The sequence below is a fragment of the Leopardus geoffroyi genome, chromosome C1 (assembly GCF_018350155.1).
Source record: "Leopardus geoffroyi isolate Oge1 chromosome C1, O.geoffroyi_Oge1_pat1.0, whole genome shotgun sequence".
Taxonomy (NCBI): Eukaryota; Metazoa; Chordata; class Mammalia; order Carnivora; family Felidae; genus Leopardus; species Leopardus geoffroyi.
In genome coordinates this window covers 206,229,572-206,471,955 of record NC_059328.1, presented here as the reverse complement: position 1 = coordinate 206,471,955, position 242,384 = coordinate 206,229,572, and the positions used below count along the sequence as shown (strand labels likewise).

The 242,384-nt window shown below is 44.0% G+C and overlaps 2 protein-coding genes and 3 long non-coding RNA genes across 10 annotated transcripts; 2 read left to right on the top strand and 3 right to left on the bottom strand.

Annotated features, from left to right (window-relative positions):
- Positions 1-4,879: 4,879 nt before the first annotated feature.
- Positions 4,880-8,708, bottom strand: LOC123599534. Of its 3 annotated transcripts, XR_006713186.1 has the most exons (4): positions 7,664-8,708; positions 7,465-7,535; positions 6,297-6,442; positions 4,880-5,059 (listed from the first exon to the last, which is right to left on the bottom strand). It is a non-coding gene; the product is annotated as an uncharacterized LOC123599534 (long non-coding RNA). The 3 variants fall into 3 exon arrangements; XR_006713184.1 differs by lacking the exon at positions 7,664-8,708 and having other exon boundaries at positions 6,297-6,412; positions 7,418-7,584; XR_006713185.1 differs by lacking the exon at positions 7,664-8,708 and having other exon boundaries at positions 7,465-7,584.
- Positions 8,709-31,719: 23,011 nt separating this feature from the next.
- On the bottom strand, positions 31,720-71,792 carry LOC123599533. 2 transcript variants are annotated; one of them, XR_006713182.1, is made up of 4 exons: positions 71,681-71,792; positions 70,963-71,198; positions 33,271-33,335; positions 31,720-31,864 (listed from the first exon to the last, which is right to left on the bottom strand). It is a non-coding gene; the product is annotated as an uncharacterized LOC123599533 (long non-coding RNA). The 2 variants fall into 2 exon arrangements; XR_006713183.1 differs by lacking the exons at positions 31,720-31,864; positions 33,271-33,335 and adding an exon at positions 68,744-70,626.
- Positions 71,793-71,830: 38 nt separating this feature from the next.
- Positions 71,831-75,013, top strand: LOC123599532 (forkhead box protein D1). Its single transcript, XM_045481433.1, has 2 exons — positions 71,831-71,931; positions 72,394-75,013. The coding sequence occupies exon 2, from the start codon at positions 72,509-72,511 to the stop codon at positions 73,535-73,537; it is 1,029 nt and encodes a 342-aa protein (XP_045337389.1). The 5' UTR covers positions 71,831-71,931; positions 72,394-72,508; the 3' UTR covers positions 73,538-75,013.
- Positions 75,014-94,276: 19,263 nt separating this feature from the next.
- On the top strand, positions 94,277-192,752 carry PAX3 (paired box 3). 2 transcript variants are annotated; one of them, XM_045481431.1, is made up of 9 exons: positions 94,277-94,806; positions 96,114-96,349; positions 97,681-97,810; positions 98,963-99,097; positions 160,486-160,691; positions 170,934-171,099; positions 172,190-172,404; positions 190,462-190,708; positions 191,208-192,752. In XM_045481431.1, exons 1-9 carry the CDS (start codon positions 94,722-94,724, stop codon positions 191,240-191,242), a joined length of 1,455 nt encoding a protein of 484 aa, XP_045337387.1. In that variant the 5' UTR covers positions 94,277-94,721; the 3' UTR covers positions 191,243-192,752. The 2 variants fall into 2 exon arrangements, with proteins under 2 accessions (XP_045337387.1, XP_045337388.1); XM_045481432.1 differs by having other exon boundaries at positions 94,315-94,806; positions 97,684-97,810.
- LOC123599531 lies at positions 139,166-152,586 on the bottom strand. Of its 2 annotated transcripts, none has more exons than XR_006713180.1 (4): positions 150,729-152,586; positions 150,022-150,077; positions 145,931-146,015; positions 139,166-140,344 (listed from the first exon to the last, which is right to left on the bottom strand). It is a non-coding gene; the product is annotated as an uncharacterized LOC123599531 (long non-coding RNA). The 2 variants fall into 2 exon arrangements; XR_006713181.1 differs by having other exon boundaries at positions 152,143-152,586.
- Positions 192,753-242,384: the final 49,632 nt, after the last annotated feature.

Genomic DNA, 242,384 nt, shown 5'->3' with positions numbered 1-242,384 from the left:
TTGTCCTTTTAGATCAGGAAGCCTTTGGGACGTAGAGTCCAAGGATGATTTGGTCTCCCTCATACCTCAGTTTCTGCTCTCCTTCCCCAGCCTGATGGAGAGCAAGATCAAGGTGGCAGAGAAAGCAGTGAAATTTGGGAGATACTTAACTTACAGAAGGCGCACAGGGCTGCTGTCACAAGCAGGTGGAGACGTCCGGTCCCGGAAGCAGAAGGCCCCTCTCCCCAACGTTGCTGTCATTTACAGCCACTGGGCCCAAAGCCTATAGTTTAGTTTTAAAGGCTAAAGTTGGAGTCGTCCGTGACCTGTTGTTTTTATGTGTTTAAAGAAACAGGTTTTCCCATGAAGACACTGGAGTGATGTATCTCTGCAATTTAATGCTTCAGTTTTCCTTTCCTCTCACTTAGAAAAAAGAAGCCAGGCGAGCACAACCCCTGTAACATAAAGCCAAAGAATTGTACGTTCACACAGTCTACTTTACCTCCTTGGAGGGCCGTGTGCTGGCTCTGGCTTCCAGTGACTTGTGATGTCACCGTGTGCCTCAGTCTTTTCCTGTGATAGAAGAATAACCCGCACCTCCTGTCTTACAAGGCTATTGTGAAAAAGCTTTAGAAGGCGACCGGGTGACATAGCATTGCATGTGCCAGAAACATTCAATTTAGGCAGGAATCTTCAGGAGGATTGGGCCCCGAACATCTCGAGGGACACTGAAAAGCTGGTGACTTCTGGCAGGGATCCGTATGCTTCCCCAGATCCTGTCTTCTAAGCACAGGCTGATGTCCTGACAATAAATTTCCCAGCCAATCTAACAAAAATCACCGTCTTCGAGAAGCGAAGTGGTAAACGGAAGGACTGTGCCAACATAACATCTAGTGGAGAAGTTACAGGGTAGCCTGAAGTCATGCGTATAAATAAATAAATTGGATGCAAGAAAAATAACCTGTAGCTTTTTGGACAGTTTAGCACTAGTCATGCCTGGGGGAAAAATTTTTGCTGTTTCTCCCCGCCCCACCCCTGGCCCGGGGCAGAAGTCAAGGTATTTGTACTTTGCTTCGTTGTGTATATAATAATTGCCAAGTGACATATTGTAAAGGAACGACGATGGATGTATTCATTAGAGCGAAGGTTAAACTGCTGTAAAAAAGAGACCCCAAAATCCAGTGGCTTAAAGAGCACAGCTATTTGATTTCCCTTTCATGTAACAGTTCCCAGGTGAGAGGTCTGGGTGTGGGAAGTTCTGCTTCATGATGCTACACAGTAACTCAGGTTCTTTTCATCTTATTGCTTCACTACCCCGTGGGACCAAGCCGAAGTTCACTGTCCTCCTCTGCATGATTGCAGCTGGGTTATGGGCACGTCTGAAATCCAGTGAATGTCCTAAACAGCAGTCTATGTTGCATCAGTAAGAACATCGGTACATGGCCGAAGACAGGCTTGGAAATGTCATCTTTAGAGGGCAGCTTATGTCCCGCTTAGACTATATTTCTGTGAAAGAAGAGAGGACAGATTTTTTTGGTGGATGGAAATCGAACCAATGTTGATTGAAATGTTGTGCAATATAAATCTATGTTATAATTCAACCCATGACCTGCTCGATTTTATCTAGGCAGTCTGTCTTTGATTTGACACATTCTAAATACTCATGGGCAGACAACAATTTTTTTAAAAAAAGAAAGCATTAAAAATAAGTAAATTCGGGGGCGCCTGGCTGGCGCAGTTGGTTAAGCGTCCGACTTCAGCCAGGTCACGATCTCGCGGTCCGTGAGTTCGAGCCCCGCGTCGGGCTCTGGGCTGATGGCTCAGAGCCTGGAGCCTGTTTCCGATTCTGTGTCTCCCTCTCTCTCTGCCCCTCCCCCGTTCATGCTCTGTCTCTCTCTGTCCCCAAAATAAATAAACGTTGAAAAAAAAATTAAAAAAAAAAATAAGTAAATTCGAAGGGAAAACTGTCATATCTTTATTGAATCAAAACAAGTGGGGCGCCCGGGTGGCTCAGTTGGTTAAGTGTCCGACTACAGCTCAGGTCATGATCTCTTGGTCTGTGAGTTCGAGCCCTGCATCAGGCTCTGTGCTGACAGCTCAGAGCCTGGAGCCTGTTTCAGATTCTGTGTCTCCCTCTCTCTGCCCTTCCCTGCTGTCTCTCTCTTTCTCTAAAACATAATAAACATTAAAAAAAATTAAAAAAAAAAAAAACAAATTAGAAGAACATGGTGTTAAAATGCCTTTTAAATGAAAAACTTTCGTAATGATTGCATTATTGCATTTTAAATTCTTTTAGAGTTCTCTCTCTACAGAGCAGGTCACTTCCAAATGGCAACTAGACCATTCAGTTTTCAACTTGGCAGTATTTCTTAGATCAAGACAGGTGGCCAGGGTTGGGATTGTATCTTGGTTATCCACAGCTGCATAACAAATTGTCCCACAAATAGTGGCTTAAAACAACAACATTTATTATCATGAAGTTTCTGTGGGTCAGGAATCCAAGGAACATCTTAACTGGGTCCTCTGGCTCTGGGTTTCTCACAAGGTTGCAGTCACCTCAAGGCTCAACTAAAGGTAGATCAGCTTCTAAAATCACTGAAGTGGTGGCTGGTAGATTTCCATTCTTTGTGGGCTATTGGCCAGGGGCCACCCTCTCTTCCTTGCCATACGGGTGTCTCCATGGGACAGCTCACAGCCCACCCACCAGCTCCCTTCCTTCCTTCTGAGAGAATCAGAGAAGACAAAGTAGCCATCTTTTATAATCAGATATTGGAGGTCATACACCGATATTCTATCATATTCTACTTATTAGAAGCAAGTCACTAGGTCCAGCCCACATTCAAGGAGAGAGGGCATAAGACAAAAGTGTGAATGGTAGGGTGTAGGGATTACCAGGATTCCATTTGGGAAGCTTCCCACTATAGGTTCTTCACATCTATGTTAATTTTCTAACTTCATACCTGCCATATCAGTCTTTATCATCCCTAACAAATATGATACATAGCCTTGGCCTCAAACAGTGTCCATCTGTTGCAGAAATAAGATACACGTACACAAAAAAATGTGCAATAATAGGAAACTTAGGCTATCCGAAGACCGATTACTAGTGAAAAACTACATATACCACAGCTGTAATTCTCAAATCTGGGATTAGAATTACCTCACAAATGTGCCAAAGTTACAGATGCCTTAAAACAATTGAAAGCAGAGGGGTGCCTGGGTGGCTCAGTGAGTTAAGCATCTGACTCTGGATTTCAGCTCAGGTCATGATCTCATAGTTTGTGAGTTTGAGCCCCACATTGTGGGGGGAACTCTCTCTCTCTCTCTCTCTCTCCCATTCTCTGCCCCAGCCCTGCTCACTCTCTCTCTAAGTAAGTAAACAAACAAAAACAATAAAAAAAAAAAAAAAAAAGACAACTGACGAGCACCCGTGTGGCTCAGTCAGTTAAGCATCTGACACCTGCTTGGGTCATGATCTCACGGTTTGTGGGTTTGAGCCCCGTGTTGGGCTCTGTGCTGACAGCTCAAAGCCCGGAACCTGCTTTGGATTCTGTGTCTCCCTCTCTCTGCCCCTCCCCCACTTATGCTCTCTGTCTCTCAGAAATAAACAAATGGTAAAAAAAAATTTTTTAAAGACAATTGAAAGCAAATATCATTAAGTTAGAAAACAGAAAAACAATGAAACTGATAAATCCAAAAATTGAATCTTTGGAAAAAAATCAACAAAATTGAAACACCATTAGCATAACAAAGAAAGAATAAAAGGAAAAACATGAAAGCTCAAAAGTAGAAATGCTAAGGAAAAATAATCATTAAAAGCAGAGGAAATTTGGAAAGTCCTTAGAAGGTACTTCACATGGCCCAATGCAAACAAATCTGAAAATGTAGGCGAAATAGGCAATTTTTTGATGTTTTTATTTATCTATTTTGACAGAGAGAGACAGAACATAAGTGCGGGAGGGGCAAAGAGAAAGGGAGACACAGAATCCAAAGCAGGCCCCAGGCTCTGAGCTGTCAGCACAGAACCCAATGCAGGGCTCAAACTCACGAACCTTGAGATCATGACCTGAGCCGAAGTCGGACACTTAACCGACTGAGCCACCCAGGCGCCCCCGAAACAGACAATTTTTAAAAAAAATTTTTTTTTAACATTTATTTATTTTTGAGACAGAGAGAGACACAGCATGAACGGGAGAGGGGCAGAGAGAGAGGGAGACACAGAATCGGAAGCAGGCTCTAGGCTCTGAGCCATCAGCCCAGAGCCCGACGCGGGGCTCGAACCCGCGGACCGCGAGATCGTGACCTGAGCTGAAGTCGGATGCTTAACCGACTGAGCCACCCAGGCGCCCCCAGACAATTTTTTTAGAAAGAAACAACTCACTAACAATTGATCCCGGTAAACAATGTCTAACAGAGCCATCATCACAGAACTAGATAAAGGGGTTCAAATTCTCCCCCATAAAAAGCACTTACCCTAGATAACTTCACAGGGAAATTCTACCCCCACCTTTCAAGAATGGATAATCTCAATACTACTTATTCCAGAAGAGAGAATTTTTCAATATTCCTTTTATAAAGCCATTATGATATCGACCTCAAAACTGAAAGAGCATTAAAAGGAAAACAACAGAATATTCTCACTTGCGAATAGGGTTCAAAACCTTAAGATATCAACAGCTAAAATCTAGCAGTCCATTTAAAATAGAATGTATTGTGGCTAAGTGCAATTTGTTCCAGTTGTAACATTAACAGGTATAATTAAATAACAACAACAACGAAAATCCATCAGTATTGTCCATCCTATTAATAGCGCTAAGGAGAAAAGTCATAGGATTTCTTATGTGGGTTGAATTGTGTCTCCCCCAAAAGCTATGTTGAAGTCCTAACACCTGTGCCTCAGAATGTGACCTTATTTGGGAAACAGAGTCACTGCAGGTGTAGTTAGTTAAGGTGAGGTCCTACTGGAGTAGGTGGGTCCCGATCCATCGGACTCCTGTGCTTCTAAGAAGACCACTGCATGAAGACGGACACACAGGGAGACCGCCATTGCTGATGAAAGCAGAAACTTGGGGCTACACGGCTGGAAGGAAGACCGAAGATCACTGACAACCCACCAGAAACTAGTGAGAGGCAAGGAAGGCCTCCCCAAAGGGGTTTCAGAAGGGGCGCGGTCCTGCTGACACCCAGATCTCAGGCATCCAGCCTCCGCAACCGTGAATTAACAAAGCCTACTCCTTTAAGCCACCCAGTTTGGGGCACTTTGTCCCAGCAGCCCTGAGAAACCAATATAGGCTCATTTCGACACATGCAGAAAAGTCATGTGACAAAATTCAGCACTCCTTCTTGTCAAAACCCCTCAGTCACATAGAAATGGCTGCCGTGTCCGGGGTCAGTGAGCCCTTGGTGTCGGTTGGAGGGGAGAGTCCCCGGATTGTGTGGTGGAGTTACACGGGAGAGGTAAATTGTGTCTGTACGCAGGGGGCCCTGAATGGCAGATTATAAAGTTGGTGGTGTATGTTTGAGGTAATGAGAAGTCACTGAAAAGCAAATGAGGAAGCTGAGGAAAGCAGTGTTTCCAGACAATGACTTGGGAGGCTGGCTATTGGATGAATGGTACTGTGGAGGCAGGGAGCAGCAGCTAGGGATGTGGAGATTCATTTCAGCGCCATTTCGATAATTCCGATTTTAAAAAAGTGTTTATTTTTTGAGAGAGCACAGCAGGGAAGGGGCAGAGAGAGAGAGAGAGAGAGAGGGACAGAGGATCCGAAGCAGGCTCTGTGCTGATAGCAGTGAGCCCAACGTGGGGCTCGAACTCACGACCTGTGAGATCATGACCTGAGCCCAAGTCATGACTGAGCCACCCAGGCGCCCCAATAATACTCATTTTTAAGACTTTTTCAAGTGGAATTTTACTTAATTGCATAGACAAGGAAATGTGAATCTACTGTTTGGGTTTTTTTTTTTTTTTTAATTTTTTTTTTTAAATTTTTTTAATGTTTATTTATTTTTGAGACAGAGAGAGACAGAGCATGAATGGGGGAGGGTCAGAGAGAGGGAGACACAGAATCTGAAATGGGCTCCAGGCTCTGAGCTGTCAGCACAGAGCCCGACGCGGGGCTCGAACTCACGGACCGTGAGATCATGACCTGAGCCGAAGTCGGCTGCTTAACCGACTGAGCCACCCAGGCGCCCCTGGGTTTTTTTTTTTTAATATACAAATGGTAACATTCTTTACATAATGTTCTCTGTCTTGCTTTTCTCACTTATAATTGGAGATTGTTCCGTATCAGTGGAAGAGACACTACAATTTATCTTACCAGTCATCTACTGCAGAACATTTGGGGTGCTTCCAAACAATGCTATTCCTGATTTGAATGTCACGTTCAGGCAGCTCTGGTCCAGGGTTCAAGGTGTCAGGCAGCTGATTCTGGTCCTAGAGTACCTTTGGAAGCCACAGGACTACCTTGGAGGTAGGTAAAGAGACCAAACCCAGTCTGGAAAACCCATCCAACCCAAGGTGAACTGGGGCAGGGTCGGGGGGGGGAGGTGTTCTCAGAGCTGTAGAAAATCCTCTCAGTAAAGGAGGTTTTCCTCCATGGTCCTTGGCTTGTGGGAGTGTCACTCCAGTCTCTTCTTCCTCTGTTGTCACATGGGGCTCTCCCTGTGTGACAGTATGTCCATTTACTAATATCAGGTACTGTTCTAGGCTCGGGGTCACAGAAGTTCAAAAACACCCCAGTGCCCTTGGATCATGGAACTTCTATTTTAGGGGGGACACAGCTAATAACTATCAAGTAAATACGTAGTTTTAGGGTAAGGAACACGGTGCCGGGAGGGGGGAGACATATTTAGGAAGGGATATTTGTGTAGAGACCTGAAGGAAAGGAAGGAGCGTGCCCTACCCAGATCTGGAGAAAGAGCATCCCAGACAGAGGAAACGGTGGCTGGAAAGGCCTTGAGGCGGGCCCAAGTTCAGCCAGTTGGAGGAACCACCAGAGGCCAGCAAGGTGGGAGAGGCTTGAGGGCAGGGACTGACTGGGGAGGGGTGAGCAGAGGCTGGATCCCGTAGGGCCCTGTAGGCTGTGATAAGGAGTAACACTCCCACTTTACAGATGAGAAAAGTGAGGTTCAGAAAGGGGAAACGTGTCCAAAGCCCCCAACTGTAAGTGGCAGGAGGATTCGGTGCAGGTCTGTGTGACTCCAAAATTTCTTCTATTACTACATTACGTTCTAGTCCCAGGGTTTGTCTTTTACTCTTTGTGTCTGTATTGGAAAGTATCCCCGGCATGAACTAAGCGCTCCATAAAAACTCCTTCAATGACTACTGACCTAGACTAAGAGTAAAATCTCGCCGTTTTTAGAGCTCTTAGAATTTACAGCGCATTTTCAAAATTGTTGCGTGTAAATTCTACGACCTTGAGAGGCAAGTGGTTTTTACCTCCATTTTACGTGATTTTCCCCCAAATTACAAAATGTATTGGATACTTTTTGCAGGATCTGCCATCGGACGCGGCTCTTCTGGGGGGAATTCCCTTCCCCTCCACAGGCTGGCTCCCCTGCGGGAAGGAAGAGGAACGGGAGAGGAGGTTGGCTGTCATGTTGGAGTCCTAGGTCCCCTCCCCCGCTCCCCCCCCCTCCCCCCAAACCAAGCCAGGGTGAGCTGGCCTTGGGCTGGACACTTGACCTAATTTGAGCTCCCCAAATGCTTCCTCTTTGGCAATTGCCAGACCCCAGTCGGCATCTGCTGAACGAAAGAGAAGAAAATTTAGAAACCAGAGCCTATACCGCATGAGGAAGAAATGTAGCAGATGTGCAGGGAGCAGGCGAGGGGAGCAGACCACCCCCAAGTCGGTTCTATAGTGCCTGCTTCAGTCTTTGGGAGGCTCTTCCTGCGCTACCCTCGAACCCCTGGTCTCAAGTTCCCCATTTCTATTACTTGTGGCCCAAAGAAGCCTAACTCAGATATCCAGGAATTGGCAGAACATGGAAACTGAGGCTCTAGAACTCAGACTTGGGCAGTTTCCCACCTTTCTGTCACCCTCAGGGCACCGCGGGCACCGCCCACCCCCCCTCCCCCCGCCCAGTTCTTGCTGCCATGGAAACCACCAGTTCCCACCCCACCTCCCTAAACCCCCACCTGCCCCAGCCCCATGGAGTGTTGGAGAGCCCTGCACAGTCGGGGCTTCCCAAGAGATTCTGGAACTCAGTGAATCTATTGATAGTATTTCACCTCATGATGAATCAAATTGCTTCCTGGGCTCTGCTGAAAATCTCGTCACTTTATACGGGTAACACATTCTGAGACCCAAGCGATCTCTTGGCACACAACCCTTTTAGAATTTGCAAACTACTATATATGAATTGCATTGCTGGCAGGTTGTTTTTTAATGCATATTTATATCTTTTCATGTATACTATCTAAAGTACCTGAGGAGTAACAAACAGCCTTAGCAGACTGGCAACATATCATTTGTTGGTAAATTGATCAAAGCCCTAGGCTCCACGGACTAACCAGCTCACGGAAATTTTGAAATGTAAAAGCATAAAACTCATCTTGCATTGTTCAGGGTGCTACTCGTTGCTTCTAACTAATGAAAACCAGTTTTTTTTTCTGTTGGGACACTTTCAATAAATCATCAAACATAAATTCTCTTAGGGAGAAAAAAAAAACAAACCCTCTCAGGCTGGGAGAAATTTCAGCTTAAAACCTTGCTTTAAAAGAAAACAGTTACAGGTGATGTTCCTGCAAACGGGGCAGAAAGAGGGCAGGCAATAAGAAGAAAGGCTGGGATCTTGGATTCCCCCCCCTGCCCCCCTCCCCCCCAGCAAACATTTGAGGAGGGGTCCAGTGTGCCTACTCTCATAAGCATGAATATTGGTGAAGAGTTTGATTTCAGCCAGGATTTCTTGGTTTGAATCCAGCTGAATCAAATCACATGACACAAAATACTTTTCTTCCAATAAATTTTGATGGATTTTGAGCACTTTATGAGGAACACTGTGCAGTCTAGCATGCGATATCTACCTAGAGAACCCGAAGGAAGGGAGAGATCTCTCATGCCCACCAATTTTAAGTCAGTCCTTCCCTCTGGCTTATGCTTTGAGAAAACATCAAAACATGCAATAAAGAAAAGTGAACAGTTTCTTCCCATTCCATCAGGCTTGTGCTGGCTGGGTCGAGCTCGTATGCTGAGTGCTCCAATTGAAAACAAACAAACAAAAATATGTCCTTGACTCTTTACAAGTGGTGTATTAGGGATGATCATTTTTATTCCTAAAGAACATTTCCAATGAATATCACTCATTGTTGAGCCACTTCCGATAACCAGTTTCCTGAGCATTTGTATAATGGATTCCAAGCACAAATTCAGCAAACCTAACACTTTCTGAGACGGTGTTTATTACATAGCCCTGGGTAGAACTGTAGCACTTGGTTATCGCAATTTTAAGGCCTCTAAATAAACTTCCAAATCGAAGGGAAGCAGTTTTAGTTACACTTCATGCATATATTCATGAGTCATCTACAAGCTAAAAGTTGGGTGGAAAACTGCACAGATATCACCTCCAACACACAGCGTCTAGTAAACAAAGCAAGCCCCAGAATAATATGGAACAGGACGTATAGCATTTTGCTATGGGTAAGCTACTAAAATACACAAAATGCACATGTGTGTGTGTGTGTGTGTGTGTGTGTGTGTGTGCATGTGCTTGTGTGTGCAGATGCAAAAAAAAAAAAAAAAAAAAAAAGAGAGAGAGAGAGAGACAAGATCCAGGATAAAAAACACCCGTTTGCTAATGTAGCTGCCTCCCGGCATAGAATAGGAAGAACTTGAACTTTGGGTTTTTACTATATGCACCTGGGATTTGTTGGGAGTTTTTCACAGGCACGTATTCCTCTTGTAATTTGCAAAGGTTTATTTTTCTTTTAAAACCCTTCTCACTGGTCAGGCTTGGCTAGTGAGAAGAGCCAGTTCTTGACAAAAATGCTTATGAAAAAGAGATCATTGTAATTATACCAAGAGGTGACAGTCATAGAAATGTGGCTAGAAGCCACCAGATATTACAAGCACTTCTTCAACATTAAAACAATATTTTTTAATGCGTATTTATTTTTGAGACAGAGAGAGACAAAGCATGAGCGGGGGAGGGGCAGAGAGCGGGAGACACAGAATCGGAAGCAGGCTCCAGGCTCCGAGCTGTTAGCACAGAGCCCGACTCGGGGCTTGAACTCACGGACTGTAATATGATCCTTTAAACGGAAGCACCTATGGTCTAACAGTGTGCAGATGACCAATCTGTAACTGGCCCGAGCACACAGGACCAGCACCCACTCCTTACGAGAGCCCTGACCACCAGGCCTGCCGATACAGGCTCTCAGAATCAGGGCTACAGCATGGCTTCGGCAGAGAGGCTCCACGAGCAAGTCCGAAAACAAAAGTTAGAGCCAACTGACACACGGGAACCAACATCAAGAGGTTTCAGATCTGCCCCACACCGGGATCTTAAAAGCAGACTCCATTGCCACCCTTTAAACAATTGCAAGCCTAAAAGAATCGGGTGATTTTGTGTACGATACACATTTCTAGCCTCACTTCAATAACTGGCAACTGATACCACAGGGCCAAGATTCATTGTGGCAACACTCGCCTGAGCTGAATATCCACTGCCCTCTCTAGACGGGGCACCATTCTGGGGTTTTCTACAGTTCTCCCCACTCTGTATTATTTTCCATCCTTTCCTTCATTTCTCATTTCATTGCTGGCTTGGTCCTTGAAGGACTTGTGTTTACGGTCACTGCATTTATTTATTTATTTATTTACTTATTTGTTGTTTATTTATTTATATAATTTGTTGTCCAACTGGCTAACATACAGGGTATACAGTGTGCTCTTGGTTTTTGGGATCGATTCCCGTGGTTCATCGCTTACATACAACACCCAGCGCTCATCCCAACACGTGCCCTCCTCAGTGTACGGCATTTAAAACAAGGAAGGCCAGGGGCGCCTGGATGGCGCAGTCTGTTAGGTGTCTGACTCATGGTTTCAGCTCAGGTCATGATTTCATGGTTCGTGGGTTCGAGCCCCGCATCGGGCTCTGCGCGGACGGTTCCTTACCTTAAGGAATCTGAAATGCAGTAGAGAAGACAAGACAGGCAGCAGTGTCCTTAAATCTAGGAATAAATTTGGCCCTCAAACCTTCTTGTCTTCCTTAAGCATAACTAGCAATCGGTAGCTGATCCTACGTTTGAAATTCCTTGAAAAGGTTAAATTTCATCCATCTGAACATTTGTGGAACTTCTATTAAGGGTATGTTTACACATTGGCAATTAAAAAAAAATTTTTTTTTAACATTTATTCTTGAGAGACAGAGACAGAGTGTGAGTGCGAGCAGGGGACGGGCAGAGAGAGAGAGAGAGACACAGATCTGAAGCAGGCTCTGGGCTCTGAGCTGCTAGCCCAGAGCCCGATGCAGGGCTCGAACCCATGGACTGTGAGATCACCACCTGAGCTGCAGTCGGATGCTGAAGTGACTGAGCCACCCAGGCACTCCATGGGAGGAGGGAGAGGATCCCAAGCAGTCTCTGTGCTCTCAGCACAGGGTCTGACTCAAGGCTCGATCCCACAAACTGTGACATCATGACCTGAGCCGAAATCAAGAGCCAGATGCTTAACCAACTCGGCCACCCAGGCGCCCCTACACAAGCGAGCTTTGAATTCATAAGAGACAGGAAGTTGTCCCCTTTTTTGAATGGGTGCAAAGTCTTCTCCGTCACCAGGGTTAAATGATCTTCTTTTTCTCAACTTGGTTCACCTTCGCTTTGGTGGTTGGTTCTGGGAGAGCAGCATAACAGAATCTGTGCCAGTGTCAGTGACCTGTGAATGGTAAACATCACCCATGGCTCACGGACTTCCAGGAAGTCGTGCCAGTGCCACAGAGCCCACGGGCAGGAGTGCCCGCATCACCTGCTAGGGCCCTCACAGCTAAAGTCGTGAGCTCTTGCTGGCCTTTGCTGTGTGGGAGGAAGGAGGCCAATTTTTTGGTAGTTGAAGTTAATATAATTTTACCTTGTGGATCCATATCTTTTCTCTGATTCCTTAAAAGATAATACTTCAAAGCGCTCCCTTTTATCACGGGGCTGGAGGCCTAAAAACATTTCCCAAACTCGCTCTTACTGGCGCAGTTCTGGTTTGGAGCCCTCACAGGGAAGATGATAGTGTGATCGTTGTAGCAGAAGCCATTTTGCTCCTGGAGCACTGGCAGCCTAGTGTGGAAGGTTCCGCAGATGACAGACGCGAGGCTTGGCCAGCAGCTTCTGGGTGCCTTGCTACGAATCACCCGCCTCCTGTGACTCACCACACCATCCTGAGATTCTTTATTTCCTGATCACCTAAATGCCAGTGGCAGATTCCTCATTACAGCTGGAGTCCCAGGAACACCAACGGTATCCTATAGTTCCGGTCTGAATTCTGAAGAACCAGGGAAGCCCGCCGTGTAAGCTGGCCCTTTACAAACATTATCTCTAATCATTACAGCGACTGAAAAGTTTGGAGAAGTTACTATGACTCTGACAGATGAGAACACTGAGATTTGGAAAGGTTAAGTCATTTGCTATAAAATATAACTTTAATCCATTATTAACTGCATTATCAACTCACCAGTGGCCTAACTGTTGAAGAACAATGGTTCTTTTTGCTTTAGGGCAGAGCGAGTTTCTTTTCCACTAAGAAGCTGTTGGGGAGTAGTCCCATTTAATCCCCTGTCTCAGCAGCCACCTACAAAATCACTGGGACAGCCAACATGGTGAATAACTTTCAGCACAGGGTAAGGAAGGCAGGATTGGACTGGTCCATTCTGAAGGGATGTCAGGCTGACAACTAGAGATCCGGGAAGACAGAAGGCACAGCACAGAGCAAAGCCGGAACAGAATAGTGTGGGTGGAAGTCAGGGAGTAACGTGAAGGGTAAAAGTTGGGTCAGTGGTTGAGGGAAGAGAAAACAAAATGGCCCCATCATGATCTGCAAGGGGCCAGCAAGAGGCCGTGTGTGGATGAAATTACAGGAACCATTTCATTCTAGACAATGATCCAAATAGTTTTATGAAAATAAATTTAATTATGAAGTCAGACTGATAAAATTTTACTAAACGTTAACTTATAAAAATTATGTAGTTATTCAGTGTTAGCACAGTCATTAAACTACATGTGTTTGTCTTAAAAACATGAGAGCAAAACCAGTTGTCATCTTACAAACTAGGATAGGTCTCCTCGTAGTGATTACAGATGTTATTTTATTGAAAAAATTTTAAAATGTTTTTATTTAAACAGTTAAAACATTTAAACATCTATTTAAAATTTTTTAAATGTTTTATTTTTGAGAAAGAGAGATTGCAAGCGGGGGAGGGCAGAGAGAGAGGGAGACACAGAATCGGAAGCAGGCTCCAGGCTCTGAGCTGTCAGCACAGAGCTGATGCGGGGCTCGAACTCACAAACTGCGAGATCATGACCCTAGCTGAAGTCGGATGCTCAACCAACTGAGCCACCCAGGTGCCCCGAGTTTTTATTTTTAAAAGTTTTTTTTTAAGTTTATTTATTTTGAAAGGGAGAGAGAGAGAGAGAGAGAGTGCACAAGCGGGGAAGAGGCAGAGAGACAGGGAGAGAATCTCAAGCAGGCTCAGCACTGTCAGCGTAGGGCCCGATGCTGGGCTCAAACTCATGAACCGTGAGATCATGACCTGAGCCAAAACCAAGAGGGAGATGTTTAACCGACTGAACCACCCAGATGCCCCTAAATATTTAAGGAAGAATTCCATTATGTTTAGAAGCCAGTATCCCTGGATGTTTGTCACATAAATGGGGTATTTTTATTTTAACACAAGTAGTTATATGCTTGGTTCACAGTACACCATTAAAATGGATTAGAATCTTTTTTTTTTTTTTCCAGATGATTTGGATCTGAATATCTTTATTTCAAAATATAAACAAAGAAGAAAAACTTCACTGCGGCAACTTTAATTAGGTTGACAAATATATTAGCAAATCATCTACTTCAGGCCTGTTATTTGGTAAAACTTGTGTTGCTTTAAGAGAGGGTGGCACCTCTAAAAATGATCAGCAGGAAGAAAACCGTGTCTGATGACCAGAGCAGGGCATATATGGCAGCTGGTCAACTAATGGGTCCTATAACCGGCAAAGAGATCGGCATCTGCAGATAAAGGAAAAAGCACAGTCATGTTGCTAAAAATACACGTCAGTGTTTGGCTCTTAGATATCAAATGGCTGACCCAGTACCAAACGCATGAAGCTAAGAACACCTTGCAAAGTCACTGCAGCGAGGTGCCCAGAATAGGTAAATCGATAAGACACAGACAGTAGATCGGTGGTTGCCTAGGACTGGAGGAGGAGAGAAGTCGTGGGTGATGACTGCTAATGGGGTTTCTTTGGGGGATGATGAAAACGTTCCAAAATTAGATTCGCAGTGATGGTTGCAGGATTCTGTGAATACATTATAAGCCAATGAATTGTATGCTTTAAGTGGGTGAACTTTCTGGTATATAAATTATATCCCAAGAGAAGTGTGTTAAAAAAAAAAAAAAAAACATCCTGTGAAAAGAATCACAAAGACACCAGCCCACAGCCCTGATATTTAGCTGCTGAACCAGTGTGAGCAACAGTGTACCTTCACACAGCTTATTGGGAAAAAATAATCCTGGCTTTTAATAACCACTGTTAGTCAGGTTTTCTGTGTCTTGCAGTCAAAAGCATTCCTAATTAACACACCTTAAATTTTCATTCCATCAATATTTATTTAATGCGTTCTATACGGCAGGTATTGTGCTACATAGTAGAGAAAAATTCACTGCATTCCCATGACGTGCCAGGAGATTAATATACTTTTAAAAAAAATTTTAACGTTTACTTACTTTTGAGAGAGAGACAAGGTGTGAGCAGAGGAGGGGCAGAGAGAGGGAGACCCAGAATCTGAAGCAGGCTCAAGTTCTGAGCTGTTAGCACAGAGCCCGACGTGGGGCTCGAACTCACAAACCGCAAGATCATGACCTGAGCCAAATTTGGACGCTTACCCACTGAGCCACCCAGGTGGCCCATAGGAGATTTATATACTTTGTATCATCAGTGCCTCATGGCAGCCCTGGAAAGAATGGCGTGTCCCTTCCAGGCACACGGTCTAGGGAATTGTTTTGCCCCAGCAGTAGGCCACCCACCTCATAACTCTCCAACAGTACTGCTTAGAAATGCAAATTCCCAGATTCCCCCTGGACTTGCTGAATCAGATCCACAAGGGATAAACCATTGGCTGATACTCTACAAAGGTGGCCCATAAAACATACCTGTACTTTTAGGAAGCATTCAGCATAAATATGAAATCACTGAAATAAACTAATTTGAACCGAACTTCTGATTGCAGAGGAAAAACATCACAGATCTTGGGGTAGAAAAGATAGGGAGTTAAAAAAAAATACGTGTAAGGCCCAGTCCCTGCCCTCAAGAAGGTGTGGTATGCAGAGTTCTAAGATAGCCCCCAGGATTCCCAGCCCTTGACATACACACACTGTCTCCAAAATATCCAATCAAATGCTAACCTAGATACTGCTCTGAAGGGATCTGCAGATGTCATTCAGGTTGCAAATCAGTTGACCTTAAGACAGGGTGGGCCTGACTTAACCATATGAACCCTTTAAATCAGGGTCTAGAGAGACAGAGGAAGTCAGAGATTTGAAGCATGAGAGGGATTTGACGTGTGAGAAGTTGTCCATGGCTGGCTTAAAGATGACAGGTACAAGAAATGCGGGTGGCCTCTGGGAGCTGAAAGCAGCTTGCGACCTGGCTTATGACCAACAAGGAAATGGGGACCTCAGTCCCACAACTGCAGGAACTGGATTTTTCTAGAACCATGTGAGCTGGAATGAAATGTGGCCCAGCTGACATCTTGATTTCTACCTTGTCAAACCCTCAGCAGAAAACCCAGCTCAGCCATGCCCAGAATCCTGACCCACAGGAACTGTGAGATAATAAATTAATGTTGTTTCAGACTGCTAAGTTTGTGGTAATTTTTATGCAGCAACAGAAAACTAATATAGAAGTGAATTTGGGTAAGACACATTAAAGTCACCAACTAATGGAATACTGAGAATGAGAGAGTAGGAAGAGCCGGAAATGGCTTCCCTATATTGAAGTACTTATATGTCCTTTAATGATATACATTTAAGGGTGGTGTCAGTAAGGAGTCCTTTTGGTTGTAGGTAATGGAATATTCAACTACTGCTATTGACCACGGAGAGCACAAGCAGAGCTGGTGTGGCTACTCAGTGATGTTAGCATAAGTCCTTTCTATCTTTCCAAGTTCCCGCCATTTTTAATTTGTTGGCCCTTTGTTCTCAAGTGCCAATGATGATAAGATGACTCTGGGCACCTCATGTTTTCTAGTCAGGAAAAGGATGGGCAAAGGGTTTTTCCAACTGAGTCTGATCTTTCCTATTGAGAAAGCAAAATGTTTTCTGAAAGCCTACTTAGAAAACTCATTTACATCTGGATTACATGGCCAACTGTTGAGCGATACTGGCCAAGGGGACTGAGCTTACCTGCACTCATTGGTTTAGACCAATCACAATTCATCCCCTTGCCTTGGGGTAGAGATACCTGTCACTACCTCAACAAAGCAAGGTTTTCTTCATAAGAAGGGCTGAGATAAGAATGGATATTGAGTAGGCAACAGATAGTGTTTCCCACAGTTGGAAAGGGCATTTCATCATCAATTCAACAAAATCACACCAGCATAATTAACTAGATGGATTTACTGAGTATCTACTAGGGTAAGGCCCAAGGTTTACAAAGGTGGTGTGTGTGTGTGTGTGTGTGTGTGTGTGTGTGTGCATGCGCACAGACACGTGGGCGTGTGGGTGTGTAGATGTGTATGTTGGGGAGGGAGGAGGACACAGGCATGTAAACAATAATTACAGCGAGAACTGCTTTAATTGCAAAATGGAAGTCTACTTCTGTACTGACCATAATGTACTCCTTACCATAGATACATCAGGTGAATCACGAGAACAGCGATAACAGGACCCAAGAAAGCATATATTGATTTGTGTTTTTAAAAAGAGAAAATGTTTTCGCTGGTAGAAAATATATTTAGAGCAAACTTCTAAGAACTATCGAACTAAGGTATGAATCAATACCTTGAGCAAAATCTGGGCAAGGGAAGTGGCCCTCATTTAAAATACACAAGTGATGAACACATAGATGTGCAATGCTTTCCCGGCGAAGTGTTGCAATCTGTCTCTTTCATGGGAACTGTAACGCTGGGTTTTAATACAATTTACACAAGATTCCCAGGTGCGCCACCCATTTTAATGTACTTTGGATACATACATATGTTTTCCAAATATTTAGCCTTTGGTTCACTGACTTCATTCTTATGAAATGTCTTTATGGAAACAATAATTGTTTCCAAACCATAATTTGATGATATGGAAGATGACGTTTGAGCTCACTCGTCTTAGAGAAATTCATTCAGTAATTAATTGTTCTGACATAAGCTTCACTTTAATCATGATAACTGGTTCACACTAGCATAATATTTGCTCTGACTTTCTAAGCCCCTACTATTACTAAAGATGTACTTTAAGAGCAATGCCGGTATGCTTTTCTACACCGTAGTACTCTTTAAAGAATTCTGTAAAAAATGAAACTTTTTTTTTTTAATTTTTAAAAATGTTTATTTGTTTTAGAGAGACAGAGCATGAACAGGGGAGGGGCGGGGGGGTAGGGGGGGGAGACACAGAATCCACAGCAGGCTCCAGGCTCTGAGCTGTCAGCACAGCGCCCGATGCGGGGCTCGAACTCACACACTGGGAGATCGTGATCTAAGCCACCCAGGCCTTCCTGAAACTCTTTATTAAAACAGCTGCGCATACGCATTGGGTGGTGCTGTCTATCTAGGTCTTTCTGATTTTCCACCCGAGCTATCCGCTAACCGCCCCATTTTGCCGTCTCTCGCCTGTGCTCAGCACTGCCTTGCTCTCTAAGACAAATCCTGGCTCAGAAGAGAGGAATCGGCATCAATGTCGATTCACTTTTGCTGTTGGTTCACATATCCCCTGGAGAGACGGTTTTCGCATGAACGCACTTCTTGCCTCCGGTGGCCCCATCCGCCAGCGGCTGGGCTTCCAGTCCTCCGGCAGCCTATCCCAGCCTGCAACTTCTGGACTCACCAGATGCAGAGGCACCCGAGCACTTGAACTTTCTTTTTTTTTTTTTTTTTTTTGTAAAAGTAACAGCTCGCTTTTTAGAGCTAAGGGTTTTGTTCCTCAGTGATTCACGCAGAGGAAAACAATCCCATCATTTCTATAACCAGCCCACGACTGCTGGACACTTGGAGCTGTTCCCAGCGTTCGCGCTCAGAAACAGGGACGCAGGGAGCGTTCCACCATAGTCGTGGTGGAGAGCTTCTATTAAGTGAACTTGCTGGGCCAAAGGGTTGTGCGTGTTTCGTTTGGAAAGATATTCCAAAATTGTCCTGAGGAGAGAGGTCACCAATTCCAAGGCCCTCTAAGAGGCTATGAAACGCACTTCCTATTCAGTCGCTGATATTAACCAGTATCAATCGTTTAAATATCTATTTGGTAGGTGAAAAGGTCATTTCATTACTTTAGTTGCTTCTTTATAATTAGAAGGGTTTACTGCCCTCATGTATCTCCTTTGCTGTGAACTGCCTGACTAATTTTCCCTTGCTCGTTTTTCAATTTTTTCCAAATATTTTGTTCTTGTTTGCTTATAGATTCTTTGTACTTTGTCCATAGTACTTATGGCAATTTCCCCGTTTTCATTTATCTTTTTACTTTGATGATGTTAGTTTTGCCATGCAGAACTTAAAAATTGTGTACAGTCATGTTTAGCAATTTTTGGCCTTCCTGTAGTTTGGGTTTTGTAACATGCTTTAAAGGGTCTTCTATACGCCCATATTATTTTTAAAAAATCCCCCCACATCTCCTTCCAGTATTGTCATTATTTCAGTTTTTAAGTTTAACATGGCTTGGTCTGGAATTTATTTTAGTATAGGGAATGAGGTAGGGATTGAGCTCTCCCAATCCAATTTAGATTTACCTCCCATCATTGTCTATTTCTTGTTATGTGTCGAGAGTGGGATGGTTCCTACGCATTAACTACTAAGGGCAGAAGCTGAGACGCCCTGGATTCAGCTGAATGTATGTATTACATTAGCCATCTCTTCCCCTTTCCGTCTCTATTCCCTTCCCCTCTTCCCTTCTTCTGTTCCTCCTCCCTCTTCCTCTCTGTCCCGTTCCCTTCCCAACCCCCTTCCTCCTCTTCCTCTTCTCATTAGTCACTGTTTGTAAGTGAGAACTGATTTTGCCTTCATACTGCAAACCAATGATTCTCAAACTGCAGTGGGATTGGAGGAAGCCTGTCACCCTAGAGATCCGGGTGGGGCATGACCATATGTAGATTAAAAACAAAGAGCTCTGACTCCCTGATATCATTTGTCTCAATCAGAAACAAAGGAGGGATAGCAACTTTATGTTTATGAAAAGGTGGATGGCTTTTGGGAGAACTATCGCATTCCAAACGACCTACATCACAGTATCTACCCGCATGCTTAATCTGGTTTCAGTGGTATCATGTGGTCTGAGTGTCTCTGCCTCTTCAGTCCTCTTCCCTTGCCTTCATCCTGGAGCTCCCTTTTTCTATCAGCTTCTTTCCTTCTGCCTTTGAGGTATCAAAGTTCTCCATTCTCTTGAGAAAGCGACATGAAACAAAAGTACGCCGCTGCCTCTCTTGGTATTTTCCAATTTCTTCCATTGTCCAAGTTCCTGACTCAATGTCCCTTTACTGCTGCCTTATTGACTCAACCCGCTCTCTCTTTACCCTACACTCTGACTTCAGTATCCACTGCCATATAAAAAGTGTTTTCTTTTCTTGAACATTCTCCTTTACCTCTTTCTTGTTTCTGATCCCTGCCCCCTCTCCCCCCTCCCCCCCCCCCGCTTTTTTAAAGATTCTTGCGGGGTGGGGGGGGGGTTGCTATCTTATACCTAAGTGGTTCTCAACAGAGAGGAGAAAGAGGAGGTGGGATTTTGCCCCCAGGGGACTTTTGGCAATGCCTGGAGATATTTTTGGCTATTACAACTGGGGGAGAGGGGTGCTCCTGACCTTGACCAATTAAAGGCCATGGATGCTTCTAAACATCCTATAGTACAGACGATGGCCCCTGCAACAGAGAACCCTATAGCCCAGAATGTCAATATCGCCAAGGTTGGGGAATCCTGCCATAACCAGCGGTATAGCGTCTCGAGGGGCATTGGAAGATGCGAGGAGCAATGCCATCCCTTTGGTGGTAATGATGACTGAATGACTGGAGCTAAGGATGTCAAACATCCTGAGGAGCTGTGTGCAAAGAGCACACTTGTTTCTGGAAAGGAGCAGTCCCGTTGTACCTCTACTTGCCCTGTTTCCTTTATTGGTTTTCCCCTCTTGCCAATTTGTGTTAGTCAAGGCCTCACTTTCTCTTTCTACTTCGGAGAGCTCATCGTATCTCTTGACTGGGTGGTCCAGCTTTAACCACCCAGCAATGCCTGTGGTGAGATAGGGCTTCCATGGATGACAGCACCATTTTGGAAGTCAGGACAAAAGCTTGGAGTTATCGTTCAGTGCCTTAAAGATGTCACTTTCTTGTGTTCTGGCCTCCACTGTTTCTGGTGATATCATCTATTGTTTATATCGTGTCTACTGAATGTAATGTGTCTTTTTCACTGCCTGCCTTGAAGATTTGCCTTCATTTTTGGTTTAATTATGCTGTGCATACACATGAATTTCTTTGTATTTATCCTGCTTTGAGTTTAGGATCTGTGAATTCATATCACTCATCATTTGGAGTGCTTTTGACATCTTTTCACACATCCCCCCCCCCATTCTATCTGCCCCCTATTCCTGGGAAACAAATTTCATGTATGTTAAACTGAATGATATTGTCACACAGATCTTGAGATGCTCTGTTCTGTCCTCCCCTGCCAGTTCTTCTGTGTTTTAGTTTGTGATTCAAATACTCATCTCTTCCAGAAACATCTTCACAGAGACATCCAGATATAATGTTTTACCAGCTATCTGGGCATTCCTTAGCCCAGTCAAGTTGATGCATAAATTAAACCATCACATCACTATGCGTTAGACCCCGTACAGTACCTCCAACATTGTCAACTCTGATATCGGATGCTGCCTCTGGAAACTCTGTCTGGTTGTCCCAACTGCCTCCCATTGCCAGAATGGACTCTGCATACTATTAATTTATTCATGTAACAAATATCTCTTGAACATCTACAATATGCCCCTTCTAGGAGCTGTAGAAACAAACCCCAATACGTAACCAAGACTCCTGCTTTGTAAAGCACATATGCTAGCTGGGTAAACAACTTGTCCAATTTGCCTCAATTTTCCCAGTTTTAGCACTAAAAGTCCCACCTCCCAGGAAACCCTTCAGCTCAATGGATACCTGGAGGAAGAACATTCTAGGCAACGAGAACAGTAATGACCTTGAGGTGAGTGAGGCTCTGTTATTAGAGGAATAATAAAGACCACAGTGCGGCTCTGGTGGACGGAGAGACAGTTGGGCAAGTTAACGGTATCTCCAAGCTTCTGTTTCTTCACTAGTAATCTGGGAAAAATAGACAACCTTTTGCAGTTCTTCTCCGAGAAGGGTCAAAGCGGCTTTATATTCAATCACACAGAAGGCTCTTTGAAGAGATTTAAGCATATGACTCAGGGACCCCCCCCCCCCCTTGACCATCTCACCAGAAGCCAGGAATAGATGTGGGATTATTCGGGACAGACTTGTGGAGAACCTCTTGTCTAATGGAGTAAATCTCCATGACAAATGAAATAGACCCACAATTTGTTGGAGAATTGTTACACTGTCACAAACACGGCCAACTTGGATCGTGAGGCACTGAGAGAGGACAAGATGAAAGCAGGCTAACACACTTCTCAAATTCCACAGTCAGGAAACTAGCTGATAAAACTTCGAAGCTACAAATATGGGTTACCTTTCATGAGAAAGAAAGGGTGACTCTGAATGCAGAACGGGGAGCCCAAAGGGCAGGATTATATTTTTCAGAACACTCAGGGGAAATGTCCGAGTTGTAACAGCGTTTTAAAAAAATGAAAACAAGATACAAATACAACTTTGAAGGCAGAGAAAACTTTCAGCTTTAACTAGAATAGATATACTTACATTTTATGCCACACAACCTACAAACACAGGTTCTCCATTTTGATAATAGGATAATAAAATATACTTTGCCTTATTAAAAAAAAATTCTTTTCTCCATAGTTTAATGTGTAAGATCTGCTTGCCAGAGTATAAACAGCTGTCTAGTTAATATTCTTTTGTCTTTATTTCATGGACAAAATACTTATTTATTCATTAATTAAAAGAGCATGGTTTCAGGTTTCAATGGAGTATTGGTCTCCTGTCATCTTTAGTTTAACCAGATAGGATATGAACCTTGCTTGCAGGAATGAATACTTCCTGAAACTCTATGAAGCTGACCTTAGGACCGGGTGAACTAACAAGAAGTCTTATCTTTGTTCGGTTATGACCTTAGGCTGAACGATTTTAAAGTAGCTTTAAAATAACTACTGAAGAATGTTCTGCAGGAGCATTAACCTCAAAGTCTATCAAAGAGAAGCAAGCAAGAAAACTCTAATTTTAAATATAACTTTTGGCAGCTGGGTCTTAGTTCAGTTGGCTTTCTTCTAGTCATTCCTGTGGGCCTCAAAGGCCAACCTGCATGAAAGATACTAAGTTCATTTGAAGTGATTCATGTTTATAATGCAAATGGATATAAAGAAACCTAATTGTCTAAGACTGATAGTAACTGGTAGATTGCTTCTCATCAGAGGAAAAAGAAAACCAACACCCTTGCAAAGAAACTTTTGGAATACCCTTCTTAACTCCTCTACAACAGGAAAGTAGCCAATTGCAGATAAACTTTGAAAATCCTGAAACACTGCACTGCTCCAACTCACAGAATTACCAGCCAAAGGGAAGAGGCTTAGGCCTTGTGCTCTACAGAATATATTAAGGAGGGAGAGAATTACAAAGCAAATAAAATAAAGAAATCCAAATATGCTTTCCAAGGACTAAAATAGAACCTCTCCAAAAGATTGGAAGGGCTTCGCCATCTCCTGGAAAGGCAGCGGTCCGTGGCCTTGCCGGCTTTGTGGGGTTGAGGAAATAACTCTAGTTTATTTTAATGTAGCGTGTAATCTGGCTCATTTCCCATATTGTTCTGTGATCTTAACTGTGCAATTCAAAGGAAACGTTGGGCCAGTGTTTCAAATGTCATCTTGATACAGCCATTCTCGTTTGCAAGCCCACTTCAGTGATCTGCTTTCCTTTTTTCCCCTTTCTTATTGCTCTCATAGAGTTGAGCCAACGATAATAAAAGAAGTAGAAACGGACGATGGTGTAAGAAGCAAGTCGCCACAGTATACACAGAGCAGGGGTGAGTAAGAGTTGGAAGGCCGATTTCTGGCCCTTGCAGACATGCTTTCCAGCACGCTGACCGGAGCGGCGTTTCACTTAGATTATTTCTGGCTGGTAAATGCTTCCCCTTCATTTACTTCTGCTTTTATTCTGTTGCTCCCTAGAGTGCCCAGACATGCTGTACTCCTTCTATACTTGGTGGGGTCCTCCCCGTCTCCCTCTCTCTCCCAGCTCCCGCAGTGGCTTCTACTGCGAAGTCTCTGGTATGAAGTTTTCGTCCGCACAGTTCTGGCTCTAACAGAAGGTCATGTTCAATGAGGGAATTCTGAGTTGTGTTTGTGTACAGCAGAGCTCTGCTTAGAAACACGCGAAGTTGACATAATGCCTGCCAGCTGCACGGTGCCCTGTTGGGGTCCAGAAAGCCTTGGCAGGAGCACCCCCCAAAAGTGACTTCTAGGAACGGAGTCTCCCAACAGCCTGTGACCTCGGCCAGGAAGGGCTGACGTGGTTTCTAAAGCCCTCTACTGGGCTTTCCCGTCCATTTTAGACATAAAGGGATACCCTCAGATGCAAAAATGTCCTACCTCAGACAAAGGAAATGGGGTTTCTATGATACGAAGATAATGACTGTGCCGAGACCCCCCTAAATCTTTGCGTGACTCCTTGACACAATGAAGTCGAAGCCTTTTCCACATCGGTGATTTGTCTGTCACTGTAATCAGGTGTCTTGAAGGCATATCTCACCTCACTTTCAGTGGTCTAGCAAATAACGTGCTTCTAAGCTCTAAACCAGGAAAGCGCTTTTCTTTGAAAGAAAAGAGCCTGTATCACAGGTCCTGTTTCTTCGTCAACATAAACTGCAGCCCCAAATCATTTCCCATATTCAATTACAAGAGCCAGGACTGGGTCCAGCTCTAATTGGCTCCAGGAACATGTCATTTTTTCATTTAAAAGATAATTTAATTCACCGCCATATGTTCGCTGGAGTCGTTCTCTGGTCTTGTTCCCCAGGACGCCTCTGTCCTCACTGCCACGCGTGGTTCCAAGGAACTCTGAGACCCGCTCTTTGCTCTAGTCTACACAGTTTTCACTGCCTGATCTTCTCTCAGCGGCATTTATCCTTCGGAGGGGCTTTTTTTTTCCTTCCCCTAGCGTCTTTCTTTTTTTAAATCATGGACGTAGTCACGCTTGAATTGAAATTGTGAAGTCAGCTTCAAATGCTAGATCACAGCATCAGAAGTCACCATTTCACGGTTCACAAAATAACAGTGTCTGTCAGTACTGTTTAAGAGATTCCAGAATCTTTTGACCCAGATGCAAACTCCGTTGGCCTTGAAATAATTTTACTCATATCTGATGACTGAGGAGTCATATTAAGGTTTTGCTTCGAATTTTCCAGGTCAATGACTGTCATCACTGACCTTCCTCCTTCAAGGGGTAGAATGTGGGGGTATCTAAGAGAATACTCACTGGAACCTCAGAAGATTCAGAATTACATTTTCTTGGGGGTGCCTGGATGGCTCAGTCGGTTCAGGGTCTGACTTCGGCTCAGGTCATGAAATCACTTTGGTGAGTTCGAGCCCCGCGTTGGGCTCTGTGCTGACAGCTTGGCACCTGGGGCCTGCTTCGGATTCTGTGTCTCCCTCTCTCTCTGCCCCTCCCCTGCTCACGCCCTGTCTCTCTCTCTCTCAAAAAGAAATAAAGATCAAAAAAAATTTTTTTGATAATAAAAAAGAATTACATTTCCTGGAGAAGTAAAGTGCCCCCATCCAATTTGTGCGTTCATGTAACTCACTTTTGTGCAGAAATAGGTTGACCCTCGGTTAATTTAAGTGTGGGATTCATCTTCCCCACCGTATCAGTCAACTACTATTTGTGTTAATAAACTATCCCAAAACTAAATGGCTTAAAAAAAAAGCCCACCATTCATTAATTCTCTTGAGTCTGTAGGTTGGCTGGCTGGTTCTGCTGATCTGGGCTTCCTCATGTGTCTATGGTCAGCTGGCTGGTTGGCTTAGGGCTGGCTGGTCTAGGACGACCTCCATCCTCCAGGATGATGGTTTCCTTACATATTTGCTCATGCTCCTGCAGCAGGCCAGCTTGGCCATGGTCTCTAGATGGTGGCCCGAGTGTGAGAAGGAGGTCTCAATTGTGCAAGAGAACAGCAGAAACACGCACATACTTCTCAAGCCTCTGCTTTGTCAAGTTAGGTCTTGCCCTTTTAGCCAAAGAAAGTCACAGGGCCAAGCCCAGAGACAATGTGGGAGAGTACTGCCAAAGGTCACGGATACAGGAAGGCTACAGTTGGGGCTATCAAAGCAATCAACCTGTCAAACTTACCCAAATATAACTAGAGCACAACAGCTCATGAAGCAAAGAAGGGCCACTTTCTTGGGCTGCTGATGTGTGAGCATGTAGGCAGGGAGGCAATGGAAGCAGACTCCAAGGTTGCCAAATTAAAAACCTGGAAGTCTAAGTCCAAATCACTTGGTCAAACAAAAGATTAAGGACAAAATTGGGGTGTGCTTCTATAATGAATGGCTCAAAGAGACAGAAAAGCCTAGAATGGGGACAAGGAGTGTAATTAGCCATGAGACATTTTACCCTGCACAGGGGCAGTGTTTTGGAAGAATCCTGATCCAAAACCTTTGTATATTTAAGAGCATAAGGGCATAAACTATATAAAATGGCCTTTAAACCTATATTCCAGCCATTAAACCTATATTCCAATACCTATAAGCAATAGAAGTTCTGAAATGTCTTTTTTTTTTTTAATGTTTATTTATTTTTGAGAGAGAGAGAGAAGGAGCATGAGTGGGGGAGGGGACAGAGAGAGAGAAACGCAGACTCTGAAGTAGGCGCTAGTCTCGTAGCTATCAGCACAGAGTCCAAAACAGGGCTCGAACCCATGAGCAGCTAGATTATGACCTGAACTGAAGTTGGATGCCTAAACAATTGAACCACCCAAGCACCCTGAAGCTCTGAAATTTCATGCAAAGGAGTCTTATTTTTGTTTTGCTCTGAAGAAATAGTTGCTACTATGCCATTTAAAATATATATTCAGACGCGCCTGGGTGGCTCAGTCAGTTAAGAGTCTGACTTCTGCTGAGGTCATGATTTCACGGCTTGTGAGTTTGAGCCCCATGTCAGGCTCTGTGCTGACAGCTCTGAATCTGGAGCCTGCTTCGGATTTTGTGTCTTCCTCTCTCTCTGCCCCTCCCTTGCTCATGCTCTGTTTCTCTCTCTCTCAAAAATAAATAAAAAATAACTTTTTCTTTTCAGTGAAATCCACAGTACGAACCATTCTGCAGGACATTGACCAGGTTTCTTCAAGAAGTCAATGGCCCAGAACAAACAAATAGAAATGGGGATAGACCACTCCAGATTAAGGGTCAAGACAGATCTAAGGTTATAAACAGCCAAATACAGCTATTGGACCTTGTTTAGATCTGGGTATGTACCATTTTCTTGACACGTACAATTTTTATTTTATTTTTTTTATTTAAAAAAAAATTTTTTTTTCAACCTTTATTTATTTTTGGGACAGAGAGAGACAGAGCATGAACGGGGGAGGGGCAGCAAGAAAGGGAGACACAGAATCGGAAACAGGCTCCAGGCTCTGAGCCATCAGCCCAGAGCCTGACGCGGGGCTCGAACTCACGGACCGCGAGATCGTGACCTGGCTGAAGTCGGACGCTTAACCGACTGCGCCACCTCCCCCGTTCATGCTCTGTCTCTCTCTGTCCCAAAAATAAATAAAGGTTGAAAAAAAAATTTAAAAAAAAAAGATGTTTTTAGCAAGTGGGGAAGATTTTATCATGGCCAGGGTATTAGATAGCATTAGACATTACTGTTAGAGTTTTATTATGTGTGGCTGTATAATGTATGTGGTTAAGGAGGAAAATATTCCCTTCCTTTTTTTGAGATTTGCGCCATAGTATTGAGGGCTAAAATAACATGATGTCTGAAATGTGCATTAAAAACTTGAGAGAGAAGGAGAGACAGAGGAAAGATAAAGGCAATTAGTGTGGGAATTGATGATGGCTGCTGGAGAATGTGATGATTTTGTGGGTTTATGATACTCTCTACTTTTGTGCACTTTTTGGGTATGTATATATTATAATATAAAATTCAGTATAATTTTAAAATATCACATAGAAAATAGTTTAAAAGGACACCAGATTCCCTCTGGTCTTTTAACATTATTACTACATGTACTAGTTTAAAGAAATAGGGTTAGGATCAGCTATGTGTCCAATAAATTTTATTTTACTCCTGGGTGGGTCCTAGTCAATGACAAACAAATGGAGGGAGTTTGAGAAGAACCCCAAACATTGCATCATTTTAAGTACTGTTGTCTCCCCACCAGAGGAGCTGGGAAAGTTTCCAAGAAGAGGCCCAGAACACTGTAGACGATCAATAAAAATGTTTTCTTTTTTCTCCTCCTTCTCTTCCTTTACTTTAACTTTTCACATTGTTTCAGCTTCTGATTAAAACAAGGCCATAATTGAGTAACTCCTTTGCTTTGTGGGTGGTGTTGGGTGGAAATGCTCCTTTTACTGTGTAGTAAGTAACCACCTACTTGTTTAAATTTGGGACGAATGGAGTAGTTACCAATTTGGTCAACTTAGGTTATATACCAGCTCGATTCTGTCTGTACAGAAGGGTACCTCCACATCTCTGAAGTTAGGTAGAGCAAAGTAGGGGGCGCCTGGGTGGCTCAGTCGGTTGAGCGTCCGACTTCGGCTCAGGTCATGCTCTCACGGTCTGTGAGTTTGAGCCCCACGTTGGGCTCTGTGCTGATGGCTCAGAGCCTGGAGCCCGCTTCAGATTCTGTGTCTCCCTCTCTCTCTGCCCCTCCCCCACCCATGCTCTGTCTCTCTCTGTCTCAGAAATAAATAAACATTAAAAAAAAAAGTTTAGGTAGAGCAAAGTAGAAATATATCCATCAGTGTTAAACTTTAGACCAATGGCCCTATATGGCTATAATTTGGTGAGACGATTTCCTCCCCACAACAAATGTGGCAGCTACTGTTGGGTGTTGGCCAATCTGAACATGCGGGAAGGACATCGTCACTTGTCACCATTAGTGTCCTATCAAACCTGGTGACTGAAGGGTGCCCTGATGCTAAAATCCAAGGGAGGGGCACCTGGATGGTTCAGTTGGTTAAATGTCTGACTCTTTGATTTCGTCTCAGGTCATGATCTCAGGGTTCATGAGATCGAGCCCTGCATCAGGCTCTGTGCTGACAGCGTGGGACCTGCTTGGAATATTCTTTCTCTCTGTCTCTCTGTCTCTCTGCCCCTCCTCTGCTCAAGCACTTGTGCACACCCTCTCTTTCTCACTCTTTCTCTCTCTCAAAAAAACAAACACCCTAAAATCTAAAGGAGATGTTAAAACCTGAGGGATGGCATGAGCAAGAATCTGTCTTCTTAATCCACACGTAATCGGGTCCGAAAGTTAGCCTCCTATTGACGTTATGGGCTTTCTGATACGATATGATGGAAGTACATGGCATCGTCGATGAAGTTTTCCTGCCCAAACATTTCACCTGAATTTAATCAAGCCTCTGTATCTGCATTAAGTGCTCATGCTGCAGAACACATCACTCTGGATAGAACAATATCCCTTTATTACTTCATACACTTCTTTTTTTTTAAGTTTATTTATTTATTTTGAGAGAGACAGAGACAGCGCGAGTGGGACGGGGGCAGAGAGAGAGAGAGAGAGAGAGAGAGAGAGAATCCCAAGCAGGCTCTCAACTGTCAGCACAGAGCCCGATGCGGGGCTCGAACTCACAAAACGGTGAGATCACGATCTGTGCGGAAACTGGGAGTCAGACACTTAACCGACTGAGCCACCCAGGCAGCCCTCGTATTATTCTTTGAACCCGAGAGACGATTCTTCTGGGCTGAGCCAGCTGCGTGGTTGAGGGTGGCCTCCTGTTTGATGACATCCTGCTGGGCCAGGGGGGTGAAGACGTCATCACACGTTGCTCCTCAGCCAGCAGCCTGGCCCAGTCACAGGGCCCCCAAGGGCAGCAAAGACAGGTTAGCCCTGCCGCACAAGCACATGTCCAGCCTCTGCTTGTGTCACACTTGCTAATGCCCCATTGGACAAAGCAAGTCACAGGGCTGGGCCTGGAGTCGAGGGGCCGAGAAATAGAGTCTACCGCTTAAGAGAAAAATGGCGGTCAGTTCTACAGTCTAACCACATCTAACTTCTCGTTTATATAAACACAGCCTGGAGAGGCACAAGTTAAATTATATCGTAAGGAAGTAATCAGTCAAATGTAAAATGTGAAGCATTCCATAGATAACCTGCCAGTGTTTTCAAAAAGTCAGTGCTATGAGGTTGGGGGAGTGGGGGTCGGGGAGATGTGCTGGGTACAAGGCAGCAGGGAGAAGTCTAGATTTTAAAAGACAAAAGTCTAGATTTTAAAAGACAAAAAGGACACGACAGTCAAATTCAAGTATGCACCTTACTGTATCATTATCCAGGAAAATAAAACAGCCACAAAAAATTCTTTGGATAACTGGGGAAAACCGAACATGGATTAAATACACAGAATATTTTAAACTTTCTCCAATGGGACGATGGCATTAAGGTTACGTAAGATAACAATTTTATTCTCAAGAGACGCAAAGGATATATTTAGGAGTGAGACGTCACAATAATGTCTGCTTGAAATCCTCACTCCTAGCACCTCAGGAGTGACTTTTATTTTTAAATAGAATAGGCCCTTGGGGCACCTGGGTGGCTCAGTCCATTAAGCATTCCACTCTTGATCTCGGCTCAGTTCGTGAGTTCAAGCCCCGCGTCAGGCTCTGCACTGACAGCATGGAACCTGCTTGGGATTCTCTCTCTCTCCCTCTCTGCCCCTCCTCTGCTCACTTTCTCTCTCTCTCTCTCTCTCTCTCTCAAATAAGTAAACATTTAAAAAAAATAATAAAAATAGGACCTTTAAAGAGGTGATTAAGTTAAAATGAGGGTAGGGTAGGTCTTAATGCAATCTGACTCATGTCCTTACCAGAAGAGATCAGGACACAGACACATCCAGATGGAGGGCCATGTGAAGACGGCCATCTACAAGCCAAGGAAGGAGGCCTCCGGAGAAACCAACCCTGTCCACACCTTGGTCCTGAACTTTTAGCCTCCGGAATTGTGAAAAACAAAATCCCTGTGGTCTGAGTCGCCCAGGCTGTAACACTTTGTTACACCAGCTCTGGTGACACTAACACACTCAACGAAATGCTGTTAATTGTTAAATCTAAGCGGGGGACGTACAGATCTTCATTGGGCTACTTTTTCCCACTTTCCCGCATGTTTGTAAATTTATGTATTAAAAAGTTGGAAGGACAAAACCTTCTAGGACATTGTCTTCAGTCAACTGGCTCTTAACAGAATGTTTTCAATCAATTATAATTGAATTCTGAAACACAGAGGTTTGGCTGCTACATTGCTTGTGGAATAGATGAGTGGTTGGAAGTCTGACAAATTAAATGAGAAAGCCATTTCTCCCCACACCAGCAGTGCCATTGTTTCGGATTTCAGGCCATTACATCTAGAGAGACACTTAGCGACATGATAGATTTGGAAAATTATTTGGTGCAACAGAAGAAAAGGACAGCGCAGCACTTGCCTTGAGTTCCAGCTCCAAGTTACTCCAGAGCAGCAGCAATGGTGGTTGGCAAACCTTGGGACAGGGTGACACGGATAAACGACATCAGTGCTGGTCGTATCCAAGCAGCACATTAACTCTGTCAGTCGGCCAGCAGCTCCAACAAATATTTCCTGATAAAGTTTTATTGCTTCGCTAGTAAACAACTTAGAGTCCGGATCATCAGATTTAATTGAAGCAGAAGAGCAGTTCATTTTGTAGATGAAGCCTGTCTTTTTTCTTTTTTTCTGCACTTTCCAACAGTTGCCCGGACACCCATTGTCCTGGTTATTTCGCTTCTCCTTGGGATCAATGGGACGGAAAAGGAACCAATCACACATTTAGGTGTTACTATTCTCCATGGCTGCTGCCTTTTTACATACATATATATAATGTTTTGTTTTGTTTTGTTTTGTTTTGTTTTGTTTTGTTTTGTTTTTTGAGAGAGAGAGAGAGAGAGACAGAGAGAAAGTGAGAGCAGGGAAGGGGCAGAGAGAGGGAGACAGAATCTGAAGCAGGCTCCAGGCTCTGAGCTGTCAACACAGAGCCCGACGTGGGGCTTGAACTCACGGACTGTGAGATCATGACCTGAGCCAAAGTCAGACGCCCAACTGACTGCGCCACCCAGGTGCCCCCGGTGCTGCCTTTTTTAACGGCGTCAAGATCCTGAGGCAGTGATACCCAACTCTGGCAGCACAGCAGAACCACCTGGGAAGATTTAAACAGAACAAAATAGCGAACAAAGACACTGATGCTGATGCATACCTCTAAACACTCTGTCTTAATATGTTCTGAGGTAGGACCTCGGTATTGGGATTTTTTTTACAGCTTCCCAGGTGATATCATGTGTAACCAGATCAGAACAATTGTCCTAATCTACAGAGAATTCCTACACACAAGTCTAGGACATTTTGAGGGTCTCTGAAGAGCCTTTGCAGGATTCTTTTTATTATTATTTTTTTAAATATGAAATTTATTTTCAAATTGGTTTCCATACAACACCCAGGGCTCATCCCCACAGGTGCCCTCCTCAATGCCCCTCACCCACCCTCCCTTCCTTCCCACCCCCCATCAACCCTCCATTTGTTCTCAGTTTTTAAGAGTCTCTTATGTTTTGGCTCCCTCTCTCTCTAACCTCTTTTTTTTTTTTTTTTTTTTTTTTGAGCCTTTGCAGGATTCTTTAAATCGTCTCCAAAGTGATCTTTTTCTTTGGTTTTAAAATTCAGTTTGAAAAAAAAATATGTGACTAAGTATTTTATTAAAGTATCATTTCACTCAAAACAATTTAAAAAATTTTTAAATTATGACTAATATTTTATTAAAGTTTCATTTCACTCAAAGCATTTGTTTTTAATTTTTATTTTTGAGAGGGGGGAGAATGTGTGTGTGTGTGTGTATATATATATATATATATATATATAGGAGTGAGCGGGGGAGGGGCAGAGAGAGAGGGGGACAGAAGGTCCAAAGCAGACTCCATGCTGACAGCAGCGAGCCTGATGTGGGGCTCGAATTCACAGTGAGATCATGACCTGAGCCAAAGTCAGACACTCAACCGACTGAGCCACCCAGGCGCCCCTCACTCAAAACAATTTTAAAGTGTTTGCCAGCATGGGATGCTGTTGTGCATAAAAGGATAAAGTATGATCACTGTGGTTGCCAGGCTATGACATCTAAAATATTTTTCCCCGTTGATAACCCCATTAGGTGGACGTCTATAGAGCCCAGACCTTGATTTGTAAATAATATTTTCTCCTAAAGGGAAGCAAGACTTCTTAGAGAAATGAGCCATTTCAGGTCCGGAGCATGGAAAGTACTTGGTAAGGCGAACATCTGTCTGCCCTAAGGCAAGATAGTGCTCAAAGTCTAATGGGGATGTTTCAAAAGGGTTCAGAAGCCAGAATGAAGGAGCTCACATTTAGGACAACTGGAGCGTCAGAAGGAATAATGACTATAAAGTGACTGTAACAGTAAATAAATAAAAACCCCTTGTCCATGTGATGCTCAAACAAAAAGAAGAACAGAAAAAAAAAAAAAAGAAATCCATTTGCCACTATTGGAGGTGACTATTACAAGGTTTTTCTGAGAGAAGACAAAGGGACAGGAACTCTAACCTTACAGGAGGCATGGCGGCTCATTTCCAGGTGATGGAAGAAAGTTCTTTGTAGAGAGATGCTACCTAAGAAAGAAAAAATGGAGACATTGTCAGCTATGCCTTTGGTCTGACCTATCACGGGATCACTCTTTGGTTTTCCTCCTGGTGTTCACTACTACCATTAAAGAATACCTTTTATAATCCCCTTGCGGACATGCAGAGACCACTGATAACCTTAGAACAGAATCTGCAAAGTAAAACTTTCACTAGAAAAAACAATGTGAATATTCTCTGTAGCGACAGAGCTCCGTGGCGCTTAACAGAACATCTATACCCATCGCCAAAGTTGCAATGACGTGTATGTGCTTCATGGCTTCCTACCTAGGCAAGCATAGACGACACAGGAAGCTGCCAGCTTTCCCGCATTAAGCCTGGTGGCCCATTTTCATGGAAGACATCCACTTCAGAACCTCAAGTCACCACTTTTTGAGGAGTTTGTTTGAAGCGAGGAAGGCAGCAGGAAATAATATACTTCTCCTATGTACAGAAATTTGCTGGCTTTCTAGAAGACAGATCTTGAGCATCTGAATGCCCTTCAGGAAAACAAATATGTTGCAAGTAAAGGAATATTTACGGGGGACAATTGGACATGGATGAGTTTGTTCAAGGCTTACTGGTGGATACTTTTGATCAAATCAATGAGGTCATTCTTTCCATTCAAAGCCTTATACTCTGTTAAGAAAGCTGCTATGCCTTTCTTCCATCCAAACTGCTCCTCTGGAAAAGGAGACAGGAAGAGGGAATCACACTGACTTTTCAATGCTAGAAAAAATATGTTTCTTTAGGCTGAAGGAGAGAGTGATTTTTTTTTTCTTCCAGTTTTTCTGCGGGCAAAAGACTGGAGGCACCTGGAACTCTACAGAATTGTTTTGATGGTTATTTCTGCTCCAGGGATCTTGAAATTAAACGTGTGTTCATGATCCTTAACTTGCTCACATCAAGCACGGAGGCAATGCCAAAAATGACCTCACAAAGGAACGGAGGCTGCATGGATTAACCCAAAAGCGTCCTGGAAAAATCTGACTCAAGCCTGCCCTTGTCTCAAAAAGCGTGCGATGGGAGCTCTGATTCTATTACTGTGCTAGTGAACTATGTTTGTGAACAAGACTGTTTCATCACTGGCCGGCCGAATCAAAAGACAGAAACCACTGGATGTCAAAGACGGCCTTTGCGTTTTATGACATAGCACTCCAGGACTTCATCCTCCTATTCAAGTTCAACCACAGCAGCTTGGCTGTTAAATTCACTTCCGGCAGCTGAAAGTGTATCTTTTATTTGTCTGTATGGAAACCTCCACATGGTTGCCTATCTTTGTAACAGTTTTGCACATTTTTCAAAAAACGGCCATTAACTTCTGCCCCCAAAATGGGAGTGAGGCACAAGCATAAAGATTGTCTTTACATTCTGCATGAGTGTAAAATATAAATTTCCTTGGGGCACCTGGGTGGCTCAGTTGGTTAAGTGTCCGACTTCGGCTCAGGTCATGATCTCGCGGTTCGTGAGTTCTAGCCCCACGTCGGGCTCTGTGCTGACAGCTCGGAGCCTGGAGCCTCCTTCAGATTCTGTGTCTCCCTCTCTCTCTCTGCCCTTCCCCTGCTGGCTCACTCTCTTTCTCTCTCTCTCTCAAAAAATAAACATAAAAAATTACAAATAAATAAATAAATAATAAATAAATAAATAAATAAATTTCCTTTGTCGCCAATGGTGTAAAACATTGTCGGTCAACAGGATTCATAAACTGCCCAGCTCTTTAAAGTAGCCTAAAACCTCATTATGGGAGTCTCCTCCATCCTCTGTGCCTAAGCTCATTCTTGCACAGTCTACTTCAAGAAGTGAAAATCAGCTGTCATCTTACTCTGAGTTCAAGGAGAGAGAGGCTCTGACCCTATACCTATACACAGGAAACAGTGAGACAGAAACCATCATATGTTTACATTGAGGGCTAATCATATTTCAGATTGTGTGCTGTATTTTGAAACTAATTTCCTGGGCATATTTTCTTCTTTTAGGACTGGAAAACAAGTCTGCTACTGAAAATATTTCTGTGATTACAGGGTTGACTCATGACTAGAAATAGGTACAAACACACGGTAGAATCATTAATTATATCATTGGTATTATATTATCATATAGCGTCACATCTGTTTTCCTTTGCTGTATGAACCAATGATAAATTAACAGAGATGAGTGCAATGGAGAGGTGCAGATCTTCTGAACTTTGTTAAATACTTATTAATTAACAAAGTAGCTCAAAAGCTATGATGAAATATGAAAATCCAAAACCGACAGCAAATGTAATTTTGTTTGTTTCAAATAGAAGCTACAATTTTCTCATTCAATCTCATTTATAGATATCATACTACTATGGTAACTACAATCTACTCATCTTTACCACGTGTTTAATTACAAAGGGATATTTTCCCTCATGGATACACTTAATCTCTTTTGAACCTGTAAGTTTCAATGTAGATTTCGGAACAAATTAATACATTCCATGCCACTAGCCTAAGTGAAACTGAGCCATTTCTCAAGTGGAAAACATACTATGAAAATTTTTGTCTACTAGATATAGAACATAAATAGAAAATAGAACCAAAATCTGTCCAAACAATTTATTTTTTAAAGTACTCTACTCTTTAAGCTCTCTCTTATATATGGCCTTCATAAGATGGGGTTTTAGAAACTATGTAAAGTTTCAAAAATGTTACAAAGATCCTCAACAAATATTTTCTCTATTGACTCATCTGACATCTGGGAATTAATACAAAGGGAACAATCATAAATATTTAAAAGGCTATACTAAAAATGTTCATCGCAATGAAAATTATGATTTTTAAAAGTTTCAAGTTCCTACAATTGTTTAAAGAACTGAAAATAATTTACGTGTACAAAATAAGAAACATCCAAAATAATAAAGATTAATCAAAAGAAAGCAGGAGATGGGAATTAACTTAAAATTCCTGAAATTAATAAAATAAAGAAAAAATATGGAAAATCAACAGTTGATCATTAAAAAAAGAAAAAACACAAATGTAATCCCTCGCACAGGTGACTTAGAAATAATATGTTTAGGGGTGCCTGGGTGGCTCAGTCGGTTAAGCATTTGACTTCAGCTCAGGTCAGGATCTCACGGTTCGTGGGTTTGAGGCCCGCATCGGGCTCTGTGCTAAGAGCTCAGAGCCTGGAGCCTGCTTCAGATTCTGTGTCTCCCTCTCTCTCTGTCCCTACCCCACTCGTGCTCTGCCTCTCTCTGTCAAAAATAAATAAATATTTTTTAAAAATCAAAAAAAAAAAAGAAATAGTATGTTTAGCATTAAGAATGAGGGATGCCTGGGTGGCTCAGTCAATTGAGTGCCTGGCTTTTGATTTTGGCTCAAGTGACGATCTCATTGTTTGTGGGTTCGAGTCCTGCATGGGGCTGTGCAGTGACGCTGTCCAGCCTGCTTCATTCAGATGAGCTCTTTCTCTTGGCCCCTCCCCGACTTGCTCTCCAATGCAAGTGCTCTTTCTCTCTCTCAAAATAAATAAATAAACTTAAAAAAAAAATTAGGAATGAAAAATACAATCAAATCGTAAAATTATTTTAAATATTCTAAAAATATGATATGTAAGTTCTGTGGCAACAAATTTTCAACTATATGAAGATAGTACCATATGAAGAGGAGAAAACTTGAGCAAGCCAACGATCTTAAGAAAAATCATAACGATAATCTAAGATAGAGGACTCTTAAAAAAAGTCAGGGTGCCTGGGTGGCTCAGTTGGTTGAGTGCCAGACTCTTGATTTGGGCTCAGGTCATGATCCCAGGGTCATGGGATCAAGCCCCACATCTGGGCTCTGCCCTGAATGTGGAGCCTGCTTGGGTTTCTCTCTCTCTCTCTCTCCCCCCTGCTTGTGGGAGGGACACAGCCTCTCTCTCTCTCTCTAAAAAAAAGTTTCAAAAAAAGCACCACAAAAGCTGAATAATGGCTAATCTTTAAAGAACAAATAATTCCTACGTATAGTTTAAAAACTAGAGCAAACCATACAAAAATGTGGAAATCCCCCCCACTAATCTTATGAAACCAGCACACTATCACGTGCCAATAAAGATGGCACAGAAAGAAAACTATACAGAAAATTCGCCCACAAATTATTTAAATGACTTATCAGTAAACTACATCCATGTATGCATTGATAATAGGAGTTAATGCAGAGGTTTCTCTATGCCAGACCCTGTCCCAAGCCCTTTACACACGTTAACTCATTTCATACTCAAAATAACCTCATGATGTAACTACTTTTATTACCCACATTCTACAGGGAAGAACTGGAGGCGGCAAGGTAACTCTCCCGGCACCACACAGGAAGTCTTGGAGTTGGGATCTGAGCCGAGGCGGTCTGGCTCCGGCGTCCAGGTTTTGGACCACTAAACACTACCATTGTAACCAAGCAGAACTTCTGTAAATGTCATTCAACTTCAAGATACCTATCCAACTGGTTCAGTAGACAAGAGAATAAAAGGGCACATTATTATACCAATATCCAATCCTTTTTTTTAAAAAAAAAGTTTATTTTTGAGAGAAAGAGAGAGAGAGAGACAGAGCCCACGTGTGGGGGAGGGGCAGAGAGAGAGGGAGACAGAGAATTGGAAGCAGGCTCCACCCCGTCAGCGCAGAGCCTGACTCCAGGCTCAAACTCACCAACCGGGAGATCATCACCTGAGCCAAAATCAAGAGTCCAATGCTTAACCGACTGAGCCACCTAGGCACCCCAATCTCCAGTCATTAGTATAGAAGGAAATATCTTAATATGGTACAGACCACTTAGAAAAATCCCATGTCAAGCACATTAAACAATAATAAATTACAGTTGTTTCCTAAAATTAAGAAGTGCGTTCACAATTATAATTTCCAGTTTTAGCTGAAGCATTAAGAAACGAAGTAACCTTATATATTGACAAAGAGGCAATAATTATCTTATTTTCTTCTAAATATTTTATATATTCAGAAAAGCCAAGAGGCTGATAATTTTTTTTTTGAAAATAATAAGAGAAATTGGTAATGTGATTAGGTACAAGATAAATATATAAAGAACCCTGAATAATGAGTACAAATGGAAAAAAAAAATTCCATTGATACTAAACAAACCAAACCAAAGCAAACAAAAGCCCATAACACAAGAAGAGCACAGGACCTATATCTGGAAAACTATAGCTTTTGTTTAGGGGAATAAAACAAAACGTGAACTAATAGGGAAACGTTTCCTGATCTTGTATGAGAAGTCTCAATATTAAAAAGGTCAATCATTTCCAAATGGTTACAACAATTTAATGCAAATGCAATCATAATAGCAATGTTTTAAAACAAGGCAAAATGAGTATAAAGTTTATATGGAGAGATAAATATCTGAGAATAGCCAATAATTTTAAAGGAAGACAGGTGAACACGCATATGAGCAGGTCATAGGTACAGTCTTGCCTTGTTAGATATTAGAATTTATTACAAAGCTACTGCAGTAAAATGGTATTCCTGTCCATTAGCCGAAAGCATTTTATATTTTAATGTCTACGGGGCAATACTGAAAGAATTTAAAACCACTATATTCATAGTAAACAAGCTAACATAATTATTTTAAATATTTACTTACTCCAATATAGAACACTATCATGATACATCATGATAGAGGTGTTAATAGAACAACTAAATAAAATAGAGGTGACAGGAACAAATCCAAAGACAGGTAGTAGCTTGATATGCAATCAAGCTACATTTCAGTTCGGGGTAACGTATGACTATTTGAGTACACAGTGTTGGTATAATTTACTTTCCACTTGAAATATACCCGCAAACAATAAAGCTCCATATTTATTTTTTTTATTAGGTGAGAAAAGATATTGTAAATTAAGTTGCAAAGCAAATAGACTGGAGCAAAGTAACTGCACTGTATGTGACAGGGCAAGTGTCATTTCCCCGAACACACAAATTCTTCCTATTAATTCAAAAGACAAATAACCCGGCAAAAGAATTGGCAAAGATAGGAACAGGGTATTCACACACAAAATGCAATCAGTAACAAACACTTGAAAGTATGCATAGCCCTATTAGTAGTATGGAAATGCAACTTAAGCAAGACAATTTTTCAACTTTGAACTATTAGGAGCAACAGAATCTGATGTTGTTGAGGGTGGAGCTGAAACTGGTCATTTCATACACAGCTGATGAGAATGTCAATTGCTACAATCTATTATGAAATTAATCTGGAAATATCTACTGAAAATTAAAATATCCATACGCTTTAAGGATTCCACTTAGAAGACTATAGCCTATAGAAATAAAGAGCAATGTATAAGAATATATGTTTAAGAATCTTTATTACGCCACTATTTATAATGTAAAAAAATCCACCTATAAACACCCTGAACATACATCATAAGGAACAGGTGAATAAATTGATAACACCATACCATGAATTATGCAGCTATTAGAAAGTGAGTTTGGTGTACATTCTTGCTTGGAGAGACTTATGATATATTCTAAGTCAAAAAGACACTGTGGAAAATGTATGTAGTATAACGCTATTTTTTTAAAATATTTTTTCTAACGTTTATTTATTTTGAGAAAGAGAGAGAGAGAGACAGTGCATGCAGGGGAGGGGCAGAGAGAGAGGGAGATACAAAATCTGAAGCAGGTTCCAGGCTCTGAGCCGTCAGTAGAGAGTCCAATGCGGGGCTTGAACCCACAAGACATGAGATCATGACCTGAGCCGAAGTCAGATGCTTAACCGACTGAGCCACCCAGGTGCTCCTATAATGCTATTTTTAAACAAACTCTGCCTGTGTGTGTGTATGTGTGGGTGTACATATAGATATAAAAAAATAATATAGAAAGTTGCACAGCAAACTGTTACATTTATCTTGGGGGGCAGGAGTAGAGGGCATGTTTTTAAATTTCTTAAATGCTTCTGTATAATTTGACTTGTTAAACCATGTCAGCTTTGTTATTTAAAAAAAAAACTAATAAAGTTGAAGCAATAGGGAAAATGGTCTAAATATTCACACTGCATCACTACCCAGACAGTTCTAGGAGAACCACCTCCAAAAACCAAAACACCATTAGCGTTAGTGACTGAGTCCCTGAGAATATGATACCTGAGCCTCTAGGAATTCCCAAACTGTGTTAAAACAAACTAGAAATACTCAGAGGAGTAACTCTTTAGTATTTTTCAGTAAGTTCCATCACATCTTAAGTATAAATATCTAAATTTCCTATGAATTAAAAAGATTTGTGGTGAATGACTCTAATAAAAATAAGCAGATTTAAACAAGTAAAATACAGACAGCACGGAGATACCCCTACATTCTAACAAAAACTTACTCTGAAATATTCAAAGAATAAGCATTAAAATTATTTGGAAAGGACTTAAATTTCCACGTACAAATGATAAAAGTTATTGGACAATGAAAAACTGTGTTATTATGAAAAATTACATTTAGGAAGATTTCATGAACATTTGGAAAATGCCAGGGATATAATATTACCCGTAACAAGTATGATACAAAATTCCATATGCTTATGATCACAACCAAGGAAAATGACAGCAACAATACAACTTTTGTATAAAAAAAAAAAAAGACCAAAAGGAAATAGACTAACACATCCACAAGTGATAGTCTTTGGGAGTTGTCTAAGATGGGATTTTTGATCTTTTTTTCTATTTCCTAGATTTTCCAAATATTCTGAAATAATTGTTATTCTAGAGCACTTTATTTTTATAAGTGTATTCTTAGAACTTAATTTATGTTTACGTATTTATGTATGTATATTTATGTATTTATTTTTTAATATTAAAAAAAGTTTTAATGTTTATTTTTGAGAGAAAGAGAGAACACATGCATGTGAGCAGGGGAGGGGCAGAGAGAGAGGGAGACAGAGGATCCTAGGAGGGTCTGCCCTGGCAGCAGAGAGCCCAATGCAGGGCTTGGACTCATGAACTGTGAGGTCATGACCTGAGCTCAAGTTGGATGCTTAACCCACAGAGCCATCCAGGCGCCTTCTATTTATTATTTTATGTAGCATGCTTTATACCTAAATAATACTAATTATTAGTAGTAAATGATTACTAATTGCTAGTATGACTAACACAAAATACTATTATGTATTAGTGGTAATTATATAAAGTGTCATATAATGCAATGAACAGTGTATATGAAATTTGCAAGTAGATCTTTAAATGATCATATAGTAAGTTCTATATGATATGCACAAATAATGGCTTCATATTTATGATTACATATAGTACTTTACTCCTTAACAATAGTAATAGTTATTTAGTAAACAATTATTGAGGGATAAATAAGGAACTAAATACGGTAAGGCAATAAATAATATTTGGACAGTTAATCTTACCTTGTAATTGTATAAAAGATTTACTTCCTAGAGCTCAGCGCTGAGACCTCATAGGTAATTTGCTTCAACTCTTAAATATCATGCTTCATCAGCCGTGTGGGATTTTGGCCCTCATTAACTAACCCTTGCAGTTCTGTGCTGACATTCCTGTGCGTTAGTTTAAAGCAGTTTCTGCTGACCATGTTCAATGCTTCTGAAAAAGCCATATTAGTAGCCAAGAAGCACGATCATGTTAATCCAGTGACACCCCACCATGATATGTCACAGCAGAGAGGCAAAACGGCGCCCAATAACTGACACAATACAGAAAAAAGTCAGAGGGAAACACGAATTTGTCTCCTGCAATGTTACAGACCCTTGCTTAGCATCTCATAGCCTCTGTCAACAGACAGCGTGTCTCTAGGGATCATGTTATTTAGGGGAATAATGACATGTCAAAAAACACTATTCTTATTTCTAGGGTGCCTGGCTGGCTCAGTCAGAGGAGCGTGCAGCTCTTGATCTCAGGGTCATGAGTTCGAGCTCCGTATCAGGTGTAGGGATTAAATAAATAAAACTAAAAAAACAAAACAAAACAAACACAAAAACCCACAATATTCCTGTTTCTGACTCCTCCCTAGCTGAATGCTGGTGCTGCCCTCACCGTGTCCATTTGCCAAGCAGCCAACTTGGTAGCAGTAAGGAAATGGGTGAACTAATGATGCCAACTCCCATACCAGCACCTCCCCCTAAATGGTCCTTTTTTGGGAGGATCCTCTAACTCACTAGAATAAGAGATCCTGATATTAGTATTATGTCTTGAGTCTCATTAGCTTCCAAGAAAGTTTCCACCCCAACTCAATAGGAAACCCAACAAAGTCACCAAGTCCAAAGGAAACCACTTTTTTTCAGCATCCACTATTCAAACTAGGGAAGGTAAAGTGGCGAGGGAGGTGGGAATAATTCAGGGCATCAGGGAAATCTCCCAGAACCGAAGGGTCATCGGTGTGTATGAATCTGGAAGCAGAGTCAGTCCTAATCCAGGCCTTGCCCTCATCTGGCAGGCTTCACTCCCGTCTCTGCCTGAGCCTTGACCCATTTCTCACTCACATGGGCTCTGGTTCCCACTCTCTCCCTCGACTCCCACCTTCTGCCCCGCCCACCCCCCCAATCTCCTGATGGGCCCAATGTAGCTGTCTCAGCCTTGCTCTAAATGACCTTTCAGCATCCCATGGATTATAATTTCCCCTGAGTCTCTTAATTCAGATTCTAGACAAAGGAAGTGCGATCACGGAATCTATGACCCAATATGGTCATGAATGGACCAGTCAGTAAACTAGTAAATTGAGTATTCCTCTCCTTTGAGATAGAACATTTTATTGAAGATAAGCCATTGAACTCACTTACTTGCCCAGAACATCCACAGGTAGGAAAATTTGCAAAGATGACTCTAAGCATATTGAGCAGTCTATTTCATCATGAAGGAAATTTTTTGTATAATATTTTGATGTTTCTGTTTGAAGTCACTTGCATTTATGCTCCCAAACTGTATCTATTAAAATAGCACCATGTTGGGGCCCCTGGGTGGCTCAGTCGGTTAAGCACCCGACTTCGGCTCAGGTCATGATCTCACGGTCCATGAGTTCGAGCCCTGCGTCGGGCTCTGTGCTGACAGCTCAGAGTCTGGAGCCTGCTTCAGATTCTGTGTCTCCCTCTCTCTCTGCCCCTCCCCCACTCATGCTCTGTCTCTCTCTCTCTCTTTCTCTCTCTCTCTCTCTCGAAAATAAATACACAGGGGCGCCTGGGTGGCGCAGTCGGTTAAGCGTCCGACTTCAGCCAGGTCACGATCTCACGGTCCGGGAGTTCAAGCCCCGCGTCAGGCTCTGGGCTGATGGCTCAGAGCCTGGAGCCTGTTTCCGATTCTGTGTCTCCCTCTCTCTCTGCCCCTCCCCCGTTCATGCTCTGTCTCTCTCTGTCCCAAAAATAAATAAACGTTGAAAAAAAAAATTAAAAAAAAAAAAAAGAAAATAAATACACATTAAAAAAACAGCATCATGTTGAGAAATTTCCAGTAAAATGTAACAAAACAAAATCTTGTACCTTATAAGTCAGGCACTTGTCAAGTACTTTATTATTTCATTTAATCTTTACAACACCTAAAGAATAGGTACTATTATTGGGCCCCTGAATGAAGACATTTAGGCTCTGAGTGTCTAGAAGTCATTTTCATGCTGCCACAGTGGAGGCAGGATTCCCATAGAGTCTCTCTGCCTGTAGCCATTGCCCTATATAGCCTACTTTGTAATCCGCAGTGAAAAAACACTTTTTAAGCCTTGTGTTCCATAAATCTAGTTAATGCAAACAGTTTGCTAAACTTTCAGCAGTTAAACATTGTGACTAGTCAGCAGTGAACTTGAAAATACAATAGAGTTGGCAAAATGAAAAGCTGATATTTGTCACCTTTAAAGTTTCTTTAAAGCACTTCGGATTTTTTTAAACACTGGCAATTGATTGAGGACTCTGCATTTTGCAAGATGCTCCTATCAGCCCCTGTACCAGAACTAGTAGGACAGAGTTGAAGTTGTTCCTTATTTGCAGTGAAGGTGTCCTGTGGAATTGTTCCTGATTGGCAAAGAGGAAAACAGCATTTCTAGAGTCCAAGTCTAATTGCCATACCATTTAAGAACCATTAGCCGCTACTTTAAAATATACATAAATTCAGGATTTAAAAAGCAAAATCCGACATAAAACGCTGAAGGCGTACTATCCTTTGGACTGTGATTATTACATATTTTGGTGCTCTCAATTATCACCAAAACACCCAGCATGTGACGGCATATCCATTTCTATGCTCCTATATGACATGAGATCATAGCAGTTGTCCCTCAGTGCATCCTGTCTCCATATGGCACTTTTATCATCACAGCCCAAAGCTGGTCTTTCCTGTCTTCTAAATCTCCAACAAAGAAAGAGTCGTCTTCATTATTTACCTAATGGCCTCAATTCTCCCATGCCCTCTGGGTAGGAATGTTGGTCTGAAATGGCATGACATCATCTGAATCCCATTGTATGTCTTCTTCTTCTTCGGTGAGTTGAGCTCCAGCGGCGGTCCAGAGGCAGGTGGCAGGTTCTGTTAAACCACACTTCCGTTCTATTTTTCTGCCTCGCTAGAGACTTAACTCCTAGGGTCATGAGTTCAGCTCCAGCCTCTCATGTCATCATGGTACCTTACATCACTGAGGTTTTCTTCTGTCTTATAAAGCTGATTTCATTGGCCAATATTATCTGGCATGAATCTGGCTCTAATACCTTCCCCAGGCTTATAGGTTCTTCTACTAACCTTGCTTACATTTCAAGTACATTTCAAGTATACCTTGAGTTTGTAGAGCTATTTCAGAGAGAAATCAAAGGCTTCAATATCTGAATGCAGGGCAGAAGCTTTTGCAAAGTTGTGACTGGCTTTTCCTCTCCCTCTCTCCCTTCTTTCCTCCCTCCCCCCTTCCCTCCTTCCTTCTTTCCTTCCTTTTATTTTTTTTTAACCTTTTGACCCCATTCTCCTTAAAAAAGCATATTTGGCAGAACAGAGGTAGAATTCATCTGAACTCACCATTCAAGTCTTTCCATTCTAATCAACTCCAACAGAAATCTTTTTTTTTGAAAAGAATTTCCCTTTCCTTCTTTTTTTTCTTAATGTTTTTAATGTTTATTCATTTTTGACAGACAGAAAGAGAGCGCGAGCGGGGGAGGAGCAGAGAGAGAGAGGGAGACACAGAATCTGAAGCAGGCTCCAGGCTCTGAGCTGTCAGCACAGAGCCCAACATGGGGCTCGAACTCACTGACCGTGAGCTTATGACCTGAGCTGAAGTCAGATGCTTACCCCACTGAGCCACCCAGGCAGTCTTCCCTTTCCTTCTTTGAATAACACAGGCAAAATAGCAATACTCAACCCATAAAGTGCAAAACGAGAATCTCCTTAAAGTTGTATTGGCTCAGTAGAAAAGATATATGGAGGAAAATAACATTAGCCGATAACATTTTCCCTAAGGTTAGGTGTTTCTACCAACCTGCTAAGGAGAGAAAGTCAGAGCTGTAGGACAGGTATTCTGAGTTCTTTGTGGAGGTCTCTGTATCTCCTTATTCCTGTGTTTCTGGAGACAGCAATTTCACTTCCAGCGATTAATTAAAACAATAATTGAAATAACAAGACAAGATCTATCCCTTGTTCCTGACTCCCTCGCAAACTGTACTACATGGAGCAGTGGCTCCTAGCTTCTTCCTGAATGTGCGCTGCCTCCCCCACATACGTCAGTTATCCTATAAATTGGGAACCAGCCACAGCCATTAAGAGCTACATTGTTATTCCTTATTTTGATTAATTCTCTTCCTCCAGAGCACATGTCTAGATGATGGCATCTGTTCTAAAGAGCTTCCATCTGGAGAGCCACAGTTCTCATTTCTTTCCATCTGCGTATGTAAGATTCATTGTCATGAAATGGGTTTTAAAAATAGTATTAAATATTTGATTTAATTACCCCACAGAAAATGTCTTCTAAAACTTCAAACTGCAGAAAGGAAACAGGAGATTCATAGAAGTAAAGCAGTTCCATCTTCTTTTTTTTAAAAAGAAAAGAATCACATCGAATGTTGTCAGTATGGTTTGGATTTGTAGCAATAATTGATTCATACGGCGTGTGCTTACTGCCCTTCCCATAGTAGACTCCTACGTGTGCTGTGGCTGTTCAATAACGCACGTTTTAATTAATGATTTTTTTTTCCCCTGCAACTGAAATGCCAACATGAATGTGGTGCATTTCCTGAGGACAGAGTTCGGCAGAGCCTCTCAAGAATAGGACTAAAATAGGGGCGCCTAGGTGGCTCCATCGGTGAAGCAGCCGACTTCGGCTCAGGTCACGATCTCGCGGTCCTTGAGTTCGAGCCCCGCGTCGGGCTCTGTGCTGACAGCTCAGAGCCTGGAGCCTGTTTCGGATTCTGTGTCTCCCTCTCTCTGACCCTCCCCCGTTCATGCTCTGTCTCTCCCTGTCTCAAAAATATATAAAACGTTAAAAAAAAAATTTTTTTTTTAAAGGAATAGGACTAAAATAAACAAGAGCCCACTGAGCACAAGAGACTTGTGGGTCAATGAAATCTGCTCCCTCAAAACATTCCGTCTTAGGCAGAGAGAAAGGTCAAGAGTCCTTTCTCCTCACAAAGAACTACTGGTCACCTTTGTTGTTGAACACGGACGACAGCTACAATCAGTTGAACGAGATATTTGGGTCTTTACGCTTGGCAGTTGCCTCTGTTGGCATCCTTCATACTTTAGATCAGGGTATGCCCCCCTCATAGGCAACGTGTAGGCTGGTGTAGGAATCGGATGGAACTAGGTTTTGAAACTGCATTGCCCCTTACTAGCTGTGTGACCTTGTGTAACTTGCTTGACTGAGCCTCAATTTCTCCATCTGTAAAATGAGCATTCGGTGAGACGGGATCTGTCAAGTACTAGGCACAAGAAGCTCTCATTCGTAACGAGAGCTTGATTATTTTATATTCAAACAATGTGGAAGTTTACGCACGTATGGTCCTTTGGGAGAAACGTGTCATAAAGTTCCCAGCTTTTTTGTAAGTCTAGGAGTTTTTGAATCGAGAGCAGAATGAAAAATTCTTACTTTCTTTCGATTCGTGATGGGATCTACATGCTGAGCACATATTTTTGATCCTCTTGTCTCTGGAAATCCCATTAAAGTAAGAGTACAGGAATAAAAAAAGGAATAAAAAGCAAAATTATTCAGAGGGTATCGTTGCAGATGAGAGATTTAAGCAAATTTCTGGAAGACAGTAACAGATAGAGGTTTAATAGCTGAGGAGGTGGCAGTCTAGAATATTCCAGAAGGTGGGTGCAGTGGAAAAGGGAACTAATTTTCTCAACACAGCTCCAGTGTGGTTCTGGGTTCAGGTATGACTGACAAGTAGGCTAGAGGAGCTAAAAATATAAGGATAAATGGAACATGCTGAGTATGAAGCAGTTAACCCTGCCCGTTCCCACATACAGTAGCTGGGCAGCTACTGTATTTACACCCAGGGGAAAAACCTAAAGGTTCTCTGAAGAAATGGAATGAACTCTCAGCCGAGAACCAGGACCACAAGCAAAGGGGTTCCAGATTTTGTTACTTAGTGGGTCCCCAGGGAAAAGCCGCCTCTTAGGCCAACGTCCCTCCAGCCAACAAACCACACGTGTATACTCAGGTCTCCCATTCAGCCTTTCAATTAGACTAGAGATTTGATCTTGGAGAAAAGAAATAATTCAGTTAATATGTGACCTTTCAAAAATCTGTTAGTATCTTCAGAGACTCTATAAGACATAGTACTCATAAAAAGTACTTAACTCCATAAAGGGGCTCTCAAGGGAAACAAGAACGAAACTTCAGGTCATAAGATAAGTCCTGGGATGTGATGTACAGCATGGTGACTAGAGTTCGTAATATCGCATTGTGGTTTTGAAAGTCGCTAACAGTGTAAATCTTAAAACTTCTCACCACAAAATCAAAAATAAAAGAACCTCATCAACATAAAAAAAAAATTCTCATCACAAGAAAAAAATTCTAACTATGTAGTCATAGATGTTACCTGAACTTACTGGAATAATCATTTTGCAATACACATACGTATCAAATAATTATGTTGTGCACCTTAAACTATACAGCATTATATATCAATTATATCTCCACCTAAAAAAAAGAAAACAAGAATGAGATCTTTGAAATAAGAAAAGTTGGTAATAAACAATGTAAAATCAAAGGAATAATTGGAAGATAAAGTCAAAGAATTTCCCTCCTCAAAGGAATAATACAATATTAATAAAAACCCTCAAAGAAATAGATAATAGGAGAAGAAAAGGAGACACAGAGGATCAATCCATTCAACCAATAAAAATTCTAATAAGCAGGACCTTCATGAGCTAAGGAGACTAAACGCAAAAAAGAAAGTCCAATGTCTTATTTCCATTATATTATTCTTTATGCCCCTTCAGATGTCTTATATATGTCCTGATTTTTAAAGACCCAAACTCAGATATGTCACTGTGAAATTTCAGGGTGCTGAGAATAAAAGAATATTCTAAATCTTCCAGAGAGCAACAGCAGGGCACCCACAGGAAATAAAACTCAACAGCGTTAACCTTCTCAGCAGCAAATTTCTGAGGAAAAATAAGTTTTACATCAAGGGTGCCATGCAAAAGCTATCAACTTAGTGTGGAAAGTGGTGATTTTTGTTTTATGACACCCAAGAACTCATAGGGTTTAGACGGCACTGTTTCTGAAGAATTCACCTGCAGGTAAACACCACGACGGAGGATGATCCAGGACCTAAGAAACCATATCACTAACCAGGAATCTAATGAAAGACTTCACGGTGTCACTTGAGCAGCTATTCTGAAAAAAAAAAAAAAGAAAAAAATCAGTCCGAGTCAGAACGTGAAATCAGAGCACGGCAAGGGGACACTCTCCAAAAGGCAGGAGGAGGAGAAGAAAAACATTCAATCAGCAGAATCAATGGGATTAGCAAATAACAGTGAAGAAGGCACATTGTTTTTCATTCACCAGCAACAATAACAAGAGAGAAAGCAATCAGAAAGTAGGGGAAAAAATCAATTAAAAAAATCACCATTCAGATATACAGCAACTAAACTGGAGTGTGGTTCTGAATAACTGATAGAATCTAAGAAGAGAAGACATGTGACCCTGATGCCTAGAACATTTCCCTTTGAGAGGTTCAAGTTTCATGACAACAAAACCACAGAGAGGCATGTTCGAAGCACATGACATGGCTGTGTGATAAATTAAACAGTGAACACTGTTGGGGTTTTTTTTCCCCCTACCTTAACATGTAGAATAAACCTATAGACAAAGCACAGGAGGCTTAATTATGATTACAAAACAGAATATAAATTTATCAAAGGCATCCGGGTGGCTCAGACGGTTAAGCGTCCAACTTTGGCTCGGGTCATGATCTCGTGGTTTGTGAGTTACAGCCCCGTATCCGGCTGCCTGCTCTCAGCACAGAGCCCTCTTCGGATCCTCTGTCTCCCTCTTTCTCTGTCCCTCCCCTGCTTGCATGTACTCTCTCTTTCTCCCTCTCTCAAAAATAAACAAACATAAAAAAAAAAACAGAATAGAAATCTATCAACGTTGACAGTATAAAGGTTAGAGAACAGCAAACAAAGGTCAGGACATAAGGGAGGGAAGAAAGGCTAAGGGCGTTAATATACTCAACATAAAAGGAGCAATCATGACAGCCTGTGAAAGCCGATAGAATAAGAAATCGTTTTTAGCATATTATTTACAGTTATAAAGAAACTAAAAATAGAAATACAAAAATACAAATTGGGACAATGAAGGAACTAAATCCTCACCCGTGATAGCAGAAAATCAATTTTTAATATCCAAAGTTGGCAGATCAAGAAGTGGCAATGTAAGTATGTAATTTAGAGATGCATTAGGTAACCACTAACAGAACTTACAACATAAATGATTAACAGTGGCGGCTTCTGGAGAGACAGACTGGAAGAAGCCCTGATAGGGGGATTGGTCTTTTCTCCTTATAAGTTGTTCTGAACTGCTTGGATTTTTTTAGCTGTGTACTTTATGGCTTGCTTAAAAAAAAAAATCTGAATTTTAAAAGTCTAAATTATGATATTTTACTCCATTTACAGAAAACAATTTAACAGAGACTCTAAAAGCTCTAGACCTCTATTAAGTACCTACTCTGCACAGCTGCAGTGAAATAAAACCCAGGTTCAAAATCCTCATGCAGATGTATTCTGAGATATTGACATGCCTTTATGAACGAAAAATAACACGTTTTAAACAGATTCAGTGTTGAGTTGAATCTTACTTTAATTTTTAAAAATTTTGATTGAACACATATGATGAAGACAATGACCCCTTTCTACCAAAATATTTAATTAAACTAGAACGTTGTTTTCTCCACACAACTTCTTGTGAATTTACATGACCCCCAAGTCTGACAAAATCAAAGAAAATGTTCCACTCTGATTCTTAAGAGAGGCTAACAGAAAGAACTGAGGGGGGAAATCTGTACTTAAAATTTTTTTATATAAGAACTACTTAGAATCAACCGCTCTATGTTTCTTATGTTTGATTATTGTGCAAACACACAGTTTAGATTTTATAATGCGATATCCTTATTTTTAAAAAAATTTTAGGGGTGCCTGGGTGTCTCAGTCAGTTAAGCATCCGACTCTTGATTTCGGCTCAGGTCATGATCTCACGGTTCCTGAGATTGACCCCTCATCAGGCTCTGTCCGTGCTGACAGTGAGGACCCTGCTTGGGATTCTCTCCCTTTCTCTCTGCCTCTCCCCAACCTGAGTGTACTCTATCTCAAAAATAAATAAACATTAACAAAAAAATTTTTTTTAATTCCAGTATAATTAACATACAGTGTTATATTAGTTTCAGATGTCACAATTTCTTATGTTTTTAAGGAAAAGAGAAGGAAGCCTAGACCTATGCCTTTGTTTTAGTAATTAAAAAAATAGTTTGCAAGTTGAAGGTTTCCTCTTACTTCTAATCGGCCCATTACAATGTAACCTGATGATACTTACCACAGGGTGGGTTTTCCTGATACTGATACACTGATAGGCTGATACTGCAGATACTGAAACAAAGTCTGGGGTTCAAGATGTCTACTAAGGACCAACACTTCCGAAAGCATGTGGAAGAACTGGGCACTGGGAGAAACGGAGCTTCAGGCCTCATGAAGCCCACGGACTGGGTGGGAATCTAGAGCAAGTAACGCATATCAAAGTTGTCCTTCATTGGACCAAAGTGGCTGGGCCTTTGCACTTTACCTCTAGGGGCGCCTGGGTAGCACCGTCGGTTAAGCGTCCGACTTCAGCTCAGGTCATGATCTCACGGTTTGTGCGTCTGAACCCCGCATCAGCCTCTCTGCTGTCAGCACAGAGCCCGCTTCAGATCTTCTGTCTCCCTCTCTCTGTGCCTCTCTCTCTCCCTCTCAAAAACAAAAGAACATTTATACTCTACATCTAGAGGCAGGCTGCCTGGGACGGGCATGACCTGAGACCCCGCTGCTCTCTGCAGCCCAGGCAGGCCCTGAAGGAGCCACCAGCTGGGAGCTGTGTGGTGCTCGACCTCCCCACAGCCGAAGTGAACCTCCCTTGAAGGGGATGTGGGTGGCCCATCTCCGGGTCTACCTTGCCACTGACCTGTGATAGTTGAGTGTAAGAAAGCACCTGTCTCATCATGGAGCTACACGTGTGGCCAGCTGATGGTGTGGTTAGGGGTGCTGTGCCCTGCTGTGGCTACAGGAGGTGGCCTTGCCAGTTGTTTTAGCCATCCCTGCTCCTGCTCAAAAATTACTCTTGCATCCACACCTGCATGTACTTGGAAACATCGTGTCCACTTCTGTTGACTTGGCCTCCTTTGGCTTTGGATCTTGACTCCACCTCTCCACACAGCCTCCTCTGGTTCACAGCTTCGTTTTGGACGATTGCAAAACAGCTTGTAGGAACCTCACCCAAACAGGAAGTGGAGAGCTGCGGATCACCAGACAGGTTCTGGAGCACCTCGCCCCATGTCCCCGATTGTGAGGAGCAGGGTGTCAGACACGCGTGGCACCGAGGCTGGGCAAGTCTGAGAACTTGGCAGAGACAGAGCGAGTCTGCCCTCCATTGGAAGTGGCTCCAGAGGTCATTGAGCCAACCACCCATTCATCAGTTTGCTCCTGCCTGCAAACTTAGGGGAACAACCACCCCCTTTCTTGGGTCACATGGGTCAGTGAGGCTGACCAACCTTGAGCGCCTGAGGAGGTCTTCTAGCCCATGGTCTGGATATAACAATTGGGTCAGAAATGGACACCTGACCCAGCCAGGGCAATAAAATTCTACTCCAAGACTTATTACTGAAAGGGGTGCTTTCTCTCCATGGGAAATTCTCTGTGTAAGGATGTTAAACATCGATTCAGCCATGCCTGACATGGGCCTTTCAGCCACAGGGACCAATATATTCCTTTCTGTGCCCAAATTCCTTTCTGTGCTTGAAATGGGTTTTTCTATCCTATCACAATCTCCTTACAAAGTGCTGGTCCCGTTGATGGGATGGGGAACTCACTGCTCTTGCTTGCACCAGATCAAAACCCTCTTTGAAAGTTCACCTTGTATTCAGGCCCCACGGAGCTGTAACAGGCACGGGCGTTCATCCAAATATTCTGTCCACAACAGTGGTTCTCAAACCTAGCAGCACATCAGAATTAGCCAGGAAACTTGACAATGGGAGAGTCCTGGGCCTCACCCTGCGTCTATGGAATCAGAATCTCTGGGTTTATTGGCCAAGGAATGTGCATTTTTAAAAAGCTATGTAGACAATTTTAACCTGCTGCCAGATTTAAGAGCTACTGATCCCATCATGCAGAGTCATTGTTTTATTGAGTGTACCATTAAATTGGCCAGCTGAAATATGGTCATGTGCACGCCTCCTACATGTTTGTGTCCTATTTCCTACAGTTACGGTCCTTAACTTCAATAAGCAAACATGCAGCCTCCCCAAAGAAACAACAGCAGTTCTGGTGGAAGAAAATCTGGGTGGAAGAAAATCAAGAAGTGGATTTATCATGAAACCAGTAAAGCTTAGGTTTCATGGCCCGTCATGTGAAGCATCTGTGTTTTCACGGCCATGTGTTCTTGTAAAATTTATATTTTAACCACAAACGGTTGAGGCCACTGTCTCTTTCCTACTTCAGTTTCTCCTCGGTCATACTCCCCTTCCTCAGTCACGTTGGGTTACAAGCCACAGGCATTTTTCGGACCATGACTAAGGAAGTTGATGGGGATACATATAGTTTTGGCTTAGTGGAATATTTCTGTGCCTCACAGTGCCTTCTGTGTATAGTTTAGTTATTGCTAGCTGCCCCAGTACAAGAACACATTTAGTAATGGTCCTAACACCCACTCTACCCACACGGTCCACCTTGATAAATGAAAGTGCAGGGTCTGACATGGCCCTCATAATATACCACAACATTAGGAACACCAAAGACAAGCTGGTCCAAGAGTGTTATCAGTTCACAAAGTATTGAAGCTTAGTTCCTATAACAACAAACCTCTGAAATGCCTTGAAATCCTGCAAGTCTGGAAAGACACTTGAGAGAAGTTTTCCTGAAACTGGTAACAGTCCTAAAAAATGTACCAATAATAAGTTGTGAAGCCAAAAGAAACCTTTCCACATTCTCAATTAAAAAAAAAACACAAACACATCATTTTGGGGTGCCTGGTTGGCTCAGTCGATTAAGCATCCGACTTTTGGTTTTGGCTCAGGTCATGATCTCAGGGTTCGTGAGTTCTAACCCCGCCTCAGGCTCTGCACTGTCAGCGAAGAGCCTGGTTGGGATTTTACTCTCTCTCCCTCTTTGCCCTTCCTTCAATTGCTTGCTCTCTTATAACAAACAAACTTAAAAAAATTTTAAAACAAACAAAAATATCATTTCACCCATGGAAACAAAACATCATTTCATCCACCATGATGATTCGCCATCAATCCATTATTGGATTGATCCAATAAGAGGAATGTCTGATTTCTCCTTCTATTCTCTCAGTGAAAAGAATGACAAAATCACTGTTGCAAGAATAGGCAATCAAAGGGCATTTGGGTGGCTCTGTCGGTTGAGTGGCCAACTCTTAACCAACTCAGGTCATGATCTCCCGGTTCGTGAGTTCATGCCCCCACATCAGGCTCTGCACTGACGGTATGGAGCCTGCTTGGGATTCTCTCTCTCCCCCTCCCCCCCACTGGCTCATTCACACACACTCTCTCTCTCTCTCTCTCTCAAAATAAATAAAGAAGAAACAATAGGCAATCAAACATATGCAGGCAATAATTTTATTGGGTAGTGTATCAGATAGCCAAATATTAAAAAATGTTATTTTCTGAATTTGGAGATCTTTCCAGAGTTTGTCAGCTTTAAGTATTTTGTTGTTATGGTGGTGGTTTATATTACAATTCTAAGTGAACATTCAATTCTCTAAGAATTTGAATTCCTTTTCTTAAATAGGGCCTCCAAAACTGTCTGAGCTTCAGGCCCACAGACATTCCCCTGCTTTGAAGTGAGCATCTCGCCCCTGCAGGCCGGTAGTGGGTGTGATCAAGTCTCATGGATCTGCCCTTTACAGCCTGCCATAGTCTCCCCAAAACCAAATCTGCTTATCATTAAGTCAGCGAATGCACTGTGGATGGATTTAATGACTCTGTGGGAATGAGTCAGTAATGACTCTGAAGGAATCTGTGTGGCCAGACAGATAAATAATACATCATTTAAAGGTTTTTGAAGTCTAAGTGTTTTGGAAGAAGCCATTCTTTAAAAGAAATTAGGAATGAGAATCTATCATGGCCGGGGACAGAAACAGATAAACAACCAGTATGATTAATCATGCTGGATGCAGGGTAATTTAGCCTTTACTTCCCTCTATAGGAAATACTCCAAATCATCGTCATGTGAAGAGACGATTAAGTAGATCTCCTCTAACATCTCATCTGGCCTAGCTCAAAATAACTTCAGAATCCAATGGCTCTTTTTCAGCAAGGGCATTGCTGCAAATAAGACAGTACATGGTTTCATGTAGATGATGGGGCCGCATATGGAAGAAATGGCCCAGGTTCTTTATTACAAACACGCCCAAGTCTCCACGCATGCTGAATGGCACCCCCAGCTGTAGCTCCTTAGGGGCATTCCAGGAGAAATCAGTTCCTATGTCGATGGATGTGCTCCCCTGCCCAATGCATCTTATTTCCAGCAACACTGCACAAACTCAGTATTTGCAATACAGCATTTAAAAATCTGTTCATTTAAATTCTCTGCTCTGAGTGTCTTTGTCTTTGGCCATACCTTAGACTCATGGCACATTAATAGGTTTACTACAAACAAAACAAAACACCAAATGGTGGCCATAACAGTTTGGTAAACACTGGTTTATACAGTACTGAACTGATTTCTTCGTATATACCTTGGCAGGACTTCTCAGAGTTTTAACAATGAATCTCTAAGTGCAGAGTATAAAAGAATGTAGTTTGCAACGCTTCCGAAATTATTTGATCACAAAACCTTTTTTTGAGGTTAACATTCCAGGGACCATAACTTTGGGACATGCTGCTTTGGACTGAAATAAAAGGAGATAAAGGACTGTCCATGCTTTATACAACATAACGGCAGAACAAGCTGTATGATGATACCATGACAATCACTATTATTATTGTTCTAATTAAGATTTCTATGCTCAGGGCACCTGAGTGGCTCAGTCAGTTAAACATCTGACTCTTGACCTTAGCTCAGGTCATGATCTCATGGTTCGTGAGTTTGAGCCCCGGGTCAGGCTCTGCACTGACAGCATGGGACCTATTTGGGATTCTCGGTCTCCCTCTCTCTCTCTGCCCCTCCCCTGTTTGCTTTCTCTCTCTCTCTCTCATAAATAAATAAATAAATAATTTTAAAAAATATTTCTATGTTCAAAGGAAACAGCTAATTCTCTCTTCTCTTTCTCCTAGCGACCATTTGATCAGTAGCGATCTGAGAAAAAGACAAACTAAGACAAATACATTTACTTGCATAATTTTCTGCTGTGATCGTTTTATTTTACAAAGAAGTTGAGAAAATTATACACACTTCTAGTTATCAGCTTCTGTCTGCTGCCTCAGTAGCTTTCCCTGCTTTTTGAGATTCTCCACTGCATTTAGTAACGAACAGTGGCTGTCAGGGCAATCGCTGTCAAAATCCCACTGGCATTTTTTGAAGACATAGGAAAATTCATCCTAAAGTTCATATGGAGTCTTAAGAAACCCCAAATGGCCAAAATTTTTTTTTGAAAAATAACAAAATTGGAGGATTCACACTTCCTGATTTAAAAAAAAAAAATTACAGGGGCACCTATGTGGCTCAGTTGGTTAAGTGCTGACTTAGGCTCAAGTCATGATCTCACAGTTTGTGGGTTCGAGCCACACATCAGGCTCTGTGCTGACAGCTCAGAGCCTGGAGCCTGCTTTAAATTCTGTGTCCCCCTCTCTCTGCCCTTCCCCCACTCATGCTCTGTCTGTCTCTCAAAAATAAATAAACACTAAAAATTTTTTTAAAAAAATTACAAAGCTATAGCAATCAAAGCAGTGTGGTATTGGCATAAACACAGACCAACAGACCAATGGAATTGAATATAGAGCTCAGGAAAGAATCCTCACAAATATGGTCAAATGGTCTTCGACAAGGGTACCAAGATCACCCAATGGGGAAAGCTCTTCAGCAAATGGCGTTGAGAAAACTGGGTAAGTACAAACAAGAGAATGAAGTTGGACTCTTATTTTGCACTCAATACAAAAATTAAATAAAAATGGATTGAATCCCTAAACATAAGACCTAACACTGTAAAACTCCTAGAAGAAAATGAAGGGAGGAATCTTCATGACACTGGATGTGGCAAGGATTTCTTGGATATGACATCAAAGCACAGACAACAAAAAGCAAAATACACAAATGGGAAATGTGTGCATCAAAGGACACAATCAACAGGGTGAAAAGGCAACCTACAGAATGGGAGGATGTATTTGTAAATCATATATCTGAAAATGGATTAATATCCAGAGTATATAAAGAACACCCACAACTCAACAACAAAAATCAACCAATTAAAAAAATAGGCAGAAGACCTGAATAGACATTTCTCCAAAGACGACAGTATAAAAATGGTCAACAAGTATATGAAAAGATGCTCAACATCACTAATCATCAGAGAATGCAAATCAAAACAATAAGATATCATTTCATTCCCATTAGGATGGCTACTGTCAAGGCGGGGGGGGGGAACCACCAGAAAATAACAAGTGTCATTGAGGATGTGGGGATATTGGAACTCTTGTGTACTGTTGGGGGATTGTAAAATGGTATAACTACTATGGAACACAGATTAAGTTGCCTCAGAAAATTAAAAAGAGAACTCCCACATGAGCCAGGCATTCCACTCCTGGTTTGTATCTAAAAGAATGGAGGGGTGTCTGGGTGATTTAGTTGGTTAAGCGTACGACTCTTGATTTTGGCACAGATCATGATCTCACAGTTTGTGAGTTCGAGCCCCATGCCCCGAGTTGGGCTCTGTGCTGATAATACCCAGCCTGCTTGCGATTCTCTGTTCCCTCTCTCTCTGCCCCTCCCCTGCTTGCACACGCACATGCACATGCCCACTCTCTCTCTCTCTCAAAAATAAATAAACGTTAAAAAAATAAAAGAATGGAAAGCATGATCTTAAAGAGATACGTGTGTGGGCTGTGTTTGTAGCAGCACTGATTACGATAGCCAAGATGTCCATCGACAGATGAATAGCTACACAGAATGTGGTGTATACGGACAATGCAATGGGATTCAAACTTTGCAAAGGAAAAACATCCTGACACATGCTACAACGTGGATGAACGATGTCATGTATGTGAAACAGCCAGTCACAAAAAGACAAATACTGTATTTGTATTCCACTTGTAGGAGGTATCTAAAGTAGTTAAAGTGCTTACTCCAAGTCATAGAAACTTCAAGTAGAATGGTGGTTACCAGGGGCTGGTGGGAGGGGGAGAGGGGAGCTGTTTAATGAGTTTAGAGTTTCAGTTATATAGGATGAAATATCTATTTCACAACAATCAACAATGTGAGTATTCTTAAAACTACTGAACACTTAAAAAAAAAAAAAAACAAAAAAAACTACTGAACACTTAAGAATGAAACACTTAAGATGGCAGGGGCGGGGGGGCGGGGGAGGGAGGAGGGGGCGCCTGAGTGGCTCAGTCAGCCAAACATCTGACCCCTGATATTGGCTCAGGTTGTGATCTCGAGATCATGAGATCAAGTTCTGAAATGAGCCTCCAGTCGGGCTCTCTCTCTCTCTGCCTCTGCCCCTGCTTGCACTCTGTCTCTCTCTCTCTCTCTCTTAAAATGAGTAAATAAACTTTGGGGCCTGGGTGGCTCAGTTGGTTAAGCATCCGACTTAAGTTCACGTTATGATCTCACAGTCCATGAGTTCGAGCCCCGCATCGGGCTCTGTGCTGACAGCTCAGAGCCTGGAGCCTCCTTCAATTCTGTGTCTCTCTCTCTTTTTGCCCCAACCCCACTCGCACTCTATCTCTGTCTCTGTCGCTCTCTCTCAAAAATAAACGTTAAAAAATGCTTAAAAAAATAAATAAACTTAAAAAATGGTTAAGATGATAAATTTTATGTTATGTACTTTTTACCACACATACACAAAAGAACAGTGACTGTCCTAGAACTACTCACAGATGAATCGAGGTCATTTACATCTACACTTTTAGTGATTCTTCTGTTCACCTTTGTCTACCTTTCTTCTAATCAAATGCAGAAATTCCTTTTAAAAATTTCTCTTGGAGCTAAAATACTTAAGAACTTATAAATTGATCATGTATGTGTGTAAAACAAGAGAGCTACAGAGTGAGAATTTCAGGGGTGCCTGGGTGGCTCAGTTGGCTAAGCATCTGACTTCAGCTCAGGTCATGAACTCACAGTTCATGAGTTTGAGCCCCACGTCGGGCTGTGTGCTGACAGCTCAGAGCCTGGAGCCTACTTCAATTCTGTGTCTCCCTCTCTCTCTGCCCCTCTCCTGCTAACACACTGTCTCTCACTCTAAAATAGATAAACATTAAAAAAAAAAAAAGTGAAATTTCACAATGGGTCTGAAATGTTTTTTGTTTTTTTTTTTTTAATGTTTATTTTTGAGACAGAGAAAGCGAGTGCACACAAGCAGGGAGGGGCAGAGATCTTGGGAGACAGAGAATCCCAAACAGATCAGCATCTAATCTCTGCTGTCAGCGCAGAGCCTGATGTGGAGCTCGAACTCACAAACCATGAGATCATGACCCGAGCCAAAATCAAGAATCGGAAGCTTAATCGACTGAACCACGCAGGCGCCCCCGGGTCTGAAATGTTTTTATTTTAAATTCCCTTTCCTTTCAAATTTTGCAGTCGAAGATTAAGCTCATCGAGGAGCTGCCTGGCCCTACAGGGTCTGGGAAGCCTTTCACTACTCAGGACGTTGCAAAGCATCCCAGAGATAGCAGTCTCGGAGGCTGGGCCACCTCCTCACTGCTCGTGGTCCAGGATCACATGCAATCCCTTTCCTTTCCGTGGAGGGTATGGTTAGATACTGCTCACATGGATTTACACCACCTTTGGCTTTTCATCTCTTTAGAGGTCAGGACAATCCCTGGTGTTAGGTCGGAAACGCGAGTGTCTTATATTTCACCACATTTGGGCAGCCTTTAGAGTCTTGGGATTCACTGCAGTGACTGAAGCATCAGAACAAACAAGGGTAAGAAATGCCATCCAGTAGCAGCTTCATTTTCTCATTTGTGGCATCCAAGAAGCTGCTTTTCTTTTTATTAAAAATACTGCACTTTAGCCTCCCAAAGAGGAGATTCATCGCTCAAGGAGAAAGAGCTTTTCTAACTTTAAAACATATTCTCTACCTAATTATAATTTTTTAAAAATGTTTTTGATGTTTATTTATTTTTCGAGAGAGAGGAACAGACAGAATCGAAAGCAGGCTCCAGGTTCTGAGCTGTCAGCACAGAGCCTGACGCAGGGCTCGAACCCATAAACCGTGAGATCATGACCTGAGCTGAAGTTGGCACTCAACCTACTGAGCCACCCTGGCGCCCCTCTACCTAATTATTTTTATAGCATTTAATTAAAGGGCAGACTTACCAGAAGGAAAATATTTTCTTTCTATCAACCATACGGATTTGATTAATAGGGCCCGGCTGTGGAAAGGCTGTTTGGAGATATGTATGTTGCATGTCCCATTAATTTTGCCTTTGTCATACGAAGGACACCAAATGACTGGAGGAGGAGAAAGCGTACGGAATTGGGGCTGTGGCTGGCTGCCCTGGGAGGCATGATCTCCAGCAGCTCTCAGAGATTAAGGTGGGGCAATCTGAGCCTCGGAGACTTTCCAAGGTGAGGATGGGCCCCGCCTCCAAGACCCGCATCTCTTTGAATCTTCGAAAAGATCGGAGTAACAAACAGCTTCACTGCACAGGACGGTCCAGTTCATCCATTCTGCTCACATAGCATTCGTTGATAACCTCCTAAACATCCTCTTCCATCTCCCTTGATCCACTCATTATGAGATTTGGAGCAACGACTCAGAGATATCTAGAATGCTAAGGGTGGGGCTCCGGGCTCTAATGGCTGAGCAGCAATGCAGGAGAAAAGACAGGAGGAGAGAGAACCTGTATATCTTGCACTGGGCAGTGAGCTCCGAAAGGTTCGATTTAGCACCGGGGTTCCCTGCCTCCCTTAGTTCTTCCTTTTATTTTACTTAATTTTATTTATTTAATTTTTATTTTTTTAAATTTAATCTTATTTTTTTTAATTTACACCAAAGTTAGTTAGCATATAGTGCAACAGTGATTTCAGGAGTAGATTCCTCGATGACCCTTCCCCATTTAGCCCATCCTCCCTCCCACACCCCCTCCAGTAATTGTTTGTTCTCCATATTTAAGAGTCTCTTCTGTTTTGTCCCCCTCCCTGTTTTTATATCATTTTGTTTCCCTTCCCTTATGTTCATCTGTCTTGTCTCTTAAGGTCCTCATATGAGTGGAGTCATATGATTTTTGTCTTTCTCTGACTAATTTCCCTTAGCATAATACCCTCCAGTTCCATCCACGTACTTGCAAGATTTCATTCTTTTTGATTGCCGAGTAACACTCCATTGTATTTATCTACCACGTTTTCTTTACCCATTCATCCATCGATGGACATTTGGGCTCTTTCCATACTTTGGCTATTGTTGCTAGTGCTGCTAGAAACATGGGGGTGTGTGTGTCCCTTCGAAACAGCACACCTGTATCCCGTGGACAAATACCTAGCAGTGCAACTGCTGGGTCGTAGGGTAGTTCTATTTTCAGTTTTTTGAGGAACGTCCATACTGTTCTCCAGAGTGACTGCACCAGCTTGCATTCCCAATTCTTTTATTTTATTTTTAAATGTTTATTTATTTGATAGGGAGAGAGAAAGATTAAGTGAGCATGAGCAGGGGAGGGGCAGAGAGAGGAGACAGGGGATCTCAAGCAGGGTCTGTGCTGTTAGCACAGAGCCCACCGTGGGGCTCGATCCCATAAACCATGGGATCATTGACCTGAGCTGACACCAAGCATCAGAAGCCCAACTGACTGAGCTATCCAGGTGCCCTATTTTCGGTTTTTTTTTTTTTAATGTTTATTCATTTTTGAGAGAGAGCACATGAGTGAAGAGGGGCAAAGAGAGAGGGGGACAGAGGATCCAAAGGGCTCTGAGCCCTCAACTGACTGAGCCACCCAGGTGTCCTATTTTTTTTATTTTAGAGAGCGGGAGAGAGGGCACAAGCAAGGGAGAGGGTCAAAGGGAGAGGGAGAGAGAGAGAGAGAGAGAGAGAGAGAGAGAGAGAGAATCCTAAGTAGGCTCTACGCTTAGTGCTGAGCCTGACGCGGGGCTTGATCCCACGGCCCTGGGATCATGACCTGAGCCGAAATCAAGAGTTGGATGCTCAACTAAGTGAGCCGCCCAGGTGCCCCAGCTCTTTCTTGATTTCTTAGAAACGGCTGAGACAAGAGTCAAGAAAACATTAGGAATAAAAGAGCTGAACTCAAGACGATTTTCTTTAGTCCCTTAAAACCATAGTGCCAGTGAGACCTTCAAAAATGTGAGCATTATCAGTGCTATTTTTGTAAGAATGCTGCCAATTTTGAGTCTAAGATTAACAACTGATAGGAACATCTGCAAATATCACAAAAGAAAGTAGTATAAGGAACACCCGAATTCCTTTCATCCAACTTCAACAATTTAAAAAAATTTTTTTTTTACAGTTTATTTATTTTTGAAAGAGAGAGAGAGAGAGAGAGAGACACAGCATGAGTGGGAGAAGGGCAGAGAGAGAGAGAGAGAGAGACACAGAATCTGAAACAGGCTCCAGCCTCTGAGCTGTCAGCACAGAGCCCAACGCGGGGATGGAACTTGGGAACGGCCAGATCATGACCTAGGCTGAAGTCGGACGCTTAACCAACTGAGCCACCCAGGTGCGCAATTTTTATACATTGTGACAATCTTATTTTTTCTGTTCTCCCACGTTTATATGTATTTATCTATGTATTCATTTTTGCTGGGGTGTATTAAAGCAATTCAAGACATCATACTCTTTCTCCTATAATACTTAGTAGACAGAGAAGAACTTTTTTCATAATCCCATTGTTATTATTATAACAAGCAAAATCAGCAATAATCCCTTCATATCACCTAATAACAAGTTCTGGACTCCATCTCACCTGTCTGGGCTCATTGGCCTAAAGGAGGGAGACAGGACACATTTGTCTGACACTTGAGTCTCCACTCTTCCTTCTCCCTGCAGACCCGTCTCAGGAGAGCCTTCCCTGAGCTCCTCAGGAATCCTCTTTTTCAAAGTGGTACTGATTCTTCCACTTCCTTGGAGCTGTAAGGGCACAGTGACTCAGGGGAACTTTGTGTGTGTGTGTGTGTGTGTGTGTGTGTGTGTGTGCGTGTGTATGCGCGCGCGCGCACATGTGTGTGAAGATTGAAAAATAAATTGGTTTTAGTTTAATATACTTGTGTTATTCCACATTGTCCAATTAACCTGTGCTTTCCTAGGGTTACTTTCATGGGGCCACATGAATGGTAGACCACAGTTAAAACAAACAGGGGGAAGGGCATCTGGGTGGCTCAGTCGGTTAAGCATCCGACTTCGGTTCAGGTCACAATCTCACGGTTCGTGAGTTCGAGCCCCGTGTCAGGCTCTGTGCTGACAGCTTGGAGCCTGCTTTGGGTTCTGTGTCTCCCTCTCTCTTTTTCTCCTTCCCTGCTCACACTCTGTCTCTCTCTCCTTCAAAAATAAATAAACATTAAAAAATTTTAAGACCTTCTCCGACAGCAGGTGCAGTATTATATGCTCCTGTTTATCAGCCTTCCCCCCCATTTTTTTTTTAATAACAGTGAAGAACAAAGTTAATGTTGCCAATAACTTGGTCACTTCTTTTCCAGTTTACAAATCACCTTTTCGGGTAACAGGTCAGTCGGTTCCGGACCGTGACCCTCTCTCTCCTTTCACTCTGGATGGCATCTGGGGTCAAGGAGGGCAGAGGCAGGACATGGGGAGGAGCAGGTTGGTCCTTGCTGGCCTCTGTTCAGGTGGCTACCATCCCACCTTGGTCCCTTGTATCCCTAACGCCCTGCTGCTGAGACCTCCTGCCTCAGGCCCACCTGCCTCTTCCGTCTCCCAACCATAATCTCCCTCTGGACCATCTCAGACACATCTGCTCCCCTCAGAGCTCAGGAACTTTTGTGTGTGCTCTCCAGGAGTGCTTTGGAGCATCGAGAGACTCAACACTGTGGAACAAGCTGTGTCTGTTTCTCCCCACGTGGAACTGCTCCTACCCCATCGCTATACCACTCTGGGCCTGTGGGTGCAGCTTCTCTTAGGGGCTTAGAATCTCCCCAGGATATGTTCTAGAGGCGAGACACAAACATTCATGTCCTGGAACCCCCTACGATATATCTATGGGCTACAATTACCCCCTCTCCAGTTTTTACTTCAAGAGGGGCTCAACCAGAAAAGCTCTTGAAAACGTGTCTGAACATTTAAAAAAATTTTCTTACCATTTATTTATTTTTGGGAGAGGGAGAGAGAGCATGAGCAGGGGAGGGGCAGAGAGAGGGGGACAGAAGATGTGAAGCTGGCTCTGTGCCAACAGCAGCGAGCCTGCTGCAGGGCTTGAACTCAAGAACTGTGAGATCGTGGCCTGAGCCAAAGTCGGATACTCAACTGACTGAGCTACCCAGATGGCCCTCAACATTCTTTTTCTGCTCTCCCTTCTTTTCAAAGATTTTCCCCATGTCTTAACTTTTCCCTACATCTTCTTCCAGAAGCAGACCCTGAGAGGAGACGTGATCCCAAAGGAACAGCAAAAGGAGAGTAAGAACAGGAAGCTGGGAAGAGAAGACAGCCACTAAAGGGTACCCTGTCAAGCCAGCTCCCACTGTGACTGTCTGGACCTTAATTCAGCTGGCAGAACGCAGAGAGCAAGGAGAAAGTAGACACCTCAGAATTCACCTGGCTGAGGAGGGAGGAGGGAGCTGGGGTATGTATACACCAGCCTCTCACTAGTCCTTGATTGAGGGCTACTCCGGGGGGCATTAATTCCTCAGTACTCTAGGCAGCAAAGGAGACTGGTTGCAGGAGAAAGTTCTCAGGGACGGAAATTCAGGTGCTGACACTCTTATGACCAAATATTGGCTTTTACGTTATTATATTTTATGTTGAAGTTTCTCACCAGTTGTACTGCAGTCCACTGGTGTGCCGTTAACGGACTGGGAAATACTGCTTCTCTCAGCTCTTTCGCAACTGAGTGGGGTCTGGGGTGGATGTGACCCAAGGACCAGTCACCAGCTGTGACAGCCTGATGGGGCTGCAGAGCTTACATGGTCAAGGAAGGAATGGCACGTAAAGATATCCACATCCTAATCCCACAAACCCATGAATATCTTACTTTACATACCTGCAAAAGGGACTTTGCAGATGTGGTTAAGTTAGAGGTTTTGAGACAGGGAGGGTATCCTGGATTATCCAGGAGGGCCCAGTGCAATCATGGGTTCCCTATAAGAGGGAAGCAGGAGGGCCAGAGACAGAGCTAGAGATGATGTGAGCTTGGAGTGATGTGGCATGAGGCAAGGAATTCAGGCGTCCCTCAGAAGGTGGAAAAGGCAAGGAAGCGTATTCTCCCCTACAGCCTTCAGAAAATACAGCTTGTGATTTTAGCTAAATTTACCCCATGGCCTTGGGTAAGCGATTTGGACCTTCATGGTCTAAATATCAGCACCCCTATTATAAAATGGGAGTAGAAAGACATAGAAATTGTAAAATACTGCTGGGAAGGTCTACAAATTTCAGAGCAGAGAAGTCATTTTTCAAATTTCTTACACAAAAGAAAAACATTTTAAGACACAAGAGTTACCCAGGTGCCCCAAGAAAAAGAAGAATCTTTTTTTTTTTAATTTTTTTTAACACATTCATTTTTGAGAGACAGAGAGAGATAGAGCATGAGCAGGGGAGGGGAGAGACAGAGGGAGATACAGAATTTGAAGCAGGCTCCAGGTTCTGAGCTGTCAGCACAGAGCGTGACGTGGGGTTCAAACCCATGAACCATGAGATCATGACCTGAGCTGAAACTGGACACTTAACCTACTGAGACACCCAGGTACCCTGAAAGCTAAGACTCTTAAAAGCAAATATTAATAGTCCCTGGGGAGCACAACAGATATGTATTGTCCTGCATAAACTACAGTTTAAGCAGAGAAACACACAAGAGTGCCAAAGTATCAAAACGCCACGAATCCAGTGAAACAAGAAAATATATGAGGAAACAGGATGAATTTATTACGTAAGCTACAAAATTTACCTGGTTATTCTTTCTTTTTACCCAAATCTTGCTGAAACAAAATTAAAACATGCAATGGAAAAAGAAATGGTTTTAAGACTTACAATGAAGTTCTCGAAGAGAAAACAAAAATTCTTTTCGAAAAAAGCTCTTCCTTCATAAATACTAATACTAACAGAATAAAAGCATTTTCTTGGATGACAAAATGTGTTGCTAAATAACAACTCAAACTGTCAAAGGATAATTAAAGTAAAGTCATCCAGCCAATAAATTTTGCAAATTGCATTTTTCAAGGACAATGGCCTACAAAAATTCCACTTCTGAGAATCAGTCTTAAAGAATTAATCCAAAATATAGCAAAGGCTATATGATGAAGATTTTAATTGCTTGAGGCGCCTGGCTGGCTCAGACAGTGGAGCGTGTGTCTCTTGATCTCAGTGTTGTAGGATCTCAGTGTTGTAAGTTTGAGCCCACGTTGGGTGCAGAGATTACTTAAAAATATATATATTTAAATAAATGATAAAACTCTCTTTCCTAAATTTTCTTCAAAGTAGTTGAACAATTTCTAGATATTTTTAAAAATTACTATTATCTGTACATTGTAAAAAGTATTAAGATGCCCTAATGCAGTAAATACTAAATCAAATGTTTCCTTGGAAGGTTTTGCAAATCTTGCTTACTGGATTTTACTGGAAGCGATACAAACGCACAGTGAGCAGATACGTCTTAATCCCAAAGAACGTTAGTGGCCTTGTGATTGCAAATTCCCATGATTAACCACATTAAAAAATCATAATAAACTTTTTATCTTAGAATAGTTTCAGATTTACAGAAAAACTGCAAAGATAGCACAGAGTTCCCATATACTCCATACTCCTTTTCCCCTATTATTTACATCTTATGTGACTAGGCCACATTTAATCACATCTAATGAACCAATCTTGATCTACGATGACACTGAAGTCCATGCTTTATTCAGATCTCCTTAGTTTTTGCCTAATGTCTTTGTTGTTCCAGTATCCTATCCAGGATATCCCATAATATTTAGCTATCCTATCGCCTTAGGCTCCTTTTGGCTGTGATGTTTCTTAGACTTTCCCTGTTTTTGATGACCTTGACAGTTCTGAGGGGTCCTGGTTCGGGTATTCAGTAGCATATCCTTCTATTGGGATTTATCTGATATTTTCCCATGATTAAACTGGGGTTATTGAGAGGTATTGGAGAGGAGAATCACAGAAAGTGCCCTTCTCAATACATCACATCCAGGGTACGTATGATTAACTTGACTTATCACTATTGACGTTAACTTGGATCACCTGGTCAAGATCGGTTTTTATTCTGAATTATTTTTATTTACTGAAAAGAAATGATAATTTCCCTAGAATAAGCATCTTTTTTTTTTTTTTTTTTTTTTTAATCATTGCAGTTCGGGCCTGGCTAGGTGGCTTCTTTTCTCAACATTTTTATGGCACTGATCACGTACCAGGCACTGTCTGAAGCTGAATAAATATTAACTCATTTTGACCCTGCAACAACCCTAGGAAGTGGATACTACTCTCCCATTTTACAGGAGAGAAGACTGAGGAACAAAAAGGTTAAGTGACCTTTTTTAGGACTATGCAGCTAGTAAGTGCTGGCAGCAGAGAACTTGTTCTTAACTACTAGACCATACCGTCTCTCCACAATGAGAGGAAACTTACACCATAAATGAAATATTCATTCTTTTAAAAGTTGCATCTTTGCAGTATAGAGCAATGAGATCTAGCACCTCAAGTAACCTCTTAATTGATCCGTGTGTCCCCCTTGAGAGTCAGTTCCAATTCTGGCCCACGTATCACTCTCAAGCTCAAACTCCCACGGGCACTCCTGCTATGTGTTGACCATCAACCAGCCAGTTGTCTGCAGAATTAAGCCCTACCCGGCTGGTTGGAAGCATTCCAGGCTTCCCTTGATGGTGCCCTACCCTCTGCACGCTCTCTCTCTGAAGCAGGCCACCTGCCACGCCCTCCACCTACCCGCTTTCCCTGATGCCGCCACGAATGTCTTTCTGCATTTTTCTAAACCCTCTACAATTCACTGACCATGAGTCTGTGGAAACTTCTTACATCCCCAGAGCACCAACAATTTCTCTCTCCTCTTTATTCCCACCGGACCTCACGCCTGGACTACAAGCGTGCCTCATTCTGCCTCTAAGTTTTGCACGCATATTTAATATCCTCTTAGTTTCTGGAGGCCAGGTATCTTATCACATAGCAATAATGCCTGCCAGAATAGGACCTCAATACATGCCTAGTCGACGCGATCCTGTTTCTATTTTAAAATGTCAGCTTTTTGGGGCGCCTGGGTGGCGCAGTCGGTTAAGCGGCCGACTTCAGCCAGGTCACGATCTCGCGGTCCGGGAGTTCGAGCCCCGCGTCGGGCTCTGGGCTGATGGCTCAGAGCCTGGAGCCTGTTTCCGATTCTGTGTCTCCCTCTCTCTCTGCCCCTCCCCCGTTCATGCTCTGTCTCTCTCTGTCCCAAAAATAAATGAATAAACGTTGAAAAAAAAAAAATTAAAAAAAAAAATAAATAAAAAAAATAAAATGTCAGCTTTTTGATGGACTCCTTTACTACTTGCTTCTGAGTGGCATTATCTGCCTCTACATCTATTCTTCCAATATTACCAACGAGAGATTTCACTTTGTCCTCATATTTCATACAGGGCTTTATTTATTACCACTAATGGATCAATAATACGTGGTTAGATTCCTAGGTCAGGGTTCCTGCTCCTTGTCTTTCTGACCGAGTCGCTTCCTGTATCTCTACCTCTGAAATAATGGAAGACTTGGGTTAGGACCGCTCTGTCGTTATTGGCTTATCGCCTTGGGTTGGTTGCACAAGCCTTCTGGGCCTCCCTCATAGGGCATTTGGGAGGATTGTTGAGATCAGGAAAAGAAACCCCTGATAGAAACAATAGCGAGTGTTAACAGGGGTTTGGGGTTGTGTGTGTAAGATACTCAATTTTCACAACAGACTTATGTTAACTACTCATCCCACATTTACAGTTTGGAAAACTGAGGCACAGAGAAGCGAACGAGGATATCGAACACTACACAGAGAGGGTGGGGGGAACACCTAGCATTTGGACACAGGACAATGAATCCTAAAACCGAAACATCCTCTCTGTTTGGACAGCTGATGAAGGGAATATATATATATAAGAGATTACCCAAGACCATTGGTGTCTTTCATTTACTCAGGTCTTCAAAAAGAACACAAGTCAGACAATACTGATTATCTCATATGTCCAAGGCAGGAGAAAGATTCACGAGCAAAGCCAATGCAAACCCGATGTGAATATTATGTTCCTCATTTCTGACTTAAGATCCCTTTCAACACAGTTTTCGCCACGAGGAAAGCCTAATTCCTACACGAATGACCAAGCTTTACTATTTGCTGCTGCAGGTAACTGTGAGCACTGGGCCCAAGAGCTCATTAGGGCAAATGCCTGCAGCACTCGAACTCACACCCTTCAGGAATGTCACGGCCCCTCACTGAACTGACGAAGGCTCCCATGGGACACCTTTATGAGAGTCCTAAATAATGAGGGACAGGCCCCGGGGTATAACTAATTGGGAGATGCTGGGTCCCTTTAAAAAGCTATCCAAATTTCCAGAGAGTAAATTCCAGCATCGTTAACCGAATTCTGGCAATCGCTTATGAGCCCGTAGACAGAATGTATTATGGATGAAAAGTGTACCTGGACCTCTCAAAGAGGATGCTATGGTATCTAAGAGACCGGGAGCTGTAGAAGAAATGCTGGGAGCTGCTAAATTATTACTTTGCCTACCAACGTGCTCTTTACTTGCACCAGTTAGAAGCTGGGAAACGTTTCTGCTTTTGGGTTCCCCATAACCAAATGTGTGATGTTGGTGGAGACCTGCGATCCAAGGACCGCCCCCCCCCCACACGTCACCACTGGGGAAAGGGTTGCTCCTGACATCAAGTGGGTAGGGCCCAGGGATGCCACTACACCTCTGGCAGTGCAGAGAACAACAACAATGAACTGTCCATCTCAGAATGTCAATAGTGCTCAGGCTGGAAGACTTCACTACAGCCCCACGCTCCGTTTCTCCATTCTTCCATCCAGTGCTGAGAACGCAGAATAGAGTGAAAGTTCAAAATCTTCAGTTGTTTGGCCCAAATGCAGACACGTGGACTTTCAGAACTCTTTTTCCACCCCCTTTTGGCATGGAAGTTACACATGTCCCAAGAACTGGGTGGGTGGGAAGGACAAGACATAAATGCACAGGAGCCGTCCTGTTTTTGTGCTTGTTTTTCCCCCATGACCTGCTTTTAAATGTTTCCCCACAACAGCAATATGTCTCTTCTCAGTACAGGACTAGTCAGGTCTTACGTAGAAGGACCCACTTTAAAACTGCATCCAAAATGCATGATTCCAGGCTCTTCACAATCCTGCAGCTCAAGGAGGGAACGAAAAGGACAGGAAGCTAGCGCCGCCACTCAGAGGCTGGTTGGCATAACTTTGTAATATCCCAAGGCCAGATGAGGGACTTCTCCTGATGTCCCACCACCCTGCCCTCTACTCATCACAGCTCCCCCGTCACAAACTAACATACTGCAAAAAGAAACAGTATTACCCCAAGTCATAGTTATCAAATCTGAAACCAGGAACTAGAAAGCTAAAGTGGTCTCTAGTAAGTTGTCCAAAGACCCCTCACCCTTAAGACATCTATCACATTCACGATTCACAAAGAGTAAACAGTAAATTTCGTTTCCAATATCATAGAAACTTACCAGCTGTTTAGGACAATTCCTGCATTGGTATCTTACTGGTTCCTTTCCGCCATTTTCCTTCAGCTGATTTTCCATTCATCTGTCCTTTCCACAAACATTCTCCGGAGCATCTTACTGCCTTCCGCAGATAACACGGAGAAGAAGTGGAAACATTCCCATCTCATGGGAACCCAGAGAACCCTCCTCTTCGCCTTCCTTATTGTGGTTCTCTCTCTTTTCATGGGGGGAGGTCCAACCTGGAGAAAAAAGGGAAGAACTGTCTGGTTAGGAATATCTGAACAGCACCTTTCAGATGCCCCCCACCCCGGCTCCCAAACCACCAATCCTATGTTCTACTGAGCGCTCCTTTCAAGAAACACTGCTTCTTGCTAAGCTGCCCAGTAGGGTTTCTATTAGTTTTAATAAATCAAGAGGATCTCTTCCAGTTACTCAGGGAATTTTTGGCTCTCTACATTCGCATATTAAAAGTTTAAGTGGAAGATGGTGGTGAGTGATGCCGGGGGTTAGTTTAAGCTAGACTTTGAAATGCGTGAACCTGTTTGAGAACAGCAATTCCCCCCCACCCCCCCTGCCTCTGAAAACGCCTGCGCACCCACGAAAGAGCTACCTCCTCCCCTGTGGTCAGCGCCAGGAAATCAGCAAGACCTGGCTACGAGTCTCTGTCTTCTTGCCTCCTTAAATCCCAGCAAGCAATATTTCAAGGGGGAAAGAAAGATACCGTTTAGCTCCAAAATTTCCTCCAAACGGTGAAAGGAACATGCCAGCCCTCCGCTTCCACCCTGTGAATGCTGCAGGGCTACCTGGGCTTTGCTAATACAAGTGGAAAGTGTATAAATGGCAGGGTAATTACTGGCTTTCGCCCTTGGACGGAGAAATGAGATCACGATTTTCACGAACAGGAACCGGAGCTGCCGCCGCTGCCCTGGCTGCCGCTTCCCCTCCCTGCGCGGGTCCCGCATTACATCACCGGTGAGCTCTTGCTGGTGGGGGTGGGGGGGCGGCGGGCGAGGAAGCTCCACCAGGGACTCAGCCCCAAACCCAGGGGAGTAAACATGGAATAACGAGGGTAAACGGGAGGAGGACGAGGGAGAGGAATAAGGAAAAAGCAGGACCAGGTTTCCCACCGCCACCCCTCGTCTGTTTGCCGGGGAGGGGGAGGGGGTGTGTGCAAGGGCGCCACATCCTGAAGCAGCCGCACCCCAAATTTCGTTCCTGCACCGCCCCCCCCCCATCCTCCCTCCACTTCCAATTCCAACAAAAACTGACATCCAAAGGGGCCAGGAGAGCGGCCTTGAGAAGCTCAGGGGGGGACTGCGGAGAGACGCCAGGGGATTGGGAGGGACCGAGGCGCCCGCGCCTTGGGGCAGCGTGAGGGAAGGCGGTCGTCGCTGCGCCCCCGCCCGGCCCAGCCAGCGGTGCCTCCCCCGCCAGGCGACAGCAGCCCGAGGGGGGAGGCAGAAGCGCCTCCTCCCTGCCGAGAGCCGAGGCGACGACCGAGGGGGAGGAAGACTCCTCACCTTGCCCCCGATGAGGGGCGGATCATGCCATGGCAGCGCCGGCGAGCGACAGCGGCGGCGGCGGCGGCGAGCGGAGCCCAACCAGCAGCCCCGGGAGCTCGACAGGAGCCGGGGTCGCCGCGGCGGGAGCCCGGGACGGCGGGGACGCGGCCGCTCGGAGCGCCGCCGTGACCGTCCCCGGACTGCCTCCGCTCGAGGACTACGAGTGCAAAATCTGCTACAACTACTTCGACGCGGACCGGCGCGCGCCCAAGCTGCTGGCGTGCCTGCACACCTTCTGCCAGGAGTGCCTGAGCCAGCTGCAGCTCCGCGCCGCCGCCGCCGCAGCCTCTGCGAGCGCCGCTCCTGAGCGCCCGCTGCGCCCGCCGCCCTGGCACGGCCCGCCCGGCGCCATCGCGTGCCCCGTGTGCCGCCACCGCACGCCGCTGCCCGACAGCCGCGTGCACGGCCTGCCCAACAACACCAAGCTCGCCGAGGCCTTCCCTCTGGCCCTGCGCGCCGCGCACGACCCGCTGCCCCAGGACCGCCTCCCGCCGCTGCCCGCGCGCCGCGCCGCGCCCGCCGCCGCCGCCCTGCCGCCCGCCCCGGCCCCGGCCCCGCCGCCGCCGCCCGCGGAGGACGCCGCTCGCGAGCCCCGCGCCCGCGCCGGCCTGCGCGCCCCGGGCGCCTACGAGAGCTGCCAGAACTGCAAGCGCGCCGCGCTCACCGCCGGCTGCGTGTGCGTCGTCTTCTCCTTCCTCTCCATGGTGGTGCTGCTCTTCACCGGCCTCATCTTCGTCAACCACTACGGCGGCGGCGGCGGCGGCGGCGGGGGGGCACCTCCCGGCGGCGGGGCGCCCCCTGGCGCTGCCCCCGCTGCCGGGTCGCCCTCGCCCGTGGGGCCCATCTGTCTGTCGGTGGCCAGCATCCTGGCGCTCTTCTCGGTCGTCGTCACTTGGGTCATCTGCTGGCTCAAGTACCGGCCCGAGGGCGCGGCCGCTGGCTCGGCGGGGGGCGGCGGGGGCGGCCCGAGGGCGCGGGCGGCGGCTGGCGGCGGCGCGCGGAGGAGCGACACGTAACGGGGCCTCAAGCCGGGCCTCCGCCAGCACCTCCAGCCCCCGCGCGGCCGGAGGGGGGGGGGGGCTCCGGCTCCGCGCGCTCGAGCTGCGCCCCCTCAGTGCGGCACCCGGACGCCCGGCCACCACCGGGCCTCGGCGTCGCGTCTCTCAGGCCTCCCACGCCCCGCCTCCTCCGCGCGGGGTCGGCGACGGACCCCGAGGAGGTGGGGATGCTGCTGGGGAGTCCCGTCTCTGTGGACTGTGCAAGATCGCCCTCCGCTTCACGCACCACCCAGGTCCTCGCCAGAGTGCACGGCCGTCCCTCCCCCGAGTCCGAGGATTTGCAAAGAGAAGGAGAAGAGGAGTGGGCCCCCCGCCGCCCCGCCCGAGAGCTGATTTTCTGGCTGCCGCGACCGAAGTTTCAGGGGAGAGGTACGCGCGCGCACGTCTGCCGCAGTTGTGAAAGGACTTGAATTGTCCAGAGCAAGGATGAATGAGATGTCCACGTGACAGAAGGGTGTCCCCGCTTCCTGGCTGTCCTGGAAGGCGAGTGAGCCCGGGGCGCTGAGAGTGAAGTCCACTCCCCGGGGACACGGCGCGGGAGAGCGGGGCGGCGGCACACGAGGCCAGCCGCGCGCAGCTGGGCGCCCCCCGCCCTCCCCGGCAGGTGCGCAGCGCGCCTGCGCGCTGGGGCTGCCGCCACTCAGCCGACGGGAGAGGTGGCGGCGCGCGCAGGGCTGCCGGTGCCGCGGCTCCCAGCTCGGCGGAGTCCAGAAGTCCCATCCTGAAAACTTAGGATTGTTTTATTCACAGTGTTACTATACCAGGAAGTCATTTCATCTTCTGTAACTGGACTCAGGGAGCTTAAAAAGCCCGTTCTCTCTTCTCCTCTCAAAACTGACTTACTGTTGCCCCCACCTGGAAGATACTGAAAGCTATTCACGCAGAATATAAGCTGTAGGCTTCCTCTGCCTTTTTTTCTTCATTTCGTTTTTAAAATAATTTATTCTAGGATGTATACATCTGGAAATTTTGTGCATTTAAATTTCCAGGGAAGTGTTTGATAAGCAGTAATATTTCTCCCGTACCTCCAGTCCAAATACATTTCAAGATTAGGAGCAGAAAATAAAGGCGTGTTAGTGATTGGTTCAAGATTTTATACCGTGAACAACTACTGACTTTCAATTATCTGATAAAATAGAAAATAGCTCCCAAAGACGAAACTGACAAGGCTTTCTTCCTCTGATTACAAATATATGTCACACTTACCGGGAAAATACCATTTTGAATTTAACTGTTTGATATTGGAAATCACTGAAAGGTTCACATCGGTCATATTAGATGAAAAAGAAAACATATCTACCTGATTTTGTAACTAAAAAGATGTATTACGAGTGTATGTTGCAGGTGGATTAGATGCCTTTTTGAAGAAAAAAACCCCACTGTTTCAAATGTATTTTATATGAAAACATTCTTTATTCCATCTCTTGAAATTTGGAATAAGACCAAGTTTTCATGTCTGAAAATCACAGAAGCTGTTGAGGGTATGCTATTATTCCTCATGTATTTAATGCAAGCTGTCTGCATGATATCCTGACATTATTCTATTAACTGAACTTGAATGGAGCATTTGTATCTATCATAGAGTGAAGTAATTTATTGGTCACTGATAAGTGATATGGCTGCAAATTAGGAATTGCAATATGGTGTGTTTTATGTCTGCGTTGTCTTAATAAAAACAAGAAGCATTTATAGAAAAAAAAACCTATTTTCATGAAATTTATTTCATGGGGAAAGTGCTCTGAGTTATTTATGGCACTCTTCTTGAAATACTCATCCCCATCCAAATCCTAATTTCACATTTTGAATGAGGCTGAGAGAAATAAGTCACACATGGGAGGAATGTATATCGCAAGGGCGGGCATTTATGGAATTGTTTCTAGGGTTTCACAGGACTTCTGAAGGCCAAGGGAGATCTATCCATTGTATTTTGAAGGGAGAAGCAGCTTACCCATCCACTAATATAACATCCACTAAAACTAAACTCTGCTGTCAGATTTGGTTCTCAGTTTCTGCTAAATGTTTTCAGGTTCCTAATGTTTTTATGTTCCTAATACTAAGAGTCACATTTCGGAAACTAGCTTGGATCTGTTTACACCTCCAGCAAGTAACTTGTGTTACTTCTCTGTTCGTTTTTATCTGTTACTCTTTGTTTACTTCCAGTGCTGAGATTCTGTTTGCATTCATAACTGTTTCGTTGCACAAGTAGATCTACACGTGTGTGTGTGTGTGAGTGCTACCGACAGAAGTTGGCTTTGTGTATGTAATGATGTGTTCACATGTGCACACACACCTGTTTGTTACTTCACACTCTCAAATTGGCAACCTGGAAGTCTGTCTAAAGTTATCTGGGGACCAGCTTGCTTCTTACAGAGTTTATTTACATGCCACAGAGGAAGGTACACCAATGACATAAACTGAATTATTCCTTGTAAATGAGAAAGATGTCTGAATCGCCCTCCGTCACAGTAGAAGCCACATTTTGCTTCCTTCTTAGGTTGCACATGTAAATTTCTTATAATGAGAAATTTGAGCTAGAATACTCCTAAACAAAATAGACACAGTTAGTAGTTCAGTACCTAAACATGGTGAGATTTATTTTTTCTTGGCTGACTTTGCATTGCAGCTCATTTCTGACTTCCTTATCAGGAATTAAGCGACAGGACAGAGCAGCGGAAAACATGTGTTCAGTTTCCAGTTGCTTTCTGTTATTCAAGTAGTCCCCATTTTGCAGGTGTGCTTTAGTCATCCTAAAGCACTTCCTACATCATGTGGGAAGTCCTGGTATACCAGCTCCTAAGACAAAGCAGTTTAAAAGGTAATTATTCAAATGGTCCCATGAGTTGTAGAGAGGGCTCCTGATGACAGTGAGTGCTTTCCTCCCTTCTCATGGAAATTGTCACCTTCTTGGAAGTGCCTGACCCAATTCTGGACACATCTCCACCTCATGAGTGTTAACTGCCAATAAAATCACTGTAAAAAGCCAGCCCTGGGGGCTCCTGGGTGGCTCAGTCAGTTAGGACTCTTCGTTTTGGCTCAGGTCATGATGTCGCTGTTCCTGAGTTCGAGCCTTACATGAGGCTCTGCACTGGCAGCATGGAGCTTGCTTGAGATTCTCTCTCTTCCTCTCTCTCTCTCTCTCTCTCTCTCAAAATAAATAAACTTAAAAAGGCAGTCCTTCTCTGGCTTGCACACCTGCTCAAGAACTTATGGTTTCCATGGTCCAGGTTCTGCTTAGGTTCTGGAGCATCAGGTTAGAGTTACCATCATGATTCTGTAAAGCCTACATTTCAAGCAAAAGAAACTCATTTTGCAGGTCATAGATTAAATACTCAGCCTCTGAATGCAATACGATTTGTTGAACGGTATCCATATCTAGAAAGAACATTGGTGTGGGATCTAAAGACTATGAACAGCACCCAGGAGATGTGAGTCCATACAGGCTCTCTCCTTTCTTTGAAAGACCTGGTGATTAATTTAACCTCTTTGAGCCTTGGGCTCCCTCTGCTACAAGATGGGAACACCACATATCAGCCCTGCTTACTTTATAAGACTGGCTTAAGGACTTGTATACAACACGAGGGCATATGAGTGAAAATGCTTTGGAAACTGAAGCCCTACCTATTGGGATGAGCATTAGGTGTTGTATGGAAACCAATTTGACAATAAATTTAATATTAAGAAAAAAAAAAAAAGGAAACGGAAGCCCTGTGTGGATCTATGGCCTTGTTTTTACTCAGATTTCCTAGGGTCTAATATCACCTCTCCAGAGAGGTCTGCTGTGATCACTCCATGCCAAGGGAATATCTACCAAAATTTTCTTTTTTTCTTAGCACTTATTACTGTCTCCAGTGGTCTTATTTAATGGTTACATGCTTTATCTAAAACTCCAGGGCAGATCTTGCCCTCAATTTCTAAGGGCAGGATCCTTGTCTGGTCACACACTTTACCCAGAAAACCTTAGTCAGCCCTCAGCATACGGTAAGTGGCAGAGTTTTTTAAGTTGGCCGAATGGGACCCCCTGGACTGAATGTTAAGCAGCTTGATTCCCCTTAATAACTCCTGAGACCCTGGGGGGCTTAGGTAAACAGTTGCTTTTCCTGATTTCATAAGAATTTTTGAAAGGTGAAAAAATATACTGGAAAACCACTTTGATTTTTCAGAGCAATCAGTTCATCGCAGTGAAAATCCTAAGTGTGTTATATTCAGTGACAGTGGAGAGGTTGAAGGACATTTGGCCTCCATTTCGATCATTTTCTGCATTGTGAGATTTCAAGGTATGCCTCCTTTTGGCTTCCTTCTTTTACGACCATGACTACTCAATCTCCTCCAAAGCACCTGCATTGGTGGGACATGTTTACTGGGCAGTGAAATTTCCCTGCAACACTGAATTTAAATTTCTCATCGTTCGTTATGTGCCTTTTTAATTCTTTCATCTTTGCTATTTTAAAAATGTACCCTTCATAGACCGGCTAAATTTATAATCTTAATAGCTGAGTAAACCCCCCCCCCCATGATTCTGTGACCCAACTCAACCTCTTTAATCATTTATTTCCCATTAGCTAATATTTGTGTTTTATATTTCTGCCATGATACACAGTTGATTAAATTCATGTATTAGGCAATGAATTGCATCCCTGCTATGTATGCATTTACGTTTCTTTCCCTTTGAAACAATATGTTTTTATTGTATGCATTACAGTGTAATTTTGAGGAATATCTAGTATTTACTACAGTAACTATTTCTAAAATAAAGGTTAAAACTGACTGCAGCCAGATCTTAATTTGAAGTTATATGAATGGGGAAAGTGTGAGAGAGATTTTATCTATCTTTTGCTAGATCTCTTTCAATTGTCCATTTAAGAAAAGCTTGGTAATGTATACCATAAACATGTTTGTCTCCATCAATCAAACTTGAGGCTTCTGTCCTCTTAGGGAAAACTAAAATGCGCTCAAGAGAAGCAAGTTTGTTTCTGTGATACATTTACCATCATTCCTGATTATAAATCAGGAAGAAAGAGTGTTTAATATTTACATTTGGGGAAAGCAAAAGTGTTCCATATCCAATTTCCAAGAATATTCCTAGGAGCTCAAGAAGAATGTGTACACTTCCTTTAGAAAAAAAAAATGTCTTTCATGTAAAATTGGATTTTCTTTGGTTTAGAAATACCACATCTCCATGGGGTGGAGTAAGGGAATGTTGAAGGCAGAAGAAAAAAGGTAGAAAAGATATGCAAAAAGCTTCTCCCCGCTCCTAATATTTAAAAAAAACACATTTCAAAATAAAGAGGAGAGAAAGTGTTTAATCACTTCAAGAACAGAACACTAGGTATGATCTTGACCAATTACTATTTTTTGAAAAACCATGGCAATCCAAGGGCGGCTCAACTATCTCCCTCCACAATGACAGACTTATCTGCATCGTGTAGAAATAACACATTTATAAGTCTACTGTGTGTGGGTTTAACAATATTTTATTGTCAAACTTGAGTGGTAGAGAACAATTACACCTGACTTGTAGTTTGGGGGAAGAATTGACTCCAAGTGAGAAATAAACAGTTACTGCCCAGGAAGAATGTTTGGGACCAATCTCTGCACAGCAACTGATTTGTTCATTGAGACCATTTCTTGTTAAATTCACCCGCAGCAAACTTACCCCCGATGCGAACCTTAGCAGAAGTTCTCAACGCTGACAGCAGGTTAGAATTACCTGGAGCTTTAAAAAAAAAAAAAAAAAAAAAGGCACGCGTCTGTCCCCAGAGACATATAGTTAATTGCAGGAGGGAGGCGCATCAGTATTTTTAAAAAGGCGCCCCAGGTGATTATACTGTGCAGCGAGATTTGAAAGCCATTGTATTTCACAACGTTTTTATTGAAATACGACCTTCTCCTTAATCTCACTTTAATGAACTAAACGCCACCAGGTCTCTTAGAAACTGGGAGACTGTGGAAAAATGCTTGGATTTTGCAAGTGGTCAAAATTTAGCTAACTGGTTTGGGTGACTATGTAATCGTTGGTTTTGGTCTCTCTCTTTCTCTCGGTCTCACTCACAAACACACACACACACACACACACACACACACACACACACACACTCTTGTTGACTTTGTGTTCCCAGGAAAGTTAAGCAAATATTTGCATCTCCATTTGACGTGCTGTGATCTTTCCTAATGCAGGGCAGGTGCCGCTGCGCCTCCGGGGCCCCACAAGACTCCCCTGTTCCTGCAAAATGGGTGAGTGCTCTCCAGGACCCCTGAGTCATCAAAATTCAGTGACAGTGTGAGGATTTGAGGGCGGATTATGTGGATAACCAGGAAAGTCTCGAGGTTAAATTAACAAAACCTTGCCAGTGACAGCTGTGAGTGTCATCGCCAGTGACAGCTGAAGGAATCTGCTGGTCGCCAATAGGATGGTTGTGGAGCAGATCTAGTGGTGTCATGTTTTAAAACATTCACTAGGAGAACTATTAAATGCTTTGAAAAGACCCTTCGGAGCAGTCATTCAGCGTGCAAATTAATTCCACGCTGTTGGATCCAGGTGTAAATGGATTTGCTCTGAGACCCAGTTTGCTGCCCGGTGGGTGGGAGGGTGGGGATTACCTCGATTTCTCTCCTTTTGGACTCGGACGCCCGTGGTGGCTCCCAGTTGAGCCGAAGGGCTCTGAGGCGGGGGAGGGGAAGCAGGGCCGTTGGAAAGCAGTTGGCTGTCCCTGGTTATTCCCGGGGACGGCCCACCCCGGGGGCCGCCACCTGGACAGGTTCCCTGGGGACAGGTCCTAGGGCGGCAGGGGGAATCCCGCATCCTGGGGCTGGCCTGAGTCCCTCATCTCCAGTAGCCTCCTGGGCTGGAGAGAATCTGAGGCAGCTTGGGGTGACAGGCTGATCCCCACAAGGCTGGGGCCAGCCACTGGAGCCTGTCCCGTTCTCAGTCCCTTGCTCCAATCCTCCACCTCAAGCGAGACCCGCGCGCACTTGTGATCCAGATGGGCAGACAAGAGAAGCCGGGATGAAAGGCACGAGGATGCTCTCATGTGACCGCTGGTTTCGCGCGGTGCGGTGGTGGTGGTGGTGGGGACCAGTTTGCACTGTATCTTGTTGACCCCAGCACCCAAAACCTCCGCTCAGTTTGTTTGTTTGCGTTTGTATGGAACCTGGTCTTCAGCCCAGCCCTAACGCCCTGGATTTTGTGACTGCTCCTCCCGCATTGCGGGGCTGAAGGTCTGTTATCTGTGATCCGATGATGTATTTACTATCCCTGAATGCCCACATGACCTTCCCAGGGCCCTCCTCAAAGCTCTGAGTTCGCACCTGTTCTTAAAAATAGCGGAGAAGCTCAAAATACGGAGATAAAGAAGAAAAGAGACGCAGAGTGGGGTGGCCGTCGCAGCCTGCGAAGGACTTGGAGTGGTGTTAGCTCAGTCCTTCCTTCCTCCTGTGCTTTCTGGGCTGTCCAATACCCCCATTCCCCCACAGCTTTTAAAGACACAAAAGGTGTCCAGATCAACACTGCCTTTGTCCGGGACAGGCCAGCTTGTCGCGAACGTGAAGGGTGGGGGCTTGGAAGTACCTGAAGAGTCCTTGGGTTTCCTCTAGTCAATTCCTTGGAGTTCCCCTCCCCCCCGCCCCCCCGCCACCACACACACACACACACACACACACACACACACACACACACACACACAGATGCCGTGCCAGCTTCCCACCAGACTTTACAGGACCACCTGTCGGTCCAGCAGAAGGCGAGGTTCGCCCCTGGGCTGGGAGCCTAGGAGGACTTCATAAGCCCCAGTGACGACACGTTCCAGATTTATAGCCAGTCTTCAGGGAGTCAGGAAGACTTGGATTCTTTCTGCAAATATTCAGCCCGCCTACCACATGTCTGGCCCGAATTAGAGGCGGGTGGATGATACCAACCTGTATCAGGTTCTTCTCCGCATGGAATATAGGCTAATAAGTTCTCCCTGGGAGTAAGAAAAAGGGTTGGTTAACATAAGCAAAAATTTTCAGTGGGATTGTATCATTCAGTACGTTTTAAAGGGGGAGTGAGATGGAGTAGATTACCACATTCTTTTCAAGAGAGATAAGATAGGGCGGTGCCTCCCAGAAACATTAAAGGTAACTTTAGTTGAAATTTATTTACAACCAGAACAAAGCAAACAAAGGAGAGGTTAAGTATTGGGCAGCCCCCAGATCTCATCCCTTTGGGGTTTAATCAGAGTGGTGAAAACCTAGGGCTTTCTTTTTTTTTAAATTAATTTTTTAAATTTTATTTTTTTAAGTAAACTCTCCTCCCAATGTGGAGCTCAAAGTCACCACTACTCCAAAATCAACAGTAGCATTCTCTACCCACTGAGCCAGCCAGACAACCCAGAAACCTATGGCTTTCTAACTGATCAGGACTGTCAACAAAATGCCCTGGGTTCAAATCTTAGCTTTGCCACTTCCTAGCTCTGTGGCTAGGGCAAGTTAATTAACTTCTCTGTGCCCTCTTTCCCTCATTTTAACTAGATACAATCTGGTTATTTGGAGAAGTCGTAAAACTGTAAAGTGCTTTGAACAATGCCAGCACCTTCAAAGTGCTCAATACTATTATGTAATACATATATAGCATTATATAACATATAATAGTACCATAATATTATAGTAACATAATAAGCATAAAATAGTAATATAATGTGATTATGTAGTATTACTATTATATATTTATGTGATGTTAATGTATCATTGTCATCGAGGACTGTTGTCACCGCATAACGGACTTACGTTCTCCCAAAATAAATTCGAATTCTTCCAAAACAGCTTATTCAAGATTGGGAATCCAAGAAGCTGGCTCGAGATACACTAGGCCTTCCAAGGTCTCATGCTGCCGACCCCAGGCCACTGGTCCTCAGAGAAGACTCCTGGAAAGTGTGGTCCAAATTCTGGGAGGGAGGCTGAGGGAAGGCAGAGCAGTCTTTTGTGGTAGACAGTGGATGAGGGAATCCCTTTCCTTGGTTCCTCCCTGGCAACTTCTGTAACTGATACTTTAAAAGGGTTTGTTTCAAGGGTTGGTTTTATGTATATCCATCCTTTCTCCCATCACCCTGCCCTTCGTCAATGTGTAAGCTGGCAAAACTCCAACCTGCATTTCATTTATTTTTGACATAAATGAATTTGAAAACCTTGGGAGCAAGTCACATGGAATTATTCTTAAGTCAATATTAAGCAAGGGTATATGTGACATGTCTGGCACATAGTAGGGTTACAACTATTGTACTTCCCTTCCTAATGTCCTTTTCTCCGTCTCACTCCCCTATATCCTGCTACCCCCAATATACAAGTGTGCCCTTCATGCTCACGTATTCTGGAATAGTGAAATGGGGATTCTGGTTACTTCCAGTGCAAATGTATCCTTCATATCAGAAACAGTCCTTCATCGTTGTCTAGTATGAACCCACCTTGATCGACACCAATTGGGATTCATTGTACCAGAAATATCTTGGAGCGCCTCTGTAGCTCAGTCGGTTAAGCATTGGACTTTTGATTCCAGCTCAGGTCCTGATCTCACCGTTAGTGAGTTCAGGTTAGTGAGTTCGAGCCTTGCATAGGGCTCCATACTGACACTGCAGAGCTTGCTTGGGATTCTCTCTCCCTCTCTCTCTCTGCCCCTCCCCCCTCTCTCAAACTAAATAAAACTTAAAAAGTGATTTTTTTTTAAAGTAGTATCTTAGTCATACTGTTTCGTCTGCAGTCATACTCTTTTTCTCCTTCCCTTCCTCTCTCCCTCTTTCCTTTCTCTTTCTCCGTCTCTCTCTCCCTCCTTCCTCTCCCCTTTTCTGTTCAAAAAATTTTTAATGTTTATTTATTTGTGACAGAGAGAGTCAGAGCATGAGCAGGGGAGGGGCAGAGAGAGAGGGAGACACAGAATCCGAAGCATGACGCAGGGCTCGAACTTAAGATCTTAAGATCGTGACCATGATGCTCAACTGACTGAGCCACCCAGGTGCCCCGCCCCTTTTCTGTTTTAAAGCAATCTTCTCCCTTTCCGGGAGTTTTTTTCCCCCCTATCCCAAGCCTTCCATTCTGATGGTACTTCCTTCTTTTTGAGCCCCCAAAGCTTCTTTCATTTCTCCTTCCCAGGGTGACCTGCCACTCTGGTCCTGAATGCCCCAGGGTCTGGCTCCTGCCTTCCTGGGTCACCCCCTCCCCCCCATGAAACCACACTGTTGGCTCTTTTAAAACTGGGGCTTCCTCACCAATCAGACGAGTAGAGTGCAGCCCCTGCCCCCGCCCCAGGGAAATGTGACCTTGTTCTGAGGGACCTGAAAGTATCATTTCTATTCCAGGGGTGACTCTTACCACCCCATTGCGACAGGGCAGCCTGGGCTTTCTGAGACCCTCTTCAAACAGCTTTGGAGATTGAGAACTTAGGTCTGGAGATGCCATAGGGATTCCCTTTCCACGTAAGCCTGCTCAGCTCTCTCCTAGTTACACAGTTTCTGTTTTTCTCCTCTGCTAGGTAGCTCCAAAGTTTTGTTTCATTAGTAGTTTTTGTGGTAAGAACTGCTCCCTTTAGCTGGGCGGTATATCTGCACACTTCTGAGAGAGCTGTGGCCTCTTTTCCAGCCCCCCTTCAGGGCTCCAGTCTGTTGCCTCCACTTTATCTGTTGGGTCCCTCGGTCCCAAATCTCTGCAGGGAAAAATGTTTTCAAAGCCTTTGTATCAGTAATTTGTGGAGCCTTGTGAAGACACTCTCTCCTGAATGTTCCTGTTTTCCATGTATCTCAGAAGACCACCAGCTGGAGAATGATAACTGGTTCTCTAGGATATTGGGTTTCTCTGGAGATTTCCCTCTCCCATTCCTCAAGAGGTGGGGGCAGCTGCCCAAATCACCCAGGAGACACATACATGTCTGCCCCTACGGTGTGAAACAGGGCACTTCTAGCTCTTCCAACATTTCCCCTGCCTGGAAGGAATTTCCTCCTGTTTGGGGATGGGAGTGACAGGTCCTGTGACAGGGAGTCAGCCAGGGGGGGCCTAGACAGGAAGAAGCTGGGCCTTCGTTTTCTTTCAAATAAAAATACAATTTGCAGACAATGGGGGCCAAGCTGAGGGCCCCCAAACCCAGTGTGGATTTTTGAGCCACAACTATGGGCTCAAGCTGTGGGAAGGGAGGAGACCAGGAAGTCCCAGTCTCCGGGACCTCCAAAGGTGACATCTGCCCTCCTCCCAGAGGCAGAGAGAGGGTTGGTCCTAGGAAGCTTCCACCTGTTTGTGAGAAGATTCAATCCTCCCTGTCACTACTTTGGTAGCCTGAAGGAAGTGTCTTCTCAGTAAGAGGACATCTGCAGGTTTGGCTGGCCAGAGCCTGCCCGAGTTTTCCACGGCTTCAGAATGCCCAGTCACTCTGTCGCTCACTACTGTAGTCAGTGTATATGGTTCCTTCACTCCATCCCTTTGGCCTTATCCTTCCCCAGATGCTCCTTCCTGCCCTCCCTTCTCTTCAGCAAGCTACCTCAGAGGACCTGCTCAGGCTTCTGTGGCTGAAATAACAAGGCCCCCCACCCTACTCCAGCGGTTTATGCCCACCCCTCCTCCCCCAAGTCCTTCAGCACCTCCAGACTGAGCCACATTCTTGCAACCAATCTCCTGACCTGTGGCATTTTTATTCTTTTTTTTTTTTAATTTTTTTTAATGTTTATTTATTTTTGAGACAGAGAGAGACAGAGCATGAATAGGGGAGGGGCAGAGAGAGAGGGAGACACAGAATCCGAAGCAGGCTCCAGGCTCTGAGCTGTCAGCACAGAGCCCAACGCGGGGCTCGAACTCACGGACCCGTGAGATCATGACCTGAGCCGAAGTCGGACGCTTAACCGACGGAGCCACCCAGGCGCCCCTTTATTCTTTTTAGTTATTTTCTGGACGGTCAGCTCTGCCGGGAGAAGGATGACTTTGGTCTGTTTCCCAGCGCTTGGAACAGCACGCAGTAGAAGCTGAATAAGTATGTGTGGAATGAATGAAAGTTCTTGCGTGCTCCCTGTGATCTGCTCTGAGAGCCCAGCCGACCATTCAGTGGGAGATAAGGGGTAGAATAAAATAATCCAAACCACACCAGGGAAAGGCTTCAAGGGCCAGCTTTGCATGTGTCTCGGGCCCTGGAGATGACCAGGGAATAAAGGAGCCTGAGCATTTAATGAGAACTTTCTGAGGGGTTCGTGACGATTGAATGGGAGAATGTCAGACACCAGAATGTGCCAGGTCTGGGCACGAAGGAGGCAGTGGGGAAGAGGGGCCCTGCTAAAGCTGGGGAGGGTGTTGTTAGCAGGCCACTGGCTCTCATACCTATTGGCTCCCCCAGTGCGGGCTTCTCTTCAGGCCAGTGGGTCCCAGGGCTGTGAGCCAGGGCTCTGCGGTTCCAGGGACCCTGCTCGGATGACTGCGAGGTGCGACTTTCCACTTCCGGGGGACCCTTCCTTGGGCCAAGATCGCCCAAAGACGCAAAGGCGAGGAGGCCCGTCCTTTGGAGGGCGGAATCGACTGAGGGCCCGACCTCTGACGCCAGGCTTGACACAGCATTAATAACTGGGCGGCAAAACCAGGAAAGGGGACTAGGAGTGGACCCAGTGTCCCTCGGGGTCGGATCCTCGCCATCAGAACGCAGAGAGCCCAAGAAGAGAGCTTGCGCAGTTTCTACCTCATCTGTTAAGGCCTCTTCAGAAGTCACTGTCCTGTTAGATTTGTGTCCCCAAATCCTTTTTTAATCCAGCAGAACCTCTTTAAGGGGAAGAATCTCAGCCCCAATGGTCCAGGCTCAGGGTACAGAGAGTACAGGACCAGCAAGATGGCGTTGGAAGGATGGGGGTGACAGGGGCTCAGGCTCAAACCAACCCTGGGCCACGTAGAGAGAGGTGGTTGCACAAGACACGCCTTCCCAGGGCACTCTCCAGAGTGAGCATTGGGTCCTTGCCCTCAGGGTTCAGCAGGGCTGCGGGGAACCTGAATTTGTCGACCTCCATCTCCAGCCAGCTTTCCCACGCACGACCTGGAGGCTTCGACCTTTCCGGATTTCTCGCCAAGAACTGGAGCCTCGATACCCCACCCTCATCCCACCTAACCAAAGCAGGCGTCTTCTGACCCCCTCCGTGCCCAGTAGTGGGCCACCTGGGCGGCTTCTAAGATCTTCCCAATTCCATCCTCTGGGCAGCTTTCTGGGCATCCTTGGGGCCTCTGGACTGGGTTTTCTGTCCCCCAGGCCTGTCTCCTCCACCCGGGGGTAAACTGAGCGCCCCCAGGATTGTTGCTGAGCGCAGATTTGGGGTCCGCAGAATCGAGTTTTCTCCGGCTCCTCCAATGAGCGTCGGAGGCCGGAGGGTGAGGGAGGAGGAAACGGGCCGTGAGTGTGAGTGTGTTGACGCCACTGTGTGTCAGTTTCTGTGAGTGTGCACGAGTGCGTGCCCGGATGGGGGCGGGACTAGAGTGGGGGGACGGTCCGGCAGGTCCGGCCTCGCGCGCAGAAGGCTCTGGGGTGCGAAAAGACCTCCTCGCGGGGATCCTTGGGACGCGACCGCCCCACGGAAGGTGGACGGAAGGGAGGAAACGCCAGCTTCTGGCTCCTTCTCCAAAAGCGCTCTGGGAAGGGATTAGGCGCCCCCTGTACTTTCGCTTTGGGCGTGATTGATGCGAACGGCTCTCCGAGGGCCGCGCAATTAATAAAGATTACGCTCGTTTAGTCGAAACGTCCCTCTTAATTAATGGAGAGAAGGGCGCGAAGGGTGATTTATTTGCATTTGCAACACGCTTTCGGCCTCACGGGATTTGCGGCGAGGGCGGCCGCTGGGGCCCAGGACTAATTGGCTATCACCCGGTTGAGGCCGACTTGTTCCGGACCGAAGTGTCCCCCATCCTGTTCCCCTCATGTCGCCGCCTACGGGACCTACTCCCCGGGCCTTACACCTCCATCCCCCTAACTCCGCCTGAAACCACCCCAGATGCAGGTGGGCTTCCCTTCCTCGAGAGCACTAGCCCGGCCCTGGCGGGCACTCCCTGCCCCGCACACTCCCTGTTGCGCCTCATTACCGCCCCCCTCAACGCGCTGGAGGGGATCTCCGGGAGGCCCGATCACCGATCCCCGCCGGGCCCCAGCTTCCGACGGTGCCGTCAGGGAGGGGTTGAGGGATGAAAGGAGCGCTAGCTTCGAGTCCCCCAGGCCAAAGGGGCTCTGGGAACCTACCCGCTACGTATGAATGTGTGATCGTGTGTCTGAATGTGTGTGGGTGAACGTACGTGGCTGTTATGTCTGTGTTTCTAAGTATCTGAGTGATGCGTTTTTGCTAAATAAAATACCACTCTCTCTCCCGCCTTGCTGTCCACCTGCTACAGCCCGGGCGGGGGAGGGGAAGTGCAAACTTTCCCCGAAGCGTAGCCGCGTGAAAACACTCTGGCTTTAGCCGGAGACTTTCTGCCCCTGGGTGGGGGGAGCATGCGCTTCCCACCCAGCAGGGGCGGGGGTGGGGGGGGCGGAGAGTTGGGGGGGAGCTGCGTGGCCGCGTGGAGGGCGCAGGAGTCAGGAAGAGGCTTCAAAGGTTTCGGTAACGACTCCTCGGCCTTTATTTATGCCCCTATTAATACAATATCCATCATGGAGATATCGATCTTTATCCTTTAAACTGATACGCTAGGAATCAATTAGCCATGCAGATTACATTTCCTACATATCCAAATGTTAATCTTTCAGTCTCTGGGCCAGTGATATATATTTTTGCAGCCAGATAGTATTAGATTTCGTTTAGAAATGGGAAGAAGAAAAAAGGCTCTCTGAAGCGCATTTCTCTTGGGGCTACTTGTCTTAACTCTTGGCCCTCACTGGGCCCTGGGGGTCTGGGGGCCAGGATACTTCTTGGAGTTTCCCGGGGCAAAGAAGCAAGACCGCGACGGCGACCAGCGCGCAGGGCCACCGCGGGGACGCGGGACAGCTTTCTGTGACAGGACTCTGGGCAGCCGGTTAGCGTCAGGTCTACACTTCTGGTGGGGGCTCTTTTCAGCTAAACCACCCTGTCTGGCAGGCCCCTTTCGATCGCTTGTGGCGTTCTGGATGGTCAGTTTTCATCTTTTCAGTTTCCCCTCCAGGGTTCTCCCATCTCCAGGCTTCTAAAATCAAAATTATTCTTCTACTCCTCACGCCCCAAACCGAAGGCTAGTTTAAAGGTCCGTCTCCAGAAAAAGAAACCTAATTTAAAACACGAAATCGGTGTTTTCCTGGGGGAAGGGAGATGGAGAGAAACTTTAAGGTCTACGAAGGAATGTAATGGGATTCTTGATGTTTAAGAAATTGGAAGGGTTGAGGCAACCTGTTTAGCTTGTGGTGATTTCTCTTCTCTTCTCTTCTCTTCTCTTCTCTTCTCTTCTCCTTTCTTTTTTCCCCTTCCTTTTCTTTTTTTTCCTTTTCTTTCCTCTCTTCTTTTCTTTCTCGTTCCGTCTTTTTTTCCTCCTCCTTACGAAAGGCTGGTGGAGTCAGGAACGGATGCATCCCGGGGCGGGGGTCCCCTCCTCTGTGCATGGTGAGCTCCCACAGGCCACAAGGAGGCAGGGTGCATGCTGCATGCTGCATGCTTCCTACTATTTTCCTCCAGTCCCTGGCCCCAGCCGGCGTGGCTCTGGGAGCCTCGGCCTCTTCCACCTCCCCCCACCTGTTGCGCTCACTGCTGGGAGTTGGCTGCAGAGTCTTTCTCGCTCCAGGCGAGATTTTAATCCCTGCGGACTTCGGGTCCTGGGTTTACTCACAGCTCTGCTGCCTTAGGCTCCCGTGCCCTCACTATCCAGTGCATCCTGGTTCAACTAGACACCCAGGTCTGAACATTCTTCTCCCAGATCTCTCTTTTCTTGCTCCTTGCATCCGCTCCGTCCCCACCCCCTGAAATCCTCACCGGGGAGAAATTTCCCGCGGGGGCTAAAGATACGCAGGCTGAGGAGCTGTGGCAGATCTGAGCTTTGGCTCAGGCAGTGGGGCCGCACGGAGTCAGACCTGGCCTGATCCAAGTGAAAGGCCTGTTAGCTTTCCCCCACCTCCTCCACTCCCCTCCCTCCTCCCACCTTCGTTTCCCACATCCCATCCCCCCCACTACAGGAGTTCCTGGAATGGTCATTTGCCTTGCTGTTTTTTTTTTTTTTTTTTTTTTTTGGCCTCAGGCGTCAAAGAAACCCTACAGACCCTCCCGCCTCCCGAAGCCCTCCTATCAAGTTCTCCAGCTCTACTCCCGCCCCCCCACGTCAGATCATCTGCCTCTTTCCCTGGGCACATCCGAAGATGCCCTGCCAAGACCCCTCAGTCCTTACCCCCAGGCAAACACCGTGTTTGCTCACCAGCCGAGCAATTGTCGAATTAATCAACCCCCCTCCCTGAGCCGTGGATTCTCACCGAGTTGGGCAGAGCATTTTTGAAGATTAGAGAGGACATATTCTAATTTTTTTACAAGACGCTCCCCCCCCCCCCCCCCCCCCGAGAATTGGGCTCTGGCATCTTGTCTTCCTTATTTGCATAAAAATAATTTTTGTAGAGCCAAACAAACGTCTGTAGGAGACAATTTGCCGAGAGATTCATTCTCTCCCTCCCTCGCTGCCGTTAAACTTTTTTTTTTCCTTTTACATCTCTCTTCTTCCCCTCCTTCCCTTTTCCTTTCCTCGTTCTCCTTCTTGTCTTCCCACAAACCATATGTTCTTTATTGAGAATCCGCTCACACGTTCCCGGCCGCTCCCCCAGCGGCAGCGGCACCGCAGGGGCAAAATCACTGTGGTTGGCGCACATCACATTTCAGTGCGGCGCCCAGATCCCCATCCAGTCCCTAAATCCGACCTCATCCCGACTGATTTTCCAGTGGGGGAGAAGAGCGGCGCCAAAGTTTTTGACAAACAACTGCGGGGGGCCCAATGATGGTCGCCTCGCCTGGCGCTGCGCGGGACGGCGGGTTTAACCCAAGCGTTCACCAACCCCGGATCCTCGCATCCGGCCAAGACGCGCGTGGTCCAGGACTCAGTGCTTTGCCTTTCCCTCGCGTGAACGCGGGGCAGCCTTTCTGCGAAATTGAGGGCTTCGTGGTGTTTGCTCAAACCACAGACTGCAACCCCGGGTGATGCCTGGGACCCGGCGAGCGGACAGGCACGGCCCCGCGGGGCTACCACGCCAGGCTGCCAGATCCCGCGGCCCTCCCGTTGGGGCAAAAAAGGCCTGGGTGGCTGCGTGGCAGACGTCCCCGCCCGCGCCACTCAAGAACAGTGTTTTACATAGATCATAATTTTCTTAAGGCCTTTGTCTGGCTAGAATGAGGTCGCCTCTTAGAGGCCAAGAGAAGTCCGGGGTTCATGAAAGGCTGGGTCCACAAATGCGAGAGCTGCGGGCTGAAGGGCGTCCTGCGGCCCAAAGCAGATGGCACCGGACCGCGACTGGACTGTTGATCCACACGTCCAAACCCAGGAGCGGGAGAAGCTTGTTCAAGTGAATGCTGCACGCTCGCCCCAGGCTTGGACAGGCAGCCAGCTGTCTATTTCACCTGACGTTCCTCCGAAACTCGGGGCAGAGGAGGCATAGGCGAGTTATCCTTCTCCCCCGCCTCCCACCATTATCTTCCTATTGCCCTCAAGGCTTCAGTGGCATTTTGCACGTGCACGGATAGCGCGGGTGGACACCACGTTCGTTCTTGAAACTGTCGTAGAGACTTTCCTGCCTGCTTTCTGGGTAATTTGTCAGCCTGGGGAAATGATGCTGCCTTCCAAACCTGCGTTCAGTGGCGCAGGGCGAGGGCGCTTGCCTTCCAAGACCCACTTTGGGGCCACTCCTTTGTCAATTGGCGACTGTATCGCGCCCAGAGGCAGCGCGGAGACTCTGGCTCAGAGGCTTGGGAACGGGGACCGGGCCTGGGTGGACACTCCCTTCCTGCTCCGGGGAATGGGGGGGGGGGCGGGGGTAACTTCTGCTTCCGGAGAGACTTCTGAAAGAAGGGAGGCACAAGCTTCGGAGATAGGGAAGGAGTGGCTGAAGTGTAGAACCGGGGTTCGTTCTCGAAACCAATCTGGAAAGCCGGGAACCACCCCACCCTTCCGCGACCTGTTGCGCTCGTCTATGTCCAGGCTCCGGCTCCGGGCCTGGTCTGGTTTGGCTGCGAGTGGGCGCCATGGGCCCGAGAGCCTCAGCCAACGTCGCTGTCCCGGCCTTCCCTGGTCGGAAATCAGGGATACCAAGTTCAAGGAACTTGGACTCCCGAGGTCTTTGGATCCAAAGTGGCCCCGCAGCCCTAATGACCCAGCTGCCGGGAGACTGAGGGTGCCCTCTCACCCACCTCTGAGTCTCCCGGGTCCTCTGACCGCCACCCGCTGGAGAGGGTACGAGTTAATCTGGCTACAGAAGAAGAGCTCTCCCGCAGGGGAAGGCCGGGGAGTAGAGATCCTGGAGCTTGAGGCCCCCAACCCCGCCCACACACACCCTGGTGGCCTCCATTTGTACATTTTTATAGCAAGTGGTGGTCGGTTTATGGATGCGCATACTGGACTGGCTTCCATGGGTACTTCCAGATCCAGTTCGACCCGCAGTACCTCCGTTCCAGGATGCCCCTGGCCCTGCCGCTCACGGTTGCTGGACGCGCAATCCGGGAGAACGAGTCTGCAGCCCGAGCACCTTCCCTGATCTGCAAGCTTTGGGGAAGGAGAGCACCCAGCTGGAGCGCGCCGGGTCAGCGCCGCGAGGGTTTGGAGACACAGCCCTCGGCTCAGATACAAATGAGACTCAGTCCCGGATGTTCCTGGGTTCCTTTCAGTGGCGAGTTGAGTCCGCATTTGCTCTCTTAAAATACACCTTGGGTACCTCCCTCTTCCAACTACCGCTGACCCTAGAAAGTGCCCTATCGACTCCACTCAACTTTTTAAAGACAGAAAACTAAAAAAAAAAAAAAAAAAAAAAGAATTTCTAGGGCGGGGGTTGCAATCCCTGAGAAGTGGCTTAGGAAGAAACAAGGCCGTGGATTTTGGTGATCCCCAAAAAGGAAATGAGAACGTTTTCCCCTTGACAAATTGAATCATTTTATGTAATATCAGGTTAAATAGGGCTTCATTTTAAGCGGTGACTCTCCTTTGTACTATGAATGCACATCAGCCCCCCCCCCCTTTGGTGAGTGAGGAGATGTCCAGACTTTTTTCCGTGTTTCCAGAGGCCTGTCTCCGCAGCTCGGAAGGTCAGTCAAGCCTTTTAATGTTGAAGCCCAGCCAGCCGAAAGCTGCCTGCTTTTCCCACTTGCGAGTGGATTTTTACAGAACCAACCCCCAGAAGGTTGAGCAGTTATAAGCTACCCACCCCCCCCCCATCCCATCTTCCCTTTTGAGTTTGCCTTAATTAGGGGGTGGGGAAGTGGGGTTGGGGGCCGCCTTCACGTAAAAACTGTCAAAGGAGTTGGGGGATGGGGGACCTAGAGAGAGGGGTGGAGAACTCCGGCGCAGGAAAAATTCAAAAATCGTAAAAGGAAAAGGGGGAACATGAAGCCCAGAAGTCATTGTTTCCTTTATTTCAAAGGGAAAAACCTGCCCGATTCTCATCCTTTTGATTGATTAAGGCCCTGAATACCTCGCAGCCCCAGAGTGACAGTCCTTGAATAGACTTCAGCGAATAAAGCGCAGGCAGAGCGCGGGGCTGGCACTCGGGGTGTAAAGGAGGCGAGTTCGCTGGCACTTACCAAGTTATAAATAAAGGGCTATGCACAATGGTACCTTCTCTAAGGACAGACAGCCTTTACAACACTCCTGGCGTCATATCCTGCTGGGGACACTTCAGCTCCTAGCCAAGACTTCACTCCTTTTATTTTTCCAGCAGTTTAGTCTGAATACCATAATAAATTCCTGAGAACAAACGCAGCAGCCGGGCAAAACTTTAACATATAGACACATCTCTGCTGCCGCATTGGGGATCCATACCTCGAGATTTAGAGCTGGGGCTTCCCAGAGTGGGTTTTTCAATCAAGAGGCGGTTTTCTTCTCCCTCCCCGCCCCAGACTTCAACTAGCGAGTCCTAGGGCCTCCCCAATGGCTGCCGAAGCTCCTCACCACTCCTGCTCCCAGACCGAGAAGACAAAAGAACTTTATCAGCACACTCCGGACTCCTCCTGGGAGGAACCCCACCGGGAGGACCCCTATAACAAACCTAGGCCAAAGGGGCATTGACCAGAAGAGGGAAAGCTAAACAAGGGTGGGGGGGGCGGGCGGAGGGTCCCAATGCCTTCTTATTGGAATTGCGCCCCTCCAGTGGTTGTAAAACAAAACAACAACAACAACAAAAAAAAAAAATAGAAAAAAGAGTCACAGAAAAATAGAGACATAGAGAGACAAGGAGACGGAACGGGAAGAATAGAGTCAGAGACGGAGAAAGCCACACAGAGATACACAGAGGGAGACAGAGACAAAGAGAGCAATAGAAAGTCAAGGAGAGAGGGACACACGTGAAGTGAAAAAAAGAAACAGGGTACTCCTCTCCTCTGCGCAGCTGCCTCCTCCCTCGGGCTGTCTCTCCCAGGTTCCACGGCTCTGCCCTTCTCTTCCGGGCAAGGGGAGCAGCGTGGGTCCCTCTCCGGGCCGGCCAAGGCCTTGGCACCGCCGGGGATGGGAAGAGAAAGTGGCCGCTGTCGCCCAATCAGCGCGTGTCTCCGCCACCCGGGACGGTCTCCCCGTCGGCCAATCGCAGCTCAGGGCTCCTGACCAAGCTTTGGGTGAAAGAACTAATAAATGCTCCCGAGCCCGGATCCCCGCACTCGGTGTCACGACGGGAGGAGATTCAGGCCGGCCGCGCTCCCACCCCCACCCCCCCTCCCTGGCTCGTCGCGGCGCTCGCAGCCCCCTCCCCGGCGCCCCCCGCCGCGGGGCCACTCGCTCAGACTCGAACCAAACTTCTCCGCCCTGGGCTCGCGATCCCGGACTCTGAGGCCTCCCTGCCCGCCCCTTTCCCCGGTTCCTTCCCGAGCCGCTCTCTGGACGAGGAGCGAGCAGCCCTCCTGCCCACGTCCCTCCCTCTCTTTCCAGCCTTTTTGGGGAGGGGCTCCCCACGCTCGGGGGCAGTTCCCGAGAGCCGCCAGCACCGCGCTCGCCTTTCTGTTTCGCCTTCACCTGGATATAATTTCCCAGCGAAGCTGCCCCCAGGATGACCACGCTGGCCGGAGCCGTGCCCAGGATGATGCGGCCGGGCCCGGGGCAGAACTACCCGCGCAGCGGCTTCCCTCTGGAAGGTAAGGGTGGGGGGGCGCCTCAGCGCCGCGCGGAGCCCGGGGCCCGAGCCGGGCTGCTCCAGCGTCGCCACAGGCTTCCTCGGCGTGCCCTGGGAGCCCCATTCCCTGGGTGCCCCGACTCCCCCCCCCACCCCGAGCTAACAGTCGGGGAGAGATCTCCGCTCGATTTTCTCCCTGCAAACAGAGCGCAGTTCTTTCTGCAAACCCTCGCGAAGCTCGGCGGCCTGGCCTGCTCCGGGCCGGTCCACTTTCCTCTGCTGTTTTGCAAGTGCGGCGGCGGCGGCGGGGAAGGGATGGACCGGCTTCTGAGCGCCAGAAAGCACCATCTCCGCATTTTGCCAACCCCAGGGCCTTTCAAAATTGTCGCGGCTGCGCGGACATTTGCTAAGCTCTTGTTAGTTCCGAAAGAATTTTCTCGCCGGCCGCAAAGTGCAGTGGCAGGAGCCCGGTGGCTTCGTGCTTGGAATTTTTAGTATTAACCGATTAATTACTTAGAGTTCCATTCATCTCAAGTGGCATCTCGAAGTTTCCATAAACCCTTTTGGGAGAACTGCCTTGCAGTCATCCAGAAGGGAATCCCAAGGCAGGAAGACTGGATAGTCGAAGAGGTTGGGGCATCAAGAGCGGGAAGCTGATCCAGAGGCGTCCCCCCTTCAGGCTGGGTCTGGAGTAGAATGTCATACCTAGAGCATGGATGGAGGTGAAGGGGGCTGCCTGCAGACCCTGCTGTCGTCTGGGTCCCCAGGTGTAACAGGTGACTCGCTACCACCTGAGGCCTCCTTTGGGGACCCTCTGTGACCTTTGGCTGCTGCACTCTCAGCCAGAAACCCCAAGGGCTGTCAGCTCCTCTGAGTCCCTTAGAAAAGGAGTGGTTCCAATTGAACGGGGTTTCGGGGGGAGTGGAGTTCAGGAGGCCAGCGTCTGGGTAACCTTCTCTCTGCCTGGAGGCTGTTTCTCGAGCAAGCTTCAAGATACGGGCCCGAGGGTCTTCCCTTCCAACCCCCACCCCCTGCCAAAGATGCCACTTTCTCTGGGCCCAGAAGACAGTTTCTCTGGGGCAAGTTAGTTTGCTGTCGTTGCTCCCCCTTCACACAAGATTATGTGCCCCCGAATTGCTTAATACTTTGAACAGATGTGATTGGAAGAGGGGCTGGGGCTGGGAGCCGGCTGTCTTGAATTTTCAGCTGTGGCTGTAACACGCGGATGGTCCCCAAGCATCAGGAATTAGGTGGGCTCATCTTCCCGGCTGCTCTCTGTTCTCCAGAAGTGACTTTTCCTTTGCCTCTCTTTTCGCCTTCCGCTCCCAGTGTCCACTCCCCTCGGCCAGGGCCGCGTCAACCAGCTCGGTGGTGTATTTATCAACGGCAGGCCACTACCCAACCACATTCGCCACAAGATCGTGGAGATGGCCCACCACGGAATCCGGCCCTGCGTCATCTCCCGCCAGTTGCGCGTGTCCCACGGCTGCGTCTCTAAGATCCTGTGCAGGTACCAGGAGACCGGCTCCATCCGACCCGGTGCCATTGGTGGCAGCAAACCCAAGGTGAGTGCTGGGGCCTGGCCCCGGACGCCTCCAGGCCTGTGGTCTCCCCGGTTAGGGAGGATCGGGGCAGGAGGCAAGGACGCTCATCTGGGGCTTTCCAAGGAGTTATTTTTCAAGACTAGAAAGAGGTGTGTGTGTGGGGGGGGGGGTTGGGGGGGGAGAACAAGGTTGCTGCCTGGGCGCTGCTCCTTGATAAACGCTAAGGGAAAACTCCAGCCTTTTTGCAAAGGAGATACAGCATTTTTAAGAATGTCCCGGAACCCTAGAATACTCATCAAATTATTTTAATAGGCAAACACATAAAGCATGCAACTGTGCGTGCCCACCTGTTGCTGGTTTCCCAAGAATCTTCCCAGCTCCGACCCACTGCACCACTTTTGCCAGATCTAAAGAGCCACTTTTGGTTTTCTAAATGGATTCTCTCCCACCTTCTGTCCCCAGTCTCCTCCAGTCCAAATTGTCTTCAGGGAGTCAAAAGCTAGGGTGATTTGTTTCCTTTGTAATGGGCAGATTACTTGGCATTTAAAAAGCAGTTTGGTACTATCCTCAAATTATTTTGGTTCCTTTTAAAAAATGAAGGAGTCACACTGGCTAAGACTCAGTGGGAGGGGATTGCAGTGGGTCTGCCTTTTCTTCTGGATGTGGGGAAAATCCAATATAATTTTCTAGTTGCCACGGGGCAAAATCGAAAGGAGGATTCTGGCAAACCGAAGACTTCCAAACACCCTCCTTCCTCCACTCCTAGCTCCCTTTCCAACCTCTCCGAGAATCTCTAGAAACAACTTTTATTGAGAGAGGAAAAAAAAAAAAAAAAAAGACCCAGTGTTTCGAATTATCCGTATTTGTTTATCCACTCTGATTTTTTAAAACCCATATAATCACCTTTTACATTGCATTCTGCTCTTGAGGGTAGCTAAAATCTTGTGCTTATTTTTGGAGAGGTGCGAGTTGTAGCTGTAACTTGATTTTTCTGCTTCTCCTTCAGACATTCCCCTTTTTAGTTTCGTTTTCATGTTTCTGTGTAAGAAGCTGACTCTATTTTCAGGGATCAGAAAGTAAAACCCTCTCCCCCAAGATGTTATAAGTCTTCTTAATTTATCCTAAGTGCCCAAGCTTACCTAGGGAGGAACAGGGTCGACAGGGGTGAGGTGATCTCATTTCTACCCCTTTCTAAAAGTAAATTGCTCCAGAGAATGGGGTCCTTTTGCTAACAAGGGGGACCTTCCCAGGGGATTCAGGAAGGAGCATCCCACCGGGCCTGGAGGCGATGGGGCCGCCACATTTGGCCCAGAGTCCTGGGTACCAACGCCTGCCTGCCTGTTCTCTTAAAGCAGGTGACAACGCCTGACGTGGAGAAGAAAATTGAGGAATACAAAAGAGAGAACCCGGGCATGTTCAGCTGGGAAATTCGAGACAAATTACTCAAGGACGCTGTCTGTGATCGAAACACTGTGCCCTCAGGTACGAGGCCCATTAACATCTTCCCCAGGCGCCGCCGTCAGTCGCTATTCCCCGGGCGGGTCATCCAAGCCACAATCACCCCAGAGATCGATCCGGGCGATCGGGAGGCAGCCCCTCCCAGGGCCCTGAAACATTCACCAGCCAGACGCGCTCTGGGTGTTTTACCCAGGGAGGGCACAGCTGCTGGTCCTGGGGTTGAGAGACCGCCAACGGCTCCCCAAAGAGGATTTCTGTCGAGGACGAAAGCAGGAAACGCGAGGCGGAGGCCAACTGTTTATTAATATTGATGTTCCCTTTTAAAGAGAAACAAATGTTTTGGTAACCCCAACCGAAGGGAGATGGGGCCGCGCCAGCCCAGGCTCTGCCTAGTGCGCAAAGGAGGGGAGGCTTCGGCAACGGCCCGGCTTTTTCCCGAGAGTCCCAGGGACCATCCGGCGCCCCCGGCAGCCGGGGGGAAGGCGGAGAGAGGGGCGAACGCAGGGCGAGCGCGCGGGCGCGCGGGAGAGTTTGTTTTTAATTAAAAGGAAACTCCCTCCCCCCCACCACCACCCCTGCGAGAACGAGATATTTCAGAGTATGGATTTGTTTACCAGACTGGAATCTGGAAAAAATAAATGGGGGAGAGTGCATTTTCTTTTGATTTTTTTACAATAGGAAACGATTCTGCAGTTGAAATTTAAACCCTTTATAGCCTCAAAAAAACGTTGAATTGCAGGGGACGGGTCCTCTGTGGTTCTTCCTCCCTTAACGCAAACCGAGGGGGTCCAATACCCAGGTGGTGGTAGGGGTGGTGGGCTGGCCGGAGAATTCTCCTGGATTGGAGATCCAGAGCCCCGTCTATAGGGTCAAAAAGGGGAATGCTTTCTGCCAAGAGGGACACAGACGGCGGTTCCCGGCCCTAACTTGGGAGGTGCGGGCTTCCCAGGCTTAGGGCTCCCAGTAGCTCCGCGTAGATAGGTGCAGACTGTGTGGTGGGGGGATTGGAGCGGGCGGGTGAATGGGGTGGTAGAACGACGAAGACACAGGCGAGGAAACAGGCAAGTTGTGCAAGGCAGCCTCTCTACGGCTCGGGTCGGGGGTTCGGGGCTCCTACGGCCCGGCCTGGCACGACTCAGTCGTCCGCGCTCCCTCCCTCCCCCCCCCCCCCTCCAGTGAGTTCCATCAGCCGCATCCTGAGGAGTAAATTCGGGAAAGGCGAAGAGGAGGAGGCTGACCTGGAGAGGAAGGAGGCAGAGGAGAGCGAGAAGAAGGCGAAACACAGCATCGACGGCATCCTGAGCGAGCGAGGTAAGCGGCGGCGCACGGAGGCCCGCGCCTCGGCCACGTCCGCGCTCTGACGTCGGCGCCCAGAGCGCCGGCCAGCTCCCGCTCGTGTCAAGGTCTCTCCCTTGGTACCCACTGGACCCGCGTACGGAGCATTCACATGAAAGACCAGAGACGCACTTGAAATTAAAACAAAAATCTCTGGTCTTTTTTTTTTTTTTTTTTTTTTTTTCCTACTTTGTAAGCCTTTCTTCTTTACCAGTCTCAGCCCCTTGGAGTCTGGAACCGCGAGCTGCGGTTTGGTGAAGGGCTTCCCACTTGCCCTCAGGTATACAGGACCAGGCGTGGGGGGTTGAGGGGCTGGGGACAGTCTGTGAGTCCCCGGAGGCTGAAGGAACTTTTGCGCCCTCAGTAAAGGCCCAGATTTCCAGAGTTTCCCATTATCAGAGGAAGGGCCGGGAGAGAAGGATTCAAAACTCTTTGGCGCAGCGGAGGGCCCCCAAATTCCGCGCCATCGGTTGCCTTATACATACATACATACATGTAAGTTGGCTGTTTTGTGCTTTAAATTGTTTTTCAAATGCGATAGGGTTGGATTTCTGTGTGTGTCTAGGAAGTAAAACCAGCCTAATATGTGGGCTCTTGGGCCCGCCTTTTTGGCACCCTGTCTCCACGGGAAGGTACAGGCCACCTGCTCCCTGTTGGCTGTGACCTGGCCTCATCAAGAGAAAGTCTCTCCTTTGGAGCCATAAGTGCGGCTTCCTTCTCCTATACCTGCAGCACTTGGTCGGTAGAGCCTAAAGGTGTCCCGCCCCCGCCCAAGGAAAGGCAGCCCCCCCCCCCCCCGGGGAGGTAGAAGTTGAACCAGAAAGGGGTCACTGCAGCAGTTTTCCCGTGAGCAGTTTTGGCCTTGGGGATGGTTGCACCTCTTCCAAGGCATGGACGGTCGGGAGCCACCTGGAGTCCCAGCCATGCCTAGAGTTCCTGCTTCTGGGCCTGGACTTTGGTGGGTAGAGATGAGTTTTGACTTGCCTTAGAAGGGCAGGCGGCTCTCCAGATGGGCTTGAACACCCACTGTGACTTCCAGAGTCAGGACTGTGGCTTCCAGAGTCAGGACTGCAGGTAGAAAGCTGGTTACTGCTTTTGCCTTCATTGCCCAACCTGGCGGATGGCAGCAGCTTTGCGAACCGATGCAAGCTCTGTACACAACCTTGAAGGGACACTCAGATTTAGATGTTACAAACCCAAACAGCAGATTTCAGGGATACACAGAAGCCTAGATGCTCCGGTACACACGGACAACCAAGAAAAGACACCCCCAACCACGGCAGGGAGACACACATGCTGTTGTTTCCCTCCCTTTAAAGCAGGGGACTCACAAGGTCTTAGTCTAAGCCTCTCCTCTGGGAGGGGTGATTTTCTGCTGTAGTCTCTGAGGAGACACCCCAGCTTTTATTCCAGACCTAGATGGAGCAGAGAGGTACTGGTGAGGGAGGAAGGAGAGGAACCAGCTAATTCCAAACCCGACGGGCCCCTGCGGGCACAGGGGCAAGAAGCCCAGAGCTATCAGAGAGGCTCAGGAGGGGGGGGGGGGGGGCACGGCTTTGCTACTTGTTGCTGGAGGCACCGGCGGCCGAGCGGCTGCTCCCTCACAGCACAGGCAACTGAGGCCCAGGAGACAAAACGCCCCAAATGAGCTGGTCAAACATTTGTACAACTTTTCCAGCTTTTACAAAGAAGGCCTTCTCTACACAATCTACACTTGGAGATGAACTTGGGAGACAAAGCCTGGAGAGTCCATTGAAACTCACACTTTAGCTCGGCCCAGACAAAGCTCCAGCTCGCAGCAGCTTGATGTGAACAAAGGAAGGCAACCTTTTTATAATTCAAGGAGAAAAGAAGAGAAAACAGCCCCACAAAGGGCTGAGAATAGACATTATGGGCTTGCAATGAGGGATGAATTATTCAATGAGCTCCAATAGCTGCTGCGCCAGGAAGTTTTATGGACTCTCCAGCGTGGAAAAAGTGGCTATTTCACCTACAAAATGTTTCTAGTCTTTGGGCCGTCTAGCTGGGCCGGCTGCCATTCAAGGGCAATTGCTACCATTTTTAAAATCAGAGTATTCTCCCCAGCGGGGGCTGTGCCGTTGAAAACACACACACTCCGCGGAGGCTGAAGCCTAATTTAATTTGGGGTTGTCAGAGAGGATACAGCGACCGTTTCTTTAGCGGCTCTAGCTCCCTTTCCAGATAAGCCCTGGAGGGCATATGGGGCCCAGAGAAAGGACAAGTGTAGGAGTGAAGTATAGTTTAAAGGGAAATCTAGGAACCTAAAAAAATTACCTCTGTTCTTTGGGCACCAAAAGTCATCGACTGCCCCCGCTTGTAAAACGGGATGAATGTTGATAAAGGGGTCTGAGTTCTCTGGGGGAGGGGGAGGCGGCTGGCCTAGAAAGGACCTTTGGGTGCTCTGAGCAGGGGATGCGCTCTCTCTGGAGGTTCCAGCTTCCTTGCGGGGTCGGGAAGGGGGGCGACGGAAGCTGAGACTGGCTTTCCAGGAGACGTCTTTCCGCTTGTCAGACTCGAGGGCACAGGAAGAGAGGCACCCTGAAAGAGGTCAGAACTGCCTTCGTTTTTCTCCAGCGTTTGGCCTTTCTTCTAGGTGACCCCCTTTACCTTCTCAACTTTCCCTCGTCCCTTGCCCAATCCAAGGGCAGCGCGGCGTGCTGACTCGGCGCGCTCAGGCCCTTGCGCCCTGGAGCGCACTAGACGCTGTGCAGCCCTCCTCCGTCCGTCCTTCCAGCTCCTTTGCCCGGGTGAAAGGAGAAAGCTGGGAGGCGGGGGGACAGCTAACCGCCCCCCATCCCCACCCCCACCCCGCTTGGTCCCGGCCCTCCGGCCAGCACCGTGATCGGAACAGGCGCAGTCGCAGGAGCCAAGCCCCGGTCGCAGCATCGGGGGCTGTGGGCACAGCCTCCGCCGCGGCCACTCAATGGGCGCCTCTGTTCCTCCCCCAGCGCGGCGGAGCGGGCCCGCGGGCGCCGTCACAATGGGTCGGCCCCCACTCCTGCGCCCTGCGCCAAAGCGCCGCGCCGCGCCGCCCCCTCCCTTGCGCTCCGGCCGGCTCGAAGCTTAGCTCGCCGGGCTGCAGCCGACTCAATTGCCTCCTTTATGTCCTTCTCACTTTCATCTAGACACAGCCCGCCTCCCCCCCTTCTTCTCCTTTTTTTCCCCCCTCTCTTGCCTGAGGCTCACATTAGTGAAATTTCTGCAGCCTCCCCCCATTTTTTTCTTATTTTAAAGAAAGCCCTTAACACAAAAGCAGTGACTAATCAATAGAAAGTGCTCCTTCATCATCTCCTCCTCCTCCTCCTCCTCCTCCTCCTCCTCCTCCTCCTCCTCCTCCTTCTCCCTCCCTCCCTTCCTCCCCCCTCCTCCTCCTCCAGCAGGGTGACGCTTTTCCTGTTTGTGAGTTTTGGGAAACATTTTTGCTTTGTGCCGTAATGGAATTAGAGGACAGATGAGGACTGTAAATGGACACGCGACGGCAAGACTCTCGCTTAAATATTTAGATGCAACATTACAATTACCGACTTGTTGCAGAGGCTTTGATGTGGCAGTTCGGGAGTGCGGGGGGAGAGAGGCCAGATTGCCCAATTGATGTTTTGATTGAGGCTGGAGATACACTTTCCTAGGACTTTCCTTTCCCGCTTTAAAAATCACTAGTGAGCGTGGGAGGTTTGCAACAGTTTCAAAGATTGAGCTCAGAGACCGCAAGCATAGGTCGGTTGGGGCTTATGCTCCATTCATATCTCTCCCTTCCTATTTGACATTTATGAAAAGCAGGTCTGTGTGGTTTTTTTGTTTTTTGTTTGTTTGTTTGAGAAAGTAAAAGTGACCAAAGTTTTGCTCGTGTCCCTTTTTGTTTGAAACCTGGTGAGCTTTTCTGAAATAACTAGGACGCTGTCAGTTTTTCGGCGGGGCAGAAGATAAAGCAAGTAAAAACGCACAGAAGTTTTAAAGGCCCTTGAAATATTTCGTTTCCAATGGAATCATGAAAAGAACACTTTATCATTGACGGGGGCGCTACTGAAGTCGGGAGGAACGAAGGCCATTTCTTCCCCCCGACTTAGCAAGGGAAGGACGTTTTGGCGCGAGGCAAAGCGGGGGAGGGGGGGAGGAACTTTCCCACAGACTGAAATCCCGGGGTATAAGATCTTAGGTTTGTGGCATCGGAACCTTTATTGAAGTGGACAGGCCACTCTCCAAGTCCGTTTGTCAGAATCCTAAATTTGACCCCAATGTCGCCTTCTAGTCTTTTGAGTGAAGTTTACGTTTTCTGAAGTCCTTAAAATACGCAACAAGGAAATAGCACCCATGTAAAAGTGTATTGGAAATATCAGCACTTGAATTAAATTAAAACACCAGGCTGGGTCCTTTTCATGGACGTAATGGTAGCGATTTTCCTGTTGGAATGATGAGAGAGAGAGAGAGAGAAAGAGAGAGAGAGAGGGAGAGGGAGGGGAAGAGAAGGAAAGAAAACAAAAGAGGAAAGAAAAAAGAAAACCACCAGAGTTCAGATATTTGCAGGTTTTTCTTTTTTGCTTGTTTGTTTGTCTGGCTGCTGTATGCTTACTTTCTGGCCTTATTGAAAACATGCAGATTTTCTAATTAATGCTTGAAATCGTATGTTTATTTTGGGGCTTGATTTGATTGTTGATAGCACCGGAACGGGGACTAGGGGCTTCAAGTGCGTAATAATTACTGAAGGGTCATTTAAGAGTCCCCAGGGCTTCGCAATAAAACCCACCGGGGCGGTGAGGCGGAACCAGCAAGTGCCCTGCGGTTCAGGAGAGTGGGATATGTGGAAATCAATCAGGTGAATAGGAGCGTTGCCACTGAACTCAATTTCCATGAATAAATATGTTTTCAAGACAAAAAAAAAAAAAAATCCCTCCTAACCATAAGGTTAAATGTTTAAGCTGCACATAAGTAAATAGCCAATGAAAGTTAAAAGTCGCAACATCAGCCCTAAACAAAGAGTGAGACAAAGTTTGTTCAGGACTGAGGACAGAGAAGGTTCAGTTCGGTGGGGTTCTAGACAGGTAACTTATTTATGTGGGTAAATAAAGATTAAAGAACCATTAAGAATGTACATATATAACTAACAAGAAGACACTAACAGGCAATTAAGCAGTCAGTTTAATGCCTTATCTCACTGGCTGCTCTGGGGTTGTTTTACAACTAGGAATTAAAATCTGAAAAGGAAGTTTTCAGCAGCTCTGGCCAAATATTGATTAAGTAGCTGTTTGTTGATAGCATTGTTACGCATTAAAAGGCCGGGATCTCGGCCCCTCAGTGGCCATCTTCTATTGTGAGCGATTCTTAACCGCAGAGATCAAAGCGGGATCATTTCAACTTATCTGTCTTGGAAAATCCTCCTTTTCCTCTGAAATCTCTAAGGAGGATTGGCCAAATTCTCTTTAAGAAATAGGAACCCAAACCAGTTACACGTCGTAGGTTTGTAGAGAAGAGATTCATGGGGTGTTTTTAATTATCCTATGGTGATTTCTTGTTTAGAGCTTAGGCTAAGATGGTGAATTTATCATCAAATAGATTCTCATTTTTGGAGGGTGGCCGGAGGCATGGCATCTTTCTAAATGTGGAACTTGCTTTCGCCGAAGTTGCCCTCAAAGCTGGAAGGATGGAAAGGAAAGATGTCAGATTTTTTATGTAAAACTAGGTGGGGACTAGTTAAATACCCAGGAAACTGGGAGTTACACTAAGTATGTTTCTCTACATGTGCTTCTATATTTTTTGTTTACATGAGTCTCATGCATATTTTTAACCCTCTATAATGTAGGAGTCGATATGTATTTGTGTATAGTTTGTGCATCGTTAGAGTTTATTTATAAGTTGCTCACTATGAATTATGCTGGCAGTAAACTATATCCAGTTGCACAAAGACTTATTTGTCCAATGGATTACACTTTCTAGAGTCATCAGAATTTGAGATAATAGCACAACCTCCCAATTCTTATTCAGCCCTTCTGTTTAATGCTAGGAAAAAAATTTCCCTGAATGATTTTATGACTTTTTGGCTGTTGATGTTTAGATGAACTATTAGACTTTTTTTTTTTAAGTTTAAGAATTCAACATATCTAGATAAATTTTTATTTTATTATGAGAGTTAAAATTCCTGCAAGACCTTTTTTAGAAATACCATCTCTGTGCTTAATTTGCAAATTCCAACAAATCACTCTGAGGTTGTGAAATTTATGCCAGATTCAGGCTTTGGCTATTCAAATATGCATCATGGATCTGTCTTTCTGAATCTTCTTCTCTGATTGTGTTCATTGAAGTCCTAAATAATTGTGCATAGGGCTTTATTTTATTTTATTTTATTTTGTTTTGTTTTGTTTTTATTCTTTCTTATTCACTCTTGAACAAGATGAGTCTTGATGTACAGAATTACTAGTGGATATTTTCTATTCTATTATCATCTCCCAATTAATTAATAACCTACCTGTGCTCAAATGTTCTTTGATATAGTCCCAATCATTCAGTGTAGAGCGACTGCCTGAAGTAGATTAAGCTGGAAGTGTGAGTCAGCTCAGATCTGTTATGGTTACCCTGTCCTGGGTCCAGATGCAGCATTAGGGCATTCTTTGTTGCATACGTCATATGTACATGTATATGAAATATACATATGGAGCTTAAGTGACTGTTCCCCCTTGGGTATCAGGCTATGTATTCCTATACTGTGAAGGCGGGGGGCAGCAGAATCGAGCTCCAAACTGGGTCTGATCTCAGTACTAAGGCAGAATTCCTGATATGAGAATTGGCTTATGTCAGTTATATCTCAATCAAGTTGGGGGGGGGGGTGGATACGATTTGATATTATTGTAAAAAAAAAAAAAAAGGATGGGCTGCCTTTCACCGAGGAACTATGATCAGAGAAAGTGGAAGGGAATTTCAGAAGTTGTCTTTCTCTTGGAAGATGCACAGCAAATCAGGAACAGAAGACCATCTTCTGCTCTATTGGGAAAGATTTTCTTGCCCTGTACCTGCCAGTCTCTGGTGGAGAGGGTCACCGTGCAGCTTTCAGCTCTGCCTTGTGGTGTCGGGCCAAACACTGAGCCTCAAAAGCATGGAACTTTTGCTGGAATCAAGACCTCTGTCTTCTAAGAAATCTTTCTCTCAAATTATCTGTTTTAGGATTATGCTCCCCAAACATATAATTTCCAGTTTGTTACTGAAACACGCACAGTTATCAAAATGCCCATTAACATCATAAAACATATGTTCAGGGGAGAGGAGTTAGAAATGTCATCACTGTCAGAAGCAGATACGAAAACCATGCAAAGCAGTTGCTGAGGACACTTGAGGAAAGGTTTTATGAATTCGTACCTTCAATGTTGGTTTTCCTTCCTTCCTGATAAAAAGTAAGACTAACAGACTTCTGCTATGGAAGTGACCACTTCTCTTTAAGGTAGCAGAAAGTGCCTCATAATAAAGGGTGATGCGAAATTTAGAATTTGATTCAATGCACATTTCTCCTAAGAAGGGCAATCTTGAGAAAGGGTTTTATCCTGCACATTGCATGTAGCAAAGTTTGTAGCATTTTGATTTTTGTTGCAGGATTTTAAGTAAACAACAACAAAGAAACTCTTCTCCTTGGGGTGAAGCAACTTGATCAAAGTAGTCTTGAGTTTTTATGTCCTCCTTACTGCAGTGATTGAGGAATCAATCTCCCTCAGTAAAACAAATTAGAAGACATGACAGGCAACAAGAAGCTAGCTGTATATTTGTCTCCTTCAACTATATTTTGGGATTTTGTGACTATATGTACTTTTCTTTGGCCAGATTCAATGCATCTACAACAGTATGTTAACATAAAATCTCAGTTCTAGGGGGTAATCAATGGATTCCATTTAAAAACAACTGTTCAAAACGCTTTGTGACGAGGATAGGAGAGACTCTTCTTGGCTGAGGGAGAGGAAATACCACTGATTTTCAGCATTAACAAATGTCCAGGGTCATATTGGGAATTCAAATAGTATAGTTTTACGGAGGCTTAAATGTAAATTTTCAGAATTTTTATGATCGGCTGGTAGGCATATTTCTGGAAACTGCCGCAGAATTAAATGTCCTTGCCTTTATGTCGTTAGATGGAAATAATAAGTAAGTTAGGGTAGAATAGTTAAGAAAAGAAAGTTAATTGCTGTGCAATTAAACCAATGGGATTGGTTTTTAATATACTTTTATAGTAAATATTTACATGGTCACGCACAAATTTGCATTTTTAATAGAAAGCTTGCATTTGTAGGCTGGTGATTTTATAGGTACACAGCAATGCTAATAGTACAGTCAATATATACCCTTCTTATCTATGTTTTTTGGCAAACCCTAATATAGACATGACTTATCCAGTTGACAGGCACTTGGGCATTGTATGGGGATATTAATATCTTCCTTATTTTCTTATAGGGCTTATCTTTTTTAAAAAACATTTTTTAAATGTTTATTTATTTTTGAGAGAGAGAGAGAGAGAGAGCGAGCACAAGCAAGGGAGGGGAAGAGAGAGAGAGAGGGAGACACAGAATCTGAAGCAGGCTCCAGGCTCTGAGCTGTTACTGCAGAGCCTGAGGCAAGGCTCAAACCCACAAACTGTGAGATCATGACCTGAGCCAAAGTCAGATGCTTCACCAACTGAGTCACCCAGGCACCCCCAAAAGCATTTTATTTTTAAATAACTGTAGACTTATGGAGTCTGTCTTCAAACATATTAAAGTTTGGCCAGTTTTCAAATATATTACCATGATTAAGAAAATCTTGGCGTGTGTGTGTGTGTGTGTGTGTGTGTGTGTGTCTCAGTTACCATGGTTGAGCTTAACCTGAACTAAAGAAAATTAATTGGTCCAATTCATTTTGTTATAAGAAAAGCAACAGGTTTCTTCTTTTTGAATTCCTACTTGGCCAGTTTCCTGATTGAGTGTTTCTTGTATGTTCTGACTTAATCACACCCAAAGTCCTCTTTCCTGCCTTTGCTTGCATTGTAAGAGCCCAGTACCCAAGGTAAAAGGGGTTCTTGCCTCCCTTATTGTACTCTAAAATTGAGACCAACCACACTTCAGGTGTGATCCCCTTGAACTTCGGCTTTGAAGTCTATAAGATGGGGCACATCATACTACCTTCCCAGGGTGATATGAGAAGAAAATGAGAAAATGCAAGTTATGTGCAAATTACACGTATGATAGGAACACTCAAAATCTTGGGGGAGAAAACCTTCTGAACGTGCAGAAAATGACCAGCCTGCTGGCAGATGGGCTCTGCCCAAAGGCAGATAAAAGCTTAATTCAGGGCTTAGGAGCAACAATGAAGAAACACACACACACACACACACACACACACACACACACACACACAGAGTCCACTTTCACTGAGTCAAAAAGATTGAGTTTGTAAGCAACTATTTAATGTAACAGATTTTATTGTCTTAATAGATAAGAAAAATAACAAAATTCTAAAGCCATTCACTGAGATGTCAAAAGATATTTCTAAATTATGTTTTTCTCCTAGTTCTACAAAGATTACTTTTCTCTCTTAGATTCGCTTGGCTCTTTAAGAGCCCTCCATATCAAACTTTTCTTCGTTTTTTTTTTTTTTTTTTGCACAAGTTCCTTTCTCTCCAGAGATTGACAAACAAGTTGTTGTTTGAAAATCGGTCTCATACATGCATTCTTAACTTGTGAAATTCTGTTGCAATGCTGCATTTTCCGGAATTGGTCTTGCATCATCTCTCATTCTGTCTGTCCCCTCTTCAGCCCCCTCCGTGTTCTTAAATATCTCCTTAGCTCCGCACGTGAGATTTTGTGCATTCTTCTTTCTTTGTGCGTGAATCTTCTTAACCCCTCTCCTATCGAATTCGAGTTCAGAAATATTAAAGAAACTTTCCAAAATAGCATTCGTGAAGTTGAAGGATACATTTCGGTGACCTTTCTATTCGATTTCCCTCCATCCAGTTCCCCGAGCTCGGGAACTTGTGTTTTCCGGGGTGCCGTTTGGAGAGTTGAAAACAAAGTAGCCTGGCTTGTGAGGCTTGGGGGGAGGGGGCTGGAGAGCTCCTGGCCCGCGTTTCCCCTGCTGGAGCGCCTTGCTGGTGCAGCCACTGCAGAAAAGGAAGGTTGTTTTCTTATCCCCGCATGCACTGGTCTGACCTGTCTCCGAAATAGGTCAGGCTGGGGCACAGCCAGTTTATGCAGCTGTTGGGGCTTAGGCGTCCCGGCAGGCGGCCCCCAGTGAACTGATAAAAATTCGCTGGCGAGCCATTGGGCCTTCCTTCTGGACTGTGCTGCACCCCTGCGCCCCGCCCCCCCCCCCCCACAAGGCTTTTAGATGCAAGAGGACTCCTGGATTATGGGGGCCAACTCTCAGCCTCAAAAGGGAAGCGTTCTTTTATTCCGGGGATTGTACTCTTGTTGATGCAAACATGCAAAAGAAATATATACTTTGTCAGATTTCATTTTTAAACCGTCCCATTTACTTTGAGTAAAGCATTCACTCTGCGCCTAATTCCAAAGATACAGAAGGATTTACAGGAACAGGTGTTAATAGGTTTTCTTCCCATCTATGTCCCTCAGTATCTTGGTCACCCCTCTAGAGAGTCTACACATAAATAATTACATTGCTCTCTCTCTTTAAAAAATATTCTCCCTCCTTTTGCACAAATGGTAGCTCACTATAGAAACTATTCTGTGCCTTGCTTTTTTTTTTTCTTTCCATTTGAGACTATATCTCAGCAATTACTCCACATCAGGGTCTGATGGTCTCCACAGCCTTTTGTATAGCTGTATAATATTCCATTGCGATGGCAAAAGGTGATTTAGTTAGCATTAGATAATTTCCGATCTAACATGTGTGAGTTTATTTATAAAATAATTCCTCCATGGTAGGGACAAAGAGAAAGTGTTTGCAACTTTGGTGGCTTTGGTGGAATTTTAGTACTGTGTCGAGAACAAATCATGGGATACTTAGCGTGGAACAGGAGCATGCTGGCTACGTGCACGAGAGAAATGAAACAGTTTTCTCTACCACTGTATGTTTATAGGAGCCGAGATTTCGAAATTTCTGCTTAGGAAGTTGGTCTTCCAATAGCGACTACACTCTGGAAATTTCCTCTACTCTCTTTTTGTTCCAAATGGAGACATTTCTAAATCCCAGGAAAGCTTTTTTCTTTGACTTTTTGGTTCCTCTTTTTTTTTTTTAATTTTTTTTTAATGTTTATTTACTTTTGAGACAGAGACAGAGCATGAACGGGGGAGGGTCAGAGAGAGAGAGGGACACTGAATCGGAAACAGGCTCCAGGCTCTGAGCTGTCAGCACAGAGCCCAACACGGGGCTCGAACTCACGGACTGCGAGATCGTGGCCTGAGCCGAAGTCAGATGCTTAACTGACTGAGCCACCCAGGCGCCCCTCCTCTTTTTTTCTTATCTACTGTTCGCTTCACTCCCCACCCCCGTCATTTATTAACATATTTATGTTAAGCCTTCTTAGTTATTTTTCCTTCTGGGCTGGAAAAACTATGGATAATTTTATAACAATTTAGTGGCAACTTATCCTGATGGTTTAGCTACGAAAGAGAAGTTGTCTTTCAGGGTCACCAAATTCGGTTTGAACTGGTAATAGAGCAGGTTATGAATAGTAAAACACGTCTTGTATTTCTGATTCTTGAGACGGGCTGGCCCGGTGCTCTCGGGGGTGTCTCGAGTTTGGGAAAGGCTGATTTTTAATTTTGCAAACTCTTAAGGGGCATGTATCCATTCCCTCCTATGCACAAAGGACTTTTTATGTTTTTGCACATAGCTCGCCTCCCTCAAATCATTTCAGCCTATTTTCCCTTCAATCTGATGCCCAGGAATTCAGTTGTTGATGCTGTTAAGTACCTGGCTTACCTAAGCTGGAAGTCCGAGTCTGTGAAATGAGCCAGAGAGAGCTGTGTTCCAACCCTATGAGGAAAACAACCCGCTGCAAACCCTCTTGGGAAAACTGAAGATGTGAGCGCCAATAAATGTTATGAAGTGAAGGTTTCGAGTCATTCCTTTTTAGGAATGGGCCTTGCAGAAATGGGAGAATAAGCTAGGAGCTAGGATTTGCTTTTGAGAATCAAAATCTTGATTTGGTTAAAAAAACAAACATTACCGAGAAACAGAACCCGTCTTCTTTCTTGACCGTTCTTGCCGCCCGTCCCCAGAGCACGGTTGTGCCAGGCAGTGGCAGGAAGGTGAGTTCTCCTGCTAGAACTTTTGTGTGTGCTTCGACAGAACGCAGCTAGGTGGATCCTCTCGGTCCTCTCCCTGCTTCCTCTCTGACTTGCTTATGGAAATCTAAAGGAGTCAGTTTGAACATGCAAACAGGCCTGGTGTCCAGAGCATCTGTGAAGAGCTGAGAAGAATCAGAAGCAGCTTTTTTTCCCCTGCCCTCTCCCAGCTCGGTGCGTAATTTGGATCGAATCAGGCCCATAATTTGTGACATCTGATTACTCCCGGCAAAAGTAGGCAACTCTCCACGTAGGATGGGTGCTGGGGGTGGGGGTGGGGGTGGCTAGGGAGGGGTTAAGTTTGAAGAAATGTTGATTTGTTTGTCAGATTGCGGTGACGTTCCCAACAGAAATTTAGACCCTGGGAAAGATGCGGTTTTCAGAGCTGTGTCGGCAGAGTAACCGAACTTGAGATACTTGACGCGTCTTTACACGGTTCTCATCCGCACAGGTACGGGGAGAACATTCTCCAGAGGGCTGGCTCAGGGTCAGCGAGCAGGGATTTTGGTGGGAGAGCAGCTCCCTCTTCTGATTTGTACATTTGCCATGGTTTTTTTTTTTTTTTTTTTTTTTTTTTTTTTCTATAAAAAGGGACCCATGAATTCATTAGGGGAAATACTTCAACTTTCCATTTTGTGATTCCCAAGTCAATGGGACCTCAGGGTCTGGAATCATTGGTTCAATTTGAAAAATGTTGGAACTTCTAACATCTTCTCAGACCATTTCTAAAAGGGGCTGGGAGTCCATTTCAGGAAGTCCAGCAAATAAATGGGGTCTCCTCACGGTGCCTCCGGCAGACTAGCAACATGCCAGAGAGGAATATGATTTGGGAAGCCATCCAGTGTGGAAACTTTCCAGGCGGTAGGCTTGCTTGGCTTTTGTGCAGACAGGGCACATCCGGGGTTTGTGTGCGCGCGACACACGTTTGTCAGAGGGCGGCAGAAAGGCAACTTCTATGGTTTCTTCCTGGAAGCCAATGTCTGCTTGTGGTCACTGGCCCTGCCAAGCTCTGAATACTTGCTGAATTTTTGTCTGAAAAAAGATGGCAAACGGAAGACTGGGATCTCAGCATCAGGTCAGACACTACGAAGAGCCAGGCTGAAGAGTCCAGGGTTTAGGGGGGATGCTGGGTATTGGCACCCCCCCACCCCCCCCACACACACTGGGGGTTGGGTTCCAAGATGGACGCCAGGCTGGAAAGTCAACTGGCCTATTTGGGATTTAGCTTCTGAGCTCTTCTCGGGGAACTTTCTGGGCCCTGAATCCTCACTGTCTTTTTCTTCCCTGTGGAAAATTGTCAGCTGGTGTGTCTCAGGCCATTCCTGAGCCGAAAGCCAGTGGGTGGCTGGGAAGGCCGCCTCACCTTGTGTCCCTCAGAGGCTCATGTGGTGGTCAGTAGAGGGTGGGGACATACAACTCTTGTGCAGGTGGGAGCAAGTCCTCATTACCTGGTGCACCTGTGTCATGGGGTCTGTCCTTTTTTAGGGAAATTGAAACTAAGTCCCTGAACGGGCTTTTTTTCTTTTCTTTTAATGTTTATTTTTGACAGAGACAGAGCATGAGCAGGGGAGGGGCAGAGAGAGAGGGAGACACAGAATCTGAACCAGGCTCCAGGCTCCGAGCTGGCAGCACAGAGCCCGACGCGGGGCTCGAACCCACGAACCATGAGATCATGACCTGAGCCAAAGTCGGACGCTCAACCGACTGAGCCACCCAGGCGCCCCTAACGGGCTTTTATTTCTAATGGGGTATTAGCATATACCTTGGGCAGATAAGGAGAGGAACAATTTCCCTGTTACAAAATACAAATGACACAGAGCACCAAATTTGGTCTGAATTTGGTTTGCTGTCTAACTTTATCATTTTATTGAATTACTATAATTTAATGTTACTAGTTTAACAATTTTCCCCTGGAAATGAATCCGTTTTATTTTTTCCTTTAGTTGAAGACCCAAATTAAATTCATTAGGAAGGACAATGACAATCTTTCACGTTGCAATTCCTGGTACTTGGAAAATCCTTTTGGAAAAGCTTCAGGAAAAATAGAACTGTCACTCAAACTGTAGTGTATAGGAAATGATATTACCGGAACAAGTTTGGGCCTTTTACAGGGATGTTTGAAAATCTCCCTACCCCAGTGCTCTGCCTTTCAAATCTTTTGAAAATGTTTCCCCCCATTTTCCTTTCACAAAGGGCTCTCTGGGCTGACCTGGGGTAAAAAGAGGGAGGTCGGTCTTGGATGCCGTCTCCTCTCCTTCCCTGTGTCCCCCACCCCTTGTCCTATTTCCACGAGCTCTTCCTCGTTCACATCGAGACTTCAACCCATTACCTCTTCCTGGGATGTTGGCAGTTTCCAGAAGGACCCTGGGAGCTGATAACCTAGCGTGGAAGAAAGAAACTCTAGTGGTAGAATTCCAGGTGTCCAAGGAGGAAGGACATTTTTGTGGGGGGTGGGGGCAAGGGATGGGTTTCTGGTGCCCCTCAATCACACCCCTGTGGATCCTCTCTTCACTGTGAGTGGTGAGACTCGTTCTGAAACGAGGGAGCTTCTTGCTGGTGAGTATGGCCTGCCCGGGTGTGGTACACCACTGAGCTATCCAGGAGGAGGCAGGTCCAGGTAGGGCCGAGAGCATTCTCCATCGCAGGTAGATTTTCCACACTTCCTGGGTGCCAGGGAAGGGCCTTGGCTTGTGTCCTTTGGACTTCCTGAAGAACAGAAAGGGTCTGTTCTGGCCTAGAGCCACAGGCGTGGAGGGCACTGAGGGGCCTATCTTGCCTCAGAGCTCAAAACCCTCCTAAGGAACAGACATCCGATCTGAGCTCTTACGCTTTTAGTGCCACCTGGACAGATGGCAGAGGTCAGAAGTGAGGCTCCCTCCTCTAGAGGATTAGGGCCCAAGGGGCAGCCATGATGGATCCACTGGCTGGGAAAGCTTCTGGCAAGTGCACTGAAGCACTTCTAGGAATCTTCTGGATGGCCAGAGACTCCTAGACTCTCAGGACTGGAGTCCTGGAGAGCCTCAGCAACACGTTGCTTTGGAGAACGTATGCCACGAGCGCCTCAGGGGAACAGCTGGGATTTATTGCATCCATGATATATGGGGTTCAGAAATAGCCTGTCATGTTTGCGGACTATTAACTGACGACCCTGGATTCCTGCTGAGCCCCCAAAGTGGGGGCTTGATCACTCAGACTTGATCGACCTTTTACAAGTGTTAGGTAATGACAGCAGGCACAAGCATGTAGAAACAGTCTACATCTCCCCCAGGCCTCCTCAGGTGGAGGATAAAAGACGAGTCCTTGTCAGAGAGGTGAGCTTATCATACAGTGAATGAACCTTGAGTTCCGGGGCTCCTCACCTGCGTGGGCCCTTCCAGGCTCTGGAAGGGTACCTACAGCGTCTTCATGCCATTAGGTTTTTGGCACATGGTGCAAAATTAAGGTCTGTTCGTATTTACTGCTCAGAAGGGGCTCCCTAAACTATAAAAGCTTCAGGTCCCTCAAAGCTGCGTTTATCCTTGTCCTTGCTTAGTTTCGGGTGGGAAAGGTAGAAGTGAGCAGAGATGGTCCCTGAGCATGGAGACGGCCTGGTACACCTGTGTGAGAGCAAAATAGTAGTAGTAGTAATAATAATAATAATAATAATAATACTCAATTTCCCTCCACTGTGTCTTAGGCCTTAGAGTTGGCCACATGCTTCCTCATTTCTCATGCCTTATCCTGTTTACTTAGGGGACCAAAGTCTGAGCTACTGAGAGTTTACCCATGTGGCCCTGATATCGCACAGCATCTTAGGTCCTTGCAGGGAGCCCCTTAGAGGGATCCTGGACAGATTCCTTACCAGAAGATGAGGAACATCCATCTACTCCCTGGACACAGGGAGGTGGGCAAGAGCCCCAATTTTGGGGGGGGGGGGAGGGCTTTGATTTCCTCAGCTGTAGAAGTTGGATTAGGCAGTTTTTAGATGTTTCTTGTAGGTCTCCAAAACCATTGCTATGACCAGGTCGCTTTCCCTCTCTGGGCCTCATTCTCCTTTCCTCCGAGAACAGAGGCATTGGCGAGGTGAAGGGTATGGTCTGTCCCAGCTCTGGCAGGACGTGGTGGCTCCGGCCACGTGTCGCGTCTGTTCTCAGCAGACTCTGCCGGGAGCCCCAGGCAGCTGTTTGAAGAAACAGTGGGGCCTCTGGGCAGCCGGAGAACCAGGGCAAGGATGTCTTAGAAGGCGAGGAACTCCTGTCTGTCTCGTCTGTGGAAAGAAGGATTCCAGGTGCTGGAACGGTGAGGGTGGGAACAGAAGCTTGCCGTACTGTTGAACAGGTGGACCCACTGGCTCTTCCCCATCCACGTGGGGCAGTGCACGGCTTCTTGTACCTCCTGTCAAAACTGTGGCTTCCAGAAGCGTCTGGAAACCCCTGGGGATATTATTTGGAGAGCTTCCCCTGAAGCTAGAGTTGCTGAAGCAGGACAGTAACATTCCCTCTTTCAAATCGTCTGTGTCTGGACATATTTTCCTGTGACCAGAGAGGGACACGTGAGATTTCTGGTAGCTGACCAAGTCAGAGCTGGAAACTGGGCTTGAGGAGAGAGAATCAGACAATGGTGCGTTCACTTCATCTGCTTCTGCTGTCGTATTTTAAACATAAATTAACTCCCCATCAGTAGTTGTCAAAAACTAAATCAGATAAAGTGGCTTTTTTTTTTTTTTTTTTTTTTTTTGCCTTGGGTTAAAAGACACGCATAGACACTCGTGAATTAAAAAAAAATCGTATTTGAATCAATTAAATTTTTTCATGCATAGTAGAGTTTGAGAGAAAACTCAAAGATGAAACAGTATATAATTTCAAATCCGAAAACTTTTGTTGTTTTTGCAAGGCCTTTGCAATTAAGCGTTTTAGAAATTTGAAAAGAATGTAAGAAACAATTTTCTTGCATTGAAAACAATTCAAGGCAAGATGTCATAGCCTATCAAGACGAGATTTGAATTTTTTTTTCTCTTCAATGTTTTATTCTTTTATTTTTGCGGAAGGAAATTATTTGAGGACTCAACATCTACATATTGACTTTATAGGTCTATATTCTGAAAATAGACAATGAATCATTCAAATATGGTGAACCTTCACAGCAGAAGCAAAATGACAAAGCTAACAATGTAAAATGCATTGTGAAAATTTATTTTTTGAAGAATTTTTAGAGCATGAAAATATCCAGACTAATCTCTGCATGCATGATTTTTCTTACGTATCTGATAATCTATGGCTCAAGGTTTGTTGAGGCTTTCCTTATCTTAAACACATAGGTTTGTGGAAACACGTGTGGGCAAGTATTGCTACAAAATATCAACTAATCTTCTGAAATAGAAGCTGAACATTATAAAATGAGAACATCAGGAAGGGGAACTCTACCCCTTTATACATTCAGAATAATAAGAACTACTGTTTACCATACGAAAGAGTTTGTTTCTATTTTTCTTAGTCATTATCCTGTAGTCAGATCCAATGTATTGCGATTTTGAACTTTGAATCGCAAATGAAAATTTTTATGTGATAAGAGAGAAGGTCACCACTTGACCTGCAGATTAAAGAAGAAATCTGATCTTAGCTACTCTTAGCCAACATTAGAATTTTTGTTGAGTAACTCCATACAAATCAAAACAATTCAGGTTGTCGACTCCCCTTTCCGTATCCATAAGCCAACCTCTGACTTACGCTGCCCACGAACTGCACTCCCAGCAGGTTTGAAGAAGTTGATTTGGTGAGTTGTGGCATATATTTGTTTAATATAGTTTGAATAGTAAGATAACCACATAACTTTTAGAACGGCAGGCATTTATAATGCGTTGCCAAGTTTGGGGTGGTGAGCAGTGCTCGATCTAGTATTTGATTTCCTCCACTTACTTTCTTTCATGTTTTCTTAGGGAAGTGCTAGCAAGATTCGAGATTCGGAGAAGAGTTGCCATTCTATTTCACTGTATGAAAACATTAAAGCATTTTAGGGAATGCAGGAATACATATGCTTCAGGTTAAAATATTGAGACATCTTGGATATTTTAATAATATTTCCACTATAAAGTAGCAAGAGCAGACTTATTTTTTAACTTCCTTTAGACAGAGGGTCACATTCGTTGATTAAAGTAATTTGAACACTTTGGAAGAACACTTCAACTTTCTTGTGGTGAGGCATTTACTGTTTTCTGCTGTGCTATTAAAAGAGGTGTTTTTGTTTGTTTGTTTGTTTGTTTGTTTGTTTCTCAGTAGAGTGCTATTATGGTTGTTTTGTGATTGCTCAGAGGGATTTTAAAGTCAGTGTGAATACAGATTGATATTCACTGAAGAAATGAAATCGAATGCTACAGCTAACCGTAGAGTGACAGTCTATAACATACAAGGTAGGGATGCATTTCGCTGAAATTATTTATGTTAACGAGGCTGAAAGACTTTGTTGTACAGTTCATTTTGGGTGCTTGAGATTAAAAATATCCGTTTAGGATTTGGAGAAAATGAAAGTGTTGCTGTGTGCAAGGAGAGGGGCTAGCTGAGCAGAAAACGTTCTAGAGAGAACTTATTCTGAACGTTCTTCAAACGCTGCGGATACTGTCTATTTCATTTCTCAAGGTCCTTTGTGAAGTTGATTTCTCACATTAGGATTAAAAAAGTAATTTCCCTAGAAAGCAAATAAACGCCAAAGTCCAAATTCGCTAGCAGGGCAGATTACGATTTAGGCTCGCTTTTATTCAAACGATGGGAATTTTCTAACAAAGGGAATGAGTTGACGAACAAATTGAAGAAATTATAGCACCTACTTTGTCATATTGTGGCTGAACTTTTATTCTCTCATAGTCCCAAGGGCTGCCAGATTACCTAAAAAGAACAATGAGTTTCTCAACAGAAAATTTAAAAAAAGAAAGAAAGAAAAAGAAATTACCGAGGGATGCTGTAACCTACAAAACAATTGTTCTTGCTAAGCTTTGTGCAGCTTTAAATACAATTGAATATTAATTCTATCAGACCCAGTTGACTTAAAAGCTACAATGGATCAGGAGCTGATTTTTGGCATTCCTTCATTTTTCCACTCTTTTGTTCACTTGACACACAGCTTTTATACACTGGCTTTGCGGGAACCACTGGCGTGATCTCCGAACAATCTGTTCGAGGAGGAAAGGGCTCGTCCAACCAGCAGCCAGAGTTTTAATTAAATACTGTTCATCCTGTCTATCTCAAACAGCTGAAGAAATAGCTGTTGGCATAAAGGTATCAATGAACTTATGTTCTCTGGTGTTAATGGGGCCAAGAACCTTCTTGGCGCTTAAAAAGCAAAACAAAACAAAACGCACACAACGCACACCCCCCAAAATCGTGTCATTATTATTTTTTAAGTTAGGAAGAATCACATCGAAGCAACAGTCCCGTTCTGTGGCGCTAGACTCTGTATCATGTTGTAAGGGACGCGCAGGTTGAAAAATTATTTTGTTTATTAATTCAGGTTACACGTCCTGCCAGGCTGGCTGGACGAGAAAGGCAAGAGAGGTGTAACTTTCAGCACACACTGATTTGTTCTTATTACATCACAAAAGTCTATTTCTTTATCATGTTATCATTCAGTTAATAAAAATTAGCTACAATAACAGCATCAACTTAAAAACCCCTCAAAGTCCGGGGGATTTTCTTTCACAATGAACATGAATACTGTTCAGAAATACAAACAGTCAAAGGATAACTTTAGGTCTGAAAGGGAAACCTGGCAAGGGTAATTGAATAAGCCTGGGTCCCTTGACTTTGTCATGGTGAGGGCAGTCAACATGTCATAATTAGGTTTATTGAGGGCCATTCCAACAATCTGCTTCTTTTCTTCCTGCCTTATTGTCCACAGCTAGGCAAATAGCCAAGGGACAAAAGGAATCAAGTGCTGACAAAACATGAAAGAGGAAAAAGATTTAGCTGCTTTTATCAAAGAAACTGAGAAGGACTTTGTGTAAATAAAATAAGCGACTGGCCATCCTGCATTTAGGCAATGCCGTTTTCATTAGAATTAATTCTTGACATATTGGAAGAGTTCCAAGGGAAGGATTTCTACTTCTGACAAGTTTAATTTGTAAATTAAAAACAGTTGGTTAAACATGAGCCTCCATCAACAAAACTTAACCAAAGCCATACACGGCAAAGGCCTAAGCAGGTGAAAAAGAAGATGACTTTGAAAACAGTCTTCCCCCAAATTATGCAAATTCTTATTACTTCATGACAACTGTTTCCCATTGAAGGCCTACAGCAGGATGTCTGCTCCTAGAGGTTTGTTTGGATCACATTTTCTTCCCCTCTAAGCCCCTTTAGTTGACATAACACTCACTCCGGGCTGGTTCTTGGGAGAAGTGGCGAGAGCGGAAGAGGTAGTCTTCACGTTAAGTCTTCACGTTAAGTGTGTTAAGAAGCCGAGCGAATGCAACTTTTGTAAGTCTGCAAATTGCAGGACAGGCTGCTCTGTTTGTTCTTCCCTGAAGGTGAGAGTTTGTTGCGAGCACGCTTCTGATTCCTAACGGGGGAGAAAGGGTAGGAGCTGTGGCTGCTGTGTCTTCGGCACTAAATATTCATCAGATCTCCCGGGCCAGGTTGTCTGTGTGGAGGGTGGTGCACAAAGCCAGCAGCTCAGCTCTGTGGTCATGAGTTGGTGAGAGAGGCAAAGTGTGAACCTTCAGGACAGAGGTCCAACTGGCCTCTGGACAAGACTCCCATTTACGTTTAGGAGAGCCCTTTAATAAAACAGCTATCTGTGACGTTGGGTACATTCCTGTTCCCGTTTTGGCACGTTGCAGGTTAAGCTTCAGAGAGGGGTCGTTCCCCCGGACCTGAGTTTCGGAAACTTCTTTTGCCAGCTGTGAATGGAAAGGTGGCTAGAGAAGAGAATGCTAGCATGAACGATCTGTCCCTTGGGAACATCGATTCTGCTGGAGTATCAAATGCCCCTGAGTTTGATCGAGAGTCACAGAGGAAATAAGAAACCTGTTACTCGGGCAGCTTTAAGGAGAAGACTGTTTAGATGTGAAACCTTCCCGATGCTTTACTTCACCTGACACCAGGGCATATTCGAGATTCACACTGCTTCGTTCCTAGGCGCTTGACATTAAAGTGAAAACGTATTTTTCCCCCCATCTGAAAAAATAGAATGACATCAGGTAGTGGGTGTGAAAACACTTGTAAGCGTAAAGCCCTGGATGCATGTGAAGTATAATCATTACTATTGGCACTGCTATTATTGCTTGAATGGAGCCAATCAATGGTTGCATCTGTATGAGGAAATTGAAATACATGGTCCAAACATTTCTCTTGTGGCCCATTAAGCTGGATTTGCAGTGTGTTGAAGTTTATTCCACTTGTGGCTGTCGGTAAAGAAACCAGAGCACGTTGGGCTGCCAAAATCTATTTCTGCACCAGATGTAACTGAGATTTCATGAAAGACTTCGGAGTTAAATGACTTTACTTTCTGAGCCGGTCTACTCTCTTTACTAGCTGTGTGCTCGAGGGAAACTCACTCGCCACCCTGAGCTGGGTTCTTCTGAGGTGGGACTGATGATATTTGCTCCACCAGCTCCAAGCATGGTAGGGATGTATTAACGCCCTGAACACATTGGGAGTTCTGAACAGATATGAAGCATTATTTACTCCTAATCTGCTCCTTGCTTTTGTGCTTATTGAAACAAGATTTGGGAGCTGATTGAGTTGCCTTAATGCCTTCTGAGTACGGTCTAACAAGAATTAAGTGGATCTTCCTGTGGTCAGTCCAAAACAGAATTCCTTCCGTATGCGGGACAGAAGGGACCTAGTTGTTGAGATCACACTGCTTTACTGCAGAGCAGCACCCTGGTGCATTGCTGGTTGAAAAGCAGGATGGGAGAAAGTGCCGTTAGGGGTTTGGATCTGGGCAAAATAAGGCTTTTGATTTCCACATTGTTCTGATGCCTGTTGGCTCATGTCACAAGATTAGAAGGCCCAGCAGGCCAGGAAGGAGTTTCTCTGGAAGGAGTTGGAGATTTATGCAGATTGACTGCCTCTCTGACATTTATTTGCTGCCCTTTTCTCCCTCTGTTCTGGCAACTATGAACCAGATGGACAAGCTCATGGAAAATAAGGCCAGTGAAGAGAAAGAAGGTGCTTTGATTTCTTCAAAGATAAGCTCTCTCTCTCTCTTGACCTAGCAGTGGCAATTTTCTAAATTTTCTTAAATGTTTTTATTTATTTCTGAGACAGAGAGAGACAGAGCACAAGCGGGGGAGGGGCAGAGAGAGAGGGAGACACGGAATCCGAAGCAGAGCGGTCAGCACGGAGCCCGACTGGGGCTCGAACTCACAGACTGTGAGATCATGACCTGACCCGAAGTCGGACGCGCAACCGACTGAGCCACCCCGGCGCCCCTGCAGTGGCAATTTTCTGCGCACGAATTCAAAATTGGCATCTCACTTTCAGAGGCCGTTTGAACCATTTGAACAAGGACCTTCCTTGTTACGTCATGGAGAGTAAACTGAACTCTGTTTATCAGGCATCCGCCGGGGGGAGGAAAGTCCAGGGGATGGTCCGAATGTTGCATCTGCCAGAGGCCAGCCATCCATCCGCTTTGTAGCCGGGCACCAAGGATGTTGTCTGAGCTTTAGTTAAGATGATAATTCACTGAGACTGAAATCCTTCCTTCAATCACCAGCCTCTCCAAAAGAAGAATGATGGAGAGGAGAAGCGAGGCTTACTCTTTCTCTGTGATCACTTATGATTTGAGCAGTATTTTACCTTCTGTTGACCTCCGGTGCTGCTGATAGACTGAGTCTATTGTTGCAGCTACAGTATCACAAGGGGACAAATGAAGGCACCACCACATAGTGATTTCCCTGGGACAGATCTCGTCTACATCTAGAGATGACTGATAGAAGTGTTTTACTATTTTAGACTCAAACTAAATTCTCTGCGCTGGAAGGGTTAGTGAAGCATCAATCATTTCAACACAAATGTTCACATCCAAAGTAATTATGTCCGGAGCACTGGGACTTTTTTTTTTTTTTTTTTTTTTTTTTTTTTGCGAAGGGTACATGTTTTCCCCCCTACGTTTTAAAGTCTTAACATTTTACCTCGGTGTTACCAATGGCACAAAGCGAAAATACTTTATCTCCGGCCTGTTGTTAAGTCCCGCCCTTGGAATTTCAGTGTTGAAATATGGGATTAAAAATGGTGAATGGATTTGCTAACTACATGCAGGGGTTTTTTTTGTTGTTTTTTTTTAACGGATGTTTGGGAGGGGATGTGCGGCTCACGAATTTAGCCTTATTATTTATTTTATGTTGTCGCTGTTTGTAGACTTTTTTTTTTATTTGTTTACTCTTGTTTGTTTGAACTAATCACTACTTAAGGTCTTTTCCTCCCCTTCCCCAAGCCTTTAGCTGCGGTGACCATTCAGGCATAAAAACGTGCTTATCTGCAAATGAATGGCAGCTCTTCGCTTCATTAAAGCCCCTTTCTCTTTTGGCACTCGCATTGTGACCCTTTGATATTAATTCAAAGGGCAATTAAAGAATGCGGCCCATCTTTGAAGTAAGGCATTCAGGGCAAGGGTAGGGATGAACCTGGGCCTCTGATGGACTGTGTGTATTCAACAGGCCTTTTCAAGGCAGTTTGAAGTGAGTCAAAGAAAATGGGCAGGAGAAGGTCAAAGAGAAAAAAGGGGCTAAAGAAACAGTCTGTATTTGTTCGGAGTATTAGCCAAGCAAACTGCAAATAGCAACAAAATGAAACAGTTAATAGAGCAGCCAGACAGAGCCATGTCAATCACTTAACTTGGACAGCATTAGGCCTACGGAGGCTCCCTCCGCTGTGTTACCTAATTATCTTGGGAAAGGCAGTAACTGGAAGTAATGGTATTGTATTTCTTTCTGCTTACTGCCCAGAAAAGGTGATAAATACTCACTGCTCCATAATTATGCAACATATATACATAAAGGAGGAGGAGGGGGTAGGAGGAGGCTGGAGGGGGGGCGGGGGCTGCATTGAAGTCGAGTTCCTAGTAAAAAGTCCGAATATGGCACAAATATGGGATTTTCAAACATTAGCATGCTGGAGAGCCACTTAACTCGATTCATCTGGAGCTGGCTGAAATATGCAGGATTTCTTCTTCAACAACCCTTAAAGACAAACATGTTTACCCATCTAGGAAAGTTCTTTAGGGAAAAAAAAAAAAAAAAAAAATTAGCCAGCAAAAACTGTGCTTAAATAATGTGAAGGATTTGGCTAACACTCCACTCTGCCCCCGTGGAGAAGAGGAGATTCGGAGCGAAGGGGGATTCCTGTCTTAGCTTTCCCCATCGTGGCTGGCTGTTGACACACCCTTGGGGGGAAGCGGCTGGAAAGCCTTCCTGGGTAACCGCCGAGCTGGGGGTTTGTAGACGTCACCTAGAGGGGTGGGGTGGGGTGGCAGGGCTGGGGGTCTGATTGGAGGCTGGATCGGTTTTTATTAGTGTGTTGAGCAGGGATAATTTTGGATTCCACTTTTTATGGGTCATTTTGAAAGACAAAAAACATTAACCAAGCACTTCTTTGCAAGTGTGAGCAAACTGATTTTAAAAAAAGATTTCCAGGCTTCCCCAGGGGTGGATAGGTAAGAGAGGGAGAAAACCCCAAACACCTGTATAAATGTCTGCAGATAGGTCGAACCAAAGGTGTCTCTAAATTACAAAACACAGAGGCTGGCTTGTAAAGAGGTCCCTGAGGACGCTGTTCGGATTTTTTGAAACATGGGCTGTTGCACATTGTCGTTTGATGTCGCGTTTTGTGCATAATGGATTTTGTTTGGAGGGACAGTAATACATCTGAAGGATCTGTTATGCAGCTTTTTGACATACTGTTCCAGAATGTAGCTATTAATATAAAAGTTTCTGCCTTTGTAAAAAGTCCATTATTGAAGTAAATACTCCATCACTCTGCCTTTTAACGCACCAATCATACCCTGGTGCTTGAAAACTTTCCTTGTTTTAAAAAAAAAACCCTGATTTGGGGGGTCACCAATGATGATTGGTATACAAAACTAGAAAAACAAATTATATGGTTAATTTTTGAATCTAGTAATGACTTTAGCTATATAGTAGAGTCGACCTACACATTCTCCCTCCTTGTCCTGTTTAAGCCTACGACAGAACAATGTTTGAGGGGGTAAGAGGTGTTTTCTACCACAGAAACAGTCAACGGAACAGTAGCAGCTTAACTAGCAGGAATCAACTATGTGATTTTGTAAATTCCCTTAGGTGTCTTGGGAGGAAAGTACCGCGAAATACCCCAAATAATAATAAAACCTAAGTAAACAATAATTGTAAAATAAGGAAAAACACAGGCAATAATAGAAGTAGAATAAATGAGCTAGGACATTTCACCAGTAGTAACCACGGAAACTTTTCTACTTCTAGAAGGAGGGCGTTTCTTTTATCAAAGGACTCCTTTGGATGCCCTTTTTCAGGGTGATTAAAAATCATAGTATCTGGAACTATTAGGAAATGTCCATGATCCTGAATACTGAAAATGCTGGTGTACCTTTCAGATCAAAATCAGCTCTCGTGGGAAAACTGGGGGCCTTTGCTGTCACCATGCTCTCCCCACTTCTGGGTGATTTACAAATTTCCACCAACTTTTACCCTTCTAGACTCTGTTTTCTTACTCCTTTTCCCACACGAACCCCCAGTTTCTGTTTCAGTAAGTGAAGGCTGGGGACCAGAGAAGAGCAATTTATGATCCTGTTTTCCTCCCATTTTAAATTTGCCCACCGGCCTGAACTATCAGAATCACATGCCCCTTTGGGTGAGACTGTGGTTCGGAAGTCCAGATAGATTATTTCATGTGCTCCGCCTATCCCGTGGTGCGTTTCAGATTGAAAGGGCTGAATCTAGCTTACAGAGCAAGGTTATAGTAATTACACTTGTAGCTCCTGCTGTAAACAGGTTCGATGCCATATGCTTTCTCAGGTTTTACGATGCTACCAACCTAGTTCTGTCATTCCAAAGCTGCCTCCTAGAAGCACATAGGGAATTCCTGGAATCTGGATGATCTTTGGGATCTATTGGTGTTAATGGTTCCCCCCAGTTAGAATTTATCCTTGAATTCACAGTCGGCCCTTCAGGGGCCAGACAGATAACAACAAAGCAATAATGAGAATGTACGTCCTATCTGATAGCTAAGGGTGTGAAAGTTTAGAGAGGTTGGGTAATGCATCTTGTCGAGGTGGTTCTGGGCTCAGAGTCCAGGTTTGCCTGACTCCAGAACTTGTATCCCAACTGGCACGCTGCTTAACTGGGTCGTGGCTTCTGGGAGACAAGCCGCCTTGAGCAAGTATTGAAGAGTGGGTCTGTTTTCAGGGAGTGTACTTAAGTGCTTCTGCAGCTGGTAGGTTTATGAAAAGGGGCCACTAATAGTACTTGCCATATAGAATCGTGATTGAAAATTATATGAGAGAGTACACAGGGACACTTTGTGCCCCGCAGTAAGCACCAGACTTTATCTTTGTTCATCTTATTCGTGGGGTGTGGCTCAGAGGCGGGATTCCCAGGAACTTACTTGAACCCCTGAGCGTGTTGGCTGTTTGCTGGGTGTTGTAAGGTGTTCTAGGTGGGGAGGGGAAGTCAGGATGCAGTCACGAATTGTTTCTGTGTAGTCGTTCCTAGCAAATCGCCTGGACAGAGACGCACCAGAGGGAGCCCCTAACTTATGGTGATTTTTCTCCCCATTCTAAGGATTTTGTATTTGTAAATCTATTTTATTTTATTTTTATTTTTATTTATTTTATTCTATTTTATTTTGTTTTGTTTTATTTTATTTTATTTTATTTTATTTTATTTTATTTTATTTTATTTTATTTTATTTTATTTTATTTTATTTTAATTTATTTTTTTAATTTTAAGTTTTTAAAATCCCTGCAGTTAACACAGAGTAACGTTAGTTTCAGGTGTAGCGCCTAGTGATTCACCACTTACACACAACACCTGGTGCTCATCACAAGTGTTCTCCTTAAGGCCCACCACCCATTTAACCTGTCCCCCTGCCCACCTCTCCTCCAGGAACCCTCAGTTCTCTGTAGTTAAGAGTCTGTTTTCTGGTTTCATCTCTCTCTCTCTCTCTTTTTTTCCCCCTTATGTTCATCTGTTTTGTATCTTAAATTCCACATATGAGTGAAATCACATGGTATTTGTCTTTCTCTGACTGATTAATTTTACTTAGCACAATACTCTCTAGTTCCATCCCTGTTGTGGCAAATGGCAAAATTTCATTCTTTTTTATGGCCGAGTAATAGCCTATTGTATATATATACCGCATATCCTCTATCCATTCATCTGTCAATGGATATTTGGGCTCTCTCCATAACTTGGCTATTTTTGATACGCTGCTGTAAACATCAGGGTGCATGTATCCCTTTAAATCAGTAATTTTGGTATCCTTTGGATAAATACCTCGTAGTGCAATTGCAGGATAATAGGGTAGTTCTGTTTTTAACTTTCTGAGGACCCTCCGTACTGTTTTCCAGGGTGGCTGCACCAGTTTGCATTCCCACCAGTAGTGTAAGAGGGTTTCCCTTTCTCTGCATCCTTGCCAACACCTGTTGTTTCCTGTGTTTGTAAATCTATTTAAAAAAGAGAGTCTTTCGAAGAGGCGTCTGGGTGGCTCAGTCGATTGAGTGTCTGATTCTTGATTTTGGCTCAGGTCATGATCCCAGGGTCATGGGTTCGAGCCCTACGTCGGGCTCTGCACTGAGCATGGAGCCTGCTTGAGACTCTCTCCCTCTCTCTCTCTCTCCTCCACCCCCTCGCCCCGCTTGTGCACGTGCTCTCTCTCTAAAAAATAAAATTTTAAGAAGAAAAAAAAGAGAGTCCTTCAAAACCTAGGTTAGCTACTGGATACTTCTGGCACTGTTGTGTTTGTCCTGCTTTTAAACCCTTGGAGAGAAACCCTCTGTAGGCACGGGGAGCCAGGTGATGGCAGGAGGTAGGAGATGGCTTACTTTCCTGATTTGTTGGTTAAGAGTTTGATTCATTCACAGGCATTAACTGAGAATTCTAGCTGTGCTGTCAGATTCTAGGCATGTGTACCTGAGCTAAAGAAGTCAAAACCATCATCCTGTTCTGGAATTGTTTGAAGTCTGGCTTGCCAAATGTCCCAACTTCTGGTATTCTGAAAGAGCAGAAAAACCTTGTTCCAGATATTAGAAGTCCACACGAAACTAACTTAGAACCACTGGGAAAATATAGAACCTGGAGAATCAGAATTGATCACAAAGCAAGAGTAACAACCTGTGTGAATGAGGAGAGACTAGAACTTATTCAGACACCAATTCAGATTGTTTTATGAGAAACATACAACAATCCACACAAACCAACCACACTTATTGAATGTCTACTCTACAGTAGTTACTGGAAAGAATAATGATGAGCAAAATATGCCCTCTCCTCTTGAGAAGCCTGTCGCTTGGGGGAAAGATGGTCACGTGAGCAGATCACTGCCAATCACTCGTTGAAGGGCTTGTAAAGCCCAGGGCACTGTGGGAATGCAGGGGGAAATTGTTTGGACATCCCCAGCCTCAGGGATGCTTCCTGGACAAGATCTCAGAGCTGAGTTTTAGAAGATGACTAGGAGTTGGCCAGAGCAAAAAGCACTGAAGAGGAAAGGTATTAAAGGCAGAGGGAACAGCATGGGCAAAGACACGGAGCGGCCAAAACACAGTGTAGGTGGGAATTGGCAAGCAGCCGAACACAAAAAGGGGTCCTGTCACCAGAATTCCTCAGTCTTAAAAGGCAAAATAAGGGGCGTCTGGGTGGCTCAATCAGTTAAGCGTCCAACTTCAGCTCCGGTCATGATCTCGCTGTCAGTGAGCTCAAGTCTCGCATGGGGCTCTGTGCCGACCGCTCAGAGCCTGGAATGTGCTTTAGATTCTGTGTCTCCCTCTCTCTCTTCCCCTCCCCTGCTCATGCTCTGTCTCTCTCACTCTCAAAAATAAATAAACATTAAAAAAAAAAGCAAAATAAACTTCCCCCTTTTCATCTCTCTTCTGTTAAAAATTAACAGGCAGTATGCTCTAAACACAGCCACATTTTCCAAAGGCTAAGTGGGTCGCTTCCCCCCCCACCCCAGCTTTATTAAGATATAATTGACAGATAACACTGTGTGAGTTTTAAGTATCTACCATGATGGTTTGATACACATTTATGTATTGCAAAATGATTACCACCGTAGCTGAGCTAACACCTGCGTCACGTCACATAAGTCACTATTTCTCTTCCTCCATCATCCTTCCCTTCGCTCATCCTCCAGCCCCTAGTAACCACCATTTGGTCTCTGTTTCTATGAATTTGACTTTTTTAGATCCAACGTAAAAGTGAGATCATCAAGTATTTGTCTTTGTCTGACTTAGTTCACTCAAGATAATGCCTTCAGGGTCCATCTATGTTGTCCCCATAGGTAGGTCAGTTTAACATGGTTATTAAGGAAGTGTTTGAAAAGAAAATGAATTTCAGACAGCTGAGGCTTTTTTTTTTTTTAATTGGACAAAATATTCTCCTCCTATGAGTGACCGTCTTGCAGGAGCAGTTTCAGGAAGACCGGAGCCTAATGGACACAAACGGGAAGTCTTCTAGAATGTAACATCTTTACTTTTATGCTCTGTTCAAGGAGGTAATTGGAGCCTGGAGTTATCAACTCATTGCATTGTTATAATTTTCTTTTTTTTTTTTTTTTTTTACTTTAAATGTATTGTTACAAAATTATCCCAGAGTAAAATAGACTTTCTTGGATTTCTTGTATTTGTGAATTTCAGAAAACACGAACAATTCAGTGGCATTTAGTACATCCGTGATGTAGTGCAACCATCAGATCTGTCTACGTCTAAAACGTTTCCATCACCCCAAAAGGAAAGCCTGCACCTTTAAGGAAATGCTCCCTAATCCCTAGTAACCACTAATCTGTGTTCTGACTTAATGTCCTTAACTCTTCTGGGATAGTTTTTATTTTATATAAGTGGAATCATAGGATATTTTATATAAATGGAATCATAGGATATATGATGTGTGGTTGGCTTTTTTCATTTAGCATAATGTTTTAAAGGTTCGTCCATGTTGTAGTATATATCAGTACCTCATTCTTCTTTATGGCTGAATAATACTCCATTGTGCGCACATACCACAATTTGTTTACCCATTCTTCCATTGGTGGACACTTGGACTGTTTCCACCTTTTGACTCTTATGGATGGTGCAGCTATGAACGTGCGTGCTTGTTCTTTTTTGGAATTTTAACACATATATAAATTCATGTAACTGTCTCACAATCAGGACAGGGAATAGTTCTGTCACCCCAAAACTCTCTCTGCTGTCCCATTCAAATCATACCCTCCTCCCACCCCTAACTCCTGGAAACCACTGATCTGTTGTCCATCAGTGTCGTTTTGTTCTTTTAAGAATATCCTAGGGGCGCCTGGGTGGCTCGGTCGGTTAAGCATCCGACTTCACCTCAGGTCACGATCTCACGGTCCGTGAGTTCGAGCCCCACGTCGCGCTCTGGGCTGATGGCTCAGAGCCTGGAGCCTGCTTCCGATTCTGTGTCTCCCTCTCTCTCTGCCCCTCCCCCGTTCATGCTCTGTCTCTCTCTCTCTCTCTCAAAAATAAATAAACGTTAAAAAAAAATAATATCCTATAAATTGGGCTGCCTGGGTGACACAGTCAGTTGAACACTGGACTCCTGATTTTGGCTCACATCATGATGCCAGGATTGTGGGATCGAGCCCTGCATTGGGCTGTGCACTGAATGAGGAGCCTGCTTGGGATTTTCTCTCCCTCCCTTTCCCTCTCCCTCCACCGCTCCTCCTGCTTGTATGTGCACCTGCTGTCTCTCTCAAATTAAAAAAATAAAAAAGAATATCCTATAAATCGAACCATATAATATGTAGCTTTTTAAGATTGGCTTTTTTCACTTAGTACAATTATTTTGAGATTCCCTCAAGTCATTGCATGTGTCAACATTTTATTCCTTTTTATTGCTGAATAATATTCAATTGAATGGATGTGTCATAGTTTGTTGATCCATTCACCTGTTGAACATTTCAGTTACTTCCAGTTTTTGTTCATTGTGAATAGAATTGCTATAAACATTTGTGTAAAGATATTGTGTGAACACAAGTTTCATTTATCTTTACCCCAGGTTGTGGAATTGTCAGGTCACATGTTAAGTGTATGTTTAACTTTCTAACTTTGTAAGAAACTGCCCAACTGTTTCCCACAGTAGCTATATCAGTCTGCCAGCAACACATGAACATTCTTTTTTTTTTTTAATTTTTAATCTTTATTTTTGAGAGAGAGAGAGAGAGAGAGAGAGAGTGTGAGCGGGGGAGGAACAGAGAGAGAGGGAGACACAGAATCCAAAGCAGGCTCCAGGCGCTGAGCTGTCAGCACAGTCCCGACACGGGGCTCGAATTCACCAACCATGAGATCATGACCTGAGCCGAAGTCGATGCTCAACCGACTGAGCCACCCAGGTGCCCCACAACACATGAACATTCTAGGTGCTCTACATCTGTGCCAGGCCTTCGTATCATCAGTATTTTTTTCTTTTTTAAATTTTAGCTATTCTAACAGATGTGCAGTGAAACCTAATTGTGGTTTTAATTCACATTTTCCTAATGGCTAATGATATAGAACATCTTTTCATACGCTTTTTTTGCCACCCATATGTCCTCTTTGGTGAGTGCCTATTCAACTCTTTTGCTCATTTCTAAATTGCTATTTTGTTTTCTCATTGTTAAGTTCTGAGAGTTCTTTTTATATTCTGGATACAAGTCCTTTGTCAAATATATGATTTGCTAATGTTTTCTGTCTCTAGCTTGGTTTTTGTTTGTTTGTTTGTTTCGAATTCTTCCAAGTGTCTTTTGCAGCACAAAAGTTTTGCTTTCAATGTAGTTCAGTTTGTCAATTTTTAATTTTATGGTTGTGCTTTTTAGCGTCACATCTAAGAACTTTTTGCCTAGCCTCTGGTCGTGAAGATTTTCTCGTATTAAATACAGATTTTACATTTAGGTCTGTAATCCATTTTTAGTCAATTTTTGCCTGTGGTTTTATGTGTAGGGCAAGGTTTGTTTGTTTATTTTTTTCATTTGTCCAATTGTTCCCACACCGTTTGTTGAAAAGCCTGCCCTTTCTTCACCAAATTGCATTTGCTTCGTTGTCAAAATCAACTGGCCATATTTGTATAGGTCTCTTTCTGTACTTTATTCTGTTCCATTGATTTATGTGCCTTTCCTTTTCCTAACCCCACAATGTCTTGACCACTATAGTTTTATAGTAATTCTTAAGATCCACTAATGTGATTCCTTCAACCTTTTCTTTTCAAAATTGTTTGTATCCATTTTGTTGCTTTTCCATATACATTTGTCTGTATCTACTAACAATTTCTGCTGGGAAGAATTCATTTATTGAAAGCTATTTTGTTTTGGTCTTTAAACATTTTAGCAATCAGAGGGTGATAATAAAATGAATCTGTTTCTATTCCATGTAAAATTAATAACGTTATCTACCAAATGGGGGATGTCGTTCTATTACCAGTTCTTCCTCTGTGTAAGTGCTTGATTTTGGTGAAATGTTTGGCTGTAAGTCAGAGAGGTCGAGGAAAGTCATGTCTACCCCAGAGATGAACTTTGAATCACCATGCGTTTCACCTGCTTCCTGCATTTGTCATGCAACATTTAAAATCGATCTCGGAGAACAAGGAAGGTATTTGATGTATGTTCATGAAGACCAGGTCAATCTACCCGTGGATTTTTTTTTTTTTTATCACTTATTAAATTTATATGGTTTGAAGTCTTTGGGTCCTTTCAAAAACATTTGTAAATGTGCAATATTATAGGGTTTCCAGGTCAATGGTCTAGCCCATGAGTTAAATGCTAAGATATCAGAAACTCAGGGAGGGAAGTAGACGGCAGGAGGCTTTGCTTTTTTTTTTTCTTTTTTTTTTTTTTAACGTTTATTCATTTTTTGAGAGACAGAGAGAGAGAGAGTGTGTGAGCAGGGGAGGGGCAGAGAGAGAGAGGGAGACACAGAATCCCAGGCAGGCTCCAGGCTCTGAGCTGTCAGCACAGAGCCCGACGCGGGGCTCAAACCCACGGTTGTGAGATCATGACCTGAGCCAAAGTCGGCCGCTTAACCGACTGAGCCACCCAGGCACCCCCTTTTTTTCTTTCTTGTTTTGAGTAAAGAAAGAAAACCACCCCTGCTCTGCTTCAGAAAGGAATAATGAGAGAGGTTATAATCTTGGTATCCTTTCCTCCGAGTCTAGAATTTCTTTGCCAAGTTCCAGTGAACTTTGAATGCTCTGTCCTAATGTTTTATAGAAATTGACACATATGCCAGGTATTTAACATGGCTTTTTTTCCTCCCCACTTTCTTTTTTTTTTTTTTTAATTTTTTTTTCAACGTTTTTATTTATTTTTGGGACAGAGAGAGACAGAGCATGAACGGGGGAGGGGCAGAGAGAGAGGGAGACACAGAATCGGAAGCAGGCTCCAGGCTCTGAGCCATCAGCCCAGAGCCCGACGCGGGGCTCGAACTCACGGACCGCGAGATCGTGACCTGGCTGAAGTCGGACGCTTAACCGACTGCGCCACCCAGGCGCCCCTCCTCCCCACTTTCTAACATGTAGAGCAGAATTCACAGTTAACGCTTAACCAATGATGCAACACGTGAATCTCAAACGTAATCAAGGATCCAACATGTGGCTCTCAGATTGGCAGAGATGGCTATAAAACTCCCGGATTTTCTAGGGAGGTTGTGAAAACCGATCATCCTGGGCAACTTGGCAGCTTGTCATGGGCACTCCAGGTCTGCCAGAACAGTTCAGTGTGTCGGCCTGATTTTGGAAACTTTGGACCAGATACGTCCGCTGAATTCAGGTTACTCCGTAAAAACCGTACGTTGAAATGAATATCCAAGGTTAATCAGTTAAGTAGTTTCAGGAATTTCGCCTTGAGACTGTGCTGCACTGAAGGATTCCACTGAAGGATCCACGTTTGTGGCTACTTGAGTTCGTTTCCGTGATTTATGCAAAGTCTAGGAGATTCTTCAGTGATTCTAAGCATTACTCTTAAGTTTTACGTTGCCAGAAATACTTCTAGTTTTGTTCCTCAACTAAGGCCATATGGTGTTGAAATATAGCCACACGTAAATGAAAAGTAGTTATTGCATTTCTGAGTTAAAGAAAAAAAATAGAAATCTAGCTCAGTAAAACTGTCACAGTCCAGCCATGATAATTATAATATGTCATTTGGCTATAGTTCCTTTACATGTAGTTTTTAAAAAAATTTTTTTCTTAACGTTTATGTATTTTTGAGAGACAGAGACAAAGCGTGAGTTGGGGGAGGGGCAGAGAGAGACAGGGAGACACAGAATCCGAAACAAGCTTCAGGTTCTGAGCGGTCGGCACAGAGCCCCATGCGGGGCTCGAACTCATGGACCGTGAGATCGTGACCTAAGCCGAAGTCGGACGCTTAGCCGACTGAGCCACCCAGGCACCCTTACCTGTAGTTTTTATTAGCCATTTCAGTGTTGTGATGGGCTGTAAAAAGGCATTTTGTTGCCCACTGCAGAGATGAAGAAAGCAAGGCTCAGAGAAGTTAAGCGACTGATCCAAGGCCACTGATAAACTTGTGATTCGAAGGCACAAGCTATGAGATTCCCTTCTCTTCCCTCCTCCCCCCCCCATTAAAACAAAAAGGAAAAAGGCAAAAGTGTTGAATTCTGTGGCACCAGCTCTGGCTTGGAACTATTTAAACAATATGGGCACTTGCATTTTCTTTCTCTAAACACAGTGTTATTTCCCAGTGTCATTTCTCTGTTTGGACTCAGAGTTATAAATCCCTTTTATTTTGATGTTCTTAATAGATGTTGATTGGTAGAATGCCATGCCTAGTCTTTATATTCGATATATCACGTATTACCTGCAAAGTGCTTCTTTGCTTTGTACAATCTTTTGGTTTTACCTTTTGATCTAGAGATAAAACCGGCAGAAGCAATGTGATTCCTGTCTTTAATGTAATAGGATTCCAGACATTAGGAATTTCCACTTCAGAATGCAGCCGGAAGTGGGGAATGGGTTTATTCAACAATGATGTTTTGTTGGATGAATTGTGTTGGTTGCTTACAAGTATGTGTGTGTTCCTTTAGAAGCAGTAAGAGCAGGTTTTTGCTTTCCAACAAATCATTCTTGGAAAGTGGTTCTCAGCTGCTGTAGATAAGGTAAAATATAGAATACATTTGGTTTAGGAAAATTTTACATTTTAATTTTTTTTTTTTCTTTTGAGGAAGCCATGGGACTTCCAATCTGCGGGAAAAAGTTTCCTCATTCCAGTTTTCTTGTCGAGGTCAGCTTAGCGGCTCACTTATGCCTCAGGGGTTGAGATTTTTATAGTGTGTGTTAAATCAGTGCCATGATTTGACCCAAGAGAATAAGACTTAGGGAAAAGAAAAGAAAAGAAAAAAAAATCTCAGCATTGCCAGTAAGAGACTTTTTTTTAAGAACCGAATTTCAGATCCACGCTTTAAAAAGATATAGTCAGCAACCCAATGAAATTTAGAATGAGGCAAATTCTCCGTCTGCCCCTGAATATTCTCTCATTGCAAACAATACACAAAGTTTAGGAATCAAGCCTAAAGGTTAAAGGTTCTTGCTGTCAAGCCAAAAAGGGAGGAAAGAGGTATACTGAAGCATGTCAGTTTCCAGATTCTGGGACCAAGCTGCTGTTCTTGAAAGGAACAAGGCATCTTCAGAAAAATGTGGTTATCAAACACAGGGTCAAAGTTTATCTCTAGGTCAATGAAAAGGAGGGGGGGGGGAGGGCCATCCTTCACGCTCTGAATATAAGCATTGTATTTAAATAAATTTGTGGCAAAATATTCAGTTCTTAAAAAATTACCCTATAAGGATTATTAAAGGTTATTTACTAACGGAATAAAAATTGTTCTCACTTATAATTCATATGGAGTAATAATACTAATAATAGGTGTAGGAAAATAAATCTTCACATACGTAGTTTAATCGTCAAAACAATGCCGTGAGGGACATACGCCCACTCTGTGGATGAAATAGTCGAGGCTTAGATGCATGAGTATCTCTTCTAAGGTTATAGATAGGGGCACATAAATACACTGTTCCTTCCACCCTTCTTCCTCCAAAAACAAACAAACAAAAAAAGATGGTGGTGATGTGAATTAGTCCTCATTTGATTTAACATAAAATACAAATGTGCCCCAGAGCGTTCCAGAAAACCAAGTGGGTTTTAGGATGGAAGGACGTCTCTCGAATATTCCTCTTCCTTGAAGCGGTCCTTTTTTTCTCCCCTTTCCCTCAAAAGGGTCTGCGGTTCTGTCCCCGCCTGGGTTCCCACAGCCCTCCGGTGTGGGAACGCCTCGAGGGGGCGCCACCACTGCCCGGGCGGCGCAGGCGACCCCCGCGGGCCCCAAAGCCCCAAAGCGCAAGGTCCCTGCGCCGCCGGGAGCCTTCCAGCCCCGGAGGCCCTGGGCTCCGCGCGGCTCTCAGATGCCAAGGGCCCCAGAGTCCCCAGGACTCCCCATTGTTTCCTGGAAAAATATCCCAGTGGGACTTTTGGATCGGTGGCCACGGGCATGCATGCCCCTGGGCCTTCTAAACAGACCGATGAGCAGGTAGTTCATTTGGTGACCTTTCCTACACATAATCACGAGTGACTTTGCAACAATGTCTGGAAAATAGGCAGTGAGTTGCTTCGCGGAGATCACGGGCAACAGGAGTCTCCGGAACGAGCGTGATAAAGCCTCAAAGAATGATTTAAAAGTTCACTGGTGATGCAGGTTTTAACTTCTCTGGTAGCTGTTGGGGCAGAAAAATAAATGTCCTAGGCTTGTACGAGTGCTCAAAACATGAAAGTGTAGTATTAATTGGCCCTTTATGTTTGGCTGCATGAGTTAAAAGCGAAGGAAAACAAAAATCCATCTTGAATTACGATGATGTGCAAAATTCCAATAGGCAGACAAAGAGGGTGAAGAGTTAGAAATTCTGAAGGTCTGAACATGCGGAGCCATTTATTGAACAAATATTGATTGGGTCCCTGTTGGGAAAAGGCACCCGGAGACATTTAAACGAAGTGTAGACAGTTTAAAGTGTGTATTTATGTGGAACCTGCTCCCCCCCCCCCCATTTAGTACTGTTTTTCCTCACCAAAAAAAATGGCCTGTGGACTGTTGCCCCTGTTGTGTGCTCATTCTGTGAATATTTTCCAGATTTTACTAGCGGGTTATACAACATGTTGTAACTATTACTAGTTGTATTTCACTGTCTCCAACTTGCCTTATTAAACAAAAGTTCTCACAGCTCCAGGAGTCACTTCCGTGCTGCAGTTTGAGCTTTAGAGTTTAGGGTTGGGTGGCCGCATCTGTGCTTTGAGGGAGAGTCGGTCTAGGGACAGTGTAAAATTTCAAAATGGAGAGCGAGTTCATCAAATTCAATGCCGGCTTTCTGGGATGGAGTCAGGTTACTTTCCCCAACACAAGTTGTGTCCTGGGAGCATCGCATTAAAAGTACCCTATTGGCACTCACGTCCTGAGTTTCAGGAAAAGGAAATGTGGAAGACTGTCCGTTTCAACATCGCTGTTAGATACAGTATTTTGTTTTTGTATTTATGAGAAATTGAGACTTCCAGGCTACTAGGGAAGAAAAGTTAATTCCTTGCAGTAGAGAAATCAAAGAGCAGTTTCCGAGTCTCCCGGGCTGAGCCTGGAGGAGGTTAGGGGGTCTTTGTGCCTGGGGGATTGTCTCAGTGGGAGTGGAGAGAGGGAGCGGGAGGGATCAGGAAGTGCCTTCCTCGGTGTGAGCCCAGGGATCAAGGAGGGATGGGGGAGGAGAAGGGGGAGCGGGCTGAGAGGGAGGGGTGGCGGGGATCAGGGAATCTTCCCGGGATGGTGAGCATAGTCCCTGTGGCTGGTTGGAGGGAAGAATGGTTTTCTGTGAGCAGAAAAAGTCCCTCATGGGAACTGTGAAAACACTCAAGAGGATGTGCCTGTCGGGCCAGTTTGCCCCCTTGGAATGTGATTGGTTCTGGTACAGCCCCAATCCCAGAAGGAAGAAAAGAATCTGATGCTTCCAATGACAGGACCTGGCACAAGCCATAGGGAGGTGATAGCTCATCTTCAAGGAGGCTCTTGAACTGTGGGTAAGGAATATGACTGGGCATATATATCATCACTGCCCAGTTAGGGACGTTTTCTCAAATGCACCTGAGCTCTCGTGGTAGGAAGGGTGTGCCTCTGTCAGTTCACGGAGGAGTTTTGGAGCACATCTCTTTTGAGCTTAATGTGTAGCTGATATGCTATCCTCCCCCTCCCCCCCCCACCAAGAAAAGGAAAAAAAGAAAAGAAAGGCCATCATCACAACACCATGCAAATTAGGAATGATCACCCTTGTTTTACGCATGAGTTCCTTGGGGTTGGAGGAGATCAAGTAGCCTTTTGAGGGCCATAGTGGCAGAAAAATGACAGATCCAGGATTTGACTCTCCACGCGTTAGGCGAAAACCTAGCCCAGTGGGACGCCAACTTCACGGAATCTACCAGTCACACATAAGAGAACCTGGGTTAGTGTATGTAAGGGGCTCAGAACATTGACTGGCACGGTAAACGCCAGACAAATGTTATTATTATTACACCTAATTTCTGGGTTCCTTGCTTAAAAAGACTATTTCTAGGATCACTTTCAGGTGATTTGGATTTTGCAGAACAGGGGTCGGGCTTAGATATCATTTTCCTCAAACACCTCAGGTGATTCTGATGCAGATGTTGGTAGATGATTTGCACAATATTCCCATGTAATAGTGATGCCAAGATTTTATCACCCAATGGGGACGCTCCAGCAAGAAGGATACCCCTTTCTCCATCTCCTTGAGGCTTTGACCACATTTAGGCAGGGCAGACATTTCCTACCATACACCTGACTCATTGTCGGTATTAAAATCAGATCCCATGGCTCACGGTTTTGAAGACTATATACATTCCCTCTTTCGCCAGTGAAATCTGTAAAGTGTTTGGCTATTGAACCAGACAAAATCGCCATTTCTATTGACATTGCAACGTGCTCAACCGAATTGAGAATAGAACGTTTAATTGTAAGCCTTAAGCATAGGACACTCTGTGATACATGCGTTTTGACATTGACTGAGGTGTTTGATAGCCTCATGCCCTAGAGCGATAGGAAAATACTATGAAAAGAGGATCTCGAAGAGATCTTTGGGCATTCTCAGCCAGCCACGATACTCTCTTGCATCCTAAGCAATCATGGCATTGATGTCTCCATCAGTGGAGGGGCAGACCCAGAGGTGAGTCTCAGAGGTGCCTTTGTGGTAAAATAATACTCAGAGACTCTGGGAAACCTAGATTTCCGAAGGTCTTTCTGGACATGGAAGAGTCCTTGAATTTCAGACCTCCAGGGTAACCTAGTATGTTTAAAGCATCGATGGTTCTTATTGTAGGAGGAAGCATGTCAGAACAGACCAGCATACTTGGATCCAACAAACCCAATCTAAATGTAAGGGTGGGACAAGACTGTGACGGCCACCCCCTCCCATCCCCTGGCAAAGAATGTATCTACCGAACACATATTGGGTTTGGGAGTCCAACTGTCTTGTGAATAAATGAATGGAAACTTTAGAGAAAAATGTTGTGACGAAGTTATTAAAAACTTTGACCTTTTTTTTTTTTTCCTCCCTGGGAAAGAGAGCATGTGTGTCAACGTATTTATCTTTGACAACTTGTTTTATTGCTGTTTCTGGTGGTGCACCATCTCGATTGATTGGTATCGACATCCGGAGTCTTCCTTAGCATGAAGTGTTGAATCCTTGAATCACACCCCAACGTGTCTTCAGTGTTCGAGAAAGTTAGCACACTAATGTCAAACCAGGATATACATTTTATACTTCACCACCGTGGCTTACCTTTAGTTTGCCTTTCTCTAGTACTCTGCATTTTTCAGAGACTATTCATACCCCTGTAAATTGGTTCCTCATAATCACCTGTGGCTTGTTATTACTTCTTTACAAATGGGGAATGTGAGAGCAATACAGTTCAGGCAACGTGCCCAACAGACCATCTGGGTTGAGAACAGGATCCTGGGAATAGAATATGTCTCTCTTCTGTGCTGCTTCTAGCTTCCTTGTTTAGCGGATTGGTAAATTTGCTGCCCTGGTGGTGGCAATTTGGATAAAAAGGGTGAGAGTGGTGTATGGGGCATCAGGGCATAGGATTAGGGAGTGAGGTGACAACTGCGTTTCTACCATTTCTGTGGGTGTAACCAGCGGTTCATGGCAGAGGTCATGGAGTGTATAACATAGAGATCCAAGATATCCAGGAGTCCGAAGATATCCAAGATAATCCAAGAGTCCGAAGTCAAAGCAAGTGTCAACGTGAAACTTAAGTGACCACAACAGCAAGACTCACATCCCCTGGAAAACTGTTGTCCAATCAGAAGAGTTTCCTCATTCTCTCTCTTCTTGTGAGCTGAGCAATAGCGTGGTTCTTGGGTGTAATTAGTCCGTGAATTACGTGTGGCACCGGCTGTATGAAGTTGAGTAACAACACAGAGACCTCGATTCTTGTGGGAAAAAGTCTCCCACAATTCTGGCTTCATTCATGCCTGGACATGAGGGAATGACAGCAGCAGGAGATGGGGCCAGGCATCCCCTCCTACACACCACAGGAGGATTGGGACTTGAGACATGCGAGGGAAAATGAGAGTTTTGGCTCTGTATTTTGCGTGCCCTCGGATGGTGATGATGGGCTTTGGGGATGAAGCTTGGCTCAGAATCAATAAACATGAATCTCCGTATACATTACATCGGACCCACCCCTCCACACCATACTAGCTACCTGACTGTTTCTGTGCCTCAGCATTTCATCTGCAAAACAAGGGATGATATAGTGTTCATTTGCTTTAGATGAATGAAAGCAAGTAAAGGTGCTTGACATGGTACCTGGTGCAAATTGAGTCCCCATAAAATGTTGGTCGTTGTATAGGCCAGGCCATTTTTTTTTTTTTTTTTTTTTCCTGCAAAGGGCTATAGAGTGAGTATTTTTGGTTTTGCAGACCATTGGTCTCTGTCAGCTTGCCTTTGTAGCACGTGATCATAAAAAATATATAAGCGTGTGGCTATGTCCTAATAATCTGTATTTATGGACGCGAAGATTTCCTTTAGTCTTTCTGTGCTGATGTTATTCTTAACAATTTTTAAATGTTTTTATTTATTTTTGAGAGAGAGAGAGCAAGCAGGGGAGGGGCAGAGAGAGAGAGAGAGAGGGAGACACAGAATCCGAAGCAGGCTCCAGGCTCTGAGCTGTCAGCACAGAGCCTGATGCGGGATTCGAACTCACGAACTGCAAGATCATGACCTGAGCTGAAGTCAGACACTTAACGGACTGAGCCACCCAGTTGCTCTTGATGTTCTGCTTCCTTTGGATTTTCCCCCCAACCATTTAAGAGTGTAAAAACCATTCTTAGATCACAGGACCTGCAGATATCGACAGTGGTTTGTGTTTGGCTGGTCCCTGGTGTAGACCTTCACGTCTTTAATTTGGAAGAAATTATGTTATTTCCTAGCGCCACATCTTTGTTTGTGGTGATTCTCATGCTTAGGGTTCTTTCTGTTGGCATCTTCTGGTTATGCAGCAAAGCACGTGACAGTGGGAGGGGTGGGGGTGGGTGGGGAGGGGGGTTGACAGTCTTCCTTACTCACCCCAAATTGGCTATCCAAATGGAACACTTCTAGAAGACCATTGAAGTGATAGGGTAGATGGTCCATAAGTGCAAATGTACATTTTTAATTTTGTGGAGTCTTAGCAAGGTCGGCTCAAAATTTCATGTGTAATAAATCTTTCTCCCATGATGCGGTAGAACTGCTCTGAGATTAGCGGAAAGTAGTGTCTGATGTATTTACAAGTGCGAGGAAATGTAAAGGAATCTAGTCCCCAGTGAGTCATTTGGGGTAAAGCTATGTGACATCCTATACCCTATTCAGGATTTAAGAAATCTCAGATGAGAATAAAGCCACATCTTCAGATGCAAGTAAAGAAATGCAGGGGAGCCTGGGTGGCTCAGTTGGTTAAACGTCCGACTTCTGCTCATGGTTCGTGGGTTTGAGCCCCACGTGGGGCTCTGCGCTGACGGCTCAGAGCCTGCTTGTTGGGATTCTTTGTTTACTTCTCTCTCTGCTCCTCCCCTGCTCGCTCTCTCTCTTTCTCAAAAATAAATAGATAAACATTAAAAAAAAAAAAGAAGAAATGGAAGGTAGTATTTCACTGAGTGAAACTCTAATATCCTTGTGCTTGAAATAGTCAAACACTTGAAGCAAAGGCATTATTTTTCCCTATAACATTGTGATGGCCCCATTTCTTCTACTTCAGTTTCTAGAGTATCATATCTGGCCCACGTCTGGCGCAAGTCTCATTTTTCACGATATTTCTTTCCAAGTCTCTGTGATGTGAATGTTTCCTAGGCAAGGTGTTACAAAGTCAATTAACACGCGCAACCTTTTTGTGGTGTTTGTGATTAATTACTCTGCTATTTTTTCAAGTTTGGGAGGGTGCGGGTGGCGTCATCTTGTAGGTACGAAAAGACCTCACGTGCTGGCTAAAACGCTGAACTGATGCACGAGGTTGCTTGCAACTTCTCGTAAGAAGACCCAGGCTTTTTTGAGGGTACTTCTCAACACTGGAACTGTTTCCATTATTATAAAAGTCATACGTATTTATTGCAGAAAACATCTTAAAGTAGACTTTCCCCAAACATTTCAATTGCATTCCGTTTGAGGCCCTAATGGGTATAAGCAACATGCACGTGGAAGGCACCACACTCGTGGTAGTGATTTCGCGAGGGTGACACCAGGCTCATGAGATCCCTACCTAGGATATGTTCCAGGTTCCAGGATACTTCCTGAAGGTTAGAAGACAAAGCAAAATGGCTTCCCATATTTATCATGAGGTTCTCTGAACGATCTGTGAAGGGCATGTCTCCACTGTTACAGTTTTTTTTTTTTTTTCAACGTTTATTTATTTTTGGGACAGAGAGAGACAGAGCATGAACGGGGGAGGGGCAGAGAGAGAGAGGGAGACACAGAATCGGAAACAGGCTCCAGGCTCTGAGCCATCAGCCCAGAGCCCGACGCGGGCTCGAACTCACGGACCACGAGATCGTGACCTGGCTGAAGTCAGACGCTTAACCGACTGCGCCACCCAGGCGCCCCTCCACTGTTATAGTTTATAGGATAAGCTTTACTCACAGGCTGTGGAAGTGGCTACGTCCAAGAGTTGATTTCAGCAGAATTGGGCAAGAAACGCCATGCGCCTGTGAAAGATTCTAGGTAGCTTATAATTATGACTACTGGTTGACTTGTCTGTCCCTGCTACTTGTGGTAGGATGGGTTGTCATTGCCACTGTTGATGGATGTTTAGACCTTTCGTGGAGGGACGTATGGATGTAGAAAGCGAGCGTCTTTCTCTTGTGCATTGCATTTAGGGGCTTTCTGGCTTTAGCAGCGATTCATGAGCGGTAGTGGGTTTACAACAAAGCAAACTTCAGAACCTTCACTGATAAGGATGCCTTTCAAATTCCTGCAAAGGCCTCAACAGTGTGTCCCATGGTCATGTAATTTTGTGAAACATGCCAAATTAAGCTAGTTTTATGTCGTTTAAAAATATTTATGTATTTGTTATTTATTTATTTTTGAGAAAGAGTGTGCACATGCACAAGCGAGTGCGGGAGGGGCAGAGGGAGGGTGGGGAGAGAGAGAGAGAATTTTAAGCAGGCTCCCCACCCAATGTGGAGCCCAACGCAGGGCTCAGTTTCACAGCCCTGAGATCATGACCTGAGCTGAAATCAAGTCACTTAACCGACTGAGCCACCCAGCTGCCCCTGTTCTTTGTTTAAAAGCAGCATTCCCAGCCACCAAACTGTAGACACTTCAGGCTCCACAAAACATCGATCTGCTTCTGGCTCTATATTTTCAGGGCGGGACTTACTCAAACCTTTTTGGAAGGGAAGAAGAACGTCTTTGTTGAAAGATAAGTAGGATCCTGGAAGTTGAGGGTTCATCTTCCATAAGTCCTCCAGTTGAAGAAGAAATTGTGAAAGGGAAAGATCTTCTCTGGGGAAGAAGCATGTGGACGCTGTTGGTGTCCTCCTGTATTCAAAGAAATTTGAGAAGTTGGGGAAAAAGAGGGGCACGTGTCTTCAGCTGATCAAAGAAGAACCTCTTATACACTCGTCTTTTTCTTTTCCAGAGAAAGTGAAAGCCTTAATGTAATGCCATTCTAATTTGACATTGGCTAATACATTTTGTATAATTGGTGCTGCATCATCTCCTACAATAATAATGACAATATGGCGGTGATGGTGATGAGAAAAACATGCATGTTATGCGACCGTTACAGTTTACTGAGCACTTTGCCGTATTTTTTTCCTCGTCGGTAATAACCGAAACCAAGAGAAAGTCTCTTTACCTATGGCCTGTGGATGCCTCCCAAATTAACTGGAGTCCCATGAAAGATTGAGGTAGGATGGAGTCTCTGTGCTTCTTTCAATATTCTCTCCTTATTTTGTGACGGAGCCGTGACACCATCAGTCAGCTTCTCTTTTGCAAATTCTTCAGCATCATGGCAGTCAAAATAACCATTGAACTTTGACACACAAAGCCAGTGCTCTTAGAATGGCCTCTAAGTTTTTGCTTGCAAAACTACTCATCTGGCAAGCACAGAACCAAGATCCCTCAAAACCTGCTCTCGGTGGTGTTTGCATTCATTAGATTGGTCTGTATGGACTTACTAGTTGCTCTGCTGACCTCTGACTGACCCATTAAATGAAAAAGCACCATTGGGACACACAACTAAATTTATAGTAATTCAAGGAAGTGGTCAGAGAAATGTATGGTTGCAAAAAAGCTGACCTCAAAGTTTAGTCAGTAGTTCAGTTAAGAAGCACAAGTGCTGAATGTATGGAAAGTATGAAGTGCTCTTGCAGTCCAGAGAAAGGAGGGGTATTGATGGGTGGGGGGTTCCTGGGAAGTTTGGGGACCTATGAGGACATCATGTTAAGATGGGCAGAAAGGGCACGCCAGGTTCAGTTAGTTAGGGTGGGAAAATCAAGATAGAACCAGTCCTTGGTCCCTTTTGGCAAGCTCATGGGATTCTGGAAGAGTATGTTTGTTCCAGTCCAATGAAAATAATTCCTTAGCAGATTTTTGCGTATATGTTCAACTTCGAGTTAGTTATTAGTGTTCAGGATGCCTGGGTGGCTCAGCTGGTTAAGCATCTGACTTTGGCTCAGGTCATGATCTCACGGTTCATAGGTTTGAGCCCTGCGTCTGGCTGTGTGCTGACAGCTCAGAGCCTGGAGCCTGCTTCGGATTCTGTGTCTCCCTCATTCTCTGCCCCTTCCCGGCTAACACTCTCTCTGTCTCTTTCAAAAATACATAAACATTAAAAAATTAAAAAAATTAATAGGTTTCTACATTTTAAAGCTGATTTACTCAGAAATACACTAATCATTATTTCTTATAAAAATGGTTATTAGTCATCTATATTTGAATATATATGTTACTTGAGCAAAGAAATTTGCTAATGGTACTAAGATGATAGAAATTATTTTCATGCATTTTAAGAGAGAAGGCCTGATGATTATCTTCTCAACACTTATTTGGCTAATGCCTAGCTGCCTTGTTGAGACTTTGGGCAAATCCTTTTAAACACTCCGAGTGTCAACTTAATTTTTTAAAAAAGGATAATACTGTCTAACTCACAGAATTGTTAAAAAGATATAATAAAGAGTGTTAAAAGTCAGGAACAAAAACAGCATCATTTAATGGTTAGATGTACATGGAATGGTTGAGAGGCTAAATGTTTAATTTTTTCCCCCCAAGGTCCAATTTGAGTCCAAAGTCCATCTCATTTTGTTCATATTTACTTAAAAATTTTTGTTTGTTTGTTTGTTTGTTTCAAATAAGCTCTACACTCAACGTGGGGCTTGAACTCACAACCTCAAGATCAAGAATTGCCAGCCAAGCACCCCTGATTCATCTTTAGATTCAGTGGTTCTGGGAGGGGGACTGTAGCTACCAGAGCTGACTAGAAAATAGAAGTCAATTCAGCCACAGATCCACAGAAAATTATGCGTTGACACCGTGATAAAAAGGAAAGAACCAAAATTTAGAATTCAAAGATGTAAGTTTGAGATTTAACTCTGCCACTAACAAGCCAGGTGATGATAGAAGTATCATTTCATCTGTTTGAAACTCAGTCTTGTTTTGTTTTGAATCTGTAAGGTAAAGTACAGTCTGATGATCTTTAAAATGATTTCTAGCTTTTAAAGTTCTAATGCCAAGCAGCACGTTTAACATAAAGCATGACCACTAGCAAGTGGTGGTAAAAAAGATTTTAAACAGTGATGTATTCATATCCCTGCCCCCCCCCCCCCCGTAATTTACATTGTTATTTACCTGGATGTCATCTTGCTGTGCTTCTGCTGGTTTTCTTCTCTACCCGGTGTCCCATTCGGTGCACATACTGATCCTGCTCTGGCTTCTATCAGGGAGAAGGAAGCATTTTAGGGGCCCCCTCTTACTTAGTGATAGCCTAGTTAGAAATGGGGATAAGGATTGGGAGGAGTGGCCAGTAAAGACAACCACCTTGGATGCTTCAGGCCTTTGAGAAGCTTTTAAACAAGACTGGCTTATTTATAGTGAGATGTATGGGAACAGCTTCTGTGCTCGTTGGAGTGAATTATATGCTGGCGTCCTGTGAATGCAGTGCGAGTACATGTCATTTATCTTGGTCCGTATAGAGAGAGATGGGCACATGCTTATATTTGCACCTTCAAATGTATCTGCAGGTGTATATGAGTAAACAGGAAGGAGTAGTGCTACATAATCTCAGAACTCAAGTTAAATTTGCACATAATAATACTATCAACCAAATTTGTTGTTATTACCAAAACGACAAAGATAAATTCATTTGAATGCTTGCTGGAGGGAAGAGTTTTATTTACCTTTTTAAGGTGTAATTAATCAAGAAAGAGTTTTTAAAAACTTACATTTCGTTAATAATATACACAGAACAAAAGAATGGAAAGAAACAAGTAAAGAAGTTTGGTCAATCTATATCTAACTCTTGCTCTGTCCATCCATTCATCCAGCCAGCCAGCCAGCCAAACGTCCATTTATAGAATCTAACTCCTTAATTTAAAATCAATAGTGATTGGGGCGCCTGGGTGGCGCAGTCGGTTAAGCGTCCGACTTCAGCCAGGTCACGATCTCGCGGTCCAGGAGTTCGAGCCCCGCGTCGGGCTCTGGGCTGATGGCTCAGAGCCTGGAGCCTGTTTCCGATTCTGTGTCTCCCTCTCTCTCTGCCCCTCCCCCGTTCATGCTCTGTCTCTCTCTGTCCCAAAAAAAATAAATAAACGTTGAAAAAAAAAAAATTAAAAAAAAAAAAAATAAAATCAATAGTGATTGTTTTGGATTCTGGGGTTATCTTTTTTTTTTTTTTTTTTTTTTTTTTTGCACTGCCCTAATTTTATTTTTTACTGTAATGTACATTTACCGTGTGAAAACAAAAGTGCCCCAAAAATAGAAAATATATTTTGTCCACGAAACTCTTCTTAGGAATAAACTTATCGTTGGGTAGTGAAGAGTAGGACTTGAGTTTGAATTGGATTAAATATTAGCACTATCTTGACATGCTGATGATGGGGTGATTCCCAGTTAAAATCACTGGCTGGCGTGAGTGGAAAACATGAGTAGGACTATCTTTGGTTTCCATCCAGGAGGGTCTGTAATTTATTCAAAGCTGCCAAGGATCAGGACATGTTTTCAGACCCTCACTCTCCCACTCTCGTCCCTCAGAGCAGGCTTTCCCAACTCAAAAGGACTTGTCATCAGTCTTTTGGGAAAGGAGTGCCTGGGGTCAACCCACTGACTCTAAAATCACTTACTGCATTATTACTCGTCTTTGCTAGGATGGACAGCTAACCCTCTTCTCTTCTTTCTTCTCTCCCTCCATTGCTCCCTTCTACCCAGCATTTCCTTATTAATTTCCCTTCAGTTCTGAAAGATTATTCCTGAAAAGGCAACGTAGAGGGGCAAGGCAGTTGTCTAGTAATTCACATAGAAGCCGGCTACCGAAGACATCCTTGTTTTTTTTTTTTTTTTTCTTCTTCTGAGACTGGGTGCCTGAGCTCTTCACACTGGCTGGGGATACTAATCAACACGATCAGAGAGTGAATTGCTTAAAACTATATTTCAATTTTGTTTTTTAGACGTGTATCAGTAGACATAAAAGCAGATGCGAATTTGCCTCCGAGCAAACATATTCAAAGCTCTTTCCCATGGAAACCAAAATGAATGTTGGCATAGAGGGGAGGCCAAGTATATTTAATTTCTTTTAGGCTAGTTGCCTGATTTTTGATCCATCAGCCTTCTTGTTCAGGCCCTGAGGTACTTGGGAGCACAGAATTTATTTACTTTCAGAGCTACCTTAAACATTGATACACAGCACAGGCACGTGTGCTGGGTCAGCAGGAGTAGAGTACCCTGGCCAACATTTTGGATTTTTAAGGGAATTAGATATGGAGCAAGAGCTGAATATCCTTTTTAATTGGATACATGTATACCGGCTGATTATGGACAGGATCTTTGGAAGAGGTAGCAGATGAGACATTGGACGAGGCTCTTGTTTCACAAATTTGGGAATTTCTACAAGGCTTCAGTGGCCACTTTTCCCTCAGTGTTAATCTAGAGAGAGCATTTTCCTCATGCTAGTCCTTTATGCCTGGTGAGCTTGGACAATATGGTGGTGAAGGGAGCCAGAGAGGGGCCATATTTGCTGAGGATATATTGCTCGTCGGGAACTGTTCTGTGCTTTACAAACGCTCGCCTTTCCTTTAAATCCGCCTTTGAGGCAGGTGTATTGAGCCACACTTACTAATGAAAGAACCGGTTTCAAGGGTTAAGCAGCTTTCCCCATATCAGAGAGAAAGTGGCCCATTGGGCATTTGGAGTCGACTGGCCTGTCTCCAGGGCTGGAGGTCTTCTGCCAGGACGGCCAGCTTTGTGTGCCCAGACCTCTGGAATCACTTCTGAGTTCAATGGTGACTGTCGCTCAGACGCAAAGGGAAGAAAACAACATTTCAAAAAGCGGGGAGGTTGATGAATCGTTCATATCCTCTACTTAGTCATCTCGACCGGTTGGCCAACTTCCCAGACCTGAGCCTCATACCTCTGCAGGCTGAAGGGGTGAAATCACTGTCTCTTCCTCGTTTTCCCTTCCCTCCCAGCCTCGACTGAAGTTTCTTGCGCAGTAGGTATTCCGTGAATCATTTCTGACGGTGACCTTGATGTTGCCACTAATTCCTGTGCCAGCGAGAATTACGCTCAGCCTCCTCTCTTGCCTCCAGGAAAAGTTTCCTCTTTCGCTTATGTTCAGTTATTACCTCTTTCTCTCTTCCAAGAAGCCATAATTGGCCCAGGTAAGATTTGGATTTTCAAAACCAGCTTCCTGTGCTGCCCCTTTTCTGAAATCCTCACGGAGTCCCGTAGGAGACAAAAAGCGAAGAAACAATCTTGAAATGCCATATGGGAGGTGTCAGTGAAAGCATCTATGTATGAATTTGATCTCTATATTAAAGATCACAGGCTCACAGAATCTATGGCTCCGTTATTTGGTAAATAACGTATCCAGGTGTTTCAGCCTTGAGAGGCCGTTTAATCCCTCCGTTGCTGCAGGACACGGCTGGATTATCTTCTGTGTGTACCCAGGCTTGGCCTCCGTGGAGAGAGCACTGCGGTGGGAGCCAGGTGATGCGACTTTTGCTTTCTGACTTTAAGTCCACACATTATTCATCTTTGCATCTTTGGTGCCGAGGACAACATCAGCCGCTGTTTCCTGAAGCATGTGTGTGATTCTGGACAACCCTGCTTGCTCTCTGGGCTTCGGCTCTGAGACGAAGGGACTGGCCTAGGGTTTCTGATGGTTCAGCAATTGCGGGAATGCTTTCCCCTGGTCTGTCCAGGCTGTCAGGCCTCTATCTCTTTATGTAGGTTTCTGGCACAAAAGGCGTCGTATTTAACTTTCTTCTTAAATCTGCCTTTCTTGTGTTTGGTTTCCCCCCCCGCCCCGAATATCTCCCGCCATGCTAATCCTGACAAAATTTAGTTGTCGGTGAAACAGCGTGGGTCGCGTGTGTCTTTGCTAGTCCTGTCTCAATAAGGGTGGCAAAAGCGTGCTTTTGTTTTTCTACCCCCTGAAAGGCTCTTTGTGCAACTTGTTATCTCTTGTTTATATTATGCTTTGGATTTATTTGTCGACCTGAAAGTGACTGATGCACACAATGGCAAAAATATCCAGTCGTGGGAAATAAAGGTGAAGGCAGGGTGGTTCTTTGTCTTTGTCCACTGTGTCGCGAATCAGGTGGTGTCTTATTTTAAAGCTCTGTATACATAGCTAGGGTTTCTGTTTCATAGCCAGCGATCTCTGTTAGTAACTGTGCATAACATAATTTTCACACACACCAACCACCACTGAGAATACCACTCACCTTTTATAGTCGTGTTTTCACAACTGATTTGCAGAGTTGACTGTGATATCTGAGTCCTGGCAGTGTAGACCAGGAAGAAAAAAAATGTGATGATATTGGCTACAGTTTTTCTTCCAGCCCACATCAATCTTCCTCCTCAAATGGCAATGCTAATTAGATCTTATATTTGATATATACGATCTTATATTTGGATAACCTCTCTGCGTTCTCATGGATCAGGTAGGTTACATTACTCCCCAGACCTCATTTTTTTCCCCCTCTCATCTATAAGATGGGGGTGACAACACTCCTCCAATAGGGTTTTGGGAAAAATGAAAGAACGTGTACACGAAGGAGGAAGGAAGCAGGAGTTGACTATAGCAGGCAGTCAGTGAGTCAGAATAGCAGCCTTTCATATATCACTGTTGCTACCGTTGACTTCATTTTGCCCAGAATGTTGAAGGAATCATCACAAGAGGGGCTTTGAGGGACCCATGTTCTGTCTCTGGGTAACCAGTTTACAAAGACATGATTTCAGAGGTAAGCTGTCCTGCATGGCAGTGGATGAACCACACTTGGACGGGGTGGGGGGGGGGGGAGAGGGGGGATGTGGTTTCAATTCAGATGCAGTAACAAAAACATTAGCCAAATCTTCTCAGAAAGCAAGTCTTTTGCGACATGGTGTCCCCCACCCCCCACCATAGTAAAGAGATATGGAAGAAAGATACCTAATTACCACATGGAACATCATCTTGTGGTCCATTTCACAGGTTCCCCCCCCCCCCATTTGTAACATCTTAGAAATGCAGACTTAATCGTGAGAGATTAAAAATGCCTATTGTTCTTTCAAAGGGTTTGCAGTGTTCTGATTCCTCCCCCTGCCCCAACTCCCTTCTGTTGAAAATCTAGGAGTTGTCCCATTTTTAGCAAGTAATAACTGTGTCAAGCTGTGCCGGCAAAAATGTCCCAACACAACTGTTAATAAGCATTGTCATTTTAAGCATGAAACAGTTTAGCTAATGATTTATCTCTTATAATGTAGCACTCGGGGCAGCTGTATGATTGGTCTCTTTAGCAAGTCAAGTAATTTCTTTAACAAAATGTTAAGCACAGATGGGCCAGAAGCTGTCAGTTAACTATTATTGTGTCTACATCTGCTTGCTTTCAATGCACTGTTTTATGTATTCAGTCAGTAACTTAGCCGCAGCTCCGTGAAAAGGCGAACCTACTCTGATTGGCAAATAAAATGTTCATTTGTCTCTTCTTCCTATTGTTTTGTTTTGGTAACACATGTCAGCAGCTCAATTACCCAGTTCATTAACAGCTCCCAAAGGACATGATGGCCAGCCCGTGATAAGAGGGCCATTGTGGCACATATGGTCAATAATGGCCTCTCTCTTGGCAATTGTAAATAAAAGTCACTTGGCTCTTTTCCTTTCACGAGAACTACCGTTTTCCTGTTCCCCTTCAGTGTGCAAATTACCTTTCTTTGCTCCATGCAGCCCAATCCCCGGGAAACCAGAACCTAGCTTCCCTGCTTTTAGGGCCATGGGGACTTAACACGGAGAGAGCGAGCTCTGGTTCTTAATTTTAATTATGACTGACTTTTAAGCTCTTGAGGGGGGAAATTCTTATCATGGGAGACTATTCTTAGAAAGCTGTTAACTGATTAATTAGTCAACTAATCAGTTTTCCTAATTGAATAGCAACACATTTTCTTGGGGCTTTCCTCTGTTTCTCTTTGAAATGCTCCAGTGGCAGTGACCGCCGCGTTTTTAAAAAGCCGTTGAACAACTGCAAATAAAAATCGTTTGCAGGGGTGGGGTAGGGAAGTGTCACTTCATCTTTTCCCTTGGTGAGAGAGATTCATGTTGTTGAGAGCAATTCTTGTCACGCGCACCTCCAGGTCGTAAACCAGAGGGTTCAAGAAGCCACCGAGGTAATCTGGGTCAGCATCAGGGTCTCTAAGCAAGTAAGGATGCGTCCTGCACTTGAAGCCTGGGGAGGGAGGTGCTGAAACACTTTGGTCACGATTCTGTGGCTCCCCCAGACGAGATGCTGCTGTATCGCGGGAAGAAAAAGGGCCCAGGCAGGTTTTTCCTTAAATGTATCAAGTGCATATAGCTGTTACAGGCCATTTACTGGCGGGGCTATGACAAACAAGGAAGCATAAGCCTTTCTTTCTGGCTTTGTTGTTACAAAGGAGGCCTTTGCGGTGACCGATGATCAGGCGAGGCCGTTGGGACGAACTCCACTCCGAGTTAAGGTGTCTCAGCGTAACCTAGCTGCAGGTGCGGCGGCGCGCACCTGACATTGCGCCGAGATCGGGACCTTAGGCTCTGGGGGGTCTTTGGGGCCGTGCTGCTCATCGCCTGGGAGGCAGCGTGGCCGCTCTGGCGGCTCCATAGCTCTTATCTTAAGTAAACACCCAACGGTCCATGTCGTGCACTTGCGAGAACTCCGGGGCGGGTGTGTAGCACGCGCGGCCGGCCGGATTCATAACCAATCTGTACTCTCCTCCCGGGGCGGCAGGCACTCGGGAGTTGTTGAGTGTCAGGGTTTATTTGTGCTATTTTGATTAGCACCAACCTGGCAGGAGCTTATTTTCCTTCTAATGACCCCGTGCTGGGAGAAGGCGGCTTCCGAGGGAAGGACCTGGGGGCGGGGGGAAGGGAATAGCGTTACATCTCTGCAACCCCCAAATGGGGACTGCGGGGCAGGGGCCGCAGTGGGGAAGTGGCTGCGGGTCTTAATTAGATGGAGTGTTCTGAAAAGAACCTTTCTTGGAGAAAGCCCAGAATATTCTTGCGACAGATCGTCCTACCTCCTTTTGTTTTATTCTTATTCTTTTTTTTTGGGGGGGGGGGGTACTTGTTAAAGATTCTTGGCTGGCACCTTTGGAGAAGTTGTAGAGGTGACAAAAAGCAAAACAGGACCCCCTCCCCTCCACATGGACCACCGATGAGGTGACGGGCCATTTCTCCCTGTTTATCCACCAGCAAAATAACAGCTCCTCAAATCGTCCCTGAGTCAGGAATTCTGGGAAGTTCTCTTGAATGCTTGATCCGTTTGTTAGGTCACTCGCGCACTTTCTACGTCCACCTTTGGATTTATTTGGTCGTCAGTCTTCCCGTGTGTTCCTTTCAGGCGGGTATCTCTTTTCCTTTCTGTATCTCTTTTCTTTTCTTGACCTAGATAGGATTTAAACACACTTAAAAAAATAATGTCGCCGATTACTTCTCAGCTTGTGAATTAATGTGGAAGAGAAGGTTCCAGGTGCTGAAGTCTCTAGACTGGCTTGGATTAACCCCTGCTGTGCATCCATTTCAACCTCCTCCCCCCCCCCCCCCCCCCCCCCCCGCCCCTGGAAGAAAAAAAAAAAAAAAAAAAAACAACCAACCTCCCCTTTCTCATCCACTCCCGGCTTTCTTTGTGTCTGCTGCTCCCTGCCAGGCAGGTGTCAGACCCCTGAATGAGGGTAAAATGCCCCGTTGATGGATTCCACAGATGGAGCGTGGAAATCGGTAGAATAGGCCTCAGCCACAGGCCATTTCTTGGGATCCAACAAAAGCCTCCAAATAAGTCAACAAAAATCCCAAAGATCACAAAGGGAAAATGTCATTTGTCATTTACTCTGGGTCTGTGAGGGAATATCAGTCTTGCCTCACTCCTCCTGGCTTTCACCCGAGTAAACACGAGAGAGGTCAATTCACATCTCTCTCAGTGGAGAAGGGCCACTTCACATCAGAAAACAGTTAGCTGTCCCATCGTCCCCTTCATGCTGGATGGCAAAACTCACAAACGCAGGAGACCTTCTGCAGTTAGCCAAGTGGGTGCCTCAAGCTTCGAGCTGACCCCTGAAAGACCTTGTGGAATATACCTACGAGGTCCCCTAAGACCTTCAGATATGGGAGGAAGTGATCTCAGGGAGCTCTCAGGCACGATTCTTACTTTAATTTGTGTTGTATTCTTGTTATTTTTTAATCAGCAAGACACAGCTTTGAGTACAAATGCTGATAGGTCGAGCTTGCAAAGATTAGTACAGACGAAAAGACCGTCTGATGTGGTCTGGGGCCATCTCAGAGTGAATGACTGATGATGACGTTCAGCCTCAGAGCCCGCAGAGAGAGATCCCCCCACCTCCTCTGTGTCTGTAAATTGCATCGTATTATATCTGGGACAAACATAGAGTTTAAATGGTTGTCATGTTTTGATTCTTTAATTATTCAAATGAAAGGTCTTGCTGAGAAGAAAGACAGTGTGCCAAATTCATGCTTGTGAATTATTTTGTTTCTCCATTTTTTGCCTGTCTCCCATCCCTGAATTATATTGGTCTGGAAACCAATAATTATAGAAGTCCACGTGACTAAATCCCTATAAAATTGAGGTAAGATCTCATGTATAATAGCGTTAACTAGGATGAAATATTTCTTCAGGCTACAGAAGAGGTCACAAGGGGTTAACGGACAAAGACATACTCTCTAATTCTGTAATTCCTTCTTTAATTAAACTTCATGGTTGGTCCGCTGGTGGTAAATACTTCTGCCTTCTCCTCCCAGTTTGATTTGTTTCCGAAGGAAGAATTTGTAATCCTGTGGGGGTAATGATTGTTGCCTATGCTTGACCTCTTTCTCTCTCTCTCTCTCTCTCTCTTTTTTTTTTAAAACTGATGATGTCCATGTTCCCAAGGTTAATCTTGGGAGTTAATGCGAAATCATTGGGGTCACTAAAAATTTGGCTCCTGAGACCTAAAATTAGCTTGAGAGGGAAAAGGAAGAAATGACCTTTCATACAAAGCACGGAACTGAAACACCGAGGCACCTGGGGAGAGGTGACTGTTTCCCTGGGATCACTCTGGGGCATCTACTGAATAACTTGTGAATACCCCAACAGATTTCAAGTTATTTATTCCCGCACTTTTGTCTGAAAACAGTTTGAGGTTACTTTACAGGGCTTGAGATCCTTTCACTAAGATGTTTTTAATAGCAAAAAAGAAGGATTTAGTAAAGCTGTAAAATGAGTGATCAGTTCAACTGCTTGTGACCAATAGTATCTTCTAGATTGACGCTGGATCTTATAACCAGGGCTCTGCGATGATTCTTAAGGGAGACTTCAAATGGTCAGACTATTTTGTTTTCTTAAATAAATTCATTCAGCATCTTGGCAAATGGATTAGTTTCTTAGGGCTTTACCCTTGTTTAACGACTACACTTGAATATACAAAGAATTCAATAAGTGTTCATTGAATGGAGTTGAATTCGATCAGGAAATTGATTTGGTGTATAATATTAAACGGTTGTGTTTTCATAGATTTCATTTGATTCTAGGAGGTTTTTGAAAACCTGGGACAAATGAGTCATTGGTGGCAATCAGCTAAATAACTTGTATTAGAATTCCTGTTTGGATTTGTTTCTGGTATTTCTCTTCAAAAGGACCGTGTGTGTGTGTGTGTGTGTGTGTGTGTGTGCACGTGCGCGTGTGCATGTGCGCACACACGTGAGAGAGAGAGAGAGAGAGAGAAAGGAAGGAACTGAGCACCTATTTAGAACATACCAGACTAGAAGAAAGAAAGTATGTCCTCCGAAGCCCCATACACCTGGGTCAAATCCTAGCTTCCTCAGTCACGTGATCTGAATAATGTTGTCTCTGAGTCTCAGTTTCCTTTTTTTGTACAAAGGGGTATTTATTTCACAGGGATTTTGTGTACTTACATTGGTAAGAGAGAGGTTTGCTCCAGGCTCATTGGAGACATTGAATTACACTAATGTATAAGTCAGAAAATGGATTGTGAGGGGGTTTTGAAAATAGAGTCAAAACTTTCAAGGTCTGATAAGAATATGGATTGGGGTAAAATTGGAGAATTATGCAATTTAGAGCAATACAATCTCCACTCAAAAAGTCATGTATCATATGTTGGTGTGGGTTTCTTATGAGAGCGGTTCTGGAATTTCAAGTTGGGGAACAATATCTCTATTTAATGAATAATAAAGCAAACTTTGTGAAGGCGTGTGTAGAATATGACTAACTTAAATGCCATTGAAAATCTCCTCTTAATATTAAGGCTAGACAGAAGAAGTAATCCAAAGAGATTATATTACTGAAGAGATTATATTTAATCTAGTTGTTATATCCCGGCAGTCTATTTTAGAGAACTGTCTTGTGGGGTCCAAGTCATAACATTGGAAAAACTGTAATTTCTTTGTGTTGAGCTGTCTGATAAAAAAAAAGCCTTGTTTTTACTTTGCTGTAATATTTAGGAGGATTAGGTATTTTGTATCTAGTATCTAGAGGAAAGTTGAATATGTGAAATAGATGAACTTCAAAACACTTTTTCTTGTGCTGTTAAAATGTAAGTGTCTGACTTGTTTTTGGTAAAAACGGAATGATTCAAGTTCATGACATTATTGTGATTCGTGCTCTGCACAAATAATGAATCTTATTTCTATTGGGTGATACAAGACACGGTAGTGTTTCCATCTTTAGAAGTAGCTAGTATCTCCTAGCTGGTAGATTAGTCTTGGGTGGCTGACTTAACATATCTTCAAGCCCACATCCTTTTGGGCTGTACAGATGGGGACAAGTTAGAATTAACTGGTACAACTGTGGCTTCATGTTGCCAGAAAGGATCCATTGGTTCAGATAATTTTCCCGCAGAGAAATCAGGCAAGTCATTTCCTCAGTGTCTTTTGAAATGGTGCTTTATGGAGGTTTTCCTAGTTAGGCACAACCATTGGACTGCTCTTGAATAAGCAGTCTAGAAATACAAGTAGCGACTTATTAGCTTGTCAAAGAAAATTTTATTTTTAGTGGCAAAGCCTGTATTATTGAACTCCTAGACATTCTGAGTCTTTTTAATTTTTTTTTAATGGTTATTTATTTTTGAGAGAGAGAGACACAGTGTGAGTGGGTGAGGGGCAGAGAGAGAAGGAGAGAAAGAATCTAAAGCAGTCTCCATGCTCTGAGCTGTCAGCACAGAGCCCGACGCGGGGCTCGAACTTGGTGAACCGCGAGGTCATGACCTGAGCTGAAGTTCGACGCTTAACCAACTGAGTCACTCAGGCGCCCCGTTCTGAGTCTTTTTAATTACTAGCTGTCGGTGATCAACTTGTTTTTTTTTTTTTTTAAATCACAATCCTCAGAAAAAATTGATAATTATTTCCCAGAAAAATACAGTTACGCAAATACTTGCAAAAACTTCCAAATAATGTTTGAGGATTGTGGACTCCTGAACCTCATTTCAGGACATGCTGGGAGACTCAGAAGGGCAGCATTTCCATTTAAAGGTGCAAAATAGTGGCAGAGAAATCAGTGCTGGTCCAAAACTTAAATTCTACCTGGTGTTTCCATTCAGTCATCATGTGTTTATTGAGCACCTACGGTGTTCCAAGGCTTCCAACAGTGAACAAGATGGAGAGAGGCTCACAAAGCTTATGTTCAGGGGGATGTGGATTGTTCAGGTGAAACACGGTGGCCTTGACCCTCAGAATGAACTCTCACTGGTACTCGCAAATGTAAGCAGCCCCCTTTCTTCAGAAACTAGAGGTGATGTTGATTAATTGACCTGACAGTGCATGGCACATCATATTTACTTGGGAGGATTTAATAACCCTAGAGACTCCCAGAGGAAACATGAAAATTTCCACATACTATTATCCTAATGGGATCATAGTCAGAGAAAGGGGAAGCAAAGATTTAAGGTTCTCACAGGCAGAGGAAGCTGTTGGTCAGCCCTTAAATGCTGTTGGTTTACAGAAGACAGAAAAGTCAGGGCAACAGAAACTGGAAGCAGGGAAGGGAAATATTTTATGGTATGCAATGGTCTTAGGAGAACGACTAATCCATTTCTTGAAAAGTGTATTATGTATGTGGAAGTGTTGCTTTGATAAATTACAGCAGGAAAAATACTATATACTGGGGAATTTGGGGAGAGAAAATGAGAGTCTGGAATATTCTGTAGAGGTGGTTCTCAAAGTATCGTTTAGGATCAGTAAAGTTGGCATACCACCTGTGAAAGCAGAAAACTCTGGAACGGGGTGGGGGCAGCAATCTGTGTTTTCACAAGCTTTCCAAGTGATTCTGATGCTCCAACAGCTCAAGATCCACTGCCCTACAATGATGCACAAATTACCGCTCTTTTAATCGGACTCACATTTATCAAACACATACACACATGAGTTGTATTGGGAGTGTTTGAAGTTTATAATGCAACGTATGGCACATTTCTTAGCATGTTACTGCTCCTTTAAAACATTCCGACACTTAAAGAAAGTCTGGTTTTATTTCCTAAGTATCCTAAAACAAGATTTATATCAAATTAGACCATTTTAGGGGCGCCTGGGTGGCTCAGTCGGTTGAGCATCCAACTCTTGATCTCGGCTCATTTCATGATCTTCTGGCTCGTGAGTTCAAGCTCTATTGGGCTCTGTGCTGATAGTGTGGAGCCTGATTGGGATTCTCTCTCTCTCTCTGTCTCTGTCTCAAAATAAATAAAATAAACTAAGAAAATGAGACCATTTTATGTTAAATTAGACAACATAATTGAAAAACCAAGCCTCATGGCTAACATATAGCAGATGCATGATATATGATGCTTCCATTTTGCTTTTACGTACAGGAACTTGTTTTTCTTTAATTTGTCATATAGATTATTAATTCGCTCTCTTAATTTTCAAGTTTGAGTGTGAGTAAATTACAAAAGTATTAAATATTAAAAAATTAAAATTATATTTATGGGTTATGTTGGACGTGTACCCCTTTTGGGCAGCTTATAATTGATACTGAAGTAGAATGACATTTTTGATTTCTGTAGGGCAGAGTTGTTGGAGTTTAAGATAAATGAGAATTGGTACTTTTTTGCATTTTGTCATCGCTTCTGGCACCACCTGTGTTTCCTCGGGTCCTACAGCCTGGGTGTGCAAAGGAGTTACCTTGACAATGACATTAATGATCTACAATTCCTTCCTCATTTGCAGACAGCACACTTCAGCCCCTTCCCCAGAGGATCCCTCAGCTATTTGGGGAGTTTTCAGAGTGCATTTGGATATGCTCAGGAGCAAGGCCCTTGGGTGTCCTGAGCTCTGCTCAGAGTGTGTGGCCTGAGAGCCCTCTGATGGCCCCCTGCTACTGCCCTGATGTCCAGGGCCTCCGGGAGATGGCTGCGCTCCTGCCCAGAGCCCTGTGTCTGCTGTGCCCACAAACCTCAGAACACTCTCCAGGCTGACAGTTCTTGTGTTATTGCCAGAACTCACGGATGCCATATTGCATCATTAATGCAAATTCCTATCTAATTTCCCGGTTCTTTCCTCTCTTTCGGAGATGCTCACACACTAACTATGGAAAATCTCCTTCCCTGATGTCTGCTAACACAGACAAACTCAAACTTGCTGGGAAGGGGCCTGCAACGGGCCTGGCTTCAGGGACATGTGACCTATGCAGTCGCTCACTCACGGCCCCATGCTCAGAAGGGCTCTGTGTTTGCTTTTTATGCTCTGTTGTGGCCATCTCACAATTGCGATAATTTTTGAACACAGGCACTCGTATTTTAATTTTTCACCGTGTTCCTCAAATGAGGCGACAGCCTCTGGGCAGCTGCTTGCCATTCAGCAGAGACCCAACTTTGAACTTTTGGTGTAGGGACAGGTCACTAGACGATGCCTGCTTTTTCTGGAGTCAGTTCAGGAGGTTTACATCAACAGTATCTAAACTCTTCTTAAATATTTCTCAGTGTCTGGTAATAAGATACTAATTATAAGTATGATTTCTTCTGTAGGAGCGGTAGAGTCTATAAATTTGTTGGGATCCTGTAACAGTTCACTATTATTGGCTTTTTAGATACTACATTAGTTTTGGAATTTTTTTCTTTTTTTAAATTTTTTTTCAACGTTTATTTATTTTTGAGACAGAGAGAGACAGAGCATGAACGGGGGAGGGGCAGAGAGAGAGGGAGACACAGAATCGGAAGTAGGCTCCAGGCTCTGAGCCATCAGCCCAGAGCCCGACGCGGGGCTCGAACTCGCGGACCCCGAGATCGTGACCTGAGCTGAAGTCGATCACTTAACCGACTGAGCCACCCAGGCGCCCCTGGAATTTTTTTTCTAAAGAACCACCATTTTAAACAGATTTCCTCATGTAAAAGTTGGAGAAAATTAATTTGGAACCAAATTAAATGATTCATTCATCAAACACAGATGGAGTACCCATTAAGTGTTAAGGACAAGGGCCATAAAAGTGAAAGAATGCCGTCCCTGTTTGCTAAGATCTCATAATGGACCACGACTGACAGATGCAGAGAACAATGATTTCTGCCTGGGGGGCCTGGAGACAAAATAGGGGAGGAGGTATCATTTAATAATATAATACTGCAGAGAGGGACTTGGTGTCCCAGGGAAGACATTGGGGATGGACGTTAGGATTTGAATCTTTAAGGCTTGGTCACCCTTGTTTTTTGACCCCCATTTTATCACCTTCTCTCTCTTGTGCCCTTAGCCTCCGCACCCCAATCGGATGAAGGCTCCGACATTGACTCCGAACCAGATTTGCCCCTGAAGAGAAAACAACGCAGGAGCCGAACCACCTTCACAGCAGAACAGCTTGAAGAACTGGAACGAGCTTTCGAGAGAACCCACTACCCTGACATTTATACCAGGGAGGAGCTGGCACAGAGGGCGAAGCTCACGGAGGCCCGAGTACAGGTACTGACTCCAGACAGCCACGTCCTGATTGAAGCCGGACAGGAAACGAAAGTGTCCTCTCATCTAAAGCAGATTTTTTTTTAATTTTTTTTTTTTTTTTAATTTTTTTTTTTTTTTCAACGTTTATTTATTTTTGGGACAGAGAGAGACAGAGCATGAACGGGGGAGGGGCAGAGAGAGAGGGAGACACAGAATCGGAAACAGGCTCCAGGCTCTGAGCCATCAGCCCAGAGCCCGACGCGGGGCTCGAACTCACGGACCGCGAGATCGTGACCTGGCTGAAGTCGGACGCTTAACCGACTGCGCCACCCAGGCGCCCCTTAAATTTTTTTTTTAACGTTTATTTATTTTTGAGACAGAGAGAGACAGAGCATGAACGGGGGAGGGTCAGAGAGAGAGGGAGACACAGAATCGGAAACAGGCTCCAGGCTCTGAGCTGTCAGCACAGAGCCCGACGCGGGGCTCGAACTCACGGACTGCAAGATCATGACCTGAGCCGGAGTCGGACGCTTAACCGACCAAGCCACCTAGGCGCCCCTAAAGCAGATTTGAAACCAAGAAAATAAATATGTTAGCGAAGGCACTTCATTGTGAACTGTAGCCTTTGGTAGTATAAAGGTCCCACCTTTCTCTCTAGTGCCTTTTTAAAAACGTTTATTTATTTATTTTGAGAGGAGAGAGAGAGAGCAGGGAAGGGGCAGAGAGAGAGGGAGAGAGAGAATCGCAAGTAGTCTCTATGTGGTCAGCAGAGAGCCCAATGAGGGGCTTGAACTCAAACCGTGAGACCACGACCTGAGCCAAAACCAAGAGCCAGATGCTTAACCGACTGAGCCACCCAGGCACCCCTCTCTCTGGTTAAGTTGCCTCATCTGGAAATGCTGTGTTCTTCCTGGCGACTTGACTTTCATAGTCAAAGTGAGGTTGGAGACTCAGCAGTGAACCGGTCAGTTGATCTGGTCTCTAGATTGATCAGTGCGTCTCATATGCAGCTGATTACCTCTCCTGTTATAGACTTTTTCAGAAATAGCCTCTTCCAGGTTACAAAGCCTCGTCAGAAGAACTGTCTCATTCAACTTGGCTTTCCGTGTATCATAGTGCTAACAAAGCGAAGAATGCCAGGAAGGATTAAGAGAAATCTCTCAAGGAGCTGCAGTCTAATATGGTTAATGAAGTCAGCACAAATAATAATAATAAAAAACCAGATATAATAAGTACCCTAAGACAGAAACAGAGTGCAGTGAGAGTTAAGAAGAGGAAAGAATGAGATCTTGCTGGAGTAACAGGAGAGGCTCACAAAGAAGGCCGATTTAAGATGAACTTTCGAAGCTAAAGAGAAATTCACTGGTTAGGGAGGGTGGGGCGAGTACAACGTGAGTCAACACATGAGTTATAGACCTGGTGACATTTCATTTCCATTCATGTTGAAGGCACAGTGAATTGTTCAATTTGGCTGGAGGCTAGGGAGAGGTAAGAGGGGGCAGGGAGGAATATAGTTGGACATCTAGGCTGAGCACATCCTGTGGAGGGCTTGGGTTTCAGGGGAAGGCTCTCACGGTTGATGTGATAGGCAGTGGAAGCTGTGGGCATGAAACGGGTCAGTGGCCATGGGAGTGGAAGGGAAAGGACGGTGGCCAAAGGAAGCCAGAGCTGGAATGTAGGCAACCGATTGTGTAAGCAGGACGTGGATGGAAGGGTGAGTGAAGAGAAGGGCCACAGATTTGGGGAGGTGTTATGGTGCAAATGTTTTATAGCTGGAACTATTGAATCTCTCTACCTGTTACATTGGGATACAGTGTTCCTCTCCAGAAATGACCACCACTAACCACAAATTATGATAATATGTGTACATAAATACTGTATTATATAATATATGTAGTGTACGTATTCTGATATTACATATAACAGTGTTACAAATATGATATACCTCAAATCTAATTGTTTTATTATAGTTCTGTGATGACCTGATTTAAATCTGAAGTCAGATCCATTCCAATCTCTATTCTTCCAGCAAACTTTTATTGAGTGCCCACTAGATTCCAGGATTTGGTCCCTATACTCCCTGTTGGTCAAGCCCACATCCCGAGTCTGTCCTTTAGACAGACAGAAGACAGCTCTGAACTCGGAGTCAAAAAATAAGCACGGATTTTAAAGAAATCAAACAAAGAGAGTGACGGGAAACTAAAAGAATGTTCAGTGTTGTTGTACCTCGTTCCTGCCTTTGCCAAAAACAAGGACGGGGGACAGAATAAATCTCAAGCCCTTGCAATTTGCGCAGTGCCCTGCATTCACATCTGGCTCAGTGAATGTCAGAGGAGAATGAGAAAGGCCCATTAACTTGCAGAGGACATGGGATCAAACCAATAAAGAGTGGTTCATATTTTTCTATACAGTGACCTCCTCTCCAGAGCAGGGCCCTCATTAACCTAACAGCTGTCCTAATGTGGCTTTAACCCGGTGACTCTTTACATTCCTTATAGCTTCATTAGTTCCCTTGAGACACATCATGTCTTGCACCACAGCTATGATCTACAGCCTAACAAATTCCCTACAACACCCGGCATATGGATCTTTTACTTAACACAGCAGGAAAAAGAAGGGAGTAGTTAATCACTGATTAAAATGCCAGAACAAAATCCTTTAGTTTTTAGAAGGATCTGGGAAAGCAGTAGCAAAGTCAACTCAGTTTGAGTGATAGCCAGAAAGTGTGAGTTAGTTTAATTTGGGGCACCTGGGAAAACCAAACACCAAACGAACCCCCCCTCCCCACCCCCAAACAAGTCTACATTCTATTTTTTACCCCTGAGTAACATATTTCTAAAGTCTTCTGGGTACAGATGGCATTAACGTATAATAACTTAGGCGTTTGTCAGTATTTCATAAAAATTTGTTTAGACAGTAGCTATGTCGTGTTTATCACAACCGAATCTGAGTACACAATCTAAGAATTACACCAAAGACTGATTTGCCCAATTCCCCTCCTGGGTATTATTATGCAAATAATGGGAAGCATTCGTTTTGTGGGGAAGAATGCAAATATTTATGATGTGCAAAAGTTTTGGTAAATATTCCATCTGAGAACTCCACAAAGCAGAGAAGTATCACTTTTCCCACCAGGATAATGGAAGACAGCAAAGGAAGCTGTTGGAGGAAACAGCATTTAATTAGGAGTCACAAGATGTGGGTTTTGGTCTCAGCTTGCCAAACGTGTTTTGTTGAGGAAGTCACTCGATTCTGCTGTAATCCTGCTGGCTTCAGTTTTTTGTTGTCGTTGTCGTTGTTGTTTTGTTTTGTTTTGTTTTGTTTTCAAATATGGGATAGGTTAGATCAGATGATCTCAGTTTGGGTCCACAGATGACCAGGATAATCATGGGAGAACTTCAAGAAATCTAGGGGACTTGAGATTTGTACACACAATTTTGTGCCTTTGCCTCTGCCTCTGTGTGTGTGTGTGTGTGTGTGTGTGTGTGTGTGTGTGTATGCATATACACAAGCGTTAACCAGAGAGGGGTCCCTGACTTTGTCATATTCTCAAATGTCATCTTCCCCTCTCCCATCCCCCGATTAAAAATAACTAAGGGGCACCTGAGTGGCTCAGTTAATTGAGCATCCGACTTGATTTGGGCTCAGTTCATGATCCTGGGATCGTGGGATCAAGCCCTGTGTTGGACTCCACACTGCGCATGAAGCCTGCTTTAGATTCACTCTCTTGTCTCCCTCTGCCCCTCTCCCCTGCCCTCTCTTTCTCTCTTTCTAAAACAAAATAAGTAAATAACTAAATATCTAGGATGCATGATTTCTCATCAGTTATGTGAGATTCTCAGGGAAATCCAATAGGGACTGAGTGATTGATTGATTGATTTTAATTTCAGTATAGTTAACACACAATGATGTATTAGTTTCAGGTGTACAATATAGTGAAATTCAACATTTTTACACGTTATTCAGTGCTCATCACAATAAGTGTCCTCATAATCCCTTTCACCTATTTCATCCATCCGCCACTCACCTCCCCTCTGGTAACCATCAGTTTGTTCTCTATAGTTAAGAGTCTGGTGTTTGGTTCATCTCTTTTTTCTTTATTTTATTTCTCAGTTTTCACAGGAGTGAAATCATATGGTATTTGTCTTTCTCTGACTGATCTCACTTAGCATTATAACTTCTAGATCCATCCATGTTGCAAATGGAAAGATTTCATTTGTTTTTATGGCTGAGTCCATTGTATGTATGTATGTATGTATGTATGTATATATGTATATGTGTATGTGTATGTATATGTATATGTATATGTATATGTATATGTATATGTGTATGTATACGTATACATATACGTATACGTATATGTATACGTATACGTATATGTATCTATCTATCTATATATATCACATCTTCTTTATCCATTCATCTATCGATGGACATGTAGGCTGCTTCCATAATTTGGCTATGGTAAATAATGCTGCAGTAAACATAAAGGTGAATATAGCTTTTTGAATTAGTGTTTTCATATTCTTTGGGTAAATATCCGGTACTAGAATTACTGGATCATATGATAGTTTTATTTTTAAGTTTTTACGGAATCTCCATAGTGTTTTCCACAGTGGCCATACCATTTTGCATTCCCACCAATAGTGCACGAGGGCTCCTTTTTCTCTACATTCTCGCCAAACACGTGTTTTCTCGTATTTTTGATCCAATGGGAATTTGAAGCCATCCAGCAAATCTGTGTCGTTCAGAAGTTAAGATAGGTATGGAACATTTGGGCCTGAATTCCGTAATGATGCAAAAATATCATCAGCCTGAAATTCTCAGCAGGAGTTTGCTCTGGGGGTGAATGAAGATGCATGCAGTTGAATTTGCCTTTCTGTGTGTTCACGGTCCTCTGACATTCCTCAGAGCCTGGCGCTTCTCCTTGTCAACCTTACCCATTCTTCCTCCCGCCCCCAACCTGTTCTCTGTACAGTGGTCACAGCTGGAAAGCAGCACGGGGAGAGTGGGATGTGGAAAGAGAGGGGGTGTGGAGTGAATGAGAAGGTCCAGGGATATTGCAGGTTATCCTGAATTTACCTACTTGGAAAGTACTATGTTGGCCTTGTCACATTACACATCGCTGAATGTTGTGTTTAATCAAGCATTTTAAATGTTGTGAATTCCCTTTCTAAGCATTAAGTATTATATCCTCTCCCCATTTTTCCAATTACATTTGAAATAACCCATCTGGAATAATGTAGGTTAGCTTGCCTTGGAGAACCACACCAAAAATCTGAACCAGTAATTTCTTGATGGGCAAAATTAGACTTACACCATGGGATAATTAGCACTAATCCATGAAACTTGGAAGCAAATTTAACCCACGTCTCCATTCAAGCCAAACTGGCTTTCAATTATTTGAGGTGTTATTTGGGCACTTTCCTGTTTGCTCATGGGCACAAAAGGCTTTGGCTGTAGACCACAGAGCTGGGAAGACAAAGCAAGGGTTTAATTCTTGGGTGTCTAAGATAGTGACGGCATGATGTTTATACTTCATAGCTAACTTTTTTTTAATTATTATTTTTTTTACATTTGTTTATTTTTGAGAGACAGAGAGAGACAGAGCATGAGCAGGGGAGGGGCAGAGAGAGAGGGAGACACAGAATCAGAAGCAGGCTCCAGGCTCTGAGCTGTCAGCACAGAGCCCGATGCGGGGCTCGAACCCACGGACGGTGAGATCATGACCTGAGCCGAAGTCGGACGCTTAACCGACTGAGCCACCCAGGCACCCCAATAGCTAACTTTTATTAAACACTAAATACTTCCTAGGTGTTCTTTCAAGGGCTTTAATTGTAGTGTCTTACTTAATTGTCACAACAATCTTGTGAAGTAGCTTTTTGTTTCTCCCATTTAGAAGATGAGAAAGCAGAGGCCCACAGATAGTCAACAATTTGTTCAGGGTCACAGAGGTAGCAAGGTGGGGGGCATGGGATTCAATTTTTGCCCGGTCTGCATTGTACCTGGGCGAATAAAAGGCATTATTGTATCTTTTAAAGCAGGAAGCTTTCTTCAACTTGTATTGTTGAAAGTCTGGACAAATTGGTTATGTATGTGACCCAAGAAGAGAAAAGTTTAAGAAAACCTTATTCTCTTTTTGTGGATCATTATCTTTTTTTCCCGTAGTTATCATGATGTGATGAGGATCTTTCAATCAATTTAAATTTTGCTTCAAAAATTCATTGGATATTACAGTACCTCAGAAATGGGTCTGAAGATCATTTCCAAAGGCAGGAATACAGCTTTGTGGAAGGGGTCTGTAGAGGGACCAGGAGGGAAAGATCCGGGGGCAGATGAAAACCAACCAGGTGGCAGTTCATCAGATGAATTAAAAACTTGCTTTGAGGGAGGGTTTTGATGCCCTGTGGCATTATACAGGTTAATTATCAGCATTTAGCTGTAGCTAATATCGTTATCAACCAACGTATGCCTCCTGCCCCACTTCCTTACCATGTTAGGTGTTATGTGGGAGGCCAGGTAATGTGTGGGGAGGGTGAGATTACATTGAATTATAGATCATAGACTTACATTTAACACGTAGGTAGCCAACTTTGTAAAACTTGTTCTTTCTGCCCTACTGGCTAAGAAATTGATGCAAGACCCATATTCTCCTTTGGAACATCAGAGGCCAGTTTGTTTCTGTTGCCCATGCTATTCTTTTCAGAACAAAGAGCAGTTTCTAGTAATTGTAACAACTGAGTCATAAATGCATTCCACCCGTTTCGGATGAAGTTATTCAGTGTTGTGCACTCACCCAGTTCATTTAGTAGGTGAATCATTGATGTTTAGGAATTAGTGATACAATATTGAATACAATGTTAGTGATACAACAGAAGACCTCTGAACGCTAAGAGAATGTCTTTCAGTCAAAGATGGGGTCATAACAGTACCCCAGGATCCCTGTGCTTGGTCAGTTTAGATATTGAAAATGAAGGTTATTTCAAGGACACTTTTTTCCTATTAAAAACAGTAGCTACGTCTTTTATGAGTTTCAAAGTAGAAAGAAGGCAAGGACTACTATCTGATATATATATATATGTATATATGTAATTATATAATTATATATAAAATATATTATATATAAAATTATATATATTATTGTTAATATATATATTAATGTTTCTTTTGGCAGATACAGCTGGTTCTAGGAAATGCAGAAGGCTGGCAATGGCAAGATAATAAAAAGTCTGGTTAAATGGCTAGAGACAGGAAGGACAGTCCTTAGTAATCTCTGGTTCTCTCAGGAATAGCCCTCTGGATTTATTTAGCCTAAATTTAAACATCATTTAAATTCCTTCCACTGGCAAACTCTTGAACCTCCTGCCGAAGGTTTGTTTTGCAGTAAAGATTTGCTTCCCCAAATGATTTCTCGTCATCTTTTGTTGTAGGTATAATAGATATCGCATTGTAAATACTTTAAGAACTTTTATTTTATTTTATTTTATTTTCAACATTTATTTATTTTTGGGACAGAGAGAGACAGAGCATGAACGGGGGAGGGGCAGAGAGAGAGGGAGACACAGAATCGGAAACAGGCTCCAGGCTCTGAGCCATCAGCCCAGAGCCCGACGCGGGGCTCGAACTCACGGACCGCGAGATCGTGACCTGGCTGAAGTCGGACGCTTAACCGACTGCGCCACCCAGGCGCCCCTTTAAGAACTTTTAAATACAACTCCTGGTAGGTTTACTCAGTGTCTTCAGTATTTGTATCATTTTGGAAAAATGAAAAGAAAACCCCAAAAAACCATACATCCCTAGTCTTTCATGTAAAAGAAAAACATTTTTCATGTAAAAAAAAAAAAAAGTGGGTTATGGAGGAGTTAGAGTGATCTTGGATCAAAAGTAGGTTGAGATTGAAGGAGTGATCAGGCATCACCACCCACTGGATAAATCAAACTTGGTCTACTTACCTAAAGGTTACAGAAGGAAGTTGGCCCAGAGAGGTCGGGAGCATGTTCTGATGACGATGGAAGTACGGACTCAGTTCTTCATCAACGATCTCAACAGAAGAAGGGAGGATAGCTAGTCCGAACGAGTGAACTTCTGAAAATTCAGCTCTCTTCCCAGCCTACAGTGCACATAGGTGTCAGAGATCACTTCACCTGGGCCGAATGTGACTCATTAATCTGAAGGGTTTATAATATAAAATACGACCACGGTGTGTGGGATAGTACAATACACTCAGGCTTGAACACAGCCCACATTCCTTACTCTCAGCCTCCTTCAGCCCCAGACAGCTTGTGCCAAGCACTTCTGGGAGTCATGATAACAGATGCTTAGCTTTGCGGTGAGAAAACACAGTTGATACAAACCTGAAATTGACTGCTTGCTGTTCATGGTTCTATTATCCCAGGTGGCAATTTATTAGGTTAAGTAAAACTCTAATTCAATTATGGATCAACATGGGAAAATATTGACTTACCTTCTTTTCCTGTTGGAAACTTAAGGAGTATTAAATGCTAGTATTTTGAGGAAGTTCAAACAGCTTTCCTTACCAGCATCTTACAACATGCCAGGAGAAGACCAGACTCCTTTCCAGGCAAATGCTTGGGTGAATCACAAAAGTTTAAGCAGATACCTTGGCAAGGTATTTGTTAAACTGGGTTTTCTTGCTCCAAGATGGAGAAATTCTTCCCCCCCACTCTTTTAAAAGTTTCCATGACTTAAAACAAAACAAAACAAAACAATTAAGTTGTCTAATTGTTAACTTTGCTCTGTAAGGAAATCAGGTCTTACCTTTTCTTGGACACTCCGGTCTCCTGTATTATCACCTCCATCAGGAGTGACCTTTTGTTAAAATCATATCCATATTCTAAAATGAATTCAAATTCCGTCTCCACTCCAAACTCTCCCTGATTCTCTGCATTTCCAAATATGGAGCTTCTGCTTCCAGGGAGCGATTATTTTGGTTTCCTTAAGGGCTCTGTGCATTCCAGAGGACAAGTCTGAAAGCTGCTGGAGTGCAGGGAATTCTGGCTTATCCTGACATTTTATTCATCCCTTTTTCCCTCTGACCCCCAAGCACAGTACTTTATCCATGTGAAGTTTTCAACGAACTTCTGATATAGGACTTAGACTATCTTTAGTTGGTAGAAATACTCTCTAATTTTAAGGGAAACGTCACATACACACTGTCTCAAATCATCCAAGGTTCCACATTTAAGGGGTGCCTGGTTGGCGCAGTTGGTTAAGCGACCTCAGCTCTGGTCATGATCTCATGGTTCGTGAGTTGGAACCCTGCGTCAGGTCCGTGCTGACAGCGCAGAGCCTGCTTGGGATTTTCTCTCTCCTTCTCTCTCGGCCCCTTCCTGCCCTCAAAAATAAATAAACAAACTTTAAAAAAAGGTTCCACTTTGAAGCTGCAGCTGTAAGAATTGAGCAAGATGATGGGTCCCATTAAAAGCCTTATATCACAGTTCCTTAACATTTGGGTATACGGTTACATTTCTCACGCCTATGGTTGCCATTTCTCTGGCTACTTACTTTGAATTCTTTCAAGGCATTTTACTATATTATACCAAAGTTTTTCTGAGTATATGTGGTTATCATAGTGCTTGGCATAGCGTAGTATAGGTGCTTTAAGCTGTTGTTGAGAGAAATAATAAACTAATTATTTAAGGGATCTTCTTAGATAATATGCTTTCATTTCTTGAAATACTTACCTCTTTGGCATTTATTTCCATTAAGACCAGAACAATGTGTCAGCTTTGAAAGAGATGGTAAGATGGCTTCATTTAATCAATTATCACGACACGGGAGCTACGCTTATAACATAGAAATGCTAAGTCAGACTGATGAAAATATTAAATACAAAGTTAGCGTGATAGGCAAGCCCTAATTAGGATATATGTCACGTACCGGTCCGAGAGGTGCTTGTGTCCTCGCTTCGATGTGGAAAGAGATCGAGGTGGGTAGGTGTTGGTGATGGGGACAGTGGAGAGCTCCTGTGGTTCCCAGCCACGCTCAGCCATCCCTGCCCATGGTCGCCATGGGGCTTGGGGGGGCTCCGCGGGCCCATGGTCAGTCCTGGAAACCCCTCTCCCGACCCCTGACATTTAACTCTCCTTTCTCCCCTGACAATACAACACAGAAGGTAGAGGGCTCTTGTGTCTATTTGCCCCGTCCGTAAGGGGCCTTTCATCTGTTTTAGCATGAAAAATTCTTTAAGAATGTACTATTATTTCATCAGTGAAATCCTCAAATTTTAAATTAAATCCATAGGTTTGGTTTAGCAACCGCCGTGCAAGATGGAGGAAGCAAGCTGGGGCCAATCAACTGATGGCCTTCAACCATCTCATTCCGGGGGGGTTCCCTCCCACCGCCATGCCGACTCTGCCAACATACCAGCTGTCGGAGACATCTTACCAGCCCACAGCTATTCCGCAAGGTATGGGGGAAGGGGGAGTCCAGGGGTTGAAGCGTAACTCCCAAGGCTTTCTCTGCTGCTTGTTTTCCACAGCCAGGGGAACCCAGGATGATGCTGACGTTGTTGCTACTTGTAGGTTAATTGCATGGTATCAGGTGATCCTACACGTACCTGTCACATTTCAGAAACATAGTTGGCTCTATGACATTATTTGGATCTCTCTAGATGAACCGTGCTACAATGTAATACTATTTCATTATTTTAAAGCAAAAACAATGAGACCAAACAAAACAGCTCTCCTAAATCAATATGGGATTAGCTTTGGCTTTATTAAAATTTTACTTCGTTTGTACACCAGTCTGCAGTTAACTAAAGTCCTATGATGGTTACTAACAATAGTAATCGAGCGAAGGTAAGCTTTGATAAAGTCACTGCTGGATGGCATACAGAGGTAAATGGGATAAGTGATAAATTACTTGGGATTAAGAAAGATAGCACTGCAGATGTTCCACACGTATATTTAGGTGCTTTGAAAGTACGTCTGACCGGGGGCACCTGGGTGGCTCAGTCGGTAAGCGTCTCTTGATCTTGGTTTGATCTTGGCTCACCATTGGTGAGTTAGAGCCCTGCGTTGGGCTCCGGGCTGGTAGCAAAGACCTTGCTTGGGATGCTCTCTCTCTCCCTCTCTCTCTGCCCCTCCCCTGCTGGTCCTCTCTCTCTTTCTCTCTCTCTCAAAAATAAATAAACATGAAAAAAAAAAAAAAAGAATATTTGACAAGAAATGTGAGCCTTGCGATTCTGACACTGGTTAATCCTTACCCTGATTAATAACATTCGCTACCAAAATAGGCTCGTTATCATTGTTAACGTGATTTCTGCTCTCGTTTTCTGGGTGAGTATGCCAGGGAAGTCTGGACGTCAGTTACGTACTTGCGCGTAAGTGCAGAGATGTGGCTGTGGCTGTTATGAGTGGCTCTATACGCATGTTATGCAATGCAGTTTGAAATTACTGTTTGGTCTGAGCGGTAGATACCGCCGGTGGCTCGGTGATGTGACCGTCTTCTGCTGGCCTGCACCGGCGCCTCCGAGCTGACAGTCTTCTCCCTTGCAGCCGTGTCGGATCCCAGCAGCACCGTTCACAGACCTCAGCCTCTTCCTCCGAGCACAGTACACCAAAGCACTCTTCCTTCGAACCCAGACGGCAACACTGCCTACTGCCTCCCCAGCACCAGGCATGGATTTTCCAGCTATACAGACAGCTTTGTGCCTCCGTCTGGGCCCTCCAACCCCATGAACCCCGCCATTGGCAATGGCCTTTCACCTCAGGTCAGTCCCGTGTTTCCAGACAGACGATTTGCTGTATACTAGAACCGAACAGTCAATTCCCCGAGGCGGTCGTATAATGAATTGCCAAATTTAAACCATAATGTATTCTTTCTACAAGCCACATGATTTCAGTTTTCTGGTTTCCTTTCTCTCCACCCTTCCTACGGGCCCGTATCAAAAGTTGGAGCTTGGACTTAAAATCCAAGTGATTTTTAAGGTCATCGTGGATATTCTGTGTTTACACTGAGTTGTCAAGGCAGTGGTTGGCTCCACCCCTAGGTCTGAGCTTTGGGTCAGAAGCTCACACACATTTGTTGTTGTTGTTGTTGTTGTTATTTTAAAAAAGGTACTTGATCAGCTGATACGGTTGTGAACAAAAGCACCCGATATAAAAACACCAAAGCTTTTATAAAGCGATCGGAGGGGAAGCAAACAAATTGCGTGGGGAGAGATCAGCTGATGACTACAGAACTCTGGGATAAATGAGTTATAAATGCACAGATTAGGAGAATTACTGCTACTTTGGGAATATATAGATATTTGAATGTTGTAATTGTTTTTCTAATTTGCATTGGACTGTGAGCCTTTCTTCAGAGATCATATTAATAAATTGCCTTGGTAATTGCATGTTGGAGGGTTGGATAAATTTCCTACATGTGGCATCTGTGTGAGGTTGACATTATTAGCACTAGTTTAAATACAGATCGCTTGATTTTATTAAGAGAGCTCTTGGCCCAGGTGGCGAGGATAGCTGCCCACTAAATTTGGAGAAATGTCACAAAGGGGTTGCAATCTATAATTGCAATCGAGAATCTCTTCAGGGCGGAGAGTGAGAGTTTTAACAGCTTTATCTTTTCTTAACCCCCTTTTTCCTCTTGGTGGTGAGAAAAACAGAGAGAAGCTCAGAATGACAGAAATGAAAAGTGAAAAGACAATTATACTCAATTACACACTAATCACCGACTATCACCGCTGCCTAAGCACCAAGAGGGCATTCTAATAGGCAGAAAATGAGATTTTAATGGCACAAAGGGTGGCCAAAATAACGACTCATATATCTTCGCCTTCTTCGTTTTCTTCAACTTGTGGTTTGTGTGTTGGGAGTGCAGTTCCTGGGCTCTGCACGAGGGTGATAACTCTGAGCAGCTGAAAAGTTCAAAGCCGTCGGAGTTGAAAAGAATGAATAGCAAAGGCAATGAAATAAACATTTCTGCCTAAAGGCAAAAGTTCATAAATCCTTTTTTGTAACAGTCAATGTAATTAAGTTTCATAGATTCCTATAGCACATCCTGGGATAAGAAATAAGAGGTGGCTTTAAACCTCGGCTGAAAAATAACAACATGAAAACAATGAACGTGCTTCCTACAGGACTCTAATACATTTAATTTCCAAGTGCTGGCATTTGTAAATGTGCTTTTGCATGAAAATCATAGACTTCGATTAGTAGATTCCTCTTTAAAATGCCCAGATTTAGAGGGTATAAGCTTCTTCCACAGTTTAGAAGTTACATCAGAAGTAGTTATCTCTGAGGTTTTTAGCATCAGTAGTCTGGGGCCATAGCAGAGCTGTTTTGAACACGGTTTGGTGGAATGTTTTAATAAAAGTAACCCTCAATAACCCTAACTGCTTGAGACCCAGCACTCCCTTGGCATTTCTTTCCTGTTCAGCGGCAACAGGAAGAATGACACAAATCTGTATTCTAGAAGTGAAACTCCTGACTTTGTGTAAGCGTATGAGCTTGTGTGTTATAATCAGTATATTATATTATATGTTTTATATTATATAATTGGAGCTATTAGCACTTAGTCTTGAAACTGTTAATCTTTCATTTTATGATTCCACAGTTGACAGTAGAGTGGGAATCATTCCACTGTCAAGCAATGGAAAATTCCACAGGCAACTCCTCTAGTATTTCTTTTCTATGCTCTTCCATATTCTGTTAATTTCTCACCTATTACTTCATACATATTCAGGATATTTTGCATTTCAACCAGACATTTCCCCCTCAAACTACCACGAGGAATCCATGTTGTTTTAGCCCTTACAACATCCCCAGTGAGTTGGAAAAGGGACAAGTAACACATGATGAAATCCCTCCTTATTTCTTCAGGGAGAGTTGGGGAGTGAAAGATAGCGAGTGGATCAGAATCAGGCCAGACATTTAACAAACAACAGAGTAGGAGAACTGGAAATTAGAACTTGGATTTCTATAGCTTTGGGATTCATCACTTCTCAGGATCGCCTCTATTTAAGCAAGGGGGGAGGACCAAGCCTCGGTTGTTTGGCTTTGTTAGGAATATTGTAAAGAAAACTTGAAGACGAGGCCACTTTGAACAGCCCGGTTTACCTATTAACCAAAGAATGAGTAAAGAAAGGGTCTTTAGGGGCACCTGGTTGGCTCAGTCAGTTAGGCATCCGACTCTTGGTTTTAGCTCAGGTCACGATCTCATGGTTCGCGAATTCGAACCCTGCGTCAGGCTCTGCGCCGACAGCGTGGAGCCCGCTTGGGGTTCTCTCTCTCTCTCCCCCCCCTCCTCTCTCTCTCTCTCTTTCTCTGCCCCTCCCCTGCTCACTCTGTCTCTCTTTCAAAAATAAATAAATGAACAAAGAGAAAGGGTCTTCGGACTTATGACTTATTATATAGAAGTGCTTATTAACATGTTAGATCATATGATTTTCAAAATGGAACTAATCCTTCCATGTCTTCTGTTCCTCTCCTACTCCTCCATTTCCCCTGCTTCTCTCTGGACCATCTGATATGCAGACAAATCAACCGAGGCTCAGAGAGCTTGCTTGAGGCCTGCTGAAGACCACCAGCTAGAGAGATTTGAGGTTGGAAGCTGGGAGGCTTGGCCCGTAGTAGGATCTCCCCCATGAGAGTACACAGTTGGGCAAAGAGGAAACAGGTTTCATGAAAAATAGAGGCGGGTGGGGGAGGGGGGGGGGCTTTTGTCATATTTTAAAATCATTTAGTAGAGACAAATTTTCTAAACTTTTGGTTCAGGTTAACTGATACTCTTGCTAATACATTTTTTACATGCTTTTTCAGCTTCACTCAGTTTGTCTACCAATCTTTTAACTTCCCCCAATAATAAAGGTACTACATGGTTATTGTAGAAAATGGAAAACATTTTTTTAAGAGTGTCTTCAGAGTGGAAAAAAAAAAAACTCCCCTGGGCAACACTGTTAATATTTTTGTATATTGCCTTCCAGCTTTTTTGAGTCTTACGCCTTTAAAGAAACATATAACTGGGGGCACCTGGGTGGCTCAGTCAGTTGCACATCTGCCTTCGGCTCAGGGCATGATCCCGCGGTGGGTGAGTTCGAGCCCTGTGTTGGGCTCTGTGCTGTCAGCGCGGAGCGCACTTTGGATCCTCTGTCCCCCTCACTCTGCTCCTCCCCTGCTTACACTCTCTCGGAAATAAATAAACTTTGAAAATATATATATATTATATATATTATATATATATAACTGAGATACTAGTGTATATAGCTTTCTTCTTTCTACCGTTACATTTCATCAGAGGCCTTTCCCTACCTACTAACTTAAATGGAATTGGGCCTAATGGTTTTGGAGTTATTATGGTCAATTCATTGTAGATCTTTCCAGTGGAGGCTGGTTGACATGTTGAAAATAACTTGCCCATTTTATTTGACTCTTTTTCTAGTGGTGTTGGCCATTCACACTTGGAACTCACGAACTAGAATGTGTGTGAACTGTGATGGCATGGGCTTTCTAGTTTCCTGTCAAGAAATTAATAGACACCACCATAAAGAAGGGCAGATTGTTTCTCTGTGTGTGCGTGCGTTTCTTTTGGAGCCTCCAACACGTCTGCTCCCTCAAGCAAAGATTCCTCTGAAGCTTGGAATCGGAGCCATTAGCCAAATGGTATTTCTTAAATGTCCTCAGTGCTTTTCTCAGGGAGGGTCTCAGCCTCATGAGGGACAGGTGTGAAGCAGTGACTCAGGAAGGTCACACTTGTCCAGCTGGCCAGATTTGAGCAGCAGTGGACTGACACGTATCTGAACAAAATATCAGAATATTGACAAAAACTTTTAGGAACTTTGGGCATGGCCTTCCTCGAGTTGCTGAAAGGGTCTGTGCACCGCCTAATCGTTGGCAAGTTTATCTTGTTCTGAGGAAATCAGTAACTGTGTCTGAGGAACACGGCCATTTTTCTTATGGAAGAACGGAGGCCAGTGCAACGCGGTCATCTAAATGACAGGGTGAGTTACCGGCGGACTTAAGAGCCAAATCTCTCTCTCTCTTCCAATTGTTATTCTTGTATAAACACAAAGTACACGCATTTCGCTTGCTGAAGAAGCGTCATAGCCTAGCAAGTTTTCCATAGGCTCTGGCACTGACGATATTTGACCTGATTTCCCTGCAGGCGTGGTCAAAAGCTTCACAAATGGAGGGTTTGCCTTCATATTCCCCTAAAGACTGGATCTGTCAGGGGGACCTGAGTCAAGAGTCTCAGCGATGGGTGACAAAGGGGATAGGCTATGGCCCGAACCTTTTCTGCCGTTTCTGAATTGCATTTTGTTTGAACTACATAACGCCTTTAGGAGATGGGGCTTGTATCATGAATGACAAACAGCCCCGGAGAAGAAAACCATTTGAGTCACTCTAGAGAGGGCTCCCCCCCTCTTCCCCCCCTCTTCCCCCGCGCCGCCGCGGTAGCAGCCTTCCTTCGAAAAGTTGTGTTCTCTTGGTGTGGGGACAATGCAGACAGAACGCAGGGAAATAGAGACCACGCGTTTCCCCTGCAGACCCGGATGGCATGTTACCAGCACCTTGCTGCACATGCAGGAGAGAAAAAGGAATGTCGACTTGGAGTATGAAGTGCTGAGGAAATACTACCAGATGCTTAAGACATGAGACTAATTAACATTTGGCCCATGTTCTTCCAATTAACTTTCCTTTGCAAGAAACACTCCCCTCACTGCCCCCCCCCGAACACACATAGCCAAACCCCAAAAACAAGGCCAATTAATTTCACAAACTTCTATCATTTCGTGCCCCACCCCCATCCCACGTCTACAGTCACCACAGTTTTTGGTCACAGCTTCTAATGATTTCTTGAGTAAAATACAGTATCGGTGGGGTTACATGGTTTCTAGAAAGCTCTCTCTCTCTCTCTCTCTTTTTTTTTTTTTTTTTTTACTGTTATGTTGTATACAAAAATGGGCCAACTTGGCTGCATTTAGGGTTCATCAACCATTGCAAATGATTCTTCAAATGTTTTGGGTTTGGTAAAACCTAAAACACATTTTGCCAAGCACTTTTCCTCCTTAATTTTTCAAACTGTGTATTTTAGGGAAAATTTGATCCATATGGTTTTGATTCATTTACTCTTATATCATGGACCTTTTTTTTTTTTTCTTTTTTTTTCCTACGGAGCCATTTGATATCCAAGAAGCTTTCTGAGCCTTTCCTATGTTCATTTTAAGCATTTTCCTCCTTAAAAAAGAGGAAATCCTCTTTGCAACCTCAGAGGCCATAAGTTTTTAGTGCTCTCTCGATTCAGCAATACTTAAAAATACATTTGGTATAAATCTGGATTATTATGAACACATTTTATGTGTAGAGCAGATGGGCAGATTTTCGTTTCTGGTTTATGGGTGAAACCAACGACAAAATAAGAAAATAGGCTTAAATTACAAAAAAAAAAGTTTTGTGTTAAGCAACCTATAACTGTTATTAATAAATCCCCACGGTAAGAGCTATTCTCGGAGGCCTCATCTCAAATTTTCGTCCCAGTCTTGGATAAGATGTAACTGAGTAACCAGTACACCTGTCCTATTTCATGGATAATCTGCTGAGGAAAGAAAAAATTCTCCTGCAGACTCGTTGTGTACAAGGCTTAAAAATGCTCGAATGTTTGCTTGCCGCTCGTCACCTAAGGAACAAAGCACAGGTCTACACGTCTCATGAAGGCTGTCGACCACTCATCTGTGAAGTCTGGTTGTATCCTCGCAGCTCGGAGGGGATGGGGCAGACCTAAGAAAGAGCCAATAGCCCCTCACAGTAATGAGATCGTGGTTAACGGCAGAGGACAACCAGGATCAACTTTTGTTCTTATTCGCATTTTACAAAAGAAAACCTTTAGCTCCGCCACCCGTCCAGTCGCTTTTAAAGAATAATATTAAAATTGAGATTATTAGTGTGTAATGTATGTAAATTGCATATTTGGTGGCAGCCGTGCCTGTTAGCGAGTGTCCTCATTTCATGCATATATGTATTAGACCGTCGTGGTTCCATTTCAAATTAGACTTCAATTGCTCAGCGCAGTTTCTTTTGACAAACATTTGTTAATCCCGAAACTTATTAGGGAGAAGCATTTGAGTGTTAATATGTGTACACAAAACTCAAGACTGCTTTTGATTTTGCGTGTCATTTTTTTTTTTTTTTTTTTTTTGCACCACGGTGTTCGCATTATCTCAGATTCCTTAGCTGCTGGGCCAGTTGATGGTTCTTTGTCCAGCGAAGGAATAAGGGCTAGCTTACCGCGGATCAGCTTGTTACGTGGATGAGGTGTAGTCGTTAAGAACGGTCGCGAGGGGTGCTTTTCTGTTTCACGCAAGGAGCAATCTTCTTCACTGCGGCGTGGTAATTCCTTGACCTTTTCTTGTGCCGCTGATCCATGGAAAAGCAGTACGATTCACCCTGGTGGCGGGGCCGGCTCCCGTTTCAGGAGAGGGATTTTTCTGGACGTTTTCGGGCGTACACACAGAAGCCGCTTCATGCCAGGCCATTTGTTTTGGGTTGCAGGATGTGTGCCCTCCGCCCTCTTTTATCATTGCAGAGAGCCAGCCCAGCAGCCCATGTCCCAAAGAGGTCCTTCCCTCTGTCTACACTTTCCAGAAAGTCACCTGTGGAGCAAAGAGGAGGGATTTTGATTAAAGAGATTGGTGGGGTGTCAAACAAAGCTCGGACGGACGGAGAGACAGACATGCCATGCAAAAGCAGCAGCCCTTCCGAGGCTCGAGCCTCATTGTTTCATTTCTGAAGCAGGCGGTGAGCTCAAATCCAAGGCTGCCAAAGCCTCCCGTGTTCAGGAAGGCTCCAGGATGTTCATGACCATAAATGAGCCCATTTTAGCCACACCAGGATCACTGTTGACCGTGTGCATGTTTCTGTCCACCACCCCCCCCCCACCTAGGTTTTCGAGATGTTCTCCGTGGTGAAAACATTGTTGCTAATCCATCTGTTGAATTCAGTGCAGGCTGTAATTGACCTGGTGCCTTTGGTTTTTCTCCCAAGGCTGTGGTTGCTACCCTTACAGAATATGAGGAAAGCCCTGGTTTGTGTCAGCTCTGGCCACAGCCTCTTGAGTTAGTTACAGATTGGGAGAATTTTGAAAGAAACAGCTACTTGGCCAAAATCTCCTTTTGAAAGAAGGGCGGGAGCAGCATCAGTGACTGAATCTTACATCATCTCACTGAAATGAGCCACAAGCAAACCTTTCTCGCTGAATTAAATTTTTTGTGTGTCTGCTGAGTTGATTTAAATAGAAACTCCATCGGCTGCTTTCTCCTGTACATTGCACAAATCAAGCGCAACACGCCCATGGTTTTTAGGCCCATTGGGATTTTTTTTAGCTGTGGGGGAGAAAAAAATTGTGTGTGGTTGCTGGGTCTATAACGAAGCTACTAGAATAAAAAGTTTTTCTTTGTCGTCGGTAAAACACAGGAAGACCGTGTTGGATCCTAGTGTGAGGCCACTGGTCTGAATCAACCCTTTATATGTGGTTGGAATGCAATGTAAAGCTTTTAATTTATTACTGCATTTGCAAAATGGCAATATCTACAGAAATCTGAATACTTGCATATTTATTCAATTAGGGGCTGAATGTGTGCTTTGTAGTGCAGACGCAGAAGACTGGATTTAGTCATTAGTTGTGTACTATTTTTTGTTTTCTTTTTTTCTAAAGAAATCTGCTTTTGCGAAACAGTCTGGGTTTCATCAGAGGTGTGTATTTTTCAATGTACTGTATGATATTTAAAAATGACGCTTGACATTTAGCTGGAGTTCGGTAAACCAGAGTTGCTGAGGTGAGCGACAGCGCTGTTCCTGCTGATTGTTCCTATGAGAACGATGGGAGATTGTGAGACAGTGCATTTTGTAGACTCACAAGGTAGTGTTTCCACCTGGAAGGGGGTATTTCCTCCTGGTGAGAGAACCTCAACCCTGAACAATGAAGGAGGCAGGCGTTCTTGAAAGAAATACAAAACTGATGTCTCATTTTGGACAGTTTGCATTAAAAAAATTTAACTGGACTTCTGATTTAAGAACCCTCTGTAGGGGCGAGCCTCTATTTATGTGTGACTCCACAGGAAAATTTCTAGTTCAGTGTCAACCCGTCCATGACTCTCGCAGGCAGAGTTTTTTCTTTCAGCCTCTGTTGATGTACATCGGTGTGTTTGCACCTTGTTAAAACACGTACCAGGCTGTATTACATAACAAAGCACCCATTCCCCCTTTTACTGTGAGCTTCTAGAGGAGTGGTACTAGGTCATAATCATCTTTGAACACCCAGAAACCAAACAGTGCCTCATCATCCAGGCTCATTCCCCAGAGTGGGCTCCCTGAAACAGTGGTTTGGGGAAAAGGGATTCTGAGTCAACAATTTGATAAGTGTTATCTTTCAAAATCCCAGGGCCCATGAGACCACGAAAGGCTCTGACAAGGCTTGCAGTATGGGAGCGTGTTTGTCTAATTCAGTGTTTTCTAATTCAACTGTGGAGCCCTTTTGTTGAGTATTAAACTACCAGGTTTTGTGGAACACTTCCTAGGAAGTGCTAAATGAGAGAAAACATGGGTGGAGATCTGCTCATGAGTTGTCCATTTCTAAAACGCTTCCCTTGGTTTTTTTTTCCGCAAGTGAATTTTCTTTCTATTTAACGTCTGATGTTATCTTTTACTTGGACACATTGTCCGCACCATCCCCACCACCCGTATAATAATAACGTAGCATGCAAAAGAGTAATTTTAAGGAAGAAGCTATTAACTGCTTAATAATGTTTAGATAAGGCAGAGAAGGGTGTGAAGAGAGGCAAGAGGATTCTAGTGACTAGATTGCAGTGTGGATGTAACTCATTGATCTCAAGAAGGAGGCCTCGAGGTCAAAAGCAACTAGATTCCAAAACTGATCCGCTGTGTGTCTTCAGGCACGTTGCTTAAACTGTCTTCACTTCTGTTCCATCTTCTTGTTAAACTGGTACAGAAGTGAGGACTCCTTTTGGTGTCTGCTTAGAATGCAGTAATTGTCATGTGCCTGAGACAGGAGAGTCCCCAGAAATACAATGTACAGCACTTAGTTTTGTTTGAGAGATTCAGATCACGGGGTGCCTGGGTGGCTCAGTCGGTTAAGCGTCTGACTCTTGATCTCAGCTCAGGTTCTGATCTTACCCTTTGTGAATGTGACCCCGTGTCAGAGCTGTCAGTGCAGAGCCTGCTTGGGATTCTCTCTCGCCCTCTCTCTACTCCTTCCCTGCTTGCTCTCTCTCTCTCTCTCTCTCAAAAATAAACTTTTTAAAAAAAATTTTTTTTAGCGTTTTTATTTATTTTTGAGACAGAGAGAGACAGAACATGAGCAGGGGACGGGCAGAGAGAGAGGGAGACACAGAATCCGAAACAGGCTCCGGGCTCCGAGCTGTCAGCCCAGAGCCTGACGCGGGGCTCGAACCCACGGACCACGAGATCATGACCTGAGCTGAAGTCGGACGCTCAACCGACCGAGCCACCCAGGCGCCCCTAGATAAACTTTTTTTTTAAAGAGAAATTCAGATCGCAAGAATGTAAGAACACTCACTACAGCAAGAATAAGGGCCACGATCCTTCATTCCATGGGCCTTAGAGTGGGGAGGGGCAGGGTTATCCTGATGGTTCCTTTTCTCATTCTCATTTTGATTTATTGAAATACAATATTGACATGAACACGTTTTGAAAAATCTACGGTTCAGCTTCTATGGGACTGGAAAGATAAGCGGATCTGATGAACGCCATGCTTCTCTGTCATCAGTAGAAGATAAAGGTAGCTAAAGTAACAGGTACAGTGGAAGCATCTTCGAAAGTGAGGGACAATCTGAGTAGCTGAGTTCCTAATTGGGGAATAGTCTTTTAGTCAGTAAATGACAAAGACTCTCTTTAGTCAAGATCGGGAGGCGCAGGTTTAGTTTCTGTAGCTCAGAGAACCATGTAAGTGGTTTCACTGTGGGCCCCATATGTTCCCAGCATCTATCAAGTTGCCTGTGCAATAGGAGACATAGCCACTGTCCAACTGATGGTCAAGGACACAAGTACATTTTCAGGTAGAGGAGCAACACAACATCTTTGTGTTGGCTCGGTGTCCCTGGAGTTGGGTAAGAAAGAGAATTAAGGCACATAGGATTTTAGCTTAGTGGGGTAGTAGCTTCTGGTTCTTGGAAGACTGTCTCCTCAGACGTCCCATATTGATGGCCTTGCTGCAAGTGTCCATGCATCTCGGAAATCCTGTGAAATAGGCAGGAACACATTTCTTAAAAGGTATATTCTTTGACGTTTGCAAGGCTGCCTTCTGCTTTCCCATGGTTAATAGAAATCGCCTTCCTGAGATCTACTCATTAAATTAGTATGACTTGGTCTTTTCAGTTGGCTCTTTTCTCTACCCTGAGAACATACCTTCTTTCACTTGAAGAGAAGGGTAGGGAAGCTTCTCTTCTGTAATTTTAGGCATTTAGTAGATGGAGCCTTAGGACTCCACCTTAGGACTTGGGCAGCCATAGAAATATTTGCCTACATCACACATGGTCTAGAAGGAAGAAGAGATTTCCTTGTTGAGATGGGCCACTGTTTTTCTCCCTTGGTAGGCTGGAATGTCTGTCCTCCATGTTGTTAGAGCACCGGGGGGAAGGGAAAATCTCGGGGGAAAGAGAATACAGGGTAGCCCAACATCCTTGGTTTCCGAGGGGCAGAGTTGAAGCCCTTCTTTCTAAAAGCCAACGTGGACTTCAAGTTTATTATAAGTTTGTGTGTGTGTGTGTGTGCGTGTGTGTGTGTGTGTGAACCTTAGAGCTGGGCAGTTAATGTGCAGCAAGATTTGCATTTATGAATGGTGATGAAGGTGAATCAGCCCTCCAGTTCCTGGAATGCAGGTTTAGCTTATGGGCAATTAGAGATGAAGTTTTAATCCCTGAAGTATTGTGGGATACCCAAGTGTAGAGCTTTTTGCTTTCGTGATTTGGAATCCTAGATCCCAAAGGGTCAGTGAATATTTAGCAAGCATGTCCTGAAGTGGTCATGAAATTAAACGCAGATATATGTTTGATTTTCTACAGTCATGTGCTCAGGCAGGTTTTTGAAGCGGTGATGGGTTTGAGTACTTACCTTGGAGAGGACTGTGGTGGTGATGGGAAGAGTTAACAGCAGGTAATGCCATTCCTTCCAGAGAGAGTTTGAGACTCTCTGTGGTAAGTGATGAATGAGGGTATCTGACCCACATCTGTTTTCCATTAGAATGGAACATTGCCCTGACATCGTTAGGAGCATTTGTCAAGATTCCCTGGACAGAGCTTCTGTAAATTACATGCTGCAAATGTGTCAGGGTCAGATAAGAGGATATCATTAACTCCCTCAAGTTTACTCAGGGCTCTGTCAGTCCCTCTTAATATGCTAACAGCCAACGATTTTCCTTGAGCCGTTTTGTTATATTTTTCATTCATAGAAGAAAAAAAGTCTACGCTATACTCTCCCCACCCCCCCATATTGCACATGTTCTTTTCCCATAAATCATATTAATTGTAGACATGGTCACAAAGCATATTAAAGGCAGGCATGCGTAAATGAATTAAAACATATGAGAATTTTATTATGACCCATGGTGGGTCTAACACAGTCAAATACCAACTGTTATTAACTGGCATACTTTTTCATTTAGGTGGAATAAGCGTTTTCTTAATGGGCTTTATTTTGTTGGTACTAGATGGACGTGCTCATCATTGGCCAGAAGTAAACACTGTATACGTGCATGTGTGTATGTGCGTGGGAATGCGTGTGCACACACACGTCGTTACCGCAAACCATCTCTGTGCTGAGTCTTTGCCTGGTTTTACGTGTGAGTCGGCAGGGCCCAAAGAGTATTGCTCTCAATTTAACAGCTTAGCTCTATTGAGAAATAGGCGCCCTGGAGAACTGATGAAACAAAAGTTATTCTGTGATTGGCCAGAGGGCTGGAGGTGAAAGGGCATCTAGAACTTAGGGTTTATCCGAGACAATACTTCCTGTGCTCTTTTCAAATAAATCTTAGAAATACGCGCAGCGTATGAACCGCACTTGTCCGGCACTCATACCTTTGAATCATGCATTAAACATAGCTCCTTGCAAAATGTAAGCTAAGGATTAAAATTAAAAATAAGGATGTGGTAGCTGTTTTATAAGCACTGGTGTTCTATCTGGTTAGGTAAAGGTCGGCCATGCCCTTCCCATAACTGTGGGTGTGGGTGAGAAGGTCACCATACTTACCTTAAAGAAACTCTGCCCTCAGGCTACTTCCCTCTTACAGCTTTTAAACGGACAGGGCCAAAAATCTAATTATTTCGATACTAATCAACTGCAGGATAACTCCTAAGGCATTTGAATCTGAAGGCAATGTTCTGGTTCTCCCTTGTCCAAATTTAGGCTTTTCAAGCCTCAAAGGTAGTCACTGAAATATAACCATCAGATGACTCCCAGAGCAACTGTGTTAGCAAAACACACACACACACACACACACACACATACACTCTTAAACGTTCGAGTATTTTTGTTTCATTTTGAAAATAAATTAGACCCAAATTCAATATATATACAATCAGTATATAGAGTTTGGGAGGGGAGGGTAGAAGCTGAAAAAAAAAAAAAAACAAACTAAAAAAAACCCCTATGTAGGATATACCTACATAGCTATATTTCACGACAGTTTTCTAAAATGTAAATAAATGTGCATCATTAAATGTGAAATCACAAGAACATCTGATTAGTTCGGCACGAACAAGAAAACAAAGACACGAACCAGGATTCCCACTAAGGAAAAAAGATGCACCGAGATATACACCATAATTTGCTAAATCATTTGAGATTTTTGATGAGCTCTGAGCCCTTTCAGCTGATGGCCAAAACCGTAACCCACGAAGACAACTATTTTCCAGACACGTTGTTTTCAATGTAAATCTTCATTTGGCCCATAGTTTTTATCTTTTATATTTCATCTTACAATAGGAAAATTAATTCAAGAGAAAGATGTCGTGGAACAATTGTCGAGAGTTAGTTTTTCCTGAACCGTATAATCTTCCAATCAAGATATGAACACCCTGTTCGGAATTCTGAACCTGGAGAATGACTTTAAGGAGATCTTCCGAAAATGTCTCTGATCATTGGAATAACTGAAGAATCAGCATTAGCGTCGGCACATGATTCTAAGGCTTTGAATTTTCTTTTTTAAAAGCTTATCCTTAAAACAATCTAGAAACAGTGTCTGGGAAGTGTTTTTGGAGGTAACAGTTTAGAAATATACTTAGTAGGCCTTTTCAGACGCCTCACCTGGGAGCTGTACTCAGACTCAAAGGAGTTGTATGTCCCAGGGGCACACGACAGCGATCTTGGTCATTGTATCTTCTGGGCTTCTGTGGCATTTAGTAAGAATGTGGTCAGTGTTCCGTAGACAGAACTGAATAGTTCCAAGTGCACTTATTTTCCTCTGAAATTGTTTGTGAAAACTGGGCAATTATTCTTCCCTTGACTCCAAATTAAAAAAAAAAATTAGCGAAAATGCCAGTCCTGTAGTAGAAATGGCTCACTAATGGTTTATGAGGGGGGGGGGAATACCCCACTTTGCAACAAATGGAGATTTTATTTTAGGCTTCAAATGACAAATTGCTGTAGGAAAAACATGTATAAAAGAAATCGTGACAATATTCTTAGAAAGAAAATATGGCTAGAAGACATTCCATAGCCATATTGGGGGAGCTCTAAGAAGTTCGTTTACCAACTTCTTTGTGGAGCAAAAAAAGAAATTTCCATAGCTTCTCTTGAACCACATGAAATACAAAATAGCTTTTAAAGAAATGTACATGAAAGTGTAATGGGACCCTTCCGTAGAGATTTGAGGTTTTAAATTATGTTAGGGGAAAGTAATGCATGTTGCCTTGATATATTCACTATTTTACTTCCCGACACAGATATCCTCTTCAGTTTTCAAATGAGAAGTTGTTTGAAAAGATGTACATTTCTCACGTTTTCTCCATGTGAAATCCTGAAATCAATCATGTTAGTTTAGAATTATTTGTTAGTGTCCATTTTGGGCCAGTGCCTCTTGCCCATCCTTAAATAATTCTGGAGAAAGAAATGATGGCAATATGTGACCATCACAGTGGAAAGAACTGGTAGGAAAATGTGTGTCTCTTAGGCTCTATCAGGGAAGACCAAAGTTGGGCTCTGGTCCTTTTACGTGTTTCACATTGGCCACTACAAGTCCTGGACTGCTGAGCGAAGGGCTCTTGCTCAAGCAGAAGCTGTCACTTGCTTTCTGTGTGTGACATTGGCAATACTGATAGGAAGACCCAGTGTGGATTCCTTCCTGTTCCATTTACGCAGCAGCCATCCCTCCTGACCGGGTCATGCTCTGCAACGTCTTAAGGACGCTGTGCCCTGGAACCTTAAGGAACTATCTTTCCAACGGCCCTGGAAAACGGCTCTGGCAGATACGGCAGGATCTTCTCCATCCTGCAGATATACTTCTAGGTCTTAGATTTAAGTCTTGTCCTAAAGTATTTCATAAGTTCAGAACTGCAAAAAGTTTCTCCCTGAACAACGTAAGCTGAATTTTGCTTACAGGAAGGACTCATTTCTTCTCTTTTCGGATCTTCAAGGTTTTCTCCAATGGACAAAATTATTACCGCTTTCAAAGTTATGCAGACTAAGAAATATATGGCAGAGAATGGAAAAAAAAGTTTATCACAAAAATGTACAGGATACCTCATGGGCGAGTGTGCATGTTTTGAATAACATTTCACTCTCACTCTTCAACCTTCATTGTGTATAGAGTACTCCTTTTCTCCTTTGAAGTGACATAATATTAACTATTTATTAATATTAATATATTATAATTACATAACATAATGATAATATACTATAATTACACAACATAATTATAATATACTAATATTATATATTTTATAATATACTAATATATAATATACATTTGTAATTATAATAATATAATATTATAACATAATATTAACTACAAGTAAGTATTTTCACAAGGGATGCTATTTTAGTTTAAAATGTATTTCCTTTTTACCCAGTGCCATTGGCCATTTTTCTTCTCTGGACTCATGTAATTACAAAACGGCTTTTTCTAAGTACTTGTTTTTACTCAGCGCAGCTTATTTGCAGTAAAGTATTTGTGCCCTGTGTCCTTACCCCCCTTTCATTGAAATAGTTACATTTTTCATATTGTTATTTTCCCCATCCAGATCCCCATGATTTGAAGGGATGTGCTTGGCACTGAAAGTCTTCCGTTTTAGATCCTTTTCTTCTAAGAGACACGAATGGATAATTTGCGCTGAAACAAAATACTTAATAAACTAGTCTGTCAATAGCATTTTTATGAATGTTCCAAACATATACTGTAAAATCATCTACACAAACTCAAAGGCAAAAAAAGAAAAAAAAAACCCGTGTAGGTGGAAGAACATTCAGGAAATAACTCAAATGCATTCTGGGTTATGTTCACAGTTTTTAGAAGGAGAAAATGAAGCAATCAACTGACCGTAAACGGCGTCGGGTAGGGCCCATGAGAGCCCCATGTTCTAGAGAGCTCTATCGTACTGCAGCTCTGAATCCGACTGATTCTTTATTTTGTGACTTTCGTTTTCTCCAAATGCCCAGTAAAATAAAACTATGCTCTGTCACATATGATTATTTTATAAAATATATGTAGTTTTTAAAGCTTTTTAAAAAGCTATTCCGCCACATAACTCAAGGAAACTTAGAGCCCCTGGAACATCTTTAAAAATTTGGGTATTGCTGTGTCCCTTTCTGCACACTGGCCCCCCTTTCTCACATGCTCACACACACAAGTCAAATGAAAGGCAGACAAGGAAACAGAGAATAGCTCTTAAGGGAAAAGGTGAGGGAAATCGGTGGCTTGTTAAAATACAGGAAGAAAGGGTAATCCATAGAAGGTGGTAAGCAGACCCCCCCTTTTGTCTCATGGGGCTAATTGAAGATAGATCTGTTTAAAGCTGCATTTCAAGAAGATTTTGTTTGGCTGTGAGGATTATGCAGACCTCTCCCAAAGGGGATTGTGGCATCCTCGGTTTTGAAATCTAATTTAGGATGCCTTTTCTCGGATGCAAGAGTAGTCCCTTGCTGGAACTCCTACATCCAGGATTTTGTGGTCTGAATTACCTCGGGGCACAGCACGAGGCCAGAGATGGGGCTTGGGGTTCATTGCTACTCTCTCCTCCTGCCCTTATTTGTACTTTTAATTTCTTCCTCAGACACAACAGGAATATTTTTTAAATAATTTTTTTAAAGCGTTTTTATTTATTTGAGAGAAAGAGAGAGAGCGAGCGAGCGAGCATGAGCGGGGGAGGGGCAGAGAGAGGGAGACAGAATCTGAAGCAGGATCCAGGCTCTGAGCAGAGCACAGAGCCCGATGAGGGGCTCGAACTCATGAACAGCGAGATCATGACCTGGGCAGAAGTCAGATGCTCAACTGACTGAACCACCTGGGCGCCCCGATACAACAGGACTATAATGGCATTGCCTGCAGTTGTGGGCTCCTGCACGAAAATACTTGGGAAACAGGTAATATTTGGGGGGGGGGGGGCTCTACACACAGTACCGGATTTCTTCTGCAACTGCTTCTTGACCCCGGCTGCTAGATCAGAGCAGCCGAGAAAAATCCCTCCCTCTCTCGGGTGGCAGTTTTCCAGCTGCCAAATTAATTAGCCACTTAACTTCCATCACAAGGGGCTGTAAGGGTCAGCGAGCTTGAGTTTGCGAAACCCTTCCCCATGCGCATCTGAAAGTCATTCTGTTACCGCAAGGTGGTTTTTTCTTTCTTTTCTTTTCTTTTTAAACTTCTCTTGCTCTCCAGGGTTATTTACAACACCGAATGGACTTTTTAGAACATGTTTGCATTTCCACCTTTTCTTTCCTTTTAACACTTCTTATATATGAAATGTTTAGAGAAGAAGTGAAAAGGCAGGTAATGGAGGCAGTTGGTTACTACTCCCTTCCTTCCTTCCATTCATCCATCCTTCCCTGCCTCCCTCCTTCCCTCAGTACCTAATATGTGACAAGTGCCAAGTTAGGTTCTAGGACTATAAAGGTAAGTAGGTTATTAGCCTCAAAACTCTCATAATTCAAAGTAGGTGAGCAAAGTCATGATCGCGTAGTGGGAGGGATGAATAAAACGCTTGAGAACATCGGGGAGGGAGTAATTATTTCTAATTACCGAAAGATGGCCGCGTTAGGAAGAGGAACCTTCCGGAGAGGGAATGCTATGAAAGCAGACCTAGACATCTGAAAATACACAATGAGGATTTCATTTGACTCCACTGAGCTTTTTAAAAAACATAAGCAAACGTGTGTTTAAAAATCACATGTGAAACTTCCAGATGTAATCTATGATTAGCCAGTGCTCTACATGAACAGATATAATGTCTCCCTCTGTCCTTCTGTCCCTCCTTCCTTTCCCCTTCTTTGAAATTCTAGTCCGATTTTATCACGAGAGGCATGGTGAGTCTCTCTTTCCACCTCTTTTTCTTTTCCCTCCCCGCTCCCCCCTACACCTTCCTCCCCCCCCTTCCTTTTTTCTGAAACTGCAGTCAGATGTTATCACTGCGCACGAGGCGAGGCGGTGTCCATGCCCCTTTGCCTTGCAGTCATCGTCTTCTGGAAGGCCCTGTAACAGCAGATTTCCGAAGAAATAAAAAGGGGACCTTTCCGGTGATGCTTTCAGCTCTCGGCTCTGATCTGGTCCGCCCTGCATTCTTACTTCCTCCCAATCTGCCTGTCTACTTTAGGTAATGGGACTCCTGACCAACCACGGTGGGGTGCCCCATCAGCCCCAGACCGATTATGCTCTCTCCCCTCTCACCGGGGGCCTGGAACCTACCACCACGGTGTCGGCCAGCTGCAGTCAGAGACTAGACCATATGAAGAGCTTGGACAGTCTGCCAACGTCTCAGTCCTACTGTCCACCCACCTACAGCACCACGGGCTACAGTATGGACCCCGTCACCGGCTACCAATATGGGCAGTATGGACAAAGTAAGCCTTGGTCTTTCTGGGGGAGCGTTCCTCCTGAAAGGGCGAAAAGTCCCCACCCTTCCTTAAGAAAGAGGGCGGTGGGCAGAGGCACCATTAGGCCTTACATCCCAGTATCAGTGTTGCGGCAAAGCCAGCCGATTGTCCCGGCAAGGGCTCCCTTGTCTAATTATTTTCTTAACTGATGTCAACGACATCTTGCGGTTATTAATTGCCGAGATGTGAAACCTGATTGCCACTAGGTAAAACACGAGGGTTGGCCAAAATGAAATAACCCCTGGCATTAGAAACACATGTTCTTAATGAGGTCAGCTCAAGGATCACATGGGGTATAATCCCAAGGACACAGACTTGTGTCAAACTTGTCCCGGGAATAAAAATATTGGTCTCGATCCTTTGATACTGTGGTATGAAATATGACATCGTCAGCCTGTAGCTGATTTTGCCTCTTGCTGTGAATTGTCCCAACGTGACCTAAAGAGCTGTGTGTATTTCCTTACAGGTGCCTTTCATTATCTCAAGCCTGATATCGCGTAAGTGAACTGTCCACTTGGAGCTCGAACTGGCCTTGTTTCCGGTCTCCCCAGCCTACACATGAAGAATCTCCTCAGAAAACAAAAATCAGCTTTTTGGGGGGCAGTCTCGACAGGAGACCAAGAAGAGTGGTTTTTTTCTTTTTTTCCCCCCTCCGGTAGTTGGTCTCAAATTCTTTTGAACATGTTGGACAAACGCGACGGAAGAAAGGAAGGCCTGGAACCGTAAAAAGACAAACACAACATTTGAAGGCAATGATTTAACATGGCTACGTATCAAATACCCCAACTCTTCCGTGCTGATGATCAAGGAGCTAAAACATTCCATTTGTGTGTGCGTGTGTGTGCGTGTGTATGTGTATGTGTGCGTGAGATTTATCTGGACTGGTTCAGGCAAGCAGAATGTTTCTAAAGTAAAGTCAGAAAGTACTCTAAAGTATGACATGTTCGATGTTTCGATGCTGACACTTCTACGATCTTAAAACTGCTCACGTAACGAAGCAGGAACGGAGGAATCCTTGACCTTTACACACTGGAAATCGATATAAAAATAAGTGGCACCATTTTTAGGAAGCTAGACTAGATGTAAAGGACCTCCCAAATAAATTATTTGTGATCTCACCCTCCTTTGTAACCCAGTTGTCAATAAATAATGTCCCGGGCGGGCAGCCTTGCTAACAGGATATGGGGTAACAGGAAGAAAAGCTTGTTTTCTTTCTCGGTGTGGGGAGAGGTATGTGACATCTTCCCAGTTCGTTTTCATTTGGAAGCCAACCTGGCCAACCTGGGGGGAGGGCGCGGTGGAGAAGAAGTGACGTGCGTTCCCACAGCTGCTTATCGGTGTGCAATACTGTGTACCTCACGGATGCTCTGGCAGTGGCCAGGGCCGTAGAAACAGAATCAGAACTCTATTTTTGCAGGTGCTTTATTTTCGCAGCCCATGATTCATTGCGGTAGAATGCATGATGTTCGCCATTTAATGGACAACCAACACCCGGCTTGCTCCTTTTGACTAGAGACCGTGTTCGAGAATAATGCTCTTAACATGACGACGTTTACATTCTTCTCTTTTCTATGAAAGGCAGGGCAAGAACAGAAATGTCCACGTGGCTCTCATGTACTTTTTAAATTATACAAGGATATCCAACATTAAAAGACCAGAGGAACTGAGGTTTACATACGTTTGTGTGGTGACATTTTAGAATGTCAATAAATTTGTTTTTCGAGATGTTACGAGGAACGAGAAGGTGGAAGGCAGTGTTATTTATTTCTTTCTATTCTTGGAACCATGAGCGAGGTAGGCACAGATACATTCCCTTTAGAGTTAAGGATGATGACGTAGTCGGTTAGTGAGATTAGGCGTAGTTCCAGAGTAGTTCATACGTTGGTCCTAGAAGGCGATGGGCTTTGTGTCGCAGCCTCAACCAACAACGATGTGTTGTAAAAATGTCTTTCATGTAAAAAGTGCAGTAAATATTTACTATTTATAATGAATAAACAGTTATGAAAACTTGCCCAATACTGCTTTTTTGGGGAATTGGTGACTGTAGGGTTAATAAAAATGTGGGTATGGGAAGTCCACAGAACACACACTTCACTGATAACGGTGACTTTTGGATTAGACTATACCATGGACAGATAGGGTCACATACCTGACAGTTGTATTGCCTTGAACAAGCTTGGTTGAGCACACTTTTTTTTTTTTTTTTTCAACGTTTATTTATTTTTGGAACAGAGAGAGACAGAGCATGAACGGGGGAGGGGCAGAGAGAGAGGGAGACACAGAATCGGAAACAGGCTCCAGGCTCTGAGCCATCAGCCCAGAGCCCGACGCGGGGCTCGAACTCACGGACGGCGAGATCGTGACCTGGCTGAAGTCGGACGCTTAACCGACTGCGCCACCCAGGCGCCCCATGAGCACACTTTTTAAATGACGGAAGGTTTCTTTTTTTTTTTTTAATGTTAATTTATTTATTTTGAGAGAGAGGGAGAGGGAGAATCCCAAGCAGGCTTCTTGCTGTCAGTGCAGAGCCCAATACGGGGCTCGAGCTCATGACGCATGAGATCGTGATCTGAGTGGAGATCAAGAGTCGGATGCATAACCTCCTGAGCCCCCCGGGCGCCCCTGAAGGTTTTTTTTTTTTTGTATATGTGGTGTTTAAGTAGACCCCTTTGCCCTCTTTTCTCTCTCTGTGGTTCTCTAAGCGATCGAATTCCTCAACTACCACTTGGGAGCGTGTCTTCCTCCAGACTACATTCTCTGTCTTCATCTTCAGTGGTCACCCTGCTGAAATTTTTATTGAGAGCTTTCATATTGTGTCATTTATTTTATTTTAGAAGTTGTCTTCACTCTTCATGAAAAACCTTACTGCCTACTTCATTCACTCTTCTGTCCTCCTTCATCCCCCCCCCCACCTTTCGAGAGAGAGAGAGAGAGAGAGAGAGAGAGAATCCTAAGCAGGTTCCATGCTGTCAGTAGAGAGCCTGATGTGGGGCTCGATCTCACAAACTGTGAGATTATGACCTGAGCCCAAATCAAGAGTTGGACGCTCAACCACCTGAGCCACCCGGGTGCCCCGTGAGCACTGTTACTATTGAGTAAATGATCATAATACCCTTGGAGACTCTTACTTGCATTAATCTATTTCTTCCTCCCAATACCTTATATGAGGCAGGCATCATTAGCATTGCTCTTTCACAGTTGCGGAAACTGAGGCATAAGGCACTTTTGTGAGATCCCCCAGTGGCAGAGCTGGGATTTGATTCCAGGCACACTGCTTCCAGAGCCTGTGTGCTTAAAGTCACTCTTCTGGCTCCTCAAGTCCAGTGTGAGAGAAAGTTCTAGAAAAATCTAAAGGAGCGCCGTCTAATTCCATAAGCAGCTAGCCACGTATGACTGTTTACATTTATAATAGGAGGAAATAAAACTAAAAAGTCCCTCAGTTGCACTAGCTATGTCCCAAGTGTACAATAGCCACATGTGGGTAGAAGCCACTATATCAGGCAGTGTAGACATGGAACATTTCCATCATTGCAGAAGGTTCTGTTGGTCAGCTCTGATCTAAGGCATGTCTTTTAAATTTTATTTATTTATTTATTTATTTTTTTAACTTTTTTTAAAATTTATTTTTGAGACAGAGAGAGACAGAGCATGAACGGGGGAGGGTCAGAGAGAGAGGGAGACACAGAATCGGAAACAGGCTCCAGGCTCTGAGCTGTCAGCCCAGAGCCCAACGCGGGGCTCGAACCCACGGACTGCAAGATCGTGACCTGAGCTGAAGTCGGATGCTTAACCGACTGAGCCACCCAGGCGCCCCAAGGCATGTCTTTTTAAAACCCCCAGGAGTTGAAGTGCAGGAGGTAAAACTTCTAAATTCTTTAAATGTGTCAGGTGTTCTTAGCTCACTTGTTTCCAGTCAAGTACGTCGCTCTTTTTTTTTTGACAGTTATCTTTTCCAGGGGCACCTGGGTGGCTCAGTCAGCTGAGCATCTGACCCTTGATTTGGGCTCAGGTCATGATCTCAGGGTTTGTGAGAACTGCGCTGATGGCGTGGAGCCTGCTTAGGATTCTCTCTCTCTCTCTCTCTCTCTCTCTCTCTCTCTCTGTGCCCCTCCCCCACTTGCCTACACATTCTCTCCCTCTCGCTCTCTCAAAAAAATAAACCTTAGAAAAAAAGAGACAATGATCTATTGCAAAAATTTTTTAAAATGTTTATTTATTAAAAAAAAATTTTTAATGTTTATTTATTTTTGAGACAGAGAAAGACAGAGCATGAACGAGGGAGGGTCAGAGAAAGGGAGACACAGAATCCAAATCAGGCTCCAGGCTCCGAGCCGTCAGCACAGAGCCCGATGCCGGGCTCGAACTCACAGACTGTGAGATCACGACCTGAGCCAAAGTTGGATGCTTAACCAACTGAGCCACCCAGGCGCCCCTATTTATTTTTGAGAGAGAAAGAGAGCAGGGGAGGGGCAGAGAGAGAGGGGAGACAGAGAATCCCAAGCAGGCTCCTCACCATCAGCGCAGAGCCCCATGCGGAGCTCGAACTCACGAACCATGAGACCATGACCTGAGCCGGAACCAAGAGTCAGACGCTTAACCAGTTGAGCCACCCAGCGTCCCCCCCACAAATGTTTCAAGAACAGGGTAGGAAGGTCATCTTTACCACTTTTGTTATCCTGTTTAATCTTCATGCAATCCCCTGAGGTGGGCATCATTAGCCCCAAATTATAAATAAAACTGAGGCCCAGAGCTGTTTTATTAGTTGGGCCGAGGTCATACACAGTCAGAAGTAGTAGAAGCAGGCTTTGACTTCTGCTCAGCCTGGTGGCAGAACCTGTCTTCATTTTACCTTTCCAAATCCTGCTCGCAGTCCTCACTTCCTTATGTCAACCTACCCTCGGGCCAAACTCAAGCTGAAAGCAGGTATTAAAAAAAATAATAATAATTCACTCCCAGGACATGAGAGCAGAAGTTCCAGGAGGTGGGATTACACGACAGAACCTGATCGTCCACGTCACTTTCCCTTCCCTCCCAATCTCAGTACTTGGCATCTCTTGCTCGGCTCATGTTCCTCATGTTGAAAGTCTCTGTGAAATCACTTTTTTCCCTGACGTATTTATGTATTTTTGTTTGTACCCAATCCATCTCCGGAGGAGCAAGGACTTGACTCCCCTCGGTCCTGACCACTCGTTGGAGTCCCTGCTCCTGTAGTTTGTATAGTTATGCAGTTTACCTTGAAAACTTACAAGGAAAAACTGAACATTAGAACCTCAAATTATTAAATAACGGATGTAGGAATGTCAGTTGCTGAGTCATTCCTTCCTTGGCAGCAATGTTCCTAGGAATAGCTATCATATTTCACATCTGCGATGGGAACAAACTTAATTGTTTTAGTCCAGTTTGGAAAGGGGTTTTCACACGCGCTGGGTATTTGGGGGAACATCCTATGTTCGGAGGGATCTTCTCAGTCCTGGCAATAGAGCCAGTGGAAGGGACAAGGTCACTAGCTCGTGGGTGTGAGTTTAGAAAGAGTCTGAAATGGGGGGAGGGGATAGATTTATTGATGCCCTTTGTGCAGACATACGATGGACGACTCAATCCTCCAAATACACAATTACTCTATGGAGCTAGAACCAAGATGTCTATGGAAAGGAAATCTATCTGGGGACGCAGGCTTGGGCCTCATCCTGAGTAAATGATTTTTGGTGTTTAATTATTTATGGATAAGGAGAGCTGGTGTCGAACACTGAGGAGCAGAGCAAGTGACAAGGAGCAGGGTGTATGCAAAGAGATCCACAAGGCCGACCTCAGCCCCAGACAAGCACTCATGGGTCTGGACTCAGTGTTGGATAATATGTGAGAGAGAAGAAAGAAACAGAACTAGGCTCAGGCTTCTTGTCAATGCTGGTGATACAAACTAGTCTCTTTCTCATAGATCCACTCTTTGGTATCACCGGCCGTTGAATCCCAAGAGTCTGGCCCATAATGAGTACTCAGTACCTGCCGGTTGAGTAAATGAATAAATGAATGAATGAAGAGCGACTCTCTTGTACTGTACTCCTGACATGATCTGAAGAAGAAGCTCAATCTTGAGGGTGTGTGAAGCGGGGTGAACAAGTCTGATATTGCAATAATCCTTGGGGGCGGGACCAGCTAGGTGGCTAATGTAAGACCAAAAAGGCACACAGATTATCTTGGATTGGATTAGTAGAAAAGCTTAGGGAAGGAGCGGGAGTCAGGGGTCTAACAAGTCACTCGAGAGTCATCTTTCTGGTGTTTCTGACCGAGGCAGAGGGCACAAGGCAGCGAAAGAGCCAGTTGGTTGATCGCTGATGGCACTGGTTCTCACACCTACCTGTGCCAAAACCTAATTATTAAAAAGACACTAGTGCTGGGTCTACCCAGCCTTGTGACTCAGAATCCACGGAGATGGGCAGAGAGAGGGTCGATGAAGCAAGAGCTCAGAGAGAAGCCTTTGGCTGGATTGAAGTCTTGGCCACACTCGACCAGGGAACTGGCTGATGGGCTTTCTGGGGCTCAGAGCTACGGTCAGGGTCATTCTTCACAGCGCAGCCGAGGGAGGTCACTTTGGCATGTGAGGTCACCTTAGCCTTATATTCCCCCCTGTTCTTGAACCGGAGGGAAAAATATAGAGAGGCGGCAGTCGGGTGACATAAATGAGGGTGAAATGTGTGGAATCGCTGTTTGATTGGCATTGTGTTATGACCCCATCACCTCTCCAGCTGGACATCACCACGCAACAATCGGTAGTGGTGGGGCTTTTCCCCAAGTGGTGCGTTGACATCTTGTGCCCCAGGCTCTTGTGATCCTGTGGCATTCGGGAGAGTTTGAATCATGGGACCGAAAACATGACTGTCGTTTGGTCCCGCTCATCTGGGTCCACCCAGTCAATGACGCTGAGCTCCTGAGCATTGAACAGAAACCCACAAATGCCGGTTCTCTTCCCTACTTGTAGAGTGATGGAGGGAGGTAGTGTTTTTTATTTCCTAATTAAATAATTTGTTGGATACTTACCGAGCTCCTCCTGTATGCCGGGCAGTGGGGTTTTAATGGAAAGTAAGACAGTCCCTGCTTCCAGAGGACCCCAGCTCCGAATTAGCTGGCTCAGTAAATAACGTGTTGGGACACAAAGCGATACGTAAGGGAAAGTGAGTGTAGGAACACCAGGAGACAGGGCATCGCTCCGCCTGGCATTGTATACTTTTCAGAGGAAGGGACCCTGGGGCAGAATATCTAAGGAGAAATAGGAAGTTACTGGGCAGATGCAGTGTCAAAGGGCATGTCAGTTCCATTTATTTTTATTTTTTTAATGTTTATTTATTTTTGAGAGAGAGAGAGAGAGAGAGAGAGAGAGAGAGAGAGAATGAGTGGGGGAAGGGCAGGGAGGGAGGGAGACACAGAATCTGAAACAGCTGTCAGCACAGAGCCTGACACGGGGCTCAAACTCACGAACTGTGAGAACATGACTTGAGCCAAAGTCAGATATCTAACTGACTGAGCCACCCAGGCAGCCCTAGTTTCATTTTTATATGATGTTAGCTGTGGGGGCTCCAGACAAAAGAAACCAGAGCCTTCTGGGAGTCCCTAGTTTATAGAGTTCAAAGGATAGCAGATTAGGTTAAATGAGCAATTACTTTTCTCCTTAATAATGGATTGAGAGACTTTCTACCTAGGGAGCCTGATAAGAAACTTGGGGGAGAAGGAACACATATCTATGATCATTGCCTTTTTTTTTTTTTTTTTTTTTTTAAGTAGGCTTCACGTCCAACACGGAATCCAACACAGGGCTTGAACTCACAACCCTGAGATCAACACCTGAGCTGAGATCAAGAGTTAGTTGCTTAACCGACTGAGCCACCCAGGCACCCCCCGATTATTGCCTTTCTAAACAGATCCTCAAAAGCTTGGGAGGGGTGTAATGCCAACTCTTGTGGTGCAGCTGCATTTTCATCAGTGGAAAGTTCTTTGTCGCAGGTCTGGAACCTGCAGTACCTTTCATTACAGGCTGACTGGGACGATCCACTGTGACTAATTATCCAAATGTGTGTAATGGGGTGCTCCGCTGAGTTTGGGCCCCAAGATCTCTTTGCTCCTCCTTGATGGGCAAAGACAGGAAGCAATACTTTTCTTCCTTTTTAAGCTCCACGTTTAAATTCTCTTTTTGGACAAATTGTACCCATTCCCCCTTCCCAAATGCACCCTATTGGGTTTCTTGGTCACATAGAAGGGAGCAAATATCCTCTCTGGGATGGGGAATAAAGAACATATAGATGGAGGTACAGATGACGGGAAACTAGGCAGCTTTGCGTATTATATTTACTTGTAGGGGACCAGTTATTTCTTTCTGGGCTTACAGCAGCAGAGGCCTGCTTGAGAGAAGTCAACTGTTCCCAAAAGCACAGTGGCACGCTGAGAGTCCTTCTGGAAACGTTTGGGTCTTGGGTGGGGGGGGTGGGGGACAGTGCTCTCAGGCAACCATGGTTTTGTCTCAGTCAACAGACACAGATGCCACACTTGAATTTGGAAATTTAGAGAAGGATTTCTAATAAGGAGATTATCTATAAAGTTGGAGGGTGTAGGGCAATCGCAAGGGATTACGTGGAAACCTGGGGAGAGGAGGAGAGCTGCTATGGGACGGGAAGGGAGAACTTACTAGAACCTGGAAAGAGAGCGTCACATAGAACGGTTGGCTCTGACAGCGATGGCTGTTGAAAGGACACAGACATCCAGAGGCAACTGCGAGGGAGAGAGGGAGCCAAGGGAAAAATATCCTGGCTTCATTTTCCTCCTCTCTCCCAACTCCTCCTGGGGGTCCCATTGGCCGAACCCAGTTAGAAGCCAGAGGGTGCAGACGCCACGCATGTGGGCCCGGATAGCAGCCTGCTACGTGGAGAGCAGGGTGGGAAGGAAGGAGAGGGATCTGGGAGGGTCCACAAATTGCACCTAGGTTTGAGTGCTCTGTTTTGCCGTCTTTTCCCGCTGTTCCCAGCTCTCCACAGAAGTCAGGCCTTAGCTGTCATCCTAAGGAATTAAGGGAAGGGTCCATGCCCAAGTTGGGGCTAAGGGTACACACAAGCAAATACTGTTTGCTGATATGGGGAGGGTAAGGGGCGTCATGCTCAGCACCTTCCCAGAGTCAGAGGGTTGACTGAGGTGGCGGGTCAGATTTACAGGAGAGGTAGTCATCTGCCAAGAATTCCCGGGACACACGGGTGAGAGGAATCTAGTCACAGGATCGACTTCTTGGGGTTAAGCAGGATGGTCGTGTGCACTCTAAAAAGCTGGACATAAAAGGGGCGCCTGGGTGGCGCAGTCGGTTAAGCGGCCGGCTTCGGCTCAGGTCACGATCTCGCGGTCCGTGAGTTTGAGCCCCGTGTCGGGCTCTGTGCTGACAGCTCAGAGCCTGGAGCCTGTTTCAGATTCTGTGTCTCCCTCTCTCTGACCCTCCCCCGTTCATGCTCTGTCTCTCTCTGTCTCAAAAATAAGTAAACGTTAAAAAAAAATTTTTTTTTTAAAAAAAGAAGCTGGACATAAAAAAGAAAGGGACCATGTTCTTTTATAGTTATCATAGCAAGAAACCTGGAATATAAGCCTTGCCCATATAATTTTATAACTGTTTTAAACTTGTCTATTTCCTCCACAATTTAAGTTTCTGGAAGACAAGGCCAGCGGCTCGGTTATTTTTGCGTTTCCAGCTTTATTTTGTTCGCTGTCAACCTGCCTGACACGTTTATTGAACGGAACCAAATCGTCACTTACTATTTATGCTTGGTTGTTATGAAGCATTCGAACAGTTCTTTGCGCCTTGAATACAAGAGATTCACTTGTTTTCAGCTGTAATTGAGTTCAGCTCTAAATTCTACAGCATTTTATAGAATTTTATGTAGTATTTTAGTGTTTATAGTTTGCTGATAATATAACGTGGACAGTGTCTTACGAGTGGAAAAATATTGAGAGTGTGTAGGGCTTCAGGAAATTCACCGAATCTACTCTAGTTTCCAGGACTGGGGAGCTTGAAAAGACAAAACAAACCATGATTCCTGCTTAAAGGAGCTCATAAATACATCTATGGATGAATTTATGATGTAGTTTGTAAGACTGCTTGATGAAAGCTAAGTTTTAGTATACCTTTGTGTTAAAACCGAAGAAAACATTTGCCAAAAAAAAAAAAATTATGGTGTAAATATGATTATACCGATGTAATCAGCCTACTTAAAAAGCTCAGGTCTTGGAGATCATAACAGGAATCATTAAAGAAAGAACAAAGTTAAGGGCGTCTGAGTGGCTCAGTCGGTTAAGCGTCCGACTTCAGCTCAGGTCATGATCTTGCACTCTGTGAGTTCGAGCCCCACATCGGGCTCTGTGCTGATAGCTCAGAGCCTGGAACCTGCTTCGGATTCTGTGTCTCCCTGTCTCTCTGCCCCTCCCCTGCTCACGACCTGTCTCTCAATAATAAATAAACATTAAAAAAAAAAAAAGAATGAACAAAGTTATATGGTAGTTATTATTCAGAGGAACGTGTCTTTTGTTTTTAAAAGACTGATAGAAATTTATACTTGGCAACGTTTTATTTGTTGGTAATTGAAGTTACTATACATATTTGACAGTAGTAAAACTGTTCCATAATAAAACAAGTTCTATCGGTTCAATTTGGTTCCAATTCTGAAACAATAAAGACCATAGTCCAGCTCTGGAGAACGTTTGACAAATACGTTGTTCCACCAACATAAGAGACATTTTCAGCTTTGCATATTCTTTTCAGTCTTTTTTTTTTTTTAATGTTTTATTTTTGAGAGAAGGAGCACGAGCAGGGGAGGGGCGGAGAGAGAGGGGGAGAGAGGATCCCAAGCAGGGAAGCAGGCTCTGTGCTGAGCAGCAGCAAACCCCATTCAGGGCTCAAACTCACAAACTGTGAGATCATGACCTGAGCCGAAGTCGGATGCTCAACCGACTGAGCCACCCAGGCGCCCCTGTCTTCAGTCTTTAACTAAGTGTACCAATATATTTTCATGATCGTTCAATTACACTGGGAGTGAGTTTGAGCCGCTACAACAGAACAGCAAAGACTGGGCATCTTATAAACAACAACCACGTACTTCTCACGGGTCTGGAGTCTGGAAAGTTCAAGATCAAGGCACTGGCAGGTTCCGTGTCTGGAGATGGCTCGCTTCCTGGTTCGTGGGTGGCTGTCTTCTGGCTGTGTCCTGACCTGGCAGAAGAGGGAAGGGATCCTCTGGTGCCCTTTTCACAAGATCACTAATCCCATTTATGAGGGCTTCACCCTCATGACCCAGTCACCTCCAATAGGCCCCAAGGCCCCACCTTCTAATACCATCACATTGGGGGATTAGATGTCATCATCTAAGTGTTGAGAGGACCCATTCAGTCTATAGCAACATTTAAAACTATTGTTTCAATTTTTTTTTAATGTTTATTTATTTTTGAAGGAGAGAGAGAGAGCATGAGCAGGGGAGGGGCGGAGAGAGAGGGAGACGCAGAATCCGAAGCGGGCTCCAGGCTCCGAGCCGTGGCTCGAACTCACGAGCTGTGAGATCATGACCTAAGCTGAAGTCAGACGCCCAACTGAGTGACCCAGCCAGGGGCCCCAAAAACTGTTCTTTAAAAAAAAGTAAAATGGAATCGTAGAAAGAAAAATAAATCATTTATATCAGTCTCTACATCATAGTTGTCTCTTTCTCCATGTATGCACTGTAATTTTCAAGAAATGTAGTTACCCTCATGATTTAGTCTGATACAGGGCTTTTTATGAGTTCTGTTTCTTTTTTGTGTTCAGACTTCTGCTCTACCTACAGTGTACGATAAAGAAAATATAAATAAAAAAATAAATTCCTTAAATCTGTTTTTTTTTTCCCCCCAAAATCCAAAAGCTTTTTTCTTTTGGGTTCTGTGTGTTTGGGCTTCTTACCTGACTTCAGTTCTTTTCCTTTCTCCTTTGTCTTTACTTTCAAATTTAACACTGGAAAAAGACATCACCTTGAGAATTGATTGTAAGAAAACGTCTCCACATGTACTTGCAGACTTTCTCTTTCATTATAAGTATCAACGAGTTTGAGGAGTAGTATTTATGTACCCTCAGTGGTCTGTATGACACTTGAGAAATTCAAGGAAGGTTCACACACATCATATTGATCTTCCCAGTATCTTCATGAAGAGGGCAGGTCAGGAATACAATCCTCAGTCTTTGGCAAGAATGTCAAGCAACAGGATGGTGAAATGATCATCCACAGTTTCACACTCAGCCTTTAATGGTAGAGTTAGGAATACAATTCAGATGTTCTGATTCTCAGCTTGTGATTCTCTACAAGACCATGCATCCAGCAGAGCATGTCCTCAGTGGGTTCTCAAACACATGCTCAACATTGTTGTCTGTCTCTGCTTACATGATTTAAACTTATGAGAGAAAGTAGCTTTCTGAGTTTTATGAGGCAGTAGGAATCATTGCTTGTTCCTATACTATAATACGGAGCCAGATATTGCCAGCTGGCTGATACAAAGAGGAATGAATGTAGTCACTCAACTTTACAATATTGACGGCTCCAGAATTGCTGTGTAAATGCAGGTTGAGTTTCTCAAGATTCCGCATGAGTGAAAACATAGGATACCTGTCTTTCTAAGACCATGGGGGAAGGGAAAGGGGAAAAAAAAATAGTTACAAACAGAGGGGGAGGGAGGCAAATCATAAGAGACTCTTAAATACAGAGAACAAACTGAGTGTTGATGGGGGGTGGGGGAGAGGGGAAGATGGGTGATGGGCATTGAGGAGGGCACTTGTTGGGATGGGCACTGGGTGTTGTATGGAAGTGATGAACCATGGGAATCTACCTAAGACCAAGAGCACACTTTATACACTGTATATTAGCCAATTTGACAATAAATTATATTCAAAAGATAATAAATGCAGGTTGAGGGGGAGTGGGAGAGAAGAGCAAGGAGAATGGGACAAAGAGATCTAAGCTGCCTTTGAGACTTAATGATAAATGTAACATCCGTTGTCCATACGACAGAATGATGAGCTTGGAGAGGTGGTCTGGGTCCAGTCCAGAATGCCTTATATCATACCATGCTCATGGATTTCTATTTTATTTTATTTCCTGTGATGACTTTTTTTAAATATGTATTTTTGACAGACAGAGGAGACAGAGCATGACCAGGAGAGGGGCAGAGAAAGACAGAGAGATGGAGACACAGAATCCGAAGCAGGCTCCAGGCTCTGAGCTGTCAGCACAGAGCCCCATGTGGAGCTCGAACTTACTGACCGTGAGATCATGACCTGAGCCGAAGTCAGACACCCAACCCACTGAGCCACCCAGGTGCCCCAAGGATTCGTATTTGATTTTAAAAGTGAAGGAGAGGGGGGCACTTGGGCGGCTCAGTCAGTTGAACATCTGACTCTTTGATTTCGGCTCAGGTCACGATCCAAGGGTCGCGGGATTGAGCTCCGTGTCAGGCTCTGCACTGAGTGTGAAGCCTGTTTAGGATTCTCGTGCTCTCTCTCTCTCTCTCTCTCTCAGCCCCTCCCCCACTCACTCTCTCTCAAATAAACTTTAAAAAATGCAAAAAAAAAAAAAAAAAGTGAAGGGATGCCGTTGAAGAACTCTTAACTAGAAGACTGACAACATAGATTCGTGACTTAGGAAATTACTCTCTAATTACAATAGTTATATTTCATTGAGCTTTTGCAGAAATGTATTGTCTAAAAACCTTCACAGCAACCCAACAATGTGGTAACATTATCTGGTACTCAGAAAGTGTAAGCACCTTTTTTAAAGCCACATGGTAAGCTTTGTTGCCCAGTGAGAGGCTGGAGGTGTAAAAAAAGGAGGTCAGTGACGGTCAATGAGGGAAGCAAGTAGGCCCGGCAAAGTAGGAAGGGATTGAGCGAGATGCAGTGCAGTTTTAGACAGACTGGCTTTATCCCGGATAGAGAGCATCATTTTAAACCTTTCCTGCTTAAGTAAGGGCAGTAGGGAAGAACACAGACGTGTGTGCCGGCCAAGAGGGAGGTCGTGGAATTGTGGGAGTTCACTTGTACTGCCTGTTGTCTCCGAGGCTAAGGGTGGCGGGGAGGGCACAAGCATCTCCAGTGGCCTCAGTGGAGTGGTGCGGGCTCTGTCTTGGGACACGGAGGACGTGGAACAGCCCTGAGGCCCGGGTGAGGGTGGAGTGCTTTTCTTTAGCTGTGCTTTGTGGCTCAGATATAAGGGCCTGAGTGGCCTGGAGACCAGATTGGTTCTTTGAGGGGGATTTGCAGGATAGTGAGCAAGGTGTGAATGGCAGAAATGGCATCGGAGGAGGTGGCAGGGGCCTGGGTCTTGCTGGGCCTTTGAGGGCCATTGAGGCCATTGGAAGGTTTGCTCCTTAGTACATGTGAGGCTGCTATGCTATGGTTTGAAACCTACAATACATTGTTGGAAAGATCACTAAGAGAGCTGCTTTTGGGGACAATATAACCAAGATGGGCTCCATGACATGCCAGAGAAGAGACGAACTCATGTCTCGCTATGGATCCCCCAGATACCTCAAGAGGCTGGACTCGATAAGGTTCCAGAGCATCCGAGACAACCCTACCTCTTTAAACCTTCTAAGTCCTTAAAAATGGCGCGCCATCGTAAGAATAGTAGAGGACTGTGTAGCCTAATGCTACAGACCTCCGGGGACTCAAAACCTTGGTTTGAAATTCTGGATTGGCAACTCAAACATTTGTACTAGCTGTGTGCTTTTGGATACGTTATCTGATTTCTTTTAAACTAATTTCAAATTCTGTAAGGGGTGCCTGGGTGGCTCAGTCAGTTGAGCGTCCAACTTTCGCTCAGGCCGTGATCTCACGGTTCATGAGTCCAAGCCCAGCACCAGGCTTCTTGCTGTCAACGCAGAGGCCGCTCTGGGTCTCCTGTCCCCTTCTCTCTCTGCCTCTCTCCCTCTCTCTCTCAAAAAAGAATAAAACATAAACAAATATTCTCTAAGAAAAGAAAAATGATGGTTTCTTCAATGGGTTCTGTTGAGGGTCAAATGTTACCTTGCATATGCCTGACTGATGGTGAGCTACTGGTAAGGGTTAGCAATGAATAGTGTTACTTTTTTTTTTTTTTTTTAACGTTTATTTATTTTTGAGACAGAGAGAGAGAGAGAGCATGAACAGGGGAGGGTCAGAGAAAGAGGGAGACACAGAATCCAAAGCAGGCTCCAGGCTCCGAGCTGTCAGCCCAGAGCCCGATGCGGGGCTTGAACTCACGGACCGCGAGATCATGACCTGAGCCGAAGTCGGACGCCCCAATAGTGTTACTTAATCACATGTTCCTGGGCTCTTAAACTTACTCATTCACTTATCTAAGTTACTGAAATAACGGAGAGATTATTTTTAATGACCGTGAATGGAAAAGTCACAAAAAAATGGCTTTTATGTGAATATAATTTATTGAGAAGATGTATTGATAGTTTCTTCCTTTTTTTTTTTTTCCATGTGTGGTCATAATTTTTAAACGACTCCCTCTAACCACTGAGAGCTCCCAAAATAACGGGACTGAAGATACAAAGAAGAAAATAATGAGCTGACCTCTGCTCCAAAGAATCTTTGCCAATGGTGGCTTATTTACCATTGCAACTTTCGTCATGAAAACAGGTGTGTGGCTAAGACCCAGTGAAACAACAGCAAGGATCAGTCTGAAGCTACAGTCTTCAGGGTTTCTCACCCCCTGGGCTGATACACGGAGGACTGTCCCACTGCAAGACCGATTTCTAACCGTGAGGGTGGCACTGGGGTCACAGGTTTGGGGGGACGTCAGGAATCTCTTGGAGGGATGGCTCTTTTGGGTTTGGATTTTCCAGAATTCTGTCTGTGGCAGTGGGTGGGGGGCAGGGGGAAAGGTGAGTAGATTTTACAGGCACAAGTCTGTGGGCAGGAGGTGGTCATTCCATCTGTCTTCTCCTTTGCTGAAAGAGCCCCAATTTTGTCCAGTTGCATGGCAGGTGGATGCTCAGGTCAGATGGACCTACTGGAACCCAGGGCAAGGGTTGGAGGTGAGGAAGGATTGTGTTCCAATAATACCACCGACACAATCTTGTAGACGAGAAGAAGGCAAATGTGATTAATGACACAGTGGGACCCAGGCAGCCAAATGACCTGGAAGTGAAGTAGAACGTGAACTGAGAGTCACCGGGACTGAAGCCTTTTATGCGTTTATTTGGCAAATACTTTGTGAGAATCTTCTGTCAGCCGGGAATCACTGAATGTCTGTGATGTTTTGGTCAATATGGTTCCCGGCAGATTCTGAACCTCACATAGGGAAGACAGACAAAAACGAGTCAAGAAGTGAACCTATAATTAGGCATCGTGCTGAGTGTGGGGAAGGAAAAGAGGATCGAAAGGGTGAAACGTGGGGCCTTCTTACACCGAATCGTCAGGGAGGGCCTGGCGGGTATGATGAGCCTGGGGAAGTGAGCAGAGAGGTTTTCTAAACAGAGGGAGCAGCATGTGAGGTGGTCTGAATCTGAGAAAGAGCTTCGCCTGTTTGAGGTACTGAAATTAAGTCCTTATGTCTGGTATGCAGGGGGGGAGTGCGGCATGGGATGAGGCCAGCCTGGGCTGGGCCAGTGCAGCCACAATAAGGAGCTTGGATTAAATTCCATGTGCAATGGGAAGTGACTGGCGGCCTCCAAGCAGAGGAGGAACATTAGCTAATGCCCCTCCTCCATGGAGGATGTATTGGAAGGAGGCAGGATGGAAATACTGAACTGCTAGCATGACAAGGATGGCCCACGTGTGTCGTACTGGAGAGGATTGGCTGCGAAATCGGTCACGCGGGGGCTTGAATCCTGCTTTGTTCTCCTGTTGCTCGTGTACAAATGTCCTTAAGGTGGTAGTTTCTCTGAGCTGCCACTTTCCAGATCACGTGAGTAAATACAGCTCCCAAGATAGCGAGATTAACTGGGTGAATTTTATGCGTCTTATCTCAGTTCCCGTGCACACGGGCAACTACTAAGAAATGCTAATTTTCTTTCCCTCCCTACCGGGTGTAGATAAAGAACATTATCTACTTTTTGTTTTGTTTGTTTGTTTTAAGTTTATTTATTTATTTTGAGAGACAGAGAGAGAAAGAGAGAGAGAGAGAGTGCGCACGCGTGAGCAAAGGAGGAGTAGAGAAAGAGGGAGAGAGAGAATCCCAAGCTGACAGCAGGGAGCCTTACGTGGGGATCAATCTCAGGAACCCATGAGACCGTGACCTGAACTGAAATCAAGAGTCGGACGCTCAATCGACTGAGCCACCCAGGTGCCCCAAGAATGTTATGTACTTAATGAAGAAGAGGGTGCAGCCTAGAGGGCCCTGGGCTGGTGATAGTAACACAGAGAAAAGACATGAATCCTTGCCTTACAGGGTCTACTGCAGGGATAGCAGGGTTTGTTTGCATTTGCCTCACAACATTAAAAATTTGTTGTAAAGGAGCACCTGGGTGGCTCAGTCGGTTAAGCATCTGACTCAGCTCAGGTCACGATCTCACCGCTGGCGGGATCGAGCCCCGCGGCGGGCCCTGTGCTGACAGCTCAGAGCCTGGAGCCTGCTTCCGATTCTGTATCCCCCCCCTCTCTCTCTTCCCTTCCTCCGCTCGTGCTCTGTCTCTGTCTCTCTCTCAAAAAGTAAATAAATTTTGGGGCACCTGGGTGGCGCAGTCGGTTAAGCGTCCGACTTCAGCCAGGTCACGATCTTGCGGTCCGTGAGTTCGAGCCCCGCGTCGGGCTCTGGGCTGACGGCTCAGAGCCTGGAGCCTGTTTCTGATTCTGTGTCTCCCTCTCTCTCTGCCCCTCCCCCGTTCATGCTCTGTCTCTCTCTGTCCCAAAAATAAATAAACGTTGAAAAAAAAAATTAAAAAAAAAAAAAAGTAAATAAATATTGAAAACAACTAAAAAATGTGTTGTAAAATGATAAAGGCCCATTAAAGAACAATAGAAAACACAGCCAAGCAGAAAGATGAAAACAACCCTCATCTGAGGAGCCACAACTCAAACAGAAGCACTGATAACATTTAGTGTGGTTTCCTTTGCCTCTCCGCTTCATGGGCAACAACCTCAGATAGGTGCCTACTTGGTAGGGGTGCCGAAAGCAAAATGACATAATATTTGTGAGAAGTTTTGAAAGTTCTGGACAGAAGATAACAACGATGGAACACCAATATAGCACACTGCAGTCTTATTGTCACTTTCAAAATGGTCATAACGGTGAAGCAATGACAAACGTGAGTCCTGGGGCCCTCTCAGATCGGTCAGGTTTTCAGAGCCTCAAGCCTTGCCCCATCCTTCGGGAAGAGAAGGCATCTTCACTAAGAGAACTTTGTATCTCATGGATTATTCTGCGAGGCTTGAAACGGATTTTCAATCTTTTGAATGCTTGATTTAAGAAAAAGTGTTGACGTTGGCCCCCTGGGAGGTCACACCTTGTCGCTGTAGGTGTGAACGGGAAACTAGTCGCTTTTCCTAAAGATAAGCAGGTAAACTGTGTTTCTGACAGCTGCTGAGTGGAAGATTCTCAGGCACCGGAAAAGGAATTGGCTGAGTTGGGTACATATGCTGCGTCGTATAAAACCCCATTGTCTAAATGACTAATATCACATGACAGGAAGTCAGCGCTCAGGCGTAAATGTCTTCCAGTCTTCGGAAATACAGTGTATATTATCCAGTTACTCAGTCTGTGTCATGAAATATGAAAATAGTCTAGGAAAGACACATCCCACTTGACCTTTGCAGAATGATTTAATAAAGTTCGCTTGATACAAACATATGAAAGAGTAATTGCTGATAAAAGAGGAATTGTGGCTTCCTCCTCTCACTTCCTCCTTTCTTTGGAAACACTTCACAGGCTTTATTAACTCTTTAATGTTTTTGTAATTGGTGGCATTTGTCCCTGAGGCCATGTTCCCAGCCCTGGTTGGGTTCCATTAAGGCAGAGATTCCACAGCTTCGAGGTTCTCTGCTCCTTTCAACACTCATCCTGATATCTTTGTCTGTATAATTAGGCAAATATGTTTCCAATTGTTTTTATGTGTGTACACATTTCACCCCTTTTACTGCTATCTTGATGGATGTTTTATGGGATACATTTTCAATGCGTGGCCTCCTCCGCCGAGAGAGGTGCCAACGTTTGCTTCTGTATCCACTTACGACTCTATCGGTTCCATCTGCAGGTGTAACTGAATATGTTCTCCACTTTCCGGGGTTTTCTAAGTAAAGGCTCCCTCACTCCCTCATTTTATCCACTGTTATCTATTTGTTTTACGGTGTTATTCTGGTTTGAAATGAAATATAGACCTACGCGAGAAACTTTGGAGACTACAGAGAAATCGAAAGAAACTTCTTTGTGGTTTTAGAACTCTCATCATAATGGCAGCCATCAGCTGAAGAGATTGCTTCCCAGAGGTCTCTCTGACCTCCCGAACCAGTCACCGGGTCCCTCCCCGAAGCTTCAGGCGGCTTTATTTTCATTGGAGCACGCCTGATGTGTGATGGGTATAATGTGACCTGATAGCTTCTTCCTCATTTATTTGTTGGTGTTAATTGTGGACGTGAGGATCCTGTCGGTCTTATTTGATGGAACTTCCCTGTGCCTCGGACATACTTGGTCCTCGATAAATATTTACTTAACTAACGAACGACCCAACTTATTATTTTAACACAAATCTTTTCCCTTACCATTTAAAAATATGAAAATGTCCCGGGACGCCTGGGTGGCTCAGTCGGTTAAGCATCCAACTCTAGATTTCGGCTCAGCTCACGATCTCATGTTTCTCGAGACTGAGCCCTGAGTTGGGCTCTGCACTGACAGCATGGAGCCTGCCTGGGATTCTCTCTCTCCCTCTCTCTCTGCCCCTCCCCACCACCCCCCCCCCCCCCAAATAAAGAAATAAACTTAAAAAAAATACTGAGAAGTTCTAATGTAATTGCCAGGGTTATGTTTTTCTATACACGAGCCTTTCTTTTCTATGTCGTAATCATCCAGGAGAGGCTGGAGGAGTGCTCCCCTCATCCCAGGCACTCAGGGACCCTGGCTCATGAAGGGTTTGTTTCTGCTTTCTACTTTCAGTGTGGCTACGATGGCAGAAGGGGACGGATGCATTGGGCGCTGGCCCTTAGGACTTCTGTCTAGATGTGACACCTTTTATAGTTGCTCACATTTTATTGACCAAAGCATGACACATGGCCTAGTCTCAAAAAGGGTGGGGGAAATGCCTTCCCACTGTGTGCCTGGAAACAGATTTGGAATTATTTTAACTATAGTGCTCATGATGACCATGTAAGTTAATGCACTTGGTTAACAATAAAAAGTAATTTAATTTCTTACTCTAGACCCCCCTGTCCTTCTCTCCAGTAGTAGCCCCTATTAACAAGCTCTGGTATATCCTGCTCCAAATAGTCTCTTCATATGCAAACATATGTGGTGTGTATTTGGATATACGTATATATCCCCTTTTTGGTACTCAAATAAGAATATATTTAACAAATACTATTTAATTTTAATTTTATTTATTAGATTTTTTAAAATATTTATTTTTGAGAGAGAGAGAGAGAGAGCATGAGCAGGGAGGGGCAGAGAGAGAGGGAGACACAGAATCTGAAGCAGGCTCCAGGCTCTGAGCTGTCAGCACAGAGCCCGGGGTGGGGCTCGAACTCATGAACTGTGAGATCTTGACCTCAGCCAAAGTCGGACGCCCAACCGACTGAGCCACCCAGGCGCCCCTATTTAATTTTAATTTTAATAAACCCTATTCTGTCTTTTTTTTCCACCTTGGTTGTCACATGGTTTTTTTCCTACATAATATATGTTGAAAACCTTTCTGCATATAGTTTTTCCCCCATTACGTTCATCGTCAAATATACCATAATTCACCGCTCCCTTTTTGGTGGACAAGTAGGGTGTTTCTAACCTCTTCTTTCGACAACAGTGCTACCAGCACACCTAGGTAAAGCTGCTGTGGTGTCGCGTAACAAGAGCCAACTTGGCTTGGCTTCAGAAAGACCTGGTTTGTAATCCCAAATCCCACTTACTCGCTGAACAGGCAACTCCTTAAACCTCAGGAGTCCTGGTTTTCTCGGTGATCGAATAGAGATATTAGCTCATCTCTCACAGGGTTGTCATAAGAAATACACAAGATAGTTTTCCCGCAACCTGATGGCTGTTCCATAAATCTCTGCGAGCAAGTGTATGGGCACCATCGAGATTCTCCCATCCTTTTTTCTATTCTTAAGTAGAAACCCTGAATTTAAAAAAAATTTTTAATGTTTATTTATTTTTGAGAGGAGGAAGACAGACAGAGAACGAGCAGGGAAGGGACAGAGAGAGAGAGAGAGAGAGACACACACAGACTCTGAAGCAGGCTCCAGGCTCTAGGCACAGAGCCTGATGCTGGGCTCGAACTCACAAACTGCGAGCTCATGACCTGAGCCGAAGTCGGAGGCTTAACCCTGCAACCCTGAACTTTAAAGATGAGAAAGGAGACTGGGATTTATTAATTTTATGATCTTTAACTTCCAAGGCACACAGGTTTGAGTAGAGGCTTGGACGTGGATGGGTAAAATGACACCATCACCAAGATCCTCGCGTACACGCAGAAATAACCGTGGGAGGGGTGGTCATGACTGGGCCCTTCAGTCCTTTTAATATTATGTATCCCATATGAGTTATAAATGGCTGTAAAGAAAAAGAACAAGGCAACAAAGGGTCAGTGGGAGAAGAGTTGGCATTAGGTTGTGGCCCGGGGATTTTCTCCACCGACTTACTTTCACGCCCTGTGTCCTAACTAAAAATGAGTACGACGTTAACTATCCTGTTGTGGCAAACCATCACCTACTGGAAAGTTAAATGAGATGCATTTGGGCCAAATCCAAAGTAGTGTTTGTCAATCCACGGATTCGTGACATCACCCTCACTAACTGCCTTTCACACAGCTCCCCAGAGTGGCCGCGGTTTTTGTCAAGGACACATGTGGTACTTTTCATGTTTTCTATTTTACTCTATTCAATACAATCAGATTCTTTTCTTTCCTTTTTATTTTATTTTTTTTAATTTTTTTTAACGTTTATTTATTTTTGAGACAGAGAAAGACAGAGCATGAACAGGGGAGGGGCAGAGAGAGAGGGAGACACAGAATCTGAAACAGGTTCCAGGCTCTGAGCTGTCAGCACAGAGCCCGATGTGGGGCTCGAACTCATGGACTGTGAGATCATGACCTGAGCCGAAGTCAGCCGCTTAACCGACTGAGCCACCCAGGTGCCCCTTTTTCTTTCCTTTTTTAAAAAAAAAATTTTTTTTAATGCTTATTTATTTTTGAAAGAGAGAGAGAGAGACAGAGCACCAGTGGGGGAGGAGCAGAGAGAGAGAGGGAGACACAGAATCTGAAGCAGGCTCCAGGCTCTGAGCCATCAACACTGAGCCTGATGCGGGGCTCGAACCCACGAACCGTGAGATCATGATCTGAGCCCAAGTCGGACACTCAACTGACTGAGCCATCCAGGCGCCCCACTCAGATTCCTTTCTACTCAGTTTTATCTAATCCAATATCATTAATTTCATTTTGGTAAAAGACTCCTGGTCACAGCCCCTATACTCATTTCATGACTCTTCATTTCATGGCCAAGCTGCACAATTTGAAAACTCCTGCCCTCAAAGATTTCCTTTTGTTCTGTGGCTTTGCTAGCCAGCCATCTAGTGAGGTCACCCAGATTTATGTCTTCACCAGGCTGGCACACTTCACTACTGCCCATGTGCCATCAGCCAAAGCAGGCACGTGGTCATGTTGACTTCGAATTTATGTATCCGGAGCAGATTTTAGTATTCCCCCTCCGTCACCATCTCATTCTGTCCCGTTGCTCTTTATTTAAGTCAACGACGTCACCATTCACCCAGTCGGTCATGCCTGGAAATGGGGTGTCGTTCTGAGCCTTCTTTTTCTTTCCTGCTGCACATCCAAACGGTCATGCCTTCTGGAGTAGCTTTGCATTAGAAATATGTCCTAAATTCAAAACCTCTTATGACTTCTGCTGCTAACGGTCTAGTGTCCTTGTCATCCTCTCTTACCTAGACCACTACTGCAACACCCCCCGAATGGAATCTTTGCTCCCACTTTTGCCGCGTGGCCCCCAAGTCTGTTTTCCACACAGCAGCCACAGTGATTCTTTTCGATGTAGCTCACATCTTCTAGTGACTTTTTCTCACCCTTAGAATACAATCCGATCGGTGGTTTTCAAACTGTTGTTTGTGATCCCTATGTCTACTCGTGCCTGCATGTGCACACACACACACACACACACACACGTTTTATAATCTGTCCCCTGGATCTCTTTAAAAGCTCTTTTGTTCCCATCTTGTTTATCCAGCCCTAACCACACTGGCCCTGCTATTTCTTAATGCTCCAAACATCAGCTACCTCAGGGCCTTTGCACTTGATGTTTATTCTTCCTGAAAGCTTCATTCTCCAGATATTTGCAACTTCTGTTTCTTTTACCTGCTTAGAAATCCTCCCCTCATTCTTCTTTGCCATCTTCAGAGGCCTAAAGGTTGGTTCAAACAATTAGATTCTATAACAAAGATTCCTACCCCCAGGAAAGATTCCTATCCCCCAGATAGCGGACAAAACTTATGTATTTTAAAATGATTCTTTATTTGAATACGTATGTAAAATTGAAATCACACTTTGTGTAACCATACCAGAGAGAGGCACATAAGTAAAAAGCTGAAAGTGTGACTCATCTTTCTCTAGTCTCCCCAAATTAATAGTATTCTTTCACTAATTCTTTATGCTCATATAAACAAATACAACCTTCATATGCACATGCGGAGTTGTTTTTTTTGTTTTGTTTTGTCTTTAGTACCCTCTGCTTTATTTTTTAACCTAACAGATGCTGTCACGGACATCTGCTACATAATACTGCAGGGGGGGCGGGGATCAGTCATAATTCATGACACCATTTCCTGATGGATAGATGGATGGACATTCAGATTTTTTTCTGCCAGTAAATATACTGTGGTAAACTTTCTCTCCTTCTCTCTCTCTCTCTCTCTCTCATGTAGATAGATGGATAGATAGATAGATAGATAGATAGAATGGAGATATCAATATAGATATAGATATAGATGATATAGATATCTAATTCCATGTTGGCATTTTTGCTTCTAAGAGATGGATTCCAGAAGCAGGCTTGCTGCGGTAAGCGCTCTATTTTCAATTTCCCACCCCTTCAGTAACCTGTCATCCTTCTTGCTCGAGCTGGGGTCACAGTTCCCACCCCCAACCATCTCACCAAAGTGCGCACAAGATGGCGACAGCGGGAGGTAAAGTAACTTCTGTGGCTCCTGACCTAAGTTGTTTGTTTATAGTGACACGCCTCAGAAGCGACAGTCTGTTCCTTTTGACCACTGACAAAGGGAGCAATTAATATAAAATGCATTCACTTTTCTGGATTGTTGTCTGTGCGATTTACCCTTAAGGGTATTTGAAGAAAACTAAAAGCATGGGGACTTAGGTAAAATTTACATAGTTTACCTGTGAGAGAGACTATATTAAATATACCATTAGCATACCTGAATGCCAAAAACATTTTTTATACAGTTCCACCACATAATTTAGAATTTAAATCTGTATTTTTATTAGAATTCATTTGATATTAGTGTCACATAACTACGTTTTGATTTCTCCCCTTTCATTTGTGCTTCTCTTTCATGATTTACTGTTTGTCTGCTGTATCTTTTGGAGCACGGAAGTTATTTGATTTTCTCATTTTTGAAGCAATTAATATTTGGCAATTAAACAGTTCTGCGGTTAAAAAAAACCACCACAACAAAACCGAACATCTTAAAAGCCAAACCCAAAAGGAAATATGTGGACCAGAAAAAGTGTAATGAGAAAACTGCTATGAATTCACCAGGAATAAAGTAAATTAAATGGTCTGACACACACACACACACACACACACACACAGATCCAACGATAAAGTGTATACTCTAAGATGTACAAGATCAATTTCACCAAATTGATTAATATAAACAACCCAAACACTTTCTGTATTTTAAGGCAAACTTAAATGATTAATTCTTGATATCAAAAGGATAGGAAAGAGAAGCCGAAGAGGACTAGTATGCAAAAAGCATTGTTAAGTGACGGCGACACAGCAATCAATGTTGGCTACCTCATTTTACTCTACCCGAGATCTAAACTCAGAGCTAGGGCACTGATCAAATAAAAATCAAGAAACGAAAGGGAATTTCGTGACCTCATTATTGTTGACTACATTGCCTTAGCCTGAGGTTTTTTTTTTTGTTTGTTTTTTTGTTTTGTTTTGTTTTGTTTTTTTGTTTTTTTGTTTCCAGGAGAGAAGTTTGATTCTAGAAAGCGGTGGGGGTGTTGCACGAAACATGTAACTACAGTCCTATCGCTTCTATTCTGATCTTGCTCAAGTTCATCAGAGAAAATTAACCTTGGCAGCTTATTCAGTGACTAAATCTTGATATTTTTCTGGCTTAATTCATAACATAACTGTAAGCTATTGCTCTGTGTTTATAGTTCCCATCCATTTCTCACATTTCCAAAGCATGCTGATATGTGATCCGGGCAGTTTAGCTACCATAATTGGCATTTTTCTTGGGCCAAAAGGAAACAAATTCCTTATCCTCCATACTTTTTTAATTTCTGAAAAACAACAAGTAACATGGTTAATCCTCTTTTTGATCTTTTTTCCTTTTGAATTTTCCTTATATTCTTTCCCTCTTTTAATCTTTTACTTTCTTTTTAATCTTCTCATTTTGCCCCACCCCTTTTATGTGACTTCTCGTTATGTATTTCTTTAAAAGAGTTGGTCCAGTCTATGGAAATGGGTCTTCAGAGTCTGTTCAAAGAGCCATTATCCACATTTTGAGGCCCCACTATTTCTTTCAAGAATCTTGTGGCAGCATTTGCCAAGATGTCCCAACAGACTATCTTTCACAGTATTAATAGCACACAAATCTTGTAGACAAAAATGATGCTTCATGCAATTGTCTCTTGTGATGAGAAGTTCCAAAAAGGTTAGATTTTTCATCTTCGGCATGGACGCGTAAGACAAAACGTTGTCACTCAGCAAGATCAGTCGTTGACCTGACAAGCCACTTTTTCAATCAGAAACATCCATGGGCACTCATTTCTTTAATTTCTGTTAGACTACTTTGGTGACATTAATGGTGGCAAAACAGGTTCGTTTCAGAAGCAGGGGCGATCGAAGAGCTCATCTTTACTTTCTTCTGCAGTTTGAAACTCACACAGCAGTGACTTTGTTCCTGCATAAGGTTGGCTTTTACCAGCAGCCCATAGTTTGGACAGAAAGGAATAAAAGTAACGTCAAAAATAAAAACATATAGGCCTTCCATATAACTTGAAAGACTTACTTAAGACGAGTTGCCTATTTCTCTTAAACTCACATTTTCAAAACACACTCATAAGATGTTTGGCTGCTGGTCTACTATTACACCTTTCTTTTTCATCTCCTTTTTTACTGCAAACCCTTAATGACAAACGCAGGCAGGCCAGTGATACTGATATACCGCAGCTTAGCATGTGAATTAGTCATCAGACAATCAGTTCAGGGGTCAGGCTTAGAGAAACAGTGCAAAGTTTGCGAAATGCAGGTCGACAGAGGTGCTCTACACTTCAAAGGGGGCGTGCTTGGCCGCGAGAATCCGGATCCCAGGCAGAAAGCAGCTGGGATTGTCGTTTGTCCCGAGGTGGAAGGTTTGTGTGTGTTTGAGCATGTTTGTAGCTGAGGTAGGGTTACACTACTTTGTAGGACAACAGTTTACTTTAGAGGCCTGTGCTGGTAAAACACCATAGGAAGTTAGAGCACCCAGCAGCCCGGGTCATTAATACCAAGCAAGGAGATCTGATCCGGGACCAACTCCCCCAAAAGGACATCTGAAATTTCCCCATGCAGTTGCCTTGCGCAGGACGTTAAGGATTTCATTTTCTGAGAAATTCGTGAAAGCATTTTCTATTCTTGGGAGTGAAGTTAGAACATGGTTTTGTTTGGGACCCGAAAAGAAAACCTACGTTTTGAGTCTGTTTTGGGGGTGTCAGAGTGTGCCTTTTCTAGCTCTTATTTTTTCAAGGACAAATACACGAAGTGAAAGGTAGGATTCGGATGTGTGTTTGAAAATAATACATACGAAACCAATGTATCCTTTTCCCCTTTCGTTTATTTTTCCTGGGGAGGCGGGGGGAAGAAGTCAAGCCTGCAGGTTACTCTAAGATTAAAACTTGTTTGGGTTAAAGTTGGAATGAGTTTATATTTGTATTCACGGTGTAAGTGCATTTCAGTTTGTTTTAAAAACGAGTTTACTTCTCAGGGTACATAGGGTTTGGGGACGAATCGTCCGTGATCAAGTTGCCAGAATTGAGCAAGTGGGGAAGTCAGCCGCTTAGCAAGGAGGAAATGAACAGGACACTGGTCTCAGGCTGAAGCTACCCTTTTGTGTTCTCGAGAAAGGCTACGGCATGAATCAGGAGAACGGGAGTGTCGCATCTCTCAGGGTTTTTCAACTAGTGGAAAGAAAACTGGAAAGCGAAGTAAAAAATGTTACAGAGGAGAAAAAAATCCAAAATCCAAACCATATGACAATGCCTATTTCTTCTTTCCTTTGTCCTGTTGTTTTACTCTTTCCTGGCATTAACTGTCTTTTTGGGTTATAGTTCTTCCAAGAAAGCCATTTCAAAGAAAGATCTTTACCGGGGAGTTCAATGAGAGTAAGCGCTGGAACAAGAATGTGACCCGTCCATGGCAGAAAAGTATTACTTTGAAGATGAAATCATCCTTTGAACACTAAAACAAGGGTACAGTGCTAAATGCTTATAGAAGGCTCCTATCTCGGGGAGGGGGGAACAAGACACCTTATTCAGCCAAATCCAGCTTGATAAGCCAAAATGATTGTCTAAAGGCAGATGATGTCTGAAGCAGAAGAAAAAAGACCAACTTTCTGAAAACCTGATTGATTTGCAAAAGACCTTTCCCACAACAGCATAACTTTTTTTCTTTCTTTCCCACAACAGCATAACAACGACTTTTTTCTTCCTTTATAAGTTGGTACTAAACACACCACTGATTTATCGTGGCACATCAGAAATGGAATTTTTTGGATTGTGTTCTTTTAAATCATGGGCAGAGAAAGGAGAAAACCGTTAAAATCGGGAATGGTGAATCGTTTGAAGGAATTTGTCACTTATGATGTTATCTGGCCCTAAGGACCACGGGTTTTGCTTTCATGGCGAAATTAACTCTGGGAGTATATGCAGTAGAGCAGGACATGTTTTATCCTTCCTTGTGAACTAATACCACTGAATATGGAAATGTATCAATTCCCTCCTCACACCCCCTCCACTGGATTGAGTTCATATGCAATGGGAAAATTATTAGCACAACATCTGCAGAACATAATTACGGTGCTGTTTTATATCCTTTTACTGGAAAGCTAGGAGTTGAAAGCTGACATTTTCCTTTCCATGACTTGAAAACATTCATAAATCTCATAACGCGAGTGTTTGTCTGATTTTCATTGGTGGCCGTTAATGGTCATTTATGTCCACAAATGATTGCTATGAATGTAGTAAAAAAGTGTATTTTTAATACTACTTAAGTCAACCCAAAGACGCAGTATATTTAATGTCTATTTATTTACAATGTATCAGATTGTCTAACTCTTTTTGTCAACAATTTCTTTGACATTATAGACTAGTTTAGAGACTGTGTTTGTTTTGAATATGAGAATTTTCTCTCTTTTTTAAAAATAGTTTATTTATTTATTTGGGGGGGAGAGCACGAGTGGGGAGGGTCAGAGAGAGAGAGAGGGAGAGAGAGAGAATCCCAAGCAAGGTCTGCACTGTCAGTGCAAAGCCTGATACAGGGCTCGAACCCATGAACCGTGAGGTCATGACCTGAGCTGAAATCAAGAGTCCGATGCTTACCAGACTGAGCCACCCAGGTGCCCCTTGAATATCAGAATTTTCAGTGGCACTCTCAAAGTGGCTTTAAGAACAATAACACCATCTACATTAGCAAACTTCACTCTGCAAAACTTAGTAGTAAATAAGAATGGTTCCCACTACCTGTGAAAGCATCACAATTATTGTGCTGTGGTCAACTTCCATCACTATGCTACATATTCATTAACGGGATGTCTAGTTTATGACAGACACACCTCTAAAATGTATAGATCTGTGCGGTGCCTGGGTGGCTCAGTTGGTTGAACGTCCAACTTCGGCTCAGGTCATGATCTCGGGGTTCGTGAGTTCGAGCCCCACACGGGGCTCGCTGCTGTCAGCCTGTGAGTGCAGAGCATACTTCGGATCCTCTGTGCCCCTCCCTCTCTGCACTCTCTCTTTTAAAAAACAAATAAAACATTAAAAAAAAAAAAATGTACGGATGTGCAAAACAAAGAGCTTACCTTCAGGGACCTTAAATCCAGATGGAGGAAACAGACCATAAATAAATGCCAGGCCAACTTGTAATGGCAAGGAGAAAACCAAAGCAGGGTGAAAGGTTTGATTTGGGGGTGCTGTTTTAGGGCGGGGCTTAAACCCAGTATGTCCAGGCAGGTGATATTTGAGCAGACTTGAATGATAGGAATTAGTTACACGATGATCTGGGGGAAGAAGATGCTGGGCAGAGAGATCAGAAAGCGTGTAGGCAGTGTGGAAGGAAGAGTCTGGCATATTGGAGGAATAATTCCGCTGTGTGGCGGGGGTGGTGGAGGGGAGGGAGTGGTGAGCACAAGTCCGGGAGAGTGGGAAAGGTCCAGATCGCACAAGGCCTCACTGGTCACATTAAGTATGTTGGATTTTATTTTAAGCATGAAGGGAAGACACTGGAGGGTTTTGGCTTTTGTTTTTAAAAGATTGCTCCGGCTGCTTTGTGAAAAATAGACTCTGGGGAGGCAAGAGTGGAGTCAGGGAGATCAGCCAGGAAGCTACTGAAATGGTCCAGGTGAGAAATGACGTGTCTGGGACCCATGGCTGCTCATACAGCTGTGCAAGTTGTGCACAAGGTAGAATTCTCCAATGCATCTCTGCTCGGTCCTTCCTCTGTGGACCGGTTCTATTCACGCTCCACGGCGCGGTTTTGTTTAATCTTAGTGCAAACTTGAGCCGTATGTGATCAAGACATTGCAATCATCCACATCAGTAAGAGGTGTTATTTTAGATCATGAAATTGTCATTCATTCTTTTGGTGCAATAGCGGTAAATGGGTTGGATCTCTGGTATGTTGTAATTTAAATATTCAGCTTTCAGGGGCGCTTGGGTGACTCAGTCGGTTAAGCGTCCGACTTTGGCTCAGGTTGTGATCTCGCGGTTCGTGAGTTCTAGCCCTGTGTCGGGCTCTGTGCTGACGGCTCAGAATCTGGAGCCTGCTTCTGATTCTGTGTCTCCCCCCTCTCTCTCTGCGCTCCCTCACTCGTGCTCTGTCTCTCTCTCTCAAAAATAAATAAAAACATTAAAAAAATATTCAGCTTTAAGATGTGCTGAACTCATTTAGGGGAGGGAGAAATAAAATAGAAGGATAAAACTAGGATAGGTAGTGATAGCAAAAATAGCCAAGTGCTAATTTAGGAGAAAAGTCCCCAATAAATTCCTTAAATCATTGCTATTGCAGAAAGAGAAAAAAAAAAAAAATGCCCAGAACATCAGACAGCAGTGTGTAGATGGGTGCTTACACTCTGAAATTACAGCATAATGATTTTATTAGCACAAATCAAATTTCCAGAGAAAAGTGACAATGAAAGCTTTTATCAAATGTTTCCTTTGTGCTGGGCATGAAGTTAGCAGTGCACTGGCATTATTTTATTTAACCAGCACCAGGATTTAGGAGGGAGATATTACCCTACCCAACTTTACTGAGTCAAAGAGAGATTAAGAAATTTGTCAACTGTCACACTGATGGTAAGTCAAGGTGAACTTGAGTTTGAATCCATATTTGTTTGAATCACAAGCTCTTTTTTTTTTTTTTTTTTTTTTTTCCTTACTGTTAGTTACAGGGACTTAGGCCTTGCTCATTAGGACTTCCTGGAGACAGGAAGCTTAGCATGGGTCCAGAGAAGGGCTGATGAATGACCAGGATAACTAAACTCCACCTTTGGCATTGTGGTCCCTACATTTGCTCCTCCTACTGGGGACATGTTCCAGAGGCTGTGGCAATGATATGGCGGTGACCCACAAGTGGGTGTAGGAAAACTGTATGGACAGGGACCTTACAGGGAGTTAGTAAAACACGTAATTAATTTTTTTTTTGCGTGTGTTTTAAGCTTGACATTGTACCACTTGTTTAGCCTATTGAGAATGAACAAACAAGAAAAGGGGAATGCTCGCGTGTTTACGGCACGATCTTCCAAATCTTTTTCTTTTTAGACTTCAAATTTCTGTATGTAAGGAAACCACAGGGTTCTGTGGTCAATAATTGCGTCTTTTAAGAAGCCAAGCTCAGGGTGGATGAATTATCTGTGTGGTGCGCTTGCTGGTTGCATTGTTAGTTACCTTGTTAATGGACCCCACAGCACCATTTCCTCCTTCTTCCTTCCTGGCAGAAAACTTTGATATTACTCAGGTATTCGGTCGACCCTGTGCTGCTGTGTATCTGGGGGGAGGCTGCCCCAGCCCAGGGTGGGCGTGACTGGTCTAAGGGGAAATCACATTCCTCTCGATCAGGATTTGTTTAAAATTGGGCACGTGACTTAATGCGGGGACGTCTACAAGCTGGTTTCCGGGAAAAGTTTGCCTCCAAAAAAAGTCAAGAGAAAAGACAGACACGGTCTTTTTCTCCTGATGTTGTTTCATCATGTGATGTTTGGTTTTCACGTGCCCATTTGGATCCAACCCGGGGAGCGTCTGATGTGAGCAGAAGGCGGCAGAGAACCTGGGTGCCTCTTGACATGGTTGGTCTACGGAATAACCAACGCTGAAGCTTTATTTAGCTCAGACTTGCTGTGATGTGAGACATTACAGATCCTTTTCGCTTAAGTCACTTTGAGTTTGGTTCTGTTGCTTTGAACCAAATAACATTCCCAATGATATAACCTGCTCTTAGTACCGCTGAACCAAAGTTTTGATACAGCTTTATTGCATCACCCACGTGGCTGCTTGGGTAATATTAGAAAGTATCCATTTTTTTTTTTTTTTTTTGACCTCAATTACTCCAAATGAAAAAGGGTTTCTTAGCTGGAAATGCTATCACTGGAGATTACTTTTTTCAACTTGCCTCTGCTGGGAATATAGTGTTTGCAATTGGAAGAAGCCTGTTCATTCGTCCACATATCCTTTATTGAAATTGCCCACTTGATAGGGCCCTACCAAAAGGGGTGGACTTGCCTGGCCATGTTTTTATAGATGACCTTGTACTTTCTAGCTGCAACTTAATTGAAGAGACTGGACAATTGCCTCAGTGGGACTAATCATATTTCTATCCTGGGATTTTTCTTAAGCTTTAAACTTCAAGATAAAATACAGATATAAAAGAAATACAAAACAAATGCATAACTTGGTGAATAATAATAATAAGGGAAACCCCTTCCCCCCACCAGATCAAGTAACAGGACTTTGTCGGCCAACTGGGAAGCCCCATTTACTCAGCCCCAACAGAGGTCATGACATTTATAATTATCACTTCATTGAGCCTCTTTCTTATATTATCACTAAACCGTCCAGTTTCAATATTTAGTTTTTTTAAGTTTGTTTGAGAAACAGAGAGAGAGCACACATTAGCAGGGAGGGGCAGAGAGAGAGGGAGAGAGAGAATCGGAAGCAGGCTCCTAGCTGTCAGCATGGAGCCTAATGTGGGGCTTGAACTCCCATAACTGTGAGATCATGACCTGAGCCAAAACCTGTCCCTAAACTGTCTAGTTTTAGACACTATGGTTTAGTCTTGCCCATTTTTAATAAGCTGTAGAGGTCTCGCGGATTGGTAAGTGCCTTCTATCATACAGGGTGCTATTTAGAGTGGAGACCGTGGGGTCCCCCCAGTTGTCCCTCAGGACTGAGGCTCTCATACATCCATCCGCCAGGGGGACCGTGGAGGACACTCATAGGCTGGCCCTTTCTCTTTGTGTCCATACCTTTGTATAATCCTCTTCCACTGAATGCAGATAGGACTTATGACTTGCTTCTAACCAGTAAAATATGGTGACAGTGATGGAATGTCTCTTCTGGGATTGTTACATTATGTAAGGCTGTGTATCGTCAGCAGCCCACTCATGGCAGAGCATCTTACTGCTGGTTTCATGAAGTCAGGGACCATTCCGGGGAAGCCCACATGGCAAGGAACTGTGGGTGGCTGCTAGGTCATTTACTCCTTTCCTGGGGACAGTCTGCTTCCGATGACTGGTTGAGCAGAGCCTAATTCAGCCTCCCTCTGTCAGTTTGAATACGTGGGAGAGGGCACCCAGCTCCCTCACTTTCCTGTGTGATCAGCTAACCAAGTGGTAGCTCAGTCGCCCCTCTGCCCAGTCCTGCTTCTCTCTCTTTCTCACAGATGTTGTTCCTCAGTTCACTCCCCAAGAAACCTTCTGCATGCAAATCTGTCTCAGAGTCTGTTTCCAGGGAATCTCTTAAACCCTGTCTTTTCCTTGCAGTTTATCTTTTGTACACTCCAGGCTGTGTGACCTGTAAAGTCTCTCTCCATGTGGATTTTGCTGATTGAAACTCCTGGTACAGTTCAGTGTGTTCCTCTGTCCTTTGTTTTTCCTGTGAGTTACTAGCTGGAGGCAGGGGATGGATCAGACTCGGGGGATGGGATCATCGGTTCAGTAATGGAAGTGGGCCTGGAGGGGGCATCAACCATGCCTGCTATAATCCTTACCTGGCTTCACAGGCGTGTATATGTATACAGACGCATGTATTATGTTTTTGTGCATATATATATATGTGTATATATTTGTGTGTATGTGTGCATATATGTATATATGTGTGCATATATGTGTATGTATATATTATATCTGTGTGTATATATATTTGTGTGTATGTGTGCATATATGTATATATGTGTGTATATGTGTATATATGTGTATATACACATGTGTGTATACAGTGTAGGTATATATTATATATATGTGTATATATGTATGTGTATATACACGCGTATATATATATGTATGCATATACGTGTGTGCATATGTGTGTGTACATATATGTGTATATATGTGTATATGTGTATGTATACATGTGTGTATATATGTGTGTGTATGTATATAATGTGTGTATATATGTATATGTATATATATGTGTGTATATATGCATGTGTATATATCTGTGTGTGTATATGTATGTATATATGTGTGTATATGTATGTGTACATATACATGTGTATATATGTGTGTACATATATGTGTGTATGTATATTTGTGTATGTGTGGGTATATATATGTATATGTGTGTATGTGTGTATATATGTATGTGTACATATATATATGTATATGTGTGTATATATATATGTATATTTGTGTATGTGTGTATGTGTATATATGTGTATTTGTGTATGTATATACACAAATACATATATATATGTATATGTGTGTATATATATGTATATTTGTGTATGTGTGTATATATGTGTGTGTATGTGTATGTATATGTATGTGTATGTGTGGGTATATATATATGTATATGTGTGTATATATGTGTATGTATATATGTACGCATGTGTATATATATGCATGTGTATATATGCATGTATATATATGTGTGTGTGTATGTGTATGTATATGTATATATATGTGTGTATATGTATGTATGTATATATGTGTATGTGTGTATATATATATACATATATTTATCTCTACATTCTATGTACATGGAACACACATACAGGTTTGCAGGTATTTCTATGCATGCATGTATATATATATATTTACGATGCATGTATATTATGCATTAATATATTTATATGTTTATAAATATATGTCTTTTAATTTTGGTGCTTTCCCATCCCACTTTTGGTCTATTTAGACAAAGCTGGGCAATAGGTGGGCGTCAGGTACAGACTTGAAGAAGGAACAAGGCTGAGGTTTGACTACAGGGAGCAGGGTCTGGAGACTCCAGTGACTTCTCCTAGGAAGATGCTCCTGTAAGAACTGGTACTTTTCTGGCTGGGAGTGGATTGTGGGTGGGGGTTTTCCCAAGAGAGATGAGGGGACAGAGTGGTTCCTTAGGAAGGTATAGCCCCTCTACCAGTGATTCTGGAACCAAGTGGGCATGAAGTGGTCATTTATACTCATAGGTCACTTGTAAGTCAAGTTTTCTTTAAAAGGCAATTGCTTGTTTTGGAAATTTGTGGCATCTCATATTTTGAGGCTTAAAATGAAAGATATTCTTTGGGTTGTGGTGTGGGGTAAATGTGAGGGCAGCAGGAGCAGCTGAGTGATGGAGTAATTAATGTCTCAAGGTCAATTTCATCTTTAAGATTTGTGGTTCTGTGGTTTTCTCTTTGATTTTTTTCTTTCTGTAGTAAAACTTGTTAAAGAAGTGATGGAGATATATGGACCCTTTTATGAGGATTTCAAGTCAATGAAAAGCACCACTGAGTCTTTTGATGGTTTACATTATTCAGTTCAAATGTGTATTTTAAGTTTTTGTGGTGAGAAATTATACTTATTTGCCTTTTTAAAGAGATGTTTATGGATGCTTGTGACATCTTAAGCCCCCTAAAGCTGTTTTAATATTTGGGTATATTAATAAATTATCTATAACTTACTGTATATGGAATTTGATGTTCCCTATCCGAATGGGTGAAAAGAAAAAAAAAAAACAGGCAAAGGCATTGCTTTTTTCATTTTCTACTTTTAAGAATTGTCAAAACCTCTTTGTTTCCTTTCCCTGAGTGGACCCTGCAGGCAGGCAGTGGAGGGTAATTTTAGAACTGGGTGATACATAGGAGGCCCAAACTGGGGAGGTCATGACCTATGGCTTCTATAAGTAAAGAGTTTCTATTTTGGGAGAGCACTGTTTGTGATGTTCCCTGATTATCTGCAGATCTGACAGCACTGGGTGTTGCAATTGGCCTCCAGCCTCATTTTCCTACTGGGTTCCTCGAGATAAAAGACCCAAGCACGGTGCATCTGACACTGCTTTTCTCTTTTTGTACTTGTGCATTCTTGTTTCTCCCATATTCTGACATGTCTTAGGATATTTTGTTAATATGCATATTCCCTTTTCACTCCTGAAAATTTTTCTTTTCTTCTTTCTTTCTTCCTTCCTTCCTTCATTTCTTTTCTTTCTTTCCTTCTTTCTTCCTTCCTTCTTTCTTTTCTTCTTTCTTTCTACCTTCCTTCATCTTTCTTTCTTTCTTTCTTCCTTCCTTCCTTCCTTCCTTCCTTCCTTCCTTTTCTTCTTTCTTTCCTTCTTCCTTCCTTCCTTCTTTTCTTCTTTCTTTCTCTCCTTCCTTCCTCCCTCCCTCCCTTCCTCCCTCCCTCCCTTCCTTTTCTTCCTTCCTTCCTTCCTTCTTTTCTTCTTTCTTTCTTTCTTTCCTCCTTCCTTCCTTCTTTTCTTCTTTCTTTCTCTCTTTCGTTTTTTCCTTCTTTCCTCTTTCCCTTCCTTCCTCCCTCCCTTCCTTTTCTTTCTTTCTTTCTTTCTTCTTCTGCCATTTGACGCAGACCTGACTTTTGCATTTCTGGAGAGAACGTTGTTTGAATCATAAGGATCTGAATAAAGGCCATGGTCTCTGTAATTTCTTTTCCTGTACGGGTTCCTTAGCGCTGGAGTTTTAACGTTTGAAGCTGCTGGGCAAGAGCAGAAGTCAGTAGACTTTTAATGTTTGAAGCTAGTTGAAACTATTAACTTCCATCATTTAAGAAACGTTAACAACCAGAATGCTTTAATCCAGCATGAAATAGGTAGAGTGTGCACTTTTAAGGGCCCTTGGAAAGAGGTAACATTTTAAACAAGTGAACTAGCTTGGAAGATGGTAGCTTCCAGAATCTCAGGAGAGGTTCCAAGAAGTTAACTTTTAATCATGTGATATGAAATAACTTCTTCCCAAAGAATGGGTCCATTTAGGCAACAGGATGGCCCTCTTTCCCACGACCAGAAAACACTACACAATGTTTCTGATCACATGGCTTTATAAATACATTTCACAGTTAAGTGTGTGGGACTGGGATTGGGTAAGTAACATTTTCTTGTTTAAAACTGTCAAGGCAAAGAACTCTTTTTCCCCTGTGGTTTAAGAAGTGTTCTGAGACACCAATATATTCCCTCTTCTCAAATCGAATGTGCTCATCAGGGAAGCACTTGGAGTTCATAGGAACCAGCTGTTGGGACTAAAAAGTCACAAGTTAGAATCTCTAATGCAGGGGTTGGCAAACATTTTTATGTAAAAGGCCAGAGAACAATATTTATTATTTAAATTTATTTTTTGTAGGTTAAGAGGCAATATTGAAGATACTATGTAGGTACTTAACACAACAAGAGAGAAAATACTTTTCACAATGTTTTTATTGACGAAGTTAAAAAAATAATAATAATGATCACTGTGTACAATTTTTGTAATGCAGGTCTACTAATGAGAAGAATGTTTTTGGGGGAGGGATAATGTTGCACTTAATTTGGATTCAAAGTTACTTGTCTGTCATCAAAGCAATTGTGAATGTGCATCTGAAAAGCCACTCTTAGCTGGTGGGCCGTAGGCAAACAGGTGGCAGAGGGGATTTGACTTGCAGTCCACGTGCTAGCAGAACTCACACTTTTTCTTTTCCTTTTCAAATGTTTATTTAAATTTTAAAGTTAGTTAATGTCAAGTGCAATATTGTTTTCAAGAGTAGAGTTCAGTGACTCAGTTCTTAACATGTGATACCCAGTGCTCATCACAATAAGTGCCCTCCTTAATACCCATCTAGCCCACCCCCTACCCACCTCCCTCCATCAACCCCCCAGTGTTTTCTCTGTTGGTAAGGGTCTCTTATGGTTTGTTTCCCCCTCTCTTTTTCCTTTGTTTCCTCCCCCTCATATGTTCATTTGTTTTGTTCTCAAATTCCACATGTGAGTGAAATCATATGACATTTGTTTTTCTCTGACTGACTTATTTCACTTAGCATAATACACTCTAGCTCCACCCATGTCACTGCAAATGGCAAGATTTCATTCTTTTTGATGGCCCGGCAATATCCCATGTTATATATACACCACACATCCTCTATCCATTCATTAGTCAGTGGACATTTGGTCTATTTCCATAATTTGGCTATTATAGATAGTGTTGCTAAGAACATTAGGGTGAACGTACCCCTTTGAATCTATATTTTTGCGTCCTTTGGGTAAATACCTAGTAGTGCCATTGCTGGATGCTAAGGCAGTTCTATTTTTACCTTTTTGAGGAACCTCCATACTGTTTTCCAGAGTGGCTGCACCAGTTTGCATTGCCACCAACAGTGCAAGAGGGTTGCCCTTTCTTTTTTTTTTTTTTTTTTTTTTTTTTTAAATTTTTTTTTTCAACGTTTATTTATTTTTGGGACAGAGAGAGACAGAGCATGAACGGGGAGGGGCAGAGAGAGAGGGAGACACAGAATCGGAAACAGGCTCCAGGCTCTGAGCCATCAGCCCAGAGCCCGACGCGGGGCTCGAACTCCCGGACCGCGAGATCGCGACCTGGCTGAAGTCGGACGCCTAACCGACTGCGCCACCCAGGCGCCCCGAGGGTTGCCCTTTCTAGGAGAACCCATACTAACCACTGCTCTCTGGGCGCTGTCTCTGGGTTTATTTCTGCTGCCTGAGGGGACATAACAAAAGTAGAGAAATATGCATGTTCAAGGATGTGTATGTATAAAGCAAAAGTAGCACTTTATCTCCCACATGTTTTAAGTTTATGTATTTATTTTGAGAGAGGGAGAGAGAGAGCACATGCCCATGCGGGGGAGGGTAAGAGAGAGAGAGAGAGAATCCCAAGCAGGCTCCCCATTGTCAGTTCAGAGCCTGACGAGGGGCTCGATCTCACGAACTGTGAGATCAAAACCAAGAGTCGACTGCTTAAGGCTGCTTAACCCACTGAGCCACCCAGGTGCCCCTCCCACTTTTTTTTTTTTTTTTTAATTTAAGAAGTATGGCTCTCTCTGCATGTACTCACAGTGGTAGATTCTAGCTTCCTTTCTTTTCCGATGAGTGGGTCAGTCCCAGGATGCCATTCTGCTAGGTGTGGCCTCTGGCTATCGGGAATTCTAAGTATGTTTCTTAATGTTTTAAACTGGCTGCCACATGTCAGGTGGTGGGGAGGGAGTGGGGAGGAGGGGTAACCGGTCCCACAGTTGGGAACTTGCATTTGAATGGACTGCTAACATTTGCTGGGCATTTGCCAGTGAGCCATGACCAGGCTGAGCACTCTATGCTTATCAGCCAATTTAGTTCCCACACTAACCCCTTGATATTCTATTTTTGTCCTCATTTTATTTATTTTTTATTTAAAAGAATTTTTTAATTTTATTTTTATTTATTTATTTAAAAAAATTTTTTTTTAATGTTTATTTATTTTTGAGACAGAGAGAGACAGAGCATGAACAGGGGAGGAGCAGAGAGAGAGGGAGACACAGAATCTGAAACAGGCTCCGGGATCTGAGCCCGACGCGGGGCTCGAACTCACGGACAGCGAGATCATGACCTGAGCCGAAGTCAGACGCTTAACCGACTGAGCCACCCAGGTGCCCCTAAAAGAATTTTTTTTTAAATGTTTATTTATGTTTGAGAGAGACAGACAGAGCATGAGCAGGAGAAGGGCAGAGAGAGGGGGAGACACAGAATCCAAAGCAGGCTCCAGGCTCTGAGCCGTCAGCACAGGGCCCGACGCGGGGCTCGAACTCACGAACCGCGAGATCGTGACCTGAGCTGAAGTCAGACACTTAACCGACTGAGCCACCCAGGCGCCCCATCCTCATTTTATATATTGGAAGTAGAATTCTAGATAATAGCAGAAGATAGCTGGGTCCTTACTATGTGCAAGACTCGGTTCTCAGTGTTTTACAGGAATCGTCTCATTTAACTGTAACCTAATGCAGTGGTACCATTGTCCTCACTTTATAGATGTGAAAACTGAGGCATAAAGACGTAAACAGCTGCCCGGAGTTGCTCAGTTGGTAAGAGGCAGAATGGGGCTTCAAACCCAGGCAGCTTCGGGACACAGGCACTTAACGTTACGCTGTTTTTGCGAAAGTATGTATTACTTACCCGAGATTTGGCCCAACTGAGATTTGAATTTCAGGTGTCTGACTCTAGGACGTCTCTCAATCACTGTCTTACCCAACAGTCCCCCATCTTCTGCTTTGTTACTGGGATCGATCCCTCATTCGTGAACGAGGTGGTTCCAGGATGAAGGCTGTGGGCCCATTCATCCTGCGATCAAAGCAACAGGCAGGGGGACAGAGCCCTGGTTTCACACTGGTTCCCAATCCACAGAAGGGAGGGAGCCGCACAGGATGGGTGTGCTCTGTGGGTCAGGACTTTGAATGAGGGAGGCCGGCTGATCTGCTTATCTCCTCCTTGATCCGGGGCAACTCACTTATCTTTTTTTAATCCTCAATTTCCTTATCTGTAAAACACAGCTAATACAACTTCCCTGGAAGGGAATTTAACGAGAAGAGGCTTTAAAATGTTCTTGTCTTCTGTGACGCGTAGTTTTCTGTATCAGCTTGGCCAGGCTACGGCACCCAGTGATCTAATCAAACATTAATCGAGGTGGTGACATTTTCTAGATACGGTTAATATCTACAATCGGTTGACTCTCCAGAAAGGAACGCATCCTTGCTGATGCGGGTGGGCTTCTTCCAATCTGTTGAAGGCCATAAGAGCAAAACCTGAGATTCCCCAAAGAAGGAATTCTACCTCAAGACTGCAGTCTAGAGATCCTGCCAGTGTCCAGCTTGCCCATGTGGCCTGCAGAGAAGATTCTGGAGGACTCTGATACTTTCTCAGATAGGCAACTTCACCCATGGTCACCAAATAGTTGTAGCTATTGTGTCCTCCGCCCCATAGAAAATCTTTGGATCTTGGTGATACGAATAATTGAAGCAGCCACCTTTTACTTTCATTTGGTTTACACACTCGAGGCCCTGCAAACTCAAAGCACGTCTACCTCTGAATTTCATTCCAATTGCAAAATGTATTCGCAACACAATCTTCTCTGAGCGGCGCTGCTGTGGGAAAAGTACAGATACGGTTCCATCATCATAAAGCCTGGCTGATGCACTGATTAAAGGAAAATGGCATGGTGAATTGAAAGATGTTTTAACTACTATATCTAATTACAAAGAAGAACATGTTACCAAAATGTGAATGCGTCCTATAATAAAAAAAACAAGAGCAATTAACAATCAAACAGGCAACTGCTTTCTTGACAGACAGATGACACAGAGCAGGACTGACGAAAATGCAGGAAGGTTTTGCTTGACGAGGAAAGCTGAGATGTTCCTTCAAATTGTAAGGTAAGACCCAAGGAGCCTAAGACTTGGTGATTATAAGGCCAGGGAGGGACTCAAGCAGCACTGGAATGGCTGCTCTTGGTTCTGTATTACTGAAGCAAAGTCCTATTTATTTTCAGAATGGGGGGCCAACTTGTATTTTACCAGTTGGCAGAAATCTGGATGCAAAAGACGCTCGTTTTCCTGCGTGTAATTTTACTCGGAGATAAAGGAGTACTTATCTTTTTAAAATGCCCACTTAGATATTTGTATTTCTTTACTGTACTATCCTTTAGATATTTTGTTTTATAGTCAGAATGTCCTAGTCTGACCTCCTGCCTATCCCATAGGGATCTGTGTGGTTAACGAAGTTAACATCCGTAAATTACCATGAGCTCCAAGGATTAAAAGTCCTGGAGAAGTGAAGAATTTCCTAATCAACCCAATTCTTTCCTCTTTCGGGCGGGAGTATGTAAGGCGTTCTCTTTCTCTTGGCAATGCAGCTGTTATTGTCTCCAACATTATTCTCAATAAGTCTGAGAATGGGCTACTGGGCTGATCGTGACCAACCAAGGGGTTGGGTCCTTGATACTCAGTCTTTGGTCTCAGGGCACAGAATGTGCATCTGATGGCTCAGAGTCAGGCATGAATTTCTTGGCTGGAGGCCCTGGTCTGCAAACAATGGCATGCCTAAGAATCACCTCAAGAGCTTGCTAAAAGTGCAAAAACCTGGGCTGCACCTCCAGAGATGCTGAAATAGTAGTTCTGGGGTGAAATTCAGAAATTTTCATTTTTAACAAGAATTTTTAACAGGCAGGCAGTTCATAAACCACATTAAAAAATGGTTCTTTATTTTTGAGAGAGAGAGAGAGAGAGAGAAAGTAGGGGAGGGGCTGAGAGAGAGACACACACAGAATTTGAAGCAGGGTTCAGGCTCTGAGCTGTCAGCACAGAGCCCATCACAGGTTCGAACTCATAAACCGTGAGATCGTGACCTGAGCTGAAGTCAGACGCTTAACCGACTGAAGCACCCAGGCGCCCCTCATAAGCCACATTTTAAGAAATACGCCTCTACGGCAGAGTGATCAACCTCTCCTTTTTAAAAAATAAAATAAAACAAGAAAACCGGGTGCCTGGGTGACTCAGTCAGTCAAGCGTTTGACTCTTGATTTGGGCTCAGGTCATGATCTCTCGGTTCGTGGGTTTGAGCCCCCCATCGGGCTCTGCCCTGGTGGCGTGGAACCAGCCTGAGAGTCTCTCTTTCTCTCTCTGCCCCTCTCCTGCATGCTCTCTCTCTCAAAAACAAATAAATAAACATTTAAAAACAAACAAAAATTACCCCCCAAACCCCTAGTAGTAAACGTATGCACATCTAGCTGTAACATTTATTTATAAATAGATTTATTTATAAATGATCTACTGCTCTGTTTTTTTTACATACACACATTCTGCACATTGTAAAACATAGGAGAATGGAAGTTAAACATTTCAGGATGCTCTCGAGAAGAAACATAATATTTTGTAAATTTTAGAACTTTATTCATCCTTGTGTATACTCTTTGCTCTCACTAGAATATTATTAACATATTTAACTCTTAGTTATCACTAGTTATATTTTATTTTTTTTTTTAAATTTTTTTTTCAACGTTTATTTATTTTTGGGACAGAGAGAGACAGAGCATGAACGGGGGAGGGGCAGAGAGAGAGGGAGACACAGAATCGGAAACAGGCTCCAGGCTCTGAGCCATCAGCCCAGAGCCCGACGCGGGGCTCGAACTCACGGACCGCGAGATAGTGACCTGGCTGAAGTCGGACGCTTAACCGACTGCGCCACCCAGGCGCCCCAATCACTAGTTATATTTTAAATAAGAGCGGTGTGATCAAACATGCTCCATTATTTTGAATATATGGGTTAAATATATTATGAAGCAGGTATTTGACAATCTATCTCAAACTTCAGTTTATTTTGATCCTTGGTTATAACAGATTTCATAGCTGAAAAAAATGCCTTTCAGAGATGCATAAGTTCAAATGAAAGATGCGCATCCGTGGTGGGGCCTTCTAAACTGTGATACTTAAAAATTCTGTCAATCATTCATTTTTATTGAAATTTGGTAAATTTCCAGTCTCTGATGTTATTTAGTTATTTTCCCAAGTTAATCAGAATATGCTGGATTTTTATGCTTCTTTTAAAAAAATTTTTAAGTTATGTTTGTTTATTTTGAGAGAGAGAGAGAGAGAGAGCGATTAGGGGAGGGGCAGAGAGAGAGGGAGACACAGAATCTGAAGCAGACTCCAGGCTCTGAGCTGTCAGCACTAAGCCCGATGTGGGGCTTGAACCCACAAACCGTGAGATCATGACCTGAGCTGAAGTCAGACGCTTAACCAACTGAGCCACCCAGGTGCCTGTGATTTTTTAAATCCTGAAATTCCTCATTTAGATGTTTTGAAAACAGGTTGGAAAGTTCTTTTCCAGGTTTGAGTGCACAGATCTGAATTTTTATAGTGACATACATTCTTTTTCTTTCACAAGATCGTGTAACAATGACAATATTTCTAAGCTTTTATTTTCAGATGCCTGAAATTCATAGCTTGAACCATTTTCTAAAAACAATATTATTTTTCGGTTATTATTAAACTATCACCTCAATTTTGAGGGGATAAGTGAAATTTAAATATATAGGCAGAGATAAAGAGACGTAAATACAGATACGTAGAGATATCTGATATGGATCTGCTACATAGCATACCACTGAGAACGACCAGTCCTTACAGAAAATGTTGGCAAATTTGGAACACGTGTGTTGTAGTAAAAGAAAAATATGTCACTCTTTTTTTAAGTTGAGAAACTTTCAAGATTATAAGTGATGGCCGGGGAACCTCCGTGTTACAAAAGCTTTTCCTGATCACTGCATCTGATGACAAAGCATGATGAACATTTTGTTACAGGAAAGTCTTATTTTTTGGAAAACTAAGGACTTCAATGGCCTCCTGAAGAAATCTGTGCACTTCTGGCTTTCACTTCTTTGTTGCAATAGCTCTGAGCCGGGTAGGAGTTTCAAGTGCAAGGGTATCTCTGTAATCTTAGCCCAGAATTGTTTGTGCCAGACAAATACTTTTTGGCTCTCGTTATTATGCAAGAAACCTCCTAAGTGACTTCAAAACATTTTCCATTAAGGTTCAGAGAAATTTTGTAAAGCCCTGACTGTTCTGTGGCTTTAAAAAATTGCTGAAAAAAAAAAAAATCACAGTTTGGATTTCATGTTCTTGATGCTTATAAGGTTTTAAATGCCTGGCTTATCATGATGACTTAAAACCCCTCCTTGTATAATATCTCAGGACACATCACACACACTTAGGGCGAGGTCATTGTCGGGTATAGTAGATAAAAACTCGTGCTTCCAATCTCATTTTTCCGGTCATCTTTTTGTCATTGTTTTTACTACTGTGACACCAAAGAGCATGCATTAGGGACAAGAGAAGTCTCAGCTTTGCCTTTAAAAAAAAAAGTTGTTCTGTTGTACCTCCATTATTTGTATTATCTTCAAAGCATGGTTTCCCTGCTGGACTCTTTTTTTTTTTTTTTTTAAGTGTATTTATTTATTTATTTATTTATTTTTGAGAGAGAGAGAGAGAGAGGAGGGCAGAGAAAGACAGAGAGAGAGAGAAACCCAAGCAGGCTCTGCCCTGTCAGCGCAGAACCCGGCGCGGGACTGGAACTCATGAACCGTGAGATCATGACCCGACCCGAAACTGAGAGTCGGACACCCATCTGACCGAACCCCCCGGGCGCCCCATTGCCACACTCTTTCTAATTCACTTGTTCATTTTGTTATTTGTTTTAGTTAAAATCAGGTAACACCACTCTTAAAACAGGTTAGCCTGGCACATATAAACTGCAGAATTTTCCAGGATGCAATGCTAGAAAGCTGTGACTGTCAATCAGGCTCTTCCCTTAGGTCACACCAGGGACTAAGGAGCATGCCAGGGACAGTCGGAGTGAGGGCACAGGGGCCAACCCATACCTTAAATATGAAGAAAGTGTAACCTGTCTTCTTTATTGTTACAAAACACAAGTAGAATGTCTGAAATTGTCTTCCTCCGCCCCCAAATCACTTCGAGCATCCCCTGGGGTGTGTGCTATGCCTCTTTAGAGGCAGTTGCAGGGTAGCCAGGAAACGTGCTCACACATACAGGACAGATGGAGGCAGGAAGTCCAACCCTCACCCTCTAGATCCATCCCTGGGGCCGTGAGGCCATACTGAGTGAGGTACAGAGTATAAAGCACTATCCTCACTCCACATCTGCCCTGAGAGTTTATATTTACATTGATTTAACTGTGATTTCAAGATAACGTATCAAAAACGAGGACAAAATGGCTGTTAAAGCTTCAATACAGATGGCACTTTACATGCCCTTCATCTTTCTCAAACATACAGACCAAGAATGTGGAATCGCATGTCTTGGCCACCGCACTGTCCCACGGCTCAGAGCGAGCGCCAGCAGGCATCAGGTAAATATGTGTTGACTGAACTCACGGATGAATACATAAGCCGCACACTTCTGGCCTCGCGTTATTTTCTTACTGTTGGTTTTCCTTTGCCCTGTTAACTTGCGTTTTTATTTCCTCTGGCGTTTTATTTCCTTTGCACTGTTAACTTGTGTATTTCATGCGTATTTGTAAGCTGCTTTGAATCGAGTAGTACTAAGATGATTTATGTTATTATAATTACAGGTATTCTTTATTGAGTGCTTATGTGCTACGGGGTGCTATTTGTTTTTGCTAAGTACTCCACAGACACCTACTTAATTCTCACATAACCCCACAAGGTAGGAATGACCACTTCCACTCTAGCACCAATGAGTTACTTGGAAAAGTTAAGTGACTTGCATAAAGTCACCTTGGGATTAGATGGAAATTCTGCGATTTTAATTCTGATTTACCTTTTCCCAGAATTTGTGTTCTTTGTGCTTATAGCTGATCACTGAAACATTGTGGGGTGTGCAGATAAAAGAGGAGGACTTTTTTTTATGGCTTTGCAGATGTATTTTATGGTTTGCTAATTGTATAAGTTTTCTTGGATTCATGATTCTGAAATGTCCTTGAAGATTTTATCTGCACTGGGGCCAAGTTGCATAGGCCACATCTTATATAGGCTACCTAGATGATATTTGGCCTGATATTGTCACTTGAAATTTTATGCATCTGTGAAAACAAATCATTTAGTTTTTTGAAAGGAAATACGGCAAAATCAGTCCTGGTGACATCGTTAGTATCTTCACCATGTGGGAAAACAAAAATTTGTCCTTAATTTGTGAATCAAATGGTGACTCCATAGACCTAACAGGAAGCAATCAGAAAGCTGGGCCATTCAGAAGAATGTAATCTAGTATTGGGGCACCTGGGTGGCTCAGTAGGTTGAGCATCTGACTTTAGCTTAGGTCATGATCTCACAGTTCATGGGTTCAAGCCCCGCATCGGGCTCGCTGCTGTCCTCACAGAGCTTGCTCTGGATGCTCTGTCCCCGTCTCTCTCTGCCCCACCCCCACTCATGCTCGCTCTCTCTCTCTCTCCCAAAGAAAGAATATTTTATGTTTTATTTTTTTAATGTTTATTATTTTTGAGAGAGAGAGCACAAGTGGGGAAGGAGCAGAGAGAGAGGGCGACACAGCAGGCTCCAGGCTCTGAGGGGTCTGCATAGAACCCATGAACCGTGAGGTCATGACTTGAGCTGAAGTCCGATGCTTAACTGACTGAGCCACCCAGACGCCCAATGAATAAACGTTAAAAAAAAAAAAAAAAAGAATGTAATATAGTATTTTGTCTGGGGGGTCTCTATATCAGACACGCTTAGTTGGATATTCCAAATTTGAGTGTGAACAATATTTTTCAGCTTCTGAGCATGACCTTTTATTAATGGGATCATTTTCAATGCGACAAGAGCTTCATGCAAAGGATTCGTCTTTTTCTGTCGCAAGCACCTGCCATTCATCCCAATGTTCCTCAGTATAGATAACTTCCTTCTCATTTTGGAAAAAAGAGCCTTAGGTCTCTTCTTTACCCTTCCCCACCTCCTCAAAATGTGAAATCATCTATAAGCTTTAAGAGTCATTGTGGAAATTATTCACCCTTGCAGAATTTCATGGTAATGAGCACAGCCACATTCTGGCTACATTAAGTGTGTGTGAATGACCACAACCCCACTGCTCCACTCATTGGGCACCTTCCAGTATTGCTGTGTGTCATTAGCACATCAGCTGTCACAGTCTTACTTAATCTTCTCCATCCAGGCCCAGGTGACTTCAAGGCATTACTCTGCTTTTGGTTTTTAGATAAAACACTAAAGACAACTTTGTAATCTCTCTGATAGGTTCTGTAGGGTTTAAAAATGAAAACGAAGTGGTTTTTGATTGTGTACGAGTGTTTACAAACATGTAGGGGACTCCAAGGGCGGTATCACGGATGCAACTTGAAAACTGAAGTTGTTTGACTTGTCCCTCGTTTCCGTACTGGATTTCTTGTTGGGGTGCATGAGATCCCCAAACCTGGAAATTGAGACAAAGTTGAAAAAGAAATAAAGTTACCTAATTCTCGATACAAAACAGTGGGAGTGGTAAGAAGGAGCCTCACAGGAGCAAATGTTCTAGGAACGTGTCCTCTGTGAAATTTGCTTGAGGCTGAAAGCATTCTCACTTGCTTTAAAGAGTTAAGGACTTGAAATAGCCCTGTTTTCCTATGTTAAGATTCATGTGACTTATCACATGAAAAGAAGAAAGGAGAGAGATGCATTTTGTTGGGGAACCCCCGTTTCCCTCATTGTTCCTTAAAAAACATTTTCAGATGACTAAAGGGCCAAAGGGACATACACAGAAATGGTTAAATTCTGACTTGGAATTCCGTGGGAATTAGCAGTCTGTCGACCAAGGCCCTGGCCTAAAATGTCATGGTTGGCCCATGACTTCCTATGGGGCTGCTATTGATGGCCAGTTTCTTGTTTTTCTTTCTTCGATGCGTACATATGCCCAGAGGCTATTTGTAATGGGAGAATTTTAAGAAATTCATAAATTTGAAACACCCCACACATACAAAATTCTTTCTGAATGTGTCAGCTTAATGTTCTTTTCCCAAATTCACATAAAATAAAGCAACACAATAGCCATGTCTTTGCAATAGTCTATCTTAACATTTAATTTTTATTGATCTTTAACTACAATGCTAGGTAACATGAAGAGAGCAATATAAATCAGCCGTCTGAGTTTAAATGGCCAAAAGTTATCTTTTGATGTTTGTGTCTTTGAAATAAACGCACCTCACGTTTAATTTCAAAACAAACAAACATAGTCTAAAAAATAATACAAATTTGTCTGCCTTGACATGTACATTTTACAAAGTGTTTATACAGTATGAATTAACTTGCTTTGTATATAGAAGAAATGCAGATTCTTCAAAGGGCAAGCATCTGATCTTTAGGAACGGAGTTCATTGAGGTTAAATTGTGCTCAGGGAGTTTAAGGTAAAAAAGAAAGAAAAAGGAGATTATACCTCTCCTTATGGCAGGAAGAAGCTCATTTCCAGGGTAGAAACTTCTGAAACCCATAAAATACGTTCCAGATTCAAGACTTGATGAGTTCATGCATCATATCTGGACACTTCACTCCTGCTATAGACAAAGTCTTGGGACCAGTTCCCTTTCACTTACTGAAAGGGATAAAAATGCCCAAAGTGTATGCGAGAGACAAAATTTAAAAATTAAAGTAACTGTAATTCTGTTTTAACACTAATGCTCTCCTTTTATGCACCAGATGGTTCAAACATCGAGACCTCAAAACTCAAATGTGTGACAAAACCAGAAACAGAGCACCGATGAATATCAGTTAAGACCTAAGAAAGTATTCATTAAAATTTAAGAAGAAGGTAAAAATACCTGAACCAGAGGTTCCTAAGCTTTTTTGTGTCGTGGACCCTTGGGCACTCTGGTAAATGGACCCTGTCTCAGAGTACTGTTTCTACATGCAAAAAAGCAAATTACATAGGATTTCAAAAAACCCCAATTATATTGAAATATAATGTTGATCAAAATACGTGAAAAAAATACCACCCATCCAAATTTGTGAGATCATAATACCTGTGTCTATTAATGCATCAAATAACAAGAGTTAGCAAGAGGTTTAATAACTGTCATGTTGAAGTAGGAATGAGCGTAAGTGATACTTTGAGATCTTTACAAAGTTATAATGTGATATGAAAATATTTACGATTTCTACTGCTGGCAAGGTCACAGAAACTGCTAAGAATACTATAGTTTGTTGAAGGAAACATGAGATTTCAGTTAGACATTAGTGAAAATGAATGTATAATTCGTTTCCATTCAACTTCACGGACCTCCCTGAGATCTATTGGAAGAGTCCCTTAAGGATCTGTGGACCCCGGGTTACAAAGCCTTGCTCCGAATATAAGACATATGCCCTTGACCACGAATGTATTGTTTCATGGGCTTGGCTTTGGTCAAGATTTAGCTTAATATTTTGGTCATCTTAGCAAACGTGGAGAGTTCATCATCACATAAGCATTTATTCCAAGGATGTAAAAAACAAACAAAAAAACCAACAACTGCCAAATGGTTTATTTGTTTGGCTTGAGGTTGTTTCTTTAGACGTGCAGGGACATCTGTCCTTTTTAAAGGCCCAGACCCCATTTAAAGTTTATTCCATTTTGCCCATAATTACATTCTGTCAAAGAACACCATTTCATTTTTCTTCTATTTTTTAACTTTTAACATGAATGCGTCTGTTCAAGTAAGTTGTTGCAAACTCTTCAAGGGAAGGAATATATCTTTTTTTTTTTTGTATTTAGAAAATTCTTAGCAGATATGCACAAAGCAGAAAATTACTATTTGCAGATTGAAAGAAATGACAGGCTCTGAAATACCAGTATTCATACTGCACCATTTGAAAAATCTTTCCCTTGAGAAGTTGGAAGTTCTTTGGATTTTTTCTTCTTCATCCTTCTATTCACTTGAGAAATAAAGAAGAGAAAGAGAAAGATGACAAATGGGATGGGTATGAATAAATTATTCCATCGAGAATCTGAGAGCGTCATGAAACCTTATCACTGTAGATTAAGAATAGGTTATTTGGCCGAGCTACTTATCAGATTAATGCCACATCTTCACTATATGGCCACCCAGTATCTAATTGAAAGCCCCTATGACAGGGATATCCTTCCTAAAATAGTTAATTCATTTTCTCAGTAATTATCTCATCGTTAGGAAAATTCCTCAGAATGAGGGATATTTGTCTTTCCTTTGCGCTTAAGAAATTTTCATGAGAGAATGGGTTGCAGAGTTCCAGGAGGCAAGAATTTTGCCCTGAAGGGCTTTGTTTGAATACTGGAGAAAACAGACATTGATTCTCACTGTAGCCACAACTAAAACGATGGCAACAAAATAACTTTTAATGTGCCCATGTGACTAAGACATCATCTTTTGAAAAAGACTTGCGGAATCTATCATGTGACATGTGTGGTGTGATAGATACACAGCCCAGTTTTAACTTCATAAACTGGTGTAAGTTACTAAGCTTTTTAAACCTTCAGTCCTCTTCTGAAAAATGGCAATAGTAGTATCAGTCTCATAGGATTTCCGATGCAAATAAGTCAGACAATGCAAGAGCATCATCACTTCAGTGCTTAGTATATTAGCAAGAATGTTTTCAGCTACAGATAACAGGAAGATCCCAGTCAAAAGAGCTCACACCATGTGGGGCGGGGAGGGGAGGGGGGTTTGTTATCCCACGTATAAGAGGTTTGGAAGCTGGGATATTTTAGGGTTTGACTTATATCATCAGAGATCTAGGGTTTTTTGTTTTTGTTTTTAGTCTTTCCACTTAGACTTCTTCATTGTGTTACTTTTATCCTCACACTTGTCAATATCGCCAAGAGGCTTCAAGCGTCATGTTCTCACAGCATAAGCCCCACCACGTATCTTCGCTTGCATCTGGTTGGTCAAGAGGCAACACTTGCCCATTTCATGAGGGTTTCGATGACTATAATTGGCTTAAATTAATAAGGTATTATTTCCTGGGCCTGGGAGGATCACTCCCACTCGTTTCCAGAGGATGGGTACCTGATTACTGAGCAAAACTCATGATCTATTAACAAGGAAAAAGTGGAGGAGTGGATGCTT

What these genes read in the sequence shown, in the direction of transcription:
- LOC123599532 (XM_045481433.1), top strand. Translation starts at nt 72,509, where the DNA reads ATGGCAGCGCCGGCGAGCGACAGCGGCGGCGGCGGCGGCGAGCGGAGC.
- PAX3 (XM_045481431.1), top strand. Translation starts at nt 94,722, where the DNA reads ATGACCACGCTGGCCGGAGCCGTGCCCAGGATGATGCGGCCGGGCCCG. An exon ending in CGGCATCCTGAGCGAGCGAG is followed by an intron (nt 99,098 to 160,485) that starts GTAAGCGGCGGC and finishes TTGTGCCCTTAG; the next exon opens with CCTCCGCACCCCAATCGGAT. An exon ending in GCCCACAGCTATTCCGCAAG is followed by an intron (nt 171,100 to 172,189) that starts GTATGGGGGAAG and finishes TCTCCCTTGCAG; the next exon opens with CCGTGTCGGATCCCAGCAGC.